This window comes from Pinus tabuliformis, chromosome 1_2 (assembly GCF_031772625.1).
Source record: "Pinus tabuliformis cultivar Carrire ecotype Pingquan chromosome 1_2, CPIR1, whole genome shotgun sequence".
NCBI lineage: Eukaryota > Viridiplantae > Streptophyta > Pinopsida > Pinales > Pinaceae > Pinus > Pinus tabuliformis.
The window spans coordinates 555919441-556207798 of NC_142298.1; the positions used below are offsets into that span (position 1 = coordinate 555919441).

General features: G+C 38.6%; 1 protein-coding gene and 1 pseudogene across 1 annotated transcript; both read left to right on the top strand.

The window, feature by feature from the left end:
- Positions 1–84980: 84980 nt before the first annotated feature.
- LOC149206811 (uncharacterized) lies at positions 84981–216507 on the top strand. Its single transcript, XM_089395583.1, has 3 exons — positions 84981–85379; positions 215169–215235; positions 215428–216507. The coding sequence occupies exons 1-3, from the start codon at positions 85266–85268 to the stop codon at positions 216306–216308; spliced, it is 1062 nt and encodes a 353-aa protein (XP_089251709.1). The 5' UTR covers positions 84981–85265; the 3' UTR covers positions 216309–216507.
- On the top strand, positions 125178–127629 carry LOC149206812 (villin-4-like; annotated as a pseudogene).
- Positions 216508–288358: the final 71851 nt, after the last annotated feature.

The following is a 288358-nucleotide window of genomic DNA, read 5'->3' on the forward strand; positions in this document are numbered from 1 at the left end:
GGATCAGGCAAGGTTGCCCTCTATCCCCATTACTTTTTCTCATTGTTATGGAAGGACTGAGCAGGCTTATAGCGGAAGCTAGAAGGACGGGAGACATAAGTGGTCTCAAAATAACGGAGCAGTTTGTCCTAACCCACCTATTGTTTGTGGATGATATATTAATCTTCCTGAATGGCAGTATCAGGGACACCGTCGCCCTTAATGACATCCTACTCCTCTTTTGTAAAGCCACGGGTATGGAAATAAACGAGCAGAAGTCCACCAGGTCCATGATGCATTGCTCACAGCAGGAAGCTCTACTAGCTGGACAGTTTTTCCCATTCTTAGAATGCCAGTTGATGGATGGCATCAAATATCTGGGATTTAGATTGAAGCCGGATGGGTATAAAATTACTCACTGGTATTGGCTTATTAACAAAATTGAAAGAAGGATAACAGGTTGGCAGCATCGACTATTGTCAAAAGCTGGCAGACTCCTACTGATCAAGACAGTCCTGGAGGCCACCCCTGTTTATTGGATGTCTCTGACTTGGATCCCTAAAGGCATTTTGAACAGGATTCAACAAATATGTTCCCGCTTTCTTTGGAATGGAAACAAAAAAGGAAGGATTTTTGCTTGGACCAGATGGTCTACCATTGCATTGCCAAAGCAATGGGGTGGTTGGGGTATAAAGTCCCTACAGGAATTTGCACTTGCCCTCACGGCCAAACAGGGCTGGTCCCTCACCAAGATGGACAGTCTATGGGCTAAGGTTATTCATCACAAATACATATGGCCATCCTGCTTCACGGAATGGCTTCGCAGACCTTCTTGGAATCAACAGGGTATTTCAGCGATCTGGCGTGCCACTCTCAAGGCGATGCCCCTTATTAGAGATAATCTACTCTGGAGGGTGGGCAATGGGGCTCAGGTTCGTATTGGACTTGACCCTTGGCCTGGATCGGGGAATGCTCACATACTGCCCAGAGATCTGATCCAACACCTCAATCACAGGGGCATCAAATATTTAGCACAGATCGGAGATCGGGAGCGCTCCAATATATTTACTCAAGCTTGGATTAATGTCGGGCACGGACAGATCCCGGAGGCATGGACAGAACAGTGGAATGGATATATACGAGCTCTAATTGAATCTCATATCAAACTTCGGGAGGATGAAGATCAGCTTATTTGGGCCCCTGCTAAATCCGGGACATACTCACCCAAACTGGGTTATATCAGGCTTATGGAAGCCAGAAAACCTGCAAACCTGCTAGGCTGGTGGAAAATTGTGTGGAAGCTCCAAGTGCAGCCCCGAAACAGGCTTCTCCTGTGGAATATAATCGCAAATAAATTACCTACAGGGGATGCCCTCAAGAAGCGGGCCATAGCAGGACCATCTTGGTGCGTACTTTGCCAAAGTAATGAAGAATCTTCGAACCACCTTTTCCTCCACTGTGAGACAACAAAAGGAATCTGGCAACAGGTCGCACAGGTACTGAATATCAGAACGAATTGGCAGGGCGAGGACATACCGACTGCCTGGACAAATTGGTGGGGTGCGGTTGCCACAGAAAAGGCCTTAAATCTCCCAGCAGTGATTTCGAGTTTCATATGGCAGAGCAGGAACGCTTTTATTTTTGAGAACTGTAGAGTCAACAATCAGCTACTCTCGGCATCCATTTGTGCTGCCTACAATGAAATTCCTTTTGAGAGCATACCTACCCGTCCTAGAATTATTCAGCCTGAACACATTAATAAGGATATGCCTTGGGCATATTTCGACGGGGCAGCTCCGCCACAAGGATGTGGTGGGGGGATTGCTTTCTTCCTATCTGATACTCATTATTTCCACCTGAGACTGGGTCTGGGGTCAGGCTCAAATAACTTTGCGGAACTTATCACTTTGAGACACCTTCTTTATTTTGCCCTTACTAAACATTGCAGACAAATTCAAATTTTTGGGGACTCAAAGATTGTGATCGATTGGACAAACAATAAATCTATCTGTCATGCATATTCTTTGAAACATATCTTGGAAGAAATTGTTTTTCTAAAAACACATTTTGACCAGATCACTGTTTCTCATATCTACAGGGAAAGAAATGCGCTTGCTGACCAGCTTTCGAAAGAGGCGGCGGATCGGCCTCTAGGAGACTGGCTGATCGAAGAACACACACCAGCTGGGATACACAGGTTCTATCATCGTCCCTACATCGACGGCCTACTGATGGGGGGCCCTCCCCCTCACTAGTTTTTGCAGCTGCTACTTGGGAGCTTCTATTTGTATAGCAGGAATCTTCTTTAATCGGGTATATAATTGTATGGACATATGGATGTACATATTCCTGTATGGCCTTGGGCTTTATTTTTGAGATTTTTGGGGACTCTGTATCTACTGGTGATATACAGCTCATGTATTCACCTAGACTCACTCTGGATATTTATATCTAGTTTCTACTTTGTAACGTGGCTCTGGCCACTCTACAGCATATGCCTCGGCATCTACAACATGTAATATCTATTAACAACTTTTTAATAGAAATTACGAACTCTATTTTCCACGGAAAAAAAAAAAGTAAGAGTGCATTTCATTTAGAAAAAAACCAAACATATCATTTAAATACCAAGCACATTGAGCTTAAGTACCATTGGATTTGGCAGGTATTGGAGGAAGGGAATTTAACTTGGAAAAGAACCATACAATTGAGAACCATGCTAGTATGCTTAGTAAAATTATTCTAAGAGACAAGCAAGTATTGTTTCAAAGCTTGACAAGCCTAGGGTTGAATTGATGAGTAGGCTTGGGCAAGGATTAATAAAAAAAAATTCATCTACACATGTAGATTATTATCTAAAAGCCTTCATTTAACTTCAAGTGGGAGAACGCTAATTTTGAAGCAAAGTTCAAACAGTGTCTCGAAACTACTAGAAGCAATTCTAATTCTCCATAGGAAAAGACTAAACATTTACGACCCGACATAGTCAAGGTGGTAGCTAAGATACTTCATAATTTGTTAAATGCCTTGAAGCTTTCTAGCGAAAGTCCCCTCTAGAATGGTATGTATTTTGGGGCTTTTATATATGTAAATTATGTTGTTTATGTGCAGCTAAGATAGAAGAATTGAAATCTATTTTGGCTTCCTCCTTTATTTTGTATTTTTATACTCCATTATTCCCCTGCATACTGTAGCATTCTAAGACTAAGCTTTCACACTCTATATGTTGTTTTTGCTTTCATTCATGAAGATTGGGGTATTGTGGGATTTTGTTTTTGAACATCTCAACTCGGCTTATGAGCTTACAGTGTAGATGACCATTGGTATAGTTTTAGCTTCACCTTTGGTAAGGAACAAAGCCACATCTAACGATTGCTTGGATTTTTGAACCCTGTATCACATGCTTTATTGCAGCTATAATGTGAGAATACTCTGAGCCTATTAAAAAACGACCACTGCAAATCTTGACAGTGATTCTTAAGTTTTAATTTTTCAACAAGTTTGTAGAAGGATGGATCTTAATCCTAAGTTTGGATGCTTAGGAACAGTGCTAATGTTGTTAGAGTCAACTAGCTGACCTTTTCAAGATGCTCTTGCATTGGCTCAAGTTCATAAGCCTAGGAGATTAGGTGACCAGCTACAAAGACAGTAGAAAGGTTTAGGTTACAAAAGGAGTGGATGATCTCTATATTTTTGCCTAACAAGCCGCAACATTGCAAACCCACAATAACAAATTGACAAACAAAATAATAATATGAAACAACAATAACACAAAATTATACCTCTTTATATTGAATGAAAAATTGAATCAAAGTTATACTATTCTATAGTGAATCCTTTCTCTACTCTTAGTTATGTTTCACATGAGTTGTTCATCATACTCGAGCAAAGGAGCTTGCAACGTAGGATACCCTGATGGAAACATTAAAAGCATTTTAATGAAAATGAATATGAAATATTGAGTGAGGTGAAAAGAAGAGTGGAGGAGGAGAACATGGAGAAGAAAGCATAACTTGGAAAAATATATCCTTGTGAATAGCCTACAAATGGTTATGGAGAGTTATAATCAAGATGCTTCGAGTTGACCTAGACATGAAACTTATTGATAAGAAGAATGAAGAGCAATGATGGATTGATCGATCATATGGTGTGGTTTGGTATATAATTGATATCACATATATATGTATCATGATAACTAGTATTGTGGTTCTAAATGATTAATCCATCAAGCATACTCTATAGGGATCAATCAAATTTCTTATAGTAAAATTTTCTTGTTCATTCCATAATGATATATAATTAAATAATAAAAATTTGTGCATCCCCTTAAGTTTGATCTTAGCTTAAGAAATATTGGTAAACATTGTTTTTTTTAATGTTATTATAGACATATTTTCTTGTATGAAATTTAGGAGGAAAGCCTAAGTTTCTAATAGAACTTTTTTAATCTTTAAATAATATGTTAGTTATATCTTAAGTTTAGAAAATTATATTTTTTAATATTATTTTCTCTCATAAATATGTTAGTGGAATATTTAGGATTTAGAGAATGGAAATTGTAAAGTTTCATATTAGAGGCTTTTGTGAGTAATTATGTTTAAAAATTTTCGGATTACTCACATTAGACATTTTTATTACCGATGTTTTGAGCCAACAAGTGTGGATCATCCTCAAGACAAAGATCTGAAATCCTATCACGCATTGAGGGATAAATAGATGAGAGAAGCAGGGTCAAAAAAGAGAAGATACATTAGGCTAAAAGAATGTTAGGAGGTCAAATGTGAAAAAATAAACCATCAAGAAATAAACGGTCACAATACTTAATCAAAGGAAAAATATTAAAAATATATATTAAAAAAAGTATTAAATGTTAAGAAAAATTATTTTTAAATAATATAAGAATAAAATAAAATGAACTAAAGGACGAAACAAGATCACTTAACCAATGGAAAAAAATGAAGAGATAGGTTTCACGAAGCAGGAAGGTAGCTCAGTGCAGCACTGCTCCACTAGTCATGCCCCTATTTCTTTCGATTCTCTCGACTGCAGCGGGTATGGTCCCTTTATTTTACATAGGGTGTATGAGGACGACATTGTTACACAGGATCTTGCCCCTGTTACTTTCATTTTTCTCGTCTGTGAAGGGAATGAATCATATATTTTGCATAGGGATGAAGATGGAGGTGATTGGTTATTTTCCCTAGATTCATCGAATTTCCTTCAAGGTGATGAATCTTTCAAAACTTTTGATGGCAAAAGCCTCCTTTCTTCTACAGGCTCCTTGGTTCCAATTCACTGGAAACACTACCATGGTTCCATTTCCATGCTCTAGAGTCATGGATGTGCGACGAATGGGGACCTCTTCAATGTGGTGTGGTTGGAAACTAATACTTTCAAAGATATTTTATCTTTATTGATCCTTGTCAGCTATTTTTTTACCATTGTGTTGGGTCCCTATAATACTAATAATTCCCCCATTACTATTGTAGTTGTATCCCTTATTAATATTGTTGTGCCCCTATTGTCCCCATATTGTTATTATTGTGCCCCACATAATCCCTCTATTGTTATTGTTGTGCCCTTATATTATTATTGTTAGGTCGGCTTGGTTATATTGTGATCCCTTAGACTCCTATATATAGAAAGGAGGTTTTGTCATTTGAATCATCCAAGAATTGTTCATTTATGTAATTTAAAGGAGGTTGCCCCTCGAAGAGGCTAAATTCTAAGGCGTTTATCTCTCTTTTCTATCTTTTTGTGAGCTGGTTTCATAACATTTGGTATCAGAGCTTTGGATTCTAGGATTTTGCTGCCCCAAATAGGTCATCGTGGAATTTTCGCTATAACTTTTTTTCTGCGACGTTTTAGAAGCCAAAAAAAACCCATTTGAGAAGAAATTGCGTTAAACTGCGGGTCCGAATTTCAGATCTTTTCGTGCTATATTTGCAGAGATATGAGCTGAGGAAGTTGGTCTTTTTGCAAACTCCTGAATTACATTCCAAATAGGTGACCTTGGGAAAATCATCATAACTTTTGTTTTGAGCATCAGATTGAAATTTCGTAAGAAGTCACAGAAAGAGGACAGACTGTAGTTTCTTGTGTATATTTTTTAGACCCGAAGGTCAAATATGTGACACGTGGCACTTCATACAAGTTCGCTCTTCTGAAAAGGTATATAATCAGGTCATCTTGGGAGATTGTGCATAACTCTTTCTTGGAGAATCTAAATTCGATCAGACTGGTGGCATTGGAAAGGAGACAAAGGGCTACTGTAGGTCACAATTTCAGAACTAGAAGATCCGAAATTACAGAGATACATCAGCTTCAATATCGAGTGCCTACAAAGTGAAAAAAGGTGTGTCTTTTTTAAATATTTGCATAAGCTTGGTTTGAAAAAATAGTTGAAGGAATTCAAAGGGAATAGTGAAGCATTATTATCGGTAATTGATGCCCCGAAGAAAGAAAATGGAAACACTTAGTAAACAACCTGAAAGCTCTAGCATGACTCATGAAGAAGAGGAAGAAATGCTACATGATATATCAAAATTACGAGACCAATTGCAACAAATGTCACTCTCACAAAAGCTAACAGAAGCTAAGATAAATGGCGTGGAATCTAAGATAAAGGGCGTGGAAGCTAAGATAAATGGCATGGAGGCTAAGATGAATGGCGTGGAAGAAAAGATGAATGGTGTGGAAACTAATATGGATAGCATGGAAGCTAAGATGGACGGCATGGAAGCTAAGATGGAAGCTAAGATTGACAGCATGGAAGCTAAGATGGATGGTATGAAAACATTGTTACTAGAAAGGCTTCCTAATGGAAAAAAGGTAGGAGATGAAACTCATAATGACAACAAAAGGAATGTTAATCATGATTTGAAGAATGACAACATGGAAGATTTGAAGAAAGACATTGAAGGATTGAAGGAAGGTTTGACAAAGTTGCTACAAGAAAGGCTTCTTAATGGCAAAAATGTTGTAGAGGAAACTCATGATGAGAAAAAAAAAAATAATAATCATGATTTCATAGACTCTAATAATGGAACAAAGACCCACCATGTTCCAAAGATCGATATGAGGAAGTTTGATGCCAAAGATCCCGTAACATGGATACTATAGATGGAGCAATTTTTCGATCTCCATAATGTGCAAAACACACAAAAGGTACGCATTGCAACTTTATATTTGGAACCAAACCAGTTTGTATGGTATCAATGGCTTTGCTCTCGTAAACAAATTGTGACTTGGGCAATTTTTACAGAAGAAATGATAGCACATTATGAGGATACGAAAAACAACATTTTTTTTAGCCAATTGATAAACCTCAAACAAAAGGGTTCAATGAGGGAGCACATTGAGGACTTCCAAAAATTGAATATAAGGGTAAAAAATATTCCAGAGGAGCATAGGATTGATATGTTCATAGGGACTTTAAAGGATAACATCCAACATGAGGTTCGCCTTTGGGAACCTGACTCATTGGAGAAGGCATTCAGGTTGGCAAGAAAAATGGAAAGCAAAATTATGGCAACAAGGAAGCCTACCACTCACAACTATAAGGATGGAAGTGTTGTTTCCCCCAACCATCCACAACCTACAAGGTTGACACCCCAACAATTGGAAGAAAAAAAAGAAAAATGGCTTTGTTATAGTTGTGATAGCAAATACACTAAAGGTCATAAGTGTGCTAAGAAGAAATTATTTTACATAGATTGTGAAGAGGAGGAAGAAAAGGAACAAAAAACACCAAAAGAAGAGCATATACACCAGGTACAAACACTAGAGAAAGAAGAAATGAATCCACCCATATCTTGTAATGCATTGGCTGGAATTACCACTCCTCAAACTATCAAGATAGATGGACATATCAAGAAGAAAAAGGTAATAGTGTTGATTGATTTGGGAAGTACCCATAATTTTATTCATTGTAAGATAGCCAAGGAATTGAATTGCTTCTTATATCCAGCACCAGAGTGTCAAGTGATGGTTGCAAGTGGAGGAACCATAAATTGCTCTGGAAAGTGCCATAATATCAAGCTATCCATGGGAGAATATGTGTTGAATAGCCCAATGCTTTCCATTCCAATGGGAGGTGTTGATGTTGTACTAGGAGTCCAATGGCTACAATCCTTAGGTACAATAGCTTTTAATTTTCAATAACTTTTCATGAAATTTTATACGGATGGAAAGGAAGTTGAATTAAGGGGTATTGCAGGGAAACCGGGAAAGATAATCAGCTCTAACGGTATGACAAAGCTTCTAAAAAAGGAACAAAGAGGTGTAATTGCACAATTATGTTCGCTAGATGTTTCCACATCGAATCACCTATTTCTCTACATCTCCAAAACGTCTTGGACAATCATTCCAAGGCAAAGGTGTCCCACCTATTCGTGATCAAGATCATGCTATTCATTTGATTCCAGGAAGTGATCCTCCAAACATAAGGCCGTACAAATATCCTTATGCCCAAAAGAGTGAAATTGAACATATGGTTACAGAAATGCTAGAGGCTGTTATAATTCAACCTAGTCAAAGTTTTTTCTCTGCTCCGGTAGTATTGGTGCACAAGAAGGATGGATCATGGCGCATGTGTCTGAATTATAGGGAGCTCAACAAGCTCACTATTAAAGATAAATTTCCCATTCTTGTCATTGATGAATTATTGGATGAATTGCATGGATCAATTTACTTCACCAAGTTGGATCTTCGTTCAAGATATCATCAAATCATAATGAAGATTGAAGACATTCTGAAAATAGCATTTAGAACTCACGAGGGTCATTATGAATTTTTGGTCATGCCTTTTGGCCTTACCAATGCACCTTCTACATTTCAAGGTTTGATGAATTCCATTTTCAAACCCTTCCTTAGAAAATTTGTGTTAGTATTTTTTGATGATAGACTAGTCTACAACAAGTCTTGGAAGGATCATGTTGAACATGTTGACAAGGTGCTACAACTATTGGAGGAGAAACAATTATATGCAAAAAGCTCCAAAAGTTTCTTTGGAGTACAAGAGGTGGAATATCTGGGTCATATTGTATCTCATGAAGGTGTTAAGTTGACCCTAGCAAAATTAAAGCCATTAAGGAATGGAAGATCCCCACATCCATAAAGCATCTGCGAGGATTTCTCGGGGTGACAGGGTATTATCGCAAGTTTGTTAAGAATTATGGGAGAATAGCAGCACCTCTAACAACATTATTGAAGAAAGATGCATTTTCATGGACTCCAGAAGCAACAAAGGCCTTCGAACATATTAAAGAGGCAACGTGCCAAGCACCAGTCTTAGTTACACCGAACTTCACAAAAACCTTTATTGTGGAATGTGATGCTTCAGGAAATGGAATTGGTGTTGTTTTAATGCAAGATGAAAGACCCATTGCTTTCGAAAGTCGTCCAATCAAGGGAAAGTATTTACACAAAGCTATTTATGAGAAGGAAATGTTGGCAATACTACATGCACTTAAGAAATGGCGACCCTACCTAATGGGAAGACACTTCAAGGTAAAAACGGATCATCATAGCCTTAAATACTTTCTAGAACAAAGATTATCCTCTTAAGAGCAACAAAAATGGGTATATGTTGGGTTATGAATTTGAAATCATCTACAAAAAAGGGAAGCAAAATGTTGTGGCAAATGCACTCTCAAGAAAGGATGAGGATGTGGAAGCATTGTTGTGTGCCATTTCTATTATCCAACCAGATTAAATAAATGAAGCAAGGGAGGAATGGAAGAATGATGAAGAAGTGTGGGCACTTATTTGAAAGTTACAACAAGATTCCAGTACATCTGATACATTTAGCTAGAAAAATGATTCGTTATGGTACAAAGATCGCTTATACCTCTGTAAGAATTCCCAACTCAATCAAAAGATTCTTATGGAATTGCACACTTCTCCCTTCAGAGGGCACTCAGGATTTTTAAAAACTTACCACAGGGTTAAGAAGGAATTTTTTTGGGTTGGCCTTAAATTGGATATTCAAAAGTTTGTGGCGGAATGTTTGGTTTGCCAACAAAATAAAGTTGAAACAATTAAGACCCCAGGTCTATTACAACCTTTATCCATTCCAAGCCAACGTTGGGAGGAGGTTTCAATGGATTTTATCACGGGTTTACCCAAGTTTGAAGGAAAGAGTGTCATCATGATGGTAGTTGACAGACTTACCAAGTATGCACATTTTTGTGCATTATCACATCCATTTAAAGCCAGTACAGTTGCTACTGCATTTATGGAAACAATTCAAAAGCTACATGGAAGCCCAAAGATTATTGTAAGTGACAGAGATCCCATTTTCACTGGAAATTTTTGGACATAATTATTTTCTTATCTTGGTACTCAGTTAGCTCATAGTTCATCTTATCATCCTCAATCTGATGGGCAAAATAAGATAGTAAACAAATGTTTGGAAGGATATCTTCATTGCTTTGTATCTGATAAACAGACACAATGGGTCAAATGGTTTCCTCTGGCTGAATGGTGATATAACACTTCTTTCCATACTGTAGTAAAAATGACCCCATTTATGGCACTTTATGGATATCAACCACCATCCATCACATCATATTTAAAATAAAATTTTAAGGTTCAAGCAGTGGAACATCACATCGAGCATCAACAACAAGTTCTCCAACTCTTAAAGGATAACCTCGTGTTGGCGCAGAATAGAATGAAACAACAGGCAGATCAACATCGCAGCAAAAGAAGTTTTGATGTAGGTGACTGGGTATTCCTACGGCTACAACCATGTAAAAAAATGTCCCTCAAGCAAGCTAAGAAGGATAATAAATTATCACCAAAGTATTATGGTCCGTACAAGGTGTTGCAAAAGATTGGTACTATGGCATACAAATTGGATTTTCCTTCAACTTCTCAAGTACACCCAGTTTTCCATGTTTCATGTTTAAAGAAGGTTAGAGGCGACAAGCTCCCAGTTCAAACAATATTTCCAGAACTTGACGAGGAAGGAAAAATTATATTGGAACCAGAAGCAATTATAGAAACAAGAACTCGACAGCTACGAAATCGATCAATTTTGGAGTATCTCATCAAGTGGAAGAACTTATCCACTGAAGAATCCACATGAGAGGATGAGAATTTTATATAGAAGCATCCAGAACTACTCAAGCGTTGAGGACAACACTTTTTTAAAGGAGAGGGGCATGTTAGGTCCCTATAATACTAGTGATTCCCCATTACTATTGTAGTTGTATCCCTTATTAATATTGGTGTGCCCCTATAGTCCCCATATTGTTATTATTGTGCCCCACATAATCCCTCTATTGTTATTTTTGTGCCTTTATATTATTATTGTTAGGTCGGCTTAGTTATATTGTGATCCCTTAGACTCCTATATATAGAAAGGAGGTTTTGTCATTTGAATCATCCAAGAATTGTTCATTTATGTAATGTAAAGGAGGTTGCCCCTCGAAGAGGTTGAATTCTAAGGCATTTATCTCTCTTTTCTATCTTTTTGTGAGCTGGTTTCATAACACATTGTGTCATTTCTCTTTTGGAATATGCCTTGTTCAATTGGACCCTATGGTGGAACAAAGGCCATCTTTTTAAATCTTTATTAAAAATATTTTTGGGGTTTCAAAACTTTTCTAAGTCAATAACTCTTCCACAATAAGCTCTCTTAATCTAGCCATCGAAGCTAAGTGGGGTATACATCATAGCTTCCAATGCCTACAATTTGTTGGGAGGGTTTTAGTAAACTTCTTTCAACTTTAGGACTATAACATTGTAAAAAATTAAACCATTATATTGAATACAAGGCTTTTAAAGGGTTCTTTAGGTTCAAAATCTTAAATAATGAATCCTAAATCTTTTAAGGATGCAGCCCCACATGTCTCCTTCAAGGATGCAACAACCTCATTTAAAGATAAGTAGATCTAAATCAGAACATCCTAGGCCCATATATTGTGGACCAAATGGAGAAAGCTCCATTAATGGAGGTCAATATCCCACATGTTTCCTCCTGATTCATAGCACTAGAAACTAAAGCCATTATATGCAGATTTAATGGATTCTGGAAAAAACCTGAAGCATTACATTAGTGAGTGTTCTCTTCATGGACACCTAATTGTGATATTTACCTTTGCTCCAAAGGATTTTTTATAGTCTAATTTGACACTCAAAAAGAACTTGATTTTGTACTAAATGAAGGGCCTTGGTTCTGGGGTAGAGTTGGACTATCAATCACTTAGTGGTTCTTTGGTTTTGATGCTACACCCATGGTGGTCAAAACTATGTCAGTCTGGGTTAGACTCCCAAATCTCCCCCTTCTATTCCGGCACCATCAAGTACTTTCACCTTTGCTAGGATAGAAAAAAGGAATTTTCGCCTTTGTTAGGATTTGTGTGGAGATAGATCTTAGCAAAGGATTACCTAATCACGTCATTTTGAAGAATAAGAATTTTCAATGGTCACAAAAATTAGATTATGAGAACACAACCTTCAGATGTCGTGTATGTTTCCAAATAGGAAATCTTCAGAACACATGTCCTATGGAAAAGAAGATCCCAAAAAGGAAAAAGAAGCAGCTAAATAGACCAAAAGGATGGAAATTTAGTGATCCTCCGCTTTCAGAAGATGAGGAAGAGGATAATAAAGAAATACAACTAGAGAAAACCGAAGACAAAATAGACGAGGTGGTTGTGGTTCAAGATGGATCTACCACCCCGCCACTGACGGGTCCAAAATTAGAAGAAAATCAGCCTTCGACAGGTCCAGGTGGAAACAAATGAGCACATTCCTTAGAGGGTTTAGATTCAGATAAAGAACCCCCACATCTGGAAGAGGGTTGAGAACTAGCTTTGGTTTTGGTTGGTCCAAATCCAAATGGGTGGAAATAGGTTCAAAGAAGGAAGGGAAAAATAGAAAAAATTAGCCCTTCTTGTCATCCATAATTTCCTCTTTCTATGTTTTTCACTTTTCTTTTTTTCGTGGCATATGCTCAACTGCTTCTGGACTTTTTAGTTCTAGATTTTCTCATTTTTTCTCAATAGTGTAATGCCATGCTCATTTGTGCTCTTCAGCATACACACTTCATGTGTTTACAAGTGTAATTTGTATTTCTAATAATAAAAGTTGCGAATTTTTTCTGGTGGAAAAAAATGAACTAAAGGACAAAAATAATTAAATTATTTTAATTATATATATATATAGAGAGAGGATTTAAAGGGGGGAAATGTTAATGTAATAAATAGAAATTAACCCATATGGAATACTACATTTTTTTTAAAAGAGTCAGTTACAGTACATTCATTCCAAAAAAAGTGGGAGAGAAACTCTCGAGTACATACGGATTGAACAAATCAGGGAGGATAGAGAGGCAAAAATCCCAGATCCTTCATTTCCAACTTTTACATATAGATCATAGGTTCCTAATTTTCCAACTACATTTAACTTTAAAAAATTGCAAATTGTTGCATGATCAAGATACATTTGTTGAGCATATCTAATTTAAAGAGAAAGTAAAATGTCGAGACATAGGTTGCTTTCTGTTGACGAGAGAAACAAATCTTGTTGGTTCTTGAAGGTTACTGCTCCTTTTATTCTTTATTAATGGACATCTCCTCATTCTGCTGATTATTGCTGCCACAATCCATCGAATTTGAGTTTTCTCCTGGTTTCTTGGCCACCATGTCTTGCAAGGTATGGAGTGCATTCTCAAGATGTGCACATCGGTTGTTGAGCTACTCAATGGATTTCCGATGTTCATTGCATTGGTAGTTAAGATATCCCATCTTTGTTCTACATTTATCTTTCCACTAGTTTTGTAGAGCTCGAATATGCTCCAAGACCACTTTGAGGGATTTGCAGTGCAGGTAGGACTGGGACGAATCCATGCAGGAGGATGCGAGGAAGCAGAAGGAATAGGGGAGCAAAGAGAGGATAGGAAGGATGAGGGGCAACTGAAGGGCAGGGGGGAATCAACTCGAAGCGCGCAAAGAATCATGGGGACTACTCTGTTGGAAAGAAGGAGATGAACATGAGCTAGGAGGAGAGAAGATGAGAGCTGCACGAAGAGGGGAAGAATACAAGGAGAATTTAAGGAGAGGAGGAGCCAATTGAGGATCTCGTGAAACAAAAAAAATCATCATGCCAATGGCATTGAAATGCACAGAAGTCAGAGGAGTGAAATCGAGGAAGAACACAAATCTGCATTGAGGATGGTGCTTTGACTGTTGAGGGATACAATGAGATAATGAGATTGACAAGAAGTGAAAAGGAGGAGAGCAAGGAGCGATACTTTCTAAAAACAGGATGTACAAATGACAAGGAAGAGTTAAAGGATGAGTTAAGGGATGGATTTGGGAAAAATATCTTGATTAATTCTTGCTTCTCCTTGAGGTCTAGCACAGGATTTGTTTGCATACTCGTCAACAATCTTATTGTTCTCTCTGAGAACATGGAAATAAGATACCTTCCCTAAATTTTTAGGTGGTGTTGGATTCTGGAGATAATTTGAGCAAGGTCAACATTTTTGGGCTTCGATTTCATGACCATTTGTTGAATGAGGATTGTTGAGTCCCTGATAATGATTTGGTTCATGAAGTTTTTGCTGCTGAGGATTTGAGAACCCATTAGAAAACCATAAGCCACCGCTTTGTTATTCATTAGGGGAATTTTGAGGTCTAAAATGGGTCTCCTAAGGAAATTATAAAATAATAGTGGAAATAATAAAATAAGAATAGATTACATCATCAAATTTTAGAGGGAAAAAAAGAAAAAAACTAATTTTTCAACTCGTATTTTCAACTTATCTCCCTATGCATTTACTCAAATTTCGAGCGACAACATTGTTGGACGCAAAATTTGGTTCCTCGTCCAAGGAGTACCCATGTTGCATACTTTCGATGGAGCCTACTACACGGAAAATGAGAAATACATGAAAAACGTGAATGCAATCACATATCTCCATGTATTTCTCATTTTTCGTGTAGCAGGGTCCATCAAAAGTATGCAACATGGGTACTCATTGGAGGATGAATTAAATTTTGCATCCAACGAGTACTCCCACTCAAAATTTGAGTAAAACCTTAAGGAGATAAGTTGAAAATACGAGTTGAAAAAGTAGTTTTTATTATTTTATTATTTTTTGATATTTTTACTTTTTTACTCCAAGAATGGTGAATCATCCCCCATGATTGACATCATCATCTTGAATCCTATTTGTTCTTATAAAGTTTATTTTGGTTGTACATTTTTCCTAGAAGGCCCATTTTATAACTCAAAATTCCCCTAATGTGAGTCAATGCCGAGGCCCCACTCAAAGGAGACTGTGTTTGCACTCAAATGGTCAATGATATAACCTCCTGCTCCTGCCTGACCTAGATTAGACTTAGAGGCTCCATCGAAAAAGAGGCATGGTCTATTGAGGGATTTTAACCAAGATGAAAATTCCCTTTCATTCAAGTGTATCTTCCAGTCATTGGGCTTAGAAGGAGTAATTCTGGGAGGGAAAGTCGTAATTGAAGGTCGATCCAACACAAATTTAAACCAAATTTTCTCTTCATGTTGGAGAAGGTTGTCATCCATATTCTTTGTCCCTTTTGCTGATATGAATTCAGTTTCCAGACTCCAAGTTTTGGCCAAGATTTTTCTTGTTTCTGGATTTATGCTTGAAATATGAGCTTATTTCTAGCTAGCCATATCTTCCAACATAAGAATGATGGAAGACATATCCAAAATATTTTTATCATATTCTTGTTTTTGAGAGATTAAGGGTAACTTGTATTCCAATTTGCAAAGAAATCTGATAAAATGAGATTTGAGTTGATGTGGACCTCGAGTGGATTGACTAAAATTTGCCAGCATTCTGCAAAGAATTTACAGCTGATGAAGAAGTGTTGTATGGTTTCTTCTGCTCTATGGCACAGAGGGCATCTGGAGGGACCATGAATGCCTTTTTTCCTAATATTTTATGCAATTAGGATTTTTCCTTTAAGCATAGTCCAAATAAAAAAATTTATTTTAGGAAGGCTCTCAATCTTCCAAACTGATTTCCAGAGAGGCCATCAGGGTGACAATAGTCTTCTTGTAGCTTTCCATAACCTGATTTGACTGAGAAATCCCCACCTGTTGGGTTCCATTTGAATTTATCTTGCTGACCAAAACTAATTGACGTTGCTCCCTTAAGATGAGAGAGAAGCAAATTCCATTGATTGCTGAGATCAAGAGGTAAGGCTGGGGGATTCCAGCCATCCCAAGAGTTATCTTGTTGATTCTAGCATGAGATATGGTCAAGAGAATAAATGCCTCTACTTATCATCCATGTCTTGAGAGGAAGAATACCTTGAAGGTTAGAGAGAGGGGCATTTCCCAGGATGTTGTCGCTCCATATATTTATATCCTGCCCTCCACCTGGGATTCTGGAAGTATTTTCTTTAACTAAGGGCAAATATTTTTTGCAAAGCTTCCAGATTTGAGTACAGGGTCTGATGGGAAGATTTGTTGTAAGGAGATACTGTCGGGAGGAATTCAAATATTTTGTCTCTAAAACTTGTTTCCACCAAGTGGATTCACTTGAGATAAATCTCCAAATAAGCTTAGCTCCAAAGGCAATGTTCATTAGACCAGGAAGTCGAATAGAAGTGCCTCCCTTCTCATAAGGAGATGTAACTTGTTTCAAATTGACTAGGTTGAACTTCTTGGTCTTTGTTCCCCCCCTTGCCATAAGAAGTTTCTTATAATTAATTCTAACTGCTTTTGAATTCTAGCTAGAGCTTGTGTAGGAATTTACAGGGTAAGTTCCTCAAACAGAACACCAAAGGACACCACTCACAAACAGATCACAGATCAATACACCAGTATTGTTGACGTGGTTAAAACCCTCAAAGAGGGAAACAGTCCACGGCCTGAGCCAACGCGGCCACTTCAAGCAATTTATTAATAAAAGAATGAAAATTTACATAAGCTTCTCTTATTAACGGTTCCCCTACAAATGACCCTCCATGCTCTTTAAATAGAGATCATGGACCAATCGGGTGTTAAGCCACAGATCAAGAGTCAATAATACTGAGGAGAGAATGAACCATCAGATCACTACATATCATGACCGTCGGATTGTACATTACAAAAGTACATAGTAAAGAAACACACTTTACATAGCTCTACACTAGACCAAGTTATACTTAACTATTTCCTATGTGTCAGAATATCCTAACATCCCCCCTTAAGAACAACTTGGGATAGGATTGAAGGATGTACAAATATAACACAATAGGAAAAGGAAGGAGGCAATAGAGCCTATCCCCCCTTAGTGACAACTTCCTGAACTCCAACCGTAAATCAAAGTTTAGTAAACTTCGCCTCTGTGAGAACCTTTGTAAATATGTCTGCAACTTGATCATCTATTGAACAATATTGCACTTCAAGAACATAGTCGTGAATGAGCTTTCTGATGAAGTGCATGTGCAGTTCAATGTGTTTTCTGCGCTGATGTTGGACTGGATCTTTTCATAGTTGAATGGCACTTTGATTATCACACCAAAGTGTAGTTGGATGCTGCTGCTGAAAGCCAAACTCTGACAGGATCTGATGAAGCCACAGGGCTTCCTTACTAGCTTGTACGACACCACGATACTCTGCTTCTGCTGAAGAAAGAGAAATGGCACTTTGTTTCTTGCAATTCCATGTAATAGGTCCTGAACCAAGAGTGAACACATAACCTGCAGTAGACTTCTGATCATCAGGGTCACCAGCCTAATCAGAATCAGTGAAACCAACCAATAGAGGAGATGCTTCTGCACTGTAATGAATCCCAAACTGAACTGTACCTCGAACATAACGAAGTATTCTTTTAGCTGCTTTCCAATGACTTTCATGTGGGTTTTGCATAAACCGAGCAATAATGCCAATAGCAAAGGAAAGGTCAGGACGAGTATGGGTCAGATACAAAAGTTTTCCTACAATTTGACGGTATAAGGTAGCATCAACTTCAGGGGAAGTACAAGTGACTGAAAGTTTGGCTCCAGACTGAAAGGGAGAAGGGGCTGGCTTACAGTCTTCCATGTGAAAATGGTGTAGAAGATCACATGCATACTTGGACTGGGAAAGGGAAATACCTTCCTTGGATTGCAAGACTTGAAGACTAAGAAAATAATGCAAGTGTCCTAAGTCTGTCATTTCAAACTTCTTTTTAAGGCTGGAATTCACATGGTTTATAAGGTTGGGATCACTACCAGTAAGGATAAGATCATCAACATAAAGAACAAGAATGATAAGAGACTTGTCCACTTTCTATCCAGATTCTAAAAGAAAGCTATCCATTTTGGCATACCAAGCCCGAGGGGCTTGCTTGAGACCATAAAGGGATTTCTTAAGCCGACATACAAGGCTAGAGTTTGTTTGTATAAAGCCAGTAGGTTGTTCCATATAGATTTCTTCATGCAAGTCCCCATGCAAGAAGGCAGATTTAACATCCACCTGACGGACTTCCCGTTTGAAAGAGGCAGCAAGGGAAAGAACAAGGTAGATAGAGTTCATTTTGGAAACACGGGAGAAGGTTTCAGTATAGTCAATGCCTTCAACTTGTGAAAAACCCTTAGCAACAAGACGAGCTTTATGTTTATCAACTTTTCCATCTGGTCCATACTTGGTTATGTAAACCCATTTGCATCTAACAAGTTTTCGTCCCTTTGGAAGGGGAAAAAGATCCCATGTATCATTTGCCAATAATGAACGATATTCTTCATTCATAGTTGCGTCCCAATATGGATGGCCTAAAGCTTCTGCAAAGGTGTCATGAGCATAATTAGCTGAAGCTTGAGCTAGTAAAGAAGAGGCTCTATCAAACTGAGAACGTGTACGTCGCTAATCTGTAGGATCACCGGCAAGATAACCTATTGCATCCTGAGTAGCACGACCCGTTTTAGAAGTTGAGGAGCTGAAGGAGGATCCTGAGAAGGTGGGGGAGGATTGTCATCCTCACTGTCATCATCTGAAGAGGAAATATTTTCAGAAGTAGAAGGGATAGAGAGAGGTGGCACATCCGCCGAACTAGGCTCGTAGGCCGATATATTTTCAGCAAACTTTACATCTCTTCTAATGATGACATTTTTGGAATTAAGTGGAATAAGTCTATATCCTTTTACATCTTCAGAATATCCAACAAAAATACATTTTTCACTCTTAGGTTCTAAAGCTTTATGTTTCTCATTTGGAATATGGGCCCATGCTTCACTTCCAAAAACACGAAAGTGACTTACATCTAGTTTAATTGAGCTCCATGCTTCTTCTGGAGTGATATTCTTTAAAACCTTTGTAGGGGTGCGATTTATTATGTAATTTGCACAGTTAATTGCTTCTACCCAAAAATTAAGACTAATCCCTTTAGATTGAAGCATACAATTAGCCATTTCCTTTAAGGTGCGATTCTTCCTTTCAACTACACCATTTTGTTGTGGAGTATATGGAACAGTATGTTGCATTTGAATTCCATTCTCAGTGCAAAAGTTGATGAATTTATTGTTAACATATTCTCCACCATTATCAGATCTTAGCTTAAGAATTTGATGTCCAGATTGTTTTTCATCAAAGGCCTTAAAGGCCAAGAACATGTTAAATACTTCACTCTTGAGTTTTAAGAAGTATATCGAAGTACGTCTGGAGAAATCATCAATGAAAGTTAAGAAATACTTGTAGCCAGAGAATGAAACAACTGGAAGTGGACCACATAAATCACTATGCACAAGCTATAAAGGGGCTAAGGCGTGCCAAGAGGCACGTTTTTCAAAACTATCCCGATGATCTTTTCTGAGTACACATCCGAAACAAACACCATCTCTGCAAGATACCATGGGAAGACATGTCACCATATTTTCTTTACATAGACTCTGAAGGTGTAGAAATTTTCAATAATAAACACTTATTCACAGAGATTATCCTGATTATACACTATTGCGGAACACATGCACAATACATAACCTCCTCTACATTGATCATCAATTTAGCAGCATTAAAAACAATGAAACATCAATCGCATGCGCACATTAACACAGTATGTAACCCGGGGAAAGCATACAGCTGAAAACCCCACACTATCTGTATATTATAATGATTGAGAACATTTAACAATACATAGTACAATACTCCTCACAAGTACTCAGTACTATCTCCACCTGTTACACACAAAACTAGCTCAGATCCGAACAAGTCACAGGTTCAAATCTCCTCCGTTGCTTTGCCTACCTCCACTGCACAATCCTGCAAGAGAATCACGTGAGCAAAAGCTACAATTGCCTTGATATTGGCCCACACTGCGCAGTCCTCATTGGCATAACTCAATCCCATGCATGGGCAAATCTCATGCACAACTGATAGTCACAACTCACCCTTTCACTTACCTCTAACACCTGTCTCTGTTGAACTATCCATGCACTGAGTTAACTGATGTATTCTTCAGTTTCTTTATGAGTTAATAATTAGTGAATTAATTAACAATCAATTCACACAACTCATCACTAGTGTATTCTTTAGTTAGACTAAATACAACTAGTTCAACTAATTCAAACTGAACACAACTCCATCAACTCCACATCCAACTCCACAGAACTCACATGCATGAGTTCTAACTGAAGTCCTCCATGCAATAGCTCAACTAACACATAAGAAACCACGTGATTCCTTCTGTCAACTGCATGTGCCACATCCGTAGTTCGAACTGAAGTGCTCCAAGAGAATAAGATAATGTTTAGAGTCCAAATATTACTAAGGGCTAATAATATTTGATTGTTTCTATTTTTAGCCTAGCAGTCTAAAAATAGACTCTGATCACTCCGCTGTGAACCAAAAATAGAAGTCCATCTATTTTTCCCAACATGACCAATCATCCATAAACAGCATCTTGCAACTCATAGACCATGATCCATAAAATAGACATAGTCTAAAAATAGACTTTGCGTCAAAAATAGCCTGCGGGCCCACTTAGTGAAGGCGACTCCTTTCCACTAAGCTCCATCATCTTGTTGCATTCTCAACACTCCCTCTCAATAAGATATGGATTATCTACAACCCCTATCCTGCAACTCTGGAATGTTCTGCATGCAACACATTTGCCCGGTCCACTTGCTCCAACAACACTTGGAACAAAAACACTCCCAACTGACCACTCTTTTGGGCTAGGAACATACTCTGATGTTGAAGCTCTACCTGCTGCTGACAAGTGCTCCCTCTCTGAAATCTACACTATTGCAACATCTCCATGCATCTCACACCATTGCACACCTCTTTGTGCCACCTAGCATTGTGCAAAACACTTGTGCCTCTCGCATTGCTGCAGTCTGCTAGCTATGCGCTGTCTTGGGATTCCCTACACTGTCGCTCTCTTTGCCGCTCCATCCGCATCTGTCTCTACCCAATCAGCCAGTTCTTGCTACTCCACATCGGGGCTCCCGTAGCAAGGTCTCATCCAAGAGGTTGGGTACTTCAAGGATCCTGCCCCTCCTCCTTGGGACGATCAATCCACATCACCCCACCTCCTACCTAGAGGTATGGCTGCATGCGATCCCTTAGCCCACCTGGATCGAAGTTTCCCCCTACTGGAGGTCTCTGCATGAGTAGATGTCTCTACTCGATCTCCTCTCAGCTTCCCTTGTTGTGGCTGCTCCACAACCTCCTGAAGTTGCTGCACCAATCGTGGCTCCTCCACAATCGTCTGAGACTTCTTCTGGCTCTGCATGTTGAGAGGTAATATACGCTCCCTCTCAACCACCAAGTCTCCATCAGTTGCCTCGCTGCTCAAGGCTTTGCATGCATCTACATGCAACTGATAAAGGTTCCTCACTCGAACCCCTATCTTCCGAGTTTCTCCAGTTGTCTTGCTGCGCAGGAAAGCCTTTCCCTCACTGAAGACAACATCATATCCCTTGTCTTCTAACATCGCCACAGAGATAAGATTCTTCTTCAATCCTAGAACATGCATCACTTCCTTCAATACGAAGGGTTTACCAGACTCCCTCTCAAAGGAAATGGTACCGATACCGGTCGCACTGTATCTACCATCATCGCCCATCTCGATGTGCACTCCAAGATCTTTCTCATCCAGATCAGAAAACAAATCTCGATCTCCTGTCATGTGAGAAGACGCACCACTGTCCAAGAACCATACCAATCCCATCACACTTGATACCAAGCATGCGATTAGCGAAAAATCCAGCTCAAACTGCGAGGCTAAGGCCTCTCCCGCTACAGATCCAACAGCTTGCTTATTTTTCTTCTTCTGCAGACAATCTGTGGCATTTCCATTCTCAGCTTTGATGTTTTTGAGTTTATCCTAGAGCGCCATTCCACCAGCTCAAAACTCAACCGCTTCTGATCTAAAATTCGTGAGAACAAATTATTTCTCGTATAGAGATTGACTATATGGGCTTTTACCAGATATCTCACATTCCAAAGGAATGATGAATCCAGAGGCTACCTGGCCCGATTACAAACTCTGCCTGAAGAAATAAAATGTAAACACTTTCTGAATAATAGATCTGATGATCAACCTACTCTGATACCATGTAGAAATTTTGAATAATAAACACTTATTCACAGAGATTATCCCGATTATACACTATTGCGGAATACATGCACAATACATAACCTCCTCTACGTTGATCATCAATTTAGCAGCATTAAAAACAATGAAACATCAATCGCATGCGCATATTAACACAGTATGTAACCCGGGGAAAGCATACAGCTGAAAACCCCACACTATCTGTATATTATAATGATTGAGAACATATAACAATACATAGTACAATACTCCTCACAAGTACTTAGTACTATCTCCACCGGTTACACACAAAACTAGCTCAGATCCGAACAAGTCACAGGTTCAAATCTCCTCCGCTGCTTTGCCTGCCTCCACTGCAAAATCCTGCAAGAGAATCACGTGAGCACAAGCTACAATTGCCTTGATATTGGCCCACACTGCGTAGTCCTCATAACTCAATCCCATGCATGTGCAAATCTCATGCACAACTGATAGTCACAACTCACCCTTTCACTTACCTCTAACACCTGTCTCTGTTGAACTGTCCATGCACTGAGTTAACTAATGTATTCTTCAGTTGCTTTATGAGTTAATAATTAGTGAATTAATTAACAATCAATTCACACAACTCATCACTAGTGTATTCTTTAGTTAGACTAAATACAACTAGTTCAACTAAGTCAAACTGAACACAACTCCATCAACTCCACATCCAACTCCACAGAACTCACATGCATGAGTTCTAACTGAAGTCCTCCATGCAATAGCTCAACTAACACATAAGAAACCACGTGATTCCTTCTGTCAGTTGCATGTGCCACACCCGTAGCTCGAACTGAAGTGCTCCAAGAGAATAAGATAATGTTTAGAGTCCAAATATTACTAAGGGCTAATAATATTTGACTGTTTCTATTTTTAGCCTGGCATTCTAAAAATAGACTCTGAACACTCTGCTATGAACCAAAAATAGAAGTCCATCTATTTTTCCCAACATGACCAATCATCCATAAACAGCATCCTGCAACTCATAGACCATGATCCATATGTCTAAAAATATACTTTGAGCCAAAAATAGCCTGCGGGCCCACTTAGTGAAGGTGACTCCTTTCCACTAAGCTCCATCATCTTGTTGCATTCTCAACAGAAAGGAGTGATAGTTTAAGTGACCAAATCGCTCATGCCAAAGTTTGCTCACTTCATCATTATGAGCAACAAATACCGAGGGAATATTTGATGACCCAAAGTTGTTAAACTTATACAACCTTGTAGAATCATCGGCAACGCTAGTAGCTAAAATCTATCTAGGATCTCCTAGGTCCTTAATTACAACATCGTGAGGTGAAAATTCAACGATTTTACCTTCACCTGAATGATATATCTTATATACAGATAGAAGGTTGCAGGATAAGGTTGGAACACATAATACATCATTGAATTGACCATTGTCTATATGAACAGTTCCAGTCCCTACAACACTAAGAGATCTATCATCACCAACATATATATTTTTGGTATTACAATCATTTAAAGAAGAAAACATGGCTTTGTTTTTGGCCATGTGATAAGAAGCTCCTGAATCAATGAGCCACTCATGAGAATGAGAAGAAGAAGATACATTTAGTGCATATCCAGACCGAGATGCTTGACAACCACATGCAGAAAGTGTTATTCCTGAAGATGAAGTTGAAGTTGTTGAGTGCTCCAAATGGATGTTATGCTTCTTCATTTTTGCTTCCAAGGCATCCATCTTCTTAAATCATTTGGATTCTAAGTGGCCATCTCGATTACAAAAGTGGCAATGTCTATCATTCTTCTTCCCTTTGTTTTTATTTGCCTTATCATTTTGTTGAAATGATTTTTCATTTTGAGGCTGAAATTGCTTAGGACCCTTGTTTGGTTTAGGACCATTCTTTTTAGGATACGACTTCTTAGGATTCTTTGAATTTGGTTGCTGCTGGGCAGCTAAGGCTTTCTTAGAAGAGTTTCCAAGATTAAGAAGACCAAGGTGTAAGAGTTTTTCTTGTTCTCTTATTAAAGAATCACAAAAGGAATCAAAGGAAGGGGACTTGTAGTCTTGTCCTTGAGAAATGAAGGCTTCTCTTGTAGAATGGAAGGTGGAAACAAACACAGAATAGGTTGGTCCCAACTTAGTAAGAATGGAATAGATAAGGTTACCATCTTCTTTCTTAACCTTAACACCTTCCAAGAGAAGTCTAAGGGTCTTGAACTTGGACAAAAAATCTTCAATGGAAGAAAAATTATTGGGGTCCAATGTAAGCAACTCATTTTGAGTTGATGGGCTCTAAGTTCATTTTTAATTCCAAAAACTTTAGTGATTTGTTTCATTGCTTCATTAGGAGTATCAAGTTCTGCGATATGGAATCTAAGGTCTAAAGAAATAGACATCCCTATCAACCCACGTGCTTGATCTTGCCTATTTTCCCATTTGGTTGTCTTATCTTCATATTTCGGTTTGGTTTCTTGGCCTGAGGCTATTCTGTAAAGACCTTTACTTCTAAGTAAATCCACAATGTAGGACCACCATTGGAAGTAGAAGGTGCTGTCAAGAATAACTTGGCATGGACTTTCCATTTTAACAGAAACTGAAGCTATAGATGTTGAAGCTAAGTGTTCCAATGGAAAGATCTCGAAAAATTAGGCTGATTAAAAAAAACAGCTCAGAAAACGACTTCCGGATGAAGAAGTTATGGCTTTTTGAAGAAAAGTTGTTGAAGATGCCGACGAAATGCGGGAATGTGCGAGAATGAATAATAATGTTATATAAAAAGAAATCCGCCCCCTTTCCAAACTTAATCTAATTAGCTCAACAAAGAGAAAGAATTGAACTCAAGACCTCTATTCTCATAGAGTAACTTTGGACCAAGTGAGCTAGTTTAAAAGGTTAGTAATTTTTGGAAAAGAGAAAGGGGTTTTTTTTTTTTTTAGTCACCGAAGCTTTGGGGTGTGTGCTTACTTGAGAAAGCTCTTTTTTTGCCTGCAAAACAAAAACCCAAAACAGACATACAAAATAAAAACAAACCTTATGGTTTGAAGTTAGATTTACCCGAAAACTAACAATTTTCCTCAATGTTTCTGACTTTCCGAGATCACACTAATGCGCGGCAAAAAAGAGCATACGCATGAGAAAAAAAAACTTCCTTTCTGTTTCTAATTTGCCCAAATCGCACAGAGTCGTGGGGCAAAGAGAATACGCAGAAATGAAAGGTGTAGATTCGGTAATAAAAAACAAAGAGATAAATAAACCGAAATAAATAGAGAGAAAAAAACTAGAAACTGCAAGTAAACATTGTATACCTTCGAATCTTTAAAATGATGTAGCTAGGGCTACCAGAAACCTTTTCGCGTGAAACGAAAGGGGTTCCTCACTGGAACAGATGCTCCTAACACAATAGAGCAGTCCTCTTGGCCCAAAAGTAGTCAGAAACAATAGATCTAGGAAACAGTAGTCGGATGCAGTTCTATCAGCTTCAGATTTGGATCACTAATGGATGCGGCCCTCAAATTGCTCTGATACCATGTAGGAATTTACAAGGTAAGTTCCTCAGACAGAACACCAAAGGACACCGCTCACAAACAGATCACAGATCAACACACCAGTATTGTTGACGTGGTTAAAACCCTCAAAGAGGGAAACAGTCCACGACCTGAGCCAACACAGCCACTTCAGACAAGCTATTAATAAAAGAATGAAAATTTACATAAGCTTTTCTCATTAACAGTTCCCCTACAAATGACCCTCCATTCTCTTTAAATAGAGATCATGGACAAATCGGGTGTTAAGCCACGAATCAAGTGTCGGTAATACCGAGGAAAGAATGAACCGTCAGATCACTACATATCATCACCGTCGGAATGTAAGTTACAAAAGTACATAGTAAAGAAACACACTTTACCTAACTCTACACTAGACCAAGTTATACTTAACTATTTCCTATGTGTCGGAATATCCTAACAGCTTGAGTCATAGCAAATTGGTATTGGAAGGGATGATAGAATAGATTTAATCAAAATTATTATCCCCACTAAATTGAGCCAGAGCATACCCCAATTTTGAATTTTCTTTTTCATTTTGTCTACAGAAGAATGTCAAATATTAAACTTCAACACCTCTTTTGAAATAGGCAAACCTAAGTGTTTGAAGTGGGACTAATTTGTTTTGAAGGGTACTCTGAAAATTTGAGAAACGCATTGTAGTATTCTTGAAGGGTTGTTCCATCCATATATGTTGCTCTTTTTATTATTTAGGAGACCTCCAAAAATCTACCCAAAATGATTTTGAATCTTTTTTCCACAATACACTAAGATCCCCCCCATAAATAGAGTATCATTGGCAAATTGGGAGTGGTTTATGCTCTTGACTCCTCTGCTGAAATGGATGCCAGTGATGGAGCCACTCTTCTTGTTGTGCTCAAGATTCATGCTCAAATATTCTTCCATGATGATGTAGAGGAAAGGAGATAGAGGGAAACCTTGCCTAAGACCTCTTGAACTTTGAAAGAAACTCCTTGGTCTTCCATTAATTAGGGGGGAAATCCAGGGACCTTGAATGCAAGCTTTTATAAGATCTATGAAATCAAAGGCAAACCCAAAATTTTGTTGTACAATGAAAACGATGGGGTGGCTGACTCTATCAAATGCGTTGGCCATATCGAGTTTCAAAATGAAGCCTTGCTCTTTTCTAGATAGGCTGGAATGTTGTCGACAATTTGTCTATTTGGAACAAAACCTCCTTGATTTTCAGAAATCAAAATGGGGAGGAGGTTTTTTAGCCTATTTGCTAAAATCTTGGAGATGATTTTGTAGGATGAATTGCACAGAGAAATAGGTCTAAAGCAATGAAAAGAGGAGGGCCTGGATTCTTTAGGGATAAGAGCCAAAAAGGTGGAATTGGTGATGCCTCCTATTTTCCTTTTTCTGAAGACCCATCTAATCATTTTTAGAAGATATTTTTTTATGAGCAACCAGAACGAGCGGAAGAAGGCAATGGAGAAACCATCAGGCCCTGGAGCTTTATCAGGATGAAGATTCCATATTGCAGATTGTAGTTCCTCTTCTTCTACTTGTTTGGAAAGAGAAGAATTTGCCTCTTCTAAGACTAATTTAGGAATGTGTCTAATGAAGTCTTCATAGTTGGAGTTTCCTATATCAGCAAAAAGCAAGCTTTTGAAATGTTGGTATGCTTCCTTTTTTATTTCTTCTTGCCCCTTTATTTTGACTTCCCCTTCTCCTATGATTGACTCAATATGGTTTTTGACCCTTCTCATTTTGGTGGTGTTGTGGAAGAAGGTTGTATTCTTATCTCCAACCTGTATCCATAAGTTCCTGGATTTTAACCTCCAGGATTCTTCCTCACTTCTATTATTTTTATATATTTCCCAGTATATTTCTTTTTCTTTCATTTGCTTTTCTTTTGTGACTTCTCCTTCTTCCATACTCCTCTGGACATGATTTAACTCCATTTTTAGCTCTATTTTCTTTTGATGTGGCTCTTTATAGTGAATTATGGCCCATTCCTTAAGTTTGTTTCTGACATTCTTTAACTTTGATTCCCAGATGAAGCTTGGGGAGCCATTAATACTGTGATTCCAAGCTGAAGAGACCAACGTTCTAACTTCTTTGAAATTGGACCAAAGGGGATTGTATCGAAAAGGAAGAGGTCCCAGATTTTCGCCTTCTCCAAATTTAATAGCTATGGGCTTATGATCTGATGTTGCAAAGGGGATGATTTTTTAAATCACCAAGTTAAAATATGATATGAAACTATCTTGGATTAAAAACCTGTCCAGTATTTCTTTGATATTACCCGGACCTTATCTTATGTTGCTCCATGTAAACTTGTCATTCTTAGGAGCAATATCCACTAGACTGTGAGCTTCTATGATGTTCTCTAGCTTGTTTCTGGAGGGATCTGACTGAAGACAACCTCCTTGTTTTTCATCTGTATTCAAAATCAGATTTAAATCTCCTCCGACTATAATTTTCTTGTTGGTTTTTGAGTTTAGGCAATCATCCAAGGACTGCCAACATTGATCCTTGTCTCTGAAATGAGAGGGAGCATAAATATTGAATATGCTGATTTGGTATCCAAAGATTTTATTTCTGAGTTCGGTCTTTATCCAACGTTGCTCTTTGATCATACAAATAAGATCCCAAGAGGATTGTTTCCACATTGTGAAAATGCCTCTAGAGGCACCTATTGCATTTATTGTTATTCCTTCATAGTGCTTTATTTTTTGGGTTATCTGATTCATTTCTTGTTCAGATGACTTGGTCTCCTGAAATAGGAAGATATCAAGACTTTCAGTTCTAACAAGGTCTTTTCATAATTGACTTTCGAGGGATGGCCGAGACCTCTACAATTCCAGGAGACCAGATTCATTATTTATTATGGGTTGGTGCAGAGGGACCTTTCCCTCGAACTGCCTGAGTTAGTTTTTCCTTGCTTCCAACACCTTTTTCTATATATGTCTCCATTGGTTGTTGAGTTCCCATGGCCATTTCTTTTAATGTTGCTTCATCTCTTATTTCCTTATTTGATTTCCTTCCTAGCTTCTTGTGGCTATCTGATGGAAAGAGGGATTCCTTGGATTGGTTTCTTGTGAGAATCCTTTCAAAAGAGGGGGGAGAGGGCTCGAGGGAGAACTAGGGGAGATAGGGTGAGGGAGAAGGGGAGAAAAGGGGATGAAGCGAGAGGGGTGGGAGGCGAGGAAACACAAGTTTTAGGGAGAAGAGGCAAGACATCCTCTCTAGCAGAGGGAGGGTCAAGAGGGGGAGCTAGAGAAGCAAAGGGATTGAAATCAGGAAGATGAGAGGGAGAAGAGGAGGAAGGGGGTTCAACTCGAGGAGGGGGAACATAATGGAGGGGTTTGGAGGCTTTGAAGACTTGTTTCCAGATTTTTTTCGTTTGACAGTTTCCTAATGAGGTTCTTGAGTTTCAGCTGCTTCTTCTACTTCTTTATTTGGACATCTATTTGCAAAATGACTGTATTCATGACATACCTTGCATTTAAAAGGAAGATACTCATATTCCAATTGTTGTATGTGAGCACAATTGTCTACCTTGATCTTCACTGATTCTGGTAGTCCCTTTCCCAGATCAACTTCCACATAGATTCGATCGCAGGCATGAATATTATCTTTTGGCTCAGTTCAGTCTATGTATTTTCTGAATGCATTGCCTATAGCTTTGACAGATTCATCTCCCCAACAATCAAGAGGATAGTGAGGGAGACGAACCCATACAAGAACAATGTTAGGGACATCAAGTTCGGGATCGAAGTCCTGTGTCCATCTATTCAGGTATAGGCCTCTGGTGTCCATGAAATATGGCCCATTTCTGAAGATAAGATCTCTATCTTCTCTGGATTCAAAATAGAAAGTGAAGTAGCCTCTACCACATAAGCAAATGGATATTTGGCCTTGAGTTGAGGGAGCCTAGTTGCTTTCTACCCATTTTTCAATTGTTTTTGGAGAGGGCCAAAGGCCCATGAATTGTTCAACCAATCCCCTCTCAAATAGAGATAGAGCTGCTCTTCAAGGCATCACAGGAAGAAAATCAATTTCAGGTATGTCCTCTAGTTTCCTTATAAACTTGGAGATAGCAGGTTGATCTCGAGGAGCACCAACGGAGTTAACGATACTGGAAAAGGCCAGAGCAGTAGCGTCAGGGGGGGGGATGCAGCAGTTGAGCGAGCCCCCTCCGGATCAGACTCTAGATGGGCCATGGGAGCAGGGAACAAAGGAAAGGTTTAGACGCAGTCTCAGTAGGAGAGCGCAGGGCAAGAAAACGAATCACTACTACAATCGAAATACTACATATTAATGCATACTAATCTATGCAATAATAGATATATCTTTGATAATACATATTAATAAATAATTATAACTAATCAAGAAAAATAATAAAAATTAAAACTAAAAATATTAATAATCATAATTAATAAATGGATGAAATAATAAAATATTTGAAAAATATTGAGTAAACAAAAGAAGTCAAAAAATATATTCAAAAAAGAATTAAATATTAAGAGTAATAAAATAAAATGAAGTCAAATATAATTAAACATTTTTAGAATAATAAAATAATTATATTAATAAAAAGATAAGATGCATGCGCTTGTTTTATGTGGGAAGGTGGTGTTGTTCGTGTTTGGTTCGTGGTAGGCGCGGTTCTGGTTGGTTCGTGGTTGGCTTGTGGCTACACTCTATATATTTTAGGAACCTCAGTGATAGCCTAGAGTTGGTTGTTTGCTGATAAATACCCTCTTTAGCGTCTTGGCTCATGGTAATATGACTATAACATGGCATACTGAATGTTTTGTATTGGTGTAGTCCCTATTTCTTGTTTATAAGGGGAAATAGTTGTTTCCACTATAGTTTTTACGCTGATGTCTCCACTGGTTGAAACTGATTTACTATTACATGTAGTAGAGGAAGAGAATTACACTTCGATGTTTTTGTCTTATTAATTGTATAGTTTGGCTTTGATCATGATGTACTCTTTTTTTTTTTTAATGAAAAGCAAATTGCAACAATTTACAAAAGATTTAAAAAGGGGGTGAATGTTAAACATAATATAATAAATATATAACAATACATATTAATGCACTAATAAAAAATATTCATATAAATAATACATATAATTATAATTAATCAAGATTTTTTTTAATAATAATCAAAATTTAATATAAAGGTAGATACATATTAATAAATACAATAAAATTATTAATATAGAGATTAATAAATATCAAAAGTCATAACCACAATTAAAACCAAAAGAAAACAAAGGAAAATAAAAAGAAAAACATAAAGGGATGGAAAAGAAGGGATTTAGGAAGAAGCTAAACTAGAAGAAAAAAAAAGGAATCCAATTCCTGCTAATCTTCCAACCATCGTCTATGTTCATATTACCTAAGTGTTTTTCAATCTCTATGGTCTCTCTGAACTTTCTGTGATGATAGATATCTATCTTAGCTAGTATCCTAAAGTCTTTAGTGCAGCTATGGTGCTTTGTTTTGTCAACATACTTAGAAAGAGCAGAGGAATGAGACCATCAATGTTTAATGTCATTCATATGTTCTTGAATCATTTTCATTTTCTTAACAAATCGACCTATTTCTCCAACATAGGGTGCATCACAGGAGCACATAATTAAATAGACACCTTTCATATTGGAGTGTCAATAGGATCCATGAACAACCTCAACATACTTCGAATGGTATTCAACAACTTGAAGGAGGCGGGATCCTGATTACTTTTTAAAATGCGAGAAATCCTATCAATGGTTCCATAAATATAGGGAAGTTGAACTTTGGGGATAAGATCCACATGGTTCCTCTTTAGCCTAACACCTTATCTAGCTTTATAGAAAACCTTGATTCCATGGAATCTCTTATAACCATTTTTATGAAAGCATCTAACAAGTTGGTTTTCTCCTCATTAAGGTGACTCTCATTGGAGACCCTTAATGCTTTGGTAGCCAAGGTGTTTCACACGCCGAAATTTTGTGCTAGATGATGATGGGATTCAGCATGGAGGTATTGTTTCGTGCGAGTATTCAAGGAACATCTAAATAGCCAATCTGAATTTATCAAGTTTACTATGGAGGTTAAAAGTAATGTATCCTTCCATTCCTTGATGTTTTATGATGTCCCCTGGCCTGATTATTTTATGTAATTAATTGTGCATATTTTTGTTATTTTTTTTAATGTTTTAAGTTTGAAAGACATTTGAAGAATTTAATTATCAGTAGTTTATTGTTAATAATGACTGGTTATAAATAAGTAATTATGATGTTTTGTTTTATAAGTAAAGAAATCTAGAAAAAAAAGTTTTTGAGTACATGTGGCTGCAAAATTATTGGTGAAATTAATTATCCATCAATAAGTCCTAGGCATATAATCTTGATGATTAGATTGATTGACTAATTATGGAAATTGGCCATTAGTTGTTTCCTAAAAGACAAGATGTTGTCTTTGGGAGTGGGAAACAAAAGCTCATTAATGAGCTAGTAACTACTTGCCACATGTGGGCGAGGAGGAGGCAGTTACCAAACACCAAAGAGTGGTAGATGGGCAATGGATAAAAATCTTTTGTCTACTTACTTTTGTCTCATTCTAAGAAAAATAGGAGAGACTGAAGAGAAGCAAGTGTGAAGAAACAAGAAGAAAAATTTTGCAGTCCTATTATGCTCGGAGATATACTAACTAATTGCAATATTAAAGTTGGGAGGAGCCAAGTACTCGACTTCTAATTTTCCGGATATACTATCTAAGTCAGTACTATGGACTTTTATCTGTGTGTGTGTGTAAACTTAATTTGGTTGGAAGGACTATTTTGATTTATGTTCTTTTTATTGTAAGTACTAAAAGGAAAGCTAAACTATGAGTATCTGAAAGTTCTTTAAATATGATAGAGGAAAAGGTTAATTCTGTTATTTTTATATTACAATAAATAGAGGAAAAGAACATATTTGTTGTTTTCACAACCACATTAGGTAGTATAAACTCCAGTTATATGTAGATAAGAAAGTGAACAAGTGTAACTATGGCCATATGCAAAAAAGATTTATAAACTCGAAGATATTAAGTATGTTCTCATAAATAGACACAATATCTGAGTCTGTTTGTATTTGAAATGGTATGTATGAAAAATTATATATATATATATATATATATATATATATATATATATATATATATATATATATATTCATTTCATACATATTGTTTCAAATACAAATAGACTCAGATATTACGTCTATTTATGAGAACACACATATATAAGGTTTTATATATTAATTACACAGAGGATATAATAAACAAAGAGACACTATCTTTCTTTAAAGATAAAGTTTTAGAATTAAACATAAATATAACTCAGTTAAATTAAGAATATACGAAAATATATCAATTAGAAACATTTAAGTTACTTCATAAAAGTACAGAGTCAGAGACTCATAGTTTGTATAAAACAATATATGGAAGATTGAAGACAACCCAAGGGAGACGATGCACGAATACTAAAAAAAATGATTAACATTATACAATATATATTGGAACAATGTTGTCCATATAAACCATTATTACAATAGAGGCTTGAAGCCTTTGGAAATTACTTCCAATTTTAGGAAGTAAATTATGAATCTAAAAGAACCATAATAAAATAACACACAACAAATATTTTTAGAGTCAAACAGTTTGGAAACTCGTTTTAATAAAATAACACACAACAAATATTTTTAGAGTCAAACAGTTTGGAAACTCGTTTTAGAGCATAACAATCACACCTAGGAAGAATGGGAAACCAAGAGTTGTAATCTCCGACCTGGTAAAAAAGTTGAATAAGTCGAATTAGAGTCACGCCAAACTTGGAAACATCGAACAAAAATTCCTCTGCCCATATATGGAATCATTAATTGGAATAAACATATATAGCATTAATGAATAGTAACCAAATACTGGAACAGAAAGTAAGAAGGGAAATCTAGTACATAAAAGATAAATGGGAAGAGGATTTATGGCAATTACCTGAGAATAGTTACAATTTCTATCTTATTCCTTCTACCTGCACAAGAGTTAAAAAAAATTAGCCATTGTATAAAGAAGGAAGACTATTTATTTAACAGAAAAGAGTAGAGTTACATGTAAAAACAAAAAAGAAGGAACCCAAATATAATGAAGTGAGTAATATTGTAATCCAAAAATTACAAAGTTATATCAACTGATATTTAAATTCAGAGAAAGAAGGGTTTAATCTCTATTCATTGTGTAGAATGAAATTACAAGCAAATAAATGAATTCTATGTGGAAAATAAAACAAAATCAATATGCTTCTCACTATCTAATTTCACTATACATTCACTAAAGTTAAGAGGGTATAAACCATGATTAATAATGTCTAAACAATAATAAGTGTGTAACTTCGAAAACACTACAGAGAATTTATTTTGTGCAATCATACTCATCTATAAATAATATAGCTAAATCTTAAATCGTTAACCGATAACTAGGGTTTGAGAAACCCCAAACCCCGATATAATACCAGAGATACAATAGAACAATTTCACAGTTGAAAATAATTCTAAACCCTAGACAGTTCATGGAGAAAATAAAAAAGAAATAACATTGACAATTTATAATAAGGGGTTATTAAACCCTCTCAAAATGCCAACGCCAAATTATATAGTTCATGGTAATTAAAATATAGAACCAACAAAGAGAATGAGATGCAGAAGTTCCAGTACCTTGTTGTTCTCTTTCTCCCGAGAAAAGGAATAATCTTAATTCAACCAAAAAAAACTGTGAACTAGTTCTGGGCCACCAGCCTTTGGAAAACAAAAACTTGGAACAAAAAGTCATACACTAAATTAACAAACACCATAAATTCAATATGGGGGTTTACCTAAAGGTTGTCAACGTACAAACAAAAGGAGCCGCCCTATATAACAATTTTTAAACATTAGTGTAATCCCTATGGCCGACAACCAAATGCGCTGAAACAAATTGTATTATAAGAATACTGGAAACCCATAGTAAGAACACTTGAGGATAAAACAACAATATTACAATTAGTCCAAAAAATTATTAATATGAAACAATATCCACTAAAGAACAAATTTGAATGTGAATAGAATCTCACAAAACAAACATATAAATTTACCTCTGATACAGATTCGAGTAAATTCAAACATAGTGAGCCACCAACAACCCAAGAAACTCAGTAATTCGGCAAAGGGTGGAAATAATTCATTAAAACCCTTTTATACTGGGAGAATTACAGTGAAAACATAATTTGCAGAATAACCAATTCTCATAATGCCCCAAGGAAAACAAATGAACCGAAAACATTGTCGGAATAGACTTTGTATTACCAATAATCCTAAGATTCATCACAGTAGTTGATTTGGAAAGATTGAATGGTAACTGTTGAAGTGGTAGGCCAAATGGACCTTTCCCAGAACCACCGTGGGTTAACACGTGTTCGCTTGGAACACTCTAGAAGGTATTACATATGCAGTGTTATAAAAATCACAATTAAAATCGATGTCAATGAAACATGATTTCAATCTATATTAATAATACCACATTCAAATAACAAACTTAAGTTGCATGAATTTATAAGGTTTAATGATATGTTTTTACAACAAAAAGTGTTGTATACAATTATATATCTACACTAAATGTTGTGAAATCAATACATATGTGTGTATATGGAAGTGCAATGTAAGGATATAACTTGAACATGTTGATGGATAATTGTTAATGTATTTAATTCTCTTTTAAAAAGAAATATATTATACACTGATGAGAGGAATAAACAAGGATACTTGAGTATACAGGTAGGAAATTAAATATTAGGGATATATTTTTGTTAATGTATTTAATTCATTTTTAAAGAGAAATATATTATACACTAATGAGAGGAATAAACAAGGATACTTGAGTATACAGGTAGGAAATTGAACATTAGGGAAAATATATAGGAAGAAGAAAAAGTCTAAAAAAAAAGCATGAGTATTTCTTTGTAGTTCTAAAACGCTCAACGGAGAAGAGAGATGGGATAAAACTATTTTAAAAAGAAAAAATTGTATTTTTAGGGAAAGGAATTTGGAGAAATTAATAATATTTTAATGGAAAGGTTTCTCATATTGATTAAGAAATATGCATATTAATAGAAGACCTTTCATTTACAAAGAGAAGGATATATGTGGATATATAGACTTTACAATAATTATATTAAAAAAAAATATGTTGAAATGAAGTACATTACAATTGGTATTAGAGTTATAGGTTACAAAATTGAGCTTTGTATGAGTTCTCAAAAGCTAAAAACAATTGTTTATGTTAGGATCAAATTATTCAAAACACTGTTAGAAAGTTTGAAGTATGAATGAAGAATTTAATGGGCATACTTCCATAGGATCACCTAAAGGTGGTGAAGAAACTGACACTGAGTTAGGAATGATGGGTGGAGGAACTAGTAATGCATAAAATCAAGAATCTAAGTTATTGCATCTAGTGCGAAGCTTGAAGGGAAATCTAGATAATATAAAAGAAATCAAGAAAGGTTGTCCAAATCTAAAGAAAAACAGAAAACAAAGTTACTGATCAAACAAGAACTATTACCTCAAAACAAGAACTTTAACCAAAAAAATCCCAAAAAAACATGAAAAAAAAAGCCTAGAAACAAAAAGCGTTGATGCTAGAAAAACAAACAAACAAAAAATCGACATAAATTATCAACATTCTTTTTAAATGGAAGTAAAAGCTAATTTTTTTGTGCAAAAAACACCCTGAAAATGAAAAGTGTTGATGTTGGAATAACGTCTTTTTTTTCCAAGGTAAATTGTCAACATCTTTTAATAATGTCGTTAAAGATAAAATATCATGACTCTGAAAAACCTTAAAATTCCAACGACAGACATGACATTAAAGATAAAATATCATGTCTCTAAAATTTCTTATTCTAACGATTTTTAGGCATGATATTAAAGATAAAATATTATGTCTCTGGAAAGCCTTAAAATTTCAAGGATGACATTAAAGATAAAATATCACCTCTATGAAAAGCCTTAAAATTCCAACAATTTTCAGCCATGGTGTTAATATTATTTTAAAAAATTATTACCATTTAATTTATATTAATTTATTTTTATTTTAAGTTTATCATATTAATAACAATTTATTAAATATAATGTCTTTTTTATATAATGTATTGAAGTCACTAGATAGGAAACACTTCAGTTATGATGAATGAACAATTTTACTAAACAAAATAATTTATATTTGATTTTAGAGTTTTTAATACTCTCTCCATTAAACGTTTTTTCTGTGTAAATATTTTATTTTTAAATAATTTTGAAATTTACAAATAGTTGTTTAAAAACTATATTTCATTATTCAGAAATATATATATATTAATTTTAATTACATATATAATAACAATAATAATAATTTTATATTAAAATTATATATATATATATATATATATATATATATATATATTTTAATTTAATAAATCGAAACTAATAAACATATTAATGAGTGCAAAAAAAAATTGTCATTTCCATAATCTTATCCACAGTAAAGGAAGTACACCATGAACAAATAAATTGTTCTCCTAGACTTATTACTTCTACATATTTTTTATTCTGACATCTATATCCAATTAAATATATTGAGAATATAAAAACATTAAAAAACTAAAAACAAAAAAAAACATATTTTTTTAATTAATAAAAAGTAAATAAAAATATATATTAAAACATATAAAAAATTTAAAAACATGACCCAAAAAAATACAATATAAAAAAATAGGCATAGTCTAACTTATAGATGAAATAGCCTTTTTCATCAAAATCCAATACAATTTCAAAAAAATTTGTTGTTTAAAATACATTTTTGAATACATAAATGGATTAAACACCCTGCACTCAAATTATGCAAATTAAACAATTTAAACTCAAGTTTTTAAAAATCTTAGTCGGATTTTGATTAAAATTAACATCATGAAAATTTTGTCTATATGTTAGACTAGGCCTTAAAAAAAAAAAAAAAAATGAAAAACAAATCAAACAAACAAAAAAAAACATTTAAAAAAAAATTTGAGAATGAAAAATATTTCAAAAAACACATAAGGTAAAATTTCGAAAAATAAATAAACATAAAATAAATAAATAAATAATATTGATGAGATAAAAAAACAAACAAAAAAATTTAAAAAACAAATTTAAAAACTTTAAAAGAAATAATTAATAAAAAATAAAAACTTTTTAAAAAATTAAACTTATAAAAAACATTAAAAAAATAAATTGATAAAAAATAAAGAAATAAAAAACAAATTAAAAATTATTAAAAATAATAAAAATAAAAACTAAAAAAAACATATATACATAGTAAAAGAAAATGGAAACCCATCCAGCCAGGAGCTAAAAGCAACATGTTAGTTGAGAGATTTTTACGAAAAAAATTGAAAAATAATAGAATTTATAATTTTTTTAATGCATTTTATATTAAAAATGATATTTTAAGATTTTTTTTTCCAAAAAAATGATTTAGATAAAATTAAAAGCAAAAATAACACACACAAAAAATTATTAAAAAAATAGAATATGCAATTTAAAAATCTTGAAAATAAAAATTAAAAACATTAAAAGTTAAAAATAAAAAATAAAAAATACAATTAAATTTAAAAAAAAAAAATAACAAAAACTAAAAAAACATTAATTTTTTTAAATAATAAAAAAGAACATTTAAAAAAATGAATATATATATATATATATAAACAAGTTAAAAATAATAATTAAAAAACATTTAAAAAAATACCATTAAAAAAAAATCGAAATCGAGTGGGCAGGGAGCTGCTCACTTACGGAAGCCCCAGGTGTAAGGTCCTTGGGCGTAAACACGACGGGCGCCAGGCGAGTCACCGTGCACGACGAGCGCACGGGTGAACGGCGGGCGCGCGGGCGCACGGGCGGGCGCGGGCGCATGAGGTGGGCGTGGGCTGCACGATGGGCGGGCGAGGGCTGCACGACGGGCGAGCGTTGCGACACGGGAATGTGACGAAACGCTGAACGCAAATGCGACGAAAGGACAACAAACTTACGACACTTGGGAAAACGATGGAACAATGAAACCTTTATACGACGATTTGGAGGAGGATTGCGCTAAGGCAAGGCCGACTCATAAAGGAGCGTTTTAAGGGTGTGTTGGAGCTATTTTGGGGGTCGGCTGGAGTGCCACCGCCCACATGTAAACTAAGTTAAAATGCATATAAGTATAACATGCGTTGATGTCATTTGCAACGAATCATTCACTCACACATCTTCGCAAGGACAAGAGACAAGTGCGCAGTTAAGGAGAGAGATGCGCATATCTCATGCGCTCTGTTCTTAAAAGGATTGTACGCTTGGTTGTAGTCTTGGAATTAAGTCGGAGGTTGGGCAAGGTGTGCCCGGGTGGATTCTAAGGTGCAGATTTTGTGTAGGACTTGGCAAGGGTATCTAGGTGGCTCGGGTGAGCACCACCCTTTGTGCAAGAGGTGCACAAGATTGTAAAAGGCAAGGTTGCCTCTCTTTGTAAATTTGGTTAAGTGTGAGACTTGGTTTGGCCAAGACACACTTGTATATTGTAAACTGATATTCTTAATATATTGTCGGGCAGACTCACATTACGGGGAGTTGCCCCTCCCCTTTATACTGTTGCAATTGTTGATGTTCTTGTTATAATTGCTATGGATAATGAATGAGTATGGGCTTCATTAAGTATAAAGGATAATTGCATGTTTACTTGGTTGCGAAACACAAGCTAAGTAATGTTAAAGTGAAAGTAGGCGTAGTCCATGAATGTTAGTATTGGTGAAAAGAAAACATTCGGTGGTGCCGCACCTTGCTACAAGCGGTTGGAAGACTACCGCAGGTGTAGGGGCGTGACAGGTGGTATCAGAGCAGCTGATTCAGGGTATTGAAGGTGTAAGCTGCTACACACCTTCACCGAAGTGAAGGTGGTATCAGAGCTCGGTGAAGAGCTTATCAGAGCTCAGTGAAGAGCTTATCAAAGCTTCGGTTGGGAGCTGTTGAGCAGGGTTGCTCGTGACAGTGGAAGGGGTACTTGCAGGTGAAGGAAGTCGTTTCACACAAGTGGAACAAGGGTTGGTTCAGATTGCAGGTGACTTGGTGAAGCTGGTAAAGAATCGTGAAGGATGTCTATCTTGCAAGAGATGGGTTTTGCAACCTTCGAGGAATTTGAAGAGAGTCTACTTGAAGAATCAAGGAAGGTTGAACAAGAATTTGCAGAATGGGGCAAAGGATTGTCCAAAGCAAAGGATGCTCTTCGTACCTTGGTCAAGGAAGGAATTTCTGACGGAAATAAGGACGAAGCCTACCGAATTACGAAGGAAGTGGACTTGTTTGAAGTAGAGCTCAAGGAATTGGAGATAAGGCAAAAATTGATTCAAAAGAAGTGGGAATGGCTAACTCTTGAGGTGAAGTATTCCATAGCTTTGGCTCATAAGGAGAAAGCTGCGAAAGATAAGAAGAATGAAGATGCTTCTGTGGGGATGATGCAGATACTTGGTGCTTCTGCTACTACGGAGGTGGCCTCTAGGAGGGATCCTGAAAGGAACAAGTTGGAGTATGTTCGAATGAAGGTTGGAGGTGCTGATGTGCTCACTATGGTGGATAGTGGGGCTTCTCACAACTTCATGGGCAAAGATACTGCGAGAAGAATTGGGCTGAAATTTGTACCGGCAAAGGCACAAATGAAGACAGTGAATTCTCCTCCTATTGAGATTCTTGGTATAGCTGAAAGGGTGGACACTACACTTGGTGAATGGACCGGGAAGGTGGACTTCACTATAGTGCGGATTGATGACTATGAAGCTGTATTGGGGATGGAATTTATGAAACAATTTGATGCTATGATTGTTCCACATTTGAAGAAGCTCTACATTTATGATGGAAGGGAAGATGTACCCATTGGTGTGACAAGGCCTGATTGTAAATTGGGAGTGATGCAAATGGAGGATAAGGAGAAGGTGAACAAGCGGTTGTCTACTGTTGAGACAAAGCTTGTGGAGCAGTCATTAGTCATCAAGACACTTTCGGATAGCATCTTGGATTTGACAAGAAGGCTAGAGTTAGTGGAGGATGATGATGATGATGATGATGAGGGATATTTGAGGCCGGATGTCCAGAGGGAACACCCGGTTGCTTATCTACAAAGGATGGAGATTGAGGATCCTGATAGGTGGATCGAGTTGATTAGTGAGGGAGAGCCTTCAGGCTCTACTCCCTCTACATCTCCTTAGATGGATGAGAAGATGGGGCTCATTGTTAGCTGCTCATGGTAGTGAGTCCTTAAACATGCTTGAGCAGGTATGACTGATGGTGCAGGGATGGCTTGGCATCAAGCATCATGACATGTTGCAGATGAGGTGGATGGATTTTCCATGGACCTGAGCATGGATTATGGAGATAGATTCATGATGAGTCAAGAATGTGGCAGGATGTTTTGAGGAACAACCGATGATGGCATGAGGATGTTCACTCTCATGATTTGGGCGTGACAGTTGGATTAGCTACCCAACTAGTTTAGACATGGGGTCGCGAAGTGTGTAGAGATATATTGGCATTGTGTTGGAGTATCATGGTAGAGGTTCACATGGGGACACATGATGAGGTCGACACGAGATGTTACAGTGGAGATTGTGACAGAGGGGTCGATGATCATGGATCGAGATGACATCTAATGGAGAGCATACCGTTGAGGTGCATACCTTGGTATGGTGAGCTTGGTGGCAGTTGGTCACTAAGTCGAGACATGATGGAGATGAGGCTCTACATATGTTGCAGGGATGTTTGCCTTATGTGGAGAAGTCGACATCATGGATGGTGATGATCTTGGTGGATGGCTACCGGGATGGTATGTTGTCGAGGACGACAATGATTTCAGGTGGAGGAGGATGTAAGGTCCTTGGGCGTGAACGTGACAGGCGCCGGGCGAGTCACCGTGCACGACGGGCGCGCGGGTGAACGGCAGGCGCGCGGGCGCACGGGCGAGCGCGGGCGCACGAGGTGGGCGTGGGCTGCACGACGAGCAGGCGAGGGCTGCAAGACGGGCGGGCGCTGCGACACGGGAATGCGACGAAACGCTGAACACAAATGCAACTAAAGGATAGCAAACTTACGACACTTGGGAAAACGATGGAACAATGAAACCTTTATACGACGATTTGGAGGAGGATTGCGCTAAGGCAAGGCCGACTCATAAAGGAGCGTTTTAAGGGTGTGTTGGAGCTATTTTGGGGGTCGGCTGGAGTGCCACCGCCCACATGTAAACTAAGTTAAAACGCATATAAGTATAACATGCGTTGATGTCATTTGCAACGAATCATTCACTCACACATCTTCGCAAGGGACAAGAGACAAGTGCGTAGTTAAAGAGAGAGATGCGCATATCTCATGCACTCTGTTCTTAAGAGGATTGTACGCTTGGTTGTAGTCTTGGAATTAAGTCGGAGGTTGGGCAAGGTGTGCCCGGGTGGATTCTAAGGTGCAGATTTTGTGTAGGACTTGGCAAGGGTATCTAGGTGGCTCGGGAGAGCACCGCCCTTTGTGCAAGAGGTGCACAAGATTGTAAAAGGCAAGGTTGCCTCTCTTTGTAAATTTGGTTAAGTGTGAAACTTGGTTTGGCCAAGAAACACTTGTATATTGTAAACTGATATTCTTAATATATTGTCGGGCAGACTCACGTTACGGGGAGTTGCCCCTCCCCTTTATACTGTTGCAATGTTGATGTTCCTGTTATAATTGCTATGGATAATGAATGAGTATGGGCTTCATTAAGTATAAAGGATAATTGCATGTTTACTTGGTTGCGAAACACAAGCTAAGTAATGTTAAAGTGAAAGTAGGCGTATTCCATGAATTTTAGTATTGGTGAAAAGAAAACATTCGGTGGTGACGCACCTTGCTACAAGCGGTTGGAAGACTACCGCAGGTGTAGGGGCGTGACACCAAGTCTCGAGACCACCTGGGCGACGAGATCGATTCCTGGAATCGACCTCCCCACCCAGGTTGTAAGGACCTACAGTCCTTGAACGCGCTCCCGGCTTGAAGTGCGATGACGAACGAAGGAAGTGCGAGCTCAGTCCTACAACACGAAGGTGTTATAATACAAGTGCATAGGAGGAGAGCGAGGAGTTTATATATGCATGGGAGTGTGAAGGATCACCCACGGAGCCAACTTACAAACATAGCAGGTTGACCGATGGTTGTGGGCGTTTGCAAGGAGGCCGACTCATTTTTAAGTATATCTGCAATGGAGATGAGGGCGCGGGCAAGTCGGCTGGGCAGCCAAGACTTCGCCCTGCCACTCATATATATTGGTGGTGCGTGGAACTCATTTGCACCATCGCTCAAGCATCAAACTCGCTCATGAAGAAGGCACAGATCTAGTGCGTGGACGCAGCAAGAAGGAAGGTGCAGAACTTGGGTGATGCGCCCGCTCTTGGGCAAGGACGCACGGAGGTAGCGTGTATCTTGGTGTTGGGTGAGGGCGCGGGTAGAGGTCGCCCGCCAGTTGGAGAAGGGCGTGCACGGGTGTGGCACCCGGTTGTGCGAAGGAGCGCCCGACGGTGAAACAAAGGCGTGGGCGCCCGGTTTGTGCAACGACTTGGCACAGGTTCTTGGGTGACTTGGGTGAGCGCCCGCCCGTCGTGCAAGTGTGCACGGTGTGACATTTGGTGAAGTGTTGAGATTGTGAACGGAGGTGTGACTCGTGTAGAGGCGCCCGTGTGTGACGACTTGGTTACGACAAGGCGCGCCCAAGTTGGGCAAACAACACGATCGTGCGACGAGGTGAACGAGGGGTTGGTAAGTCGTGCGACGACCGTGCGGAGGCACCGACGAGCTAGGCAACCGAGTTTGCCGAAGATTGTAAATTTGGCTAAGTATGAAACTTGGGGTTTCCAAGTATACTTGTAAAAGCTTGTAATATCGAAAGACTGTATAATATATTATTCAAGCAGACTCATTGTTCAGGGAGTTGCCCCTCCCTTTATACTGTGCAATTGTGTTCTTCATGTATAATTGTTGATGTTAATGAATGTGTATGGGTGTTCATTGGTATAAAGGAAACATTAATAATACTTGGTTGCGAAACACAAACTAAGTAGGAATAAGTGGTTAGGCGTAGTCCATGAACATAAGTATTGGTGAAAAGAAAGTGTTCGGTGGTGCCGCACCTCGCCAAGCGCGGTTGAAAGACTACCGTTGGCCTGGGGGCGTGACAGTTGGTATCAGAGCTCGGTTGGAGCTGGTGTTAGAGCAGGGTTGCTCGTGACGAAGTGCAGGTGTGGATACAGTTGGAAGCTTGGAAATTGAAGACAGTGAAGCAGGTACTTGCAGGTGATAGAAGTTGTTTCACATATAAGTGAGACAAGGGCTGGTTCAGGTTGCAGGCATCTTGGTGAAGCTGTTGGATGGTCGAAACTAGATTACAAACAAGAAGGAAGTTGTTAGCAATGGCAACTGAATCTCAGGCTGGGTCTAGTCACGATGCGAAGGATACTACTATGGGATTCCTTGAAAAGGTGTTGGAGAAGATGGAGGACATGGAAGCCTTCTGGACTAAGAAGATGGACTTGATCGAGAGGGATCAAGAGGCCAATTTGAAGATGAGAGAAGAGCTCGAGGAACTCCGGACTCAACACGAGTACACTGATCTTATGTGTACACAACTTGAAGTGAGGGTCAAGGAGGTTGAAGAGACAAGAGACCAAGGTCTTGCAGAGATCATAGACTTGCAGAAATATCTTGACGAAGCCAGAGATGAGATCGCGGTGTTGAAGAAGGCCGTAAGGCATAACTCAGGTGGAGGAGTGCCTCATTTAAAAGTCAAGGAACCAGAATCTTACGATGGTACAAGGATTGCAAAGACTCTTGGCAACTTTCTATGGGACATGGAGCAATACTTGGAACGCTTGGGTCTATCCGATGATGAGATGAAGGTGAAGGTAGCTGCTCAGTTCTTGACAAGGGATGCTAAGATGTGGTGGCGAAGACAAATGGATCAGATTGCCAATGGCAGTGCTGGTGACATTACTTCGTGGGATGAGATGAAGAAAGCTTTGCAGACCCATTTCAGTCCTCAGGATGAAACGTGGGAAGCAAGGATGAAGATAAAGTTCATAAAGCAGACAGGGAACCTTCAGACATATCAGCGGGAGTTTGCAAGTGTGGTTCTGGAACTTCCTGACATGGCGGAGAGGGACAAGGTGTTCAATTTCATTATTGGGTTGAAGCCTTGGGCACGCAATGAAGTGAAGAGGCAGAGGATTAGAACACTTGAGGAAGCTTTTGCTGCAGTGGACAGGTTGGTGGAGCATTACGATGAGACTTCTGCTGATAGGAAGAAGAAGTCCGATAAGCCGAAAGAGAAGAAGAAGGATGATGCTTCGAAATTGGACGATAAGTCGAAGACGAAGAAAGCCTTGAAGTGTTGGATATGTGCTAAACCACATACGGTGAAGAATTTTCCTTCTAGACCGAAAGTGGTTGCGATTGCACAATCTAATGCGAAGAATGAAGAAGCTTCTGTGGGGATGATGCAAATACTTGGTGCTGCTACTGCTACAGAGGTGATCTCTCAGAGGGATCCTGAGAGGAACAAGTTGGAGTATGTTCGGATGAAGGTTGGAGGTGTTGATATACTCACTATGGTGGATAGTGGGGCCTCTCACAACTTCATGGGAGAAGATACTGCGAGAAGGATTGGGCTGAAATTTGTACCAGTGAAGGCACCGATGAAGACAGTCAATTCTCCTCCTGATAATGTTCTTGGTGTAGCTGAAAACGTGGACACAACACTTGGTGAGTGGGCAGGGGAGGTCGACTTCACTATAGTGCGGATAGATGACTATGAAGCTGTGCTGGGAATGGAATTCATGAAACAATTCGATGCTATGATTATTACACATTTGAAGAGGCTGTACATTTACGATGGAAGGGAGGATGTACCCATTGGTGTACCAACCATTGGAGTGACAAAGATTGATTGTAAGTTGGCAGTGATGCAAATGGAGGATGAGAAGCGAATGGAAGATATGAGTAAGCAATTGTCTATGGTTGAGACAAATCTTACTGAGCAGTCATTGGTCATCAGGACTCTTTCAGATAGTATCTTGGATGTGTCAAGAAGGCTAGAAGTGGTTGAGGATGATGATGATGATGATGAGGCATATGTGAGGCCGAATGTTCGAGAGGAGGATCGGGTCACTTATCTACAGAGGATGGAGATAGAAAATCCTGACAAATGGATTGAGTTGATTAGTGAGGGTGAGCCTCCAGGCTCTACTCCCTCCACATCTTCTTAGATGGGAAAGAAGATGGGGCTCATTGTTAGCTGCTCATAGCAGTGAGTCCTTAAAAACAGGTTGAGCAAGTATGACAGATGGTGCAGGGATGGCTTGGCATCAAGCATCATGACATGTTGCAGATGGGATGGAGTTTCCATGGACCTGAGCATGGGAGAGATTCTTGGTGAGTCTGGGATGTGGCAGAATCCGAGATAGACTGGTGAAGGCATAAGGATGGACATTCTTATGATTTAAGCGTGACAGTTGGACTGATCACTTGACTAGTTCAAGTCATGAGGGCTAGCAGTGTACCAGAGAGATGTTGACATCAGGCAGGTAGGAAGGATGACAGTTCACAGGATGGGACGACACATGATGGAGATGGAAGTTCTACATATGTTGCAGGGATGTTTGCAATATGTGGAGGAGTTGACATCATGGACCGAGGATGAGATAGATATTGATGTTGATCTTGTTGGATAGCTACCAGGATGGTATGTTGTCGAGGATGAAAACGACTTCAGGTGGAGGAGGATGTAAGGACCTGTAGTCCTTGAACGCGCCCCTGGCTTGAAGTGCGATGACGAACGAAGGAAGTGCAAGCTCAGTCCTACAACATGAAGGTGTTATAATACAAGTGCATAGGAGGAGAGCGAGGAGTTTATATATGTGTGGGAGTGTGAAGGATCACCCACAGAGCCGACTTACAAACGTAGCAGGCCGACCGATGGTTGTGGGCATTTGCAAGAAGGCCGACTCATGTTTAAGTATATTTGCGATGGAGATGAGGGCGTGGGCAAGTCGGCTGGGCAGCCAAGACTTCGCCCTGCCACTCATATATATTGGTGGTGCGTGGAGCTCATTTGCACGATCGCTCAAGCATCAAACTCGCTCGTGAAGAAGGCGCAGATCTAGTGCGTGGATGCAGCAAGAAGGAAGGCGTAGAACTTGGGTGATGCGCCCGCTCTTGGGCAAGGCCGCACGGAGGTAGCGTGTATCTTGGTTTTGGGTGAGGGCACGGGTAGAGGTCGCCCGCCGGTTGGAGAAGGGCGTGCACGAGTGTGGCGCCTGGTTGTGCGAAGGAGCGCCTGACAGTGAAACAAACGCGTGGGCGCCCGGTTTGTGCGACGACTAGGCACGGGTTTTTGGGTGACTTGGGTGAGCGCCCGCCCATCGTGCAAGTGTGCACTGTGTGACATTTGGTGAAGTGTTGAGATTGTGAATGGAGGTGTGACTTGTGTAGAGGCGCTCGTGTGTGGTGACTTGGTTACGACGAGGCACGCCTAAGTTGGGCAAACAACACAATCATGCAATGAGGTGAACGAGGAGTTGGTAAGTCATGCGGCGACCGTGCAGAGGCGCCGACGAGCTAGGCAACCGAGTTTGCCGAAGATTGTAAATTGGCTAAGTATGAAACTTGGGGTTTCCAAGTATACTTGTAAAAGCTTGTAATATTGAAAGACTGTATAATATATTATTCGGGTAGACTCATTGTTCAGGGAGTTGCCCCTCCCTTTATACTGTGCAATTGTGTTCTTCATGTATAATTGTTCATGTTAATGAATGTGTATGGGTGTTCATTGGTATAAAGGAAACATTAATAATACTTGGTTGCAAAACACAAACGAAGTAGGAATAAGTGGTTAGGCGTAGTCCACGAACATAAGTATTGGTGAAAAGAAAGTGTTCGGTGGTGCCGCACCTCGCCAAGCGCGGTTGAAAGACTACCACCGGCCTGGGGGCGTGACACAGGTGGTCGAGGGCTTAGGCAGGGCAAGCAACTCCCCACCCACCTCGCCCGCCCAGGCCCTAGGCCCTAGGCCCTGCCCAGGGGGTCGCAGGGCCTGGGGCCTAGACGGACAAGCAACGCCACCCACGCCCTAGCTTGCCCCAGATTCAATTTTTTTTAAATGTTTTCATTTTTTAAAGATGTTTATTTTATTTTATTTTATTTTTTAAATGGATTTTATTGCTTTTATTTTCTTTTTGGTAGGTAGCACCAATGGGGGATTTGAACCAATGACCTATCGCAAGGAGTGCCTTAACAGACATCCATTCACCGTCAATCCAAAGCCCCGTGGGCTGGATTTTATTGTTTTTTATTATTATTTTTATTTTTTGGTTATTTTTTATGTTTTTTTTAATAGTTTTAATTTTTTTTTTATTTATTTCATTTTTTTAATCGTTTTTTTTAATTATTATTTTTAAATTTTTCCTTAATGTTTTTTATTTCTTTCATTTTTTTATTTTTTATTTTTATGTTTGTTTTCTTAATTATTATTTTAATTTTTTTAATAGTTTTTAATTTGTTTTTTTGTTTATATGTTTTTTTTTCAATTTATTTATTTTTAATGGTGTTTTTGAGTTTACTTTTTTTTACTTTAAATCTTATTTGAATCATTTTTTTAATACTTAAAATGTCATTATCTTTGAATATAAAATTTGTTATTTTTTGAATTTTTTTGTTCATTTTTTTTCACAAAAATATTTTATTTAATCTGTCGTTTTTTAGTGTCCATGGGGTCACGGATAGACGGTGATCGGGTGCTCTATTAAAACACTCTTTGATGTGAAGTCATTGGTTCAATTCCCTGCCTCGATCGAGGTGATACATTGAACATGATGAAGATGTAGTCTTGCCAAGCTTACAAAAAATATTGTCGCTTTTTAGCAAAAATGCCATAAAATACATATTTTTTAATTATATTTATATGCAAAATGTGTATTTTTGTGGAGTGTTTAAAATTGTTATTTTTTATTGACAATTATTTTATGTATTTTGAACTATTAATTAACGATATATAAATATATAAAAAATCATAACCTCAAAATATTAATGTTATTATTTAAACTTTGCAAAACAAATTAAAAAATCATTGCAAAGAAAAAAAAAAACACATGTTTGGAAAATCCTTAAAAAATAATCTTAAGGCGAAAAACAAGAAGATGAATAAGACAAAAATGGTAAAATAATCAACATTTAAAAATAATTATTCACACTTAATACATTAGAAAATTTAAAGTGTAAAAAATGAGCCCTCTAAAAAAAGGGGGTTGACGTTGCATCAACACTTTTCTAAGTCAACATGAAAATCACTAACATTTAAAAAAAAATCATACTTGATACATAAGAAAAATTAAAGTGCCAAAAATATGTTAAAAAAATGTATACTCTGAATAACCACTTTTCAAAATTGGTGATTTTTTTGCTACCTTAAAAAAAGGGGCAATCGGTAATTTTCTCGTTTGATCTGTAAGTATGTTAGAAAGAGATAAATGGTTATCTGTTGAGGAAAATAAAAAGAAAGAGTCAATAAGAAAGCAATAGAAACTCATAAAAAGAGTTAGGAGTGAGACAACAAACACCACAGATTCCATAACTTCTAGTGGAAGTGAATCTCAAGAGTTTGATAAGGAATAAAAATAGAAGTTTGAGAGTAGTACTTCCACATCTAGGAAGAAGAGGACTACATCTCAACTGCAAGGGGAGTTTAAAAGGATTAGGCCTCCTAATTTTGATGGTGAATCTAAAGAAGGAGCAGAAGCATGGCTTCTCAATATGTCCAAATATTTTGAGGTCTACAATTATCCAAGTAATTTGAAGGTAAGACTGACAACTTACCAATTGAATGGTAAAACAACCTTATGGTGGGAAGATAACAAAGTTGTTAAAAGGATCATAAGTAAAAATATGACTTGGAAACTCCTTAGAAAATAATTTAAAAAGAAATATCTAACTAGAAGTCATTTCGATGAAAAAAACTAGAGAATTTCATGAGTTAAGATTGAGACAGTCTACTATGGATGAGTTTGTTAATAAATTTATGTGCTTGAATCAAGTTGGATGGGACCACATGATTGGTTATGTGCTAATTCCATATGGAAAAGCATGATGACATGGATCTCCCCTGAAAGGTGAAGGGCTTCTGCATGGGCATCACATGGAGTCCACTTGGGTGCCACATGGCAACACAACGTTGACATGGCAAGAGTTTAATGGGTTGACATCAAACAACCATATCTTCTGATCTAGATGCTAGTTTTCGAAAGATTTTGATGACATGGCTGCAATGATGATGTATATTTTAAGTTTAGAAGAGTCTGAAAAATGAAAAAAAAATTAGATGGCGGAGGACCACACTTTTATGCATGATGAAGATTAAATAACAAACCCCCTTTTTCATGTCGACAAGGAGAAGGAAGGGGTCCACGATTTAATTATGATCATCAAAATGAATAAATGCTCCACAACCATTAGATGAGGCCTTGGAACCACAAATGTTAACCTTGATAGCGAACCCCCCATGTCAGTAGGGGGGGTCCATGTTTTAATCTGGGTTGTTGGTGCCTTGAGCCATATGAGCCATCTAATGGAGCCTCAAATCTTGGGAAACACTGAGTAAAATTATAAGGAAAACTAGAATTTGCACCTAGGGTCGAGGCCAAGGGGACCTAGTCCATAGTGGCAGATGACATAGGATTAGAGTTGATGTGGCACCCAGGAGGGATGCCACATGGCACGTGCTAGTGACTAGTTGGTAGGGCCAAGTGGCACAAAAATAAGTGACATGTGGCACTCCTGAAGGAGGCCATGTGGATAGGATGCTATGAGCATTACATCAGAGTGATGTCACCTCGATGGTTTGAGAAGGAGGGTAGTGAGAAAAGTCCCAGGGAAAATGTTATGAGACACATCATCATGACAGGGGAATGATGTCACCTTGGCATTGACATCACCCCAACGATTTCGTAATGGGGACAACAAGAAATGTCCAGGTTAAATTGTCCCAGGAGAGATAAAAACTCCCAACAAATTCCATAAACAAGATCCCATCCTAGGGGATTTAAATGTTGCCATTATAACACCCTCCTCCCACATCTACCCAAGTAATCGGCCAACTGGGGTAAACATGCGATGAGAAGTTACTATGATATGATTCAACTCCCTATGTGTCAATTAAGGAAGTGGAACTGGTGAAACACATCACACAAACCTTCCACATAAGCAACGGAACTCCCAGGAGCCATCCCAACCACCCACGTAACCAACCCTTGAGCCCAACTGAATTTTTAGTCCATCAAACCCATGTATGCTCCCTTAATATGGACAAGCATGTGTACAAGAGGCTCTAGATTCTCCCACAACATGGGTATGCCTGCGTTTGGGGACTTTTGCCTCAGACCTGTGCCTGTGACTCTGAGATTTGTGCCACTTTTTAAGAGGCCCAGAGCCCAAGTCACTGCCCATAACTCAATGAAACTTTCATAACTGAAAGATAACAACATAATAATGATATAAATGTGACTACTTGAACAAGGACTTGACTGGACCCCTACTAGCCATGGCATGCATTTCGTCAAACATATCACGATTATGTAATCTACATGTTTAAACAACATATCTGAGCATAGGGGTCTCATACTCATATGAGAATTGCTAAGAAACATTGGTACCTCAACACATTAGTTGCAGTTCATCCATTAGGTCATAGATACATTGTTCATTCATTTACAAGTAAAAACATGATGAGAGCCATATATAGCCACTGTCATAATACATGTTCATAACTAGCATAATAGCAACAGAAATACCAAGGACACAATAGCCATATAATCCACATATAAACCATTAAAATACTCATGAATTAACAATGAGAAATAACCTCATATTAATGATGCAACTGCCAACTAGGTTCAGGAATTCCACGAACCACCCGACCATAGACATGGTAGAGCCAAATATCTCTTCAAGCAGTCATCCCCGTGCCATATTCCAAGCATGAATGTGGGATCTCATGAAACACATCAATCAAAACCATCCAGGACTTCCAGAGGCCAAACCACCTCAACCCATCAAATAGTGATTCCACCTCACGGTCGAACATCACAAACCATCACTATATTGGTCTCTACCCAAGCCTTCCAGGATACCAAAGCGTTTGTTCCAACCAAGGCTTCCAGGACTAGTAACTCAACCCACAACTTTCTTCGGGCTTCCAGAGCATTTGTCCAACCAAGGCTTCCAAGACTAGTAACTCAAACCATCAAGGGATTTCAGAGTATTTGTTCAACCAAGGCTTCCAAGACTAGTAACTCGGCAAAGTTGTTACAGGGTTTCTAGAGCATTTGTCCAACAAAGGCTTCCAAGAAATAGTAACTCAACCCAAGCTAAAGGAAACATGAGAACCAACCAGAAAAAAAGAAGAAGAAATGAACCCACAACACCATGGCTATCTATGAAATGGCAAGGCTAGGCAAATCAACTATCAATCTAGGCAATCCTCCATGCCAATGATAGATCATGACCAATAAACCACATGCATATGTCATGCATGCCAAAACTAGTGAGGAAAACATACATGCAACTCGGTAGCTGCAAGAAAAACCCATTGTAGATGTCGATTCTGGTGTCCTCTTGCACTCTCCTGCTCTTCCTTTACCTTCTTGCTCCAAAACTCCAAGTATGCCACACTCTCCAAGAGTGATCCAAGAAAACTCTAAGTGTCCAATAGTATGAGAGAGATAAAATAGAGAGAGAGCTCCAAAATTGAACTAACAAAAGTGTTACAATGACCAAGCCTGAGCGAAAGCTAGCCAACTAATCCTCGGAAGCTTTTTTATTAATAAGGCCTCTATTTTCTTCCTTTTCCATTATTTTCCTTCGTTTTCTTCCTCACATGCAACCTGTGACCTTTCACCTTTATTTTCTCCTATTTCCCATTATTTTCATAAATAAATGTACCAAAAATACCATTTTGTCTTTCCAAAGCGTTTGCCATTGCCTTTGCCAATTTCCTTAGCCATAATAAACCGAAGTGACACCCACTAGGATGTTTTTCCCAACATTCAACTTGGAATATGTGTCCCATGACCATGGTCTTTATATATTTTTACATGAATTTTTAACCAGGGTTGTTACAGAACCCTCCCCCTTAGGGGAACACCGTCCTCGATGTTCATTGACACATATAACCAGCAATACCACTGAAAACAAAACATACTACCCATGGAGCTTTATAACATAACTCATTGTAGTATTTACAATGATCAACCTGCTGAAAACATGACAACCATACCGTTTATTGGAGATTTATAACAAAACTCATTACGGTATTTACAATAATAACCACATATACACACATACACATTTGCTTCACCCAACAAATAATGATACTATCTATGGAACATTATAAATCCAACTCAATACATTATTTACAATAATACACACATATACACATATGCACATTTGCTTAACTAACAAATAAAAGGATACGATGCCTGCATCTGCAACAAGGGAATCTAGAGGCTCACACCTCCACCCTCAAAGTAATACCAGGATTCACCTCTTTCCAGGAAGTCTAGAATCCACTGCAAGGTCAAATTTGCATCTAATGTCCAACGCTATAATCTTGTGCCACTTGTCCTCTCAGTGAACAGTTACCGACTCATTGTTCTAGGGCACACTCCCAATGTGCATTTGATTCCATCTGGCAATGCTAATGACAAAAACAAATATATCCATGACCTTCCCTTCTCTGCTACACAGTCCCTCAGGCAATCCGGTCACCCCCTTCTGTGCAGTCACACACCTTCCAATTTCGACTGACACCCCCATCCCGAACAGTCCATCCCTCGGAAAGGTTTCCTCGCATTAGAAGGTTTAGAAACCAAGGCATATCCTTACCTCGACCCATCATACCGGTCATAGCATGCTCATGGAAATCAATGGACAATATTGGGTACCAGTGTCCCACAATGGCCCTGCTCCTGAATGCTTTACTAGCATATTGTTGCCTATTCCAATTCCTTTTTTTGTTGCTACTAATGCTTGCCATCAGTTTCGACCACCCAATCAGGCATTTCATGCTTTCCTGTATCAAGCACATAATTTCCATTAGATTCAAAATAAATTGAATAACTTCAAATCTTACCTCATTGGTGGTCCGTCAATAAGGTACACTTGCAGTTTTGTTCGCTTCCTGTCACAACAAGTCAAACTAGCATCTTTGACCAAATCATCATATATAAACATATCACATCATGTTATCTCAAAACACAACCATCATAGATCAAAATCATAAATCACATGTAACCATCATAAACCATGATCGTAGATCACATGTAATCATCATAGATCAGAATCATAAATCACGTGCATAATAAAACTAAAATAAAATACTGATACTTATCCTTTAATCAATCCTTAGCTTCTACCTTTGTCCTTATTCCGTACGCACACCGGATCAGTTTCCACACCCGAAAAACACCCAGTGCCTTCTCTTCAACCATGTGCACATACACATAGTGTGCATCACACACATACAACCACACACGACATACAACACCATGAAATACATGCACCTACACCTGACATACAACACATACACCTACACCTAGTGTACAACACAACACAATACATACACCTACATCTGGTGTACACCACAACACAATACATACACCTACACCCGATGTACAACACAATACATATACGTACACAAAGTACAACACAACGAATACACATGTCACAATACCATGACTATACAATGCACATACATAGTACCACATGGCCACAACATAGCATGTATGACATGCACACAATACCACATGTACACCAGTACCATATGTACAACATGTACACAGTACCACCTATACACCGCACCACCTGCACAACATGTGCACAATATCACATGTACATGACACCACCTGCACAATGTGTACACAACACCATATGTACCCTGCACAATCTATACAATGTGTACACAATACCACATGTATACAACACCACATGCATGTCATGTACACACCACATGTACACAACGCCACATGCACAACATGCACGCAACACCACATGTACAACATGTACACAACACCACGTTTACACAACACCACATGTACAATCATGCACACAACACCATATGTACATAGTACCATATGCACAACATGCACACAACGCCATATGTACATAACGCTGCATATACAACATGTACATAGCATCATATGCACACAACATCGCATATCCAAAATGCTCACGATACCATATGCACACAACACAACATATCCATCATGCGTGCAGTACAATATGTACACAACACCGCATATCCAACATGCACATAACACCATCTATACCCAGCACTGCATATGCAATATTCACACAACACTATTTGTACCACCCTGTACATATCATTGTATAAACAACATGTACACACACTATATATACACAACATTGCATGCGCACAACATCATAGATGCAACATGTACAACATATACAACACATGCACAACAGTAGTACCACACATCCAAAACCACACTATCTCTACCAAGCAACCTTGTTTCCAATGTCTCTCTGTCATCCATGCTTATCCTAACATGCCTCAGATCATACTGCTTTCATTCCGCTAATGTATCTCTCAGCACAACCCATCATAGCATAAATATAGACATAGTATAATCACATAATATCAATTCATATCCTCATGATACTGACCTCAAAGATCTGTCAGGCTACTCTTCCCACTTGATTCCTCATGAACCATGAATCTCTTCATGCCATTCACTTGCATAAGCAATCATTCCTCCACAAGAATGATCCTTGGTGACCCTGTAAAACAATGACATACATACATATATGTATACATACACACATCAACATAAAACAATCATGATCCCTGGTGACCCTGTTAGATAACAACGTACATACATATGTGCATATAAACATTAGCATAAAGCAATCACGATCAGAACATAATTACTAAATATCAAGGTTAAGGTTAAGTGAACTTCCTTTATTCATGCACAACATTGAGAACAACAGTGCCTGAGATATCTAAGGCATATGTTACCTTAAGCCCGTTTACTTTACCTTTCTTGTTACATTTCTCATGATTGTCCTCCCACCGTCCATTATCCCATTGGACCAAATCAATCCAATTGGATGTCGTATTCTTTCCTTCAACTGCCCTTAACTCATGCACTGAGCTTCATCCAGTCCTTACATCATTTGTTGGGTTTCATTTAGCTCTTCTAGAGCTCCATTAACTTTCCTCTTTCCCAACCAATTCCCAAGATTCTCAAAACATAAAAGGAAATACCAAGAAGAAAGCAAGAGAAAACCATGAAAACCAATAACAATACGACACCACAAATAGAGTGGTATGGCCATACACTAGATGTAAACAAAGTTGCAATCAAGCATAACGAATCACAAGAAACCAAAATCACAATACTAGCAAAAAACCATGACTCCATCCCCATGGTTCCCAATGCCTCCAAGTGAAAGCTCAACCCGAGCCTTCTTTAAGATTTCATGGAAATCTCTTTTGCCATGCAATCCCCTGCATCATACTTCCATAAACACATAACTGCCAATGCATAAGTAAACATAACAACATACTAGTTACCTTACCTTGTCATACTAATGGCAAGCATGTTCCCTACAACTGCTCACACATGTAAACACATATTCCAAATATCAAGACACTCTTATCTATCAATTTGAAATCAACCTTTACCAAGACTAACAATCATGTCACAATCCATAGTCAACTCATAGTCATTAGACATAATGTTACAATTGTCACCTATTACACTCATGTACATATTAGCTATCTCAACACATATGTGTGAGTAAAACCATCTTAAAACAAGATCATTTCTTGATGCAATCTTATAGACACATATTCATATTATGAAATTCATCAAACATTCAACCAAATTGCAAACATACCATGTTAAATAAATCAATTAGATGACATAATAAACACCAAACACTCAAACACCAAATATATGACATAATCAAATAGTCAAGCACCAAATATACGACATAAGCAAACTCATACCTTAATGTATCTCAGGGGAGGACATCTTGTCTGCACAATCAAGTTATATTAGCACGATATAACTTCACAACATATCAACTCAAACATAAGTAAGATCATGATATCCATAACGGTAACTAACTAACATGTTCACATCATAAGTTCATAAACGATTGTCGTTCATGCATACAAATCACATATGTACAATTAGTCTAGATTAGTACAACACAATGTCACAAATAAGTCGACTCATACCTAAATGTCATAACCCTAACCATTTGCATAGGCCAATCCAATTTAGCATGATACATATAACATCAAGATATTAATGTTATAACCCTAATCATCAAGTTAACTAACATATAACAACAATAAGTTAACATATAACATGCTCATCAACAACATATAACATAATCATCGAGCTAACTACAAGTTAACATATAACATATTCATCAACGACATATAACATAATCATCAAGTTAACTAACATAAAACAACAACAACAATGCATACAACCACATGTTACTATCATTCATGACTATCTGACACGTGTATATGACTACACTAATCAACTAGAATTTATCATATATGTAACCATAATAATAATAGAATGACAAACATATAAGTAACCCTAATGCTTACAACAACCATGAATCACATACCTGCATGCCAAACATACAAACTTGTATGACGATCTTCTCTTACCCCAAAGTCTAGTGCTACAACCTCGCTCTAATAGTCTACATTTCCTGCTTTACCTCATTCAACACATTAGCATCATAACATACCAATAGAATCATGATGACCTAATTGCATACAATGACTTCACAATGCATGTATTACCTAACATACATGCATAACCATAACCATGACAATGCATGCATAACAACATATAGACACTGACATGCATAACAAATGCATATACAACCGACATGCATTCATGACAAACACATCCCAACAACAACATCATCAACTCCTACATGGAAACATAACTGTAACAATGACCACTACCATGCATACATAACAAGCACATATACAACCTACATGCATGCATGACAAACACATTTTGCCCATCCAGTCCAAGTGTTGAACCATGCTCTAATACCACTTTGTTGTATCAGATATCACACAAAGAGAACAGAAACTAGACATCACCCAAGGAGAACAGAACCATGCTCTTACCACTCTGTGGTATCAGACGTGACCCAAAGAGAGTGCAACCTACTATAATACCACTTTGTAGTATCAGATATGACCCAAAGAGGGCACAACCCGCTCTGATACCACTCTATAAAACCCTCCTCCCACATCTACCCAAGTAACTGGCCAACCAGGGTAACCATGTGATGAGAAGTTACTACGATATGATTTTACTCCTTATCTGTCAGTTAAGGAAGTGGAACTGATAGAACACATCACACATACCTTCCACATCAACAACATAACTCCCAAGAGCCATCCTAACCACTTAGGTAACCAACCCCTGAGACCAACTAAAGTTTTAGTACATCAAACCCTTGGACGCTCCCTTGATAGGGACAAGTATGCATCCATGAGGCTCCAGATGCTCCCACAACATGGGCATGCTTGCATTTGGGGGATTTTCTCCTTAGACTTGTGCTTGCAACTCCGAGATTTGTGCCCTTTTTAGGCCTAGAGCCCAGGTCACTACCCATAACTCAATGAAACTTTTAGAACTGAAAGATAACAACAGAATAATGATACAAATGCAATTACTTGAACAATGACTTGACTGGACCCCTACTAGCCATGACAAACATTTCATCAAACATATCACGATTACGTAATCTGCATGCTGAAACAACAAATCTGAGCATAGGGGTCTCATACTCATATGGGAATTGCTAAGAAGCATTGGTGCCTCAACCCATTAGCTGTAGTTTCATCCATTAGGCCATAGAAACATTGTTCATTCATTTACAAGTAAAAACATGATGACAGCCATACATAGCCACTGCCATAATACATGTTCATAACCAACACAATAACAACATAAATACCAAGGAAACAACAACCATACAATCCTCATATAAACCAGTAAAATAATCATGAATTAACAAGGAGAAATAACCTCATATTAATGATGTAAAGGCCAATTAGGTTTGGGACTTCCACAAACCACCCAACCATAGACATGGCTGAGCCAAATATCTCTTCAAGCAGTCACCCCCGTGGCATATTCCAAGCATGAACGTGGGATCTCATGAAACACATCAATCAAAACCATCTAAGGCTTCCAGAGGCCAAACCACCTCAACCCATATAGTGATTCCACCTCACAGTCAGACATCTCAAATCATCACCAGATTGGTCTCTACCCAAGCCTTCCAGGGCTCCAGAGCGTTTGTTCCAACCAAGGCTTCCAAGACTAGTAACTCAACCCACAACTTTCTCCGGGCTTCCAGAGCATTTGTCCAACTAGGGCTTCTAGGACTAGTAACTCAACCCACCAAGGGCTTCCAGAGTGTTTGTCCAACCAAGGTTTCCAGGACTAGTAACTCAACCCAAGCTATTATAGGGCTTCTAGAGCATTTGTCCAACCAGGGCTTTTAGGAACTAGTAACTCAACCCAAGGTAAAGGAAACATGAGAACCAACCAGAAAAACAAAGAAATGAACCCACAACACCATGACTATCCAGGAAATGGCAAGGCTAGGCAAATCCACTGTCAATCTAGGCAATCCTCCATGCCAATGACAGATCATGACCAATAAACCACATGCATATGTCATGCATGCCAAAACTAGTGAGGAAAACATACATGTAACTTGATACTTGCAAGCAAAACCCATTGTAGCTGCTGATCCTGATGTCCTCTTGCACTTTCCTGCTCTTCCTTTGCCTTCTTGCTCCAAAACTCCAAGTATGCCACACTCTCCAAGAGTGCTCCAAGAAAACTCTAAGTGTCCAAGAGTATGAGAGAGAGAGAATAGAGAGAGAGCTCCAAAAATGAACTGACAAAATTGTTACACTGACCAAGCCTGAGTAAAATCTTGCCAACTGATTCTCAGAAGCCTTTTTATTAATGAGGCCTCTATTTTCTTCATTTTCCATTATTTTCCTTCATTTTCCTCCTCACATGCAACTTGTGACCTTTCACCTTCCTTTTCTCCTAATTTCCATTATTTTCATAAATAAATGTGCCAAAAATGCCATTTTACCTTTCCAAAGCCTTTGCCATTGCCTTTGCCAATTTCCTTAGCCATGGTTAACCGGAGTGACACCCACTAGGATGTTTTGCCCAACATTTAGCTTGGAATACATGTCCCATGACCATGGTCTTATATATATATATATATATATATATTTAACCAGGGTTGTTATAGATGTTGATAAGGGGGGAGTCCTTAGTTTAATTTGCGTTGTCGATTCCTTTGCCAGAAAGATCTTGACGACCTGAACACAAATATGATGTCTATTTTAAGTTTTGAAAAGTTTGAAAAATAATGAAAATTTTAGACCCCATTTCCATGACAAGATTATGGAGATCGGGTCAATGATAGTAGTGCCTCTTTCTACCCTTAGTATGGGCTTTGGAGTGGAAGGGGGTATGTTACACACTGTAAGAGGGGGGTGGAATAATATCATCAAATATTGAGTAGTTTCTAGAAAGCCAAATGCCCCAGGCTATTATCGGGGGACAACTATATAGTCTTCGAATGAGGATTGTATAACTAATTTTGTAAAGTTATATCGATATATTTCCCCTCCCAGATGCAATATATACGAAAGGATTATTGAAATTCCCTCCTAGCGGCCTTTGTAATTATGCAATCTAGAGAGTGGTGTTGATTTGTTTCATCACTTAATTTGCACATGCTACATCTTCCTAGACCATTGAAGTTTCTCCTTTAAAGATAGTCCCAGATAGGGGCTTTGTTGTTTAAGAGCAAACACATAAAAAGCTTGGCCTTTGCTGGATAACTTATCTTCCAAATCATTTCCCCCATTAGGGGAAAGGATCTTCCATTGAATTTTGGGATAAATTGGCGTAGCCAATTTTTAGGCTCTAGTGCCAATGGGATTTGGGGACCATATGAGTTGATCATCTTAGTCTGTGGAAATTGTGGAGGATTGAAAAGTATAGATGTAATTGTTCCAATATTGAGCCAGATATTTCCTAATACTAACTTCTTACCAATTTAGCCATATGTCATGCCAAATTTAATTTAGATAAAATAAGCCATATTTATTGAAGGATTAAATTGTGTGGGTTAAGAGGAGATGGTGATTGTAGCAACCAATCCAAGGGTCTTTCCCTATTACAAATTTTTGACTATTCCCCACTTTCATTTACTTTCATCCTTATATCATTTATTATTATTACTCCTCCTCCTTTTTATATTATTCTTTATTTTTTTAAGATATTTTTCTTAAGCTTATACTCTATCCCTTTTGTAGTTTTTTCTAATTTCCCTCATTATTTTTATTCTTCATAATCTACTATTTATTATTTCATGATTTTCTATGCACACTTCTTTTATTCTTATACTTTTTACATCATTATTATTTTTTATAACTTCTACCCTTCTTCTATTTGTTGTTATTAGTTTACATTTTCTCTCCTCTTTTACTTGATTTCAATTTCGATTCCGTAAACAATATTTTTTTTGCTTCCATCTTAAAATTCATTAATATTTATTAGTGTGTTTCTTCATTTTAAGGTTAGTACCCATGATAAATTAGATTTTATACAAACTTGATACCTTGTCAACAAATTCATGTTATCCAATAACATTGGTTCACGAAGAATTAAAGGTCACAAAGGAAGATTTGAACCTAGGAGGAGAGTAAATAATTTTCTTCTCAACCACTTCGGTTAAACTTCTTTGAGGCTCTAATGCTAATGTGAGGGCATAGTTGTGGAGATATGATAAGTTTATTTGTGTTTGCAAACCCAAATGTTTAGATTGGTACCCTAAAACTACTTATTATTTTTAAATAAAAGCGACATTGTTGAAGTTATATGGACACTGATATACAATAGATAGCTTGATAACCTTATATACTATTATTAGTCCCTGCCATCTGGCAATGGCCAGGGACTATAGTAATCGAAATGGGTGACTTTAGCATTAGTTTGTGTGATCTTTTATGACTTATATGACTTATAGCTTAATGTTTTTTTTGAGTCGAGTTTTTACGGCCAATTAAATTTCAGTGTCAATTTGCATCGTCTTATTTGGCCTCATACCGAGGCATATGAGCCCAAAGCTTATGGTAAAATAGATAGTAAACCACCATTTGAAACGATATGAATTAATATTAGCATTAAATCTTAAACATTTTATGCTAAAGCACATGTACCCCTGCTACAATACAATAGCATATGTAGTAGCCTGCCACTGCATGTACCACCGTTACATGTGCGCCTGCCACCACATCTATGCCTTTTGTGGGCATGTAACAGGTGCCAACTTTCCTCTCTACTGTGCATTAATAATATTAATATTTCTTTGCTTAAAGTGCTGCAATAAAATTCAAATTCATTCACTTGCATAGGTAGAGAAGTCACCGGATGAACCAGGCACCATGCGCATGGCGAGAGCAGCCATCCATTCCGTAACAATCCTTCATTATCAGGGCGAGAGCTGCCACTTTCTTGGAACTTTCACTGGGAAGATACTGGGCAAAGCAAAATTCCCCGCTTAGATTATTTAAGCGGTTCTTCCAAACCGACTTGCAAGGACCGTCTCAGGCTCTTGGCTTCCTAGAGGCTTTTGTGGGCATGTAACAGGTGCCAACTTTCTTCTCTTTTGTGCATTAACAATATTAATTCTTTTGTGCATTAAAAATATTAATATTTCTTTGCTTAAAGTGCTGCAATAAAATTCAAATTCATTCACTTGAATAGGTAGAGAACTCACCAGCACCAAGCGCAGGGCGAGAGCAGCCATCGATTCCGTAATCGTATGGTTGTAATTTTTTTAACCTCCTGTACGCATTATTTGGTAAGACGTTTTGCTAATTAATTTTCTATTTTTGTCCAATTTCATATCTTGCTACAGGTGCCAACTTTCTTCTCTTCTGTGCATTAACAATATTAATTCTTCTGTGCATTAAAAATATTAATATTTCTTTGCTTAAAGCGCTGCAATAAAATTCAAAGGCTTTAAAATTCAAATTCATTCACTTGAATAGGTAGAGAACTCACCGGATGAACCAGGCACCAGGCGCAGGGCGAGAGCAGCCATCGATTCCGTAATCCCATGGTTGTAATTTTTTTAACCTCCTGTACGCATTATTTGGTAAGACGTTTTGCTAATTAATTTTCTATTTTTGTCCAGTTTCATATCTTGCTATTAGGTCTAACTTACGGCAGTTTACTGTTAACCTAGGGTTTTCATGGCTGAGACTGCTAAGCATTCCCATGGACAGTTGGGCTTAAGCAAAACACTGGACGACAGTGCACTCTATATCTATACCCTATAGATATTTACTTTTAGATCAAAATTTACAATAAAAATAACAATGAAGTACGCATTAGACATCGAAGGTTCAAACATGGAATTAATCAAAACAGCGCCAGGATGAAAAAAAAAAAGCTAAATCTCGAGCTATGTTGTTCGCATAAAATGAAAGCAAAAATGATGGGGACTAAAAGAACCAAAAGGTTTCGAACCTCCGCCATTTGAGTGATTGCCAGCGATATTTGACGCGGGCTTAATCTCCTCTTGCTGAAACTGCGCGCAGAAACCCGTGTAAAACCCTAGAGAGCTCGACGACTTGAGGAAATGTGAAGCTCAGCCGAAGAGGACCAATGGATACTCAACATTCATTCCAAATCATGTTCCCAAAACGCACAAAGCACCCCAAAAAAATACCAAATACACCATATTACTGCTATGTATCCTCCTTCCGGAGGCCTCACCTCCAGGGTCTGCTTTGATTGAAAGCCATTCAGGGAAGGGAGGTTGTTGAGCCATTAAACATAAGCCATTCGCCTTTCACCTTACGCCATGAGCCATGAGCCTTTTAACAGTCACCATTCAACAGAAGCCTAGAACTATATCACCAGGCACACCAAGTACAATAGGGAATACACCAAATTGCTCAACAAGTGATTGGGATGATGGGAAGAAAAACGTCCAAGCGAATACCAATGAGACCTAAAGGCTTTTTACACAAAAGCCTTGAATTCAAAACAGAACAAGCAGCAGACATGGTCGCGGATGAGATAGGACCGACCTGTCTGCAACCTCTCTAGGCTACTGCACTACGAGTCGTAGGTGCGAATGCTTTGATTCGATTGGGCTCTCGCCTCCCTGCTCGGTGATGGTCAAATTGCTGGTGCCAAAGAAAATGTTAACTGCAGGTGCCAAAGCATTGTTTTCCTCCTGCATGGGCATTTGAATGCATATTGACTACGTGTCTAAGCCATATATGACATTTGTTGAAGGCATATAAACACATATCTAAAGGCATGGTTTATATGGTAGAGTTGCACGAGACATATTACATACACGTGTATTAATTGGCTTGACTGCGATGCGTCTCGTATATTTTTAATAAGATCAAGATCAAATTTTTATCTGTTAATTTCATTGCAACCCTAGCCGGTTTCCACGTATACTTTTAATACGATCAGATCGAATTTTTATCTTATTTAATTGTGAGAATCTCATTGCAACCCTAGTCATTAGATAAGATCAATTTTTTATTTTATTTAGGTGTGTCGCTTTGCCCGTCTCCACATACAGATAAAATCAAATTGAAATTATATATATCCAGGTGTTCCATAAACTACACGTCAGATTTATCAGTAAGGCATGCTAATAGGTAATTAACTACGACATTATTTCTCACATGGCGTTACAATATCTAACGATAATAGTGCTAGCTTCTTATATTCTACTAGAAAGAAAACATGAAACTCACAACAGAAAGGTAATTTCCGAGATTTTAACAAAATTTGTTGTTCCCTGGAGCTAGCTTCTTATATTCTAGGAGAAAATAAACATGAAACTGTGTTGGAAGAAAGCCATGGCATTCAACGAATTTTCGAACCCCGCGCCTGATTTTCCTTCTTTTTTTTTCGTTCAATGCCACGTGGAAATAAAGTCTGATGATTCCTATATCTGTCGCTTCCTCCACTCACCAAACTCTCTCCTCATTCATCGCATAATATTAAAAAACATCAAAAATCGAGCGCGTCATTTAATCTGGACACCCTGCCCCGCTCTTTGAAAAATTACAACTGAAAAGTAATATGAGACTATATATAACTCGAGTCAGTATTTCTCACATGGCGTTACAGTAACTAACGATAATAGTGCTAGCTTCTTATATTCTACTAGAAAAAAAACATGAAACTCACAACAGAAAGGTAATTTCCGAGATTTTAACAGAATTTGTTGTTCCCTGGAGCTAGCTTCTTATATTCTAGGAGAAAATAAACATGAAACTGTGCTGGAAGAAAGCCATGGCATTCAACGAATTTTCGAACCCCACGCCTGATTTTCCTTTTTTTCGTTCAATGCCACGTGGAAATAAAGTCTGATGATTCCTATATCTGTCGCTTCCTCCACTCACCAAACTCTCTCCTCATTCATCGCATAATATTAAAAAACATCAAAAATCGAGCGCGTCATTTAATCTGGACACCCTGCCCCGCTCTTTGAAAAATTACAACTGAAAAGTAATATGAGACTATATATAACTCGTAACTCGAAGCATTTAATATTGTGATTTTTTATTATAAAGAAATTGATTGTAAATTACTGTAGTGAGTCACGAGTTCTTGATTGTAATTCATTTATAGTCGGTTACTGTCAGTAACAGAGATAACTTATGATCACCGGCGAATCTTAGGACACACAAAAACTTATTCAGTATATGCTATTAACTTGCCCTCACAAAAAATCTGATGTGATTCATATGTGGGCCAATGTCAAATATTTCTGAAAAAATATAGGATACAAGGTTCAAACTATTTCATGTCACATAGAGCAATGTGAATGGTGCACCGGCATTCAGATACAACATTCATCTGTGTTCCATAATACTTCTTAGTATGCACTAATATGGGCATTTGGAGACCTAACAGGCTTTCTGTAAGGTTGGTTTGTCTCTGCCTGTAGCGTTCTTACTGGTTGGCTAGGATACCCCGCAGAGAGAGTCGTAGTCGTAGTCGTTTGTTGAATGCTCGGAGCTTATCTCTATCTCTGCACATGGACAAAATTTCTCTGGTTCGAATGTAGCAGGATGCCTCATAACAAACGCACCAAGCAGGCTCGTTGCTATACTATTAACCAGGGTTGAGAAAGGACTGTAAATGTGCTATGGTTGATAAGTGCTCAGTTGTACGCTCCGCTCCGCTCCCCTCCGCGCTCAAGGCAGGGACTAGCTGCGATGCAGCCTCCCTTGTTTAAATTATAATTTGAATTAATGTTGCATTGCATGACCTTATATACTATCATTTAAGTTATGATTTAGTTGTTCGATTTGGTTGGCTTTTAATATATCTAACCTTACTTTTTAAGGAGCTTTTTTCTTACACATATTTCATAAAGGACGCATATCTTTAATATGAATAAATTACAAATATTCAATATTTATTTTAGAATTACAATTTTTATTTTTTTTAAAGGTCGGAATATGTTTAAAATAAGTTGAAAATTTTATATCCGTTGTAAAAATATTTCTCAAATCATTTAGGAGGTCTATCAAATTTACAATATACAAAAATGACTACATAATTTGACAAAAAAATTACTACCATATAATTTTATTTTATTAATAACTAGCATTTGCACCAGATGTTGCAAAGGAAACACCGTAAGGCATAAATTGAAGAACGCAAATAAAACAAAAGAATACTTTGATAAAGAATAAAAATATATTGAACGCTCAAAACAATGCCCCATTAACTAGAACCACTTAGTAGACATATCTATCAATATTAGGATTATACACAATGATCAAGAAATTTCCCATATACAAACAACACCTTCCACAACAACCTTTTGTCACATCCACATTTTAAAAAATGCCTTGGAACGTGATTGGAATCTCCCATATTTCCTTTTTCATTATGCAGATAAATCTTCCATATTGCTATTTTCATCATGAATATTGTTAGTTCATTGTTGTAAAGTGTTAGTGTGTTAAATTCAATACTATAAGTTCGATAAGCAAAAAACATTCATCAATTAGCATAATATGCATTTTTCTCTCACCGTGTATTTTTTAGTCATTCATTACAAAACTTCCATCAAAGAGCACAAGTAACATATTAACATGTATTTTCCCTTCATTATTTTCATCATAGAGCCAAGAAACACGAAATCCAAGAATGGGTGTTTGTTAAATCCGAATTGTTGCAATGGATGTGACCTGCCATCAAAAAGAGCATTCCCGTCCTCATATGAAGCCCATTCTTCCCATTCTTCTTCAGTTGACCACTTGATTTTATTCAATTCCCATAATTTTTTCTCCATTCATTTGCCCCATCTTGTAGTCTGTCAAAGGACTGCCCTTGTCCTCAGAATCATTACCCCGTTCTTCTTCAGTTGACCACTTGATTTTATTCAATTCCCATAATTTTTTCTCCATCCATTTGCCCCATCTTGTATTCTGTCAAAGGACTGCCCTTGTCCTCAAAAGCATTACCACTAGTACCAAGGAGATCATTAGAAAACACACTTTACAACTTTGAATAGGACTGAGACATATCACATACAAGAGTCTTCTAGCTGCAATATTTTGTTCAAATGATGCATGCTAAGATCATTTAGGCATCCCATTTATGTATAGAGAGATGATTTTGTACTACCAAAAATTTTATCTACAACATTGATACTGGCAAAATCAGAGTAGCATGACAAGCATCATGGTTATGTTCATTGAAACAAAATTGCAATTAGGACCCTGATTTGATCAGCTAGCTGCAATAGTCGCAGTTCCATGATAGGTTAGGGGCGCCATTTTCTGCTGCTGAGAAGCATCCTGATCCGCTTCATCAATGTCTGCATTCCATATGAAATGGGCATATGATCCAAGAACATTGCTGCATAAGAGAGCCAATTAGTTAGGTAACATAAGTATAAATGGTTTCATATATTAAAATCCACAGGTCTAACAGATCTTGTTTATCCATTTAAGATATAGAAGCTTTGCAACCTTTGTATATGAGCTATGGTCAAAGGACTGCCCTTGGATATTATCACACATTTCAAAATGTCACACATTGAGTAACCACGCAATCATATAAATGAATCTCAAACAACAATCATTACACAGAATTATGCATTTAAATTCATGAACAAAAAGTAGTGAAAAAACACAACAATTAATGCAAACAATAAAAACATACAACTTGATCACACAAAAATTTAACCAATCAATATGCATACAAAAATTTAGCAATTACCACACCCCAATAAATGTATACAATAAAGACATACACCTTGATCATACAAAAATTGAACTAATAAACATACATACAAAAAATGTGAAATTATCACAAAAACCATGGTTGGAAAAATATTATATTGGTTAAATCAAATGCATATACATAACTTCAAGTTGATTTAAGATTTTAAATTTTCAATTAACATGTTATAATTATCTATATTGATGCATTATTTGATACTTTTAATTCTACAATCTATTAAACTAAAACTATCTAGTTCTAAAATAAACAAATAAAAGTAAATGAAAAAGTAAGGTGGAGAGAGGGACACAAACCTTTGAGGATAGCCATGGTCCATCCTCAAGAGCAAAGAGAAAGGGCTTTTAGCCCCTTCAAACAAAAGAATAATTTTTATTATTATGATGCTTTTAGAGTAATTACATAATAATGATAAAAAATAAATGAATGTTAGTTTATTTTAGGTCATAATAACAAAATAAATTCATATCTTCTATGATGACATGTAGATATTTCATCTATCATGGCATGCTTGTATATTCTTCACGTCCTTCATATCCTCACAAAAATAACAAATTATTAAAATTTAGTGGTCATCTACGCCTTATCTATAAAGTAACAAAAACTTTTTGAAATAAGTTTAATATTTCAAGGAAGTGTCTAACCTATAAAGTAACAAAAACTTTTTGAAATAAATTTAATATTTTAAGCAATTGACTAACCTAATTTAATAATTGAAAAATTCTCAAAGATGAATTATACTCCATAATAAGAGAGCCAACATTGGAGCCCATACTTTCACTAAAACCAAAAGAAACACAACCACTTGTTAAGAAGAAATTCAAGTAATAATAATAAAACAAAAATAATAAACATTAAAGTATAAAATGGTATTTCCAACACACAGGTATAAATATACATGCTCTATGTCCATTGTTAGATTAAATGGGTGTGGAGAAAATTAGTAGAGAACCCAAAATTGTATTTCTAATTAGGAGAGGGGTGGAGAAATGCTTTAAATGCGGGTTGTTGTCATTCTAATGAAACCCTTTGCAAAGGGGATGTTAAGATTCTGAGAGAGAAGCTAGGCTTGGTAGAGAACACCTTCCTTGTGAAGACAGAATGTCAGTGTTTGGTTGCTCAGAGTTGTTCTCCTAAAAAAAGGGGCAGATGAGTTTTGAAGAGGAGGGGCAGATGAGTTTTGAAGATTTGCAGGACGACTTATAGATCTATGAAAATTCCTTCCATATAGATGCTTGGCATCTTCTATTTCTGACCAATGTAAGTTTATGACATATTATATGAAAGTTGTGACCGATACCTCTCACATTATGAGCCATTTATGATGGGAGATTCACATGCTAAGTAGGGAACATCTCTTGAGGAACGATTATTTGTTATATTGGCTAATGATTCCTTTGACAGAGAGATATTTTTGTAATTTTTGTTTCCTTTCTTGTCAAGTCAAGTTGGGAGAGCATGTTATGAAACCAGCTCAAGAAAAGATAGAAAAGATAAATCCACGCCTTAGAATTCAGCCTCTTCGAGGGGGCAACCTCCTTTACATTACATAAATGAACAATTCTTGGATGATACAAATGAAAATACCTCCTTTCTATATATAGGAGTCTAAGTGGTCCCAATACAATCAAAGCCTACATAACAACAATATTGTAGGGCACAACAATAACAATAGTGGGCTTCTATGTGGCACAATAGTAACAATATGGGCACTACATGGGTACATCAGTATAATAAGTGGGTTGTACTAATAACAATAAGGGGTTACACTAGTAGTATAGGGGCCTAACATGCCCCTCTCCTTCAAAAAGCGTTGTCCTCAACGCTTGAGTAGTTCTTGATGCTTCTGTATAAAATTCTTGTCCTCCCATGTGGAAGCTTCAGTGGGTAAGTTCTTCCACTTGATGAGATACTCTGAAATTGATCGATTTCGTAGCTGTTGGGTTCTTGTTTCTATGACTGCTCCAAGTTCCAATATGATTTTTCCTTCTTCTTCAATTTCTGGCAATATTGTTTGAATTGGGATATTTTGCAACTTTTGAATAAATGGCCATACTTCTTCATCCTTCTTCCATTCATCCCTTGCTTTGTTTATCCAATCTGGTTGGATAATATAAATAGCACAAAACAATGCTTCCACATCCTCATCCTTGAAGCGTCTTCCCATTCGGTAAGGTCGCCATTTTTTAAGTGCATGTAGTATTGCCAACATTTCCTTCTCATAAATAGCTTGCTTGAGATGTAGCAGTAAAAATACCCAATCACTTACATCAAAACATTTTTCACTACGATGTTGATCTACCTGTTGTTTCATTTGATTTTTCACCGAAGTGGCGTTATCCTTTAAAAGTTGGAGAACTTGTTGTTGATGCTCGATATGATCTTTCTCTGCTTGAACCTTTTTCTTCTTGATATGTCCTTCTATCTTTTGAGGAGTGGTAATTTCTTCCAGTCCTTTACAAGATATGGTCGGATTCATTTCTTGATGCTCGATGTGATCTTTCACTTCTTGAATATTTTTCTTCTTGATGTGTCCTTCTATCTTGATAGTTTGAGGAGTGGTAATTTCATCCATTGAATTACAAGATATGGTTGGATTCATTTCTTCTTTCTCGATGTGATCTTTCACTTCTTGCACCTTTTTCTTCTTGATATGTCCTTCTATCTTGAGAGTTTGAGGAGTGGTAATTCTTGCCAATGCTTTACAAGATATGGTCTGATTCATTTCTTCTTTCTCTGGGGTGGTGTCCTGACGTATATCCTCTTCTTTTGATGTTTCTTGATCCTTTTCTTCCTCCTCTTCATATTCTATGTAAAATAATTTCTTCTCAGCACACCTATGACCTTTAGTGCATTTGCTATCACAATTGTAACAAAGCCCTTTTTCTCTTTTTTCTTCCAATTGTTGTGGTGTAACCCTTGTAGGTTGTGGACGGCTGGGAGAAACAACACTTCCATCTTTATAGTTGTGAGGGGTATGCTTCCTGGTTTCCATAATTTTACTTTCCATTATGTCACAAAGCCCTTTTACTCCTTCCAATTGTTGTGGTGTTGCTCTAAAGAAGGTGTTGCTCTTTATATCCTCATAATGTGCTATCATTTCCTCCGTGAAAATTGACCATGTAACAAGTTTTTTACGAGAACAAAGCCCTTTGTACCATAAAAATTGATTTGGTTCTAAATATGAAGATGCAATACATACCTTTTGTAACAGTTGTACACCATGTATATCAAAATATTGCTCCATCTGAAGTATCCAATTTACCGGATCCTTGCCATCAAACTTCCTCATCTTGCTTTTTCTTGATTTTAGGAGCTCTACCTTGAAACGACTGTAACTATGTACTTTTGGATCTTTAAGTTCTGAACTTGTGATCTATAGTATCCCTCTGTGTCCTCTTTCCAATGCCACAAGTCTGATCCAAATTGGATTCTCCAAGAAAAAGTTATGCACAATCTCCCGCAGTGACCTGATTATAGACTAGTTCAGTAGAGCAAACTTGTATGAAGTGCCACGTGTCACTGTTTCAACCTTTGACTCTAAAAAATATATAAAAATAAACTACAGTCCGTCCCCTTTCTGTAACTTCTTACGAAATTTCAATCCAATGCTCAGAAAGAAAGTTATGACGATTTTCCCCAGGTCACCTGTTTTGAGTGTAATTCAGGAGTCTGCAAAAAGACCAACTTCCGCAGATCATATCTCCGAAAATGTAGTGCGAAAAGCTCTGAAATTTGGACCCAAGGTTCAGCGCCAATTCTTCTCAAATGGGTTTTTTTTGCGACTTCTAAAACGTCACAGAAAAAAAGTTATAGCGAAAATTCCACGATGACTTGTTTAAAGCAGCGAAACCCTAGAATCCAAAGCTCTAATACCAAATGTTATGAAACCAGCTCAAGAAAAGATAGAAAAGATAAATCCACGCCTTAGAATTCAGCCTCTTCGAGGGGGCAACCTCCTTTACATTACATAAATGAACAATTCTTGGATGATACAAATGAAAATACCTCCTTTCTATATATAGGAGTCTAAGTGGTCCCAATACAATCAAAGCCTACATAACAACAATATTGTAGGGCACAACAATAACAATAGTGGGCTTCTATGTGGCACAATAGTAACAATATGGGCACTACATGGGTACATCAGTATAATAAGTGGGTTGTACTAATAACAATAAGGGGTTACACTAGTAGTATAGGGGCCTAACAGAGCATTGTAGTTAGGCTTATATATAGCTAGAATGAGTAGAGTGAATCTACTGAGAGGGTGCCTCAGGCTTTTGAGAAGCCATTGTAATCCCTTCACGACAGCGGTGTAACTTTTATATTGTGTGGATAAGAAAATATTAATTGTTGTTTCAAACTACGCGGTGTAACTTTTATATTGTGTGGATCAGAAAATATTAATTGTTGTTTCAACCTACTATGTGTTGTCCACTATATTCATGTTACTGAATTATTAGATCTAGTTAACTTCTGATATGCCATGTTTGTGGTCTTTGAGTAGTTTTCAAATCTTAATTTTTTGGCCTTGAAAATGTACCATACTTTGCTTATAAATCTAAAACAGAAGGCATGTAGTTTTACATCAGCAAAAGGAACATCTATAGACTATATCTTGTTTCAAGTTAAACAACAGAAAACAAGACAAAACAGAAAGAAAGGAACTTTCATTCATAACTCATAGATATAAAATATATCGACTAATTAAAGATTACCTATTTAACAACTGCAACTGCAATGCTTCCACTGCAAAAGCAGTCTATAGTCGGATGAGACCTCAATTCTTTATCAATTACTTTATTTTGTATGCTCTTAGGTAGGTGTCTTTCTAGGCAGAAAAAAGACTGGATTCCTTTGTTGAACTGACTTGGCCATCAACACCTAAGTCATTTTTGGCATTTTTGGCCTTCTTTTTATTATTGTATGTATCGGTAGCATTGATGTTGTTTGCTTTATCCTTGAAAGATTGCCACAAAGAATGCAGTTACACTGGTAATGAATCTCTGACCCGGCGAACAACAAGATGACCATAAGGACCATGGCCATCAAAAAACCCCACAGAATATTGAATCATCTGAAACAAAATCCTGTGAATGATAACAAAAGAATAATCAGAATATGAACTTTTTATTTCCAAATTAGGATAGAGCAAAATTTTGCTAAAAAATTGGATATCATTTGAACTGAAAAAGGAAAGGATAACTCTGAACATGAAAATTGAAGAACATTTCATTTATGAACTCTTGAGAAAAGAAAATTCACAGCATAAATGGCAATGTCCAAGAGTCACATAGTAGTCCTTGCTCCATTCATTACTAAGGGTTAGGATCCATGTCGTACTGAATAGTGCATGCACATTGTTGTTAGGGCATATATGTAGATTGCATATGTTACATTCGACATTCTAAATAAGTACCCTTTTACATGAGGAATAGAGTGTTGCTTATTTTATGTTCAAAACCACCACCAAATAAGAGGAACTAATTCAAATATAAGCTACCAAACCAGTTTCAAATTTCTTGCAGCAGCTAACTACATAGAGTTATACATATAAAAAGATTACCATACAAGTACTTATCCAGAATATGAACCACGCGATGACTGGTTATTTAGAATAAATGCATGAAGCAGACCCTGTGCTGAATGGGTTTGCTCTAGAGTACCAAATATTCAATCACTTCATATGATCGTGGTCTCACTTCAAGTAAGTTAACTTTTGCACCTGATATTTGTAGAAGGTAAATAAGATCTTGTTGATGAATATACTCATGAGAAGAGCTCTGAGACGATGCAGATACAATAAAGGATTGACCAAATTAAATCAGAAACCAAGAAGATGGTTTGAACAAATGGACAGCCAAGTGGCCTATGCACATATTTAGAACTCACAATGTCTGCCACCATTGAACATTCTCTCTTGTCAATAATCCTAACAGGGAAATTTGAGCAACACCCTTCCCTGAATTTGTAATAAGAGGTGCAATGGCATGCTCAGTTATGACAACTTCAACTGTTATTTTAGTAACAAGCCCACTAATTGATTTGATACACACAATGAGTGAAAATGAGTCAATCTTACCAAACACTAATAAGGATAACTTGAAACTACAACCCGAAAACTAATTAAACAGATATTGATCTTATCCATACATTCCAGATCCTTTTGGTCCCCCTTGTTTTCTTGCTTTTTCTTCATACTCGGGTAGATTCCTACCACTGACCTTTTGTCATCAGAAGGCATGTCAGAGAGACAAATGAACATTATACTTGGAGAAAAGGAGAGATTGGTTGAAGAATCGGGACTTATTGGATTGGGTAGGCTCTTCAAAAGCAATCTTTCCCTCTTAATTTTTGACCCAGGTGACTGGAGGGGAGCAGATTTTGCATGGAGCACAGGAAAAGAAACAAAGAAACATGCCAAAGCAGTGATGGTGTTGAAAGGACTACAAATAGTGAAAAAACTTACATGAGATCATGTTGCTTGCGTTGGATATGTGTTACCCTGAAGAACATTGGAGATGAAGCTTTGGCAATGTCAATGAGCTGATAGTAGGATCAGCTTGAGACACACGCGTGTAGACAGAATGTTGAATTCAAAATCAATCCGCATATTGTGCTCCAAACATCATTCAATTACCCTCAAAATAGTGCAGGTTAACCACACAGAAATAACCCTGAATTTGTGTGAATAAGAAACTTCCTCAAGGCCGAAATGTAGGTGAAAAGTATATGCAAAATATCGCCAATAATATTCCTTAGAGGGAGGCAAGAACTCGCTTGAAGATAAGCCCATTCTACCTCAACCTAGAAATTCGAATTGACTTCAAAAAGGACCGAAATAGAATGTTAAATGTATGCCTGAACTTTCCATAGAAATCTTTGTGAAGAAGGATGAATTCAGACCTTAGATTGTATTCTTTGAAGGCCAAACCCTTGCAAGGAAGCAGGCCAAATATGACCTCTAGGACCTGTGCATGTAGCCTCAGAAAGGGTCCAAAGAAGTCTATTAAAAGAGAGCGAAATAAGGGACAAAAAGTCCACTCAGTTGATTCCAAAATTCCAACAAAAAAACATAACCAAAAACATAAAAGATAAACCCAATCAACTCCAAAAATGTGACCTATTACTACATGTGTGCATGATTACTAAAGGCTGCAGAAATTAGAGATGTATGTATCAATGCTGTTGACAGTAAAAAACAGAGTTTCCTTAATGATGTCAAATTTGATTGAACTGTGCAACAATAAGATAATTGTTGGGAATACTTTCTGTAAGCTAATTGTTGGCCATACTTTCTGTAAAATAATCTAATAAAAATAATAAATAATTTTCACAAAACCGCTATTCTTGATCGTTTTTGTTGCAAATTCATTTGCTTGCCAGTATTAAATACTTACAAATTGAAAAAAATATAGGTATAATGAAAATGATGAGCACATTTTTATCACATAATTTGCGACCTAAAACCACAGAACCAATAAACTATCATACAAGAAAATAAAGAAATTCAATGGAAATACAAGGCAATCTAAACATTCTTATCATGAAAAAAATAGGCATATGCATTTCTGATAAAAATCCCTTATTCTCCACAGTGCAATCAACAATAATTGTATAACACCCTGCAAGCTTAGCACAGTCATTCAAGAAAATGCTTACCTCTGATAGATGAATCCACAGAGGCGATATTTGCACCATAACGAGGTTTTATTTTCCATGTTTCTCTCGATTTTGTGATCCCTCTGTCGTGTCACCATGGATGCAGAGGAACTAGGAACATCTATAGACTATATCTTGTTTCAAGTTAAACAACAGAAAGAAAGGAACTTTCATTCATAACTCATAGATATAAAATATATCGACTAATTAAAGATTACCTGTTTAACAACTGCAACTGCAGTGCTTCCATTGCAAAAGCAGTCTATAGTCAGATGAGACCTCAATTCTTTATCAATTACTTTACTTTGTACGCTTTCAGCTAGGCGTCTTTCCAGGAAGAAAAAAGATTGGATTCCTTTGTTGAACTGACTTGGCCATCAACACCTAAGTCATTTTGGGCATTTTTGGCCTTCTTTTTATTATTGTATGTATCGGTAGCATTGATGTTGTTTGTGTTATCCTTGAAAGATTGCCAAAAAGAATGCAGTTACACTGGTAATGAACCTCTGACCCTGCGAACAACAAGATGACCATAAGGACCATGGCCATCAAAAAACCCCACAGAATATTGAATCATCTGAAACAAAATCCTGTGAATGATAACAAAAGAATAATTAGAATATGAACTTTTTATTTCCAAATTAGGACAGAGCAAAATTTTGCTAAAAAATTGGATATCATTTGAACTGAAAAAGGAAAGGATAACTTTGAACATGAAAATTTCAGAACATTTCATTTATGAACTCTTGAGAAAAGCAAATTCACAACATAAATGGCAATGTCCAAGAGTCGCATAGTAGTCCTTGCTCCATTCATTACTAAGGGCTAGGATCCATGTCGTACTGAATAGTGCATGCACATTGTTGTTAGGGCATACATGTAGATTGCATATGTTACATTCGACATTCTAAATAAGTACCCTCTTACATGAGGAACAAAGTGCTGTTTATTTTATGTTCAAAACCACCACCAAATAAGAGTAACTAATTCAAATATAAGCTACCAAACCAGTTTCAAATTTCTTGCAGCAGCTAACTACATAAAGTTATACATATAAAAAGATTACCATACAAGTACTTATCCAGAATATGAACCACGCGATGACTGGTTATTTAGAATAAATGCATGAAGCAGACCCTGCGCTGAATGGGTTTGCTCTGGAGTACCAGACATTCAATCACTTCATATGATCGTGGTCTCACTTCAAGTAGGTTAACTTTTGCACCTGATATTTGTAGAAGGTAAATAAGATCTTGTTGCTGAATATACTCATGAGAAGAGCTCTGAGACGATGCAGATACAATAAAGGATTGACCAAATCAAATCATAAACCAAGAAGATGGTTTGAACAAATGGACAACCAAGTGGCCTATGCACATATTTAGAACTCACAATGTCTGCCACCATTGAACATTCTCTCATGTCAATAATCCTAACAGGGAAATTTGAGCAACACCCTTCCCTGAATTTGCAATAAGAGGTGCAATGGCATGCTCAGTTATGACAACTTCAACTGTTGTTTTAGTAACAAGCCCACCAATTGATCTGATACACACAATGAGTGAAAATGAGTCAATCTTACCAAACACTAATAAGGATAACTTGAAACTACAACCTGAAAACTAATTAAAGAGATATTGATCTTATCCAAACACTCCAGATCCTTTTGGTCCCCCTTGTTTTCTTGCTTTCTCTTCATACTCGGGTAGATTCCTACCACTGATCTTCTATCATTAGAAGGCATGTCAGAGAGACAAATGAACATTATACTTGGAGAAAAGGAGAGATTGGTTGAAGAACCAGGACTTATTGGATTGGGCAGGCTTTTCAAAAGCAATCTTTCCCTTTTAATTTTTGACCCAGGTGACTGGAGGGGATCAGATTTTGCATGGAGCACAGGAAGAGAAACAAAGAAACATGCCAAAGCCGTGATGGTGTTGAAAGGACTACACAGTGAAAAAAATTACATGAGATCATGTTGTTTGCGTTGGATATGTGTTACCCTAAAGAACATTGGAGACGAAGCTCTGGCAATGTCAATGAGCTGATAGTAGGATCAGCTTGAGACACACGCGTGTAGACAGAATGTTGAATTCAAAATCAATCCACATATTGTGCTCCAAACATCATTCAATTACCTTCAAAATAGTGCAGGTTAACCACACAGAAATAACCCTGAATTTGTGTGAATAAGAAACTTCCTCAAGGCCGAAATGTAGGTGATAAGTATCTGCAAAAGATCGCTAATAATATTCCTTAGAGGGAGGCAAGAACTCGCTTGAAGATAAGCCCATTCTACCTCAACCCAGAAATTCAAATTGACTTCAAAAAGGACCGAAATAGAAAGTTAAATGGATGCCTGAACTTTCGCGAAATCTTTGTGAAGAAGGATGAATTCAGACCTTAGATTGTATTCTTTGAAGGCGAAACGCTTGCAAGGAAGTAGGCCAAATATGACCTCTAGGACCTGTGCATGTAGCCTCAGAAAGGGTCCAGAGAAGTCTATTAAAAGAGAGCGAAATAAGGGACAAAAAGTCCACTCAGTTGATTCCAAAATTCCAACAAAAAAACATAACCAAAAACATAAAAGATAAACCCAATCAACTCCAAAAATGTGACCTATTACTACACGTGTGCGTGATTACTAAAGGCTGTAGAAATTAGAGATGTATGTGTCAATGTTGTTGACAGTAAAAAACAGAGTTTCCTTAATGATGTCAAATTTGATTGAACTGTGCAACAATGAGATAATTGTTGGGAATACTTTCTGTAAGCTAATTGTTGGCCATACTTTCTGTAAAATAATCTAATAAAAATAACAAATAATTTTCACAAAACCGTTATTCTTGATCGTTTTTGTTGCAAATTCAATTGCTTTCCAGTATTAAATACTTACAAATAGAAAAAAATATAGGTATAATGAAAATGATGAGCACATTTTTATCACATAATCTGCGACCTAAAACCAGAGAACCATGTTTAAAATTTAAAAGTGATTGAGAGCTAAAACCAGAGAACCAATAAACTATCATACAAGAAAATAAAGAAATTCAATGGAAATACAAGGCAATCTAAACATTCTTATCATGAAGAAAAATAGGCATATGCATTTCTGATAAAAATCCCTTATTCTCCACGGTGCAATCAACAGTAATTGTATAACACCCTGCAAGCTTAGCATAGTCATTCAAGAAAATGCTTACCTCTGATAGATGAATCCATAGAGGCGATATTTGCACCGTAACAAGGTTTTATTTTCCTTGTTTCTCTCGATTTTGTGATCCCTCTGTCGCGTCACCATGGATGCAGAGGATCTAGGAACATCTATAGACTATATCTTGTTTCAAGTTAAACAACAGAAAACAGGACAAAACAGAAAGAAATGAACTTTCATTCATAACTCATAGATATAACATATATTGACTATTTAAAGATTACCTGTTTAACAATTACAACTGCAGTGCTTCCACTGCAAAAGCAGTCTATAGTCGGATGAGACCTCAATTCCTTATCAATTACTTTACTTTGTACGCTTTCAAGTAGGTGTCTTTCCAGGAAGAAAAAAGACTGGATTCCTTTGTTGAACTGACTTGGACATCAACACCTAAGTCATTTTGGGCATTTTTGGCCTTCTTTTTATTATTGTATGTATCGGTAGCATTGATGTTGTTTGCTTTATCCTTGAAAGATTGCCAAAAAGAATGCAGTTACAGTGGTAATGAACCTCTGACCCTGCGAACAACAAGATGACCATAAGGACCATGGCCATCAAAAAACCCCACAGAATATTGAATCAGCTGAAACAAAATCCTGTGAATGATAACAAAAGAATAATTAGAATATGAACTTTTTATTTCCAAATTAGGACAGAGCAAAATTTTGCTAAAAAATTGGATATCATTTGAACTGAAAAAGGAAAGGATAACTCTGAACATGAAAATTTAAGAACATTTCATTTATGAACTCTTGAGAAAAGAAAATTCACAGCATAAATGGCAATGTCCAAGAGTCGCATAGTAGTCCTTGCTCCATTCATTACTAAGGGCTAGGATCCATGTCATACTGAATAGTGCATGCACATTGTTGTTAGGGCATACATGTAGATTGCATATGTTACATTTGACATTCTAATAAGTACCCTCTTACATGAGGAACAAAGTGCTGTTTATTTTATGTTCAAAACCACCACCAAATAGCCGTAACTAATTCAAATATAAGCTACCAAACCAGTTTCAAATTTCTTGCAACAGCTAACTACATAAAATTATACATATAAAAAGCTTACCATACAAGTACTTATCCAGAATATGAACAATGCGATGACTGGTTATTTAGAATAAATGCATGAAGCAGACCCTAAGCTGAATGGGTTTGCTTTGGAGTACCAAATATTCAATCACTTCATATGATCGTGGTCTCACTTCAAGTAAGTTAACTTTTGCACCTGATATTTGTAGAAGGTAAATAAGATCTTGTTGATGAATATACTCATGAGAAGAGCTCTGAGACGATGCAGATACAATAAAGGATTGACCAAATCAAATCAGAAACCAAGAAGATGGTTTGAACAAATGGACAGCCAAGTGGCATGTGCACATATTTAGAACTCACAATGTCTGCCACCATTAAACATTCTCTCTTGTCAATAATCCTAACAGGGAAATTTGAGCAACACCCTTCCCTGAATTTGCAATAAGAGGTGCAATGGCATGCTCAGTTATGACAACTTCAACTGTTGTTTTAGTAACAAGCCCACCAATTGATCTGATACACACAATGAGTGAAAATGAGTCAATCTTACCAAACACTAATAAGGATAACTTGAAACTACAACCCGAAAACTAATTAAAGAGATATTGATCTTATCCATACATTCCAGATCCTTTTGGCCCCCCTTGTTTTCTTGCTTTCTCTTCATACTCGGGTAGATTCCTACCACTGATCTTCTGTCATCAAAAGGCATGTCAGAGAGACAAATCAACATTATACTTGGAGAAAAGGAGAGATTGGTTGAAGAACCGAGACTTATTGGATTGGGTAGGCTCTTCAAAAGCAATCTTTCCCTCTTAATTTTTGACCCAGGTGACTGGAGGGGAGCAGATTTTGCATGGAGCACAGGAAGAGAAACAAAGAAACATGCCAAAGCAGTGATGGTGTTGAAAGGACTACACATAGTGAAAAAACTTACATGAGATCATGTTGTTTGCGTTGGATATGTGTTACCTTGAAGAACATTGGAGACGAAGCTCTGGCAATGTCAATGAGTTGACAGTAGGATGAGCTTGAGACACACACGTGCAGACAGAATGTTGAATTCAAAATCAATCCACATATTGTGCTCCAAACATCATTCAATTACCCTCAAAATAGTGCAGGTTAACCACACAGAAATAACCCTGAATTTGTGTGAATAAGAAACTTCCTCAAGGTCGAAATGTAGGTGATAAGTATCTGCAAAAGATCGCCAATAATATTCCTTAGAGGGAGGCAAGAACTCGCTTGAAGATAAGCCCATTCTACCTCAACCCAGAAATTCGAATTGACTTCAAAAAGGACCAAAATAGAATGTTAAATGGATGCCTGAACTTTCCATAGAAATCTTTGTGAAGAAGGATGAATTCAGACCTTAGATTGTATTCTTTGAAGGCCAAACCCTTGCAAGGAAGCAGGCCAAATATGACCTCTAGGACCTGTGCATGTAGCCTTAGAAAGGGTCCAGAGAAGTCTATTAAAAGAGAGCGAAATAAGGGACAAAAAGTCCACTCAGTTGATTCCAAAATTCCAACAAAAAAACATAACCAAAAACATAAAAGATAAACCCAATCAACTCCAAAAATGTGACCTATTACTACATGTGTGCGTGATTACTAAAGGCTGCAGAAATTAGAGATGTATGTGTCAATGTTGTTGACAGTAAAAAACAGAGTTTCCTAAATGATGTCAAATTTTGAACTGTGCAACAATAAGATAATTGTTGGGAATACTTTCTGTAAGCTAATTGTTGGCCATACTTTCTGTAAAATAATCTAATAAAAATAACAAATAATTTTCACAAAACCGCTATTCTTGATCATTTTTGTTGCAAATTCAATTTCTTGCCAGTATTAATTACTTACAAATAGAAAAAAATATAGGTATAATGAAAATGATGAGCACATTTTAATCACATAATTTGCGACCTAAAACCAGAGAACCATGTTTAAAATTTAAAAGTGATTGAGAGCTAAAACTAGAGAACCAATAAACTATCATACAAGAAAATAAAGAAATTCAATGGAAATACAAGGCAATCTAAACATTCTTATCATGAAGAAAAATAGGCATATGCATTTCTAATAAAAATCCCTTATTCTCCACGGTGCAATCAACAATAATTGTATAACACCCTGCAAGCTTAGCATAGTCATTCAAGAAAATGCTTACCTTTGATAGATGAATCCACAGAGGCGATATTTGCACCGTAACGAGGTTTTATTTTCCCTGTTTCTCTCGATTTTGTGATCCCTCTGTCGCGTCACCATGGATGCAGAGGATCTAGGATTTAGTTTAAAAAACGAAGAAAATAAGACACAAAAATGTTGCAATTCAATTTTAAACGAAGAAAATAAGACAAAAAAAAGACACTGCAATTCAATTTACAGGAATGGAGCTATGTCAATGAAATTAAATCCATTAACCTATAGTCAGAGTGATCGAATGCAAAGAGTTGGAAAATAATTTTACTAGAGCCAAATGGTGTGCCCCTGGGCTTTCAAATGCAACAGATTCAGAAAAGTCAGATTGATTCGAGGGAGCCCTCCAAATCCAATCCGAAACCCCACTCCCATCTTCAATGTGACCAACTTTACTGCCAAGTTCTGAGGAATTTCGTCCCCAGAAAAACGCTCCCAGTGGCCACCGTCCAGAACCTCTGACAGATGAATCCACAACAACATATCGACCCACTTTACCGCAGGTTCTGAGGAATTCCTTGTCCAGAAAAACACTCCCAGTGGCCACTATTCGACCATTGTTGGCATTTTCTATCACGGAGATGAGATGGTCATCGCCCAGATCCAACAGTGAGATTGGCAGCAGAGGATCTATGCGAATGGAATTTATGCCTCTGTGAATTAAATCTAGGCAGATTGCGACTCGGAGAGGCCTGGTGAGAGCCACTGGTTGAAGAATATTTCTGTAAAATTGATTCGCAATTCAGTGGTTTTATTGATTACTTGTTGCATAGCCATCGACGTCGCTGCACATAGTATTGTTGTCCATTAAGTCAATCCCAGGAGGTGCAATATTTTTTTATATCCATCTCTCGAACATTGTGGAGATTTTTGCATTTTTGAAAGCCATTTATGGAATTAGTACAACACTTTGCTGCCCATGAAGTCAACACCACCCGACACCTTGTGGACATTTCTGCATCTTTTGAAAAGCATTCAGGGAATTAGTATGGTGTAACATCCCATACCCAATTCGAATTACCTGTCAAGAAAGAAATCAGAGTCAGAAATGGAAATTAACGCTGAGATTCATAAGCAGCAGAAGCTAATCATTAAACAGTCCAGGAGTGGGAAGGCGGGACAGAACTGCGGTCCAAGTACTGTGATAGAGAGCTCATAGTGTTTCCCAACCTTCAATTGATGATGCAAAGCCAAAACCAGAAGCGAAGCCAAAACTGCCACTGGTTGAAGAATATTTCTGTAAAATTGATTCGCAATTCAGCGATTTTATTGATTACTTGTTGCATAGCCATCGGCGTCGCTACACATAGTATTGTTGTCCATTAAGTCAATCCCAGGAGGCGCAGTATTTTTTATATCCATCTCTCGAACATTGTGGAGATTTCTGCATTTTTGAAAGCCATTTATGGAATTAGTACAACGCTTTGCTGCCCATGAAGTCAACACCACCCGACACCTTGTGGACATTTCTGCATCTTTTGAAAAGCATTCAGGGAATTAGTATGGTGTAACATCCCATACCCAATTCGAATTACCTGTCAAGAAAGAAATCAGAGTCAGAAATGGAAATCAGCGCCGAGATTCATAAGCAGCAGAAGCTAATCATTAAACAGTCCAAGAGTGGGAAGGCAGGACAGAACTGTGGTCCAAGTACTGTGATAGAGAGCTCATAGTGTTTCCCAACCTCGCAAAGCCGAAACAAAAAATGAAGCCAGAACTGTTATGGAGGATCAAATTTGCGTTGGTCAGGCGGTTAGGGAGTTGCAACTACCTCAACATAATTGAACGAGTCTACATGGCTCAATCGTCTAACATATCATCTAATGGTGCAAAGCAACGACACGTAGGCAGAGAGCAAAGTTTATTTCAGAGGGATCGCCTTACAGCGTAATTATTACATATGTAACCATACAATTCGACAAGTATTTGCTACACATAACTTTGTTATATTAAGGTTTTTATTACATGTAACTCCACAATTCCACGAGTATTTGCTTCCATATAACCTACCTTGTTCTATTAAGGTTTATTAGATATATTTTTACATTTAAATATGCTTTCCCTATCATATATACTTATATGTATATTTTAATCAACATGGGAGAATAATGGAAGTGGAAAGTGGCAAAGAAAAAGACGACTTTTGTCGTATCTTAAACTTAGATATTTTTATTTCTTTTCCAAGGTGGGCAGGAGATTTTTGTGTATAGAAATACCAGCCACACGAACCCCACCCTACTTCTCCTCCATCCGACGGTATGGGAGCTCACTCCATACAGGGCGCCACCACAATCGTCAGATGCTCCCGTCACGGCAGGAAACTAGGCTCGGCGGCACCGGATCTGGATCTCCCGAGGCACTCTGACGTCGACAGGAGGTTCTGGAAGCCCGGAACAGGGCTTTAAAGTAAGGTTTTAATGCTGTGGCCATAGCCACATGCGAAATCGCAATTGCAGGCATCGATTTTACGGAATTCCCGTTTAATTCACCTTTGCACGGTCGAATGCTGTGAGCCAGCCAGTATTTTGCTGATTTGTCCTTAGTTAATCGTTTGAACTCTGAAAATGGCGCCGGACAGCGTGCAAATGCCAGCTTCGGTTAATAACGGACCAAACTCTGAACAAGCACATGAAAAGCAAACGCCTCAGAATAGTGGAGGTGCTTCCAGAAAGAAAAAGGTATCATCTTTGTTATTTTTTCTTTTTTCATGTTAATCCGGGTTGCTCTTGCAGACGTATTAGTTCATTCATGCATGGACGGGAGATACTGCATTATCCTGATTGCTAGTTAGAAGTTGACCTCGGAAGCTATATCTTTGTGATGTCTTTCTTTAAATGCAACTTACTACATAACAATTGTTTAATTGTAGAACAACTTACACGTAAATTAACACGGATGTTGCCAAATTATAAAATAGCTTGCAGATAATGTTAACAAAAAGATTTCCAATCATAAATAGCTTGCAGGTAAGTTTAATACAAAATTGTTCAATCGCAAAATAGTTTGAAAATTAGTTTAACACAATATTGTTCAACTGTAAAATAGATTGCTGTTTCTTTAATTACTTGAATATACTCTGGTATATGCTTTCGGATGCCCTATGGTGAAATAGCTTGCAGATTGCATTAATAGCTTAAATTTTATTATATGTTGAAATCAAATTGGCAGATAAGACACAAAATTTCCCAATTGTAAAACAGGTTGCTATTTATCAGTTTAGACATACTTTAGAATGCGATGACAGATTCCTAACTGTAAAATGGCTTGCCGTTTGCTTTACAAGAATTTTTTTTAGTATGTATTGACAGAAATGTCGCATTAATATTATGCTATAATATGGAGGCATGGATCTTTTGCAGCGTATGATTGCTCACTTGTTACAGGAGTGAAAAATACCTTCTAATGACACATCATATAAATTTGTGCATTGTTCTCATCAGCAGTGTAGATTCATCCTAACCCCGAGTCTATTAAGCATCGAGAAGTTTGTGGCTCCATTTCTCTTGGATCACTCTGGGTGAAATTTATGCCTATTGATGAACTGATTTAGGGCACTTTTCTCATTTAGAAATAGGATGTCAACCCTAATGTTCACATTCTCACCTTTGTGAAAAAAGGTGGTAAATATTGTACATACGTAGATGAAAGTGAATAAAGATAACTGAGAAATCAGGAAAAAAGTTAGTCACTAAGGAATGTGATACGTTATAGATAGGCTGTAGTTATTGAAATGTTGTCGGTAGGTTATAGGTACTGAAATGTGACAACAAACCTTTTTCCTCTCCAGTTATTGATGACATGGTAGCAGGCCAGTTAGCCTAGGGAGTGGTTGATATGTGGGTGTGTTCCAAGCACTTGGTAAAATGTATTTTTATTTGCTCAGTTCGCTTCAAGCATTCAAGTTGTTTTCAGTTTTGCAAGATTTGTGTACCAAAATTGTTTATGGACATTGGAGGCCATACTGTATCTTTGTGAGTATGAATACAAAGAAAAAGACATGAAAATAAAGCTAAGACAAGTGAAGACTGAAAACAAAAGACTCTGTGGAAGTTTGGAAAAGACAACAATTGCAGGTGGATAATAGTGCTGTTGTAAGGTGTTTGTGGTGTGTATTCCAACTGTTTTGACTTTGGAAGGGTAGTCAAGACAACTTAGGTTTATGGCTGTTTGGATCATTCACATGACTATTCTGATTTTTCGTAGGTGATAAGCTTGTTTGTGTTAGTGAAGCCTCTGAGAATACGATAGTCTCTTTGATGTGGGTCTTGGTCACTTTGCTAACGGTTGCATGTTCGTTCTTTATTTGTTCAACGACTTCTTCACAGTCTTAGTCAAACAAAGATTGAGCAATGAGAAAAACATTGGAGAACTTGTGGGAAACTATGTTGTGGAATGTTGGTTAACAAACATGGAGTGTAGATAACAATGGAGAAAATACTAAACACTTTGAAACCTTGCTATGATGTGTCAATGATGAAGAGAATAATGGTTTTTGAGCAAGCCCAAAATAATGTTGTTGGTTTTGTGAGGGAATTGTAGATTTAGAGATGGAGTTCCTTGAATGCAAGTTAGGAAGAAACATAACATTATAGAAAGACTGGGATGGTGGGTAGCAAGGAGAACATCTAGGGCACTTTTATGGTTGTATTGTGTTGGGTGTAGGAAAAAGAAGGAACATTAACTACTCGATTCACTTCATTTTAAGAAGTTGATGGGAGGCTCTCCAAAGGAAGGTTGAGTAGATTCAAAATGCCGATAAAAATATCTAGTGATTATGCTGTGAATAAAGGAACAACTTATATGAGGAGCAAGTTGTGAGTGGATAAATCCAATAAACTATGGCAATAGAATGAGTAATAGCAAGATTCATGCATTAGTCTTCTTGTGGCATTGTGTAGGGTTTTGGGTGAAATAATAAAGTGTGTACTAGTGGAAGCATACAACCAAATTAGGAAAAATTTAGCAAGATGCTTCCTCACTACCATGGATGAGCAGTTACCCCCCGTCATGTGGTGGGACACTTTGCATTGTATGGAAAATTCCATGTTCAACTTGATTTAATGACCATGATGGCCCCACTATTTCATAATATGAAATAGACCCAATTTTTTTGGGCAATTGAACCTTGGTGGAGGGTTATCAACACCTCTTTACCGCCTAGTCAAAACCTTGATGGTAATATATAGTAATATATATATTAAATTTTGTAAAGTTGAAATAAATTCAGAACTTTTGCTTTTTGTTATATATATTTAAGGAGCTATGGTCTTAGTAAGACAATTAGAGAGCAAATTTTAAATGTGTAAATTCATTTTAAGACATATTTTTGCCATCTTGGAGAGATGATTAATCTTCATAAATTGGAAATTGTAAAATTTATATATCTATGCAATAGGTGAGGAGCTCTTGGTTGTCATATGGGAAAATGGGTGTGTGGAAATGTTGATGTAAGTTGATTAGCCCCTATGAAGGCAACTTTAGTGTAGAATATTAAGTTGCATATTTGTTTTTGCACTATGTTTTTGATGAATACTCAATGGTTTGGAAGTCAATTTTATAGGGAGGACTATAGACCTAAGTGTTTTTTTTAGTGTGTTGGCTTGACCCATTTGGGATTTGAACATTGAATCTCATGGCTTACATAATACTCCATAATGGGATCATTGCCAATTAGCTGCCCTTGTGGGCATATTGCAATTTGCATGATGTTGAAGTCTCCTTTTGGAGGAGGAGAGTTCTATAAAGTGAGGTTGAATGGACATTATTTGGCAAAGTTTTCTTGAGAGTAATCCACAAAGCTTCATTTCCATCATTTATCTTCTTCCTTTCTCTCTATCTATACTTTGTGCAGGTCCTATTGTTGTGATCTATCTTGTATCTTGTCTCTATGATGCAACCAATCTATTGGCGAATACAAAGAAAGAGTTTGACCATGTTTCCTTTCTGGCTTTTTGGCTCGTGGATATGATATTTTATGTTCTATGTGGTCATATAGATAATGTTCTTCTATTTTGATTTAATCAATAACTTAGGGTGCACTCTCTTTTCTCTTTCTTTCATATTTTGTTGATTATTGATTAAAATTTTTACATTTCTTTCAAATTAATCACTCATTTTATCCTTGGATTATGATTGCATGCCAATGATCCATGTTATGTGTTGATTTCTTATGCTGATTTGCAGATTCATAGATGATTTCAGCACATGATAGACTAGGGATGCCCCCTTGAGAATGGAAAAGCACCAATCCAAATGGAAAGTGAATTAGCTAGTGGCCTTTGGGCTGTTTTTCTTTTTAAAACGAAGCAACTATTTATATTATGCCAAAAGGCTGATTTGCATTTCCAATTCCATTTAAATTCAAGAGTTACATCAGCAGATTCAAAGTTCCAATATAGCTAGAGCTTAGTTTTTAGAGCCAAGGGCTTTCCTTTCTACACTATTACATTGATACTGCCCATAGATTTTGCAAAATTTCCCCAATAACTTCTTATATCTACATAACATGCTAAATAACTTACTAATTAGCCCCAGAGGGGCCAGGGTCCAAGAATTGCATGTTCATGGGAGTCTTGTGCATGCCACGCACTGGTTCATCCCTTGCTACTATTGCTGCGACGTCTGCTTCCTGCAGTGTCAGGTTTGCTTCCAGGGGGCTTGATTTTTCTTCTTCCTCAGAGCTCCAGGCTGCCTCTCGCTGCTTTGTTTTCATTAGCAACATATTTGACTCCATGCACAGGGTCCTCCATTCCATTCAGGTGTAAATCCATTCCAACTCATGATCCATTGCCTTCACCTTGTCTTCCCATTCCTTCTCCATAAGCTCTGATTCTCCTGCATGCCACGCATTGGTTCATCCCCTGTTGTTATTGCTGCGGCATCCGCTTCCTGCAGTGTCAAATTTGTTTCTAGGGGGATCGATTTTTCTTCTTCCTCAGAGCTCTAGGCTACCTCTCGCTGCTTTGTTTTCATTAGCAGCATATCTGACTCCATGCATAGGGTCCTTCATTCCATTCGGGTGTGAATCCATTCCAACTTGTGATCCATTGCCTTCACCCTGTCTTCCCATTCCTTCTCCATAAGCTCCTATCTCCTCTCCAACAACTTATACATCCTTAGTAAGTTTTTGAAAATTTTATGAGTTGCTTTCTTCCATTACTCAAATTCTCCAGATTCTAGCTCCTTCTCCATCTTCGATAGTAATCAATTTACTCTCAACAATTTCCGACTGTTGAGCATCCAATCATGAACCAAAGTCCTCTAACCACCAATATATATTCCCTCTCGATCCTCTTGGGAGAGTTCCTTGCCATCAAAGATCATTAATGCCTCCTTCAAGTGCATCATCAATTCAAAATCTTTGAACAGAGAGCCTGGCCTTTCGCTAAGCAGAAACATCTCGTTTTCAATAAGTCTCTCCGCCATTAGCTTACCTTCCCACATCGGCTATGCTTGCAAGGACCACTGATAATTTAATTCATGCCGTTGTTTTATGTTGAGAGACCAGTTGTGGGGAACTCCATGCATATGATATGACGTTCACCTGGTAGTCTCGATCCCCAACTGTCCTCGTTTGTCATTCTCCTTGTGCCGACTTGATTCCATCTGTCATCTTATATTTATTCTCCCGAGCATTGATGACAGAAATTCCAATTTGTTTTGATTTCCAAAGATATTCATTAATGATTCGTTTTATGGGATTGGTGCCCTCTAGCTTGATTCGTCGTGCAAAATCAACTCCCCTTGTTCCATCCACCAGCCTTGGTTAGACAAGGTGTCGGCCTCCATGTTGAGAGTTCTGAGGACGTGGAGGAAGGAGATATTTTCGAATTTTGCGGCCAACATAGTTGTTCTTCAAACAATTGGTGAATCTTTTTCTTAGTGCTTTGCTAACTCTTGCGAAACTTGCCTGATTACTAACATTGAGTCTCCTAAAATCAACAATTTTTTGAGTACATAATTGCTTGCAAGGTCCATGCCTTTCCATGGAGCCAAAAATCTGCTTGGTTGTTCGTTTCCAATCCTAATCCCTAAGCGAAACTGTATTCTTTTTGTTCGTCGGGGCAATAGATCACCCCTCCCGCTCTAGCTGCCCCTGCCTTTTTGTTGTTTTTCCTATTAGTTATCATTTCATTTTTGTGTTGCAGGTCTTGGAGTTGGAGCTTTCATGTGGTGTAGATTTGTGTGCTAATAGCGATGTTTCTTGATGTACACCTTTTTTGGTAAACATTTCCTTTTTGTGGGGGATTCCTTAGTGTGGTATAGATTTGTGTGCTAATAGGGATGTTTCTCGATGTACCCCTTTTTGGAAAAACATTTCCCTTTTGTGGGGGATTCCTTCTTGTGGTATAGATTTGTGTGTTAATAGGGATGTTTCTTGATTTACCCCTTTTTGGGAAAACATTTCTTTTTTGTAGTGAATTCCTTAGTGTGGTATAGTTTTGTGCGCTAATAGGGATGCTTCTTGATGTCTAGGGATTTGGGTGAAAGAACAAAATGTGTATTGGTCGAAGCATACAATTCAATTAGGAAGAAATTGGCAAGATGCTTCCTCTCTGCATGATGGATGAACATCCATGCCCTATCATGAGGTCGGACACTTTGTTGCATTGTATGGAAAATGCCATGTTTGACTTGACATAATGATCATGATTGCGCCACTATTTTAGGGGATGAAATAGATCATATTTTTGGCGGAATTGAACCCTGGTGAGAGGCTATCAACATCTCTTGATCACCTAGTCAAGACCTTTATGGTAAGATGTAGTAAAATTAAAATTGTTTTGAGTTTCTTTTCTAAAATTTTTGTAAAGTTGAAATCAATTCAGAATTTTGCATAAAATTTTAGAGCATGCTCTTATAAAAAAGGAGCTTGGTTATATATATTTGGTTTATGGAGCTATTGTCTTAGGAAAACAATTAAAGAGCAAATTTTAAGTGTATAAATCTAAGTACTGGATTTACCTCCCCCCCCACATGTCACGAATCCATTGTGTCAGACACGATTCTCAATGGACATGTGTTCAATTTGAACCTAGAGCGTGTCACAAAGTTGGGATTCATGCCCTACTAGAATCCGATTTGCGCCCACAAAGAATTAGAGACACGATTCTCAATGGACATGTGTTCAATTTAACATAGAGTGTGTCACAAAGTTGGGATTCATGCCCTACTAGAATCCGATTTGCGCCCACAAAGAATCACGGACACGATTCTCAATGGACACGTGTTTAATTTTAATGTAGAGCGTGTCACAAAGTTGGGATTCATGCCCTATTGGAATCCGATTTGCGTCCACAAAGAATCACGATTTTCAGACACGTGTCCACTAAAAAGCGACCCGCGGGTTTGATAAAAGTCATAACTGCGCTGCTTTTGCTCATTTTAAATCATGGTTTGGGAGCTGTGGGACTGTGGGAGTGACCATTTCTAGGGTTTTGGGTGAAAGAACAAAATGTGTATTGGTGGAAGCATACAATTCAATTAGGAAGAAAATGGCAAGATGCTTCCTCTCTGCGTGAGGGATGAGCATCCATGGCCTATCATGAGGTGGGACACTTTGTTGCATTGTATGGAAAATGCCATGTTTGACTTGACTTAATGATCATGATTGCGCCACTATTTTAGGGGATGAAATAGATCATATTTTTTGCGGAATTGAACCTTGGTGAGGGGCTATCAACACCTCTTGATCACCTAGTCAAGACCTTTATGGTAAGATGCAGTAAAATTAAAATTGCTTTGAGTCTCTTTTCTAAATTTTTTGTAAAGTTGAAATCAATTCAAAATTTTGCATAAAAGTTTAGAGCATTCCCTTATAAAAAAGGAGCTTGGTTAAATATATTTGTTTTATGGAGCTATTATCTTAGTATTACAATTAAAGAGCAAATTCCAAGTGAATAAATCTAAGTCATTGAATTCGCTACCCCCTCACGTGTCACGAGTCCATTGTGTCGGACACAATTCTCAAGGGACACTTGTTTGATTTGAACCTAGAGCGTGTCACAAACTTGGGATTCATGCCCTACAAGAATCCAATTTGCGCCCACAAAGAATCGTGATTTTCGGACCCATGTCCACCAAAAAGTGACCTGTGGTCTTTATAAAAGCCGAAATTGTGCTGCTTTTGCTCATTTGCAACATTGCAATCATGGTTTGGGAGCTATGGGATTGTCGGAGTGACCAACAAAGGAGATAGGTGTGTTTTGGAGGTGATTCTAGGGTAGAGACAATGGTGTATGTGCACACCAACCTTTGTCTTATTTACAAGCAGAGGGAGGAGTGGTTGAAGAAAAAGGAAAAGATGTGGGATGTGGTTCTTGATGATATGGGTTTGGATAAAAGTGTTGAGTTGGCATTGGCCAACTTGGATCTTAATGCCCCAGTGCTAGTGCCTGTCACTTTTGATGATGGTGATACTCTTGAGGGGTCATCCTCCACACCAATAGATGGAGAGATTACATTGGATACAAAGGAGGAGGATGCAGAAGAGAGCGGTGGTGGTATTGATGTTGATGAGCTATACGCATATCCTATAGCTTGTTGGCAACAACCTATGAGATTCTTCCTTTCTATTCTATGGTTTCGAGTTTTAGTGTCTACCTTGTTTTGTATTTGCTATTTTCCATTGGCATTCCTAGTCAGGAGTCCTCAGGACTCAATACTTATGTAATGCATTTTGATTTTGATGACTTAATGAGAAAACTACAATTTATGGTTAATTTCTTGTGTTTATGGTTAATTTCTAGTTGTAAACTTGTATTATTGATGAATCATGATTGTATGCATAATGGTACAAACTTACAATGTACATGTATGAATCTATGATTGAATTTGTTGTATCATCATGAGAATTTGTGTAATATAATATCATAATATGATGTATCTATTAATTGTTTTGGTGGGGTTTCCATGTCTTGTGTTGGACTCTCGTATTTTAGTGTCTTGCATGTTTGTGTCCCCGTGTCAGGTGACTTAGGTATAATTCATTTGAAGACCTATTTTTTCCCATCTTGAGAGGATGATTAATTTTCATATTTAGAACTTGTAAGATTCATGTATCCATGCAATAGGTGAGGAACTTTTGGTAGTCATATGGGAAAATGGGCATGTGGAAATTTTGATATAAGATGATTAGCCTTTGTGAAAGCAAATGTAATGTAGAATATTAGGTTGCAATATGTTGTTGGTGAATACTTGATGATTTGGAACTCAATTTTGTAGGGAGGGCTATAGACCTAGGTGTCAAATTAAGGGGGTTTGGATTTTCATTGTTGCATTGAAAATATTGCCATTGGCTTGAGTGGTCTTTTCAGAGATCCATATTGGCAACATAAGATAAGCAATGTCTTAAAGTACACAAACCTAGTAATTTGTAAAGAAACTAGGCTTGAAGGTGGTGTTGAAGCATCAAGAATAACCCAAGAGTGTTAGAAGGGTTATAACTTAATACAACTTCGGGAAGGAGGATGATGATGAAGATGATGGAGAGGCATTTGTGTTTTATGTCTAATGGGGAGAAAGTGTTAGAGATGTTTCTTGACAAGAATGACATTAAGGAATAAGGATGCTTGACATGAAGGAAAGTTTGACCAATGTTAGAAGATATGTTGAGCATAAGTAGGATTAGGTTCAATTGGAGCCGCTAGGAGAAGGGTAATAACAATGTTATATTGGGATGTAATCCCTAGGGTGGGGCATGCATTCCCCATGCTTCCCACTCAACTAGGATGGGGAAACTCAACAAGGGATGTTTCTTGACGTATCCCTTTTGGAGATTTTATTTTTCTTTTTTATGGGGGATTCCTTAGTGTCCTCCGTTTTGGTAAGGAGGACCCTTAGGTGTTCCCCATGATTTTTTCCCAGTGACCTTAAAGTCATTTTTAAAATAACACAAAAACTAAAACCTTTAAGCAAGTTTTGTTATTTATTTCATGCTTTCATTGTTCATGTTTGTGACTTGTCATTGTTTCTCATATTTAAATTTTACTTTTTTTTCGGGCAAAGTCTCCTATGTTGGGGATTGTGACGTTGCCCCTTGACATTGCTTAAAATTTGGTGGTGGGGGGGGGGGTTGTCCACTTGTTACATGGATTTGTTTCCCTATTCCCACAACCCTCCATCTTCAAAAATTGGTGGAACATTGGGTAATCATGATGATTTTCTATTGTTTTTGGTATAGTGCAAGCATTGATGATAGGTACATCTTATGAGCATTAGGTAAAAGGCATAGGTGTTGGTTACATTTGGATGGTATAGATGATTTTTCTTATCTTTTTGGGAGAAGCTCAACTTGGTGGAAAGATTAGTGACACCTTGTTCTAGTATTTCAATGTCTAGGAGGAATGGTTCTTGTATATCTTACAATATGATGATGAAGGGGAAGTTTTAGAGCTGGGATGTTAGTCCTAATGGTCATATTACGACCTTTGTAAATGTTGTCCATGTGTAGAGAAAGACAATAAGATCAACTTAGAAATGAGGCCAAAAGTTAGTTATGTGTAAATGTGATAGGTTATCTATGTTGAAAATTCTTAGGAATTGAAATATCAAGAGTCAATAAACATGGAAAATTGAATGCCTTGGATGTAATATGCAACTTCTTTGATCCTCATTTCACAAAAGAAATTTTTACAACTTTTCTCTATAATTGTGATCTTACATAATGTTTTGCTCTAATTAATGAAAATGTGCTTTTGCTAATGGTCCAAGAAAAATATCATCATATTTAATTTTTGTGCATCGATTTTGTCAAGACTCAAGTTTCTTGTTGAAATATGCTTCATCATTCCAATGAATAAAAGAACATTTAGGTATAAAGAGCATATTACAAAAATAGGAAGGTTGTTGCCATAAACATAGTTCAAGGGCAAACACAAAGCCCATAATTGAAAACTATAAACATAAAAACTAATAAATTCGTATCCTAAACAAAGTATAGGAGATATACACAAACACAACCAAAGTTCTTAAGTTTGCAATTGCACAAACCTCCATGCAAGGGAGTCAAAAGCAAAATCATCCTTTCACAACTTCTCATGTAAAATACAAGGGAACAACTTGTTCTTGGGCAAGAATAACCAAAAACCCATCCCCTAGGTTTAGTTAAAAGGTTTGTGGGAAAAATGCTTTCAAAGCACAAAGAAAGTTAGAACGAAATCCTTAACCAAGCAAAACCTACCTTACTATAGAATCCATGATGGGCCACTATACAACAATATTGGGGCAAATGATAGAATAGATAAGTTGAAAACCTAGCACCATGCCAACATTGCAGACTACATCAAATAAAACATAATCAAGAGCACAAAGATCCTTAGCATGAACCATAATTAACAAAACTAGCTGAGTTAGATTGTTTAGAGTGAAAAACAACCTAGACCAATGCTTTGAACTAGTTTTGGATGTTGAGTTGTCTAGTTTTGGTTATGTACAAATTTGGATCTGTGTGCTAATTACCCCCTAAAAAAACCACACCAAAATAGGAAAAAGAAAAGAAGGGTTTAGATCCTTTCTAAATCCTATTTAACTCTATTTAAAGATGTCCTATTTTCCTTATTCTTTTCTCATTGAATATTTGTAAGTGAAGATTGTGGAATTGTAGGGAAGAGAGTTGATTTAGAGAGTGGTTGTTGATTTTGGTGGAGAATTTGTCTACATCAACAATGTGCAACTTTTCTACAAGTTTGGAGGAGATTTGATAGCTTATTAGTGGAGGAAGTTCATTTCTTAATGCCCTTAATTGCATGTTAATTTTTCCTTGAACCTAGTACCCGAAAATTCATTAACCTGACACCCAACAATTCATTAACCTGACACCCAACAATTCATTAACCTAGCAAATTGTTGATCTACTAAATGAAATCAGAACTAATTTCTTAACATAATTAGTGAAAGCAAAATTACACATAACCAATCTCAATCACAATGACGCAAGTCGATTCTTCCCAATCAATAGTTCTTCATCAAATCTGAACTTACTTCTGCTCTCATGTTGTGATAATGGCCTTGTTGCACACTTTTTGTCAAAGTTCCAAGGAAGTAGATTTGCCAAAGTTTTTTCAAATGATCGGATCATCAGTCAACAATTTATTGAGTCTTTGTAAACCCATTTTGCAAATTCATCATGTAAATGATGCTACTAAGACCGTGTGTGTATGTAACAACCTAGGTAAGCCTATTATTTAGCGAAAATTTCATCCTAGGAGGTTTTTCGTCTCACTGATTCATCTGTGTTTTTAAACACAGATGGTCGACAAGGTTTTTCCCTCCAACCTCACCCCAAAGCTAGGGTGGAATTCTTCGTCAAAGTCTTAGGTGAGTCCTAGTGTTCTAGTCGAGTCTTATGTAAAAGTGATTTGAGAATAATTTAAGTTATTTGGCTAAATTATTTTATTACAAATCACTTCGTCTACTAGATCATATTGTGTTGCAGAATTGGGTATGTAATTTGAGGGTCTAAGCCGAACGGGTATTCCCTCTTTGAGGGTTGAATTGTAAAAGTCTTATGTAAAAAATATTTTAGTGCATGATCCTTCATATTTAGACACCATGCTTAAAATATTAGAGGGTGGAAAAAATTATTAATCCCCTCAAGTGTTAATTAATTAATTTCTCTGGCAAAAATAAATTAAAATCATAAGCTAGAAATTTAATTAATTAGAGTCAAAATTAAATGTCTAGAGAAATTAAATTATCCAAGTGGGAAAATTCGTGGGTCTCAAATGAATTAATTTTTGGAGGTCCCCGACCAAGGGAATATTGGAAATTTCAAGAAAAATTGGACCCTTGGACGTTGGTGGTTCAGTCAAAGTCAATTTTTTGAGGAAATTAACTCAAAATAATTAATTTTGAACTAATAAAAAAGAGATTTAATGAGAAATTCGAAAATTCCTCAAACTAAATATTTTCAACGACTAAGATTAAAAGATCATTAAGGATTTCTCAATGGCCAAGATTATTTTGATGAAGATTAAGCCAACTAGCCATTATTTTTTCACTTGGAGGATTTATCTATAAATTAGAGAGTCATTTGAGTCTCAAGCCTTCTGATTTTTGGCTAAGAAAATTCTGCGGAAAAGTTGATGTAATGCTACTTTCTCATTAGGAACATATTTTGGATCATAATAAAGACTTTGGGGCGTACTTCATGGTGTTTAGTGTTCATTGATTTATGGTATGTGCTGGGTACAGAAATTCCTATATTGCGCTTAATTAATTTTAAAAGTTTGTTTTTCATTAGATGGGGATAAGAACATTCTATTAATATATTTTGGGTCTATTTTAAGTGATCTAATTTGCCATATGTCTAACAAGCTTTTCTTGAAAAAAATATATAGTGTTTGCAGGTTCCCCAGTCTTTGGTCTCCAAGTTCACAAATTGTGGGCATGAACTGACCTTGTTTGGACCTTAGATATTTGTTGTGGTTTACCTAACTTTGCTAAGGCTATAGCTTGCATCTAATTTCAAAAGTTTTATTAGCCATTTATCAAAGAAAATTTTATAAAATTTTACTTCTCAAAATTTGTTTCAAAACCCTTGTCTATTTGTAAATTTTGTAAATAGATTTGTATAATAAATTTGTAAATTATATTTTCTAATTGGGGTTTTGGGGTTTTAAGATTTTTGTATATATTGGAGTTTTGGGCATTTTTGCAGGTGAGATCAAGTGAAGAAGCTAGAATAGAGCTAGATCTAGGCCCTTGAGGGTATGATCTAGTCTCCAATTTTTTAGCAGGGTCAACCATTGAAGAAATTGAGCAAAAATGCAGATTTGAAGAAAATAAATTTCTTCTGAAGCGAGGGTTTCATTTTTCAACCCTCCCGGGCCTGGATTCGGCCTATCCAAGGTCAGCGTTAGCCTCCTTCCCCCTTGCTTCAGCCTAAAAGCCTCTTGCCTCATCTTTTTAGGGCCCTTCTGGGCTGGCCGTACTCTCTAGGGGCCTTGGTCTACCCTTTCAACTCCTGTGTCAAGGGTTTTAGCCCTTTTCAGGGCTTGTCGTGGGCCTAAGAGGCCTCAACCCCCCTTATTTGCCCTAGAAGGCAGCCCTAGAGGGCTTGCCGTGGGCTTCTAAGCCCCTTAGGGCATAGCCGCAACCATTTTTAGGGCTTTTCCTTGCCCTTCCTCCTCCTCTCGCGTTTCGGCCTCCCTTTTGAGCCCTTCTCTCCTCTCTTCAGCCTCAGCGTTGACCTCTTTGATCTCTTTTCCCTAGCATTGTCCTCTTTTAGTGCTAATTTGACCTTTGGATTTTTGGGACTTAATATTTGGTGGGTTTTGCAGGAGATAGTTGCTCAAAATTGGTGTTTTTAGGTGAAAAATCATTGGAGAAAGTTTTGACAATTTGAGCAAGTTTATCTACAAGGCCTTGGGCCTAGGGTTTGGTCTCTAAACCCTATTCTCACTGTTTTTCTACAGCTGTAAATTTCGATTTATAACAGTGACTTAAAAGCCCTAAAAACACATCTAATTGGTCAAAATACTTTAAAATTGCATAATAAAATTTTCCTAGAATTTTGGCCACTTGGACATTGAAGATCTAACTTAGATCTAGTAATTTGCTTGCTGGAACTCTCTGCATAATCACTGAATCAGATCTAATATTTTATGAATAACACAGCTAAAAGGGCTCAAAAAATCATTTTTTTTTCTTACAGTTTGACAATCTTATTCCAAGTTTTGGCCATGTTTTGGCACTTGTTGTAGAATTGATAGCTCACTGTTTACATTTTTTCTTACTACTGTAATTAACATTTCAGATCTGATATAATTGTGGTAGTCTCATCATAAGAAGACTAAATACATCTAAATTATTGAGTTGGAGAAGTTGATTTGATATTTGGGTTTCTCTTTGTTACATTGGGCAAGCATATGCACTTTGAATTTGGAATCTAAGGCAAATTTACTCACTGCTGTCATATCATACTCTTATTGCTCATTAAGAGGTTATTGGAACATAAATTGCATAAGTACTCTCATAGTTTTACACTCTATTGTTCCTTGTTGTTAGCATTGACATTGTGGAAGTAGCTAACATTGTGTTTTCCTTGTGATTTTATATGCTATAAATATCTCATTCACATCTAATAGGTCACTTTCTAAGCGCATTTTAAATCTTTGGTTTAAGTTACATCAGTTGTCCCTAACTCTCTCTTTTGGCATTGAAGTAACTTGTTTCAATTGTGCATCTTTTCGGTGGTGATCTAAATTGCATATAGGTGTTCTTAACTTGAAGATTGGTAAATCTAATTGTACATCTCCTAATAGTCATTTTATGTTGACAAATTGTTGAAGAACATTGGCTGAGAACACTTGCTATCTTATTATCTTTCCTGGATAGTGGTCATTGGCTTATCACTGGTTAATTGTTGCTCTATTGTTTATCTATTGTGGATATCTTTATCTCTTGTTAGCATTGTAAAACTTGAGCACTTGTCTTTTGGTTGAGATTATCTTTCGTAAGCATTGTGAAGTACTTAACATCGTAACTTGGAGTAAATCATAACTAAGTACTTAGAGGAACATTTAAGTAATCTCACCTAAAAATATCACTCATAATATTTTGCATAAGTCCTAGGCTTACCTTGCATTAATAATCAAACCTCCAAGTATAAGCTTAGTTGATAGACTCCTAGGACAACCCTTTCTCATCTAACTTGAGGGATTCAGGCCTTCTTAGTGGTTAACACAGTGACCTTGCAGTTGTCAGAGCCACAGTCTCTAAAATGTTGGAGGCACTGGGTGGTTGGAACACAGGGGTAGGTATCGTTAATCAAGCCTTTGCTTGCTTTCCATTGGCTTCCTTCCCACAACCTACTCTGAAGACTATTCTCAAAACAGTTAAGGGAAAGATTCCATTTAGACTAAGCATATAATCTAAAATTAACCAAGATCCTTGCAGTACACTTAGATCTTAGGAGTTGCATCTCATATAGGTTAGTTAATCATATAAGTAGCGGTTGTCCATCCAGTTACTTTGTCATAAATTATAATAAGCAAGAATTTTTGACTCCATAAGGCACTGGTCTCAATTATAAATCTAATCGAATCCTTAATCTTGCTAAATTTTCACCAAGTAGTTAGGCCACTCAATTGTGTCTCTTGGACAAGTTGGTTCCCAACTTGCTTTCCATCATCTCACTTCCATAGGGACTACCCCCCATAGCCTGTTGTTAGGAGACAATTAGAATGGAGTGGGTGGGGATCAGAGTGACAACCCCCGCCCTGAGCCGTTACAATCTGAGCGACAATAGGCCCAATTGAAAAAATTACAGATACAATATTGTTTGGATCTGATCCAATAGATCAGGCCCTAAATTGGTTCTTGATCTCCTTAGATGATCTAGATCTCTAAAGATGCCCTTTTGCACTTTCTTAGACCTAACACACTAGAGTAACACACTCCTCACTTGAGAAATCCCTCTCTCAAAGGCTAGTGTCGTTGTATGGTGTGTCTTCTCCTCTCCTTAGCCTTGCCTTTATAACTTTAGATTGAGTTAAATCCACAACCCTAATTTTCAAAGTGATTGATGGTCGATATTAGATCTTGCTTCACTTGAGATCAACAACTGAGCATATCACTAAAGTAAATACTTTAGTTTTCTGAAGTTTATTTAGCTCAATTAGCTAACATAATAATTATGTGCTTTTCCTAAGCTGAACTTAGGCTAAGTTACATTAGCAACTTGCTCACTCTTAAGCAAGTGTTTTAAGGAGATCTTCAGTGACTTCTACATGCCTATACACTTAGGCATGTGCCAAAGTACCTACCCGAGTTACAAACATCAACAAAAGGTTTGCAATTTATATCATGAGCCTATAGCACTTGTGGGTGTGAATGCGATTGGAGTGAGTTTGAATGCATATACATGAAGAAGAGACAATTTAGAACAACTGTGGAATGATGTAACCTTATACAATACAACTCTTAGTTGAGGTGCAACTAGTTGTTGAACACCACACTTGATTTTGATCTTGCAATCTTAAAGGATATTGATCTCTCTTTTTGATTGTATTGTGGAGAGATTTGCAACAATGTTCATAGAAGATGACTTTGGTCGAATGCTCTTGGAGTTGGAGCCACTTCCACCCCTAGAGGTTTGGACATTGGTGCTATTCTTGGACCATTGAGTCAAGAGGTCAATGCTTCCATGCAAACAATGTTTCATAGGATTCCCATCTAAGGGATGATTATGAGGATATGTAGTGATTTGTTTGTAATATGATATTTCTTGGACTCTAGAGGCCATTTAGAGGATTTTTATGTATTTTCTTTCAAACCTTTAATAATATGTATCTTAGAAACTTTTCTCCAACTTTTCTCCCCAGAGACATAACTCCTTTAAGAATGTGCCCCATCTTCCTTGTAATTTTTGAACAAATGGTAAATCAACAACTTGTTGCCTAAGTCTCTGAATTCGCCTATGTAGGAACTTAAAGTTCGAAGTATGTCAAATTTGAAAGATGTCCTAAAAATATGTTGGACATTTAGCGCAGTTCAACATTGTCTCCAATGCAGTTTCAAAGCATAGAAAATTGAGGCCTGAAGGTTTTGGGAGGTAGAGGGGGAGATGATGGCACATTGCATGAATTTTCTATTGCTATTGGTGGCCTACAATTAAGTGTACAAGTCGAGGGCCATTGTGAGTTGCAAAGAGAGCTAACAAAACTTAAACATTGAATATGACAACAGGTTAATACGAGTTTTACATGGGCTATTAATTTTCATGGTTTGAACCTATAATGGATTTATATGTTTGTAATAGTAGATATTTTGTAATTTAAATTATATTATGTTTCAAAAATTTAGTATTGTTAAGAAAACATTTAACATTAACATATATAAATTTTGTTGAAATTCATTTGATAGTTATAATTTTTTTCATGATAATTACTTGTGACTTATTTATATATGTTTTTCCTTTAGTATTTTTCTTTTATTCATTAGGTCATCAAGCAATTATACAAATACAATGCACAAAAGACAATAGACACCGAAAGTTAGGCCTGGGCAAAACCCACAAGGGGAAAACCCATCAATCCTTTCCTTATAGGTTCTTTGTCAACAAGAGAAATCCAATTCAAGCTAGCTAGTGATCCAAGTGCTTAGTCAACCCTCCAAACTTTGCCAAGTATTGTCCATAAGATAATCAACCAATCTGCCATATGTAGTTTCTGTACTTCTGAACTTCGCATCAATATAGGAGATTGTCCCTCAGAAACTTATATCATCATGTATCTCTGAAACTCGCATTATAATAGAAGAATGTCCCTCTGAAATTCACTTCATCATATATCTCAGACTGGCTTGCATTCTATAGAAAGTGTAGCTTCAACTAGTTCGCATAGGTGCCATAGGAAGGTTGTATTATTACAGAAAAGCTGCCACAGGAACTTGCATCTTCTGTCACAGAAGCTCGCATTATCTACCACAAAAACTTGTATTATTACAGAGAAAGGTGTTACAAAAATAGAGGCTTGCATCATCTGCTACAGGAAGTTCGTATATATTTCTCAGATCCCCCTTCACTTATTAGCCTCAAAGACCTTCGTATCTGAGCCTTCGTATATCTCCCTTTGACCAGTCATCAGAATTGTCTTCAAATGGTGGAGGATAGGTGCTAATATATACTTGTTCCTTCATCCGAAAGGACACGTCTTTTGAGCTAGATGAATTATCTTCTTGGAGGGTTGACTTGGCAACATGGAGGGACAAATGACACTTACAAAACTCAAATTTTCTTCTTTTTATAGGGTCACGAAGAACATGCCCTTTGACTTATTCTTTTGACAAAAAATAAAGCATGAAGAACATGCTTGATAATAAAAATAAAAATAATAATTTTTCTTCTTTTTGTTTTTACATAAAATACACATTGACACAAGTACAATGACAATTATGAAGACCGAACCTAGTTACAATTCCAAAACTCATTAACTAGGGAGGTATTCATAACGACTTATCAGGATATTCTCAAGTTGAGAACTTCCATAAGAAAGGATCCAGATTGATAAGCATCAATGATGATTACATCATCATAACTAACAATGTCAAACTACCAAGGCCTTGACAAGTATGCTCTATCTCTCCAGTAGATTAGAGCACAATGCTGGAAGGCATAAATTTAGACTTCATTGCCTCGCAAGGCACAAACCATACCTAGGTGTTCCCAAGGTATGACCTCACAAGACCATTTCCTAATCCAAGGAAAAGTACGTCCTCCAGACCATTCTTTACCAAGTCTATGTATCCAACTTAGGATGTTAATCCTAGTCAACCACAATACATGACTCAAGAATGTATGTCCCTGATGCTTATCCAATCCACCATTCTCCCTACTAGTGTTCATGCACTAGGCTTACGGTTGTAAGTCTTGGCCATAGTACGCGACACATGGAGAACACAATGTCCATCCTCACTCTTTCTCAACTAGGGAGGAGATCCTCACTCCCTCTCAATCAGGGAGGGGATATCCACTAGCCTAAGCTTGACTCAAAATTACTCAAGAAAGGAAATTAATCAATGGATCAATTACTTGTTCATTAGTGGAGATGCACTATAGCTTCATGGCTCCATTATGCATCATGTCACGAATCGTAATGTGCTTAGACCTTTGTGCTTCTCTGATAATCTTTCTATAGCATTGATCAATACATGGTATCATATTTGAATCCAACATGTCATCAGATAGTTCATCAAACACTTTAGGGAGCCAAATTGCTTCATAGCTGATTGTACAAAATTCCATATCTTCTTCCTTCACAGTGCAACAAAATCTTGCTTCATGCTTTTCCAAGAAACCACACCAGATCCCAACCATTAGTAGTATCTATATTCATCACCAACACTGTCAATCCAATCGATGTAACTTTAAGTCCCAAGTTGTAAGATCCTTTGAGTCAACTTCTTCTTCCAGCTTCCTTTGAAGTCAAAATTTCTTCCTTTGACTCATGAGTCCTTCCTTCCCAAAGTACAAGATCTTCTTTAATCATGATGTTCCTTCAAGAATCTGGAGTAACTCTTCTATCTGATGTAATTGTCTTAACATGTTCCTCTCCCTATTATTGGGAGAACCTTCTTTGCTTTGATGCTATCATTTGTTGTTATAAAAATCAAGGCTTACTCTAATGCTACTAGCTCCTTGGTTCTTCTTCTAGACTGCATCTGGAATGTACTCTTGGCTATTTTGCATTCTTTCTTTTGTTGCCAAATCCTAGGTCATCTTAGTTATTTTCTTGCAATCCTCACTGGGAGGATATGGGAGAATAATTATAACCAAGAAGAGAATATATAGACAAGAGACTAACCAAAACTTAAAAACAATAACAACAGTCTTATCAAAAAGAAAAGATATAGAATACTTATTTTTTGAGAAGAGTCAGCGCACTCATTAACTTCTTGTATGATGTCATTTCTGTCTTTTCCAAGGACTAGGGCTTCTTTTGTCAGTGGAAACGATCAGTTTTAGGGTTTGTCCCTAGGGTTTTCTAATTCAAAACTTTGCTAGGGTTTTCAAACCCTAGATGCTTCAATATCCTACAATACTTCAAAATTGCAATTTCTACAAATATACAACTGTGTTAGCTGCAGAGCCCAGAAGTGCTATTGACAAACTTTCTATACAAGAGGCAGAGTTTCTTCTGATTATTGATTCACATAAATTTAGTCTTATGTGCAAGGAAAGAGTCCAAGCACCTATTGTATTGAGTCTTTGTCTTCAAGAGAGAAGACATGACTCCTTATACAAAGACCCTTTCATAGCACAACATGGGTCAACAATTTCTTTCATAAGATTGGTAGTTCGTACTTCATGTTCATCTAAAGTGATTCCTTCATAACATATTACATCTTGCAATGTGATAGATGAGATCTTCTAGGAGCATACAACTTAGAAGCAAGAGAGATTTAACATACATTTATGCTTAGTAAATTTAAAAAACATGATTTATACGTACCTCTTGAGAGACTTTACTTGTCTTCCTTGAGTATGGTGCCAAATAAGAAATTCTTGAGACTGCCTAATATACCATATACTTCTTTTGTCAAAAATACAAATGAGTAGTGCTTCAGGTTTCTCTATCTTCCACATAGATGTTGCTTTTGATAAAGTTAGTGTTTGTATGTAGAATAGTCAACTTGGATGCTATAGAATTTGGTTTCCAGGAGATCAAGCCATTCCATAATCTCAGGAAACTCAACAAATCAGAGAAAACTCAAATCACCATTAGGAACTCGGATCTGGATCTGGATCATATTGTGTTAATTTTTCAATGTTCTATGTTGTAACAGTCACTTTATCCAATTATTTTCAATCACCCAATAACGGTAAGCAATTGTAGATAGAACAATAAACCATATGCACAATAAAAGACAACCAAGAACAATATAGACAGATTTTTGCTCAAAGACCAGGGAAAAACCCCACATGGGGGAAAACCTTCTATTAGATGTTCATAAAATGTTCCGCAGAGAGATACATAGTCCAAGTACATCAACAACTAGTCAAAGGTCAAAGCCTTGACCAACCAAGTCAGCAAACCAATACCCAATCAAATATGAGCATAAAAGTCAAATCTGGTCAAACAACAGTTCTAGAAATTTTCAGTCAAAGTCAACAGTAGTGAATGTAGCACTAACCAGTCCTTGGTCAACAGTCAAATCAACTTTAAAAGGTTCGGTCAACCAGTCAAAGAATGCGACCTCTTTTTCTCAGTCAAACCCAGTCAAAATAATCTTCAAAACAACTTTCAAATTTGGTCAAAATCAATCGTTGACTTGCAGTCAACCCTAGCCTTAGATCTGCGGTCAATTCTGGTCGAGGTGCACAAAAAATTTCAGTCAAAGTCCCAGTCAAATCGGCCTCCCAAAACAGATTAAAAAACTAGTCAAACGAAGTCAAATCTCCTAAAGTCAACACAGGTCAAACAATCCCAAAACATAAGTCAAACTCGGTCAAATCAAATTTCCTCTCTCTCCTTCACACGTGTGAGCTCAAACCCTGCAATTTTAGACCAAATTGAACCAATAGAAGATGAATGGATTAGTGATGTGATGCCTCCAAATGATGCCAAGTGATGTGTATTTATATGTGGTTTAGGCGGCTGGATTTCTCCTTTAGGTCGACTTGTACTTTTTGTGCTGACTTTGAAAATAACATTTTTCCATGTGCAAATTAAATTTTTCCAAGGGCAAGTAGTGTCTCCTTAGGGTATGTAGGGCTTCTCCAAGGAGGGAATTGGTCCCTCAGTTGCCAATTTTCAACATATTGCTGATCTTCTCACCATACCACAGAGATCAAGGCTCGAATGTTTGCACTTCTGAGGCTCAGATTTCATAATTGAGTCAAGATTACAGACCTGAGGAAGCTTCAAATTTCAACCTAGTTTCCTGTAATAGCTCAGAATTTGGACCAATTATCAACCTCTGATCACAGAAATAGAACTCGTTATTTTCTTCTCAAGACTCAGCCTAATGACTGGATCTTGAATGGCTTCCAAACTCAGACTTCTGTGCTTCTTGTATTGAAGCAATAGACTTCGGATCTTTTCCTTAAGTGGTCACAAAAATCAGACCTTAAGCTCATCCCTTTATATATATAAGACTCAGACCCTTTTCTCAGACATCGGAATGACCCCATAATCTCAGATAATGTAGTCATAGAGATGATGAAGTTTTTCATTGTTTGCAACTGGAATATGGCTCAGGTCTTCTTTTCCACAGGAACACTCAGAATCATCAGTGAACAAAGCAAGCTTATACTTTGCTTCTTGTACCATGGGTGAATTTGGATCATATTTGGATGCCATCTTTTGGGACTGCTTTTTCAACTCCTTCAAACTAGCTCGGTTGTTGTATGGATATCATATCATAAAAATGATGTTTTGTGTTACATACTTTAGATTTTCTTATAGCTTGGATCACAACTCTACCTTTATGGAAATGTAACATAGTTTCTTCATTTGCACAAGTCCTTATAATCCATATTTGGCTTCAGATTAACAATTGTTCTCAGGAAATTAGGTTCCTTTCTTCAGTAGCTAGATGCCATAGGTCTGCAAGATAATAGGTGACTTTGTTTTGCTTATAGGCTATTCAGGTCTTCTTGAAAGAGGGCATTAACAAGAGTGTGACTAATGATCCAACACTGCTTCAATCCTAGCTCTGCTTCCATGTTGAAATTTGTTTGATAGCTAGAATTTCTTGTCATGATAATTACTTGTGACTTATTTATATATGTTTTTCCTTTAATATTTTCTTTTATTCATTAGGTCATCAAGCAATTATACAAATACAATGCACAAAAAATGTAGACACCAGAAATTAGGCTTGAGGCCAGGGCAAAACCCACAAGGGGAAAACCCATCAATCCTTTCCTTATAGATTCTTCGTCAACAAGAGAAATCCAAGTCAAGCTAGCTAGTGATCCAAGTGCCAAGCCAACCTTCCAAACTCTGCCAAGTATTGTCCATAAGATAATCAACCAATCTGCCATATGTACATATCTGTACTTCTAAACTTTGCAGCAATATAGGAGATTTTCCCTTAGAAACTTATATCATCATGTGTCTTTGAAACTCACATTATAATAGAAGAATGCCCCTCTGAAATTCGCTTTATCATATATCTCAGACTAGCTCGCATTCTATAGAAAGTGTAGCCTCAAACTAGTTTGCATAGGTGCCATAGGAATGTTGTATTATTACAGAAAAGTTGCCACAGGAACTCAGATCTTCTATCATGGAAGTTCGCATTATCTACCACAGAAACTTGCATTATTATAGAGAAAACTGTTACAGAAATAGAGGCTCACATCATCTGCTACAGGAAGTTCGTATATATTCGTCAGACCCCCCTTCATTTATTAGCCTTGGAGACCTTTGTATCTTTGCCTCAGAGTCTTCGTATATATCCCTCTGATCAGTCATCAGAATTGTCTTCAAATGGTGGAGGATAAGTGCTAATATATACTTGTTCCTTCATCCGAAAGGTCATGTCTTTTGAGCAGGCTGAATTATCTTCTTGGAGGGCCGACTTGGCAACATGGAGGGACAAATGACACTTACAAAATTCAAATTTTCTTCTTTTTATAGGGTCACGAAGAACATGTCCTTTGATTTTTTCTTTTGACCAAAATTAAAGCATGAAGAACATGTTGTTAATAATAATAATAATAATTTTTTTTTTTTTTTTGTATTTTACATAAAATACACATTGACACAAGTACAATGACAATTATGAAGGCCGAACCTAGTTACAATTCCAACAGATAAATTTATATATAGTTGTATAAAATTTAATACAAATACACACATTAATATATAGATTTATATATGTATTAAAAATTAATAAAATATAAAATATATTTTTAATAATATATAGAGTATATTTTGTTGAATGTAATGTCAAACTTCATCAAACTTGATTTTGTCTCAGGTAAATATTTGTCAAAATTTCATTGTAGATGAATTCAAATATGAACATGAATGTAATGTTCATGAAGGATTGATTGCTCAAGGGACAAAGTAGCCTATCAATCCCCGTAGGCTATAGTCCTCCAAAAAGGGGAAAAAACCAATGTTCCACCAAGGTTTCGGGACGAGGGGGCGAGGGAGCGAGGGGGCGCGGGAGCGGCCTATGCAAAAGCTCCCTACCATTTTTTAGGAAACGTGGGGGAGCGTTAGGGTCTTAAAAATTTATAAATATAAAATATAATTTATTAATTGAGTCCACTATGACAATTTGGTTTGAATTGAAAAGCTGCAAAGCATGATCATTGATATGAATATCATTTGACATTATCCAAATTTATAATATCATATAAAATAATAAATTTAAAATTCTAATTCAGCTTGGTCAAATTCTAATTTAGATTTTGGTCAGACAGAGGGAGAGCTTCAGCTTGATAAGGTAGCCACTGAATTATGTGAAAAGGTAAATGAACAGATCAGGAACACTGCATTGGCAGTAGAAGGGGCAACTACAATGGGTTGTCCAGCTGTATTGGATCCAACAGCTAGAAAGTTTGTTATATTATATATAATATAGACAGTACACCATATGCTGAAAGAAGAGTTTTAGTTCCAGGAGAGATGAGAAGATCACATGAAAGAGTTTCTGACAGTTTACTATCAAATGACATTGACTGCAGGATGACCATCTGCGAACCAACTTGGGTGACCAACGATGGCATGGATAATTTGTCTACCTTATTAGAGCAATGCCATGCAGTTAAAAGTTAAAACTTCAAACTAGCAGTGTATTTCAGGGGTGAAAATAATTTTCAGACCTGAGAATTCAAGCTGAGCAACTGTGCTCTGTGTAAATTTTGTAACTGTATAAATTCATATATAACAACAGTTCCTGAGATTTTTTGCTGCCCATTGTATTTTGTCATGCTTGCAGTAAACGCATGTTAGTCTATAGTCCACCCAATTATTTCCCACATGACATAGGTGCTGCTTCCATAGTTTGTATGTCAAATGTCATGCAAATTAAAAACACAAACTGAATGTCTCATATTCTTTGCCTGTCACTCCAGTTATCTCCCCATTGTAATCCAGCCATCACTTGAGAAAAAAAGGAGAAGTTTTAAAAGGGAAAATTCATGTACGTGCTATATGGTCCAGCAAATTTCCGTGATACTGACCCTCTAAAATAACACTTGTTGAAACCAAAAGACAGCACAAGGCGTTATCCCCATACAGAACATGAGTAGCTTTGTACCACTTTAGGTCTATTAAATCATAAACTATAAGCAAGGCCATTTTTTTGGGAGCATGGAGAAACGTCCCCTCAGGGAGGGGAAACGTTTCCTTGGCACGTCCCCCTGAGTTTCCTCCATTTTGGGAGTGTGGGGAAACGTCCCCTACTCGTCCCCAAGTCCCCGGAGCGCGGGGGAGCGAGGAAACTAGACCCCTACGGGGGGGGGGGGGGGCGAGTCCCCGTGGAACACTGGAAAAAACCCCAAAATTTTCCATTGCATGACAAGTTTTGGGGCAGCGGAGCAAAGGAACCCAAAATTGGGGCTTGGAGTAAAGATTAACCAATCATTTTAAAAAAGAAGAGTCCCTTTAGAAAATCTATAAATATGGAAGGACTGAATTCATTTGGAATCATCATGGAATTGAATCATTTATCTCTGTTCTTTTGAGCTTGAGGCTCTGAGGGTTTTAAGACCCCATTTCTCTTGTCAATTTCGGTGGTGAAAGATTCCACCCTAGTTGACACCAATCTATTTTCTCTTCAATCTATTTTGGCAGAGGCAAAATTTATTGGAGACAACAAATTCTGTTGAGGAGAACCATATGAGAATAACAGTGAAAATCTAGTTGATCTGGGTTCTTGGTTTGGCGTAGGGATACTACCAGAAAAAGGCAGCGAAATCCTCTATCTTGTGTTGATTTTGGCCCAGGTTTTTCCTTTGTAAAAAAAACAGCGGAATTTTATGTGTTGGCCCTATTACCGCTCAAACTAGCAGGGGGGGTCCTAGAGGGGCACTTGCTAAGTCAAGAGCAACAATGAATCTAAAGCCCATTGCCACCACAGCTAAAGCTTCCTACTCTTTATGGACTTAAACCGATGGGAGGAGACCCGATATATAGAGAATCTCTTATGAAGGATAGATCAACTAAGATGGATGTGAAGTGATTTCCGGGACCCTTTCCTAGGGAAGGCTTAAGAATGGGACTTGCTTGCTTCTGAAGCAAGGCACAAGGATTTCTAGGAGAAGGGGATGAGGATTTGAGGGCTAGGTTTAAGGAGTGTGAATTGTAAAGGAGCTTCCAAAACACTAAAATCCTTGTTGAACCTGGTTTTCAAGTGGTTTTTGAAGAGTTGACTTTGACAAGGTATGGGACCACACGAGACCAAGTGGACCTAGGTCAGGTCAAGAGGAAGGAGTTTAGCAACCAATGATAGATTTGACCTAAACAAGGAGGAGAAGGGGATCAAAGAAGTGGTTTTTATTCAGAGGTGCAAAACGATCCCTATGAGGAACTAGCCTAGGGAACTTAGGGCAAAAAACCCAATCTCGAGGCTAGGGCTTGGGATATTTCACAACCCCACTGTCGGAATTCCCTCAAATTTGGAGGAGGCCTAAGAGAGACACCAATGCAGTAGAGGCCAAGAGATTGAAGTTTTTCTATGGGTGGTTTGTTGGGAAAGTGATGCACTAAGAACCCTAATGTGGCTAGACCTAGAATAAAGGAGAGGTGAAGAAAAATGTTTCTTTAAGTGATCACCTATGTTGCTAGGAAACGTGGGTTCGGGGACGGGTACGAGGACGGGGACGGGGATGGGTACGAGGACGGGGACGGGGACGGGGACGGGGACGGGTACGTCATTTTTTGAAACAGGGTGCGAGGGTTCGTCGGGGGTATATTATAATTTATATATATAATATATAAATATTATATTTTATAAATTATAATATATATGAATTTGTATATTTTTCAACTTTAAACAAGAAAACTAAAATATTTATGATTTAACCGTATTGATTTCAGAGGTTAAAGGCTGATCAAATATCCTCTTTCAAGAGATAATAGAGCCCGATTTATGTATCCTTATTTACTCTCCAGATTTCAAGATTTTTGCCAAATCCTGTAGCAGCTTGCCTACTCAAGAAATCAAGTTAATTGCAGAAGCTCTGACAATCAGCGAGTTTAAGTTCTTATCAGATGGAGCATGTTCCAGGTGTGTCCTTCGCAATGGCATTGTAAAATTTGGGAAATTTTCTCTTAAACAATATCAGACTTTGCCTTGTTAAACAACGATTTTTCAGAGAATAAGCTATGTTTATTGCTGATCCATCTCTGCTGTAGAAGACTGATTTTAATGGCTGAAGATCTATTATTTAAAGGCTGATATTCCATTTATACACTGCTGTAATGCTACCAGGTTCCACCGTTTTGACCTTCACTACATCTATTGGTGTCTAGTTAATTGCATGGCTGTTTATGCTCAGAAATTTTCATCATTTTAAGTTGTAACAGCAGTGAAAGTCTAATTCTGAGTTTATAAATAAGTTGTCTAGTTATTTGAAGCATTTTCCCATTGCTGCAATGACCACTGTCCATGTCATTTGAGAGAAAATATAAAACCAACATCTACAGCAGTTGTCCTTCAACTATTTGATAAAATACCTCAATTAAGACTCATTGGAACTCAATTGGAACTCAATTGAAAACTCAGAAATTTTAAGAGAAAATTGAGCATATTTGAGTTGGGAATATTACATCTACATCGACACTTTGCAATCCTTTCTGATGTATCAAAAGAACGTGGTTTATGATTTCGAAGTCTCGGGTTCTTTCAAGAAGAACTGGGTTCTTCAGGGTTCTTCCCAGAGGTACCTGTTCCAGCACCCAGAACGTGGGGACGGGAACCCGGGACGGGTTTGAGAACCCCACCCCTGGGTTCGGGAATCTGTGCAACATAGGTGATCACCTTATTGTAGACCAGTGCCTAATCCTTTGGGGAGATTGGATTCAAGAAGAATATGAAGATGGACTTTGTTTCTAGGTTAAGGAGGCTTTAAGGACAACTTCGCTTGTCATTAGGGCAAAGGAGAGTGACCTTAAAGCTTTTACACTTCATTTTGCAAGGTAAGATGGCTTATCAAGATAAATTCAACCATAGAATTATCCCTAGGAGAATTCGTTCAACATACACGGCCCATACATAGAGATATGTTATATAGAAACATAATTCCACAATTTCGCAGTAAATGCATGCAACAACTAGCCCTAGTATAGCGAAAATCTCATCATCAATGTATGTGACAAAGTAAAATAATAAATAATATTAAATCTGTACTTACATGTAAGAGAATATATCCAACCACCAATAAAATTGCCAATCAAGAAGCTCCAAGATAAGAAAAGACAATCCATACATCAAAATTCATTCATACTCCCAAATTTCGTCCACCAAGAAGGAATAGAGAAAATATCAAGAGAGATACATGTCCAAACCAAGTGATTATGATAAATGAACTCTTACCATTTGTATTTATACACTCCTAATGAATTCGATTTAGCTATTTGAGCCTACATTAGCCCCTAAAATAAAAATAATGTGCAAATAACTAACTTTTGGTGACAAGCCCACCAAACTAGCTCATAAACAAAATAACAAGCCTCTCAAGAGGTTGAATGATCAATAATACATATCGTTGGGCTCTCTAAGAAGCCTGATGAAGTCCATAAGTGCCAAAATGATGAATAGGACTTCCAAAAGTAATGGACAAGGGGTTGGCCCCTTGTTCTCCACATAATAAACTTGTGGTGCTCCCAATGGGTGTGAGGGCACACAAGTGACCTCATGGGTATCCAAGTAAGTGGAAGATGCTTGTAGACTATCTGTAAGGGCTCAAAAGACGGTGTAGGTGATGCCACATCAACATACAAGTCTTGGGTCATCTGCCAAGTGCATGGTACAACTGTGGGGCCGACTAGGCAAAGGTGAACCAGGTGCATCTTCCTTGTCCAATAGGTGAATCTCGAGCAATCCCCGAACATATTTGGGGATCCATGGGGTGATTTCTACTGTTGTGGAGGCCCATGGCTCTCAAAACACACCTTATATGTGCCAATGTAGCCCTCTGGAGGGTTAGGACCCCATATAGGGAGACCAAACCCAAGATGGAGGCCACTTGTAATCCTGCATAAGATCCAATGCGTCCCCTAGCCTTCCAGTACAACAAGTCATCAAGGAAATCGAGTAGAAGAGCTTACAAACCATGGACAACAGGTGGGGACTTCATAATGGCATGCCCTTCCATAGTGGGCTTTGGCAAGTGCTAATGTCTCCAAGATTCAAATGGGGTTAACCAAGTATCCTATTAGGTGGTTTCTACTTCTGAAGGGGATAGTATGTCCAAGGTACATCCTTTAAATGGTGGTGGCATGTGATAAAGAGATGAATGGAGTAGGGAATGAAAGGGGCAACCTTGGGTCACATGTTGCGATACAAGGGTAGCTAATACAAGGGAAGCCCACACTTGGGTATATAATGTATATGAGGGAGAAATCATGGTACATGAGGTGCCACATCTTTGATTTTTCCACCCTTCTTTATATGCCTTTTTTATTTTATGATTTTTTTTTAACTGATTGCTCGGGGCTCAAGGGTTAAGAGCATGATGTGTGAGATATAGAAGCAGTTCATTGCCCACTAGGGGTTGGGACAATTATGGGTTTTCGAATGGTAAAGGAGGCTCATCTAGGGCCTGTAGGTACTAGGAACTAGGGTGATGGCCATGATGATGGGCTAGAGTTCATGTATTGGCTTTTGCCTATGTGCTAAATGTATTTGTCCTGACCATCTTTTGCATTTTGTGGTACATTTTCCTATTGAATGTGGTCAATTATGCTTTTACTTTTCTTTTCAGCTGCATCCAGGGCATCATTCTAGGCTTGACCCAAGGTGTGGGCAAGGGGAAGGTTAAGGCTAACTGTATGTGGACCCAGTGGAGGAATGTGGACCTAGGTGGGAGAAATGATGAATGGGGTTATGATGAGTGGAATGGGAGTAATATATATAGATGAGGGAGTGGGACCACGCAACCAAAATCGGGGTTTCCCATGTAGTACCATCCCTAAAGCCCAAGGGTCAGTAAAATAGATTCCATGGGACTAGGGTTCAAGGTTAACATCTAAAAGAGATATAAGGGACAAGAGCACAAACCTAGCCCACTCTTTCTGTCGAATCCCCCCATTAATCTATGCCCAGAAGTATCCATGACAAGCAAACTACAATACTCAATTACCAAATGACAAAGGGATACCTTTAGGTTCGAGAGGCCCACCTTCAAACATATGATCATGGAAGGTGGGTGAGGGACCACATGGTTGGCTCAGGTGGCGGAGAAATCGCACAACGAGCTAGTTGGTGGCTGCAAGGGGTTGCTGGCTGCCGGTTGACGACCATCTCGGAGAAAAAAATTTCCCCTAGGGATATCACCCACAAAATGGTGGGTAACAAGGCCCTAAGATCACGTTGCGGCAAGGTGATTCTGGACGAAACTATGAAACTATGGTATTGGTAACAAAACGCAGCCTTTTAAGGCAATCAAAGTTCGAGGCATAAATTTAAGGCATATTCTTATAAAATTCTTGTGGATTGGCTAAAACTCCGTTACAGTGAAAATCCTGGAATCTTTTACAAGGGTTTTGACAGATTAACCTAAGGCCCCGAATCGTATAACTGAGGAAGGATCCGAGCCTTTCTAAAGGAGTGCGAGGGCTAACCAGTCTGGAAATTGAAATGCCAGACTTGTACGAGAATAGTGAAATCTGTCATGAAATAAGAAGATAGCTGGACAGTGAATGTTAAATAGGAGGTTCCAGATTGAATGACCTCTCTCGCTTGTCCGTCCAAGAACACATGTAGCATAATAAGTCACAAACGACCGAAATCACAGCCAACATCTGTAGAGGAGTAGAGCATGTGCTGAAGCTAGATCCTCCGGTAGGCCCTCTGGTTAAGTTGATATAATTTAGTCAGTTGACTAATTAATTAACTGCGTTGGATTTTGAATCAATGTTTGGAATTAAGTTGGACGTATTAAATTTTAGCTTTTGGACCTTGGGTTATAACTTATATTGTTACGATTGATTGTTAGCCGATGTTATATGAATTGCCGTGTGGTTTGAATAGGCATAATTTTATTATTTATGGTTACATAGGTATTGGAATAAATATCTTATCTTTTGGAACTCAAAAAAAAAATCTGTTCATTTTATTGCTTTATTAAGAGGTCTTGTTTAGTCTGTCGCATCAATAAAAAGGTTGATTGAAGATTCTATTAATTGCATTGAATTACTATTTATTGGGAAAAATTTGGTGAAAGCCCTAGTACACTTTGTGCAAAAAAAAATGCCCTAGGATACTACAGTGGTATCAGAGTAGAGATCTTGCTAGCCTGGACGATATTTTAAAATGGAACCACTAGAAGCAAATTTTTGGCACAGGTATGCATAATCTTGGAGAAAGTTGGACGGACAACAAGCAAATATTTTTAGGAAAATGGAAGAGCAACATGTTGAAAATAGCAACAAGAAATGTTAAAAATAACATCAAGAAAAATCCTAAATTAATTTGTCATTTTTTTTGTCTGTCAAGTTGTTTGTGATCCTCCAGGCTTGACCTGTGGCTTGAGGAGCCACGACCCAGGGGCATCTAAGCCGTCAAAGTCACCCGGGGATCGCACTCGACCTGGGCCACACCAACCCTTAGCTGACTGGATTTTTTAGCATGTCTCCTCCCCCTAGCACAGGGCACAACCACCCCCCGTGAGGTTTGATCTTGGGTCGCCTTGCTGATGAGGCCCATCCTCAACTGGTTATGCTAGTGAGACTTGACCTAATTTAATTTGGCCTTGAATTAAATTAGGAATTAAATTGTAATTCTAATTCTCATAACAACTTGTAATTGTTAACTAAGTTAATTTGACTTATTTGACTAAGTTAATTCGATTTGGGAGTTTATCTAGAGTCATGTAGAGTGGTTCCTAAATTTTAGGGGCCCAGGTTGAGTTCTTTTGAGTTGTAATTATTTAATTCAGTTTAACTGAGTTAAATTAAGTTAAGCTAGTCCCAACTAATGGAGGAATTAGTGGGATATCCAGTAGTGGGGTGTAACCAACACTGCTCAACCATTAAACTAAAGATTCACTCATAATTAATTCATGCATGTCAGATTAGAGAAAGACTCAGTTGAGATTGGAGTTCAGGGACAATGTATTATCAGTTGTAAAATCATCTAAATTAAACAGATGGTGTTGGCAATCAGAAGAAGGCCTAAAATAAATCATTCTTTAATTAGAAAACTAACTAATTTTAGCCATTCAAATTGCCTTTAAAAGGAGGAAGGAAGGCACAAGTTTAATCACTGTTTTGGTGAGCACGAGTTGGTGAGACCAAGCAATAGGAAGCACAAGTTTGCGTGTAGAGCTTGTGTGAGAAAGGTGTGCCAAGAGAATCTTGTGCATAGGTTGGTAGTGAGATAGATAAAGATAGTGTAGAGGTTGCTCGGGCTTGAGCAAAACATTGTAATCTTATCATATTTTCTGATTAATGCAATATACATATAACATGGTTTTTAGTTGTGGCATTCCCTAGAAAATTATTGTGTTATGTGTGATTGAATTCTTTTTCTTTTATGCTTTGTGATTTCATCGATTGTTTATTGTTTCTGCTGATGAGTAGAGTAGATTCAAGTCAATTGATTTAGCATATTACAATCTGCAGTATGAATCTACAAGGAATTTCTACATGGTATCAGAGCTGAAATCACTTTAGAAGAGTAGAATACGAGCTCTTTAGAAGAGTAGAATACGAGTTTGTCTTTTGTAGGAGAAATCGAATTTGTAGTATCATACTTCAGAGCCAGTAGAATGTCGTTATATGGATTGAGATTCGAGCCCTTGAGGGTAGTTCGAACTATATTACTTGGAAGGACATGATGGAGGCAGTGTTGGAAGACAATAGGCTTAAGGAATTCATAGACAATGATATTCCTAAGCTAGCTGATGCTCTGGATTTGGTAGAGTGGAGAAAGTATGTGGCAAAGGCGAGAAGGATTATCCTAGAAGGAGTTCGAGATCATATTGTCTCGAACCTCCACGGTAAGGAAACTCCATTTGCAATGTGGAAGGCCTTGACAAACCTATTTCAAAACAACAGTGACCACAGGAAGCTGGCACTGAAGGACAAGCTCAGAAAGATCAAGATGGAGAAGGGCGAAACAATACCGAAGTACTTGACCAAGTTCACCCAATGTCGGGATGAGCTTGGAAGTGTTGGTGTTACAGTTGCTGAAGACGATATGGTGAGCCTAGCACTTTTAGGCCTTCCCAAGAGCTGACACAACTACTAGGACTCAGTTAATGGAAGGGATAAACTACCAGAGTGGGAGCGGTTGTGGTTCGACTTGGTACAGGAAGAGATTTCGTGGAACGCTAGAGATGGGACCTCATCGAAAGAAGTGGAAGAGGACTTTGCATTAGTCAGCAAAGAAAAGAAATCCAAGGGAAAGAAGTCCCAAGGCGAGGAGGGCAACAAGAAGGACTTGTCAAACATCAAGTGTTTTCACTGTCACGAGTTCAGGCACTATGCCACAAAATGCCCACAGAAGAAAGCAAGCAAGAAGGAGCTTGCAGTAGCAGTAATAGGTGAAGCTCTAGCTTCACAATTTGAACTTGATTTCACTCTCATTGCATGCATGACAAGCATTGTAATGGGAAGCATGTGGTATCTCGGCAGTGGTGCCTTGTTCCATATGACGAAGAATAGAAATCTCTTCAGTGACTTGGAGGAGAAAGACCTCAAGCATAACATAGAGTTTGGAGATGATGAGAGGTATAGCGCGACTGACATCGGTATTGTTACTTTTCAGAGGGAGTCTAGCTCACCTCAGACTCACATATGTGATGTATGTTCCAGGACTAAAGAAGAATCTTGTTTCTGTTGCAGTATTGGAAGACTGCAACTACGATGTGATTTTTAGCAAAGGAAAGGTTTTCCTTAGACACAACCACGGGACAGGTGAAACAAATCGGTGTGCGAGTCAAGAACATGTATGCACTTGAGGTACAAGATGCATGCAAAGCCTTGAGGAGCAAGGCAAAGGTTAGAGACTTGGTGGTTGAGAGGGAGCATGAATTACCTCTCAACATGCAGCCTCAGAAGCAACCTCAACAAGTTGTGGAGCAGCCACAATTGGAGAAGCAGAGAGGAGACCGAGTGGAGACATCCACTCAAGCAGAGACCTCTAGTAGGGGGAAATTTCGAGCCAAGTGGGCAGAAGGAGCACATGCAGCCATACCTCCAGGTGTGAGGTGGGGCGATATGAAACCTTAGTCCAAGAGTTTCAGAAATTGGGCAGGGTCCATTGAGGTGTGTTTGTCTCATGGATCATTACCTTGCTACGGGGGCCCACAGTATTCAGTAGCAGGAGGATCAGTGTCAGTCAGATACTGAGGAGTGTAAAGTAGTGTTGACAGCAGAGCAGGAGGCTTAGTAGCAGAGTCAACAACAACACAGTTTTTCCCAATAGAAAATTACAGACATAGTTGATTCTGTTTATTTTATTTGGATGCTTTTTGATTGCATATGTTGTAGTAGCAACAACAACAGTGACAAGAGTTGCATGCAGAACATTCCAAAAGTACCAGATCGGGATATAGTTGAATTCCTTTCTTTTTGAGAGGGAATGTTGAAATTAGCAACACGAAATGTTAAAAATAGCATCAAGAAAATCCTAATTTAATTTGCCATTGAATTAAATTAGGAATTAAATTTTAATTCTAATTTTCCTAGCAACTTGTAATAGTTAACTAAATTAATTTGACTTAGTTGACTCAGTTAATTCGAGTTGAGAGTCTATTTAGAGTCATGTAGAGTGGTTCCTAAATTTTAGGGGCCCAGGTTGAGTTCTTTTGAGTTGTAATCATTTAATTCAGTTTAACTGAGTTAAATTCAGTTAAACTAGTTCCAATTGATGGAGTAATTAGTGGGAGATCTAGTAGTGGTGTGTAATGGTTAACCAACACTGCTCAACCAATAAACTGAAGATTAACTCATAATTAACTCATGCATGTTAGATCAGAGACAGACCCAGTTGAGATTGGAGTTCAAGGACAATGTACTATCTGTGAGGTCTTTATTTACATGATATATATATCAGTATCCATGATTTGCCTTGAGATTATCCTGAAACAAATATAGAATTTGAAAATAAATTGCAGAGGAACACCTGGAAATTAGTTTGAAGACAATCCCAATTTGCTCTCGATCCCGTTACCAAAAAGCCAAAACCACCTTGCCAAGTTGAGCACAACCTTGGTACTCAACTCCAAAATATTAGGAAAATATTTAAATAAATGAAAAGGGACTAAATACCTAAATTATTGAGAAAAGAGATTCGACACTCAAATATACATATTAAATACTTTGTACTTACTAGGTTGTTAAATAAAATTTACAATTCCAATCCTTCTAATGTAAATGTTGATCATTATAGATTTGAGTTATAAGCTATATTATTGTTAAGATATATATATATATATATATATATATATCTATATATATATATATTGATTTTATTATTATAAATTAAACTTTATAAAAGTCAAAAAAATCATTTAAATTTAATTACATCAATCATATCAAGCTAAAAACATACCCTCATCTCCCATTACATATAAAAGCCTTACCTTTCAAATAAAATCGAACAAAATCTAAATAAAGGCAGTGTAAGAAGGCCGTGACCGCCTAAGAAGAGTATTTATCCCAAGCATGCTGAGGCAGAAGGGAGGATTTTTTGGGAAGGAAAAGAAGAATCAGAGTGGGAGATTGAATTCTGAGTTGGGTATCCGAATCGAAATTTCAGGATTGAGCAATTATTCTTGAGGCTTTTGGGCATGGGGGACCAAAATACTCTAATTAAGAAGTATTTTGGAGTTGAGTACCAAGGCTGTGCTCAACTTGGCTGGGAGGATTTAGTCATTTGGTATCGGAAGTAATTGGAGCTACATCAGCAAGGAATTGATATCAAACTTGGGAACCAGGTATGAAAATGTGAATTAAATTGATGAATTATGCATAGATTGTAATTGTGTAAATTCTGTAGAAATTAATGGCTGTTGTAATTGTAGAATTTAATGATTTAAATTGTGTTGGTCTTTACACTATTAGCTGTAAAATCATCTAATTTAAATAGATGGTGCATGCAATCAAAAGAAGGCCTAAAATAAATCATTCTTTAATTAGAAAACTCACTAATTTTAGCCATTTGAATTGCCTTTAAAAGGGGGAATGAAGGCACAAGTTTAATCATTGTATTGGTGAACACGAGTTGGTGAGACCAAGCAATAGGAAGCACAAGTTTTTGCGTGGAGCTTGTGAGAGAGACGTGTGCCAAGAGAAGCTTGTGCACAGGTTGGTAGTGAGATAGATAGAGATAGTGCAGAGGTTGCTCGGGCTCAGTGTTTTTAAATTCGGAACCGGTGACCGGACCGGTCCACCTAATGAACCGGTTTATCGATCGGAACTGGTCTAACCGGGACTGGTTTGGTCTAAACGAACCGGTTTTAAAAAAATACATTAAATAATTAATTTTTAATGAAACAAAACTATTTTTAAGATGTAAAACCATGATTTCAAGCCAATAGAGACAAAATATGCAAAGTTTGCTCATTTATATACCATGTAAAGGTGAATATATCAAAATGGCACCGAGTGCAATACATATCATCGACAAAATAGCAAAATACATAAGCAATGAGGCTCTAAATGGCCTATAAAGTCCAGAAAGAACGCTGCAAGCTATGAGGCCATTGGCCTACTACAAGTCTACAATGTACACATGATCAATCATCAAGTTCATCGCCATTACTAGCCACAGGATCATCATCAGGAGATGCATAGACATCATCTGGTTCAGAGTCTAAGGATGCCTCAGCTTGATCTGCAACCTCAGTATCAATGCCACCAATGACAATAGAAGTGGACCTAATGGAAGCACGAGTTTGTCGACCTACACGATTAGTGCCTTCCATTGGTTCTTTGCCTTTCCTTGATGCCGCTACTAATCCTGGTTTTGATGCCGCCACATAATCTGCTTCATCCCTCGCTAAAGCCATGTCGATATCAAAATCAGCCTCAAACATAGGATCTTTAGTCTCTTCCACCCATTTTGATGTTGGATCAATATCGTCCAACACAATGGGATCTAGATCAAGTGTTTTGCTCATCATTTGGTTCCTCCTCTGTCGAAGGTTGTATTGCACGAAAGCAAGATCATTTAACCGTTTTTGTTCCAAACGGTTTCTCTTCTTCATGTGTATGCGCTCAAAAACAGACCAATTGCACTCACAACCTGAAGCACTGCAAGTTTGACTGAGGACTCTAATTGCAAACCTTTGTAGTTGAGGACACTGGCCACCAAATGACTCCCACCAATGTGCTGCAAAGAAAAAGACATTAATTAGTAACTTAGTTTATAATTTGAATTGTAAAGAACGTAAACAATTTTAACTTGAAAAGAAAAACAAATTGGAAATTGGAATTGCTTACCTAGTTGGTCCACATCTCTTGCCATCTTTGCCAAGTTTTTGCCAAAAGTACCACCTGCCATATTGAAAACAGTAAGCTGTCTATGTATTTGCAACTGGTCTGCATGGCTAGGGACCATGCGCTCCAAGCAATCAATCAATCCAGCGTCGACCTCCCCATCATGCAGATCCCCCAGCCGATTTTTATAATGATACTTTGGGTTCAAAAAATACCCAGCTGCATGTATAGGATGATGGAGTTGATTGTTCCATTTGTTATCAATGATCTCCCATATACAGCCATATTTAGCTAACCTGCCCTTGTAAGCTGCACGTATCTGCTCCTTTGCCTGATACATAGCCTCATAAATGTAGCCCATGGCCAATCTTTTCCCATCCACCATCCTTAGCACCTTAACAAGGGACTTGGTAATTTTCACAAGCTCTAGAGACCTTTTCCAAAAATAAGTGTAACACTTTCTTTTTGGTGTCTTTTCCATCTGGTCTACGAGCCCACCGAGATTCAGACCATTCTTTAGAGGAAAACATTTTCTGCAAGTTTTTATGTTGACCATTGAGACATTGCAACGTGAGGAAGTGAGTTGCAAATCTCGTAATTGCAGGCCTAACAAGCTCTTGCCCCCCAGTGTGTTTCCTCATTAGGTTCAATACCCATGAGTGGTTGTAAATGTATTTTGTAATGCACTTGGCATGCTCTACAATGTTTTTTACCCACTCCACTTTGCCTATATCCTCAAGCATGAGGTCTATGCAATGTGCAGCACATGGAGTCCAAAATATGGTCTTATATTTGGTCTCAAGCATCTTTCTAGCAAGAACATAGTTTGAGGCATTATCGGTGATGACCTGCACAACATGCTGCTCCCCAACTTCCTGAATAATGTTATCCAAAAGCTCAAATAGAAGGGCTGCATCCTTTACCTTATCAAATCCATCAACTGATTTCAAAAACATGGTTCCTTGAGGGCAAGAAACAAGGAAATTAATGACAGTGCGATTCTTTCCATCGATCCATCCATCTGACATGATGGAACAACCTGTTTTGAGCCATGATTCCTTAAACTCAACCAAATACTCATCAATGGAAGATATCTCTTTTTTCAAAAGAGCTCCCCTCAAGTCATGCAGACTAGGGCCTTTGAAACCTTTTCCTGCAGCTATAACCGAGTCCCACATAGCTTGGTAATAAGGTGAGCGAGCAGCATTAAATGGGATATCTGAATCATACCATCATCTAGCAATGTATTGATGAGAAGTTTCTTTGCATTGTCTTTTCCAATGTTGATCCAAAGTGGGTTGAGAACTTGGCTGGGAGGAAGTGGGATTAGAAGAGGCAATGTTGGCAGAAGATGAGAAATAACTTTGGATGTTTGTTCTCTTTGTTCCTTTTGATGGTTGGCCAAAAGAAGGATGAACATAGTGAAAGGGGTCATTGGTGGAAGGGATAGAAGAGGAGTCTTGAATCTCATAATCATCATACCCACACTCTTTCATGGCTTCTAATAATTCCCGCTTCCTTGCAATGTCATCTTGGATGGCCTTCTCCCTAGCCTTATCCTCATAAAACTTTTCAAGCTTGGAAATGTATTATGCCCTAGTAGGACCTAACAGTGCATTTGGTGCATCACATGGCTTTACTTGGCCTCTTATCCCAGCCAAGTGTTGTTTCAAGCTAAGAATACCCCCACCTCCAATAGATTTATGGCATAATTTGCATATCATTTTTCCATAAATTACATCACAATGAGCCCATGCACTGTCCTTTCCTTTTGGAGCCATGTTTGCTTGAAATAATAACAATTTGCAAAGAAATCTGCCATTTAAAAAAAAATTGCAGCTAAGCAACATGGAAAACCAAAGATAAATGTAGGAAAACAAATGCACATGCAAGCTAAAAAATTTGATAGCATAGAGCTAGAGAGTTCATAGCATAGATGATAGAAGTGAGAAGTTTATAAATTTATAACACATAAAAAAATTTAATTCATGGACAACAGTCAAATGAGGAATTTTCAAGTGAAAATCCTTACCTGGAAATGCAAACTAGCTTCCTTAGCCTCCTCTTGAAGTAGTCTCCTCCACTGACAGCTACACACTATCTCCAAAATAGCTCCAACTCCAACTCCAAGATGACTACTTCAGCAAAAACTCAACACTCTCCAAGCTCACAAACACTCATAAACACTCCAAATCAAATGTGTGAGACAAATGAGAGTGAGAGGGGCCTCTTAAAGGCTTAGAGAGGGTGTTTTTGGAGGGAAAGCACCCTTAGTTTCCCCCCAAAACCCCTAAAACACACTCAGCAAGTCGCTTTTCCAGCTCACGGTGGGCATGCCTCCTAACCGGCCGGTTCCGTCCTAAACTGGCCAGTTAGGACCGGTTTTTGTCAAAAAAAGGAGAAATGGGCCTGCTAACTGGGTTTTTTGGCCGGTTTCGACTGGTGGGTCTGCTAACCGGCCGGTTAAACCGGTAACCGGTTAGCAAGAATGGTTTTGAATACTATGGTTCCACTGCAGAACAGGTGTATGGAGCCGTGAAAGACAACAACTTCAAAAACTGGTGTTTTTCGCTATGATATCCATTATTGGCTTGACAAAGATACAAGTCAAGATGAAGCTCGTGCAGTAACCATCGAGACTGGTGAACTGGATGTAGCTCTTGAAGGACGTGCAGTGCAGCATAAAGAGAGTCAAGGACATGAAACAAATAAGTTTCTATCATATTTTAAGCCTTGCGTAATACCAAAAAAAGGTGGTGTTGCTTCAGGAGTCAAACATGTCGAGAAGAAAACATATTCAGTTTGCTTGTTTGCATGCAAGGGAAAGCATGTTGCGCATGTGACAGAGGTGCCTTATTCTCGGTCATCTTTAAATCATGATAACATTTTTATTCTTGATACAAAATCCAAGAGCTTTCAGTTTAATGGCTCCAACTCATCCACTCAAGAGAAGGCTAAAATTTTAGAGGTTGCTCAATATACCAAAGATAATTATCATGATGGGAAGTTTGAAGTGGCTACATGTGAGGATGAAAAATTTGTAGTTGATCCTGAGACAGGGGAGTTTGGGAGTTTTTTTGGTGGTTTTGTATTGTATTATTTTATGTCTGAAAGAGACCAAGACAATGAACCTTATCAATAATTTCTAGAGTACCTGAGTTCAAAAACCTGCGCTTGTGTTGCACAGTTTAGCGATGGCACAATGATGTTTTTGGTGCCTCCCTCCGACTTTTCTGAACATGTTCTCAAGTCACCTGACAGAAGTCATATTTTTGGGGTTGTGCTAAAGTTTCTGCAGCAACAAGGCAATGCTATGCAACATAGTACAATTCTGGCACAGAGTCCTCTACAGCTTCATGACAAAAGACAACAGTTTCCTGTCTCCACCCAAATGCCAATGAAAGAGGAACCAACTCAATGTGCAACAGTCAATATGTCAAGATCACTCTCAATTTTAAAGGGTATGCATACTGAGCAAACTGCTTCTCCAGAAAAGCTATTTTGCATACAACAGGACTGTGCAAAGCCCATTGAAGGCAATTCATTAATAAGAGAAATGCTGAACACAAACAAGTGCTTCCTGTTAGACTGTGGAATTAAGATATTTGTTTGGATGGGTAGAACACGTCGCTTGAGGGTAGCAAAGCAACAAGTTTAGTTGCAGAAGAGCTGATTACCAGTAAAGGAAATTTGAAGCAACTTCATGTAACTCATGTTATGGAAGGATTTGAAATTGTCATGGTTAAATCAAATTTTGATGCCCAACCTCAAAGTACAGATACAACTATATCTGAAGATCGAAGAGGCAAAGTAGCAGCCTTATTGAAACGACGAGGATTTAATGTCAAGGGTCTTCTCAAAGCAGCTCCAGTAAAAGAGGAAATTCAGCCATTTATTGATTGTATTGGCAATCTTCAGGTTTGGTGAGTAAATGGTAAAAATAAATCACCTATGCCATCGAGTGAACAGTGCAAATTTTATAGTAAGCCTATCTCATTTTTTGCTGTTTTGCAAAACTTCATTGTTTTTAAGGGTGGTCTTAGCTCTGGATATATAAGAGGTACATTGCAAAAAATGGCATTAGTGATGACACCTACAAAGAAGATGAACTCAAAACTGGGGGAACAATAGATGATGAGGGTGATTTTGCTGGTAAAAATTGATATATGGGTTCTAAGGAAGGCCTTGTTTGTAACAACATTCGACCGTATAAAATTGATATGGTAGATTAGGTCATAAATGCAAGTCATTTTGATCAAGGACAACACATGAAGAAGAGGGCTTGGAGTAAAGATTACTCAATCATTTTAAAAAAGAAGAGTCCCTTTAGAAAATCCATAAATATGGAAGGATTGAATTCATTTGGAATCATCATGGAATTGAATCATTTATCTCTGTTCTTTCGAGAGGCTTTGAGGGTTTTAAGACCCCATTTCTCTTGTAAATTTCGGTGGTGAAAGATTCCTCCCTAGTTGATACCAATCTATCTTCTCTTCAATCTATTCTAGTAGAGGCAAAATTTATTGGAGACAACAAATTCTGTTGAGGAGAACCATCTGAGAATAACAATGAAAATCTCATTGATCTGGGTTCTTGGTGGTGCAGGGATACTATTTGAAAAAGACAGCGAAATCCTGTGTCTTGTGTCAATTTTGGCCCAGGGTTTTCCTTTGAAAAAAAAGCAGCGGAATTTTCTGTGTTAGGCCCTAAGATCACTTTGTGGCAAGGTTATTCTGGACGAAACTATGACACTGTGGTATACCGTATTGGTAACAAGGCGCAGCCCCTTAAGGCAATCAAAGTTCGAGCCAAAAATTTAAGGCGGACTTGTATAAAATTCTTTTGGATTGGCTAGAACTATGTAACAACGAAATTCCTGGAATATTTTATAGGAGTTTCAGCAGATTACCCTAAGGCCCTGAAGTGTATAACTGAGGAAGGATCCGAGCCTTTCTAAAGGAGTGCGAGGGCTAACTAGTTTGGAAATTGAAATGCCAGACTTGTAATGGGAATAGCGAGATTTGTCATACAATAAGAAGATAGCTAGAGAGTCGATGTTAAACAGGAGGTTCTAGATCGAATGACCTCTCTCGCTCGTAGGTCTGGGAACACGTGCACCATTTTAAGTCAGATGGCCGAAATCACAGGCAACATCTGTAGAGGAATAGAGCACGCTCTGAAGCTAGACCATCCGGTTAAGTTGATATAGTTCGGTCAGTTGACTAATTAATTGACTGCGTTGGATTTTGAATTAGTGTTTGGAATTAAGTTGGACATATTAAATTGGACCTTTTGGAGCTTGGTTATAAATTATATCGTTACGATTGATTGGTAGACGGTGTGATATGAATTGCCGTATGGTTTGAATAAGCATAATTTTATTATTTATGGTTACATTGGTACTGGAATAAATATCTTATATTTTGGGACCCCCCAAAAAAAGGTTTGTTCATTTTGTTGCTTTATTAAGAGGGCTTGTTTAGTTTGTCGCATCAATAAAAGGGTTGATTGAAGCTTATATTAATTGCATTGAATTTCTGTTTATTGGGAAAATTTTGGTGAAAGCCCTAGTACCCTTTGTGCAAAAAAAATACAAATTGCCCTAGGATACTACAATGAACTGGCTGACTATGCTTGCTGCAATTGTAACTTGTAGAAGTGATTGGTAACCCCAAAGGACAAAACAAAAATGACTTCCAAGACCTCTCTGTACTTTGCACAAGAATATCTTACCAATTGAGCTAACCGTTGGGGCATGTATATGAGAACTTACATCTCGATGTTGCTATTTTGAAGCTGACATGCTAAATATATAAACAAACTTTGCATATTGATGTATAATGGTTTATATTTACATCAATGCACTTGAATAGATATATTTTTTATTTAAAATTTGAATATTTTATGAGGGGGCCTGATATGACAATGAGATGTATTTGTTGATGGATGGCTTGGTCCTAACTCGGAAATGGTGAGTACTTTGTAGGGATGCATAGACGGATAATTTACAGCTAGTGATTGGAGGAAGGGATGACAAGAAGTAGGTTGACCTGCAGCATTTGGGCTTATTATTAACATTGTTATCAGATTTGGAATTGGGTCTAGGTTGACCAAGGATCATCTTGGGATTGGATCATAACTGGTTTGAACTTTGAAGAACTGGTTGACTAAAAATACATAAAATATGCAAATTTTAGTGTATATATATATATGTTGATGTACTGTAAATTGAAGCCATTAGACACCAAATATGTAAAGTTTGGTATTTTTATAGCATATAAAAGTGAATATAGCAAAATGGTAGAAAGTGCGATACATATATAAAACATAGTACTTAAACATAAAGGCTTGGGATCCATCGAAAGCAACCCACAAAGAATGCCAAATTAGCTTTATGCTTGCTTTGAATCAACTCTCTTGACCTGGAAACATATAATGCAATTATAAGCTATCACATGTAAGGAAGGTAGTAAGAGTTCTAAGTTGTATGACATTGATGTAAAGTACATGAAATAATTCTTTAGAGCTTTTTATTGAGGTTGAAAAAGTTGAGTGGGAATTATTACTTTTAAGTGTGGGAGTCTGACACAAATCTACATTCTTATGTACTTGGTTTGTGAGAGAAAGAGGGTGAAAACGTTCATGACTTCATGTTCAAGCTGTGCTCAAATTCTTAATCTTAGTCATATTCTTATGGACAATATTATAATTGATGATATAGATCATTATTAGTTTTAGTGGTATAGGTCATTATATGATTACATGATATATAGATCATTATGGTTGTGATTCCCTGTTATAGATTCCGATAGGATGAATGTCTCCCCAAATAACTGTAATACAGTCACTAGTATTGTAGCCTCCAGCAACCAAGGAAAGACCGACGGCTCTGGGATGAATTTAATATGCATACTGCATAAACTTGTCCATATATGCTACTCTTGAACAAGAACAAAAATCTAAGATCATGATTAACATCAACAATATACTTTGTAAATTGGAACTTACACATTTTCCAATACTGTGACAAATCTATTTCCAACTCTACATGGGTGCAAAGTCTATGGATACAGTAAATTGAAGTTTAGGGCTCCTTTTGCTGAAAGCTAAGTTGCAGGATTTGTTTAGTTTGGTCATGTCTTAGTACTCAAAACACCTGGAAATGTTTGAATGGGAATGAAATGCTGCTGGCTACTTATGATGTTTCCAAATTGACTGTGACAAACCTGGTTCATTTGTGGAACTCTACATGGGTGCAGATAAACCCTATGGAAACAGTAAATTGAAGTTTGGAGCTCTTTTTGCTGAAAGCCAAGGTGCAGAAAATCATGGAAATGCCTAGTTTGTCTGGAAATGTTGAAATGGGTATGAAATGCCACTGACTGTACCATACAGTGTTTCCAAATCTTGAAACATTGTGTGGTATGGCCAGTGGCATTTCCAAGGTGTTTTGGCCATTTCAATGACGTTTTGACCTCCTTTTTGGAAGGTTTCGGGCCCGAAAAAGTGCCTGAGAGGGGCTGGGACCCATAGAAAAATATCACCTTGTCTATGCCAATGACCTTTTAAGACAAAACAAATATAGGGGATTGAGCTTTGAGGAGTTTGTCACATTGGTAAACATTCTCCTTTATGTTACCTTTTCTATCAACTCTCACTTAAATTTTTAACATTAGCATTAATGTTTTTAGGATGTTTCAGAGTGGTTCCTACCTCCCTGGACTTCATATGGGTAAAGTAGAATTTCATGTCCCATTCAGGATTCAGCAGACTTAACAGTTACAACTTTTAAGGTTGGCAGGATTGTAGTGTTTCCACTGGATTCTGTCATGTAGGAGGGTATTGGATTGGCATTAATCAAGGCTGCCAAGCTCTGGGTTTTTGCATCATGTAATTATGAGTTAATATAGACATGGGTCTCCTTTTAAATTGTCATTTATGTGTGTGTATATATATATATATATATATATACCACAGTTTCCTCATATACCCATATTTCGGGGGGTTACATTTCCAGGCATTCCTGTTTCGGAATCATGTACATATTTCGATGTTTAATGCAACTTTTAGATTTAAAGGCGTGGCTTGAGTTGCATTTGAATAAAATATTACCTTTATTTTGGGCTGCAAAAGGCATGTCTTATAAGCTATACAAATAGTTTTCCTTCCTGTTTTTTTTTTTTTTTTTTTGGCAAGGGGGGAGGAATGAGGTGTTATAAAGGGGTTGATTTAGTACATTGAAAAATTAAATATATACTGAGAAAAATGGTGAGGCAGAATATATCGTACTATGCCTATGACTTTAGACAAAGTGCTACAGATATCAAGAAGACACTAATGTTCAAGCACATGGTAACAGTCCTAGCAAATCTGACCTAAACTACCTACCTAGGATCAATAGAAAGTTGAATGTACTATCAAAACTGCAATCTGATTTGTATTAGGAACTGAAACACATCAAACTAAAAATTACAACAGCAAGTACAACAGATCAGAAACTCAAATGACATCACCGTTTTATTACTCTGAAAACAGGAAATACTGGAAGCTTCAACCCTAACTCCAATCACTCACTCTTTTTAACTGAACTGAATGAATTACAATAGAGATGCCGTCTCTTTATAAAAAAGGAGGCTAGGGTTGTACACTAAAAATAATTTAACCCTAAGTGCCTAGGTTGTACCCTCCTAGAGAACCATGCCTAGGAGTAGGCTACACATTCACCCAGTCCAACTTTTTTTTTGGGATCAGTGCCTTATCTATTAAAATCCTTTCTCTTTTCTTAAAACTGGAAAAGCAAATCAAATTGAAAAGTGACTCAAAAATACAAGTGAACAGAAACAGGAAACTGAACTAAACTGGAGTTTTCTAAATTCGGAACAATAGCAAACTGAAGGTGGCAAAACTGGAAACAAATTAAGATTAGTGCATGCATGTGCCCTCTACTCTTCTTAATTGTTGCACATGAGACACAGATAGACTGCTGTACGGACTTGTAGTTGTGTCCACCTAGGTCTTGGACACCTTTAGAGGTACTTGCTGAATTGACAAGTGCACACAGGACAAGGACACTCACACAGGTACAAACTTTAACACTCCCTTTTATTGAGGAAGGTGTTATCTGCCAAACGCAAGATGTTCTCTTTACATCTTGAACCTCCCCTCAGCTAGGGCATTGCAAGCTTGCACTGAGCTATTTGTATTTTCATATTTATTTATGATTTCTGAAGAAACACACTGGAATCTGATGCAAGATGGTTGTGCTTCACATTTTGTGGTGAGCATAGTTAGAGAAGGCCAGTGGTACCTCTTCTGCATGAATCTGATGCAAGATGGTTGTGCATCACATTTTGTGGTCACCAAAGTTAGAGAAACCAATGGTACCTCTTCTGCATGATTCATTGGTCCATGCAGCTGTGTTCACACCCATGTTTTCCACATGTTATTCAGTCCACACTACTGACCTGCACACTGCACGTGTTCACACCTGTCACCATAGTTAGAGAAGACCAGTGGTACCTCTTCCGCATGATTCATTGGTCCATGCAGGCGTGTTCTCAGCCATGTTTTCCACATGTTAATTAGTCCACACCACTGACCCTCACAAAACACATTTAGTAGTGGAAAATCTATCAGCAGTAGCATGATGAATTGAGGCCAAGAAGAAGTAAAGAAATGCAGTCTCCTAGGTGAGATAAACATGCTGAAATCTGTCAAAATTGTAAAACCTTGAAATAAGAGGCTGAATAAATGAGTCTTGAAATAAGAGGTCGGAGTCCAAATAATATGGGATCTTCATGGTATTTTAGGTTGAAAAGAAATTGTAATCCATGTCAATTAACAAGAGTTTTTAAAACTGTAATGATTAAAATTGGCAAAGTTAAAACCAAAGTGTAAGTTGAGTTAAATGTCAAATAAAATGAGTCAAAGTCAAATGTCAACTGAAGTTTAAGTGATGTAAATTCATGATAATGGTGTGTCAATTAAGTTTGTCAATCCATTGTCATAGGTTGCCTTGGACCTTGATATCACTCCAACAAGCAACAGTTATGTAGGTGTAAACAAAGATGATAAAAGACTAAAGAAGCTGATGGAAGAAAGCAAAGAAGAAAGCCTCAAGAACAAGACGAAAGAATACCCTTGGACATAAACAATAGAAGCAAGAGACAATTGCATATTGAAGAGACAAAGGGAGGTGATGCAACAAAGAGAGGCTGTAATGAACTAGGGTAATTTCTCCCTAGGGTTTTCCTGTAGCAATGGATTTTTTTTAAATAATCTGTCTATTCCTCCTTTCCAGTGGTACAACAAGTAACAGTTCAATTTTCCAATAAACAGTAGTATAATAGAATTACAATACAATAATCCAGCAATGTAGTACTATCAGTGCATAAATACAAATTCGACTGTTACCGTCCACAACAAAAATACTTATAGTTCACGTGAATCCTGAGTTCCAAAACCAAATGCAGAATTCCACAAATATCTTCTACAATCTAAGCTCCTTACTGCCTATCTTATTTTGATGCTAAAATTTGGAAGCCGACCTATACAATCTGTAAACAGAGAACCTTCGTTATCTTGTACAAGAACCCTTGCACAGACTTGGACTTGTTCCCTCCTACACAGTAGTCTGGAGCATCAACGCTAGGCTCCATACCCCTGCTGTTCTGCATTTTTCTTGCTGTGATAAATCAAACTTCACTGTATTAGACCCTTGCTCTATCACAGTAAACTAGCCCAGCCCTCGCTGTCACAAGGAATGAGCCCGCTGCCTCAGAAACTTCAGTTATAACCTCGCTGCCATAGTGGGGGGAGGCTAGTTGAGCCCTCAACTTCAGGGGATGTTGTCACGCTACTCCAGAAAAGGGATTAGAGTAGTAGTAGTACAAAGCTCAACAGAACTTGGTTACTCCACCGAATGATCCTTTCAGGACCCGCACTCCAAAAACAGAACCTTCTACAAGTCTTGGGGCATCACAGGGGTGTCCATCACAAGACTCATTCCCAGACAAGGGCTTAACTATTCTTTTCTGTCACAGGAAGAGGCTTAGAAGACCTCACATGCCTCAGGATGGTGGACTGTGTAATTACACTGCCATAAACAGAGTTCCAATGAACTCGCTGTCACAATAACCCTTGTACAGTTGCTTTGTTGCCTCAGGGAGGATGTTCTAGAGAATTTTGCTGTCACAGAGTTACGCAACACCAACTCGCTGCCTCCTTCAAGATGTTCCTGCGCTAGAACAGATCTTCACTGCTTCCAGAATTGTAATTCAAGCCTTAGAGAAATTCACTGCCACAGGAAGATAACCAATAGCCAGAATTTATTCCCCAGACCAATAACCTTATGCCCAAGACAGAAAGAGAAAGAAAGAGCTGTCAACTAGGGTGGAATCTTTTACCACCAAAATTGACAAAGAAAAAGGGGTCTTAAAACCCTTAGAGCAATGCTCAAAACAGAATGATTTTTTCCACACTTGATCCAAAATGAATCCAAGCCTCCTTTATTTATAGACTTCTTTGATGGGTTTCATTTTCTTAATTATTTGAGTGTGTCTTACTCAAAGCCCCAGATTAGAGTTTTTTCGCCCAACTTACCCAATAGTTGCTCAACAATGGGTGTTTTGGGTTTCATCCCCTTTTTTGAAGGACTATAGCCTATGGGGACGAATAGGCTACAAAGTCCATTGGTCCTCAATTCGTTGAGGACATCACAGTCCCCTCTGCCCGAAATTGCTTGCCCTCAAGCAATTGCAGATTCGGGTGCTGCAGAATTTGTTCTCCTTCCCACGTCGCATCCTCCTCTGGTAAATTCTTCCATCTGATGAGATACTTTGGAATTACACTTTCCCTTAACTTTCTCGAATGGACATGATTGTTTCTGGAATCAATTACAATTGTCCATCTTCATTTAACAGTGGTAGCTCAACAAAAGTGGTGACCTGCAGGCCTACAACCTTTTCGAGGCATGATACATGAAATATATTCTGGATTCTGCTATCACTCGGTAGCCCCAACTCATATGCCACCTCACCCACTCTTTGGAGAATTTTGAAAGGTTCGTAAAATCTTGGCTTCAGCTTATCTGCCCTGCTCTTCTTGAGCGTAGACTATCGATAGCATTGTAATCGCAGGAAAACAAGATCCCCTACCTCAAAACTGCGCTCCGTCTGATGTTGGCCTGCTTACATCTTCTACCTATTTTGAGCAACTTGAATATTCTCCTTGAGTACCCTAAGAATGTCCTGACTCTCTTGTATCCAATCCTTGGCAAGAGGTGCCTTGCTGTCTCCGAAGATTCTATCGATGAAGGAGGGTGCATCATACCCATATAGAGCCTTGAAGGGTGTCATTCCAATGGATAGGTGGTAGGTGGAGTTGTAACAATGCTCCCCAAGGTACAACCACTTGATCCATGCCTTCTGCTGACCTATCACATAGTTGCGCAAATACCCTTCAATCCATTTATTCACAATTTCCTTTTGGCCGTCAGTTTGTGGGTGATAGCTGGTGCTAGGGGTCAATTCAATTCGAACTAGTCGAAAAAACTCCTACCAAAATGCGCCCATAAATCTATTATCACGATCGTTAACGATGTTCTTCGACAACCCATGTAGTCTAAAGACTTCTTTGAAGAAGAGTTCTACCACTTGTTTGGTTGAGTAATCCGCTGAGATAGCAAAGAAATGTGTGAATTTAGTCAATTTGTCCACCACTGTGTATATTCAATCCTTCCCCTGTGCCTTGGGTAATCCTGTGATAAAATCCATTGATATGCTTTCCCATTTCTGTTCTAGAATGGGCAGATGTTGGAGAAGACTTGTGGGGGGTGTTTGCTCAACCTTATTTTGTTGACATGCCATGCATTCCCTAACATACTTCATCACATCTTCTTTGAGCCCTTCCACGAGAATCACTCTAGGATCTGTTGGCATGTCTTGAAGAGCCCTTGGTGTCTGGTTGAGGGAATATCATGTGTAACATTCATAATTTTCTCCTTAAGTGTAGATTCAGGAACCAAATATATCCTGTCTTTAAATTTTATAGTAAATGACGTCGTCGATTATTTTGTACTTGTCATCTTGGATAATCCCATCGAAAAGTGTGCAAGAAAATTGGTTCTTAGCATATTCGACAGAGAGGTGTGCCTTCCAATCTTCCATGAGCTCCATGAGGGTGCACATTGCGGGTTATTTGGGGAGTGCATCGACCACCAAGTTTTTCTTTCCTTTCATGTATTCAATGTCAAGATCGTAAGCTTGAATTTTGCTTACCCATTTCTGCTATCGTTCATTCAGGATCCTTTGTCCCAAGAAATGTCGCACGCTGTTGTGGTTAGTCCGCACTACGAATTGATTACCCACCAGATACTCTTTGAACTTCGCCAATGCATGCATGATGGCCAACATCTCTGTCATATATAGAGTAAAGTCTTTCTGTATCTTCTAGCTTCCGACTTTCGAACGCGATTGGATGACCATTTTGCATTAAGTCTGTGACCGCTCAAACTAGCAGGGGGTCCTAGAGGGGCACTTGCTAGGTCAAGAGCAACAATGAAGCTAAAGCCCACTGTCACCACAACTAAAGCTTCCTACTCTTTACGGACTTTTACCGATGGAAGGAGACCCGATATATAAAGAATCACTTATGAAGGATAAATCAACTAAGATGGATGTGAAGTGATCTCAATGACCCTTTCTTAGGAGAGACTCGAGAGTGGGACTTGCTTGCTTCTTAAGCAAGGTGAAAGGTTCTCTAGGATAGGGGAATAGGGATTTTAGGGCTTGGCTTAGGGAATGTGACTTGTAAAGGAGCTTCCTAAACCCTAAAATCCTTGTGGAACTTGGTTTCCCAAGTGGTTTTTAAAGAGTTGACTTTGATAAGATATGGGACCACACAAGACCAAGTGTACCCAGATTAGTTCAAGAAGAGGGAGTTTAGCAACCAATGATGAGCTTGACCTAAACAAGGAAAAGAAGGGGATCAAAGAAAATATCTTCACTTAGAGGTGCTAAAATGATCCCTATGAGGTACTAGCCTAGGGAAACCTAGAGCAAAAATTGGTCTCAAGGCTAGGGCTTGGGATATCTCACAATCCCACTGTCGGAATCTCCTCAAATTTGGAGGGGACCTAGGAGACACACCAACGCAGAAGAGGCCAAGAGATCGAAGTTTTTCTATGGGTGGTTTGTCAGGAAAGTGATGCCCTAGGAGGCCTAATGTGGCTAGACCTAGAATAAAGAAGAAAAGGTGAAGAAAAATGGTTCTTAAAATGATCACCTTATGGTAGACTCGTGCCTAATCCTTTGGGGAGATTGGAGTCAAGAAGAATAATGAGAATGGATTTCGTTTCCAGGTCAAGGAGGCTTCAAGGACTAGTTCGCTCAATGTTAGGACAAAAGAGAGTGACCTTAAAGCTTTATACTTCGTTTTGCAAGATGAGATGGCTTATCAAGATGAATTCAACCATAGAATTATCCCTAGGAAAATTTGTTCAACATACATGGCCCATACATAGAGAGATGCTATCTAGAAACAATAATTCCACAATTTCGCAATAATGCATGCAACAATTAGCCCTAGTATAGCGAAAATCCCATTATCAATGCATGTGACAAAGCAAAAGTAAAAATAGCATTAAATTTTATACATACATGAAATAGAATATATTCAACCATCAACAAATTGCCAATCAAGAAGCTCCAAGACAACAAGAGATAATCCAAACATCAAAATTCATTCCATGTTTCAAAATTTTGTCCACCAAGAAGGAATAGCGAAAATCTCTAGAGAGATACTAGTCCAAACGAAGTGATGATGCTAAAATGAATCCTCATCACTTCTATTTATACACTTCTAATGAGTTCGATTTATCTACTTGGGCCTACATTAGCCCCTAAAATAATGTGCAAAATAACTAACTTTTGGTGACAAACCCACCAAATTAGCTCATAAACAAAAGAATAAACCTCTCAAGAGGTTGAATGATTAATAATACATGTCGTTGGGCCTTTTAAGAAGCCCGATGAAGTCCATAAGTGCCACAACAATGAATATGACTCCTAAAAGTAGTGGACAATGGATTGGCCCCTTCTCCAAATAATAAACCTTTGGTGCTCCCAATGGGTGTGAGGGCACACAAGTGACCTCATGGGTCTCCAAATAGGTTGAAGATCACTGTAGGTTGTATATTATCTATAAGGGCTCAAATGATAATGTAAATGATGCCACATTAGCATACAAGTCTTGGGTCATCTGCCAAGAGCATGGTACAACTGTGGGGCCGGCTGGGCATGGTGAACCAGGTGCATCTTCCTTGTCCAATAGGTGAATCTCGTGCAATCTTTAAACGTCTCTGGGGATCCATGGAGTGTTGCCTACTACTGTGGAGGTCCATGGCTCTCAACACACACCTACATGTGCCAATGTAGCCTTCTGGAGGGTTAGGACCCCGTATAGGGAGACCAAACCCAAAATGGAGATCATCTGCAATCTTGCATAAGATCCAATATGTCCCCTCGCCTTCCAGTACAACAAGTCATCAAAGGAAATCGAGTAAAAGAGCTTACAAACCATGGACAACAGGTGGGCACTTCATAATGCATGCCCTTCCATACTGGGCTTTAGCATGTGCTGATGTCTCTAAGCTCCAAATGGGGTTAACCAAGTATCCTATTAGGTGGTTTCTACTTTTAAAGGGGATAGTATGTTCAAGGTACATCCTTTAAAGGGTGGTGGCATGTGATAAAGAGATGAATGGAGTAGGGAATGAAAGGGGCAACCTTGGGCCACATGCTGCATGCTAATAAAAGGGAAGCCCACACTTGGGTGTATAATGTATAGGAGGGAGCAATCGTGGTTCATGAGGTGCCTCGTCCTTGATTTTTCCATCCTTCTTTATATGCCTTTTGCCTTTTATGATTTTTCTTTAATTAACTGCTTAGGGCTCAAGGGATAAGAGTATGATGTGTAAGATATAACAATGGATACCCCTTTAAGGTAGGGCAGTTCATTGCCTATCAGGGTTTGGGACAACCATGGGTTCCTAAATGATAAAGGAGGCTCATCTAGGGCTTGTAGGAACCAAGGTGATGGCCATGATGATGGGGTAGAGCTCATGTATTGGTTTTTTCCCATGTGCTAAATGTGTTTGTCGCCGCCATATTGTGCATTTTGTGGTACATATTCTTGTTGAATGTGGCCAATTATGCTTTTACTTTTATTTTTAGTTGCATCAACCTCCGGGGTATCATTCCAGGCCTGACCCAAGGTGTGGGCAAGGGGAAGGCTAACTTTTTGTGGACTCAATGGAGGAATGTGGACCCAGGTGGGAGAAATGATGAATGGGGTTATAATGAGTGGAAGGGGAGTGATATATGTGGATGAGGGAGTAGTACCACACAACCAAAATCAGGGTTTCCCATGCAGTACCATCCCTAAAGCCCAAAGGTCAATAAAAGAGATCCCACGAGACTAGGGTCCAAGGTTAACATCCAAAAGAGGTCTAGGGGACAAGAGCGCAGACCTAGCCCACCCTTTCTGCTGAATGCCCCCATTAATCCATGCCCAAAAGTATCCTAATAAGCAAACTACAATACTCAATTACCAAATGACAAGGCATACCTTTAGGTTCGGGAGGCCCACCTTCAAACATACGATCATAATAGATGGGTGAGGGACCACATGGCTGGCTCAGGTGGCGGAGCAATGGCACAACATGCTAGTTGGTGGCTGCAAGGGGCTGTCGGTTGAGGACCATGTTGGAGAAAAAATTTCTCCTAGGGATAACACCCACAAAATGGTGGGTAACAAATACGACTCCTATTCCTTCTCCGAACGCATCGCACTCTAATACAAATGGTTGGCCAAAGTCAGGAAGGGCTAGTATTGGGCATGAGCTCATTATTTCTTTGAGCTTGTTGAATGCCTAGTCAACTGCTTTTGTCCACCTAAATGCCCCCTTTTTTGTCAAATCTGTTAGGGGTGCACTTAATTGTGAGAGCGCCTTAACGAACCCTCGATAATAATTGCAGAGCCCAAGAAATCCTCGTAACTCTGTGAGTGTCTTTGGTGTAGGCTAATCCACTATTGCCTGGATCTTCTCTTGGAGGGGGTGTGCTGATCATATGCCCTAAATAAATAATCTCTGTCATCCCAAACTCGTATTTTGATGCCTTTGCGTAAAGGGACTATTCCTGCATGATACTCAAAATCTAATCCAAGTGTCCCAAGTGATCGTCCCACGTCTTATTGTAGATGAGGAGGTCATCAAAGAACACCAACAAAAACTTCCTTAGCTCTCTGTTGAAAATTCTATTCATGCATGATTTGAACTTGGCGGGGGCATTGGTTAGCCCAAATGGCATGACCAAATATTCAAAGTGTCCATAGTGGTAGCGAAATGCTGTCTTGGGCACGTCTTCCTCCCAAACTCGAATTTGGTGATATCTGGACTGTAGGTCGATCTTCGAGAAATATGCTGCTCCATGTAGTTCATCTAGTAATTCATCAATTCGAGGGATGGGGTACCTGTTTTTGATGGTCTTCTTATTAAGTGCCTGGTAGTCAATGCACATTCTCCATGTGCCATCCTTCTTCTTTACCAAAACCATAGATGATGCGAATGGGCTTGAGCTGGGTTGGATATGTCCGATGGCCAACAATTCCTGGATTGTCTTTTCTATCTCGTCCTTGAACTTCTTTGGATGTCGATATGGCATGGTTATCATAGGTTTAGCTCCTTCCTCCAACTCAATAGTGTGCTCAAACCCTCTTTTGGGTGGCAATCCTAGGGGAATGTCGTTGAACACGTGGCTGTGTTTGTCCAATACTTGTTGAATGTCTGCTTTATACCGTGGTTTTCTCTCACTAGGGGCCTTTTGACTTATGATTCTGTAGTTCGCTGCATAAGCTATATCACCATGCCTGAATATTGCTTCCATTCTTTTGGCTAAGACAACCTGGGGACCGCCATTTGCCATGCCCCTCAAGACTACCTTGCTGCCATTTGGAGCTTTAAACTCCATTTCTAGAGCTTGGTAATCCATAGTGTGTCTTCCCAACGAATATAGCCATTGAACCCCCAAAACCATATTGAGATCGGCCAGGTCAATCACATAAAAATCACTAGTAAAAGTATAATTTCCGAGAGTCACACTCAAACCTGGAATCATTCGGGTGCAGTCCAAGTTGTATCCATCTGCAACTATCACATCCAGGCCCTCAAATTCTTATGTAGGGAGCCCTCTCCTAGCCACTAGTGTTGCGTCGATAAAATTATGTGTGGCTCCTCCATCAATCAATGCTGTGATACGCTGCCCTTTGACAACTCCCCTGACTCTAAAAGTGTAATATTTGGGCGTGCCAGAAAGGGTCACAATCTTAACCTGTGGTTAGGGCTTCTTCCCTCCTCTAGTCTGCTCTTCTACTTTTGCTTCTTCTTGGGGTGGCTCTTCCTTTGGATTGATGGATTCTTCTTCTTTAGCTTCCTTCTGCGGTGGTCCTTCTTCAACTTGTGTAGGGGTTTCTTCTCCTTCTTCCTCATCATCGGATGCTACTTCTATGTAGTGAATTTTTCCTTTTCCCATGCAACGATGCCCTAGTTCCCATGGGTTACGACAGGTGAAACAAAGCTTCTTCCGCCTGAGCTCGCTTCGGGTCTCATCATCTAACCTGTCTCTTCGGTTCCAATCTCGTTGGGAAGGATTCCTTTCTTTATCCTTGGGAGGAATGGAAGGTGTTGTCGCGCAGATTGACACGACAACGTTCAGACCGGGGGCTGTCACTCTGATCCCCGATCCCTCCGTTTAAGCCTGTCTCCCGCGGCTAAGGGGGGTAGTCCCTGTGAGATAATGAGACCAACTGGCGACCAGTTGGTTGGGAGACACGAGACACGATATAAAAAAAGGACTCGATGGATTTGATTAATTAAACAGACCAGTGCCTTAAGAGATTGATGTAGAAACGATTACTTTTTAAATGATATAGAAACATGGACCATGAACAACAACCATCTATCATCAGCTAAATCACATGACCAAAACGATATCCAGCAATTGAAAACTTCGAAAAGATGAATGTTTAAAACCACCACGAGAATCGTAAATTATTAACCAGATATCATATTTCGCATCTCGGCTTGAAAACTTAGATCCCAGCATGAAAGATAATACATGAAAAACCACTGATACTGGCAAAACCAATTTTCCACAAAATTTCAATTTTTTTTTTTTTTTTTATAAATCCCTTTTTAAAACAAAAAATTAAAAATATCTATGCTAAAACAAAAACTAAATCTAAACTCTATTAAAAATAAAAAAACTAGAAAAATTTTAAATCTAAACCTAGTCTAACCTAGGCTTAAAGCCCCTTAAGCTAACCCTTTTCTCTTTTTATATTTTATATTTTTTATTTTTGATAAAATAAAAATCCGAAAAAAAGAACAAAACGATTTATTTTAAAATTTAAAATCTAAAGATTTGAAATAAACTAAGGACTATAGCTTAATCTAAACAAAACTATATGAATTGAAAAATCTAAATAAAAAAAATCTACGCAAATTTAATATAAGGAATACAAAAAAAAAAGGAAAAGGCGTAACTACCCTAGCCCGAAACGCAAGACATGAGACATTACCTGCGCGGTTTGGATCGATTTTACCTGCGGCGAGTCTATACATATCACAATAAACCCCAAACGCAGCTATTCGAAAATGATGAAACGTTACCTGAATCGAAATGCAACTGAGCTCACGCCAGAACCCGTGAGAAATCCGCGTGGATATTTGCTTGAAACGCAGACGGAGGTTGGGGGTTATTATTTCTCTGCGTATGCATCTGAGGTGAGGCCGAAACCATTCGAATGTCAACCACAACCGCGGCTGAATAGCAACGACATACGATTCCTCGCAGGCCGAAAAGATCCTCAAATGACGACGTGTTAATGGCTTAGCAGATCGATTTTGATACCACGTCTTTGCTTTGGTTCAGTTTGATAAATTGTTTGGCCCGCAATTGAAAACGCAGTCATTAGAACACAATCGAAACCCTGAGCAATCCTGCGTTTGCTAGTTTGACGTTTTCATGCGTTGAGCCACCGTTTTGAAACCTCCAGTTACCGAATCATATATCAAAACCCAAGATCGAATTTTATTTGGTGTTTGCAGGTCATAACTTGACGCAGGTTGGAAACGGCAGCAGTTAGAAAATCGATTTAAGCCTGATAGGATCACGTGAGAGGCTGCTCCAAAACACGCCCCTTTTCTAACGATTTGCAAATGCTGTGATCTGAGTAGAGCTCCTATCTCGTGCCTTTCACTGTCGTTGGATTCAATGGCGGTAAATACTCTGCTGCGTGGCCCTCAGATCATTATTTGATGTGTGTTTGCTTCTGCCACCTGAAATCACCCAAAAAATCATAAAATCAAAACCCTAAATAAACCTGACCTAAGCAAAAAAAAATGAAACCCTAGATCAGAAAATTTAATGTACAGATTTAGCCCCTTCACAGCCAGATTTGACAATAAGAGCAGGAAAATTTTAAGAAAAGAAATTTCAGATTGTCACTGTAAAAAAAAAAAAAAAAATTTTCAGAAATTCTCTCATGCAGATCAGAAAAATAAAACCGAATGATAGACCCAGGATCAAATCCACTGGGCTCAGCAAGAAATGCTTGTGGGAGTTGGCTGATTCAGCCGAGAACTTCCCCTAACGCCCACCAAATCTTCTTCAGCAAGGGTTTTTCTGCACAGCTCAGAAACAACCATCAGTAAAGAGGGCAAGAATGCTGCTAGATCTCAGGAAGTAATGGAGATACCTGCCATTACTTCAGAAACCCTAACAGCACCCAAACCCTAGCAAGTGAGCAAGATACCTGTACCCACAATACTCTACAAAAGCTATTATTAACAGCTGAAAATAACATATGCAGAAAATTAAAACAATCTCACAGCATTTCAAGAGAGTAACACCAGCAAGATATGGACCCCAAAGTCTTCTTTATTAACCAGAAACAAATTTACAAGAGAGCTTCTTCAGTCTTTGACTCACAGATCGAATGATTTGAAATGACCCCCTAAGACCCTATATAAAGGAAATGATCCTAACGGCTAGTTCGAGTGATCCATGTAGAAATGATCTCGACCGTTGATGAGGATCAAGACATCTCTTGATCTCATCCGTCGATTTATTAACTTAAAATATTATTATTTTATTAGTTAGGGTTTTTGCTTCATTTTTTAATTTTTTATTATTTTTATTCATTTTTTAATTTTTTAATTCATTTTAAAATGGATCACTGAACTAAGCCTTTCGGACACATCACCTAGGACCTAGGACTTAGGACTCATGAGGGGATTTAAAACATTTCTCGACCCTCAGGACACATTACATCATGACTTTTACAAAATTACATCTTAAGGGACAAACCCATTTAATACAGACCCTCACAAAACACCCAGTTCTGCGACACAACTATAATCTAGCAGATTAACTCACTAGGATTCTCCTAAAGTTCTAATGACAAAATCCATCCCAGCTTTGGGGTCAGGTTTGAAGGAAAACTCTGCCGATCCATGGATCGGTGAGACGAAAAACCTTCCGGGACATAGATTATCATAGAAAGTTAGGTCCACCTAGGCAATTTTACATACATGACTCTGATCTGCTTAGATTATTTACAATTCATACATGCAGACTGAGTTTACGAAAAAAAAGATCAAGTTGCTGATGATGGCAGGATGGCACGGACATGCTGATCAGGTGCTGCTTCTTTCTGTCAAGAAAAACGGGGTGCACTGCATGGGTAGTTGACCAGTAGGGGTCAACATCTGGCTCTACTTGGGGACACGTTGCTGCTTGCAGGAATGTGAGAATCCAGAATCTGCATCCATACAACACCAAAAATAAGTAGCGTCCATCCAAAAATCAGCATATACGTTAAGCACAATAAAGATAAAAGCTCTTCATTTATTAACTATCTAAAGCAGAAATGAAAATGCGGAAAAAACAAGGAGTAGGGTTAGAAATACGCTACAAAGGATGCCCTACGGCATCAGATGTGTTCAATATAGTGCATACTGAGCATTTGCCTGCTTTCAGGCAAATCTGTCGGCTGCTTGTCGGATGTACCATGTCCAATTTTGCATATGGTAGGACTCTTTCCTATCCGAAAATCAAGCTGCTCACGGCCGTCTGATGCATCAAATCTTCGTCTAATCTTCTTCCTCTTGCGCTTCTTCTTTCTGGCAGGATGAATTACTGATGATCTGGAACTTTCTGTTTCGAAACTATCAGATGAAGTGTGTAAGTTATGCATGCTAAGTCTTTTTGTGTCTTGCATCTGATTTTTATCGTTTTTAAGCTTATCTGGATCACCTTCAAATTTCAATTATCCACTTAATGACCTCCTCATAGTAAGATGGAACTTGTTGCGGCAAATGAGAAGGCTCCTGGTTTCTCTTATCATCTGACCATTGTTGAATCTTTTGAACTTGTATTCTAATGGCATCCATCTGACTAGAGCATTCATCCCTTATAGCGCTGATTTGCATGGCATGGTTTTCTTGCATGTGTTTTATTACCTTATCATTCTTTTCCTCTATGTCCATCAAGCAATGTTGCATGAAATTTATCTCTTCTTTATGATTCGCTTGCATGTCAGCCAACTGATTGTTATGATTGAATGTCATAGAGTCAATTTCCCTATCATGATCAGCTTTCATGGTCACCATATTTTCCTCTAAGACTGACATCTTGCTTTGCATGCTTCTAATTTCTGTTTCATATTTAATTTTCATGGCCTCAATTTCCTTAGCATGCTGATTTTGCGTGTCCTCAATCTCCTTATTACGTTTTTCCAGATGGGTGCGTAAAGTTTTAACATCATTGATAAGATTAGTTTGGTTGCTTTCCATATTTTTCACCATCATCTTTAAATCTTGTATTATTTGCTTTTGCTCCTCCTTTTCATTGTCATTTATCCCCGATTTTTCACTATCATGAACTTGATCTGCAATAGTTCCGGCTGATGACATATTCTGATCTTGAACTCTTTCTTCAACAGCTTGACCTTTAATATGATTACTTTCTTCTTTTTGCACAATTTTAGAGGTAGAAGGCAAGTTGTTTGGACTATTATATCTATCTTTAAAAGCATCGAGAATGTCTTGTAAAGAAGTGAAAAAATCATTAGGAAAATTATTAAACCAATTCAAGGCATCACCCTCTAAAGAATGGACAAATAGACGCATCTTGAAATCTTCATGATTATATTGAGGAAATCTACAATATAAGATCTTTACACAAGTAAACATGTTTAAATGATGTTTAACAGCGACCGGATCATCACCCGAGAACTTAAATAATTTAGAAATGGCCTCTTTCGGAAGATCATGGAGATTATTAGTAAAATGACGTGGTTTACATGAATAATCCATGATGAACAACAGGGGATGAAATGGATGATAGAAAGAGATTTCTGCTCAAGAAAATTAAGAGATGAGAGAAGTGGAGTCGCCACTTGAACAACGAATCTGATTCTAGGATCCAAAAAGTAAACACAAGCAGATATGAGGAAAGCTTCTTGTCTGGGAAAAATGAGAAAAATGGAGTCGCCACCCAAACAAGAAACAAAACCGAAGAGATGCTGCTGATATGTGATGAAAAGATGCCAAAATATTTGAATCTGCCAGCTCAAATGAGAGATGAGAAGATGAGAAGCTGAATGTCGATGAAACCCCAAGAACAGAAAAACTCTGTCCCCGGCAACGGCGCCAAAAAATGTTGTCGCGCAGATTGACACGACAACGCTCAGACCGGGGGCTGTCACTCTGATCCCCGATCCCTCCGTTTAAGCCTGTCTCCCGCGGCTAAGGGGGGTAGTCCCTGTGAGATGATGAGACCAACTGGCGACCAGTTGGTTGGGAGACACGAGACACGATATAAAAAAAGGACTCGATGGATTTGATTAATTAAACAGACCAGTGCCTTAAGAGATTGATGTAGAAACGATTACTTTTTAAATGATATAGAAACATGGACCATGAACAGCGACCATCTATCATCAGCTAAATCACATGACCAAAACGATATCCAGCAATTGAAAACTTCGAAAAGATGAATGTTTAAAACCACCACGAGAATCGTAAATTATTAACCAGATATCATATTTCGCATCTCGGCTTGAAAACTTAGATCCCAGCTTGAAAGATAATACATGAAAAACCACTGATACTGGCAAAACCAATTTTCCACAAAATTTTATTTTTTTTTTTTTTTTTTTTTATAAATCCCTTTTTAAAACAAAAAATTAAAAATATCTATGCTAAAACAAAAACTAAATCTAAACTCTATTAACAATAAAAAAAAACTAGAAAAATTTTAAATCTAAACCTAGTCTAACCTAGGCTTAAAGCCCCTTAAGCTAACCCTTTTCTCTTTTTATATTTTATATTTTATATTTTTGATAAAATAAAAATCCGAAAAAAAGAACAAAACGATTTATTTTAAAATTTAAAATCTAAAGTTTTGAAATAAACTAAGGACTATAGCTTAATCTAAACAAAACTATATGAATTGAAAAATCTAAATAAAAAAAATCTACGCAAATTTAATATAAGGAATACAAAAAAAAAAGGAAAAGGCGTAACTACCCTAGCCCGAAACGCAAGACATGAGACATTACCTGCGCGGTTTGGATCGATTTTACCTGCGGCGAGTCTATACATATCACAATAAACCCCAAACGCAGCTATTCGAAAATGCTGAATGATGAAACATCACCTGAAATCGAAATGCAACTGAGCTCACGCCAGAAACCGTGAGAAATCCGCGTGGATATTTGCTCGAAATGCAGATGGAGGTTGGGGGTTATTATTTCTCTGCGTATGCATCTGAGGTGAGGCCGAAACCATTCGAATGTCAACCACAACCGCAGCTGAATAGCAACGACATATGATTCCTCGCAGGCCGAAAAGATCCTCAAATGACGACGTGTTAATGCCTTAGCAGATCGATTTTGATACCACGTCTTTGCTTTGGTTCAGTTTGATAAATTGTTTGGCCCGCAATTGAAAACGCAGTCATTAGAACGCAATCGAAACCCTGAGCAATCCTGCGTTTGCTAGTTTGATGTTTTCATGCGTTGAGCCACCGTTTTGAAACCTCCAGTTACCGAATCATATATCAAAACCCAAGATCGAATTTTATTTGGTGTTTGCAGGTCATAACTTGACGCAGGTTGGAAACGGCAGCAGTTAGAAAATCGATTTAAGCCTGATAGGATCACGTGAGAGGCTGCTCCAAAACACGCCCCTTTTCTAACGATTTGCAAATGCTGTGATCTGAGTAGAGCTCCTATCTCGTGCCTTTCACTGTCGCTGGATTCAATGGCGGTAAATACTCTGCTGCGTGGCCCTCAGATCATTATTTGATATGTGTTTGCTTCTGCCACCTGAAATCACCCAAAAAATCATAAAATCAAAACCCTAAATAAACCTGACCTAAGCAAAAAAAAATGAAACCCTAGATCAGAAAATTTAATGTACAGATTTAGCCCCTTCACAGCCAGATTTGACAATAAGAGCAGGAAAATTTTAAAGAAAAGAAATTTCAGATTGTCACTGTAAAAAAAAAAAAAAAAATTTCAGAAATTCTCTCATGCAGATCAGAAAAATAAAACCGAATGATAGACCCAGGATCAAATCCACTGGGCTCAGCAAGAAATGCTTGTGGGAGTTGGCTGATTCAGCCGAGAACTTCCCCTAACGCCCACCAAATCTTCTTCAGCAAGGGTTTTTCTGCACAACTCAGAAACAACCATCAGTAAAGAGGGCAAGAATGCTGCTAGATCTCAGGAAGTAATGGAGATACCTGCCATTACTTCAGAAACCCTAACAGCACCCAAACCCTAGCAAGTGAGCAAGATACCTGTACCCACAATACTCTACAAAAGCTATTATTAACAGCTGAAAATAACATATGCAGAAAATTAAAACAATCTCACAGCATTTCAAGAGAGTAACACCAGCAAGATATGGACCCCAAAGTCTTCTTTATTAACCAGAAACAAATTTACAAGAGAGCTTCTTCAGTCTTTGACTCACAGATCGAATGATTTGAAATGACCCCCTAAGACCCTATATAAAGGAAATGATCCTAACGGCTAGTTCGAGTGATCCATGTAGAAATGATCTCGACCGTTGATGAGGATCAAGACATCTCTTGATCTCATCCGTCGATTTATTAACTTAAAATATTATTATTTTATTAGTTAGGGTTTTTGCTTCATTTTTTAATTTTTTATTATTTTTTATTATTTTATTATTTTTATTCATTTTTTAATTTTTTAATTCATTTTAAAATGGATCACTGAACTAAGCCTTTCGGACACATCACCTAGGACCTAGGACTTAGGACTCATGAGGGGATTTAAAACATTTCTCGACCCTCAGGACACATTACATCATGACTTTTACAAAATTACATCTTAAGGGACAAACCCATTTAATACAGACCCTCACAAAACACCCAGTTCTGCGACACAACTATAATCTAGCAGATTAACTCACTAGGATTCTCCTAAAGTTCTAATGACAAAATCCATCCCGGCTTTGGGGTCAGGTTTGAAGGAAAACTCTGCCGATCCATGGATCGGTGAGACGAAAAACCTTCCGGGACATAGATTATCATAGAAAGTTAGGTCCACCTAGGCAATTTTACATACATGACTCTGATCTGCTTAGATTATTTACAATTCATACATGCAGACTGGGTTTACGAAAAAAAAGATCAAGTTGCTGATGATGGCAGGATGGCACGGACATGCTGATCAGGTGCTGCTTCTTTCTGTCAAGAAAAACGGGGTGCACTGCATGGGTAGTTGACCAGTAGGGGTCAACAGAAGGATTGGTTGGAACCTTAGATGTGGTTGATGCTTTGCTCATATCTCGAGCTTCCTTCACTGCTTCTTGGAAAGTGCTGGGGTTATATGCTCTAACCCAACCCTGTAGAGGTTCAGCCAATGCTTCTATGAAGAGCATGATTAACCTCTCTTTCAATTTGTTTGTTACCATTATTGCAATTTGCTCAAATTTTGCAATGAATTCTTCTGGTGACCCTGTTCGCTTGATCATGGCTAATTCCTTGAAGTGGATATTTGGGTGCTTTCGGTCAAACCGGTCTATGAGGCATTGTATAAATTCTTTATAGGAGACAATATTAGCATGCCCCAAGGTGACTAAGCCATGATACCACCACTCATGGGCATCTCTCTTCATATGTAGTGTGGCAAATTGAATAACACTAGTTTTTGCCATGGGGTTGAGCCTGAAATAGGTATCCAATTTCTGCACCCATGCCCTTGCGGAACACTTAGATGATCCATCAAATGAAGGTAAAGGGAGTTTACTTACCTTGCGTGCTAGTTCTCCATTGGGCTGTCCTCGAGGTCTATTCCTATATCTGAAGTTATTGTACTCGTTGAATGACATAGCTGCTCGAGTATTCTCCTCCAATCTTGCATAGTCCTGAACATAGTTGTTGAGGAGTTGATTTGGTTCAACTGCTTCTTGGGCTGCTGGCACACGATTATCTGTGAATTGGGGTAGAAGTGCTCGACTGTTCTTCTTGATGTTGGCTTGGTTGTTGGGTGGACCAGGGTTATGGTTTCCACTCCCCTCTGTGATAGTCTTGTTGGGGGTAGCAACATTCGGTTGTCCAGTGAGGTGAGCGATCAACATTGCGATTTGTTGCTGCCCTTGGGTCAAAACCTGAGCTATCTATTGCTGTCCTTGAATCATTTGTTTCCCTTGTTGTTGCAGCTATTGATTTATTTGTTGCTGTCCTTGTATCAATTCCTGGAGTAGAATACCAGGGTCATGTTCTACTTTGTCTCCCATTGTGGAATGATGGGTGTTTTCCTTCTTACGGTGACGCTATTGGTGTCTTCAGGAAACATAAAACTTCATTTACCTACAAGTTGGCAGGACACTTGGGCTCCGATACCAATGTAATGAACTAGGGTAATTTTTCCCTAGGGTTTTCTTGTAGCAATGGATTTTTTTTTCAAACAATCTGTCTATTCCTCCTTTCCAGTGGTACAACAAGTAAAACAATTCAATTTTCCAATAAACAGTAGTATAATAGAATCATAACACAATAATCCAGCAATGTAGTACTATCAGTGCATAAATACAAATTTGACCGTTATAGTCCACAACAGAAATACTTATAGTTCACATAAATCCTGAGTTCCAAAACCAAATGCAGAATTCCACAAATATCTTCTACAATGTAAGCTCCTTATTGCCTATCTTATTTGATGCTTCTATTTGGGATCCGACCTATACAATTTGTAAACAGAGAACCTTCGTTATCTTGTACAAGAACCCTTGCACAGACTTGTATTCGTTCCCTCCTACAGAGTAGTCCAGAGCATCAACGCTAGGTTTCACACCCCTGCTGTTCTGCATTTTTCTCGTTGTGATAATTCAAACTTCACTGTATTAGACCCTCGCTCTATCACAGTCAACTCGCACATTCCTCGTTGTCATAAGGAATGAGCCCGCTGCCTCAGAAACTTCAGTTATAACCTCGCTGCAATAGAGGGGGGGCTAGTTGAGCACTCAACTTTAGGGGATGTGATCACGCTACTCTAGAAAAGGGATTAGAGTAGTACAAAGCTCAACAAAACTTGGTTACTCCACCGAATGATCCTTTCAAGACTTGCACTCCAAAAACAAAACCTTTTACAAGTCTTGCGGCATCATTAGGGTGTCCCTCACAAGACTCGCTCCCATAAAGGGGCTTAACTATTCTTTGTTGTCACAGGAAGAGGCTTAGAAAACCTCACGTGCCTCAGGATGGTGGACTGTGTAAATTCGCTACCATAAACAGAGTTCCAATGAACTCGTTGTCACAATAACCCTTGTACAGCTGCCTCGCTGCCTTAGGGAGGATGTTCTAGAGAATTTCAATATCACAGAGTTGTGCAACACCTCACTGCCTCCTTCAAGATGTTCTTGCACTAGAATATATCTTCACCGCTTCCAGAATTGTAATTAAAGCCTTAGAGAAATTCGTTGCCACAAGAAGATAACCAATAGGCATAATTTATTGTCCAGACTAATAACCTTAGCCCAAGACAGAAAGAGAAAGAAAGAGTTGTCAACTAGGGTGGAATCTTTCACCACCGAAATTGACAAATAAAAAGGGGTCTTAAAACCCTTGTAGAGCAATGCTCAAAACATAATGATTTTTTCCACACTTGATCCAAAATGAATCCAATCCTCCTTTATTTATAGACTTCCTTGAGGGGTTTCATTTTCTTAATTGGTTGAATGTGTCTTACTCAAAGCCCCAAATTTGGGTTTTTTCGCACAACTTACCTAAAACTTGCCCAACAATGGGTGTTTTGGGTTTCATCCCCTTTTTGGAAGGACTATCGCCTACGGGGACGAATAGGCTACTAAGTCCATTGGTCCTCAATTCGTTGAGGATATCACAAAGGCACATAAAAATGGAAATAAGAACGAAGCAATGAAGATAAGAATGAGCAATAAAAAATAATATCACATGGTCTAAATTGAGTTGAAAAAGTAATTGATGTGACATTTGAAGCCATAGAAAATGAAACCCCTAAGAAGTTTGAAGATCCTCAAGCATTTTTTGATGATGGAAAAGATGGTTATGGTCCTATGTTTGTAAAAGGGATAAATTAGCCTCAACTAACATGTATTTGAACTTTTTTATTCATAAAAGTAGAATGATGATGTAAGACATGATAAAGCATGTATACCCCCATAACTTGATTGTTCGTGGTTTGTGGTAAACCAAAAACCACTTGTCATGAAAGAGGAGGGTTTGTGGTCATCCAGAAATCCACTTGGTGTAATGAATGGTTTGTGGTAAGAGAAATCCATTTGAGAATTGTAATGGCTAGGAGTAAACCAATGTAAAACCTAAAGGATGTAATGATTGAGGGTAATCCTCAAAAACCCAAGATGTGATTATGGGTAAGCCAAATAAATGCCAAAATGATGATTGATGATGATGGAAAAGGGGTGAAAAGGTTCGTGATTGAAGAATTGTTAGTGGACCATGCATGAGAAAAAGTTTGCTAGAGAATTGACTGATACAATAGTTGGCAACCCATGTATTCTAGTGTATGGTAATTTTTTTTTATCGAATTCAACAAATTTGATGATTATATTCTATGAGACGAACACCATAGAAGACTGAAGATGAATATTAAGGAATACCAAAGATGAAGATTGCAGAAGATAGAAGATGAAGACAAAGATTCATAGTTGAAGAAGATTGAAGGCAAAGGCTATAGAAGAAGTTGAAGATTGGACCAGTTCAACAGAGTAGTTGAAGATGTAGAGGATGATGATTGAATGTTGAAATCACAAGTATTCCTTGAGAGGGAGTATGAAACATTAACTCCTACTTGTGATAATAAATGGATACATTGTTCTATGTTAATTAGGAATACTATGCATAAAACTCTATATATGAATCAAAGAATGAGGACAAGGAGAGAAATTAGGTAGGAGGATCAAGTTGAGTGTTTCATGGAGATATTGTTGGAGATAATTTTGGAGATGGTTGAACTAAATGTCTAATTATGAAATATTGCTATGGTCACCAAAAGATATATAAGCGGACCAATTGTAGAATATAAACACACACGAAAATGGATTGATCTAATGGAATTTCCCCTTTGAGTATTTCTTGAGTGTAAACTCCTAGTGTCCCTTAGTGCATAGTTGAATGTGGTTGTTATTGAGCTATAAACCAGATATTGTTGACCTCTTGCAAACTTTAAGAAACATGACATTGGATTAAAAATTCCTTCTGTACTTTGAAGTCCCTTAAGAGTCTTCAAGGTGAAAACCTTTTGCATCAGCAACTTCCCAACTTCCTATGTCCTTTATATCAATTTCAATTGTTACATGCTTCCTGTTACCCACCATTTTGTGGGTGATATCCCTAGGAGAAAATTTTCTCCAAGATGGTTCTCAACTGGTAGCTAGCAACCCCTTGCAACCACCAACTAGCTCGTTGTGCCATTTCTCCGCCACTTGAACCGACCATGTGGTCCCTCACCCATATGTTATGATCCTATGTTTGAAGGTGGGCCTCCCGAACCTAAAGGTATGCCTTGTCATTTGGTAATTGAGTACTGTAGTTTTCTTATCAGGATACTATTGGGCATGGATTAATGGGGGGATTCGGCAAAAAGGGTGCGCTAGGGCTATGCTCTTGTCCCCTAGACTTCTTTTCGATGTTAACCTTGGACCCTAGTCCAGTGGGATCTCTTTTACTGGTCTTTGGGCTTTAGGGATGGTACTACATGGGAAACCTTGATTTTGGTTGCGTGGTCTCGCTCCTTCATCCACATATATCTCTCCCCTTCCATTCATTATAACCCCATTCATCATTTCTCCCACCTGGGTCCACATTCCTCCATTGGGTCCACATAGGGTTAACCTTCCCCTTGCCCTTGCCCACACCTTGGGTTAGGCCTAAAATGATGCCTCCGAGGTTGATGTAGCTGAAAATAAAAGTAAAAGCATAATTGGCCACATTCAATAGGAAGATGTACCACAAAATGCAAAAGATGGCTGGCACAAACGCATTTAGCACGTGGGCAAAAGCCAATACATGAGCTCTACCCCATCATCATGGCGATCACCCTAGTTCCTACAGGGCCTAGATGAGCCTCCTTTATCATTCATGAACCCATGATTGTCCCAACCCTTGGTAGACAATGAACCACCCTACCTTAAAGGGGGTATCCATTGTTATATCTTATACATCATGCTCTTATCCCTTGAGCACCGAGCAGTTAATTAAAGAAAAATCATAAAAGGAAAAATACATATAAATAAGGATGGAAAAATCAAGGCCGGGGCACTTCATGCACCACGATTGCTCCCTCTTATACATTATATACCCAAGTGTGGGCTTCTCTTTTATTAGCTACCCTTGTACCCCAACATGTGGCTTGGGGCTGCCCCTTTCATTCCCTACTCCATTCATCTCTTTATCACATGCCACCACCCTTGAAAGGATGTACCTTGGACATACAATCCCCTTTAAAAGTAGAAACCACCTAATAGGATACTTGGTTAACTCCATTTGAAGCTTAGAGACATTAGCACATGCCAAAGGCCACTATGGAAGGGCATGCATTATGAAGTGCCCACCTGTTGTGCATGGTTTGTAATATCTTTTGCTCGATTTCCTTTGATGACTTGTTGTACTGGAAGGCTAGGGGACGCATTGGATCTTATGCGGGATTGCAGATGGTCTCCATTTTGGGCTTGGTCCCCCTATATGGGATCCTAACCCTCCAGAGGGCTACAATGGCACATGTAGGGTGTGTGTTGAGAACCATGGTTCTCCACAGCAGAAAAAAACACTCCATGGATCCCCAGAGATGTTCAGAGATTGATTGAGATTCACCTATTGGACGAGGAAGATGCCCCTGGTTCACCATGCCCAACTGGCCCCATAGTTGTACCATGCACTCGACAGATGACCTAAGACTTGTATGCTGATGTTACATCACTTACAACATCATCTGAGGCCTTACAGATGGTCTACAGGCATCTTTGACCTACTTGGAGACCCATGAGGTCACTTGTGTGCCCTCACACCCATTGGGAGCACCATAGGTTTATTATTTGGAGAACAAGGGGTCAACCCGTTGTCCACTACTTTTGGAAGTCCTATTCATCATTGTGACACTTATGGACTTCATCAGGCTTCTTAGAAGGCCCAACGACATTTATTATTAATCAGTCGACCTCTTGAGAGGCTTTTTATTTTGTTTATGAGCTAGTTTGGTGGTCTTGTCACCAAAAGTTAGTTATTTTGCACATTATTTTAGGGGTTAATGTAGGCCCTGTTACCCACCACTTTGTGGGTGATATCCCCAGGAGAATTTTTTCTCCATGATGAGCCTCAGCTAGTAGCCAACAACCCCTTTATGCCTCCTACTAGCTTGTTGTGCCATTTCTCTGCCACCTGAGCCAACCATGTGGTCCCTCACCCACCTGAGCCAACCATGTGGTCCCTCACCCACCTGTATTGATCATATGTTTGAAGGTGGGCCTCTCGAATCTAAAGGTATGTCTTGTCATTTGGTAATTGAGTATTGGGTTTACATGTCATGGATACTTCTGGGTATGGATTGATGGAGGGATTTGGCAGAAAGAGTGGGCTTAGTTTGTGCCTTTGTCCCCTTGATCTTTTTTGGTTGTTACCCTTGGATCTTAGTCCCTTGGGATCTCCTTTATTGACCATTTGGTTCTAGGGTGGTACGACTTGGGAAACCTCAACTTTGGGTGCGTGTTCCCGCTCCTTTACTTGCACATATTACTTCCTTTCCACTCACTATACCCTCATTCATCTTTCTCCCACTTGGGTCCACATTCCCGTTCTGGGTCCACATAAGGCTAGCCTCCTTATCCCCTTGCCCCCACCTTGGGTCAAGCCTAGAACGCTGCATCGGAGGTTGAAGCAATTAAAAGAAAAAAAAGCATAATTGGCCACATTTAACAAGAAATTGTACCACAAAATGCAAAAGATGGCCGAGACAAAATAATCAACACGTGGGCAAAAGCCAATGCATGAGCTCTACCCCAATCCATGGCCACCACCTTGGTTCCATAGGCCCTAGATGAGCCTCCTTTATCATTCAGGAACCCATGATTGTCCCAACCCCTGGAGGGCAATGAGTCGCCCTACCTAAAAGGGGGTAATCACTGTTATATCTTCCATATCACGCTCTTGTCCTTTGAGCCTCGGGCAGTTAATTAAAGAAATTTATAAAAGGCAAAAGACATATAAAGAAGGGTGGAAAAATCAAGGCTGGGGCACCTCATGTACCACGATTGCTCCCTCCTACACATTACATACCCAGGTTTGGGCTTCCCGTTATCTAGCTACTACCCTTATGCCCCACTATGTGGCCTAGGATTGCCCCTCTCATTCCCTATTCCATTCTACTTATTTGTCACTTGCCACCCCCATTAGAGGGATGTACCTTGGACACACTATCCCCTTTAAGGGTTGAAACCACCTAATAAGGTACTTGGCTAACCCCTTGTGGAGCTTGGAGACGCTAGACATGTCAAAGACCACTACGGAAGGGCATGCCATTATGAAGTGCCCATGTTGTTATCCATGATTCGTAAGTTCTTTTACCCGATTATTTTAATGACTGGTTGTGCTGGAAGCCTAGGGGACGCATTGGATCTTATGCAGGATTACAAGTGGTTTTCATTTGGGTTTGGTCTCCCTATATGGGATCCTAACCCCCAGAGGTCTACATTGGCAAATGTAGGGTGTACATAGAGAGCCATTGGCCTCCACAGCAGTAGACAACACTCCACGGATCTTCGTGGATGCTCAGAGATTACTAGCGATCCACTTTTGGGATGATGGTGATATGCTTGGTACATTATGCCTAGCAGGTCCCCACAGGAGCCCCATACTCTTGGCAGGTGTCCCAAGACCTGTACGATGTCATGGCAACATTCATTCCTCCACTTGGACCATTGTAGAGGATCTCCGATTCATATGGAGACCCATGGGGTCATCTATGTGCCCTAAGGCCCATTGGGAGCACCATAGGTCTACTACTTGGAGAACAAGGGGCTACCCCCTTGTCCATCATATTCAGAGGAATTTATTCCTTAATATGGCACTTCAGGATATTATTGAGCCTTTGGAGGGCCCTATGACATGCACATATTATTATTTGGCCCTTGTGAGGCTTATTTTTACATTTGTGAGCTAGTTTGGTGGGCTTGTCACCAATAGGGGTTCTATTTGCACATTATTTTATCATTAGGGGCTAATGTAGGCCCATAGGCTAATTCAAACTCCTTAGGAGGCTATATATTGATGTTAGATACACTCATTTGTATCATCACTTGACTTGGGATCTCTCTAATCATAGGGAACTTCGCATTTTTTCCTTGGAGGATATTTTTTGGAGATGGATGAATTTTGACGTATGGATTTGGGCTATTTATCTTGTCTTGGACCTTTCTCTTTAAATGAAATGCTGGTTGGATATACTCTATAATGTTGTAAGTAAATTTTGATGTTATTATTCTTGTCGCTGCATACAACTAAAATTAAGGCTAGTTGTTGCATGATTGAAATGTGGAATTGAGCATGTTTTAGCTAATTTAATGTATGGGTCAATGTTATATGAATGAAATGTCTTAGAGATTATTTGTCTTGATAAGCTTGCAGCGTTTTCTTTGAAGTATAAAATGCTTGAAGGTCACTTTTCTTTTCTTTCTTTCAACATTGGATGAAGCTGACTTTTTGGGCCTCCTTGATCAAGAAACCAAGTTCTTACTCATCATCATCCTTGACTCCATATCCCCAAGTGAATTTAGGCATTGATCCCTAAAAAGGGTGGTCATCCCTTCACCTTTTTCACCTTTTATCACTTTTTCCCAGGTCTAGCCCTCAAAGGTCCCCTAAGGCATCAATTTCCCAGGAATTGACCCAAGGAAAAACTTCGATCTCCTATAGGCTACTGCGCTGGTGGGTCCTTCCCTCTCCTCCAAATTTGAGGCAATTCTAATGGTGGAATCCCTAGGAATCCCAAGCCCTAGCTCTAGGATTGAACTTTGCCTAGGCATCCCCAAGGCTGGACCTCAATAGGATCAATTCAACCTTTTGAAGTAAATATTATTGTTTGGTCCTTTCCCTCACCTTCTCCAGGATAGGAACATCATTGGTTGCTGCATTCAATCCTCGAACTTGCGCTGGGTCCACTTGGCCCTGTGTGGTCCCACTTCTCAGTAAAGATTATTTGTCAAGGACCATTTGGGAATCCAAGTTTCCCAAGGATTATAGGGATTGAGAACCTTGTTTATAAGCCTATCCTTTCTCCCTCAACCCTCCAATCCTCACCCAATATCCCTGGTGGACGAAGTCCCTTGCTTAAAGAGCAAGCAAGTTCCATTCTTCACTCCATCCTTTGGAAAGGGTTTTTAGGGTCACTTCTCAGCTATCCATTGACATATTACTTTACTAGTGATCCCTACACTACCCAGACTTCTCCCATCGGTGAAAGTTCGTAAAGAGCAGGGAGACTTAGCTGTGGTGACAATGGGTTAAGCCTCCACCGTTGCCCTTAACCTAACAGTTGCCCTCTTAGGAACCCCTTTATGTCCCTTGCTAGTTTGAGTGGTAAGATGCCCAAGTAGCTAAATCGAACTCATTAGAATTATATAAATAGAAAGGATGGGGATTCATTTTAGCATCATCACTTCGTTTGCACTGGTATCTCTCTAGAGATTTTCGCTATTCCTTCTTGGTGGACGAAATTTTGGAGTATGGAATGAATTTTGATGTTTGGATTATCTCTTCTTGTCTTAGAGCTTCTTGTTTGGTAATTTGTTGATGGTTGGATATATTCTCTTACATGTAAGTACAAAATTTAATGTTATTCTTTCTTTTACTTTGTAACATGCATTGATAATCGAATTTTCGCTATATTAGGGCTAATTGTTGCATACATTATTGCGAAATTGTGGAATTATTGTTTCTAGATAGCATCTCTCTATCTATGGGCCATGTATGTTGAATGAATTTTCCTAGGGATAATTCAATTTTCCTAGGGATAATTCTATGGTTGAATTCATCTTGATAAGCCATCTCATCTTGCAAAACGAAGTATAAAGCTTTAAGGTCACTCTCTTTTGCCTTAATGCTAAGCGAACTAGTCCTTGAAGCCTCCTTGACCTAGAAACGAAGTCCATTCTCATTATTCTTCTTGAATCCAATCTCCCCAAAAGATTAGGAACTGGTCTACCATAAGGTGATCATTTTAAGAACCATTTTTCTTCACCTTTTCTTCTTTATTCTTGGTCTAGCCACATTAGGCCTCCTAGGGCATCACTTTCCCTACAAACCACCCATAGAAAAACTTCGATCTCTTGGCCTCTTCTGTGTTGGTGTGTCTCCTAGGTCACCTCCAAATTTGAGGAGATTCTGACTATGGGATTATGAGATATCTCAAGCCCTAGCCTTGAGACTGATTTTTTTTCTAGGTTTCCCTAGGTTAGTACCTCATAGGGATCATTTTAGCACCTCTAAGTGAAGATCTTTTTTTTGATTCGCTTCTTTTCCTTGTTTAGGTCAAGCTCATCATTAGTTTCTAAACTCCATCTTCTTGACCTAACCTAGGTACACTTGGTCCTGTGTGGTCCCATATCTTATCAAAGTCAACTCTTCAAAAACCACTTGGGAAACCAAGTTCCACAAGGATTTTAGGGTTTAGGAAGTTCCTTTACAAGTCACATTCCCTAAGCCAAGCCCTAAAATCCCTATTCCCCTATCCTAGAGAACCTTGCACCTTGCTTAAGAAGCAAGCAAGTCCCACTCTTGAGTCTCTCTTAGGAAAGGGTCATCGAGATCACTTCACATCCATCTTAGTTGATCTATCCTTCATTAGTGATTCTCTAGAAATTGGGTCTCCTTCCATCAATGAAAGTCCGTAAAGAGTAGGAAGCTTTAACTGTGGTGACAGTGGGCTTTAGCTTCATTGTTGCTCTTGACCTAGCAAGTGCCCCTCTAGGACCCCCTGCTAGTTTTAACGGTAACACTTCCCATACAACATGAACTATTCTAGATTTCCTACAATAGCGAACTCATTTGTATACAAGGCTAGGACAAGTGGATCATATCTATCAAATAACTAATTGACATATGCGGTGAACTCATAAAAGCTCAACACGAGTACAAATTCATTGATATTGAAATCCAAAACTAGTGGTGCATGCATTAGTCCATCTAGGGCATCTCCCATTTGTGAGAGCATCCTTTGGCAACTAGAATAAGAGTATCATCAAGGTCAACTCCCTCTTGTCAAGAGAATCTTTTTGTAGCAACCTTATCTTGGCACTCTTCCTTACTTCCATTAGTTACAATTAAGGAATAAGTCACCCATTGTATACTTGGTTCTATAATTGTCTGCTCAAGGTTGAAGGAATGCTCCTCCATGCCAAAAACTTAGCACTCCCTTAGCCAAAACTTGTTGAGATGCATGGCTACCATCTAAGATGGTGACTTAGTGACCATCAATTTCAACCAAACATTGTAAATTTGTGGTGCAAGAAATTGAAAGAAGAATCTTCATTATATCAAAAAAAGTTAGGAGAAAATCTAACAGTAACTCAAGAACATCACCTAAAGGCATTTGGAAAGATATAGAGCCCAACCCCTTCATAGGATGCGTGATATCATCACCCAATCACACATGCATTACTCCCTCTTGCTCATGAAACTTGCTGAATTTTGGGCCTCCTTTCTTACCCCCTTTTCTCATCTTCTCAATGAGCATTTGGTCTTGTATTTCATCTCAAAACTGTTTGAAACTTGTTATAGTCTCAACTACTCTCCAATGAAGGCATCACACAATTGCTTGAAGTCAAGTGACTTCTCCTAATCACATATGACTTGAACAAAACGATGCTAAAATGAACCCAACTCATGCAAAGCAACATGAATGAGTTCGTCCTCTTTGACTTAGTCACCAATTGAACCAAGCTAGTCTCTTAGCTCTATTAGTTTCATTAGATGGCTTGCTGTTATATTAGTCTTGCTCACGCTGGTAGTGGGGAGCTTGTTTCTCAAAAGCACCTTTCTATATATCCACACTCTAGTATAAGGTGCCCAATGTTAGGTTAAACTTGACTTGGTGAAAGAGTTAATGTTGTTAGGTCAACCATGGTGGTTTTGGGTACATGGTATTGGTGATCCTTTTTTTGTTTGTCCAACTCTCTCTTCAATGACTTTTTTTGTCATGTGCATGTGCATTCTCCTTTTCCTTTCTCTAAATTCCATGCCTTTTTTGTTTTTTCCCTCGAGTTCGGTGCCCTAAAACAAGTGATAAAAACCTGTAAGCAAGGAGATTTGAAACATGACTATGAATGCTTTACATCCCTGGCTCTTCAATTTGGGAATTTTCTTATACCTTTTGTTCTAAAATTTGCATAATAACAATAAGCCAACTCTTTAAATGTTCATGTGGATGTCTTGCAAAGATGACAATTTTCTTCATGTAATTAGTGGTGATTTTTCAAGGGCAATAGATATAAGCACTAATTTCTAAAAACTAATAATTACTTCTAATGATGTAGAGATTCTTTAGCACTTCCAGTGTATCATTAAAGCAATTGCACTTGAGAAATTCAACCATAAATGCACAAGGATTGTAGAGATCACAATTCACAAAGATAACACAAGATTTACCTTGGGAAAACCCACTTGGGGGAAAACCCAACAACCTTTTCCTTGGAGAAATTCTAAAGTTCAACAAGAGATACACTTAATTCTTCTAGTCAAATATGATGTTCAAATTGTCCAACAATACAATGGTCAAACGTGGTGAAATTGCCCTTTTTGTCAAGTGAATTCTTTGCCCAATAAAATTCACCTTGTTTGATCTGCATATGACGAAATTCAGCCTCCTAGAATCTACTTAGAAACTCGGCCCTGTTGCCCAAAATTTCAGACTTGCTGCGTAGAAATTGCCCAAAAACCACACGTGTGAAGCTGTAGAAAGAGGGTTTCACACGTGCAAGATAATGAGAGAGAAATCTAGAGATGTCTTCGTCCTTCTTGTTCTTTTTCTCCTTTGCTTGGATGTGTTGAGAAACCAAGTGTAGTGTAGATTAGGATTGATTTCTCTTCTTGATAATTACTTGTGAATGTTAGCTACTTTCTTATTACTTGTTATGTTCTCTTCATCAAGAAATTATACAAATGTTCAAAACATAAAGATAACAAAGAGACAAGAGAACAAAAATTAGGCTCCAAGCCAGGGAAAAACCCTACAAGGGGGAAAACCCAACAACCATTCTCTTATAGAATTAGATTAAAATGAGATTTCCAAGACCAAGATCAAGACACAAAATTGCGACCAAAATGTCAAACCCAACCCTCCAAGTCACCTCCAAATCTGGTCAGCGTTATTCAAAGTCAACGATGGTCAAACTATCCCAAATCCGGTCAACTCTCTAAAATTTCAGACCTGCAATAAGGGGGGGCCAAAATTCAGCCTGTGGCAACCTCAAAAATTCAACCTTTGTCACAGAAATTATATTCACATGTGCGAGTTGCTTCAAGGTCAAAAATTTGGTCGACTTAGAATATTTGCCTGTCTTTTGACTTTGTCATTTACTCTCCTTCGACTCGATTTTCTCTTCTTCTTTGCTTGCTTCAGATGTTCTCTTGTTGGTCGAATGGATGATCTCCAAGAGGGTTGAACTTGCTTCTTATATATAGTTGTCCAGGAGGTCGAACAAGTGTCTCTTTGGAGGGCCAAGCTGACTTGTTCCAAGGAGGTCTGTCGCATAATAATTTCGTCCTCTTTTTGACACTATAGGCATGAAGAATATGCTTAGAACAAAATAAGAATATAATAATGAATATAATAAATACATCAATGATAGATTTACATTACATTATGAAGACCGACACTAGTTACAACTTCAACAGGGTGCTCAAAAGGTACCTTGTGTGTGAGATTGAATTGTGTTAGTTTTTGTAGCATTGGATGTGTTCTAGCCACGAAATTTGGTGGAGAGGCTAGAATACATGTATTCTCAAAAACCTAGAAATCGTTTATGGAAATTCTACCTAGAGACGACTTAATTAAAATAATTAATCTTTTTTTAATGGTTCCTAAGTATAAACTTAGGAAAACTGATTAATTAAAGGGTATTAATTAAGTCATGGTGAGAATCTTCTAGAAGAAGATATGGTTCGAGTTCTAGTTAATCTTAGCGATCGATTATGTTTTAATCTTGGTCGTTGATGTCTCAACAAGAGATTATAAGAAGAAATTTGAAGGGGGTTGGAGAACACACTTTGAGCCACCAGCAGTTCGAATTTACTTGGAGATCGAACTCCAGAGTAGTGGTACTGAGTTGCCGGAGAGAGAGCTAGTGAGATTGAAGCAATGAGAGAGGGGTAGGGATAGTAAGGTCGAAGGGAGATTCCCCATTCCGATGCGTGCATTCCAGAGAGGCAGTGCAGTGCTTCAGAGGGGAATCCGTATTTTGCAGGGGAGAAGCAGTGATTCAGTGCCGAAAGCTGGAGTGGGAGCCTGGAGGCCTGGAGAATCGATCTTCCAGACAACAACGGATAAGTTAGCGAGAGAGATGTTGGTCTGAGTTGTGGGATGCAGCACTGCGTAGATTGACGCAGGGACTGCGCAGAGGTAGTAGCTCATCTTGAGCCAAGGTTAGTGTTAGATCGCCAATGGGAGTGAGATTTTTCTCATTAGACTTTCTGTCAGTCATTTCTCTGTATCGATTGCTAGATTTGAGCATCCATAGTTTTGTACTTAGATTTACTACTACATAATAATAAAACCCTTAGTTGCTGCACCGATTTTCCCGCATTGGGTTTTGTTATCACCCCAAGAAACTCACCTAGGTTGCATATCGGTGATGCTCGGGAACATTACAAATTCAACAAAATAGTTGGATAAATGGTGGATGAATGAAACAAATGCTGCATATTCAAGCCAGATAACCACTTCTAGTATGATTGACCCCAGACATGGGTGAACACCCCCAGACTACAAGGCTTTTAACCACCAATTACTCACAGTTTGAGGATAAGGTGATAATGGAGAAGATTGACCACACCAGCAGATGCACAGGACCCTGTGATGGCCGACTGCAACCAGTTAAAAGGTCTATCAATTTAGTTTCTAATACACAGACAGGATGACAGCTCTCTATGCATTAAACAACAGAAACCTGCATACATGTTCAATGATACATGCTAAATCCTAACACAGAGGTGGGATGACAGCCCCTCTAATGCTAAACATTAACAGAACATGAATCAATGCAAACAGGCACAGCCTGGAACAAGAAAGAGAAGTGGAAAGTGAGCAATTAACAGCAAAAGAAGCTTGTATTAGCTGGAAATGAAGACCAGACGCTGCAGGTTACAAAGTAGTTACAGTCTCCAGAAGTTGAACCTTACAACAGAGTCCACTTCATCTAACACTCATCCACCTCTCTACATCTGTTCTTTCAGTATATATGGTGTCTCATTACACAATCTCTCTGTTAGCTATGCGTGGAGGAGCCCATAAATGGTCACCAACCACATTTACATTCAAGAATGGGCCGCTGATACAAATCTGGCTGTGCTGTAAATGGATTTGACCCCTCTGTTGCTCTGTAGTCCTCCTTTGAGCAGGTGGCGTGAAATACCAAAGGAGCCATAACCATTGAATGCACTGATCTGATAAACTGTGTCCTGCTTCCTCCTTGGCCATACTTTTGATTAATGGCAGCTGCTGAATCATTAAAACGGCTCAATCATGACTGCTTGGCTTTAAAACAGTGAAATGCTGCCACTCTGTTCATTCCCGCCCATCACTCTGAAACGCTGGTCAACCAAACTTTTACTCCACATGACATTTATTTGCTACAGGCCGGTTGTTGTCCGTCAACCGTTGATCTGCCCTCAAGAAATCGAACGGTTGAGGTGCATATCGGGAGCCCTTTCCTGACTGTCCTTTACGTCCCGATAGAGAGGTTGTTTTGGAACCGTACAGAGGACGCGTGGCATAGTTCTATTGCATCGGGCTCGCTTGTACGAAAACCACTTGCTGAGCAAAAGTGGTCCGATATGGTTGGCAGTTTTCTTTATATTTGAAAACACATACAACTGCTGCAAAACACGGGAAATTCGTGTTTGGTGGATTTAAAAACATATATATTTTACTTCCCGGACCCCATCGGGTCCGGGCTTCATCGCTATTATCATCCTCCAAGGCTTCCCTTTATATTTCCTTATATTTCGTTATATAACGAAAATGCGCGCAAAATCATTGAAAAGGCCTTAGCGCGGATTTGAAATTTTATGAAAAATGACCCATAAACCATCGGGTCCGACCCATCAGGTCCGAACACCATCACAATCGGCACCTGCCCAAGTCCTCCTTTGTATTTTCTTTATACAAAGAAAATACCCCAAAAACAAAGAAAATGCGACTGGTGCGGATTTGAAATTTTATGCAATGGATTGTTGAATTGTCGTCGGGTCCGGCCCATCGGGTTGCAACATAACATATGTTAAAGCCTGCCCCTTTGTAATCGCCGACAACGATACGCTGATAGCGATATCGGTGATCGCTCATCGCAAAACATAAAAGCCCCAACTTCTTTGATATTGCCGATAACGATACTGTCGCGGACCCGAAACATCCATCAAAAGGAATTCATAGCGCCGTCGGGTCCGGCCCATCGGCAATCGCTCATATATATGCGAAAGGCCATGCTCCATTGGAAACGCCCATTGCGATACGCCGATAGCGATATCGGCGATCGCTCATCGGCGATGACTCATGTCGCTGTTGCTGCTCCCCCGACTTGCGATATGCCGACAAGATTTGGACCTTTGATTGGCCAGATCTAACGGCTGAGATTAATTCGGTCCTTTATGCCTGCAACTTTGATTTTTACATGGTTTTTGGGGTATTTCCGCCTCCTGATAGTGTATTTCTGCCCTCCAAAGGGCTTCCCCTTGCAATTTTTTCGATCGGTGGAAGACTTTTAGCCTTAATTTGAGAATTTGAACAGCAACCATGGATCCTTTGGCACCATTATAAGTATAATTGCAGCCTTTGAGAGTGTTTGAATCCATTTTTGATTCTTTTGCATAGCAGAGCTAACAGGTTTTTCTGGGGACATTGGTCCAAAAATAACTGTATATTTGTGTGTGTGTGTGCAACTATTCTTCTAGGATTATTTTTCTTCCACAGTATTATAATTGTGAAGGTTGCAGTGTATTAGTTTCGATATTTACCGTAGGATGCAGCAAATAATTTGTTTAGTTCATTTAACAAATAGAAGAATCTTAATCAGTTGTTGCAGTAGGATTCCAAATTTTAGAATTCTCACATGGCATCAAAGCGCAGATCATAAGCCAGAGAGCTTAGTAGCGGAAGGGAAGAGGATTTTCGAATCTCTGCAGAGGGAGTAGTGCGAAACCCTCAAAGGAAGCGCAGTTCTTGGCCAGGAGGTTTGATTTTTTAGGAAAAATTATTTCTCTGAGAGAGTCGATAGAGAATAAATTTTCCAGATCAAAGATTACCAGAGGCAGAGGGAGCAACAATATTTTCCTTGTAGAGCAGATCTTCAGCTGGGACGTGTAGTGGACAAATTTCTAAATACAGCAGCATGGAATTACTCATAATTTGGAGAACAGCAATGCATAAAAAAAAATGGAAACTGTACCTACCTGAACTGTTGGCGGACTCCCGGTTCTGCTACTGGACTGGCGATCCTGAACTGCTGACTGATTTGATCCAATATCGAGATGGCCAATACCACCCGACCAGACAGAGCAACCTGGTTGCTCAATCCAGAGAAGCTCTCCACAGAGGCTCTCTGTCCCTCCGTGCCCAAAACTCAGATCACTCAAAGCTCTTCCACTGAAAAATCTCCTCTGGTTTCCTGCTAATGAGTCTTTTCTCCTCTCGTTTTTCCGCCCCCTGCTCCCGGGTCAGGCTTCTGCTATATACCCCCTCGCCTGGCGGTGGCCGCCCTCCCACTTGCAGCCACCGCCTCTCAGCATTGAAGTCTCTCGCGATATTTCTTGTAATAAATTTTCAGTAGGTAGGGGGGTCTTTATGAGTTCAGATATTTCTTATACGATCCATCATATGTGATATCTATATTGGCACGTTATTTCCATAAGTTCATAACTTTTAACTTATACATATATTCATAACATTTCTTTAATACATGGTAAAACTTTAATGATATTTCTTATAATATTTTATTTAATATATATTATAAACATTAAATGTTCTTTTTTTTACTTATAACATTTTTATCAAGTATTTTAATGATATATATATACTTATAACATTTCAAAATATGTTATAATCATTTTAATGATATATATATATATTTTAAATTATATTTGTAAAGTCTGACTATATATCATAAAATTTAGTGTATATATATAGATATATTCATATATTATAAAGTTTAACATTTTTATTAATGGGTCAATTAGATGGGTTGTTACATACATTCCCCCTTCTGAAAACTTCGTCCCGAAGTTAGAGCTTTAGGTTCAAGGTTTTAACGGACATGCCCTTTCCTATCCAGCTTCTCAAGCTACTCAAACTCATCCTATCCTTCCTAATCTCTTCTGCTCCCATCCTATCCGTCCTCTACTAGAGTATGCCATGGCGTCAATTTACTGACCTAACCATTCATAACACAAAAGTAACAGCGTCGACTATACCGACCTGATTCTCAGTAGGCATCCGGCAGTCATCATCACACGTCTAGGGGAGCGTGACTCGCACAGTCCTCCCATGACTCCAGGTTTCGGAGGATAAACGGTGGGTAACACCTCCACCCCTCCAGTAGAATCAGGGCTACTACCCTATCAAAGAATCACTTTGAGCTTTAACTGATCTGAGTTCTGTCATCACGTGGTCATCTCGAAAATTGGATCAATTATCTGCAATCGTAGTTTATCTGCAAGTTTACCTGCAATCTTATACTTACCCAGCATTTGTAAGATGTGTATCAGCATATTCGAAATAACTTATGTATTATCTACATATAACAGAATTTTGTTTATTTTCTCATGCATGTATTCTGACTTTTCTATAGGGTGTATTCACTTCCTGTCTTTTATTTCAGTTGCTCGTTTTGACATGCATAAAATAAAATAGATTTATATTGTTCAATTTCTACCAGAAGTAAATTCATTTGACGGTCTTAATCTTTACTTCAACATTTATAATTGAGTAATATAATCACATATATTGTTTTGGTATCCATGTACCAGTAGGAATTAAACACATATTATTTTGGTATCCACGTACCAGCAGGAATTTAAACGTGTATTATTTTGGTATCCATGTACCAGCAAGAATTTAAACATATATTATGCCGCAAAGTTTCATTTTTATCACTAATCATTCAAATGGTTTTTGTTCTCTGACAGAGGTGAAGTAAATATTATACTAAACATAGTGTAAAGTTCTTCAAAATGGACATAAACTAGGGTATCTCTGACATATGTCCTCTGTATTCTCCCAAGTCGCTGATCCAGGACTATACTTGTCCCACTGGACCTTAACTTGGTCCACCAGGCGGTTCCTCAGCTGTCGAACTCTACGTTCCAATATACGTAACGGTTCGACCGTTATGACTCCCTCGTCCGATACCTGCAATTCTTTCCACTGGATGTTATGAGATAGATCAGCTACATAATGCCTTAATACAGAAACATGAAATACATTATGAATTCTATGCAGGTGAGGTGGCAGGGCAAGACGATAGGCAACAGGTCCAACTCTTTCCACGACTTTAAACGGTCCTATAAATCGGGGTGACAGCTTTGTCCCTTTTCCGAATCGAATAGTACTTTTATTTGGCTTGATGCGGACGAAGACCTGGTCCCCTACTTCATACTTCCTATCAGATCGGTGAGCATCAGCATAACTCTTTTGTCTATCCTGTGCTTCCTTTAACCGCTGTCTAATCTGTCTGACCTGCGCTTCCATTTCATGGATTAATTCCGGTCCTATTATCACTCGATCTTCTATCCTGTCCCAACTTAACGGTGTTCTGCACGGTCTGCCATATAAAGCTTCAAATGGAGGCATCCCAATTGAACTGTGGTAACTGTTGTTGTATGCGAATTCAACCAAGGGTAAATACTTTTCCCAGAGTGATTGCTGATCCATTACATACATTCGCAACATGTCTTCAAGTACTTGATTTACTCTTTCAGTTTGCCCATCGGTCTCAGGATGGTAGGCAGTGCTTAAATTTAGCTGAGTACCTAAGGCTGTCTGCATGCACGTCCAGAATCTGGAAGTGAATCGCGAATCTCTATCGGATATAATCTTCTTAGGTACTCCATGATATCTGATAATTTCGTTTATGAATACTCGAGCCACGTCAGCAACATCATAAGTATCTCTTACCGGAATAAAATGGGCGCTTTTTGTTAATTTATCCACCACTACCAGAATGGCATTGTGTCTCTGAGAAGTAAGAGGTAGTCCAGTGATAAAATCCATAGAGATGGTCTCCCATTTGGACATAGGTATGTCGTGGGGTTGTAAGAGACCCGCTGGGTGACAATGATCTGCCTTTACTTGCTGACATTCCATACATTTTGCTACAAATTGAGCGATATCACGCTTCATGCCTGCCCAAAAGAAGAGTTTCTTGGTATCTGCATACATTTTCCCTACTCCAGGATGAGCACAATATACGGCTTTGTGAGCTTCCCTGAGGATGGTCTCTCGAAGATCTTTATCATCAGGAATGTACATCCTTCCATGGAATCGCAAGATCCCATCACTTTCTAATTCATAACCCTCGAACTTAGATTCCTTTGCCTTAATTCCATCAAGACTTGCCCTCACCTTTAAATACCAGTTGTCTTTTATAAGACGATCCAGCACTCGTTGTCTTAAGTCCACCTTAATGGGTATGAGAGAAAATATCCGGGGTCTCCTGCTTAAGGCATCGGCTACCACATTTTCCTTTCCCTTAATATATGATATTCCGAAGTCATACTCACTTAGGAATTCACTCCATCGCCTTTGCCTGGCATTTAAGTCTCTTTGGGTGAACAAATATTGTAGACTTTGATGGTCGCTTTTAAGTGTAAACTTTCGTCCCACCAGATAGTGTCTCCAGATCTTTAAAGCTAGCATTACAGCGGCCAACTCTAAGTCGTGAGTGGCATAGAGTTCTTCATGAGGCTTTAGCTTTCTGGAAGCATAAGCTATCACTCCCATATCCTGCATCAACACTGCACCCAGCCCTTGCTTGGATGCATCCGTACATACCGTAAAGTCTTTGCCCATATCCGGGACTCTTAGGATTGGTGCACTGGTGAGTAGTCTTTTGAGTTCAGAGAATGCATTATTACATTCCTCGGTCCACTCATACTTAACACCTTTACGCTGGAGGGTTGTGATTGGCTTCGCGATTTTGGAGAACCCTTCCACAAATCTCCGGTAATAACCTGCTAAGCCCATAAAGCTTCGTATCTCATGTGCATTTCTCGGTATTGGCCAATCCATGATCGCTTTTACCTTCTCAGGATCTACTGAGATTCCTTCACCTGATATGATGTGACCCAAATAATGAATCTTTTCCTGAAAGAAGGAACACTTGGACAGTTTTCCATATAACTGACGTTCTCTAAGGCAGGCCAATACTTGCCGCAAATGCTCTTTATGCTCTTCTTCATTCTTGGAATAGATGAGAATATCATCTAAAAAGACTTGTACAAATTTATCAAGATACTGACGGAAAACACTGTTCATAAGATTCATGAATACGGCTGGCGCATTTGTTAACCCAAATGGTACCACAGTAAATTCATAGTGCCCAAAACGTGTCCGGAATGCTGTCTTAGAGATATCATTTTCAGAAATCCTTAGCTGATGATACCCTGATCGAAGATCAATTTTTGAAAAGACCGAAGCTCCTTTCATTTGATCGAAAAGGTCATCGATTCGCGGCATAGGGTATTGATTCTTTACTGTAGCTCGATTCAAGTCCCTATAGTCTATGCATAATCTTAAGGATCCATCTTTCTTCTTCACAAAAATTACAGGAGCGCCCCAAGGTGAGGTACTGGGCCGAATAAGCCCTATATCGAGTAGTTCCTTCAACTGGATTTGCAATTCCTGAAGTTCTGGAGCTGTCATTCTATAGGGTGTTTTAGAGATCGGTTGGGTACCTGGCTTTAATTCAATAGTGAGATCCAATTCTCTTACCGGGGGTAGTCCAGGTAGTTCTTTTGGAAATACATCCGGGAACTCGGCTAACACCGGATATTGTTCTAAGGATGGTCCCTTTTCCTGGCTTACTTCGTGAATTGCATAAGCCTGACAACCCTTCCTTAAACAACGCTTCACCTGCATTGCCGAAATGTAGCGCAAAGAAATTTCTCTCTTAATTCCTTGAATTTGGATTACTTCTCCCTCATCATTTAAGCCCAAAATCCTTTTTCCATAACAATCTACCCACGCTTGGTGAGCTTCCAGCCAATCCATACCTATGATAAGATCATACGTCCCTAGGGCGGTGACGTAGACTTTTAGTTTAGTCGAACAGACCCCTAGGTCAACTTTGCATTGGTCCACACTCAAGCCCACGGTTTGGAGTTCTCCTGAGGCCATTTCCACTTGGTGGAAATCATTTTGTCTACGAGCTGCCAGCCCACATTTGTTTAATGCATATGACGAAATGAAACTATCTGTGGCACCAGTATCAAATAAGATTTTGAGTTTTACACCATTGATAATACCTGAAGATTCCACTACAGTGGATTGATGGGCTGCTTGGTTGTGGTTGACTACTGCATGAATCCTATGATTACTTCGCTTGGCTGATATCGGCTCCCTCCCAGTGCTTTGCAATATGTCCGATGACGCTTCTGGGCAGTTACGCTGGAAATGCGGCCCCCCACATCCCCAACAATTGAGCTGCGCTGATCCTCTTGAATTAAGGTGTGAGTTTCTAGAGAACGAGCCGCGTCCTCCCATGTTGGTTCCTCTCGCACCCCTTCCTCTACCGGTAGTCCCTCGCGACGCCCAAGGTCTGGTGCTGGATGATTCCGCAGCTATAGTGTTTACAGCCATGGGAACTCTTGTCCCCATACTTGGGGTAAACCTGTTACCGTAAGGTGGCCTCGAGCTACCCCCTCGGAAAAAGTTCCGGGGAGCCTTCCCTGGAAGTCCAGATTGTAAAGGCCCTGCTGGCCCTATATCCTTTTTGATTCCAAGGTGTTCTTCTGCATAACGGCTACATTCGACTGCCTCGGCTACCGATGATGGTTTCCACATGCTTACCAAGGCTCTGATGCGAGGGTTTAACCCAAATATGAAGCGTTCAGCTTGACGTTCATCAGAGTCTAAGTAGGGAATGTATTTTACCAGCTCCATAAACCTTATTTCGTACTCTTCCACCGTTTTACTTCCCTGAATTAGTGTATGAAAGGCTCTGGCTTGCTGCTGTTGAAAATATGGAGGTAAATACTTCGCGCAGAACCTTTCCTCAAACAGATCCCAAGGAACGTTGTCTGATGTAAGGTGTAGCTGCTTTTCCAGGTTTCCCCACCAAATCAGGGCACTTTCCTTTAGTTGAAACACGGCAATTTTTGTTTTTGCTGAAGGCGAATATTCTCTTAACCTAAAGCACCGGTTCATCCCTTCCAACCATGCCTCAGCGCGTTCACCAGCTCGACCTCCCGAAAATTCGGGGAGTCTAATTTTCTGAAGCTCCCTAGAGATGTCTTCTCTCGATCCTCTGGGCTCCAAATTATGTGGTTCCGCTGAACTGGTGGCTACATGCTGAAATTCCTCTTTGTTTTTAGCCTTAGTTGATTCCTTTAAAGTTTCCAACAAGGCCTCCAAAGAGTTCATTATCACGGTCAACTCTGGCGTTGGAGCGTTTGATGTTGACGGCTGCCTTGGTGGTGACGAGGGTGAGGGGGATGGTGATGGCGACGGTGGCGGCATTAATGGTGATGATGCTGCCTGGTCACGTCGTCGTCGCTCATACGTCTTTACCATAGTAATGGTCCCTGAACACAAATAAAATGTATATATATAAAAATATATTTGAGGCGAACAACCAAATTTTAACACACCAATTTCTTTGCATCTTCACATTTAAAACGGGTATAGTTTTGCTATATTTTTACCCGCTAGGCGGATCTTACTGGTACCGAGGTCAAGGAGGGTGGCCACGCGACCTCCTTGTCCTAATGCAGGGTTTTTCTAAAAATGAAAAAGGAATAATGCAGAAGTGTATGGTTATTAGCCCCTGAGGTAAGGCATCTAAAGTTTATTTACCTAATAACATCACCAAAACGAAAATGTTAGCTTTTCGTTTATAATGTACATCGGTAACAACACTGTCATACCTCATATATATATTAATTATAGCCTATCAGTTATTTTCACTTCATATTTATATTGCCAAATGGTGGATTGAGACAAAGCCGCCAAGTTCTCTTAAGATTTAATAAGTTCAGCTGCTAGTAAATAGCATCGTCAGATATTCAAGCTATAACATCAAAATGATAAGCAAGATGGAGAATAGTGAAAAAAATAAAAATCGAGTCCTCTAAAAATGTAGTACCCATGTACCCATGTTTCATTATGACACACGTAGAATTTTCGCCTTTTATTCTGATCTAGAATTCGCTGATATCTCTGCATAGTCTATTGTGCAGAAATACTTAATAAAATTTTGTTATATAATTATGAATAATGTACATTTTCCACAGACAGATTTTTGGAAAATCTCCTACTGTGTAATGCCCAATACAAGTTCCCCGCGCAACCTGTGTTACGATGAGACTGAGTATTGGTTGGAATTTTATGGTCCCTTAACCTCCCTCCTGCTTGAGGACGACCCTTTACCACTGATCAATACTATCATATTATCAACCATTTTTAAGAATGGGTTATTATCCATAATTTTTGGTCATATACTTTTAACATTTTGGTTTATAGCATTGTTTAATTAGTACGTTTTCTACGTAAGAGGTATATTTTAAAATATATAGATAGTAGCGAATTTTAAACAGCTACTGGAGCTTTATTGCTTTTTAAGATATAGAGATATTTTGAAGTCTGCAAAATATAAAAAGTAATTACCCTGATATTTCAGCGTTTTTAGCATTAAAAAAAAACATTTAAGCCCGGAATAAAGAATCCAGAAAACAGCTTGAGGCAAGTTGACCATGAATAACCGATCTGGAGTTACAAGCTCTTTTATGCGGTCTTTGATGGCATCTGTTGACATGCCTCTTGATAATGAAGTTTTTGCAATGCCTAAGGGCTACAATTCTCCAGAACAGGTTCATATTACTCAGGGTGATTATGAAGGGAAGGCAGTTATTGACTTATAACATTGATAATGGATTGATAATAGATTTGCATATAAGAAAAAAAATGATTATATTCAGGAAGACGAACCATGACATTAGAAAGAATATGGATTGGTCCATATAACAATTTTACCATAGCTACTTCCAAATTTATTTACCATATTCCTTTCCCAAACCTCCAATCAATCACTATCTGCGCACGTCAAAGTAAGTCCATTGTTCAGAAGTTTTTTAACTTGACCAGTTCTGGGTACACGAATTAGGTTGTGTGCTCCCAAGTTTTACCATTTCACAATCTCCTTCATTTGTGTGGAACTCTAACCTATTTATTCTTATTCTAACCATTATTACAAGCCTACATAGATATAAATCAAATTTTCCAGAATTTCTAATTTACCTCATGAGATCGTATATGTAAAACCAACCTGTAAGAATTTCGTTACGATTTTACGCACATGCATAATCTTCTACAATACCCCTAACCATTATTACTGGCCTATGTACAATTATAAAATCTTTTCAGAATGATTAATTTACCTCATGAAATTGTGCATGTAAAATCCAACTTGTAATAATTTCACTACAATTTCACGCACATGTATATAATCACCCCCTAAGTATAAAATTAATTTCATTTCTTCCTATCATCCAGAGTCTTCTAATGACTATTCAAATCTAATCTTCATAATATGAATGGATGTGTTGAACCGCATAAAAAAAAAACGTATGGCTATTCGTTAATCTTCATAATATGAATGGATGTGTTGAACCGCATAAAAAAAAACGTATGGCTATTCGTTGCCACCTCCCTGCTATTATACTGCCACGAACCTAAGCGTCAGGTGGTTTTGTCGTAACCACAGGAGGGCAGGTCACCGTAAATCGAGACCGCCGAAGATTATATCGGTATTTATACAGTATTGGTATAAACCGCGGAATATATATAGTTGTTTGGCTGATGGCGTAATTCCTTCTGGCGTGTATTGCGGTATAAACCAAAGTTTATATATCACCATTCTGGTATTTGTTTCGACACAGTGAGGGAGGGTTTTGAGATCGCAAGCTTTGCGACGATGTCCTTGCGACTCCAGTCAATCAGAGAACCAGAGGCGGTTTCCGATATTTGATTTGCTGCCCTATCTTTAAACGCACCAATTTTTATTTATTTGGCCGTCGTTCGCTTCGAAACCTGGCCACGAATTCGTTGTCGAATCCCCTCGAGGGGTTTTGTGCTTTCGTTGCTTGAAAGAAAGCGAGAGAGAGGGCTCTTCACGCTCTTGGTTAAACAGTTTGGCTTTCGAGTTAGTGCTTTTACTTGTGATAAGCGAATAGAAGGTTCTATCTTTTTTTGCGTCCAATAGAGACATTCAGCTTGCTGTTCTGATTTATTCCGAACTCTGTTTTATGTAGATCCAGACACCTTTAATTGCTGTTTTTATCTACCTTACCAGATGCTGTGTCCACACTACGAAATTTCTGAACAGAAGTTTTAGTTTATTAAAATCTGGAGTTTTCATAGGGCTTCAGTGATTTTTGAGATTTAGCTGTAGGTTCTGTTTCTATAATTGCAGAGATTGGATTATTGTAATTGTTATTATTGTCTGAGCGCCTGCCCTTATAAGGGCTGCGATTGTTTATTCAGTAACAGATGCTGTAAGCGGACAGAAGGAAGGATGCTGTATGGACAGATCTTTGAGATTGCTATTGCAAAATCACTAGAATTCGCTTACTATTTTGTCCAGCCAAAGCTCACTGTTAAAGAAAACTTTAAGAGAATTTACCGCTACAGAGTATTAGTTACTTCTAGGGCCTGTAAGATCCCAGGGTTTGAAAATAGCTCTGATACCATGTGTAGTGGACAAATTTCTAAATACAGCAGCATGGAATTACTCATAATTTGGAGAACAGCAATGCATAAAAAAAATGGAAACTGTACCTACCTGAACTGTTGGCGGACTCCGGTTCTGCTACTGGACTGGCGATCCTGAACTGCTGACTGATTTGATCCAATATCGAGATGGCCAATACCACCCGACCAGACAGAGCAACCTGGTTGCTCAATCCAGAGAAGCTCTCCACAGAGGCTCTCTGTCCCTCCGTGCCCAAAACTCAGATCACTCAAAGCTCTTCCACTGAAAAATCTCCTCTGGTTTCCTGCTAATGAGTCTTTTCTCCTCTCGTTTTTCCGCCCCCTGCTCCCGGGTCAGGCTTTTGCTATATACCCCCTCGCCTGGCGGTGGCCGCCCTCCCACTTGCAGCCACCGCCTCTCAGCATTGAAGTCTCTCGCGATATTTCTTGTAATAAATTTTCAGTAGGTAGGGGGGTCTTTATGAGTTCAGATATTTCTTATACGATCCATCATATGTGATATCTATATTGGCACGCTATTTCCATAAGTTCATAACTTTTAACTTATACATATATTCATAACATTTCTTTAATACATGGTAAAACTTTAATGATATTTCTTATAATATTTTATTTAATATATATTATAAACATTAAATGTTCTTTTTTTTACTTATAACATTTTTATCAAGTATTTTAATGATATATATATACTTATAACATTTCAAAATATGTTATAATCATTTTAATGATATATATATATATATTTTAAATTATATTTGTAAAGTCTGACTATATATCATAAAATTTAGTGTATATATATAGATATATTCATATATTATAAAGTTTAACATTTTTATTAATGGGTCAATTAGATGGGTTGTTACAGGACGCAATTATTTTGCAGTAGTTTCTTAGTGCAAAATAGCGTCAAGAGGAAGGAAGAGTACACATTGAGGGAATTATTTTCTCAGGGAACTTCTAACCCAGAAGTTCTATTTTCCCCAGCAGAGCAGCAATAGTTGTGAGCAGATTTGCCCACTCCTGCAGGGAGTGCATAGAGCTAGTCAGCAGCTGCGCAGAGGAGAAGAAGAGGAATTCGACTTTCTTCAGAAATGGCATCAACTGGGTTGAGATATTAGGATCGGTTGGAGGGAGCCTCCAACTATGTGATCGGGAAGGCTAGAATTTCTTGTCTTCTAAATGAATATGATCTAAAAACTTACATCAATAGTGTGGTAGTTGTACTCGTAGATGTAGATTCACTAAAGGCCTACAAGAAGGAGATGGCAAAAGCAAAGAGGTTGATTCTTGATGAGGTTCGAGATCACGTGGTGCTTCACATAGCTGACAAAGGTATTTCCCGACAGATGTGGGAGGTACTTGCTACGCTATACGAGGGATCTTCTGAGCAGCGGAAGATGTATCTTGAGGAGAAGCTGAGATGCACAAGGATGGAGAAAGGGGAGCGCATAGACCCCTTCCTCACTAGGCTTCAGGATATTCAAGACCAGCTGTCTGCAGTAGGGTCAATGCCCTAGCCTACAGAATTGGTGCGGTTAGCTCTCAACAACGTTTCCGAAGAATGGCAAGTCTTTGTCCAGATTATTTTGGGCAATGAAAAGTTGCCAAATTGGGATCGAATGTTGGATGATCTGTAGCAGGAGGAGATGAGGCGAGATTTGGTGAAGAACACCATTAGTGGTAGCAGTAGCAGTGGGACGAAGCAAGTGAAGGAAGAAGAGAATGTGGCCCTTGCATCAAAGGGGCAGCGGGAGCAACACAGGAGGAAGGACATTTCCAAGGTGAAATGCTTTAGATGTGGTGATATTGGCCACTATAGCACTCAATGTCCTCTCAAAAAGAAGGACAAAGAAGAGAAGCGGGATCAGCAGGCTGCATCAGTAGAGATCGACAGGTTGTCCTCCAGATTGGAGGAAGAGTTTGCCATGATCATTGATATACATCCAAGAGTGAGGTGGGGTGATTTGGTTTTGTAGCCCTAGAGAGCTACAGGATGGGCAGATTCTTGAGGAGTTCCACCTCATGAATCAATACCTTGAGACGGGAGCCCATAGCATGTAGTAGGAGGATGCATCAGTGGCAGATGGTGCAGTTAGATGCCAAAGTGACAAATGCGTAGCTAGCAGCGGTCAGATACTGGGCAACGCAATGCAGAGTTGGCAACAGTGCAATTGGCACAAAGCAGAGTCAACAACAATGCAGAGGCTTCAGTGACAGCATAGAGAATAGAAGCAGTTAGAGACTCGGGAGACATAAGCATCATACTGATCACAGTTGATTTAGTATTTTGGATGCTTTTTAGTTGCAGTTGGTGCAACTGTAGCAGTAGCAGATGGAGAGGGAGTTGCAGTGCAAATGCAGTGTTGGCAACAATTCAGCAAGGCCAACAACAGCACAGATGCAACATATATCAGAGTTGCGCAGTAGTTGATGTTAGCAGTAGCCAAACATCAACAACGTGACAGGAGATGGTGTAGAGACATGGTGTTGCTTCTGTGGGCTGCAGTGCTAGAACACATTCCTCGCCAAGAGGGAGTGTTAGTTTTTGTAGCATTAGATGTGTTTTAGCCACGAAATTTGGTGGAGAGGCTAGAATACATGTATTCTCCAAAACCGAGAAATCATTTTTGGAAATTCCACCTAGAGATGACTTAGTTAAAATAATTAATCTTTTTTAATGGTTCCTAAGCATAAACTTAGGAAAACTGATTAATTAAAGGGTATTAATTAATTCATGGTGAGAATCTTCTAGAAGAAGACATGGATCGAGTTCTAGTTAATCTTAGCCATCGATTATGTTTTAATCTTAGTCGTTGATGTCTCAACGAGAGATTACAAGAAGAAATTCGATGGGGGTTGGAGAATACACTTTGAGCCACCAACAGTTCAAATTTATTGGCAGATCGAACTCCAGAGTAACATCGCTGAGTTGCCGGAGAGAGAGCTAGTGAGCTCAAAGCAACAAGAGAGGGGCGGGGATAGTAAGGCCGAAGGGAGATTTTCCAGTCCGGTGAGTGCATTGTAGAGAGGCAGTGAGTGCCATAGAGAGGCAGCACAGTGCTTTAGAGGGTAATCCGTATTTTGCTGGGGAGAAGCAGTGATTTAGTGCCAGAAGCTGGATTGGGAGCCTGGAGGCCAGGGGAATCGATCTTCCAAACAACAACTGATTAGTTAGCGAGAGAGACGTTGGTCCGAGTTGTGGGACGCAACACTGTGTAGACTGAAGCAGGGACTACGCAGAGGCAACAACTCATCTTGAGCCAAGGTCAGTGTTGGATTGCCAATGGGAGTGAGATTTTTCTCACTAGACTTTCTGTCAATCATTTCTCTGTATGGATTGCTAGATTTGAGCATCCATAGTTTTGTACTTAGATTTACTACTGCATAATAATAAAAGCCTCAGCTGCTGCACCGATTTTCCCGCATTGGGTTTTTCCAGGGACAGTGGTCCAAAAATAACTATATATTTGTGTATGTGTGCATCTATTCTTCCAACATTATTTTTCTTCCGCAGTATTATAATTGTGAAAGCTGCAGTGTATTAGTTTCGATATTAACCATAGGATGCAGTAACTAATTTGTTTAGTTCATTTAACAAATAAAAGAAACTTAATTAGTTGCTGCAGTAGGATTCCGGATTTCGGAATTCTCACAAATTGTGCTTGAAGGAGGAGGTCGAGTGCCTTATATCGAGTTTTTTGGCTAACATGAATGGGTGTCACTTCAACTAGCGCTGACTTGACAATTTTAGAGCCAAAAATTCAAAATTCAAAATTTTCTCTTGTGAAACTGACATGAAGAGCATGTCCTATATTAATCATTATATATATTTCAAGGGCTAAAATAAAATGACATGAAGAACATGTCTTACATAATTCAAGATCTAAAATATTAATTATGAAGACCAACCATAATTACAAAATTCAACAATTAGTAGCTTGTATCTTTGCAAAATGTGCATAATGGAAGTGAGGAATGAGCTTTGTTTTGAATGGTTAAACTATGTAAATGTTTGGAGAACATGTTATAAAATTATAAGCCATTGAATCCGTAGTAGACCCTTTTAAACCAATGTAAGCAAACAATGGCCCTTTCTCATAAGGTAGTTTCCTGTGCTTTTGATTGCAATTTGTACATGAAATTGACATATTATACAAGTGTGTTAGTAATCGTTGGAGAAATTATCACATAGTGTGGCTATAATATGGTTTTAGTGGAATGCACATCTTGGGGACCCTCTAGGTACTTATCATTTCGAGTATGGCATTTGGGGTAAACTGGCTAGTTGTAGTTTTGGCAACCTAACCCAGCAAGGACATTAAGTGAGGTCCAATAATGTCCTAGAAGCAGTTATCCAAAGGACTTGACTCTAGGTCCTCCTAGTTGTAATTTCATAGTACTCAACCCACTCGATCTAAAGTCTTGGCATGGATGAGCTACATGGAATACTTACTGCCTATGTGAACAGGAAAACCCGTCCAAAAGAGAAGCAACTTTTACAACATCCAAGAAGGCAGGGGAAAAACAAGCAACAGTCTAAGCCAAACCCCAGTTGCAGCTATATGGAAATTTCAGATGAAGAGATAGCCAACTTTGTGAGGAAGCTGAAAACATGAACAGACAAGTACAAATGTAAGCTCCCTTAAAATGTTTCTATTGTGGTGAAATTGGTCATTTTTCTTTGAAGTGTCCTTATGCGAAGAACTCAGATAACAACAATGAAAAGTTTCCACCCAAAGGAAGATAGTTCTTCATCTGAAGAAGAAAGGGATAGTGATAGTGAAAATGACACAGGAATAATATTATTCATGGCAAGGGATAACTGGAAGGAATCTCCTGAAAAACAAGAAGAATATGAAGAAGAAGAAGGCGAGGTTGATCTTGAAGGAGAACTTAACAACGCCCTAAAAGACCTTAAGGTGGAAAGAAGAAATGTCAAACCATTGGAAGCTGATCTAAGAGAACTAAAGGAACATCCCAAAAATATCAACAAGAAGATCGAAGAGTCAGAGAAGATTATCATCAATCTTAAAGTACAGTTAGAAAAGCCTAGAAAAATGGAAGAATCACTCAAAAGGGAATTGGAAGAAAGCACCAAGACAAAGGAAGATCTAGAAGCATAAATGGTCTCTATACGAAATGTATGCACTAAGCTAAAAGGGATAAAAGCCTAGTAACACCTCTGCTTGGTACTATTTTCAACACTCCCTCTTACCAAGGAAGGTGTTGCTCACCACTTCCATCCTATCTGTGAAAAATACATGCTTGCCCCTTGGCAATGATTTGGTGAGAATGTCTGCTACATGTTCATCAGTGGATATATGCTCAAAATTCATAGCTCCCCTCTGAATCCAGTCTCTGATGAAGTGGTATCTGATCTCTATATGCTTTGACCGGTCATGAACTACTGGATTCTTAGAAAGTTTGATACAACTCTGATTCTTATAGTAAATCGTAGTTGGTCTCAACATCTGACCAAATAAACCAAAAAGCATCTTGCGAAGCCACAATGCCTCGCACTCTGCCTGACTAGCTGCCATATACTCTGCCTCTGCGTTGCTCAATGCCACTGACTTTTGTTTCTTGCTGAACCATGACACAACTACCGAGCCCAACGAGAAACAACATCCGAAAGTACTCTTTCGGTCACTAACAGTGCCAACCTAATCTGAGTTTGTGCAACCAATCAATCTAACTCCATCAAACCTGACATAGTCTAGGACATAATCCATGGTTCCCTGTAAGTACCTCAACACATGTTTTGTAGCCACCCAATGTACTCTCCTAGGCTCCATCATAAACTGACTCAATGTGTTGATTGCAAAACAAATATCCGGTCTATGTGTAAGTACCTCAACACATGTTTTGCAGCCATCCAATGTACTCTCTTGGGATCCATCATAAACTGACTCAATGTGTTGATTGCAAAACAAATATCTGATCTAGTGTTGACCAGATACATCAATGAACCAATCAACTGTCGATACAAAGTAGGGTTCACCAACTTTGAATTTGAAGCATGTAATTTCTTCTAGTTGGTGATCATAGGAGTAGCCATAGGTCTGCAACCCTCCATACGGAATCTCCTCAAGATATCACTCGCATACCTGCCCTAGCCCACGAAGATATGCCCATCCTTCTGCTAAACCTCCAACCCCATAAAGTAATGCATCAACTCCATATCAGTCATATCAAACTTTGAAGCAAGATCTCTCTTGCAATGTTGGATGAGTTTGTCCTCCCTTGTAATAAACAAGTCATCCACATACAGAACCAGAATGAGTGGATTGTCACCTACCATGATAAAGTATAGGTTCAGATCTACATCACTCTTCTGGAAACCCATCTACTGCAAGTAGGCATCTATCCTCTTGTACCATGCCCTCAGTGCTTGCTTCAGTCCATACAAGGCTTTCTTCAGCCTACACACATGAGACTCCCTCCCATGCAACTCAAAGCCCTCAGGCTGCTCAATGTACACCTCCTCCTGTATAACACCATTGAGAAAGGCGGTCTTCACATCCATCTGGTGAATCCTCCATCCCATCTCAGCTGCTATAGATATCACTGCTCTAATGGAAGTATAACGAGCAACTAGTGCAAAGGTCTCCTCATAGTCAACTCCCTCTACCTGTGAGAACCCCCACGCCACAAATCGAGCTTTGAACTTCTCCATGCTGCCATCCGCAACATGTTTGATCTTATAGAGCCACCTAAAAGTCACCACTGACTTCCCCTCATGACGTGGCACTACCTCCTAGACATCATTCTTCATGATAGAGGCATACTCCACCATGGCATCCCTCCAGATCTGCTGATTGGCGGCCTCGTCAAAACTAGCTGGCTATGTCTCCACAACATCTGCCACAAAGCGACCCAACCTCTCTGGTGGTCTCCTTTCCCTCTCTGACCACTTGGGTCTCCCCACTGCTCCCTGAGCCTCCTTCAGGGTCTCCCGAACCCAGCTTGGCTTCCTCTTCCTTGCATTATACTCTTGTGGTGGTATGGGAAAATCCTCAACTAGTGCCTCTCCTCCTGACGAGGAAGGCTCGGCTATAACTAATGGAGATCTTGGACTTTGAGATACTGTGCCTGATGAGCCTGCATTAGGTGATCCTGAACCAGGCGAAACTGTACTCAGTGAACTTGTCAGCCCTGATGAAGGTGAACCTCCTGATCCTGATGTACCACCTGATGCACCTGAAAATTGTCGTGTGGCCCCCTGTTGAGGAGCCTGCTGCTCTACCTGATCAACCTCTCGAGACCTCCTCAAAGCCCTCTCCTCCTCAAATCTCACATCCCGCCTCAGGACAATCTTCCTTTGTGCAGGAAGATATATACAGTAGGCTTTGCTGGTCTCACTGTAACCCACTAGGATACCCTTCTCTACAGTGGGTTCCAACTTCGTCCTCTTCTCCTCAGGGACGTGTGAATATGTAAGGCACCCAAATATCCTGATGTGCCCAACTTCCGGCTTCTTGCTGGTAAACACCTCCTCAGGAGTCTTGCTCCCCAAGACTCTATGTGGGCTCCTGTTCATAAACAATAGTGTTACATGCCTCGGCCCACAAGAAGAAATGTAAACTCTGATCATGCAACATCGCTCTAGCTGTGACCAAAATGGTCCTATTCTTCCTCTCTGCCACCCCATTCTGTTGGGGGTTATAAGGCACAATGAGCTCCCTCTTGATGCCAACACTCCCAGAAAACTCCCTCATCTCAGTGGTGTTGAAGGAAAAGTAATTAGGTTCGGTTTTCATTATGACTTGTATCTATAATACTATGAAGAAAATTGTTATTGCTTACATCATGGGTTTCATGAGCAAGATGTGTTTACCATAGGTCAAAGACTTCTTCTTGATGTCTTTAGGATTTTTATGTTTCATCATAAGTGTTATGAAAGTCATAAGATCAAAGGTTAAGCTCCAAGAGAAGTGTCACTATTATCATGCAAAACCGCTCTACAATATGCAGTAAATCTCCTTGATATGTCGGCCCAGAACTAAGGCACTCCTGTCGGCTTGATACATGATCGTTGACTCATATATATAGGAGTTAACGTAAGGTCAAAAGGATCATCTTCGGAACAATCTACACATCACAATCATCAATAAAAGGAACACATACATTGTGGTTATCTCGGAAGCATCTCGGTCTCGGAAGTCTGGTCTCGATATATAAACAAGTGTTCCATACCTCACAAATCTGGAAGTGAAGATAGGTGATATAGTCCTTGCAAGACCGTAAAGAGAAGCTCGGTGATACAGTCCTCACAAGACAGTAAGAAGGTCGATCATATGCATCTCTCGGAAATCTGTAAGGAGCTCATAATAATCCGGTAATATATATTTGGGAAGTCTGTACACAGTGATATCACTCGAAGGATTACTCACTGTAATATATATTTCAGAACCAATTAAGGGACTATGTATATATATATATATATATATATATATATATATATACACATAGTGACAGTATGAAGTGCAACGGTAAGGTGTGTTCTCTCTCATATCTATTGCAACCAATGAAGAACCAAAGGACTGTGGCAAATCGATAGAAGACGGTGTTGAAGACGGTGACAGAGAAGACATAAGGAGGAGTACAGTGATATCAAGGCAGTAAGTTGTAGACCAAGCAATGCTGGGAATAGTGACAAACATCTTTGAGGTAACCTTGTGTCTATTTTGTCAAGGGTCTTGGTATTCATCTAAATATCTATAAGAAGAGATTCAAGGGTTTTACTCTTAAGAGGAGAGGTTTTGCCCTGGCTTGGAGCCAACATCATGTATACTTGTTTTTATTGTTGATCATCCATTTTGATAACTCTTTGAAGATTGAAGAACACACTAATATAACAAAGCTAATTGAAGAAGACAACACAAACTGTTATCAATAAGTTTGAGAAGAATCACTAAGTCATGAAGTGCCCTAGATTCTTCAACAGGTGGAGGTATACTTGCCCCCATTGTCTGATCTCAGCACCTTGATTTTCTTCCCTGTCTAGTTCTCCACAAGAGCCTTAAACTCTTGGAATCTCTGGAAGACCCCATCCTTGGTCTTCAAGAAGTAAATCCAAGTCCTCTTGGAGTACTCATCAATGAAAGTCGCATAATACTCATATCCACTCAATGAAACTTGAGACATGGGACCCAATACGACAGAATGAACCAAATCAAGGATACTTGCAGCTTTGCTGTCACTGATTGTGAAAGGTGTCTTGGTGTACTTTCCTGAAGCACACCCCTTGCACACATCATGATGCTCTGTGTTGAAGTCAGACAGAGTTGTAACCATCTCCCTCAACATCCTGAAAGCTCCATGGTGCAAGTGGTCCATCCTCCCGTGCCATAGCTCACATAGCTCACTGTTACTGGTTTGCGCTATCGTAGCTCTAAGAGGTTGAAATGTAAGTTTGTATTGTCTTCCACTATGAGCTCCAATCACACGAGCAGACTCGATATTGGATCCTCTGGGATATATGAACAGTTGTCCCTTTCGGTATAATACCTCGAACCCCCTGTCGTCCAAGCTAGAGACTAATATCAAACTCTTCTTCAACCCCAAAACATAAAGAACATTTGTCACCTTTAGAGGAGGTAATGACTCCCTCTGAAATGAAACCGTCCCCATTCCTGTCGCTTTGACTTTGGAGTTGTCTCCAAGCACAACCTCCAAGTCCATATCTTCCTCTAAAAGACTCATGTAGTGCTCTCTCACTCTGGTCATATGGCAGAATGCTCCACTATCGATGAACCATGCACGGGAAGATGTAACATGAGTGGCTAAGCTCACCACCAAAGCACACTGTATCAAATGTAGCTGCAAAATAATCCACCTCAGCTGAAGATGCAACTCTCTGTTTCTTTTTACCCTTTTTGTTGGGACACTGTACAACATAGTGACCCATCTTCCCACAAGCAAAGGCTAAAGCATTTCACTTTGCTCATGTCCTTCTCTTGAGCCTTCTTCTTCCTTTTCTCCTACTTTTCTCCACTAGAAGACCCCTTATTGGCCTTCTTCTTCTTGTCCCTCTTCACCTCCCCCACCACTCTTGCTGCCCCCCTTTGTACTACTCTTGATCTCCTCCTCTATGAAATCATCCCACATCCTCCTCCAACCAGAAAGTGCCCTTTGGCCACCAAGCCATGGATAAAACTATCCCACTTCTCGGTGAAGCCATCTAAGGCAATCCTAACCAACTGTTCCTCTGGAACAATCTCTCCAATGGTAGCTAACTCATCCTTCACCTGTGAGACCCTGGTGAGGAAAGATGTCACACTGTCGGTCTTGGTCATCTTGGTGTTATGTAGCTTTTGTCTAACACCTTCCTGTTCTCATTAGAACTCTGGTGTAAAGAGACCAAGGACTCCCACATTTGATAAGCATATCTCATCCCTGAAACATGAGGGAATAAAGAGTCCTTGATGACATCTAGAAGGATCCTCTTTGCCTTCACATTCTTCTTGTTGAACTCCACCAACTGAGCTGGATCAGTGGGTGCTTGTACAACTGCTTCAACAACATCCCACACTTCAACTTCCTCCAGTAAAAGCATGATTCTGTCCTTCCATGGGCCAAAATTTTCAGCCCCAACCAATCTGTCCTCTACTCTCAACCCTGTTGCCATGACCCCACAACCAACAATTTGGAGCAAATCTGTGAGCTAGAACCTTCTTCCCTCTGAATTGCTGAAGTCTTTGGGTTTCTGACAAAGTTTCAAAGGTTTTGGTTCACTGTTTGCAGAATTTAATTCTTGCTGCCCTCTTTATCAGCTGTATGAAATTTGAGATCTGAGCCTTCAACTTAGCTCTGATACCATGTAGAAATTTAATGATCTGCACCCTTAACCCAGTTTACAATTTTGCATGTGTTTGTTTAGGCCCAACCCACATGTTTTGTCTTGCTGATATAAAATTTAGAATGGATTTATTGCAAACAGAAAGAGTGCTTCTACTCTTTCACACTTTCCTAACAACTGATAATTAAAAGCAAAATTATTGCAAACATTCAACACATAAGAGATGCTTGTTTTTGGTCAAGTTGACACCGGAAAAACCCCACAGCCTCTTGGGGAAAATCGGTCTTCAAAGGAGGATTTTATTGCTTGAGAAAATTAGTAATAAGTACATAAAAGCACACAGTACTTATCTCCCTTTCTGCTGTAGCATTAAATGTACAAATTTTGGAAATTTGTGCCCACTGAACAAATCAGATTTTCATGGATTTTTGTGCCCAAAATTTCTGCATGTTTCCTCTGCTCAGCTCCTCGATTTCAGTGCCCAGAATCTGCCTCGATTTCTGTGCTGAAATGCTGGCTGTGCTGCCTCAAAATTCATGCCAGAATGCAACAGAACAACTCCTCAAAAATTGTGCCTCCTGTAGCTGCTGTCCTGAATTTTGTGCCTCGATTTTGGGCCTGAACAATGCTGTTTCCTCCCTCGAATTTTGTGCCTCCTGCCTCAAAATTTGTGCTGAGTATTTGCTGTTGTTCCCTCAATTTTTGTGCTGCTGTTCTGCATTTTTCGTGCTGCTTCTTCCTCCTAGAAATCAAGCTGCTGCTTGTACAGTATCCTTGGGATTCGAGCTCCTTTCTCTTGGCTGCAAATTCTCCTCCACCTTGAAGTTTTCTCCTTAGCTCTCTTCTCCTCGTGCTCTTTCAGGTGTGAAGTGAAGAATGAGTTTCCCTTTTCCTCTTTTGTCTCCTTGGAAAAGATTGAATCCCTAAACCTAGGATCCAATTGTTGAGATTTCATCCTCAAATCTCAAGATGTGTGGTTGAGATCAATTCTCCCAAATGACCCCCCTCACACATTGGCCCCATCACTTAAAAGTCTCTTAGTACTTTTTTCGAGTTGTGTACATTTTCTAATTTTTCTCATAAAGTGAATTTTCACCTCTCTTTAATATTAAAAAAGTACACTTAGTACTTTTCACATAAAATCACTTTATAAAGTACAAGTGACTTTAATATTAGAAAAAGTACATGGTACAACACTTCTAAGTACCTTTTTCCACCATGACATTAATATAACTCATAAATTTCAATAAGACAAAAGCCATTAATGTGCTTACTAGGCTAAAAGGGATAAAAGCCTAGTAACACCTCTCCTTGGTACTATTTTCAATAAGGACTGGTCAAATAACTTATGTTCTCCTTAGGTTTTATAAACTAAGAACTTCCATGTTTAACCAATTAGGGTTCTCATCTTGGCCAGTAAGAAAGACCTTTCATAAGTGACTGCTCTAACATCTCCGTCCAACACAAACAGAAATATAGAGACTGATTATAAATGATGAAGCTTTATGGCATGCAAGACTTACTTCTGATTAAAATCGTCGCTTCCCAAACAACAAGATCTGAAAACAAATATCCAATCCTCAGGCGACCATGCGCGAGTCTCCACACGACCTCTCTCCACGGGTCTTCACTCAAGCGCCTTACAGCTCAAACCTCTTTCGGATTACAGGAACTGTCCTCAGACAGGCGGCCTAGTAGGCTTCGATATTAATAAAAGCAGAAATACACAAAGCTTATTACAACAGAGTGTCTCAGACTGAACGATCACAATAGAGCAAATGACTCGAATGACCAGAATGATCGTAATGGTCTGCAAACTCTTTCTTATATAGACTCTATCTAGGCTAAAGCTATCTAAACACTGACGTCAAAAGGAAATTATTGAGGGTCCTGTCGGTATCTTTTTCCACCGACGGTGTCTACTCAATCCTTTCCTGTACAAGGGAATCTTGTCACAACATGTGAACAACATTATCACATTGCTGACAAAGATTCTACCAGGGTCCCATTGGACTTCTTGTCTCCCACAAATCTTCTTCTGACGATCCTGGAGAGGGTTCGTACTCATCTATAATTTGGCGGTGGTATCTGTTCATCAGTCGGTCATACTGTTCCTCGATTCCTTCATTTGGATCTTGTGCATCTGTCATTTCACCTTTTTCTTTCGGCTGCATTATTGCTATCCGGCGAGATGCTGCTGACGATGATTCTCCTTTGCTGATATTCGTTTTGATCTTATGGAGGCCCGGTTGTTGTGAGGTATGCATCAATTCTTGCTTTTCCCATTTATTCAAAAAAGGAAGAGCACTAACTTCAATATCAAGAAACGAATCTTTAAAGGCGTTTCGGGTTTCAGGCGTTCTCTGTACTGCCTACTCGATGCCATCTAATAATTCTCACTTAAAAATCTGGAACATGTTGGTGGAGCTTTCAATAGCGTGCTGAATCCATAATCGTTTTCCTTCAAAATATCTCTATGCTGCCATCCGAGTTCAAAAATTATTGATGTGCATATCTTTTTTGAAATCATTAAACTGACAAGGTGGATGACATTATTATTCCAGTTTGGAGATAAGACTGAAATGGTTACTAGTGCCTTTTGATTAATTATGAACTTCAGAGCTTTAGGCTGTCCTTGTAATCCATCTAGTTTATTTAGAATTTGCAATTTTTCTATCAGTCTTAGATTCCCAAATTCATGGAACCATTCAGCATGCTGTTTGATTAATTCTTGGTTATTACTAGTTTCAAAACTGCCAATCCTTTCATGACTAAAAACTTGAGCAAATGGATTTGGCTCTATATTGTCTCTGATTCTTAAACTGTGAAAATCCCAGGGATAAGAAAATGTCTTTAAATACTGTACCGTTCTTTGTATACACTGGGATACTCTGGTAACCTGAATCTTTCTGCATTCTCCTCCTCTGATCTCCCAATCTGCAAAACTTTCAAAAATTTCATACTGAGGGAATGTATCAGTGTTGGCGTAATTTTCATCAATTCTTTGGAGGAATGAAGCTTCGAGCTCCTCAAAAATATCTGGGATTTTTAATGACACCAAATATTTTATCATTTCTTCTGTCATGGGAATTTCCTCTAAATCTAAAATCTTGGCACCTGTAAACAAACTGAGTGCAAAATCAACACCTCCTATGATCTGGTAATAATTCAAAATCCTGAGTGTCCAGATCATTTCTTTTGTGTAGACACTAGACCATAAATCACATAAGCTTCTGAAGAAAAGCTTAACCTTCATATTTGGCAAAGAAAAGATTTTTACCAAATTTTCGTCTAGGCCTAAGGAAATGCCTAAGTTCTTTGATTGCCATGCCTGACATTTTCTGATCCACATATTTCTTCTGAGTCTGAAACCGACCACTTTCTTGATTTCATCTGTTACAAAACTTGCATGACTTTCCAAAATTCTAAATCTATCTACAAATGTAGCAAAACTATCATCTTCAGGTCCTTTGCCTGGAATTTCAAAAACTGAATATTTACAAGTTATATACATCTTATTCATATCTCTTGTCAAGGAGTCTGTCAAGAAATTTGAATTTCCTGGAATCCACTCTACCTCAAAATCAAACTGCTGAAACCAGATTTGCCAGGCTAGAATTCTGCCTTTTGCAATTTGTCTTGAAATTTTAGCAGACAGAAAATATTTAAAGTTTCTGGAGTCTGTTCTGATTAAAAACTTTACTGGGGTGAGATATACCTCAAAACGCTGAATTCCATTGAAAATAGCTAACGTCTCTTTTTCAGCTATGAAGTAGTTTTTCTGACTTGGTGTAAATTCCCCAGAAGCATATCCACACAAATTTTCTTCAACTTCTCCCTTGCTATTCTTTCTTTGCTCTAAAAGTACAGCTGCCCAAAAATCAAGTGAAGCATCAGTTTGTAAAATAAGTAAACCTTCACCTGGTGGTTGAAGCCGTGGCAAGTGCTGACATTCTTCTTTGAGCTTCTTCACTGCTTCAGTAGCTTCCTGAGACCATCCTTGGTTGATGTGTCTTCTGATTGGAGCTGTTTTCTCTGATAGATTCGGGATGTATTTGTGGAGATAATTCAGTACTCCAAGAAATCTCTCAATTGTCTTTTTGTCCTTCAATTCATCAGGAAATTGTGTTAACTTTGTTAGCACATGGGGCTGCATTTGAATAGCACCATTAGCAACATTAATCCCCAAAAAATCAATGCTATCCTGAAACAAAGACATTTTTCTTTCTGACAGAATAATTCCATGCTTTTTAAGTTCTTCAAGAAAAATCTCTAAATGTTTTAAGTGAGTCTGTACATCAGGGCTATGAATCAATATATCATCTATATATGTGACTATAAACTCATATTTAGAAAAAATATAATCCATCCTTCTTTGAAAAAAGGCTGGAGCGTTCTTCAGGCCGAACGGAACAACTTTCCACTGATAGAAACCTGCTGGGCATATGAAAGCTGTTTTGTGTCTGTCTTCTAGCTGGATCTAGATTTGGTAGTACCCAGACTTCATGTCAAATTTGCTAAACACCTTACTGTGCTGAATCTTTTGCATAATCACTTCGGGTCTTGGCAATGGATAATTAAAATTCTGAGTGATGGCATTAAGAGGTTTATAATTAATAACCATTCTTGGCTTACCTCTTACGATCTCAGAATGATTTCTTACTAGAAATGCAGAACATGCATAGTGAGATTCACTTGGCTCGATCAGCTGCATTTTTAGTAATTCTTGAATCTGATTCTTTATTTCTTGTTCATCAGCTGGTGTGCATGGAATCAGCTTTCCCTTTACTCCATTGTCATGTAAGGTGACTATTTCCTGCATCGGACTTTCAGTTTCCCAAAATTGTTGTGGATTGTCCGAGCAACTCTTTAGAAGTCTCTGGTAGATATCCTTCTGCTCTGTAGACCAATTAGTATCAATGCATGCTAATTGTCTTGTTTTGTTTTCTACTCTGGCCTCATAAATTTGTAGGACTTCTTGCCAGTCATCTGAATCTTTTACCGGCTTTCTAGTTCCTACTCTTTTTTGACGATTCTCATACCTAGCTTCAGAATTTGCAATACTTAATCTAGGTACTGATATAGCTTTTTTCTTCAAATTTATTATCAGCTTGTCCTGGCTGATAGTAACAGGTAGCACAGAGTTTATGAATGGCATGCCTAACATCAAGCTTGCTGAAGGGTCGTAATGCTGAATTGCTGAAATCTTTATAATACTCCCCCCAACTTTTAAAGGAATATTGTCTACATAATGTGTGAGCTGAACAGATCCTCCAATTGTCTCTGAAACCAGTATATTTTTTAACGGTTTCCACAGAGGTTTGAACAGAGATGGCCTAGCTAGATTGTTAGAACCTCCAGTATCTACAAATGCATCTACTGAAATCCATTCACCTCTTACTTGCACTTGCACTGGAATATAAATCAGACTATCTGTTTTAACAATCTTTTTTAACAAAGTATTCTGTTCTTCTTTATTACCCTCTGTCTGTGGCATACTGGTTGATGGCGTTATTTTCTTTTCATACGGACAGAAAGAATTAAATTGAGATGAAGGCACTGCAGGTTGCTTACCTTTGTCTCTTCTGACTGATTCTATGCTCTTTGATTCATCATCTGAATCATCTTCTGTCTCGCTTGTCGTCTCAACATCTGAAGAACTCTCTATGTCACTGTAATGCTGTTCACTAGAGAAATCTGAACAAGATGGACATATATTCATTTTCTGTACAATATCACTTTCATCTTCAACATCTGAAACTTCTGTAAGAATATATACATCAGAAATTTCATCATCTGACTCTACAACAGACCAGTCATCCTGAAACTCTTCAATATCTACACAAGCTTTGAGTTTACTAGATGATTTCTGGGGGCACTTTCTGGCAAAGTGTCCTTCCTTTTTACAAATGAAACAACAACTGTTGTTTCTTGGTTTGGTTCTCTTCTTCAAAAATCTGAATTTTCTAAAAGGCCTCTTTGGGTTTGATATCCTTTTGGGTTTGTATTTGCCATACCTTTTGGATTTCTTCTTGGACTTAAAAGGTGTCCATGGCAATACTGATCTGCAGACATCTGAACTTGGAGTGATGTCGTGCGCTTTCTTCTGCCAACATAAATATTTTACCTTTTCTGATACTCGAAACAGAAGATCAACCCAATAGATTTGATCTAGACTCTTTATCTGAATTTCTAGATCTTTCATTATTAGATCTCCCAAATTACCTGGTAACTTTGATAAGAATGCAAGTTTTTGAGCAAGGTCATTAAACAGATTAGCTTTAAAGACTCTAGCCATAAATTCTTTACCAAATTGATCTAAATGTTTTAGATCTTTCAATTCCATATGGCTAAGGTCAGTTAAAAGTTGTTTCTTTTCATCTACTGGTTCTGGCACAAATTGTGTTTTCAACAATATTTCTAATGTGGACAAACCAGCTTCCATGACTGCTCTTCTTTCTGTTTTTGATCCTCCCATCCACCAATCAAAAACAATTCCTGCCATCCTTTTTTCAGCTAGAATCATAATAGACAAATTGTCTAATTTTGTGGTGACCTGCATTTGATATAATGCTCCTATCCAAATTCTAATAGACTCTCCTGGATTTGATGAGTTATCAAGGTCTAAAATATAGCCACTAGAATTTGCTGCAAACAGGTCTTCTTCGATTCTAGGATATTTTGTAGCTTCTTTCAGAATATGAGCTTTATTCTGATTATTTATGGACGGCAAAATAAAAGATGGGAATTTTATTGCAGCTTGCTCTAATGTCATGACTTCCTTTTTAGACTCAAATGGTTTATCTATCTTATATGTCTTTGATGATTTTGTCTCACTGGTTAGTTTACCAATGTCTATGGAAGTTCCTTCGCCTGCACTAGATTGAGCTGCTTCTTTTCTATCTTCTTCATCTTCTTCTAAATCCCAATAGTTTGGAGCTGACATATCTACATGAAACTTTGGGATTTGCTTGGCCTTCTTTTTCTGTTTCCTTCTTCTCCTTTCTTCTCTTTCTCTTTTCTCTGCTTGTTGCTCTTCATATAACAGCTTGAGATTGTCATTTATCAAATCAGCTTGTTTTCCCAAATCGTCTAGAACATCTTCGGCATGAGAGCACCAAGTAGTCAAGTAGTTTCCTACCTGATAGACTTGATCCATATCATCAGGGTCTTGAGAATTATGTTCTAACAAGGGAGCACAATCTGCTCTTGTGGATGGCTGTCTAGTTCGAGATGAAGAAACACAGAACTTGGTTTTGGGTGGCCATTTCCCCCCTCTAACAAATCTTTTGTTAGCAAACTGATATTCTTCTATAGGTGGAAAAGTATTTACATGAGTCCTAAACATTTTATTTACTGCAAAAAATGGTTTTTCTTCAAGAATATACAACTGATTTTCAGACCGGGGTGTACTAGTGGAAGTAGAAGGCTGTTCTTCTGGTATAGTGAGTTGTCTATAAAAAGATCTTCTTCCACTTTGGATTGGTTCTTCAACTGGTAGTACATGCTTCTCTGGCAAGACTATGGGCTTAGGAAATCTAAGATGGTTTGGATTAGGTATAATCTTTACACCACCATCTATAAGCGCCATTCTCTTAATCTTACTATTTGCACTGTCTGAAGCCAAAGACTTATACTGAATATACCAGTCATTGGGTAAGGATTCTTTTTCATAATGCACACCTTCAATTTGAGCATTTCCTATCCCAACTGTTACACAATCTTTCAACACCGGCTGTTTTAATTTTGGATGGACTGTATTAGTAAGCTGGAAGGATGTTTGGACTATTACAGACAGGAATTCACTGTCATCTACCATGGATAACCCTTGTACTCCTATCAAGGCTTTCCAACAGTCTTTAATATGGACATCTGTTAGACTGATAGCATAATCAGGAAATATTGTCCCATGCTGACAACCAGATGATAGGTTCCCCAGAATGGTTCCTATTCTAGCATGATCATATTCATTATGCCTTGTGTCAAATAACTCTGCTATGCAAGGAGTATTTAATCCATGTCTGAATAGAGGAGCTAAACCAATTCTAATTGCTCCAAAATGTAAATAATAAAACCTTCCTTCCTTAGCATACTTTCTGAATTTTCTTATCTCATCTTCAGAAAATAAATTCAAACCAACTATCTGTACAGATGGACCTTTGATTCTGACTTTAATCTCAACTTCTTTAAAATAATACTTTTTTGATAACTTGAACATGATTGGAACTGGATAGACTTCTTTAGTATCTAAAGCAGGAGGGTTCCAGCTTTCAGGGTCTTCTACTTGTTCATGTTCATTCATATCTGACTCAACAGATCTACTTTCTACTTCTGATATTGATCTTTTGTCAATGGTAGAGAAAGATCTCAAAAATCTAGCCATAGTGGACTGATACAAACTATTCCAGAAGTCGACTGAAGGAGCTTTTATCTACTCAGCACAATGTAAAACAAAGATGCTTTTCGAAGGCTTCCTGGCTTTCTTCAGATTCTGTCTATAGAATGTATTTCGTCAAGGATATGTTTCTAAGGAACGGGATATGGCTCTGATACCATAAAGTGACTCTGACCATTCAAGGGCTCAACACAAACAGAAATATAGAGACTGACTATAAATGATGAAGCTTTAGGGCATGCAGGACTTTTGCTAATTCACTTCAGGCGTCAAAGTTGAATCATCCACATTGTGGACATTAAGTAGTTGGTTTTTTCCAGGTAAAGAAATTTCATGAATTAGCCCTTTCACTTGCGCTGTTCCCAATTAGTGTTATATTCTCTAAACCGTGGTGAATGGATTTCTGCACTAAAAGAATTCATACAGAAAACTAAACAGCGGAAAACTGAAAGCCACTCAAAACTACATTGTAATTAATTCTAGAATCTATAAATGCAGTCTACAAAAAATAGATAATAAAAACTCAATAGATGACTATCAAAATCTGTTACTGCTTTTCTTTACTTTTGAAAATGAAAATTTGCTAGAAGAAAACAACAAACTGCCTTCTTGCTGAACTGAAAACTTAATGACAAATCCATACCTGTGTTTCTCTTATAGTTCTGAGAAAGACACAATTAGGGTTTAGAGAAATACATCTAACACCTGGATCTTGGGATCTGCATGAGAGAAGATAGTGTGCTTCAAAGGAGGAATTCGGAGTCCCTTGGGATCTGCACCCCGCGTATAGGCTAAACTCAGAAATTGCTTTAATTTGAATTTAGAACTCAATGACTTTATCTAAACTAAGAAAAACACCCTGTCTGCAAAACTGAAGAGTCAGAATAAACTTATCCTAATCTATCCTGTATATATCTCGCTGCATGCACCCTCAATGGTGGAAACCTAAATATAGTGATCCACCATCTAGATTATTTTACTGCTGTGCTCTCAAGTGCAGAGCACCATATTGCATGGAAATCAAAGCTGTTCAGATCTGCTGAGTGTGTGATGCTGCTTTAAGAGAAAGTACCCAAATCTGCTTCATGTGCTCCAGTCCTATAGAAGGCTATTCAAGGTACACCCACTGACAGTATAGCATTAGCTGCAATCACATAGAGATAAGAAGCAAGAGGGAAACCTTGCCAAATAGATCATTGTTGAAGAATAGGGTTTGAAAGTACACCATTCACAATAACTCTTATTGAAGCTTGCAAAGAGTGGCTCTAGTACCCTAGGATAGAAGGAGTCAAACCCCAACCAATCCAACATGTTAAGGATGAAGTTCCATTCAATCATGTCATAACTTATAAGCTTTGTCAAAATCAATTATAAGAAAAACAAGCTTTTGTCTAGTCCCTTGGGCCCATTCAAGACCTTCCCAGTCAGTCATAAGATTATCAGGGGAAAATTTGCATTTAAAGGCTGTTTGCTCCTTTCAAACTATTTTGACCGCTGACAACCTAATCCTATGGGCTAATACCTTGGCTAGGATTTTGTAGGTGACATTGAGGAGAATAATAGGATGCCAGCATCCTACCAAAACTCTTTTAACACCTTTTGGGATAAGCTTGATAAGGCCTACATTGACAAGCTCCCCCATACTGTGACTTCTGATAGATTCTTGACACATTTTTAAATGGGTGGGGCTGACGGTTGACCACATGTTTTGTAGAATTCCACTGGGAGACCATTGGGGCTTGGAGTTCATTTTTAAGCTCTTTCACATCTGCCTCCAATTCATCTAGCTTCCTACAGAGAGAAACCCTCTCATAAGTTTCTACCTTCCGGGGGAAAACTTGTTTAACAAGTTCCCTAGAAGAAACATAATGCAGAGGATCAGAGCCTTCTGAAGTGAAGATGCTTTGAAAGTGTTGTTGAAAAATCTGCTTGACTGGAATCTTCTGCAATATCTTTTCTCTGTTTAGGTGCTGGAATCAGAATCGAATAGGCTTATCCCCTTGAGCAATGTAGTGCCATGTACCCCTAATCCTAACCCCTCTTTCTTTGTTGTTTTCAAACATACAGAGCTGTGATTCCAACTCATATGTTACATTTTGGTTTGGTTTGTTGCAAGGGTCCACCTCCATTATTTGCCAAGCTTGCTGAAATTGATTCTGAATATGCTGCTCATGACCTCTCCTTTTTCTGGAAATAGTATTTTCCCCATACGCTGTGAAACTTGGTTGTAGGATGTATAAATTTAAATGCATCCCACCATAGAGTCCAGCCACTGCTCGACCTTGAAATATGTTGCTGCTGTTCTTTTGACTCAAGAAGAGAAACATTTAACTTGAAGGAAGAGTGCATTCTGTTGAAATAATCCAGATTTCCAGTAATAGGTAATTACTTCCAATAATTTTATTATTAGATTATCTTGCATCACAATCATGAGCCATTATTAAGCATTTACCCATGGAAAGTATTCAACAGAACTGAGTAAACAATAATGCTAATGAGAGCAAGAAGAGACAGCCAAACAAGAGGACACAAAATTACCCTTGGAAAACGCTAAACCAGGGGAAAAAACCAGCAACCTTAACAAAAGTTGTCCATTTCAACAAGAGATACAATCTGAAATACCAGTCAAATCAAAGCCAAACGGACCAGTAACCATCCTCAGGTCAACCCTGGTCAAACAGCCCTCAATAGCCTCAGAAAATCGACCTTCTTGAGTTTCGGAAATTTCAGCCTTCTCAGAATTCATCCTTTCATTTTCTTTCTCTGATTTCGTCTTTCATTGAGCCTCAGATTCGTCCTAATAGCCTCAAAACATTTCTTCTTTTGTGATGTCTGAATTGTGTCCTTGGAGGAAGCCAAATGGCCTTTAAATAGTGATAAGAAGGGGCTCGAATGGACATGTCCTGGGGCAGGGCCAACTTGGAACCGACTTGATGTCTTGGAGGCAAAAATTTACATTTTGAAAATTCAAATTTTCTCATTTTGAAGATAACTTGGAATCCTCATATGCATTTGTTATGTCTTAAAAATTTGGAGGGCTTAAACTTGAATATGAAGACCGATCAAAGCTACAAAACTCCAACACACTCCATAGTGGCAATTGAAGCCAATTATCATAAAAGTGGAGACAGGGAAATGATCTAAGCCAGTGATTGTCAAATCTACATGGACAGATCATGCACCATTGGAGGAGAATGAGGCAACTTGCTATTTTGCATAGAACCTGTTTACACTAAATTTTTTCCCTAAGAAATATGTCACAAATTTCTTTAGGGTTTCAAATGGGCAATCTAGGAACAATGCCCATCACTGGAAATGTTACCAGTACTTTTAAATCAATGCCTTTTTTATTCAAGGGGAGTGTCTCTATGTGATCTGTCTCTATATGATCTTGTGCATCTGTGATGAATACTTTGAACTTGCAACCTTGCTCTTCAAATCAGCAGAATGAATTTTCAGACCTGCAAATAATGGTTGCAGAACTGAAATCAGATTCTCCAATTCTGCAAATATTTTTTTTTTTTAAATCAACTCCAAAAATCACAATTCAATTATGACTAAGTCTGATTTCCATGTTACTCGTGCCTTAGTATGCTCTGGGAGTGAACGAAGAAGTCAGCAGGGCAATTACAATGCTGAATCCTATTGATAAGATACTATCAAATTTGAATTGACAAACATGTGAGTGAGTAAAAGAATTCTACAGAGTCAAGTATTCATCACTGAACAGAAAGAAAGGATGATTTCTTTTCTTCAAAAATTAAAGCTGAAAATACTTCGTTTGAATTATTTCAGATCTAACCATGCCTAGCCAAAGGACTTAATTCAATGATGACTTAGAAACCTTATCGCAGTACAATTCTCAGAAATACAATCTAGAGTAGGATTATGTGAAAACATTCAAGTCCATCTAGAAAAGAAGGAAGGAGAGTGATTAGCTAAAGGAATAAAGACTGAAGATGTACTAATGTTGATTGCCTTGCCTGATTCCCTCTTTATAGCAGTAGATTCTGCTCTAAAACAAGTGCTGATCTGACTTTGGTGTGCTTTTCCCAAGAATATTCTCGTCTATTCTTGACATGCTTTTCGTTTGCTCCATGCACACGATAATATCCCTCACCGTTGGGACCAAATTTTAGTTTTCTTTTCTATGCTGAAGTAAGCCTTGCTAACTTTGACTTCATGACCGAGAATAGACTTCTGTTTTATTGTCCAACATGTGCTGATAATAAAGACCTTATCCCCATCTTTAGGTAGCTAATAGAAATGCCTAATCTGTCTCTCAAAATCAGCATGGATCTTGGAGATGAATTGAAATCTTTAGCGTGCTTTTTAAAAATTAGAAATGCCCCTCTTCAATTTCATAGTAGCACTGAACTTAGATCTGTTATTTTTAAATTTTTACCAAATTTTGGGACTTGTTGCCGCCTCGCTTGCACCCCTAAGTTAATGTGGGAAAAATCCTCAACCCCACTAGGTGTGGCCTTGGTGGCAAAGCTCAGAGAAGGGGCTGTCACCTAATCCCAACTCTCTCCGTCTAGGCTCTCTCCTAGCTAAAGCCAAGGGGGGTGGACCCGAAGGATGGTTTCTAAAGGAAGACTTGTTAAACCAACAAGTTCTAGGAGATAGTTAGTACATTAATTAGAGCATTCACCATTCAACAAATTGAAAGAATAACTTGAAGCAAATAAATGATTAGCAAGTACAAATAACTATGAGCATATAAATATTGACAATGTAGATAGAACAGATAGATTCAACAAGATGGATCCTGCAAGGAAAGTATATGTGAGTAGACCAGTGCCAATATAATATACTTGCAAGAAATATATGCTCAAAATGAAATCACAATACTTGCATGTAAAATATATCTTTCAAGTTACAGTAAGTTGCAAGAATGGAAAGCTGCAAAACAAATGTTAGTGAATCAATACAAATCCACACTATCTAAAAATTTGCCTAAAACCTTGAAAGATGAGCAACTAGATAGAAAATGAAACTTTCAAGTGAACACAATTTGTACTTGAAAATGAAAATTGCTCAAATATAATATAATGTCATCAATGGAAAATTAACATGAGCATGTAAATGAAATGGACAAATACATAAAGTAAAATGCTTGCAAGTAGAATAAATGTATATGCTCACAATCTAACTTGTATGTATTTGAGAAAGAGCTCAAATGATAACCAATTACATGCAAGGTGAAACAAAGTTGTAGGTGAGTGTGTGAAACAAAGTGTTCTTGGTTAATTTTAATTAAATGTCTATTCTTGGGTGATCTCTTCCCCTCGACTCCTTTAACTTGGTAAGTACTACAGGGGAGTTGCAAGAAGTCTAGGACAAGGAGGCACTAGTTCATCGTTAACAATATTCGCCTAGTTTCCCTTACAATCTGCATGCCTCCCTTGCTACAAGGGGACTAAGCCACACAAGAGAACTACGAGGTCATATGTTTTAAACCTTCATCCAAACTCAAATCAAGGAAATTGAATGGAAATTAGAGAAGAATTGTCCTAAATGTCTATCAACCAAGCTTATGCTTGGAGGTAGATTTTAGATGTGCAAGTCTAGATCTAAGATGCGAATGGGATGTCAAAATGTTAATGCAATGTCTCAAATGATATATAGTGATAACAAGATGCTTCAAAGAAAGAGATAGCAATCCACTTATGATTAAGGTCACTTTGAGCACAATATGATATTGATTTATAACAATAATCAATGAAGCATGTAATAATTACTCAATGTAATAAGGCCAATTAAAGAAAGTTAGATCAAAAGCTAGAACAATAACTCAAATGCCTTTAATTGAAAGTGCTCTATAAAATGTTTCTTCACTTATAATATGTTATGACAATTAAACCAAGTGAGAATTATATCACAAAGCACAAGTAAATGATGGCAGATGAGATTGCTAATCAGAAAATAGAAGGACTACTTTAATCTAAGATATTAATGAGATGAAGACATGAGTTACTCAAATGCGACTAAATCATATAGCAAATTAGACAAAAGATGCAATGCAAGAGATTAGATCCAAATACAATGAAGATGAAACTAAGCAAAGAACAAGTTAGCAATTAGATCTAAACTAAACTAAGCTAAAAAGTAAAAAAATCCTCCTTTTTAAATAAGGAGGTGGGATACCATGGGAAATTTCCCAAGCTCCCTCAAGAAACAAGATTGCTTTATTATTAGATATTACAAAGAAGGAGACTCTTTGACAGTGAGAAGGGCTCAAATCTTCAAGGAAGGTTTTACAATGATATTGAACTTTGAAAAGAAAGAACCCTTCCTTAAGAAACCAGTGAGGAGATTTTACAAAACTTATGGCAATTAGACACAAAGGAAACTCCTCAATACAACTCTGAAATTTTCAAAGGGATTTTACTCAAAAATTCCATAGCCACTTGGAATGAAGAAATCTGTGAAAAGGAGAAAGGATAAGCCTCTTTTTACTCATAGCCTTGACAGAGATAAACAACAACCTCTTTATGTGCACAACTAGGGAGAAAAGAAGGCCCTTAAGGGCTCACGACCAGGAAAGTTTTCTTGCTCCAATAGATAGTTGGCAGCTTGCAAAAATTTGGAGATAATTTCCAGCCTTAGGCTCTAAAGTCCCTGCCAAAGTTGTATGAGAGAAACCCCTTAGATAAGCTCTTATTTCTCTGCAAAATGAACTCCAAGGATTAGTGGATGACACTAAGAAAATAATGCAAAAATATTTACAAATGATTTATAAGAGCTAAATCAAGGAGTGTGAGTATAACTCCTTTCTTTTATTTGCCAATAACATGTTCTATATTAATGGATTTGTTCAATAGAAACACAATATTTGAGGAAAATAAGTTGGAATAGATTTTATCACAAACCAAGGCCAAGGAAACCCCTACACAACAAATCTCAAATGATAAGGCCTTGGAAATTATAATGTAGGTTCTTCCACTTCTATGCTCAAGAGTGGGCTAGTTCAACCGAAAACGTCCCCTCACGCTTGAGATTTGATTCAAAAGATTTCTACACAACTTCAAAGTAAATTGTTAGATCCATAAGGGTTAGTTGATACAATGAAGATGAAGTTTTAGAAATTCAACTGAAAATTTACTAAAACATCCCAATCTAGGATAGTTCTCTAACCTAAAAACCAGTGCAAGATAAATGTACACTAGTAAATCTATGAAAGCAAATGGAAATAACAATAGAGTTATCAACAATAGAATAATATGCACAAAATCGGAAAGATCATACCATATCCATGGAAGGAAAACACCACAATATTGAACCCCAAAGTCTATTATAGAATGACAATGTGAGTGCACAAAGCAACAGAGTCTCCCCAAGCACAATAACTCATTCCAAGATGAGTATAATGGAGCCAATGGCTCATTTAAATAGAATAATGAGAGCAAATCCCAATGGAGAAATCAAATGACAATTGGAGAGGTGAAGACCCAAGGAAGGCAAGTCGAAATCCTCATCAAGGCATATGTGAGACAACTACTGAGATGTGGCATGAAAACTGGTGTGAAATCCTCCCTCTTGGCCAACATAATCTTCCTTTACATGTGCACATTGCTTGGAGCTGCCAAGTGAAGTTTGGTAGATGATGAGGGGGCATATTCCCCAACGAATTCCCAACAAGTAACCATGCTTTGAAACCTCTGAAATCCGTCCACCAAATTGCCAGGAGTAGACTGTGTGTAAGCTTCCAGCATAGAGGAGATCTGATTTGTGTGCGAGTTAGAGGGTAGTCTTGGTGCCAAGTGTGAGGAGTAATGGAGACAATCCCACAAAAATAGAAATCAAGTGTACCATCAAAAATTTGAGCCATAAATTGATTCTCAATGCAATATTCTAATTGCCAAGTCATCAAATCGAATCCCTCAATCTAGACCACAAACTCGATTTGTTGGAGTGCAATAAGTCCCTGCTGATGTCATGTGCCAACACTGCCAAGTCATCTCACACACTTGTCCTTGACTTGACTTTTGACTTGAGTGATTTTCCAAGTCATTTCCACATCATTCTAGCATGTGGGAAATTTATTTTTCTCCACTTTATTTATTTATGGATATTTTATTGCCACATTTTCCCCTAGACTTAGGAAAAGTGGGTTTTGAGGTCTATAAGTGATTTTTTACCTCTCAAAATGTGTCTTAGTAGAATGTTGAGGTGTATAGATCTAATTTTGATTACTCATACACCCTATAACTTCTCTAGAGTCTAGACATCACTTATTACAATTTATATAGAAAATTTATTAAAAGTCTCGCCTTGCGGGAAATTTTAATAATTTAAAAAATGATACCTAGACTTAATCAAATTCCGCAAAAAATTTTGAAGTTGGTTGAGCAAAGAAACGCTAGAGAGAGTTCGGATCGGCGCGATGGAGACAAACATAATAAGTGAGAGGGATCAAACATCGGCGGTGGTCACTCTGCTCCTTCGATCCCTCACAGCACAGGAGATCTATGAGGTAATCTGCGCTAGATGCAAGGAGGGGGACTCAACGATGAGTGTCTGGGCCATGAGCCTCACTGCAATAGAGTAGAGCAGCGATGAAGGGGAGGCGGATCTCGAACACAGAATTGATGGGTCGATCCAGAGCTATTGCTCTGTCGAGTTTGGGCCCAATACGATCCTCTTCTGAATACATCTGACCATTAGATTTGCACATCTTTTGGTCTGCGAACGAGATGGGGATAACTTCCCTCTTATAGTTCCATTGTCTAGGGTCAGATCTGAATCTGAAGCATTTTTCAGATCATTTTATGGGCTTTTTGCAGCATCTGAAGCCATCTATGTTGGTATCTCTCATCATATGCTTGGGGTTCCTCAGATCTTCGACGCTGGGGATAAATTCGCCTTGATCTCGCGGGAAGGACGGATAGCCGATTCAAAAACTCACCATCACACATCAAATCGATGCCTATAAAGGTCGTCTGAAGTAGATATGCAGATTATTACACCACTGTCCACATCAACGCCCATCAGCGAGGTATGGTATGCCAAAAATCTTAAATCCTCCATCTCAGATTTGGGTTATCCAATCGTTTTGGGCACTGCTAACTCTGTTCAAGACGGATCCAGACCTTTACCAGGGAATTTTGAACACCTTACAGTCAAGCAAAAGGCATACACAGATAGATTGAATCGGGGACATTTGCATCAGAGTTATCGCTAGCGAGTTCCAATGACACAACCGCATCATAGTACTGGATTGGCAGATCTGGCGTAGTCGTATCAGAACACACCAGATGAGGAATTTTTCCAAAAGACGGATCGGGAAGCACGAGGAGTCTTGATCCAAATTTTTATCCGAACATTCCACGGGAAGACCATCTGCATGAGGATCTGGAATTGGATGCAGATTCATGAGCTAAAGTACGAGATTCAAAAATAGTTGGGTATAGCAGCAAGTATGCAAAATTTGATTTATGCAGGGAAATTACTGCGGAGAACCTCACGTTATAGGATCATGGTATTGCTACTGATACAACTATCATCCTCAACACGAGATTGCTAGGAGGTTGTTCTGGAACTAGCTCAAAGGGTACATGCTCCTTCAAGGATGCAGTGAAAGGGAAGGAGGAGACCCAAACCAAAACAATTTCGCTTCCAAATCTACTTGGGCCCTACATCGTGGAGTAGAAATCCCTGATACTAGCACTAACAGTCACTCTGCCTGAGGTAAACGAACTCTATATAGACCTCCACACCAAAGCAGTTATATGTAGATTTAACGGTTTTTGGCCCAAATATGATGCTCTTCACCAATGGATCTTCTCTACTTGGACAACAAACTGTGAAATTCATCTCTGTTCTAAGGGGTTTTTTATTGTTAGATTTCATACAGTTAAAGATAAGGACTATGTTTTAAATGAGGGCCCATGGTTTTGGGGCAATGTGGGGCTCTTCATGACACCTTGGTTCCCAGGATTTGATGCTACCACCATGGTGGTATCCAAAATGCCCGTATGGGTCAGGATACACAATCTACCACTCCATTTTTGTCACCACAAAGTTCTAGAAGGAATTGGGAATTCCTTGGGGAAATTACCAGGATTTGATGCTACCACCATGGTGGTATCCAAAATGCCCGTATGGGTCAGGATACACAATCTACCACTGCATTTTTGGCACCACAAAGTTCTAGAAGGAATTGGGAATTCCTTGGGGAAATTTCTCAAGATTGATGAAGATCGAGCTGTAAAAGGCATCTTCACTTTCGCCAAAATCTGTGTTGAAGTAGATCTTAGCTAAGGCCTACCTGATCGAATTATGCTGGTCCACAACAATCTTCAGTGGACACAACCTCTTGATTATGAGAATACGACATTTCGTTGTCGTGGATGTCTACAAACATGACACCTTCAAAGTGCATGTCCACAAGCTAAAAAAGATCCCAAAAGACACAAGAAACAACCACAAAAACCAAAAGGTTGGCAAGGCACTGAATATCTGGAAGACCCCGAAGAAGACGTAGACATTCCAGAAAATACAACAAATAACAATGAGCAGAACACTCAAAACAACATACAGAAAGAGGAGGTTGAACATAGCTCTGCATTAGTTCTGATGTCAACCGTCCCACAGCAGCAGAGTGAACAACATACACCTGGAAAAGAGGCAAGTGGCAACAAACGAACTCATACATCAAAAGGCTCAGATTTTGACAAAGAATTCCCAACAACTACAAAAGAAAACCAATTGACTATTGTATCATCCACACCCAACACTGGTGGTTAGAGAAAAGTGGAAAAAAAGAAAGGTAGAAAAGAATAGACTAGATTTTTCAAGGGATCCTGAGAAGACAGGATTCTGTCTTATGCATATGCTTTTCAGCATCTACAACATGTAATTTTGCTCAATTATGAATAAAATTATGATTTTTCCTAGGGGAAAAAAATTCTGCAAAATTTTACAAGTGATCTAACATGGTAATATATATTGACTCTAGACACTAGGACTCACTTAAGGCCTCACCATCAAGCTACACTCCAACTTTGGGGTAATAATTGAGAGAAAAAACTCAATTAATTATTAAGCGCTAAAAGTTTAAAAGCACAAATAATTAATTAAGTGAAAAAAACTCCCTAGAGTGAACTCACTTGATAGTAAAGTCCTAAGCTACCTAGGGCTGTTACATGACTTTATTTCATCATGCTAGCATCACATTTACAATATCCCCATAGGGTTGCGGAATCTAAGTACAATAAAGAAGAAGAGAGAGAAGAAGCGGCTTAGAAGCCCTGATGATATTTGGAACTTTGTAAGTGCTAGAACACTTATGAAATATCCTTGGGCATGGAGTCTTCAAGTGTACTTCAGTGGTCAACAGGACTGATTTTGTCTTCTAACTTGCTACATAGGACCTAAAGGAAGTGTTTCTTTTATATGTTGATTTCGTCATCCTAAGATGCCATTCTTGTGATAGCACTGCCTTTTTTATGAGTTTTCCTTCATGAAAGCTCTATCATTTTCTGTGAATATGGTGTGAAGGAGCTACATATAGGCCAGGCATGCAATTTGATGGCCAAATTGCCCATTGTAGGGCATTTTGGTGGTCAAATACAACAATAAAATCTACCGACCCACCAACAAACGTAAGGCATGTGTGAAATAAGTTCTAGAAATCCATCCAAACTGTCAAATTGACTGTTTTATACAGTTTTCAAATTCCATTCTTGGTTGCCACCACAACCAAGCTAAATCTGCCCCTAGCTTGATGGGCAAGGAATCTCCACTTGTGTCTTTTTAATCACATGGGTGCACAAGGGAAATATCCACATAATTTCTATTTACAAGAAAAACATCTTTTAAAAGTGCTGTTCACCAAGAAAATTCAAGTATTATCTCTTTGCAATGTACAGGTGGTAATCTTGGCTTAAAGATCAAGCAATGTTTGCATGTCTTCTCCAACACATGCATGCATTTGAAACTTAGCCTAATGAATAAGCTAGGCTTGATTTAGATCCATAATTTGTTTACTTGCAGAAAACTCACCGGGACTTGTCTACTTATACTCAAATCAATGAAGTTAAGGCAACTGTACTTGTACTCAACTTGAACCCATGCTTGCACGCACTACCCTAGCTTACTAATTAAGTTTAACTTAGTGCACATACAATCCACTAACATTCCTCCATGCATGTGGATACATGTTTGGTTCTCTTGGAAAGCTCGCATTGTTCTCTTAGCATGTAAATTGATCTCTGTTTTCATGAAGGTGCTCGATTTGACAACTATCTGTGCTCCTGGTTTCCGTCTTCTGTGATTGTACCACCTTTAAGCTTCATCTAAAGATTTCTCACTCCAGGTACGGGGAAGGTTATAACAGTGGCTCCAAAATGGGGACAGTTTCTCCCAATGGGATGTTAAGTACTTCAGAATCTGATGAACTACCTTGCAAAACCTGTCCTTGGAGCGAAGTATGACTGAATTTGGATTATTTATGACTTTAGACTCAAATTTCATCTTGTGATAATAAAAAGTCATATTTTATTTTTGAATTATTTTTTATACATCACAATAAGAATTTTTACTCAATAATTCTAACGACTCTAATTATGAAAAGTGTGTCAAGGTTTGACTTATTATAAATCATAATTTCACTCAAAAATCCCAAATCAAACATAAGTTTGACTCAAAATTTTATCAAACTTATTTAAACTACTTTTCAAAGAGATAAAAGACTCAAAACCATAGGGAGTTGACCTTAAACACTTCACAGGGAATGATTAAAATTCGAATTATGGGCAGAAATCAACACAGGATGGAAAACCATGACCAAATTTAACGATTTTATCTTTCTGCCTGGAATTGAAGGTGAATGCTTCTACTTTCTCTTGCTATGTGTATCCAATGCATGCACCTTCTCTGGGATACCCAGTGAAGGATGATTACCTGCGTATTGCACTTCATGTTGGCCTTCTTGCTGATTCATATTATCCCCAAGATTGATGTTGATGCTTGAGCTATGATCGATCTGCATATTTATTATTAAATAACATGATATATCCTTTTACTTGCACAAGAGGTATCATCTGCACTGCTGGATCTTCACTATCAAACTCAGACTTGGAGAGACTATTGAGGAAAATTAGCAGTTTGATCGCTAAGTTTTGCTCCTCTTCCTCCTGAGCCCTCCCTCAAGATAAGGAAGGGAATCAAAGGCAGTAAGAGTATCTCTTCTGAAATTGTGACACTGATGGATTCCTCCGCAATCTTCTTGCTCAAAACCAAAATGGTGATCAAAGAAAGGAATGGCACGCTCATTAAAATTCCCACCATTTATTACTTCATTAGATTGATGTTCGATTTTTACTTGTAGGCAAATGAGAAAACCAAACTTGCTGGAATAAAAATCATCATGACATATCAAATTTGTTGTAACATTAGAAAATATAGCAGCCTCCCTATTTTACTCTGGAGATTGCTCATTCTGAGTATATCCTCTTGTAAATTTCATTCTTCTTTTCTGTCTTGCAAGAAGTCGACAACTACTAAACTCTCACTATTACATTCAGAATTGGAAATACTTTGTAGAGATACCAATGACATGAGTTACAAACTTTGATTGCCACTTTCATGAACCTCTTCCAATATATATGCGACAGTCTCACTCCATTCATCTTTGAAAGTTTGTTCAAATGCATGCCACGTTGCAAGCCCACTTGTAGTTTACCATCTCCCAACGTTGCCTTAAAGTGTTTGCAACATCAAAGCCACCAACAAACTATTCTCACCACTTAGATGCTCCTTAGTTGAAATATTATGAAAACATAAGAAATTTTGGAAGAAACTTATGTTATCAATTTCCACCACAAGGAATGAATTAGTTTGTTCAGATTTTGCAGTAAAATCAAGTGGGGCATCACTTTATGATACTCAACTTGGTTGTTCCATAAGCCCAATTTATCTAATCTCCAAGGGAGAAGTGCAATTGTTGCTTACTGAAAACACTTACAACACAAATTTTTGATCTCAAGGAACTAGTCTTCACTCCTCCGCAATAGTGCTAAAAACTGTTGTCAACCCAAAATTACCCTGTTACTGGCAATGTTCCTAACTTATAAATCAATGCTTTCCTAATTCCAGGGGGTGTGCATATGAGATCATGCTGATCTGTTGTGGAATATCTTTGAAACTGCAGCATCACTCCTCAAACTGGCAAGATAAATTTTCACATTTGCAATTAATGTTGTAGATTTGAAATCAGATTCTCCAAATCCAGGAATAAATTGTTTGAAATCCATTAAAATGAATATCAGCAGGGCTATTATATCACTGAATCTTGTTGATAAAAGATTTTCAAATCTGAATCTATAAACACATGAGAATGATCAAGCAAAGGAATTCTCACACAATCAAGTATTCATCATTGATCAACAAGGAATGATATTTTCTTGTTTTCGATAACTAAAGCTGCAGAATACATGGTCTGAATTATTTCACTTCATATGCATGTTTAACCAAAAGGATCTATGGGGTTTCAATTATGACTTAAAAACTCTTATCTTGGCACAATTCTCAGAAATGCATCCTGTAGTAGAATTATGCAAGAGATTTGATCTATGAAAAATTAAAATACACGAATTACACAGACATTCAGGCATGAAAAGAAGAAGAGTAGGGAAAAGAACTATTGAATACGTACCATTGTGATTGCCTTCCCTCTTTATAGGTAAAGATCTTACACTAAATCAAAAGGCCGCTCTGATTTTGGTGTGCTTTTCCCAGTAACATTCTAGAATCTACTCTAACCTTGACATCTCTCTCTCTCTCTCCATGTACAAGCTAATCTGAATTTTGACATGTGACTTCTCACCCTTAGGATTGAGTTAGTGAGCTTTTATTGCTAAAATAAATCTTGTTAACTTTAGCTTCATGACTGAGACTAGAGTTTTATTTTATTCTCCAAGACGTGTTGAAAATAAAAATCTTACTCATATCTTTAGGTAGCTTCTAGCATGTTTAATCTGTCTCCCAAAACCACTGCTGATACTGGACATGAATGGGAAGCTTCAACCTGCTTTTCCTAAATTAGGATTACCCATCTTCAAATAGCACTGAAGTTAGATCTGCTATTTTCTCCCAAGTTCTGGGACTAATTTTACTTTTTAACCTGTCACATCTAACCTTAATATAGCACTGCTTTTGTGTGCTGATTTTCTCTTCCTAAGGTGGCATTTTTATGATAGCACTGCAATTTTTCTGAGTTTATTTTCATGAAATCCTTATCTCTGTATGCTGATGTAGTGTAGAGGAGATATCACATATGGTCCATGCATGCAATTGCTTGCCTTCTAAACTAAGTTAAATATGATCTCACTTGATGAGTAGCAACCTCCCACTTGTGTCTTTTAAATCACATGTTTGCATACAAATCTTATCCACGTGGTTTGGTTTAGCAAACATGTCCACCATTATTGTCCACAAGGTCAAACCAAAAAGTAGCTCTTGTCCACCAAGAAAAGTTAAAAGCTTGGCTTAATGATCAACAAACCTTTGCACCATCCTCCACCACATGCATGTACTACTACTAGAGGCTTAGCTTATTGAATAAGCTAGCCTCAATCCATGTGTTTTTAGTGTGTATGTGCTAAATTACCCTTCAACTTGCAGATAACTCACTGAGACTCATCCTACTGGTACTCCATGCATGTGTAGGGTTGGCTCTCTTTTAAAGCTTATAGCCTCATACTAATTATCTCCATGAAGGTGTTGGATCTGGCAACCATCCAAGTATCTGGTTTTTATTTTCTGTGATTGTAACATCTTCAAATGTCATCTTAATGTTTATCGTACTAGGCATGGGGAAGGTCATAATAGAACCTATCAACCTTACTTGGTCTGATGACTATCTAGTACCCACTTGTCCGCTGGATGAAATGTATCACGTATCTATAGCATGATTCCTCTGCCCCCATAAAATGTTAGACACAGAAGCATCCTTTTGCAATCATTCCAAGCCCGCCTTTGATCAAATTGAAGAATTGTTTCATGCCCTCGAGGCTCCAACATGGTCTTCATCTCACTCAACCTTATTGTAGTCCTCTCCAAGGACGCACTTAGTGTTAGGCAGTGATGGGGTCATCCATCTCCAACACTTTGGTTGCCTATTAGTATGCTTGGTGTATTTTCATTCATTCTAAATGCTTAACCTTTCGCTCATATATACACAACCTAACATTCAACAATTCAATGGAGTGGCATTCATGAGTTACCAAATTTGATTTTGTATCAGCTATCGATGATTGGGGGAGACTTTGTTGCATCCCTAAAGCTTTGTTTCTAGTTGATTCATCTTCTCTTGCTTCCCTTTGTGCCTTGCACATAAGCTTTCACAGTACCTTCACATACTCTTTTTGAGATGGAGGGCTAGTCAACCATGCTCTTGAGTGGAGATTTGATGACGTTGTGAGATCTAAACATTTCTTGTCTGTTTGTTATGAATGGTAGGTCTATATCTTCCTGATATGAGTGCTTGATGAACTTTTACGTGGGGAATGTATAGTTCATTGGATTTTTGCAAGTACTAAAGAAACCGAGCAAAACCTTACACAGGGACAAGTGCTCATCTCAAGCACTCTAGACTCTAGAGTATCACACCCAACAACCTCAACAAGGTGAAGTACCTTTCCCACATAATATTTTGCTGAAATACAAACTCCCTCTTACACCTAGAGTGATCTCAGCCACAAAAGCTTTCATACCATTTACAAATTTTTGTGGGCTTTGATTTTTCATGCAAAACATAAATTTCACCTCCTTGACTAGAGGTTTCCTGGAATTTACCCTGTGACTCTTCAGCCTTATGGCTGTTACGAAATATATGATAAAATAGCAGTGGAAAGTGAACAATATTCCAATCCTTGGAAACCCAATCTTTTTGGCAACCTGAGGAGAAAAGATACCAAAGTGACTTGATAAGTTTCAACCCTCTAAGGCTATCTTATCATGCATAAACATGATCTGAAAACTCACTTTTACAGAAATGATAACAAAAGTAAAAAACCTCTTAACTTCTTCCATGATGATGTTAAATTACTGAACATAATACCCTTTTATTTATGTCAAATCATGAAAACATGTATAGCCGTAATTAACAATTCATGAAGAGCACAGATGGCCAAAAATCAAACCTGCAATTTACACAAAAACTGTACAGCTGAAAACGTCATTAATATGCATAAAATGAAGTTGTCGTACACACCATAGCCTTATCAAAAGGTTAGTACAATCTACAAGCTCTTGAAAACCCTAGCTCAACCAAGGAGTGTCAACATTGATGAATCACTCAAAGTCCTCCAAAGCAAGATGTCTTCTTCTCTTTCTTCGCCAAATACTCCCTAGGGTTTCATCACATGACTCTAATCTCAAACCTCCAAGGGATGAAACCCTAATCCTAGACTAAAATATGCTCCAAGAAGATCATGAAACTCTATCGATTTCATGAGAAGAGAGAAACCAAGTACAAGTGAAGATCAAAGAGAGAGAAGATGGCGAGTGCAGTCTTCCTAGTCACATCTATAGAACAAATGAATAAGAATGAACACAATGATATGAATGAGAACTCTTCTTCTTCTATATGTATGGGAGGTAAGAGAGGCCAACAATACATTGTGGGCCCAAAGCCCTTACAAGCAACCTACTATAAACACTTGCACATAAGTGAAGTTCTCCCCTTCAAGGTACACGTCATTGTCCAAGGTGATGTTGGACACAATAAGGTCTCCATGGTGATGTCGTTACACAAAGGTGTGCCCACATCCCTCTGTAACAAGTCCACAGAGACTCCATTGCTTCTCTTAAGCCATGTGCTCCAGTGGGTCGAACCCCTACATGAACATCATGGGAACCCAGGTGTGAAAAGCAGATCTGTGATCCCTCATCTCCCATAGGTGGATTTGGTAAATTTTATTTGGTGCTTTTATAATCTCCTATTCTTTGCTTTGTTTTTGGAGGTTTGGCATGTGTCTTTGGACAATTCTTCAAAAAGTCGTCATATACTTGTGGTACCAGTTTCATTTTAAAGGAATTTGTTCATAGCAAGCTTTTGGAGATGTATTTGATCCCCCACCTGTAGTTCAAATTTCAATGGCTCCCAGAAGTCCTTTTGCAGGTCCACTTCCACTCAATACTAGCACAAACTCCTTTTGGATCTTTTTCCCAATGAACTTTCCAAGCAGGTTTCAAATCTCCTCCATTGTCTGTCTATTCCAGAAGTTTAAAGGAACAGTAGTCTTATGTGAACTGGGACCGCAATAGGCATTTCTCTTTCTGCATTAAATTCAGGGAAGAGCAATTCAGATATAGTCTACTTGCTCACAGGAAACAGGAGCACCTCAGAAAATTCTTTGTCCTTTCTCGACTCAAATAGGAAATAGTGGATTTTTTTCTGCAGTAGAATTTTAGTGCTTCTTTCATCAATGGGATTGACTATTAGTTCAGCCATCCTTCCAATGTCTTATGTCCTAGACACAATTGTCAACATGTAAAAGGGCTTTGCTGAGAGAAGCACCTGATTTCACCAATAACCTTTGGGATCCCCTGACTCTCTTCACAATATGATGTTGGCCTCCATTCCTGTTATGTCTCACGTTTTATGCTGCAGTCTGCTGAGGCCATGAAAACTGGAGCAGCTTGCATAAAACGTTGGGAGCTTACTAGAGGAAGAGAGCCAATGCTCCCCCTGTTGGCAGACACATAAGAGAAAATCGGAGCAGTAAACCATGGCAGAAATCCATAGCTAGAATTTCCAATTCCTTGTTGTTACCCTTGCCTCAGACCTATTTCTTTTGTTCAAAGAAAGATACATTAAAATAGCTTACGATTCACACAATTTGATGATATTACAATATAACAACAAAAATTTTAAAACTGGGACTTGAACAAGGTTGGAGGAGCACATCACAAGAATCCAAGGAGGAAACTAGAGGCATACAACTTACGTTAGTGCTGCCTCATACTTTTTTCATATGTTCAAAGAACGACACTAAAATTAATATTTGACTTTGTAATGAACGAAACTGGTCACTCTCATAAAATATTCTGTTCTGGCCATCTAAAAATTTATTGGAAATAAAGGAAATGTAAAAATTCTTATAAAGGAGTTTTCAAGATATAATGCGAAGATAAAAATCTGATTGTATTTACAAAATATTCTATCTTGTGATTTGCCAATTGCTGGTTTTCTTTATTATTTGCTTTGAAGTGGTACATTCTTCATGTTATAGAGTTGGAAGGTTCTCTTAACAACCATGCTTCAGTTGAATAAAATGTTTCCTTCCTGTTGAGAAGTGGATGGAAGTAAATATTTGAAGTATTTTGTGCATTGCCATTTTAGGTCAACAGGAGTGCAAAACTGAAGCAGTATAAGCTGGATGCTAGACGAGAGCAGTGGTTATCCCAAGGTATGATTTCCTACTTTGTTTTATGGTTACTTCTGATCCATATAGTTACAAAGTTTCATTGATTTTCTCTTTAGTTTGTAGAGGACCGTCTGTTTTGCCTAGGTGAGCATATAAGAGAATGCAACTCGAAGGTGATAGTAATGAAGATACAAAGGACGGATGGTAATTTGGTATATTTTTTTATTGATGCAGGTAAAAATAAAAGTCATGCACAACATGATGGAGATACAGGTCTCTTGAATGATGTGAATAAGGTTGGCTTCATTCAAGTGGAATCAACCATGTACTCCGAGATGGATTCCAGAAGCCCCAAGTCATCTATCGGAGAAGATAATGAAGGATCTAGTTTACAAGAAAGTGATAATGAATTTTCTGTCAACGGTCCACAGAATGCACCAAGGAAGGAAGCCAATATTCAAAGGCAACAGAGACCTGGTAGCAGTAGCAGTAGCTGTTCAGGCTTTGTAAGTGAGGATGAGGATGGAAGCTTGGATGACTGGGAGGCTGTAGCTGATGCCCTAAATCTGAATGAGGACTCTTTGAAATTGTCACGAGAAAAAGTGAGGGAGGAAATACCCACTGTTGCTCAGTTTCAAACCAAAATTTGTTATTCAATGGAAGCAAAAAACAAGGAAATTCTAAAACCAGAGTGCAAAATCAAGCCTGGAATGATTCCAAACAGAGTTGTGCGATCTGGAAATGGTAGAGCTTGGAGACCTGATGATGTATCTCGTCCTGTCTCATTGCCCAGTCTCTCTAAACAGCACAGCTTTCCAGCACAATCCGGGAGGCTATCTGCATGGGTATCAACTAATAGGAATGAACCTTCTATTCCTTCCACGATGCCCCCCCCTTCATGCCCAATCTGCTATGAGGATCTGGATGCAACTGATTCAAACTTTGTGCCTTGTGCATGTGGATTTCACCTGTGCCTATTCTGCCACAAAAAGATTCTTGAACAAGATGGTCGTTGCCCAAGCTGCAGAAAACAATATGCTCCAATTGGTGTGGGTATTAATGTATCAGTGTTTTCGAAGCTATCCCGTTCTCGTAGTGTGATATCCAGTGCCTAGGAAAACAGGTGCAGATTATGTTTTGGATGAAAATGATGTTAATTGGCATTGTGTAATTAAGAAGATGATCCATATATATTAGGTCAGAAGAATTGGATGTTTTCTTGCTTGGAAATTGTGAATACAGGATTTGGTTCTGCCGTATGTGAGCATAATATTAATGCTCTTCTATTAGATTAAAGTTTTAGTTTCAATTTTGGATCCTTTTTTTATTGCACGCTTTTAACCTGAATAAGTGGGATTAACTAACACTCATCAAACTCTTACATTATACTTCATGGAGGTGATGGTGAACATTTAATTATTTGAAGATTAGTGCGTTGCACACTACTTGTATGCTGTGGAATTTTAATTTTGGTAGTCAGTTGTACTAGGAGGAATAAATGAAGATAAACTTGCAAGAATAAAAGCCACTGAAGAAACAGTTATAACAGCTGCTGGTTCCCAGTGCAACAGGCAGCTAAAATATAGAACCTTCCTATCTTTAATATTGGTATCCAGATTCAATGTGTTTGGGAGTTGCAGATATTATGAAGAACAGACAGACATTCATGGAACAGTGCATTACTTATATGCAGGGAACTAACAACTATAAATATGTGAAAAAAATATTATGTGTATATTATAAAATGTGTCAACGATACAAATACATTAAGACTTGCATGTGGAAACCGCACGAGGAGCTGCTTATGCGGTTAAAATAAAAGATGAACAATAATGGGCAATAGAACATCAATATCAGGACTAACAACTGCAGATGTGCATGAATATGAATGGAAATTTGAAGCATCTGTAACGTGTTACTAGGAATACAGAGAGCATTTATTGGAGGATGAAGTGATTTTTTTCATCTTCCCCATTTTTCTATGGAATCCACAGAGAATGAGTATATAAAATTAAGAACATAAAAATAGCAACAACTTCAAAAGATGTAAAAACCTATGTTTCAAAAGATGTAGGAACCCATGTTCACGAAGGGGCAGATTCTTGTACTTCGTTATGTTGCCATCACCTTCGTGTATTTGTATGTTAGAATTATATCTGCTTCCCTTAAACAGACGTTCATATTCAGTAATCCCTTCTCAAAATCTGTTTCGATTAGAGGTCTCTGGTCATACCCTTTTTATGTTGGTTGCCATCCAAATAAAATATCCACGATTTATCTGTAACTCTATAAAAAATTGCATATATGTTTAGCCCCACCCACTGTGTCCTCTCGGTAACTGATCGTAATACTCTTATCGATATTTTAAGAGGGCAACCCAGCTACATGAATCGTGTAAGTTTCTCTAGCTTTTCATTCCTCTAAAGCTGCCATTTTGGCCTTCACAAATGATATCTTTTGCTTGGAAGGGAAACCACACTGAGTTTCAGCTTTCATCATAACAAATTTTGCGTTGCAGGATATTGCAACAGCCAGTTCAGCCAATTTATACAATTTATCGAAGCTATGGCCAGTCATACAAATTCTTTCCATATCACTATAACTTCCTGTGGCTTCAACATTACTGTTCAATGAATATACAAACTTAAACTGCCTGAACTTGTATTCTTTGTTTTGTTGAAATTGCAGAACTTAAACTAAAAGGAAAGTTCCAGTGAGCCTCACCAAGGGCTTTTTCAATCCCTAAAAGGAGTTGTCTTTAAAGAGACTTTTTGGAAGCTTTTCCATTGGGTTTTTCCGGTCAAAATCTGGCAGCAATTTATTGAAATCGCAAGTTTGATAACTAATTTCTGCACAATCAAAGCGTCCCAGGTGTTTTTCAGGGTGCTGAATCCAATTATGTAGTTAAAAAACCATTTTAAATAATACAAATCAAGATTTAACCTCAATTTTTTCCACTGGATTCAGTCACCGGAATCTCCAAAAAGCGCACTAAAAACAACTCCTCCCTAAAATAGTGGCTTTAACCACTCAAAACCACGGAATAAAAAATGGTATATTCGCTCATTGGAACCTGCTTCCTGTTTTATTCTTTGGTTTTGAACCCTTGAAAATATTGTGGCATGTGTTCATGTTATTCTTTAAAAAGAATAAAAAATCACATTTGCCCATATGTAGTGTCTATGTAGGCCCCCACAGTGTTAGACAAATTTGACCACATTTGCCGATATGCAGTGCCTATGTAGGCCCACAATGTTCAACAAATTTGACCACTATTGATGATAGTCCTAGTTCGCCCATCTCCACTTAAACTTATTAGGTAACATGTAATCGACATGCACTTTCTGTTTCTTTATTGAGCTCAACCAATGTTACTTGGCTCATATTTCTAGTTTCTTTATTGAGCTCAACCAATGTTACTTGGCTCTTTACATGCATGAGGCCTTCAGGTTTCAGTCCATTTTGTATAGCCATCCCTTAAACCAATGTCCTACTAGAGGACCACCTCCTTCTTGGTGCTCTCATCTACCATGGGTAGCAAGAAACATTTCACCTTCTTGGTGCTCTCATCTACCATGGGTAGCAAGAAACATTTCATGGGTAGTATGTCCTTAGCTTTAGATCAGTGCAAGCTAGAGAGACTATATATTGTTGAAATCATTGAAACCATTATAAAATTTTAAACAATGGGATAAATGGCCATCATCTTACCCTCATTCCAGGGGTTTCTCTCCCGTCTTTCACAAGAATACAATCTAAATCTAATTGGAAATTTTTGATTGATGCAAAACTGCAATCTCGACATTTGTGAAGTGCAATCCTAGAGTAACATTGCATATCCAGATCTATCTAAATTGTTGAATTTGTGATTTGAACAATGCAAAATATGATTTCAAAGATTCTTTGTTGGATTATGAAGGATACAAGGTGATTTGAGTTCCCCATGTGGCGTATTGTATGTGTCATTGTATCTCTGTAAATAGATAACTTACATTTTTTTTTTTGTATAATTAATTTCGTAATAGGTTGAGTCTAGGCTCTAGGGACAACCCCAATTTTGGATGGAAGAATGATCTTCCCACCAATGGGATGTTATCACCAGTATTGTGCAAAGCTCGGTCGAGCTTGGACACCCCTTGGGATTGTTTAATTCCCCAAAGGTGGCTCCCATCCTCAACCCCTTCCCATGAGATTTGAACCTGTGACCTGGTGGAGGCTAAACCCCACACAAACCAACTAGTCTACACCTCATAGGTTCTCTGTATATAGAGATCTATCAACACATACTCTGCAACAACACCAAGTTGTAGTAAAACTTTACAAGTTGGTGCTTATTCACTGTGGAACATCGCAAGTTATGTCACACAAAGCAACAATAAATGCTCTCTAGCTAATTACCCAAGCTTCACAGGGTATTATTGGAAATTGAATTATATCCTAATTATGTGATGCTAAAGGGCAATATTAATCTAGTTGACAACACAAAGCTCACGATTTTTCTACATTGCCCTCAAATCACCTCTTGTGCGTCATTTATATTGTCTATTTTTCTTCTACCAAAGATTGCACACAATCTTGTGCATATTAAATTGTTTTAACATTAATTTTCGCCTTTATATAAGGTGTTTTAACTACAAACAATGTTTGTGATTATTATCAATGTGGGTTGTCTTCAAGCTTTGATGTGCTTTAAGGTTATGTTGGCTTTCCATTGTCAATGTTTTGTATATTTTTGATTAACACCACGAGAAATATGCAATATGTGACTATTAGAAACATAATTTTTTTTATTGTTAGTGTTTGTGTTTCTTATAAAAATTTTAGTTGCTTAACTTTGTTATAACACTCTTTATTTTGCATTAGTTTTTTTGTTTGGTCTACAATTTATGTTCTTTAACAATTTTCTCTTTTATGGTGCATTGACAATGCACAAAAAGCCAAAAAAACCATCTAGAAAATTATTGCGGGACAAGGTGTGAAAGCATCAAATCGTGTTGTTGATCCAATGGAATGTTTCCATTAGACTTTGACTCCTATTCATTGGCTGGGCCTTGAGACAACAACCAACATTTTCAAAGCAAGCTTACAACTCCACCCACCCTCTTGACTACACCATGTGTCTATATCCCTACAGAGATAGCAACCAATATAATATGGCACATTGTTATAGCTTTTGTGGGTTCTTGTAGCTTTTAAAAATCTAGCTTTGCTTGACATATTTAATGGTTTATGGAAAACCATGACCACTTTATATTGTTCTATCATATGGAATGACTTAGTGCTAGTATTGAGCGTGTGGATAATATTGTTATGTACTCGAACAAACAATGTGGTTAGGGCACTCTAGTGACCTTTCATCTCTTCCTTAGTTAGCATGACCAAAAGCACATTCAAGCCTCTTGGTGCATTATCCATGTTAGAGCCTAATTGTCCTAATATGACACTTGTATTTTCTTCCACATCATGTTATGATATTATGTGGCTTGCAAACATTATTTTAAACTTACCTTTTGTGGCATTAAGTCAATATAAGAATAATAAGGAATAACTAAATCTTTTGCATGTTTATAAAAAACAAAAAGATACTTATTTTTCATTGCGAATCATTCAAGGCACTGATTGCACTCGAGCAACTTTCCACCCCACTATAGGTATTCAATGAGAATACCACCCTTGCATTGAAGTAAAAGTGCACTAGGGTGAAGGAATCCAAATCACATGGCCAACTTTCTTTCTTTATCTAACCAAAGTGCACATAATGTTCAACTCATCGCACCGACAAGAAAAACTAAGAACAAATATAAAGGTTCATGGCAGTGTTTTTCAATGCCTCACACACCAATATGAAATTGTTAATCACTACAATTACTTAAATCCTATACATCAAATCATTGTCCCATGGGCATAGACTTGTGAGATATTAACACCGTTTGTGCAAAGTTTCCTAACCTATGGTAGAAAATCTGAACTTCTAGTTGAATGTCATAGAATAGAAACAATACTTCTAAAACGAAACAACTCAAAAAACAACGCTATAGAGGTCTCATTCACTAGATGGCAAACTTAGAGAAAGGTTTTGTTGGGCACAAAGGATGGTCTTTCACTCAAGCAATATTCTTAAGTGTTTTTCTCTCTTTTATAAAACAAGTTTCCTTTCCAATTTAGTGGGACTTATCCTTCTATAGTTGTTGTCAAGGGAAGGGCATACATGTAAACACGACGAAGTAGATCATTGCATACAATTTATTGGAGATGTATAATTACTAGTTTGTCAACACAAAGTCTCTTAACACACATAGGATGCAATTCTTTCACTGTGGTTAAATTAGGGTGTTCATGTAACAAACGAGAGGTTATACAATGTTTCTCAACCCTTCAATGAGAGATATCATATTTGAAAACAAACAACAAAATATAAGCAACAAAAGAATATAAAAAACCGAGAAATGAAATAGATCAAGCACACAATTAAGGAAAACAAATTACAGTCTAGTTATCACTGCTATGCTATGCTACAAAATAAAGAAAAGCAAATCAACATGGACTGAGTTGTTAGGCCCTCCCAACTAATGTCATGCCACTTGGAAACTATAGTTCTACACTCTAATCACCCACAAATGCTCTCAAAACACTATCATTAGTACTTTGTATTAATGATAAATGAGTCTTAGTGATACATAATTGCAACTGTGCATTATCTTGGTGACCTAATGCTCTGATAACAAACTACAAAGTTTATTTACAATTGAAAACCTCCCTAACATTGTTTCTCACATGAGTTATATAGTTTTTAATTGCACAACACGATGAATAGGTGGACTTTGTTGAATCCCCTGTTTCACGCGCTGGAAATACCAAATATATATCACGATGGACAAAGGTGGGTATTCTGGTTAATTTTGTAACAAGTTCAAGTCATGATCAAGCAAGAAGGTATGAAAATAGCAGAGGTCATTGCCACAACTCGATCTACTCTCCTAGACATGCCATCTTTGGAACACTTGACCATAGGTTTGGTTGACGAACGACACACACCCTATCTAACCTAGAATCACTCTGATGGACATAGAAGCATCTCAAGGAATCTAGGAGGAAAACCCATGTCTTGGTTTTCCTTCTGGAGTTGCACAAACATGTCAATCATCAAGGTGGGTTACTAGATCCTTACTGGACCTGGATTGATTAAATCATATTAGTAGCAAATTAACTTGTAATCCCTCTAATTCATTAAAAACAATTGAAGAAAATCATTAACTAAACAACAAAATTACTATGTATCCTTTTAAGTGATTTCCATTGAAAGTATGAAAAAGGGGGTTAGTAATGAGGTAGGAAGGAAAGGATTATATGATTAAAAGGGGGTCACGGGTAGCGAAAATGGCATCAAATCAAAGCCTTGACATCTTCCCAATGCTTGAGACATCGTGTATCCTCATGTAAACGAGATATGTGATTGGTGTTTTCATATAAAGTCTATTCAAAACTAAGCAAAAATATACTTTTTCTTCATTATATCAAAGGGTTTCGATTGAGATATTCATGTTGGCCCCTTTCCTCTTCCTCTTTGGTCGAAGTTTCTTATCCAAAGTCCTATTGTGCAGTTCCAAAAATAGATTTTGCTTGAGCCACTAGTTATCAAGCTTAAATAACTTCTTATTATTCATTATGAATTTCTCAATCTCTATTAGTACCTAGGCACTTTTGGCCTTCAAAATTGAATTCTCATTCTTTACATACCCATCGAGGAGTTTGAAATCTTTGATTCTACCTTTAACTTTTCAATATTCTTGTTTTTCTTCCTTATCTTGGAAGAGGGAGGCCTACTCGAGGTAGTAGAAGACATAGTTGGCTTAAATTACAAGCTCATAATAGTTTGTGGTGTTTTCAAAGTCATTGGGTATTGGCGATGATGGGCCAATGTAGTCAAAGTAATGGTAGATAGGAGTCTTAAGCTAAGAAAATTTGGTCCTAAACATTTTGGAAAAAGGGTTATAGAGTCCTTTTGCTGGATGTGATTGTGCCCATTTGCATAGGCTCAGAAGTAAAGTAGTCAATGATTAAGGCATCTTAGTTTCTTTTGGAGTATTCTTCTTAGCCATCCTTCTAGTAATCCTCTTAGGGATGATTGTAGCAGGTTGTCCTTACCTCATTTTCATCCTTTTGGAGTTTTTTCCACAGGTAGGAAAACCTTCAATCTTATGAAGGCCGAGGTCCCCATTATCATTCCCATTACTATGCTTAGAAACATCATTGGTTTCTCTGGGCATTTCTTCACGTGTAATAACCTCATAATGTTTTTTTTTTTTCGAATTAGGAAGGTGTTCCAGTTATCACCTCTCTTTTGTAATTATTCCATAATTAATGTTTTAATCAATCTGTAATGATATAGGCTACAATTAATGTTTCAAATATTTTTTTATATGTGTTTTTTAATTTGGCCCAAGCTTTTGCTGAAGCAACAAAACTTATAGCTTGTTGACTTGAATGTAAAATACACCAAGGGTATTTGTAATACTATATATATATATATATATACATACAAGGATGAGAAATGTTACAATGAGACCCTGCTTATATACCTAGGAAGGTGTCCTTTCATGACTGAGCATGTCTTTTAGACATGCCTTTTCACTTCACTTAATAACTAACTAACATAATCATTATTTTGATCATTTAATATTTTGATTATTTATTTTGATTTTATTTTATATCATTTATATCTGTAACATTGCCTTTCTCTCCGAAAAGCTTTGTCCTCAAAGCTTATTCGCTAATAATTCCTTCCTTGCCTACGTCTTTCCGGTATGTGTAAGTCATCGGTACTATTGTCTTGGAATCATGATTTTTCGATTTCTCCTTCAGATTTTTTTTTTTAATTATATATATATGTTAACTTATATTAATTATAAATTAATTAAATTGACTTATATTATTATATAACTTTAAGGTTATGAATATATTTCACCAATGATTCACAACGATTCGAATTAAAAGGGACAACACTTCAATAACTCGGCCCACCACGATTTACGTCGCAGACAAGGGTCAACAGGGTGTTGAGTGTCGGGTAGCAGGGTGGACGCAGCGTGGTTGAGAGGACTTGCCACATAGACGAGTGTCGTCTAAGTTGGATGTGAAGTGTCGTCTAAGTTGGATGTGAAATCCAAGGGAGGGTCATCGTTTGTGCCCTGGAAATTCAAGATTCTCTGTAAATGCAATGGGTTTCGTTTCCTTAATCATCTCACCCTCGCCATCCCCATCTCCATCCGCGGTGTCGTGGAATTTGTGGATATGTATTGAAATTACGTTGGGAGGTGTGACAATATGGAGTTTGGTGGTGTGAGATGCAGAGAGATGTTTGCGATTTTTGCAACTGAATCTTCCCAACACGAACAACAATTGTTGATTCAAAGACGACCATGACTTATCATTGTCTGGGATGGGAATTGTAATGTCAATGTATGGCTCCCCACTTCTGTACTTGTAGCCACAGGAAGAGCACTATCTAAGGGTTTCCAATACCAGTCCTCTGAATATTTGCTTCATTATGTCATCATCGAAGTTGTTGACCAAGCGCTGGAAAAAATATGTGGCATCTGATTCATGGATCTCTTCATTCGCAGGGTCCATAAAATTCTTTCCCACAAGATTTAAATTGTCTATAATATCCCGAGGCACGGTTGTGTCCGAGCAGTTGGGGTGAAGCCACCTTTCAATGTGATATTCCAAGAGACACATAAGGCACATCTGGTTTCCATAAGGGTGTGATCGTCTAGTCCTACACTTGTAGGAATGCTTTCTCTCAATGTAATAATTTTCCAAGGGAGGATCGAGGTCGTAGCGGGAGAGCCAGTCATCTAACGTAGCTCTCATTCGGAAATCTGGCCTCAAATATTCTGGCTTATGCTAGTCTTTTACAGAATCTCGATTGTAGGTGAGGGTGGACATAGGGATTCGAATAGGATTTAGATTCGTTGATAAAAATATGTATGACTTCGCTGACAAACACCAGATGTTGCATTCAAATATTGCGTAGAACTTGACGGTAACATTTCCTGCAAGTTTCTGTGCTTCGAAGCTCCCAGAATCCTTCTCCCCCTTACCACTGGTAGCATTGTTTTCCTTTTTGGAAGGATCCTCTGCAACATCATTGCTTTCCTTACCCCAAGGTTTTGTCCAATCCGTTCTATTCCAAGCAAAACCCATGTTCTGTGTAGACTTAGTTGAACCAATAACAACATTGGCCCGTGAGGATGTTATGCTGCTTGATTTCCACACAATTTTTTTTGAAGGTGATTGAAAAGGCCCTTTCAAGGGAACCAAATGCCGAGAGCCACCAACCTTTAATATACTATTAACTCCTCCTTTCAATGCCTACTCGTTATTCTTTAACCCAGAGTCAATGCCAAACACTTTAAGGTTTTTGGCACCCTTTTTGTCTGCAAAATTGTATATTTTTGGTGACTCCTTTTCTTTGTGAATCTGATCTTCATGGCTGTTGTTGGTGAAGGTGACCTGATATTCTTTCTTTTTCTCCAATTCTTTCCCGTTGCTCTTAATTTTTTGTATGATCTGAGAGATTTATTCTTTCAACTTGAGGAGTTCTGGTTGCTTCTCATCAAGTTCAACTTTTTTCCTTACTGTCTTCTTTTCATAAAGCAAGACCTCCTTGAGATATGTAGCCTGCTCTTTTTTCTTATCCTTGATTTGAAGTTCAAAGTTCTTTAGTGATTTTGACACATTGTCAAGGTTTTCTTTCTCCACTTCAAGCCCTCTTTCATTTCTCTCGATATCCTTCTCAATGTTAAAAGTTTGCCACAAAAGATACTCGGTTTTCAAAGATTTTAGTTGTTCCTTCAAATAGAGATGTTTCTCTACTTCTTCTTTTTGTTCTTCCACCTTTTTCTTTTCACCATCACCATCGTCTTCTTTATCATCTTCCTCATTGTTATGATATTGTTCCTTTTCTTGTTTCTCAAGATAGTCCTCATCCACATCATCTTCATTTGGATCATCATCTTGATCTACATCATTCTCATCCACATCAAGACCAACTTCATCTGGATCCTCATCTTGATCTATATCAGCTTTATTGGAATCATCATCTTGATCTAGATCATCCTCATCTACATCAAGATCAACTTCATCTGGATCATCATCTTGATCATTTTCTGCAACATCTCCATCTTCAACATTATAATCATCTACTGCTTCATCTTCTTCACCATCTTGATTGATATCATTTTCATATTCATCATTATCTATTACATCTTCATTTTCATTATCATCATTCTGATCAAAATCTTCTTCTCCTGCTTCACCTTGTTTTGTTTCACCATCGCTATCATCTTCCTTATTATGGATTTCTGCATAACTTTTCTTTAGACATGTTGTAACTTCTGCACATGATTTTTCTAATCATTGAAATACTTCTTGAATTTTACTAAATTTCTCAATGAATTCAAGGTGAAAACTTAACGACATATTGTGCGACGGATAACGTTCAAAGACTCGCATGGCTCTGATACCACTGAAGCAACAAAACTTATAGCTTGTTGACTTGAATGTAAAATACACCAAGGGTATTTGTAATATAATTTATTTTATATATATAAATGTACAAGGATGAGAAATTTTACAATGAAACCCTGCTTATATACCTAGGCAGGTGTCCTTTCATCACTGTGCATGTATTTTAGACATTCCTTTTCACTTAACTTAATGAATATTTAACATAATCATTATTTTGATTATTTAATATTTACATTACTTATTTTTATTTTATTTTATATAATTTATATTCGTAGCATTTTCATAGTTAAAATGGAAAATTCAAGAGGCTAGTTTTTTCAATGTGGAGAAGGAGAAGGAGATGAATATGATAAATGAAAGTACCATGCATAGATGTCTTCCCTGTACTTCTATCTCTTTCCCGTGCTTAGAGATCTTTTCCGTACTTTAGAATGAAATTTGTCAAACCTTAGTAGTGGATACACCCAGAAATATTTTGATATAGGGAGGGTCTGAATAACATACCTTCCCTCACATGTTATGTAGTTCTGCAAGACAAATAGCAAGGTGCTCCGCCTCTCTGTGATCCAAACTCGGGGTACACTTCCTCCCGAATTTTGATTTTGCTTTGTTGAACACAAAAAGTGAATCTATGCCCCCTTTTGACCTACTTGTTATTAAACAAATGTTCCCTTGTTTGAGGTAGTTTGATGGCTTGGGCTACAAAATCCTTTTGTCACTGCCATCACAAGGTCATCGATTCGAGCAATTTTCCCATATTACCCCTATGCAAATGCTCTGGTAGCAACGCTATTGTGCCTGCGATTTTTTTGAGGAAGGGGATCCATCTCATAACTTTAAGCATAGGTTTATTTGCATTAAATTCAGAGTATGATTACAAGGATATCAATGACCATGGATCTTTTCTGATTGCACCGAGTTTTCCCATACCATCACAATTCTATGCAGGGTATGCCAGGATGATTTGTCGTTGAACAATTTGTCAATGGCAGTAAGGGAATTCGGATCTTGAGAGTGATATCTAAGTAATTACAATCTATGGGTTTTGACTTAGATTGCAACAAGTGAGAATTTCATTTTGATTTGTGGGTGATTTGACAAGGAATCATAATGATGAGTGGTTGAGAGATCATGCATGCACACAAATAGTGAGAATGGTAATGACTCTTCATATCATTTAGTGGCAAGTCTTGTAAGGTGGCGAAGAGACGTGGATTAAAATGATAAGTATGAGTGGGCATATTATAGGAGCATAGTAAAGTTGTAAAATTGGAATGATAGTCATAAACATGGTAGAGTAGTGTGTAGGAGAGGTCATATAGGCTCCAGGTTTGTTGTTTAATGTTTTACATGTTTTCAATAAACCAAAAGAAATAAAAGTTAATCTCGTTACCTTAGGTTTAACCTTAATAAATTGATGCATGCTTGAAGTTTCTAGACATGATGATGAGGGTAAACTGAACCTGAGACTTGTGTATCATTGATTTGAACTATAGTAGATTGATGACACCAATGTTGATGTTGAGGTTGATTGTTGTGCTAAGACTAAGACCAATGATGATGTTGAGGCTAACTATTGTGCTAAGTCTGAGACCAAGAATGATTTTGAGGTTAATGATGAAGACTTGAGAAAGAAAGGGGAAAGAGACAGAGGTTCTTGTAAAACCCTAGGCCCTTATTCCGAAGCCAATTGTCATTGTATGAATCTTGATTTACAAGGCAATTCCAAATAGGCCCACTACATGTCATCCTGTAAGTGTTATAGAGATCTTTTAACTACTACAGATAGTGGTTATCAAATGCGTGATGGTTATAGGAAAGTATGTAGCTACAAAAATGTAATTGTTGAAACTATTGTTGATGTTGTCAAAGGATGATCATCTGTAAAGTCATCATCCCTTGAATACTAAAGAAATATCAAGAGAACAGAGAGTTGACAAACAAATTTTAAGGGTAATCATACTAAAGATCTTGTTCTGGAGAATGAAAGCCTTGAAATTATGTTCACGAGTTAAAACAAATATAAGTATTGATCATTGTGACGACTTGGCGAAGGAGATTTTATTTTCTGACTCCATGAAGGTGTTGAACAAATGTTATACTAAAAGGTACCAATGCAAATATATTAATTGCAGTGGAGTTGGATGCTAGTTGTGTTGGAAAGAACAACAATAAAGGTTGTCTCAAACTCTATAACAATAAGGTTTTTCACAGACCTAATTCACTTCCCACTTCACACTAATGTTAGAAAAAAAGAAGTCACAAGAAAATTTCCTCATTTTGAAACAAACTAACTTGTTTTCCTTATAGTTAACAGTCTCTCGTTTATTTTGAAAATAATTTGGGGAATGTTTGCCTCCTAGTTGCCTGGTTTTCAAGCAAATTTTTTGTGCATGTTGAAAATGTTTGATATTGATGTCAAAGGTTGTCCAAATGAAAGAGAATGTTACATAGTCAAATAGAATATTTCAAGACCTTTTAAATGTATATGACACACCTTCTAGAAATATTGTTTTTGGATATATGATGCCCCATTTAGGTACCCTATCTTTTAATGCATTTCGACTCTAGTTATTTATCTAACATGGGAGCATAATATATATGGTTGGAAATCTTATTTTGAGACCTTTCTAATAGTATATGGCACTCCCTCTAACTCCTCATAGTTGAGGGGAAATTATTTTTTGAATAATCATTATACATTATGCTAGTTGCACAAGTCAGCCCGATGAGAACACAAAGTCAGCCCAACCAGTGGACAAGTCAACCCTACTTTTGGGGGTCAAACATACTATATATAGGTGTTATGTGGAGAAACCTAAGTCTCACTCACTCAAGTCAATTTGGGTCTATCAAAGCAAGTGAAGGAACAATTCTAAGATTCATACCTCACGAACCAAGCGAAATGAAGCCAAGTTGGGGAGTTTTTTTGTGGGAAGGGTTTTTTGGCACATTTGTGGAAGGGTTTTTGGCACTCTTTGGGAAGGTTTTTGGTCCTGATTAGAAGATGAGTTACAAATTTGTTCAGGAGGCCGTGTTTCAGCCCTATAAAAGATGATTTTTATCCCTATTGAAGGCCAAAATTAAAACTTGTTGAGGCCGAGTTTTAAGTCTATTTTGGGGGCCAAATTTTGGTGTTTGAATGTGAAGTCTTGGAGTTTTGAAGGTCGAATTCAGGTTTGGTTTAAGGGACAAGTTCTGGTGCATTAGAGGTTGAATTCGGGTTTGGTTTGAAGTCTGGTTTTTGGTGTTTTAAGGGTCGATTTCATGGTTGGGTTATGGCTAAAGTTGTAATCTTGTTATAAACCAAGCTCTGGTATGATTTTTGAGGTGGCCGAGTTCTGTTGGAGAATAGTTGCAGGGATCTTTGGAGGCTGAGTCTGGATGGCTAAGGCGGTGTCAAGAGAGATATTAACTAAAGTAGTTGTGATGTTCAAGATGATAGGATTGATCCCTATCGTGGATAGAGGTGCAATAAGAGTAGGGATATCATGGACAACTTTTGTGGTAAGTATGTGGGTTGTCTAAGGTGAGTGTTTAGTGCAGATGTTGATAAGCCACAAGAAGTAGACCTTCAGGGTTGTAGAATCCTATTTGGTTCCAAGCGTTTTAAAAAGACCTATGTAGCAAAAATAAATCTATTGTGCCGATTACAAACTACCAAGAGGACATACCTTCTCTTTGAACATATAACGAGCTTAAGCAATGACAGTTGAATAGTTAACAACAAGACTTGAGGAAGTTAGAGTGCTAGGTGAGTAAACCTAACAAATAACTTGAAGATGTAGGTTGGTGCCTATAGTTTGCTGAGTTGGTGGTTAGTTGGGGGGATGGTGTCTCCTATAGGTTGGTTCCTACATTCGTTGAGTTGGTGCTCAACTAAGGGAATGAAATATCCTATAGTTTGGTGCCTACAAAAGTTGCATGTTGATGCTTATTTTGTACAAGGAAGTTTACAAAAAAAATGCGAAGAAAAATTGTACGTGTTTCTTATGAAGATCTCTGTTTCATGATTTATGTGCATCAAATGTTTTAAAAGACAGAAATAGTTGAAAACATTGAAACACTAATTCACCCTCCTAAGTAATTCCAAAAATTCAATTGTGTTAGAGGACTGATTTTCACAGTTTAACATTAATTTTATCTTTATTATTCATTATTATTATTATTTTCATTTTCATTTTATTTTATTTGATATGTATATATAATTTCAAGGAAGAGAATGAATCATAATGGGGTTGCAGCAGGTTGGGGATATTCCTACCCACTATTTCCATCTCAGATTATTGCAAAACATGTTGAATGAATTCCTACTAGTTTATAGGTTGTTGATATAGTCTTAACCTATGCCCATTAACTAAAACAAAAACTAATTTCCCATTTATAGTCTTAATTTTCACTAAACCATTATCGAAGACATCTTCAATTTCATATTGACCTAACATGTGTGTGGTGAACTTTGTTTTACAATTTTTGAAACTAGAATAAAAAGGGAGAGCCCAATCACCTAGTTTGAATTTCTTTTTCTAGATGATTTTGTCATGTCATCTTCTCCTCTACTACTAGATGAGGGTGGTTTTCTAAATGGATTGATGACATATCTCACCCAATTCATTAGTTGAACTATTCTTTGTTATTGTGCATCTAAGAGATTGTTGAAAATAGCAACAAGAAATGCTAAATATAGAAGTGCTAAAAATAGCATTGCTATAAATAGCATTTCGGGATACATTCCAATTTTAGTTAGTCCCTGAACTAAAATTGAGAATTAAAATTCGAATTTGATCTTAGCAGTTGTTTGAAAAATAATTAATTAATTCATATTGAGTTAATTAGTTGGAGAAAATCAAACATGAAGTCTATGTGAAGACATGCAACAATTTTCCCTTTGATTGAGGAAGTTATCCCTTAATTAAAGTGATCAGGATGAGTTGTACTTTGAGTTGTAATTAGTTAGCTCAGTTAACTGAGTTAAGTCCAGTTAGATTAGTTCCAACAGTTTGTGGAACTGATTGTGAGTTCAGTTAGTTAATGCATGCATGCATGTAATTACTGTACTTCAGATAACTGAATATTCTCTCATAAATAACTCATGCATGTAAGTTCAGTCAGAGACCCAGTTGAGATCAGATGATGGGACAGTGTACTATCAGTTGCAGAAATATTCCATTGAGGATATCTCTTGCATGCAGAAGGAATTCATTCCTTGGAGATTGTGAAGTTACTTATGAGTTTGGTGAGTTGTGTGAGAGGTGAATTCACACAGTTTGCAGCCAGAGGACCCAGGAGAAACTGCGCAAGGAAATAGAAGGCTTGGAGGACTAGAGGAAGGCATATGTTGTGTCTATTCAGTCTATGAGCAACATTGAGGGATTGTACTGAGAGCTGGATAGCTTGTGAGCTAAAGCTTTGTGTAATCCAAAGATATTTTCCACTTGTATGATTATACAGATAGCGGGGATTTTAGCTGAGGCTTTCCCCAGAGCATTCTTCTGTGTTCATGTGTGATTGATTTCTCATTCTCTATTATATGTGTTTTATTTGATCTTGCTCAAAATCGATTAAGCTTCCGCAAGTTTGTTTGTAGAAGTAGATCAAATATTTTCTTTAGTATATTGCATTATCAGGTGATCTACAGTGGGAAATTCTACATGGTATTAGAGCAAAGGTGATCAAAGCGAAGAACAATATACAAAGAAGGAAGAAGTTCGAAGTTTGAAGTTCCTGATTACAGAAATCGAATTCTTATCACATCTCAAATTTCACCAATGGTGTTCAACGGTTTGAGACTCGAGTATGCCCTGGATGGCAGCTCGAATGATATAGCTTGGAAGGATCACATGGAAGCGGTATTGGAGGAAAACGGTTTGAAGGACTTCATTGATCAAGAAGTCCCCAAGCTAGCAGCTGATAATGCCCAAGAATTGGCAGAATGGAAGAAATGTGTGGCTAGAGCGAGGAGGATTCTTCTGGAGGGAGTTCGAGACCACATTGTCTCGAGTCTCCATGGGAAGGAGACACCGTTTTCAATGCGGAAAACATTGAAGGATCTATATTAGAACAACATTGATCAGAGGAAGTTGGTGCTGAAAGAGAAGCTTCGAAAAATCAAGTGTGAAAAGGGTGACATGATCTCTACATATCTGAACAAGCTCACCACCTGCAGGGATGAGCTTGGAAGTGTAGGGATCACGACAACGAATGATGACATGGTGAGTATTTCTCTCCTCGGTCTTCCTAAGAGCTAGCATAGCTACCAAGAATCGGTAAATGGAAGAGAGAAGTTGCCAGATTGGGAACGACTTTGGTCAGATATGATGCAGGAGGAGATAAGAAGAAGCACTAGAGATGGATCTTCATCAAAGCAAGATGATGAAGAAAATCTAGCCTTAGCGAGTAAGGCAAGGAAAGGGAAGGGGAAGGCATCCCATTCCAAATCAAGTTCTTCCCATGGTAGGAAGAAGATTGACAAATCGAAAGTGTGATGCTTTCATTGTCATGAGGTGGGCCATTATGATATGAATTGTCCATAGAAGAAATCCAAGAAGGGATCCTCGAAGGGATTAGATGGTGAGGCACTAGCCTCACAGTTAGAATTGGATTCCACCCTCATCGCATGCATGGTTTCATCGATGGTGGGATGTGTTTGGTATCTAGACAGTGGAGCTTCATTCCACATGACCAGTGACAAGAGTCTATTCAGTACCTTGGAGGAGAAGGACCTCCAGATGCGCATCGAGATGAGCGATGATGGAAAGTACCATGTTTGAGGTGAAGGTACGATTGTGTTTCATAGGGAGAATGGAGCTCCTCTCACCCTGACTGATGTAAAGTATGTGCCTGGTCTGAAGAAGAATCTTGTGTCCATTACTATGTTGGAAGACAAAGGCTATGATGTAGTCTTTAGTAAAGGAAAGGCATTCCTGAGGCATATCGGCACTGGACAAACCAAGAGGATTGGGATTTGAGTAAAGAATCTCTACAAGCTAGAGGTAGATGACTGTGTTGCATTGATTTCCAAATCAGAGTCAGCGCAGAGCCAAGATATTTGCGAGCTATGGCATAGAAGATTGGGCCACTTGCACCATGGGGCCTTGAAGATGATGCAATATATTTCTACCGGACTTCCCAAGGGTAAACTGAAGCAAGTGGATACATGCAAAGGTTGTACCTTGGGTAAGTATGCAAAATATTGCTTTTCGGATCGAGACAGTAGAGCCGGAGCAATCCTGGAGCTAGTTCATACAGATGTGTGTGGACCATTCTCAATAGCCTCCATCGTTAAACAAAGTTACTATGTTATTTTTATTGATGATTTTTCTCGTAGATGTTGGATCTACTTCATGCAGAAGAAGGACCAAACCTTCTCAAGGTTTTGTGAGTTCAAAGCCTTGGTTGAGAAAGAATCTGGAAAGAAAATAAGGGCCTTGCGAAGCGACAATGGTGGAGAGTATGTCTCCCAGCAGTTTAACGACTTCTGTGCAGAAGAAGGAATTAAACGGGTGTTGATGGCACCCCATAATCCACAACAGAATGGGGTGGCCAAAAGGAAGAATAGATCGATTGTGGGAGCAGTCCGGGTGATGCTGCATGACCAAAGCCTACCACTTCATTTGTGGGCCGAGGCATGCAAAAAAACAGTATACTTGCAGAATAGAAGCCCCCATCATATACTGGGAATGAAGACACAAGTGGAGGCTTTCTCTGGGAAGAGACTAGATGTGAGTCACTTCAAGATCTTTGGACCATCGGTTTATTTCTATGTGACCAAAGATGTCCAGAAGAAGCTAGAGCCAAAAACTGAGTTGGGAATACTTGTTGGGTACATTGATACACCCCACAACTATCGGGTGTTCTTGCCAACCAGTTAGAGGACAGTGGTATGCAGAGATATGAAGTTCGACGATCAGAAAACCATGCAAGTATCCCTTGAGAGGGAGCTCAAGTTGCATGCAGAGGAGGAAATTTTGGTTCCTAAGGAGGAGGAGCCTCAGACTGATGCGGAGTAGCCACATGCAGAGGATCCAGGAGTGGAGACATCCACTCAAGCAGAGTCTTTCAGAGATGGGCAGAAAAGTTCAAGGGACGCTGACAGATTAGTGATGGATGCGAGAGAGAATGTGGGGAAGCCATCCTCTCAGCACAGATAGAGAAGATCACCCAAGCGGTACACTGGTTACATGGCCCTGGTTGGGGAGTGTGTAGAGACCGAACCATCTTCCTTCGAGGAAGCAGTGTAGCAACCAGTCTGGGTTGATGCTATGGTGGAGGAGTACAACTCCATAGTTCGGAACAGTGTTTGGGATGATCAATTAGTAGCATAATGACCCAACTCATGACAACGAAAGCATCTCACCTTCGCCTTGTCAACCTTCTTCCCATCATTGGAAGAATTGGATTCGGAAAGAGAAACCTTCCCCTTCCCCTTCTTCGCCTTACTCGCTAAGGCACAGTTCTCCTCATCCTGCATGGATGAAGAACCGTCTCTGGTGCTCCGCCTGATCTCCTCCTGCACAAGATCTGACCATAGTCTTTCCCATCCTGGCAATTTCTCCCGACCATTGACAGAGTCCTGATAGGAATGCAAACTCTTCGGAAGACCAAGGAGAGCCAAGCTCACCAAGTCCTCATCATCGACAGTAACCCCCACACTTCCCAGCTCATCTCGACACTGAGTGAACTTCGTGAGATACTTGGGCATACTGTCACCATTCTCGCATTTGATGTTTCTGAGTTTATCTTTGAGCGCCAACTTCCTCTGATCGCTCTTGCTTTGGAATAGATCTGTTAAAGCCTTCCACATCAGATATGGAGAAGTCTTTCCATGCAGGCTGGACACAATGTGATCCTTCATGCCCTCCAACAGAATCCTTCGACATTTTGCGGTCTTCTTTTTCCAAGCATCAGCTTGAGTAGCATCAGTAGGCTTCGGGACATCCGTATCTATGAACTCCTTTAGCCCGTTATCATCCAATACTGCCTCCATCCTGTCCATCCATGCAATATAGTTTGAGCTGCCCTCAAGAGCATACTCCAATCGCAATCTGTTGAAAGACATTGCTGCGTTGCCACCAAGAAAACACTGCTGCAAATTCGAATTCCACCAGCAACCAACTCAACTGCCTCGGATCTAAGATTCGTGAGAACACAATATTTCTTGTACAGAGATCGACTGTATGGGCATTCACCGGATATTTCATCTTCCAAAAGAAGGATGAATCCAGAGGCTACCTGGCCCGATTACAGACTCTGCCTGAAGAAATAAAATGTAAACACTTCCTGAATAGTAGATCAGATGATCAATCCTCGCTTGATATCTTGTAAAAATCTCTTCTACAAATCAAGCAGCTCTGATACCATGTAGAAATTTTGAATAATTTAACACATATTCACAGAGATTATCCTGATCATACAATTATAAGTGGAACATGTATAATACATAATCTCCTCTACGTTGATCATCAATTTACAGAAGCAGAAACATTCACAGGCACACATAGAAGCATCAATCAAACTCATAAACACAGTATGTATTCCGGGGAAAGAATCTCGCTAAAAACCCCACACTATCTGTATATTATATTGATTGAATCATGTAACATTACAAAGTACAATGCTTATCACAAGCAATCCAGTACCAGCTCCACCTATTACACACAATACAACTCAGATCTGATCTCCAAATCTCCCCCGCTGCTTGCTTGCCTCCACAGCTCAATACCTGCTCAAGAACTGATGAGAATGGCTTACCAAACTCGTATTTGACCTGCAAATAATCACTCACACTCTGTTGGACGTGAGCACAGGCTACAATTCTTGATATTGGCCAATTCATTGGCATACTCAATCCCTTTGATTGTGCAAATCATCATGCACAACTATAGTCACAACTGATAGCAATCTGATCCTCTAATACCTGTCCCTGTTGAACTGAACATGCACTGACATGCAACTGAGTTAACTGATGTATTCTATAGTTGTATTATGAGTTAATAACTTGTGAATTAATTAATAACTAATTCACCCAACTCATCTCTAGTCTATTGATCAGTTAGACTAAATACAACCAGTTTAACAAAGCTAAACTGAACACAACTCCATCAACTGCACCTCCAGTCCACTAAACTCAACTCACTTGAGTTCTAACTGAAGTCCTGCATGCAAATATTAGTCATCCCATAGGTAACCACGTATTTCCCTCTGGGATCTACATGTACCACATCCGTAGCTCATCCTGAAGTGCTCCAAGAGAATAAGATCAAGTTTATAGTCCAAATATTATTATGAGACAATAATATTTGACTTTTCTATTTTTGACAGCTAGTCTAAAAATAGACTTTAATCACTCACACTGTGATCACTCACACTTTGATAAAAAATAGAAGTCCATCTATTTTTCCCAACTTGACCAATCATCCATAAACAACAACCTGCAATCCATAGACATGATCCATATGTCTAAAAATAGACATAGTCTAAAAATAGACTTGCACCAAAAATAGCCTGCGGGCCCACTTAGTGAAGGCGACTCTTTTCACTAAGCTCCATCATCTTGTTGCACTCTCAACAAGCATTTCTTGTTGCACACTTTTCAACACTCCCTCTCAACAAGAAAGGCTTCCTCTCAAACCCGATCTTGTAACTCTGGAATGTTCTCCATGCAACACATCTGGCCGGTCCACTTGCTCTGTCATCAAAGTCTCTGACTGCTATTGCCTCTGTCGACTGAAACTCTGCATCTCTGTGCTCTTCAGTATCTGACTGCTCTAGCCTCTGTCACTTTGATCTCTGACTGCATCCGTGCTGCTACTGGTTCTATCTCCCAGCATTGCATCCGCACTGCACCTCCCAACTGACCTCCCTGTTGGGCTAGAAACACCCTCTGATGCTGAAGCTCTACCTGCTGCTGACAAGTGCTCCCTCTCTGACATCTGCGCTACTGCAACATCTCCATGCATCTCGCACCATTGCACACCTCTCTGTGCCACCTAGCACTGTGCAAAACACTTGTGCCTCTCGCATTGCTACAGCCTGCTAGCTATGCGCTGTCCTGGGATTCCCTGCACTGTTGCTCTCTCTGCCGCTCCATCCGCATCTCTCTACCCAATTAGTCAGTTCCTGCTACTACACATCTGGGGCTCCCGTAGCAAGGTCTCATCCAAGAGGTTGGGTACCTCAAGGATCCTGCCCCTCCTCCTTGGGACAATCAATCCACATCACCCCACCTCCTACCTGGAGGTATGGCTGCATGCGATCCCTCAGCCCACCTGGCTCGAAGTTTCCCGCTACTGGAGGTCTCTGGATGAGTAGATGTCTCTACTCGATCTCCTCTCAGCTTCCCCTGTTGTGGCTCCTCCACAATCTCCTGAAGTTGCTGCACTAATCGTGGCTCCTCCACAATCGTCTGAGACTTCTTCTGGCTCTGCATGTTGAGAGGTAATATACGCTCCCTCTCAACCACCAAGTCTCCATCAGTTGCCTTGCTGCTCAAGGCTTTGCATGCATCTTGAACCTCAAGAGCATACAGGTTCTTGACCCGTGAACGAATCTGCTTCACCTGTCTAGTGATGATATGTCTAAGGAAAACCTTTCCCTTACTAAAGACCACATCATAGCCTCTGTCTTCCAACATCGCGATCGACACCAAGTTTCTCTTCAGTCCTGGTACATACTTGACATCGGTCAAGGTAAGGCAAGCTCCATGCTCCCTTTGAAAAATAACCGTGCCTACACCTGAGACACTATACTTCTCATCATTACCCATCCCTATGAGTATCTAGAGATCTTTCTCTTCCAAAGTACTGAACAAACTTTTGTCACCGGTCATGTGCAAAGAAGCTCCACTGTCAAGAAACCAACCACTTCCCATCATGGATGAAACCATGCATGCAAAGAGTGTGAAATCCAACTCAAACTGTGAAGCAAGTGCCTCACCTTTAGATCCTTCCCCGGATCCCTTCTTGGACTTCTTCTTTGGGCAATTAGTAGCATAATGACCCAACTCATGACAATGAAAGCATCTCACCTTCGCCTTGTCAACCTTCTTCCCATCATTGGAAGAATTGGATTCGGAAAGAGAAACCTTCCCCTTCCCCTTCTTCGCCTTACTCGCTAAGGCACAGTTCTCCTCATCCTGCATGGATGAAGAACCGTCTCTGGTGCTCCGCCTGATCTCCTCCTGCACAAGATCTGACCATAGTCTTTCCCATCCTGGCAATTTCTCCCGACCATTGACAGAGTCCTGATAGGAATGCCAACTCTTCGGAAGACCAAGGAGAGCCAAGCTCACCAAGTCCTCATCATCGACAGTAACCCCCACACTTCCCAGCTCATCTCGACACTGAGTGAACTTCGTGAGATACTTGGGCATACTGTCACCATTCTCGCATTTGATGTTTCTGAGTTTATCTTTGAGCGCCAACTTCCTCTGATCGCTCTTGCTTTGGAATAGATCTGTTAAAGCCTTCCACATCAGATATGGAGAAGTCTTTCCATGCAGGCTGGACACAATGTGATCCTTCACGCCCTCCAACAGAATCCTTCGACATTTTGCGGTCTTCTTTTTCCAAGCATCAGCTTGAGTAGCATCAGTAGGCTTCGGGACATCCGTATCTATGAACTCCTTTAGCCCGTTATCATCCAATACTGCCTCCATCCTGTCCTTCCATGCAATATAGTTTGAACTGCCCTCAAGAGCATACTCTAATCGCAATCTGTTGAAAGACATTGTTGCATTGCCACCAAGAAAACACTGCTGCAAATTCGAATTCCACCAGCAACCAACTCAACTGCCTCGGATCTAAGATTCGTGAGAACACAATATTTCTTGTACAGAGATCGACTGTATGGGCATTCACCGGATATTTCAACTTCCAAAAGAAGGATGAATCCAGAGGCTACCTGGCACGATTACAGACTCTGCCTGAAGAAATAAAATGTAAACACTTCCTGAATAGTAGATCAGATGATCAATCCTCGCTTGATATCCTGTAAAAATCTCTTCTACAAATCAAGCAGCTCTGATACCATGTAGAAATTTTGAATAATTTAACACATATTCACAGAGATTATCCTGATCATACAATTATAAGCGGAACATGTATAATACATAATCTCGTCTACGTTGATCATCAATTTACAGAAGCAGAAACATTCACAGGTACACATAGAAGCATCAATCAAACTCATTAACACAGTATGTATCCCGGGGAAAGCATCTCGCTAAAAACCCCACACTATCTGTATATTATATTGATTGAATCATGTAACATTACAAAGTACAATGCTTATCACAAGCAATCCAGTACCAGCTCCACCTGTTACACACAATACAACTCAGATCTGATCTCCAAATCTCCCCCGCTGCTTGCTTGCCTCCACAGCTCAATACCTGCTCAAGAACTGATGAGAATGGCTTACCAAACTCGTATTTGACCTGCAAATAACCACTCACACTCTGTTGGACGTGAGCACAGGCTACAATTCTTGATATTGGCCAATTCATTGGCATACTCAATCCCTTTGATTGTGCAAATCATCATGCACAGCTATAGTCACAACTGATAGCAATCTGATCCTCTAACACCTGTCCCTGTTGAACTGAACATGCACTGACATGCAACTGAGTTACCTGATGTATTCTATAGTTGTATTATGAGTTAATAACTTGTGAATTAATTAATAACTAATTCACCCAACTCATCTCTAGTCTATTGATCAGTTAGACTAAATACAACCAGTTTAACAAAGCTAAACTGAACACAACTCCATCAACTGCACCTCCAGTCCACTAAACTCAACTCACTTGAGTTCTAACTGAAGTCCTGCATGCAAATATTAGTCATCCCATAGGTAACCACGTATTTCCCTCTGGGATCTGCATGTACCACATCCGTAGCTCATCCTGAAGTGCTCCAAGAGAATAAGATCAAGTTTATAGTCCAAATATTATTATGAGACAATAATATTTGACTTTTCTATTTTTGACAGCCAGTCTAAAAATAGACTTTGATCACTCACACTGTGATCACTTACACTTTGATAAAAAATAGAAGTCCATCTATTTTTCCCAACTTGACCAATCATCCATAAACAACAACCTGCAATCCATAGACATGATCCATATGTCTAAAAATAGACATAGTCTAAAAATAGACTTGCGCCAAAAATAGCCTGCGGGCCCAATTAGTGAAGGCGACTCTTTTCACTAAGCTCCATCATCTTGTTGCACTCTCAACAAGCATTTCTTGTTGCACACTTTTCAACACTCCCTTTCAACAAGAAAGGCTTCCTCTCAAACCTGATCCTGTAACTCTGGAATGTTCTCCATGCAACACATCTGGCCGGTCCACTTGCTCTATCATCAAAGTCTCTGACTGCTATTGCCTCTGTTGACTGAAACTCTGCATCTCTGTGCTCTTCAGTATCTGACTGCTCTAGCCTCTGTCACTTTGATCTCTGACTACATCCGTGCTGCTGCTGGTTCTATCTCCCAGCATTGCATCCGCACTGCACCTCCCAACTGACCTCCCTGTTGGGCTAGAAACACCCTCTCATGCTGAAGCTCTACCTGCTGCTGACAAGTGCTCCCTCTCTGACATCTGCGCTACTACAACATCTCCATGCATCTCGCACCATTGCACACCTCTCTGTGCCACCTAGCACAATGCAAAACACTTGTGCCTCTCGCATTGCTACAGCCTGCTAGCTATGTGCTGTCCTGGGATTCCCTACACTGTCGCTCTCTCTGCCGCTCCATCTGCATCTGTCTCTACCCAATCAGTCAGTTCCTGCTACTACACATCTGGGGCTGCCGTAGCAAGGTCTCATCCAAGAGGTTGGGTACCTCAATGATCCTGCCCCTCCTCCTTGGGACAATCAATCCACATCACCCCACCTCCTACCTGGAGCTATGGCTGCATGCGATCCCTCAGCCCACCTGGCTCGAAGTTTCCCGCTACTGGAGGTCTCTGGATGAGTAGATGTCTCTACTCGATCTCCTCTCAGCTTCCCCAGTTGTGGCTCCTCCACAATCTCCTGAAGCTGCTGCACCAATCGTGGCTCCTCCACAATCGTCTGAGACTTCTTCTGGCTCTGCATGTTGAGAGGTAATATACGCTCCCTCTCAACCACCAAGTCTCCATCAGTTGCCTCGCTGCTCAAGGCTTTGCATGCATCTTGAATCTCAAAAGCATACAGGTTCTTAACCCGTGAACCAATCTGCTTCACCTGTCTAGTGATGATGTGTCTAAGGAAAACCTTTCCCTTACTGAAGACTACATCATAGCCTCTGTCTTTCAGCATCGCGATCGACACCAAGTTTCTCTTCAGTCCTGGTACATACTTGACATCGGTCAAGGTAAGGCAAGCTCCATGCTCCCTCTGAAAAATAACCGTGCCTACACCTGAGACACTATACTTCTCATCATTACCCATCCCTATGAGTATCTGGAGATCTTTCTCCTCCAAAGTACTAAACAAACTTTTGTCACCGGTCATGTGGACAGAAGCTCCACTGTCAAGAAACCAACCACTTCCCATCATGGATGAAACCATGCATGCGAAGAGTGTGAAATCCAACTCAAACTGTGAAGCAAGTGCCTCACCTTCAGATCCTTCCCCAGATCCCTTCTTGGACTTCTTCTTTGGGCAATTAGTAGCATAATGACCCAACTCATGACAACGAAAGCATCTCACCTTCGCCTTGTCAACCTTCTTCCCATCATTGGAATAATTGGATTCGGAAAGAAAAACCTTCCCCTTCCCCTTCTTCGCCTTACTCGCTAAGGCACAGTTCTCCTCATCCTGCATGGATGAAGAACCGTCTGTGGTGCTCCGCCTGATCTCCTCCTGCACAAGATCTGACCATAGTCTTTCCCATCCTGGCAATTTCTCCCGACCATTGACAGAGTCCTGATAGGAATGCCAACTCTTCGGAAGACCAAGGAGAGCCAAGCTCACCAAGTCCTCATCATCGATAGTAACCCCCACACTTCCCAGCTCATCTCGACACTGAGTGAACTTCGTGAGATACTTGGGCATACTGTCACCATTCTCGCATTTGATGTTTCTGAGTTTATCTTTGAGCGCCAACTTCCTCTGATCGCTCTTGCTTTGGAATAGATCTGTTAAAGCCTTCCACATCAGATATGGAGAAGTCTTTCCATGCAGGCTGGACACAATGTGATCCTTCATGCCCTCCAACAGAATCCTTCGACATTTTGCGGTCTTCTTTTTCCAAGCATCAGCTTGAGTAGCATCAGTAGGCTTCGGGACATCCGTATCTATGAACTCCTTCAGCCCGTTATCATCCAATACTGCCTCCATCCTGTCCTTCCATGCAATATAGTTTGAGCTGCCCTCAAGAGCATACTCCAATCGCAATCCGTTGAAAGACATTGCTGCGTTGCCACCAAGAAAACACTGCTGCAAATTCGAATTCCACCAGCAACCAACTCAACTGCCTCGGATCTAAGATTCGTGAGAACACAATATTTCTTGTACAGAGATCGACTGTATGGGCATTCACCAGATATTTCACCTTCCAAAAGAAGGATGAATCCAGAGGCTACCTGGCCCGATTACAGACTCTGCCTGAAGAAATAAAATGTAAACACTTCCTGAATAGTAGATCAGATGATCAATCCTCGCTTGATATCCTGTAGAAATTTTCCTACAAATCAAAGGGCTCCAATACCATGTAGAAATTTTGAATAATATGACACATATTCATAGAGATTATCTTGATCATACAATTATAAGCGGAACATGTATAATACATAATCTCCTCTACGTTGATCATCAATTTACAGAAGCAGAAACATTCACAGGCACACATAGAAGCATCAATCAAACTCATAAACACAGTATGTATCCTGGGGAAAGCATCTGGCTAAAAACCCCACACTATCTGTATATTATATTGATTGAATCATGTAACATTACAAAGTAAAATGCTTATCACAAGCAATCCAGTACCAGCTCCACCTGTTACACACAATACAGCTCAGATCTGATCTCCAAATCTCCCCCGCTGCTTGCCTACCTCCACAGCTCAATACCTGCTCAAGAACTGATGAGAATGGATTCCCAAACTCGTATTTGACCTGCAAATAATCACTCACACTCTGTTGGACGTGAGCACAGGCTACAATTCTTGATATTGGCCAATTCATTGGCATACTCAATCCCTTTGATTGTGCAAATCATCATGCACAACTATAGTCACAACTGATAGCAATCTGATCCTCTAACACCTGTCCCTGCTGAACTGAACATGCACTGACATGCAAATGAGTTAACTGATGTATTCTATAGTTGCATTATGAGTTAATAACTTGTGAATTAATTAATAACTAATTCACCCAACTCATCTCTAGTCTATTGATCAGTTAGACTAAATACAACTAGTTTAACAAGGCTAAACTGAACACAACTCCATCAACTGCACCTCCAGTCCACTAAACTCAACTCACTTGAGTTCTAACTGAAGTCCTGCATGCAAATATTAGTCATCCCATAGGTAACCACGTATTTCCCTCTGGGATCTTCATGTACCACATTCGTAGCTCATCCTGAAGTGCTCCAAGAGAATAAGATCAAGTTTATAGTCCAAATATTATTATGAGACAATAATATTTGACTTTTCTATTTTTGACAGCCAGTCAAAAAACAGACTTTGATCACTCACACTGTGATCACTCACACTTTGATCAAAAATAGAAGTCCATCTATTTTTCCCAACTTGACCAATCATCCATAAACATCAACCTGCAATCCATAGACATGATCCATATGTCTAAAAATAGACTTGCGCCAAAAATAGCCTGCGGGCCCACTTAGTGAAGGCGACTCTTTTCACTAAGCTCCATCATCTTGTTTCACTCTCAACAAGCATTTCTTGTTGCACACTTTTCAACACTCCCTCTCAACAAGAAAGGCTTCCTCTCAAACCCGATCCTGTAACTCTGGAATGCTCTCCATGCAACACGTCTAGCCGGTCCACTTGCTCTGTCATCAAAGTCTCTGACTGCTATTGCCTCTGTCGACTGAAACTCTGCATCTCTGTGCTCTTTAGTATCTGACTGCTCTAGCCTCTGTCACTTTGATCTCTGACTGCATCCGTGCTGCTGCTGGTTCTATCTCCCAGCATTGCATCCGCACTGCACCTCCCAACTGACCTCCCTGTTGGGCTAGAAACACCCTCTGATGCTGAAGCTCTACCTGATGCTGACAAGTGCTCCCTCTCTGACATCTGCGCTACTGCAACATCTCCATGCATCTCGCACCATTGCACACCTCTCTGTGCCACCTAGGACTGTGCAAAACACTTGTACCTCTCGCATTGCTACAGCCTGCTAGCTATGCGCTGTCCTGGGATTCCCTGCATTGTCGCTCTCTCTGCCGCTCCATCCGCATCTGTCTCTTCCCAATCAGTCAGTTCCTGCTACTACACATCTGAAGCTCCTGTAGCAAGGTCTCATCCAAGAGGTTGGGTACCTCAAGGATCCTGCCCCTCCTCCTTGGGACAATCAATCCACATCACCCCACCTCCTACCTGGAGGTATGGCTGCATGCAATCCCTCAGCCCACCTGGCTCGAAGGTTCCCCCTACTGGAGGTCTTTGGATGAGTAGATGTCTCTATTCGATCTCCTCTCAGCTTCCCTTGTTGTGGCTGCTCCACAACCTCCTAAAGCTGCTGCACCAATCGTGGCTCCTCCACAATCGTCTGAGACTTCTTCTGGCTTTGCATGTTGAGAGGTAATATAAGCTCCCTCTCAACCACCAAGTCTCCATCAGTTGCCTCGCTGCTCAAGGCTTTGCATGCATCTTGAATCTCAAGAGCATACAGGTTCTTGACCCGTGAACCAATCTGCTTCACCTGTCTGGTGATGATGTGTCTAAGGAAAACCTTTCCCTTACTAAAGACTACATCATAGCCTCTGTCTTCCAGCATCGCGATCGACACCAAGTTTCTCTTCAGTCTTGGTACATACTTGACATCGGTCAAGGTAAGGCAAGCTCCATGCTCCCTCTGAAAACACTATACTTCTCATCATTACCCATCCCTATGAGTATCTGGAGATCTTTCTCCTCCAAAGTACTGAACAAACTTTTGTCACCGGTCATGTGGAAAGAAGCTCCACTGTCAAGAAACCAACCACTTCCCATCATGGATGAAACCATGCATGCGAAGAGTGTGAAATCCAACTCAAACTGTGAAGCAAGTGCCTCACCTTCAGATCCTTCCCCGGATCCCTTCTTGGACTTCTTCTTTGGGCAATTAGTAGCATAATGACCCAACTCATGACAACGAAAGCATCTCACCTTCGCCTTGTCAACCTTCTTCCCATCATTGGAATAATTGGATTCGGAAAGAGAAACCTTCCCCTTCCCCTTCTTCTCCTTACTCGCTAAGGCACAGTTCTCCTCATCCTGCATGGATGAAGAATCGTCTCTGGTGCTCCGCCTGATCTCCTCCTGCACAAGATCTGACCATAGTCTTTCCCATCCTGGCAATTTCTCCCGACCATTGACAGAGTCCTGATAGGAATGCCAACTCTTCGGAAGACCAAGGGGAGCCAAGCTCACCAAGTCCTCATCATCGACAGTAACCCCCACACTTCCCAGCTCATCTCGACACTGAGTGAACTTCGTGAGATACTTGGGCATACTGTCACCATTCTCACATTTGATGTTTCTGAGTTTATCTTTGAGCGCCAACTTCCTCTGATCGCTCTTGATTTGGAATAGATCTGTTAAAGCCTTCTACATCAGATATGGAGAAGTATTTCCATGCAGGCTGGACACAATGTGATCCTTCACGCCCTCCAACAGAATCCTTCGACATTTTGCGGTCTTCTTTTTCCAAGCATCAGTAGGCTTCGGGACATCCGTATCTATGAACTCCTTCAGCCCGTTATCATCCAATACTGCCTCCATCCTGTCCTTCCATGCAATATAGTTTGAGCTGCCCTCAAGAGCATACTCCAATCACAATCCGTTGAAAGACATTGCTGCATTGCCACCAAGAAAACACTGCTGCAAATTCGAATTCCACCAGCAACCAACTCAACTGCCTCGGATCTAAGATTCGTGAGAACACAATATTTCTTGTACAGAGATCGACTGTATGGGCATTCACCGGATATTTCACCTTCCAAAAGAAGGATGAATCCAGAGGCTATCTGGACCGATTACAGACTTTGCCTGAAGAAATAAAATGTAAGCACTTCCTGAATAGTAGATCAGATGATCAATCCTCGCTTGATATCCTGTAGAAATTTTCCTACAAATCAAAGGGCTCCGATACCATGTAGAAATTTTGAATAATATGACACATATTCACAGAGATTATCCTGATCATACAATTATAAGCGGAACATGTATAATACATAATCTCCTCTACGTTGATCATCAATTTACAGAAGCAGAAACATTCACAGGCACACATAGAAGCATCAATCAAACTCATAAACACAGTATGTATCCTGGGGAAAGCATCTCGCTAAAAACCCCACACTATCTGTATATTATATTGATTGAATCATGTAACATTACAAAGTACAATGCTTATCACAAGCAATCCAGTACCAGCTCCACCTGTTACACACAATACAGCTAAGATCTGATCTCCAAATCTCCCCCGCTGCTTGCCTGCCTCCACAGCTCAATACCTACTCAAGAACTGATGAGAATGGCTTCCCAAACTCGTATTTGACCTGCAAATAATCACTCACACTCTGTTGGACGTGAGCACAGGCTACAATTCTTGATATTGGCCAATTCATTGGCATACTCAATCCCTTTGATTGTGCAAATCATCATGCACAACTATAGTCACAACTGATAGCAATATGATCCTCTAACACCTGTCCCTGCTGAACTGAACATGCACTGACATGCAACTGAGTTAACTGATGTATTCTATAGTTGCATTATGAGTTAATAACTTGTGAATTAATTAATAACTAATTCACCCAACTCATCTCTAGTCTATTGATCAGTTAGACTAAATACAACTAGTTTAACAAGGCTAAACTGAACACAACTCCATCAACTGCACCTCCAGTCCACTAAACTCAACTCACTTGAGTTCTAACTGAAGTCCTGCATGCAAATATTAGTCATCCCATAGGTAACCACGTATTTCCCTCTGGGATCTGCATGTACCACATCCGTAGCTCATCCTGAAGTGCTCCAAGAGAATAAGATCAAGTTTATAGTCCAAATATTATTATGAGACAATAATATTTGACTTTTCTATTTTTGACAGCCAGTCTAAAAATAGACTTTGATCACTCACACTGTGATCACTCACACTTTGATCAAAAATAGAAGTCCATCTATTTTTCCCAACTTGACTAATCATCCATAAACAGCAACCTGCAATCCATAGACATGATCCATATGTTTAAAAATAGTCATAGTCTAAAAATAGACTTGCAAAAATAGCCTGCGGGCCCACTTAGTGAAGGCGACTCTTTTCACTAAGCTCCATCATCTTGTTGCACTCTCAACAAGCATTTCTTGTTGCACACTTTTCAACACCAGGATCAACAAATATTTCACCGGATTGGGCTTCACAAAGAGTGAAGCAGATGCGAACCTTTACCACATCATGGTAGAAGGTAAGCCATTGATCATTGTTCTTTATGTTGATGATATGATATTGACAGGTGATGATCAATTGATCAAGTCTTGCAAGAGAGTTCGAGATGAAAGACATGGGTCTTATGAACTACTTTGTAGGCATGGAAGTGTGGCAAAAGGATGGGAAGTGTTTGTGTCTCAAGGCAAGTATGCTAATGAGATACTCAGGCGATTCCACATGGAGAAGTGCAAGCCCATGCAGACTCCTCTAGCAGGTAATTAGAGGAAGGAGGATGCTACTTCAGGTGAGGTAGTAGCTGCTACTGTTTATCGACAGCTTGTGGGTTCATTGATGTATTTAGTGAACACACAACCAGATTTGTGCTTTGCAGTGAACCAACTGAGTCAAGCTATGGTTCAGCCTACCAAGCTGTTTTGGAAGGCAGCGAAGCATGTGCTGAGATACCTCAGAGGCACATCTTAGTATGGATTATGGTACATACGGATAGAGGGAGTGAAGCTTCAGGGCTTCACAGATGCAGATTGGGCAGGGAGTCCATCAGATCGAAAGAGCACTTCAGGAGGAATTTTCAACCTTGGTTCAGTTGCAGTTTCTTGGTACAGTAGGAAATAGAGGTCAGTTGCACTTAGCTCAGTAGAGGCTGAATACATGGCTGCCAGTTAGGCAGCATGTGAGGCCATTTGGATGCGGAAAATTCTAGTTGGATTGTTTGGTTAGCAGATGGATCCAACTGCGATCTATTGCAATAATCAGAGTTGTATCAAATTCTCTGAGAATCCAGTATTTCATGACAGGTCCAAGCATGTCGATATCCGATATCATCATCTTCGAGACTGTGTGGTGAAGAGGATCATGTTGTTGTTGTATGTTTCGACCGGGGAGCAGGATGCAAATATTTTGACTAAGGCATTGTCAAAATGCAAGTTCGAGTTCCACAGAGACAGGATTGGGGTGACAGATAATCCCTTTCTTGTTGAGAGAGAGTGTTGAAAATAGCAACAAGAAATGGTAAATATAGAAGTGCTAAAAATAACATTGCTATAAATAGCATTTCGGGATACATTCCAATTTTAGTTATTCCCTGAACTAAAATCGAGAATTAAAATTTGAATTTGATATTAGCAACTGTTTGAAAAATAATTAATTAATTCATCTTGAGTTAATTAGTTGGAGAAAATCAAACATGAAGTCTATGTGAAGACATGCAACAGTTTTCCCTTTGATTGAGGAAGTTATCCCTTAATTAAAGTGACCAGGATGAGTTATAATTAGTTAGCTTAGTTAACTAAGTTAAGTTAAGTTAGATTAGTTCCAATAGTTTGTGGAACTGATTGTGAGTTTAGTTAGTTAATGCATGCATGCATGTAACTACTGTACTTTAGATAACTGAATATTATCTCATAAATAACTCATGCATGTCAGTTCAGTCAAAGACCCAGTTGAGAACAAATGATGGGACAATGTACTATCAGTTGCAGGAATATTCCACTGAGGATATCTCTTGCATGCATAAGGAATTAATTCCTTGGAGATTGTGCAGTTACTTCTGAGTTTGGTGAGTTGTGTGAGAGGTGAATTCACACAGGTGGCAGCTAAAGGACCCAGGGGAAAATGCACAAGGAAATAGGAGGCTTGGAGGACTAGAGGAAGGCATATGTTGTGTCTATTCAGTCTATGAGTAGCATTGAGGGATTGTGCTGAGAGCTGGATAGCTTGTGAGCTAAAGCTTTGTGTAATCCAGAGATATTTTCCACTTGTATGATAATATAGATAGTGGGGTTTTTAGCTGAGGCTTTCCCCAGAGTATTCTTCTATGTTCATGTGTAATTGATTTCTCATTCTATGTTATATGTGTTCTATTTTATCTTGCTCAAAATCGATTAAGCTTCCACAAGTTTGTTTGTAGAAGTAGATCAAGTATTTTGCTTTAGTATATTGCATTATCAAGTGATCTACAGTGGGAAACTCTACAGAGATCCATACCCAAATAAATTGCAATCCTAAATGTCTTCACTTGGAATTCTATCAAAATAAGAACTTTTTTTCCATACGCTATCTCATAGGTTGTAAACCTGATCGTGTTCCTCCACGTGGTCCTATAGGCCCAAAGTGATTCGGGAAGTCGATTTAAACAATCCTTATGATATAGCTACACTATCTTAGTTAGAATTGGTTCAAGGACCTAGTTAGTGGACTTTGCATGCCCATTGGCTCGTTGATGATACACATAATATTTTCGGTATTTGATATAATATTGTTGAGTGATGGCTTGTACTGATTTTGATGTGAACTTGTTGATGTCAAAAAATGACCATAATCAACATTGGGGAAATCACTTGGTCAAAGCCCTAATTAGTGTTGAAATTTTGGGCATCTATGGGACAAATTTCTCAACTACCCCAAATGAAGCCCATCACGTCCAAAAAAGAATTTATATTGGTTAAAGAGAAATATTGTTATTGATGCGTTTGGGACACTCCTCTTATTATTTATTGTGACACAAAATTAGGGCAAGAAATCATTAAAGAGAAATATATTTAAATATTATTTTGAGCTAAATTTGAATTAATGAGTCCCTCCAATTTTACAAGTCATATTGACATCTATTGGCACCCATTCGATTTTAAGGAAAGCTATAAAAATAATATCAATCATTCTCTTTAAATCAAACAATTCAGATCTCACATATCTGAGGTTCACATTCTCTATTGTGGTTCACATTCTTTGTGGATGCTCGTATTTACTAACAATAGCTCGCACTTGAATCTCTGATCTCTATGGATCAACAATGACTCACACTATTTCTCTAAGGTTGAATATATATATATATATATATATATATATATATATATATATATATATATATATATATAATGTGATTTGTAAGTTTACATTCTGTGGCTTGTACATTAGAGAAATTTTGAGGTCTAAAATGAACCTCAAAACAAAAATGTACAACCAAAATACACTTTATAAGAACCAATAAGATTCAAGATGATGATGTCGACCATGGAGGATGATTTACCATTTTTGGAGTAAAAAAGTAAAAATATTAAAAAATAAAAAAAATAAAAATAAAAAAAACTATTTTTTTCAACTCGTATTTTCATTTTATCTTCCTACGGTTTTACTTAAATTTTGAGCAGGAGCACTTGTTGGATGCATAATTTAATTCTTTATCCAAGGAGTACCCATGTTGCATATTTTCGATGGACCCTGCTACATGAAAAATGAGAAATACATGAAAAACATGATTGCAATCACATTTTTCATGTATTTCTCACTTTTCATGTAGCAGGCTTCACCGAAAGTATGCAACATAGGTACTCCTTGGATGAATGATTAAATTCTGCATCCAACTAGTGATCCCACTTGAAATTTGACTAAAATCATAAGGAGATAAATTGAAAAAGTAATTTTTTCTTTTTTCCTTCTAAAATTTGATGATGCAATCTAATCTTATTTTATTATTTCCACTATTATTTTATAATATTCCTTAGGAGGCCCATTTTAGACATCAAAATTTCTCTAATGTCATTTTTTTGTGGCACACAATCAAAGTGGCTCACTATTTTGTCGATATGACTTATATTAATTCTCTGTGCATCGCTATGGCTCATTTTTGAATTTCTGCAATGTGTCTTGCATTTTTTATGGATCGTAAGAAGTCTTTATGGCTTGCATATAGCTTGCATTGATACACAGTGAGTCACATCACATTACAATGGCTCTATATTACAATGGTCTTGCATTCCTCATGCTTCTGTGGCATCGAATTTTATATAATGGTATTGTTACAACTTCTGCGACATCAAATTTTATACAATGGTATCGTTACACCTTTTGTGGCGTAAAATTTTATACAATGGTATCATTACAACTTCTGTGGCATCAAATTTTATACAGTGGTATCATTACAACTTTTGTGGCATCAAATTTTATACAGTGGTATCATTACAACTTCTGCGGCATCAAATTTTATACAGTGGCATCACTACACCTCGGAGGCTTGGATTATATCATAGTGGAATCACTACACTTCTGTGGCTCGGATTATATCATAATGGCATCGCTACACTTCTGTGTCATCGAATTGTATCATAGTGGCATCACTCGACTTCATGGCTCACATTAACCTATAGCTCACATTACGCTATGACTCGTATATTTTCTATGGTTCGTATTACAGTCCTATGGAATGCATACCTTATGTTGTGTCTCACCCTCTGAAGTGCATTCTTTATTGGGTCGCATTACAAATATTTATGGTTCGATTATATCTTTGAGTTATATATGATGGAAATATTACCTGTGTGATAATGATATATGGTAGAAGTCATGAAAGGACTTTTGATGATAGTGATAACAGTATGATAAAAAGACACTTGATAACAGTGATAACAATATGACTATAAGACCCTTAATATGGCAATAAACTATAATGTAATTGTACCTTTGATATGGAAATATTCTTTGATATAATAGTGACATTTGATATGTGTTAAAATTGGCAACTAGGGTCAAACTCCATGTGGATCTACTTATTCATGGCAACTGATATTTTTCTTGGATTCCTCTTGTCGAGAGGTGTAGGATTGATCTAAAGATCATTCAATTCTGACATGTATTCATGGAGATATGAATTTATTTGTGTTATGGGACAATTCGTCAAGGTTGGCCAACAATCAAATTGCCCCCACTTGTCCTCAACGTTTTAGTATAAAAATAGGTGGCTTGTAAATCATTTGGAACACACCTCTTGCGATCTCTTCTTCTCCACTTGTCTTTGGGTTTTGGTGGGAGGAGAGATCTTAAGATGATACACTACCCTAAGAGGAGATGCCCTAGATGCTATCATGGGAAAGAAGGATCTACGCAGCCTTAAAGAAGATGCCCTAGCTCTTAACGCTGGCATGGAGATGAAGGCCTTACACAGTTATGAATATATGCTTCTCACTCTACCCTAATATAGCCCTAACGCTCCTTAATGAAGAAGCCTCCTAACGTTGTCATGAATGAGGGCTCTTCGATGTCAAGGAAGGAGCTATATAAACGATGTCCTAATAGAGGATGATCATCACATTGATAAGAAGGCTTATCACAGAGACCTAATATTCATGATGATAATATCGACCTTAAGTTAGCCTGATCTCGCATGACAAGGAGAAAGTCTTGGTATATGAATCTCAGTAGTGTTCCTGTAGTAGTCTGGACAAACATCAAAGTCTCAACAATGATCACAGTGATATAGAGGGTAGTGCTCTCCTCCTCGGTGGTGCATATCTCAACAAAAGGAAGCACGATGATTATCTTTTGATGGAATAAAGGGATCTTAGAATCCTACACTAGCCCTAACAACCTCAACATAACTATGACAAAATCTTGAATATATCACAGTGAGATTTAGACCTGTATGTATGCATCTCGGAGATCTCATAATAAGACACAATCACAATCTCACTGTCTCGGCATAAGGAGAAGAAGCAATATTACATTCTATTTATAATAAAGTGCAACATAGTGATAATGAAGTGCAACATGGTGCAACATAATAAAGTGCAACATAGTGACAATGAAGTGCAGCATGGTGCAACATAATAAAGTGCAACATAGTGTTAATGAAGTGCAACATTAAAGTGTAGCATGGTGCAGCATAATAAAGTGCAACATAGTGATGATGAAGTGCATCATGAAAGTAATGGCTTGAATGGTGCAACGAAGTGTAGCATGTTGCAACATAGTGACAATGAAGTGCAACATGGTGCAGCATAACAAAGTCCAGCATGGTGCAACATAGTGATGATGAAGTGCAACATGAAAGTAATGGATTGAATTGTGCAACGAAGTGCAGCATGGTGCAACATAGTGACAATGAAGTGCAACATGGTGCAGCATAACAAAGTGCAACAAAGTGATGATGAACTGCAACATGAAATTAATGGCTTGAATGGTGCAGCAAAGTGCAAATGAGTGCAACATAGTGTAATGAAGTGCAACACTGTGATGGGTGCATGACAGTGACGGGTACAACATGTTGATGGAATCACCTGTGTTCAGATCTTCTACCTCATGTGTCATCTTCCTAGTGAATATCTCTGCTCTTATTTTGACAAGTCAAAATGTTGACTTCTAATCTATATGTACTATCTCTCTCTCTTTGCTGAACTATTGAAGAATGTAAGAATAATTGATCAAGGGTTTCCCCACATTGGGGTTTGTCCCTGGCTGGCACCACATCTTGTGTCCTCTTGTCTTGGATTGTTTTCTGCGATTTATTTTTATGTTCTATTTGCATTTTACTATCATGCTGAATGTGATTTCTAATTTGGAATTGATATTGAGATAATATGGAAAAGTGAAGTAAATTTTCTCTCAACATTGAACATACCTAAAATTAACATGGTATCGGAGTTGAGGTGAAGACAAATCCCAAGCAAGAGTGAAAGAGCAATCACCGAAGACAGTTGGAAAGGAAAAAAGGCTCAATGGGTTCCTCTTCCCTCTTCAAATTCACCTAAGGTGAAGTTGAAGCAAAGAATATTATCAAAGTGGCGCAGCAGAAAAATCTGGTGGCCTACCTAAAGGTAACAATGTAAACTTTGAAACGAGAACTATAAACTCAAAACGGGAACTCTGGCCAAAAAACCTTGAAAAACATCAAAAACAATGTTAAAAACAAAAAGTGTGTATATTGGAACGATGACTTTTTTTTAGGGTCAATTTTGAACATGTTTTAAAAATGGTAGCAGAAAAGAATTTTTTGTGCAAAAATTGTGCAAAAAACACCCTGAAAACAAAAAGTGTTGATATTGGAACGATGGTTTTTTTTTAGGGTCAATTTTCAACATTTTTGAAAAATGCCAGTAAAACCGAATTTTTATGTGCAAAAAAACAACTGTTTTTGAGGAAAAAACACACTAATGTTTTTGGTAGAATAACATTTTTCTTTCCTAAGTATAATTTCAACATGTTTTAGTAATGACGATAGAGATAAAATAATGGGATCTAAAACACATTAAAATTCTATTAGTTTTCATCCATGTTGTTAAACATATAATAACACGAGTCTAAAGATCGCTAATATTCTAATTGTTTTCAACCATAACATTAAAGATACAAAAAAATTTGGAAAATTTTCAACCATAAAATTTAAAACGATGACATTATGAACAAATTACATGACTAAATTAATAAAAATGTCATTATTTGTAGATTGAATGAAACATACATTATATCTCTAAGTTATTGTTGCATTGTAGATATTTTAAACAATAAAAATCATCATAATTAAAACATATAATCCAACAACATAAAAATGACTCATAACTTCTGATTTAACACCATATGGAAATCAAACTTTTTATTTCATGATACGATGCAAACATCAATTATATAAACAGTCTTAGACAATTATTCAAATTCACTCATATTTTCTTGCACACCATCAAAATTCACATCTTCAGATAAATGACTGGATGCAGATGAATATGTTCCATATTTTTCTCTTTCATCAACTAGTGCCCCATCTGAGTCCACATGCATGCCCACCATTTTAGGTTTCAAAATTATTTTGGATCTACGTTTGGTTTCAACAGCCTCCCATCTCAACACTGTTCCTTCTAGTAACAACCTTTTCAGAATCTCTATCGTCTTGAAGCGAAGAGTTCCTCTCTTTGTTAAATTGAAGTCATAAATAAGTATGTCAACATCCTCCAATTTTAAGAGGTCTGTGCGGCGATGATTTATATTTGTACCCTTTCTTTTTCTCTTTCCGCCAATTTTTTTTATCAACTACCATCTCTGGCTTATACACACCATTGAATGGGTGTGTATTTGTGGCATACCAATGTACTTCAACACCTGTAACATCTTCATTTTTTGTAATGACCTTTATAACCTTAGCAACCCAAAATGGATAGCCATTGGGATCTCCATCTGCTAGCACTGCGATCATGCAACCCTCCTTAATATCTTGTACTGAACCCCTGTAAAGGTCTTCCATGGCTTCACATTGTGCATGAGATCGTCTGGAACCAATATACATCTCTTTCCTCTTTTTGTGAAGAATTAATGATACCTCGAGATTGTTTTTGTTCAATAATGTTTCTTTCCTCATGTTCATTTGACACATTTTTTGGCCGAATAAATGGATTTTTCAAAGGTATATCTTCATTTGTTGTTCTTGACATGATATCACTTTGATTATTGAAAAAGAACTCCCACCAAACTGAATCAGCAATATCAAAGTACTCATATGTATATCTAATACATTTTTAAATTTATTCTAGGCAATAAAAATAATTTATATCTCTATTATGCTTGTGTGCATTATGAACTTCAACAACTGATTGTAATAACAATATATTTGATGCAAATATTGGATGATCTGGAATGAACTTTAAAAATTCCAAACCTGATAATGGTGCCCATTCTACAGTAGTTGAATACTTCTTGCCCCATATTATTGTTTTCCCATCAATTTTTTTGATACGAAATTGTTGTTGGAAGCTAATGTCATTAAGTTGTTCAATGCATTTCTCCTCACCATGTGATCCAAGAATAAACCTTCGCATGTCAATAGTTTCTTCCAACACATCAAAAGTAGGCTCTAGCATGTATGATTTCTTAATACATTCAATTAATGATGGCAAGCTCCCAACTTCCTTCCTCCTCAATGTCACTGAAAAACGACTGAACATCTGATCAATATGGTCATGAGTGTGCCCAACAAGAAGGAAAACAACCTTTACCTTCTGAAAAAATCTCAATTCAACAAGCATGTTTAGATATCCAAAAGCAATCTGATTTTTGTTTTCACGACAAGTGTTGTCCAATTGTAAATACAAAACTTCAGGAAGATTACCAGACCAATGAGAAATCACATCATGAATTATGGTTATTTTTAGATTTGCATCATTATGAATATTTGCAGATGTGAAGTACACCCTTGGCAACATTTTCCCATTGAAGACCATACAACCGACCAAGTGATACTGAATAAAATTTTCCTCCTGTAAATTTTTGGGTGTGCGAACAAAATGTGGTAAAAGCTTTTTCTTCTGGTCCATGCCATCAATTATCAAACCCAAATATTTATTCAGATTATCATAACAATTCTTTTGATGCTTGTACAACTTTTTCCTTTCACTTGTTTGTTGTTCGTGATGCTCCTGAAGTTCTTTGACAATGAAATCTACACAACCTAAAATAAATTCATTAAGAAATACGTTTTCATAGTTGTTGACTATACAATTTTAAAAGTTAAAGTTATGAATGCTTACCTCTTTCTGACCCTTCACATTTATCCCTTTTTGATTTAAGAGAAGCACATGTACTGCAAATCCCCATCCTTGTCTTATTAGGAATACATACATTTTTGAATTCTTTCTTCCATACCTTCACAAAATATTGATATGTAATAAAACGACCATGTCCCTCAGCACCTTCTACATATTCTTTATATAAGTTGTAGATTTCTCCTCTTGAGAAATTATCTGGAATATGTATTGTCTCTCTATTTGGCATACACTCTCCATGATTTGAAAAGAACTTTTCATCCATGACATTGCATTATTTGATAATGGCCCAAACTGTCGTTTATGATGTACTTCTGAATAAAATGTGGGATCTTTTTCCAATTTTTATTGGATTCTTGAGAGACAAAAATTACCCATTGATGAAACATTTTGAAAGCCTTTCTATAGATAAATAAAGACCCAATATGATAATCATAACTTGACAATGTAGATTGCATGCACCCCACTAAATATGAATTTTGCAAGCTTTAATTCATTGACAAATATCTCTTTCTTTTCTCTAATGCAAACTTGAAATCCATATGTTTCAAGCAATCTTTTTGACAACATTCACTTGAAATGAGCACCGATAGAACTTCTTCTCGTCAGATATTTTGCTCTACCCCTTGTATAACTAGAACATCTTGGAGTGATACGAAAAGGTATGCTCCTACTCCTCGATACAATATTTCCTAGCAACATCTCCATCATTGGATCATCATTTGTATAAGCTTTTTGATCATCAATTTAAGGAATGTTATCCTCATTATGATCATCTGTGCTTTTGAAATAATGACTTGGAGGATATTCTTCATCTTCCCCTTCTTCAGTGCTACTGTCATAGTCCTTAGAATTAGGACTAAATGGAAAATTTGACTCGATGTTTATTGGATATTCTTAATCATGTGCATTGTCAGTGCTGCTCTCATAGTACATAGGATTAGGACTAAGTCGAAAATGTGATTGTTTGCTTACTGAAAATTCTACATACCTACCCTTTGTGACTACTACTCTTGTTGAAAATGCAACAAGATGATGGAGCTTAGTGAAAAGAAGTCGCCTTCACTAAGTGGGCCCGCAGGCTATTTTTAGCGCAAAGTCTATTTTTAGACTATGTCTATTTTTAGACATATGGATCATAGTCTATGAGTTGCAGGATGTTATTTATGGATGGTTGCTCATGTTGGTAAAAATAGATGGACCTCTATTTTTAGACATGTGGGCGGAGTCTATTTTTAGATTGCGAGTCTAAAAATAGAACAGTCGAATATTATTAGCTCTTAATAATATTTGGACTATAAACATTATCTTATCCTCTTGCAGCACTTCAGTTCGAGCTACGGATGTGGCACATGCAACTGCCAGAAGGAAATACGCTTTTCCTATGGGTTAGTTGAGCTATTGCATGATGGACTTCAATTAGAACTCAAGTGATTGAGTTTGGTGGAGTTGATTGAGGAGTTGATGGAGTTGTGTTCAGTTTGACTTAGTTGAACTAGTTGTATGTAGTCTAACTGCCAAATACACTAGTGATGAGTGATGTGAATTAGTTATTAATTAATTCACTAATTATTAAATCATAAATCAACTAAAGAATACATCAGTTAACTCAATGCATGGACAGTTCAATGGAGACAAGTGTTAGAGGTGGGTGAAAGGGTGAGACTACTATCAGTTGTGACTATAACTATGCATGAGATTTTGCACAATCACTGATTGAGATTACCAATGAGGATTGTGCAGTACATGCCAAGGAAATTTGAACTTGGATCTGATCCATTCTCAACTTGGATTGCGCAGTAGAGGCAGGCAAACAGTGGAGGAGATTTGAACCCGTGACTTGTTCAGATCTGAGCTAGTTTGTGTGTAGCAGGTGGAGATAGTACTGAGTACTTGTGAGGAGTATTGTACTATGTATTGTTACATGTTCTCTATCATTATAATATACAGATAGTTGGGGGTTTTCAGCTGTATGCTTTCCCCAGTACATACTGTGTTGATATGTGTGATTGATGTTTCAATGTGCGCATGCGATTGTTTCTTTAATTCCGCAAATTGATGATCAACGTAGAGGAGGTTATGTATTATGCATGCATTCCGCAAATAGTGTATAATCAGGATAATCTCTGTGAATAAATGTTATATTATTCAAATTTCTACATGGTATCAGAGCGAAGTTGATCATCAGATCTATTATTCAGAAAGTGATTACATTTTATTTCTTCAAGCAGAGTTTGTAATCGGGCCAGGTAGCCTCTGGATTCATCCTTCTTTTGGAAGGTGAGATATCCGGTAAATGCCCATGCAGTCAATCTCTGTACGAGAAATACTTTGTTCTCACGAATTTTAGATCAGAAGCGGTTGAGTTTTGAGCTGGTGAAATTCGAATTTGTAGCAGTGTTTTCTTGGTGTCGAAGTTGAAATGTCTTTCAACGGATTGCGATTGTAGTATGCTCTTGAGGGCAGCTCGAATTATATTGCATGGAAAGACAGGATGGAGGCGGTGTTAGATGACAATGGGTTGAAGGAGTTCATAGATGCTGAGGTCCCAAATCCTACTGATGCTGCTCAAGTTGAGGCTTGGAAAAAGAAGACAGCAAAGTGTCGAAGGATTCTACTGGAGGGCGTGAAGGATCACATTGTATCCAGCCTGCATGGAAAGGCTTCTCCATACTTGATGTGGAAAGCGTTGACAGATTTATTCCAAAGCAAGAGCGACCAGAGGAAGTTGGCACTCAAGGATAAACTCAGAAACATTAAGTGTGAGAAAGGAGACAGTATGCCCAAGTATCTCACAAAGTTCACCCAATGTCGGGATGAGCTGGGAAGTGTGGGGGTGACTGTCGATGATGAGGAATTGGTGAGCTTGGCTCTCCTTGGTCTTCCGAAGAGTTGGCATTCCTATCAGGACTCTGTCAATGGTCAGGAGAAATTGCCAGGATGGGAGAGACTTTGGTCTGATCTTGTGCAAGAGGAGATCAGGCAGAATACCAGGGATGGATCTTCATCAAAGGCATCTGATGAAGAAAATTGTGCTTTGGCTGCCAAAGCAAAGAAGGGGAAGACCAAGAAAGCTTCTCATTCCAGTGTGAAAGGAAAGAAGCAGGACATGTCTAAGGTGAAGTGCTTTCACTGTCACCAGCACAGACATTATGCCACAAATTGTCCGCAGAAGAAGAAAAATAAGCAAGCTGCTGGATCTGTAGCGGGAGAGGCCTTAGCCTCGCAGTTTGAGTTGGATTTTTCGTTGATCGCATGCTTGGTATCAAGTGTGATGGGATCAGTATGGTTCTTGGACAGTGGTGCATCTTTTCACATGACAGGAGATCGAGATTTGTTTTCTGATCTGGATGAGAAAGATCTTGGAGTGCACATCGAGATGGGCGATGATGGTAGATACAGTGCGACCGGTATCGGTACCATTTCCTTTGAGAGGGAGTCTGGTAAACCCTTCGTATTGAAGGAAGTGATGCATGTTCCAGGATTGAAGAAGAATCTTATCTCTATGGCGATGTTAGAAGACAAGGGATATGATGTTGTCTTCAACGAGGGAAAGGCTTTCCTGCGTAGTAAGACAACTGGAGAAACCCAGAAGATAGGGGTTCGAGTCAAGAACCTTTATCAATTGCATGTAGATGGTTGCGCAGCAATCGCATGCAAGGTAGAAGGATTGGCAAGCCGGGATGATGGCGAGCTGTGGCACTGGAGATTGGGCCACCTTCACCATGGAGCCTTGAAGATACTGCAGCAGATTTCTACTGGGCTTCCTAAAGGCACTCTTGCGCAGTCAGATCAGTGCAAGGGGTGTACTTTGGGAAAATTTGTGAAAGCCACCTTTCACAAGAAGGATAGTCGCGCCATGACGATCCTTGAGAGAATTCACACAGACGTGTGTGGACCTTTCTCAGTAGCTTCGACAGCAAAGCACAAGTGCTATGTGATCTTTGTTGATGATTTCTCTCGAAAGTGCTGGATCTTCTTCATGCAGGAGAAGAGCGAGACATACTCAAAGTTCTGTGAGTTCAAAGCACTGGTCGAGAAGGAATCGGGGAAGAAGGTGAAGGCTCTTAGGAGCGACAATGGTGGTGAATTCATCTCTGGCGAGTTGAAGGACTTCTGCAGCACAGAAGGGATTCGAAGGGAGCTCTCCCCATAACCCACCGCAGAACGGGGTTGCTGAGCGGAAGAACAGAACGATTGTGGGTGCTGCACGGGCAATGTTGCATGATTAGGGCCTACCCCTTCATTTGTGGGAGGAGGCATGCAATAATGCAGTATATGTGCAGAATCGTTGTCCTCACAAGATACTTGGCATGAGTACACCCGAGGAGGCTTATTCTGGTAAGAGGCCTGATATTTCCCATTTGAGGATTTTTGGTTCTCCTGTTTACATGCATGTGATGAAGGATGCCAGGAAGAAGCTGGAGCCAACTGTAGAGGTTGGGATATTTGTGGTGTACACTGATACGCCCCACAACTATCGTGTGTATTTGCAAGATAGTCGCAAGACTGTTGTGCGATGGGATATCAAATTTTAGGAGGAGAAAGCCATGAAGTGTTCTCTTGAGAGGGAGCCGCACTTGCATGCAGATGAGGAGCTATTAGTTCCTAAGGATGAGCTTCATGATGTGGATCAGCCACAAGATGAAGTTCATGGAGTGGAAGAGACCACTCATGCAGCGCCAACCATCAGAGGGCGAAAGCGCACTACAGAAGTTGAGCGATTGGCTCAAGATGCAGAGAAGGTTGTAGGACCACCTACAACACAGTGCAGATAGAGACAATCACCTGATCGGTACACTGGATACATGGGTCTTGTGAGCAAATGTGTCGTGACTGAGCCATCCTCTTTCGAGGAAGCTGTGGAGGATCCCGCATGGGTAGATGCCATGGTGGAAGAGTATGATTCGATTGTTAGAAACAGTGCATGGGAGATTGTCCCAAGACCGGAGGGTAAGTTGCTGATCATTGTACTTTATGTAGATGATTTGATTTTGACAGGAGATGAGCTGTTGATACTTTCATGCAAGGAGGATCTTGCTAGAGAGTTTGAGATGAAGGACTTGGGCCTCCTTCATTATTTCCTGGGATTGGAAATTTGGCAGCGCAGTGATGGACTATTTGTTTCTCGGGGTAAGTATGCCTGGGAGATACTGGAGAAGTTCAACATGCATGCCTGCAAGCTTGTTGATACTCCTCTTCCTGGAGGTTGGAGGAAGGAGGATGCTACTTCAGCGGAGGTAGTGGATGCCACTGTTTATCGACAGTTGGTGGGGTCGCTTATGTATTTGGTCAATACACGACCCGATATATGCTATGCTGTTAACCAGCTTTCAAAAGCTATGGTTAAGCCAACCAAGCTCTTCTGGAAGGCAGGCAAGCATGTATTGCGTTATCTCAGAGGCACATCGGGATATGGATTGTTGTACAGACAGGAGGATGAGGTGAAGCTATGTGGCTTCACAGATGTAGATTGGGCAGGGAGCCCAACGGACAGAAAGAGCACATCTGGAGGGATCTTCAGTATCGGGTCGACAGCAGTTTCTTGGTACAACAGGAAGCAGAGATCCGTGGCACTCATTTCAGCAGAGGCCGAGTATATGGCAGCAAGTTGGGCTGCATGCAAGGCTATATGGATGAGGAAGATCCTAGTCGGGTTGTTCGGGTCACACTTGGAGCCTACTGTGATTTATTGTGATAACCAGAGTTGCATTAAACTCTTGGCTAATCCAGTATTTCATGATAGATCCATGAACATCGACATCAGGTACCATCATATCAAAGATTGTGTGCAGCGAAGAATCATGTTACTTTCATACATTCCCATGGAGGATCAGGATGCTGATATCTTGACGAAGGCGCTCACTAGGAGAAAATTCGAATACCACAGAGGTAGGATAGGGGTTCCAGATAATCCATATCTTGTTGAGAGGGAGTGTTGAAAATGAAACAAGATGATGGAGTTTAGTGAAAAGAAGTCGCCTTCACTAAGTGGGCCCGCAGGCTATTTTTGGCACAAAGTCTATTTTTAGACTATGTCTATTTTTAGACATATGGATCATGGTCTATGAGTTGCAGGATGCTATTTATGGATGGTTGGTCATGTTGGTAAAAATAGATGGACCTCTATTTTTAGACATATGGGCGGAGTCTATTTTTAGATTGCCAGTCTAAAAATAGAACAGTCGAATATTATTAGCTCTTAATAATATTTGGACTATAAACATTATCTTATCCTCTTGCAACACTTCAGTTCGAGCTACGGATGTGGCACATGCAAATACCAGAAGGAAATACGCTTTTCCTATGGGTTAGTTGAGCTATTGCATGATGGACTTTAGTTAGAACTCAAGTGATTGAGTTTGGTGGAGTTGATTGAGGAGTTGATGGAGTTGTGTTCAGTTTGAATTAGTTGTATTTAGTCTAACTGCCAAATACACTAGTGATGAGTGATGTGAATTAGTTATTAATTAATTCACTAATTATTAACTCATAAATCAACTAAATAATACATCAATTAACTCAGTGCATGGATAGTTCAGTGGAGACAAGTGTTAGAGGTGGGTGAAAGGGTGAGACTACTATCAGTTGTGACTATAGTTGTGCATGAGATTTTGCACAATCATTGATTGAGATTGCCAATGAGGATTGTGCAGTACATGCCAAGGAAATTCGAACTTGGATCTGATCCATTCTCAACTTGGATTGCGCAGTAGAGGCAGGCAAATAGTGGAGGAGATTTGAACCCGTGACTTGTTCAGATTTGAGCTAGTTTGTGTGTAGCAAGTGGAGATAGTACTGAGTACTTGTGAGGAGTATTGTACTATGTATTGTTACATGTTCTCTATCATTATAATATACAGATAGTTGGGGGTTTTCAGCTGTATGCTTTCCCCAGTACATACTGTGTTGATATGTGTGATTGATGTTTCAATGTGCGCATGCGATTGTTTCTTTAATTCCGCAAATTGATGATCAACGTAGAGGAGGTTATGTATTATGCATGCATTCTGCAAATAGTGTATAATCATGATAATCACTGTGAATAAGTGTTATATTATTCAAATTTCTACAACTCTCATAGTCCTTAGGATTAGGATTAAGTGCTTCATCTTGTCCTTCGTCACCGTTGCTCTCATAGTCCATAGAATTAGGACTAAGTGGACACCGTGACACTTCATTCTTTTGAAATTATTCATCATGCTCTTTATCACTATTGCTTTCATAGGCCATAGGATTAGGACTAAGTGGACACTATGACACTCTATTCATTTGAAATTATTCATCATGCTCTTCATCACTTCTCCTCTCATAGTCCATAGGATTATGACTAAGTGGGCATCGTGACACTCCATTCTTTTGAAATTCTTCATCATGCTCTTCATAACTGTTGCTCTCATAGTCCATAGGATTAGGACTAAGTGTACACCGTGACACTCCATTCTTTTGAAATTTTTCAGCATTCTCTTCATCACTGTTGCTCTCATAGTCCATAGGATTAGGACTAAGTGGACACCGTGACACTCCATTCTTTTGAAATTCTTCATCATTCTCTTCATCACTGCTGCTCTCATAGTCCATAGGATTAGGACTAAGTGGACACCGTGACACTCCATTCTTTTGAAATTCTTCATCATGCTCTTCATCACTGCTGCTCTCATAATCCATAGGATTAGGACTAAGTGGAAACCATGACTCTTTATTTATTTGAAATTCTTCATCCCGTATTTCATCAGTGCTGCTCTCATAGTCCTTAGGATTAGGACTAAGTGGAAGATTTGCCTTTCTATTCATAGTACAATAATTTCTGTTATATTCATCAATATGAATAGAGTTGTTATGCGACGAAGATGTTGATGCTTCACAAAGAGAAACTTCACTATCAGAAGAATCCATGCCTTTCAAACAAAAGAGGTTGAATGATACAAATGCAGACTCTCCTAATGATAATATATAGCTTAAAGAATGAAAATTTCCCTCCAAAGTTTCCCTCCAAAAATTTTTGCCAAAATTTTTCCCTCCAAAAATTTTGTTTCATGTATTTCCCTCCATAATTTTCTTCTACAATTTATTGAAAAAAATCAACTATATATATATATATATATATATATATATATATATATATATATATTTTAATGAAATAAATTTTTTAAATTAAAATTGTAAACTAAATCTTTTACCTAAATTAATTTATTACTTAAACTATATAATATTTACTAAACAATTGAATGTTTTTTTTAATTTTTATTATACCTTCTAAAACAAATTAATCCCACATTCACCGTGTTGTAAAACAATTCTGTAATGTTCGCTTTATCATAGTTCCCTATATCGCCATAACAAAATTTACATGTTAATTTTTTATAAAAACAAATTAGTCCGACATTAACCATACAGTAAAACAATTCCGTAATTTCCGCTATATAATAAATTTCATTATCACTATTCCTCACATCACATCAAGGTTTTTCGAGGTTCATTAAAAGACTTGGAGCAAATTTGTGGAGCAACTACATTGCTATCAATAACATATTCAACGGAGGATTATCACATTTGAAAGGTTAGTTAATTTTTTTTATGTGTGCAAATTTTAAAATTAAATAAGTTTAATGAATTTTTTTTTTTAGAAATTAAAAATTTCAATGATACAAATTTACCCACTGTGTTCGCAGTGGGCGTGGTGTGCCCCATCATTTTCCCGGCGATCCAACTGGCCTGTGGGGGATGGGTAGGGGGGCTGGCTGCCTAGCCACCCGCCCCACCCCGGCGGCCCAACGACCGATCGGGGTGGCGCGTCGTTGGGTTGCCGGGGTGGGGCATCGGTTAGGCGCCCGACCCCCTGCCCCACCCTGGCGGCCTAACGACTGGCCGTTGGGTCGACGGGGTGGGGCGAGGGGGGGCGGGCTGGCGCCCAACCCATCTCCCCACCCTCGGCTAACTGTTGGGCCGCCGGGGTGGCGGGTTGATTGCCGCCAACCCATGCCCCACCCCGACGGCCCAATGACCCGACGGGTGGCGGGCTATTGGGCTGTCGAGGGGTTGGCTGCCAGCCCCATCGCCCCACCTCGATGGCCCAATGGCTGGTCGGGGTGGTGAGATGATTCTCGGAAGAGTGTTGTGTACAAGAGCGACTCCATTATGAAACCAACTCACAAAATAGAAGAAAAGAAAGACCAACACCTTTGAAATCAACCTCTTTGAGGGGGCAACCTCCTTTAGATTACACAAATGAACAATTCTTGGATGATACAAATGACAAGAACTCCTTTCTATATATAGGAGTCTAAGAGGTCATAATATAATTAGATCTGACATAACAATAATAATGTAAGGGCACAATAATAACAATAGTGGGCTTCTATGGGGCACAATAATAACAATATGGGGACTACATGGGCACAACAATATAATAAGGGGGTTGCACTAATAAAAATAAGGGGTTACACTAGTAGTATAGGGATCTAATATGCCCCTCTCCTTCAAAAAGTGTTGTCCTCAACGCTTGAGTAGTTCTGGATGTTTCTGTATAAAATTCTTGTCCTCCCATGTGGAATCTTCAGCGGGTAATTTCTTCCACTTGATGAGATATTTTGAAATTGATCAATTTCGTAGCTGTCGGGTTCTTGTTTCTGTGACTGCTCCAGGTTCCAATATGATTTTTCCTTCCTCGTCAAATTCTGGAAATATTGTTTGAACTGGGATCTTCTCATTATGTAAGGTCGCCATTTCTTAAGTGCATGTAGTCTTGCCAACATTTCTTTCTCATAAATAGCTTTGTGTAAATACTTTCCTTTGATTGGACGACTTTCGAAAGAAATGGGTCTTTCTTCTTGTGTTAAAACATCACCAATTCCATTTCCTGATGCATCATATTCCACAATAAAGGTTTTTGTGAAGTCTGGCGTAGCTAAGACCGATGCTTGGCACATTGCCTCTTTAATATGTTCAAAGGCCTTTGTTGCTTCTGGAGTCCATGAAAATGCATCTTTCTTCAATAATGTTATTTTCGGAATGTCTTCAGTCTTCATTCTTATTTGATGACATCCTGAACGAAGATCCAACTTGGTGAAGTAAATTACTCAATACAATTCATCCAATAATTCATTAATGATAGGAATGGGAATTTTATCTTTAATAGTGAGCTTGTTGAGCTCTCTATAATCCAAACACGTGCGCCATGACCCATCCTTCTTGTGCATCAATACTACTGGAGCAGAGAAAGAACTTTGACTAGGTTGAATTATACCAACGTCTAGCATTTCTGCAACCATACGTTCAATTTCACTCTTTTGGGCATATCGATATCTGTAAGGCCTGATGTTTGGAGGAACACTTCCTGGAATCAAATGAATAGAACGATCATGATCATGAATAGGTGGGAGGCCTTTGGGAGTCTCAAATACCTTGGAATGATTGTCCAAGACTTTTTGGAGATCTGGAGAAATAGATGATTTCGATGTGGGAACCTCTAGCGAACATAATTGTGCAATTACGCCTTGTTTTTATTTCTTTAGAAGCTTTGTCATTCTGTTAGAGTTGATTATCTTTCCTGGTTTCCCTATGATACCCCTTAATTCAACTTCCTTTCCTTTTGAAAAAAAATTCATGAAAAGTTCTTGAAAATTAAAAGCTATTGTACCCAAGGATTGTAGCCATTGGACTCCTAGTACAACATCAGCACCACCCATTGGTATGGAAAGAATTGGGCTATTCAATTCATATTCTCCCATGGATAGCTTAATATTATGGCACTTTCTAGAGCAATTTATGGTTCCTCCACTTGCAACCATCATTTGACACTCTGGTGCTGGATATAGGAAGCAATTCAATTCCTTGGCTATCTTACAACGAATAAAATTATGGGTACTTCCCAAATCAATCAACACTATTACCTTTTTCTTCTTGATATGTCCTTCTATCTTGATAGTTTGAGGAGTGGTAATTTAGGCCAATGCATTACAAGATATGGTCTGATTCATTTCTTCTTTCATGATGTGATCTTTCACTTCTTGAACCTTTTTCTTCTTGATATGTCCTTCTATCTTGAGAGTTTGAGGAGTGGTAATTCTTGCCAATGCTTTACAAGATATGGTCGGATTCATTTCTTCTTTCTTTGGGTTGGTTCCTGGTGTATATCCTCTTCTTTTGATGTTTCTTGATCCTTTTCTTCCTCCTCTTCACAAGCTATGCAAAATAATTTTTTCTCAGCACACTTATGACCTTTAGTGTATTTGCTATCACAAATGTAACAAAGCCCTTTTTCTATTTTTTCTTCCATTTGTTGTGGTGTAAACCTTATAGGTTGTGGAAGGTTAGGAGAAAAACACTTCCATATTTATAGTTGTGAGTGGTGGGATTCCTTGTTTCCATAATTCCTCTTTCAATTTTTCTTTCCAACCTGAATGCCTTCTCCAATGAATTAGGTTCCCAGAGACGAACCTCATGTTGAATGTTATCCTTTAAAGTCTCTATGAAGACACCAATTCTTTTCTTCTCTGGAATATCATTTACCCTTATATTCAATTTTTGAAAGTCCTCAATGTGCTCTGCCATTGAACCCTTTTGTTTGAGATTTATCAATTAGCTAAAGAAGGTGTTTCTCTTTGTATCCTCATAGTGTGCTATCATTTCCTCTGTGATAATTGACCACGTGACAAATTGTTTACGAGAACAAAGTCCTTCATACCATAAAAATTGATTTCATTCTAAATATAAATATGCAATACATACCTTTTGTAATAGTTGCACCTCATGTAGATCAAAATATTGCTCCATATGTAGTATCCAATTTACCGAATCCTTGCCATCAAACTTCCTCATATCACCTTTTCTTGATTTTAGGAGCTCGATCTTGAAACGACTATACCTCTATAATTACGAATCTCCAAATTCTGAGAGTATGACCTACGGTAGCCCTCCATGTCCTCTTTCCAATGCCACTAGTCTAATCGAAATTGGATTCTCCAAGAAAGATTTATGCAGAATATCCCAAGGTGACCTGATTATATACGTTTTCAAAAGAGCTAACTTGTATGAAGCTCCACGTGTCACTGTTTCAACCTTCGGACCTGAAACTGATATACAAAAATCTACAGGCCGTCCTCTTTCTGTAACTTCTTACGAAACTTCAATCTGATGCTCAGAAGGAAAGTTATGACGATTTTCCCAAGGTCACCTGTTTGGGATGTAATTCGGGATATTGCAAAAACCCTAAATTTCTTGGATTGTATCTCCGAAAATATAGCGAAACAGGATCTGAAATTTGGGCCCGAGCTTCACCAAGATTTTGGCTCAAATGGGTTTTAATTTCAGAATCTAAACCTTCGTAGAAAACAAATTATAGCGAAAATTCCACGATGACCTGTTTGAGATGGAATTCTGGAGCTTGCAAAAACCCTAACTTCCTCAGATCATATCTCTGAAAATATAGCGTAACAAGATCTGAAATTTGGACTCGAGGTTTAGTGAGATTTCGACTCAAATGGTTTTTTTAGCTTATGAAATATCGTAGAAAAAAAGTTACATCGAAAATGCCACGATGTCCTATTTGGAGCAGTGAAACTCTAGAATCCAAAGTTTTGATACCAAATGTTATGAAACCAGCTCACAAAATAGAATAAAAGAAAGATCAACGCCTTTGAAATCAGCCTCTTCGAGGGGGAAATCTATTTTAAATTACACAAATAAACAATTCTTGGATGATACAAATGACAAGACTTACTTTCTATATATAGGAGTCTAAGGGGTCATAATATAATCAGAGCTGAAATAACAATAATAATGTAAGGGCACAATAATAACAATAGTTGGCTTCTATGTGGGAAAATAATAACAATATGGGGACTACATGGGCACAACAATATAATAAGGGTGTTGCACTAATAACAATAAGGGGTTACACTAGTAGTATAGGGACCTAACAGACTCACTGCCATTAATAGGTAGAATATTCCATTTTCCAAATTTCCCCAACCATTGCTAGCTAGTACCTCTTTATTTTTTAACAAGCTTGAGGAGGACAACATATGTTTGACCTGTAAGTTCATCCCTCAGAGGAATACCTTCGAGTATGTTTAATGAATCCTGAGAAGGAGTGGTTCAGTCTCGTCATGTTTGATGAATCCATCGCTATTTGATGTTTTCACAAGTCCAAGGAAGGTCTAAATCGACATCCTTTTTATGTTTATAGAGTTTGAAAAAGAGGAAAAAAAGAAAATTCCAAAGGTTCCTTTTTGTAGATAGTCTTTTGAGTCCAAAAGGTAGAAAAAAATACTTAGGAGAACCTCTTAGCCATGTTCGACTAAGGTATTCCTTTTTCATAGTTAGTATATCTCAGTCCAGAAAAGGGTTAAACTTATACCGAGTAGACGTCTTTTCATTTACTTTAACGAGTTTGAAAATACACGTGCTCAAAAATATTTTCATTTTTAGGGAGTCTAAAAAGAGATGAAAGAGAACTCCTCCTTGGGGGAACGAGTGGTATAAAGGGTAGAAACAGGTTTCAATCATGATGAAACTTCTCAAAACACATAGAGGTCAAGAGGCTAGCTAATAATATCACTCATCGCAATGGTTCCTCAGGAAAGGGTAAAACAATCAAGTGAAACCATATGATCGGCCAAGTAGATGGTGACTATGGAATGAGAAAACCAAGGGTTGTATGGCAGAAGCAGGCTGATAAAAATGGATATCAAAAGAGGTAGGATAAAAATGGTTTCACTTTTACACAAGCTTGAAACATGGGAAACTACGTTTGAGAATACTTGAAAATGGTTTCATTTTTTTACAAGCTTGAAACATGAGAAAAAATATGCTTGAGAAAATGGTTTCATTTTTTTACAAGCTTGAAACAGGAGAAAAAATATGCTTGAGAAAATGGTTTCATTTTTTTACAAGCTTGGAACACGATATAAACTATGCTTGAGAGTGGTTTCATTTTTACACAAGCTTGAAACAGAGAAAAAATATGCTTGAAATCGCCCTAATGGAGTCACCAATTCGTTATACGGAATCTATGACTTCAGACATAAGTATCTTCCCTAGACTTGATGGCGTAGTCTAGAACAACAGAAAGCAAAGAAACCAATGTTTTCCTTAAATTAAATGGACAAGGGATGGAGCCTACATGGAATCTGTCGTAAGATTCGTTCCCCTCTTGGATCATATGCTTCAACCCTAGCTTTGATCGCTGTAATTAGAACTTGCACAATTAGACAACATGAGCCAAAGATGTTCAAGATCTATGTAGAATAATCCAATCACTTTATTCAATAGATCAACATGGTATTGAAATATATGAAATCCTGACATCACATATAGGAAAACGATATACTTTTTCTATTAAAATAGAAGGGAGATAGTTTACAACCAAAAGTGGAAGCTGATATTGTAGAGAACCTCCCAAGTTGACTTGTCCTTCCTTGCCACAATATACACCTCAAATCCACCCTAATGCATGGGAATGATGTCTCTCTTATGATCAAAGCAACAAAATAAGGGTATGATTAGTCTCCAAAATCCAACCCCTAGCTTGTGGATGACAATAAATATATAGGAGAGGATGGTAGTTTAGGAATTCTTATCCATTTACCAATCTAGGATTGAGATCCACTCTTGATGGGAGGATGAGCTCAAGGGATAAGGGGTGAAATATACAAGGTAGGATAGGATATGATTCGAGACTTTCATCCAAGGTAAATGGTTAGAACAACCTTTGGAAGCTTCTGGAAGAGGAAGCTTTGGGATTCCTTTTATTTTTCTTGAATTTCTAGAACCAGCGCATCCCAACAGGGGGAAACTTGCTGGTGATCAACATAGGTCTAGAGAAGGTCAACCTATTGGTGAACACAGTATCCTAAGGAAACAAGGTGTGTTGGGCCTTAAAATCACTGAAATGAAGCAGTTAAAGGTAGAAATTCAGGGATTAGGGAGAGTCATGCTTAGGACTCTGTGAAAGGGTGATGACAAGGGGTAAAAGGGTGTTGATTGATCCAGTTAACAAGCCTATTGATCGAATGTGAAAAAATGGCCAATAACAGATTGCCCCCTAAAGCGCAAAGTCAAAAATGGCATCTAATGACTGAAGTGCTTTACCTTGTTACAAGTTGGTATCAAGAACAACTGATGATATCATTATCTGTTACAGTACATTTACATCATGACATCTTTGCTAAGGCAGGCATACCCATACCTAACATATAAGCTAACATTACATGTACAATGATCAAAAGACTCGTCCACTAATGAAAAAAGGTGGACCCATGATTGGATCACTGTTTTCATGATCATAGCCATCGTACATTGTGACCTTGTATTAATCTTGAAATCGTAGCTCGGATGGATGGAACTAGATCTAGAGTCTTCTATCTCGTTCACATGATCAGCTGACGTACGAGTCTAACCATGTGAATCAATGAGTTGGAGTTGAACATGGTAGACACCATCTAATTACTATCAAGTGATGTAATCTATTAACAAATGTGAAATAAACCACCGATGATGCTGACGGACCTCAAGTTACTGCAATACAATCCGTATGGTGTGAATGAATGAGTTGAAGTTGAACACCACACATAATCTATCGGTCAAAGGCCAATGATGTAAACCTGTTGCCGAGAGCGAGGAAACTTTCCATTGATGTATGTGAGCCCCAAGGTACTTAAGGAGAGTCTCTAAGTCAAATTCCTGGATAATGAGCTGATGTCGATAGGAAGCGACCCATCGCAGGAGTGCCTTGATGTGTCCCCCATAAACGACATGAAACATGTATCGTGATTCAAGAAAGAAATACTTTGATATGGAGTTGGTTTAGGAATGAAAAACATGGAATGAAGGCTTAAGAGTATCGTAGCAAATATCAACTAAAGGACTTCTCTTGAACACATTAGCAACACTGAATGGAGTTGGCAACATTGACCAGTCGACTCCAATCAAAGGAAGTGACCATAATACTTAGAGGGGGTGTCATGGGAATAGGATAATTTCCCCCTTGTGCTATAGGAACTGATAAATGATTCTTTGTGTTGTGGGAACGAGAGGATTTCCCACCCGTGCCATTGGAACGGGAAGATTTCCCCCTAATTCATTGGAATCTAAAGAAACAAGAAGAACTTGAGTGGTATGAGACTCACTCTCTACGGGAAATGTACGATCAAATAAAAGGGGAATCGAGTCAACCAATCTCTCAAGCAATGGTTGGTCGGTAACAGACTCATGGGATCCACGTTCAAAGAGAGTGGGATTGATTGGATTTGGGTTTTGATCAATCACTTCATCAACTGTCATAACCAACTGAGAGTCATGGGTGAGAAGCTCTAAGATTTTCCAACACTTTTGAGGCTTCATCCATATAAGGACAAAGGTGAATAATATGATTTCCTTCACATAACCTATAGGGAAACTTAACTTTCCCCTTCTTCCCATGGACCTTATTATCACTAGTTGAAGGTTTGTCACCAGCATGATCTCCAGAGGCTAATGAGAAAGGTTGATGTGATATTGTGGACCACACCTATAATACCTATGTAATACTAGGACAATCTCTTTGAAGGTGATCACCCTTACAAATAATGCAAGGGAATTTCACTTTACGGGGCTTTGAAGGTTTCTCAACATTAGTTGCATCGGTAGTAATGACTGCTTGGTTGCCTCTTTGCTTATTTTGTTTCTTCTTAATATTCCTTTTCTTCTTCTTCTTATCCACCTGGTTAGTTACTTTGATGCTTTCACTAGATGAAGAGGAAGAAGATTGAACAATTGAAGAAGGAAAAGGGTTAAAATTAGGATTAACTTGTTCAAGTGGAGGAGAACTTGGTTGAGAAGAAATTTCGACATTCAGAACCATAGGGGTCGAAACCAACCAAACTGGTAAACTAATGGTAAATCTGGGAAGGGACAATGTTTCCATAAAAGGAGCACCAATATTTCTAAAAGAAGGAAAAAGACCAAGATTCCCACCAGAGGGGTTTCCTTGATTGATAGACTCGGGAAATATTGCCATTAATCTCAACTTAAGATATACTAAGGAGTTGTTCCACAAGGAGGATGTTGTTTTGCGGTCAATTAATTGATTTTAGAAATTAAAGACAAAAAATAAAGATAAAAAGGGGTAAACTAGGAAAAAATGATTACCAGGTCACCGTGAACTACAATATACCACCTTAGTAAACCAAGGATTTATGTATGTGTAGGAAATCTCCCCAAATGCTATGTTTGGTGTATTACAGTACTCGATTACCTATGGCAAGGATAGAAACCTATGGTGGACTTCCAAAATATACTCGACAGTATGTGGAGGTGCAATCCATAGTAGTGTTGTCTAATATGTAACTGTTAGATGAGAGCATTTCCATATACTTATCATGCGTGGAGCGCCATCCAATATACCCAAAGGAATGTGAAGGAAAATCCAATACACTTATGTACATGGAACGAGATATCACCCCCGAAATGTAGAAATTTAGAATAATAAACACTTATTCAACAGAGATTATCCTGATTATACACTATTGCGGAATACATGCATAATACATAACCTCCTCTACGTTGATCATCAATTTAGCAGCATAAAAAACAATGAAACATCAATCACATGCACACATTAACACAGTATGTAACACGAGGAAAGCTTACAGCTGAAAACCCCACACTATCTGTATATTAATGATTGAGAACATGTAACATTACATAGTACAATAATCCTCACAAGTATCCAGCACTATTTCCACCCGTTACACACAATACAGCTCAGATTTGATCTCCAAATCTCCTCCACTGCTTTGCCTGCCTCCACTGCACAGTCCTGCAAGAGAATGAATGAATCCAAACTCGTTCCAAGTTCTATTTACCTTGGAGAATCACTCACACTGGAAATCACGTGAGCACAGGCTATATCACTGGGCATATGCAATTCTCATGGGCATACTTAATCCTTTGATTGTGTACGATCTCATGCACAACTATAGTCACAACTGATAGCAATCTCAACCTCTAACACCTGTCTCCACTGAACTGTACATGCACTGAGTTAACTGATGTATTCTTTAGTTGCTTTATGAGTTAATAATTAGTGAATTAATTAATAACTAATTCACACAACTCATCACTTAGTATATTGGCCAGTTAGACTAAATACAACTAGTCCAACTAAGTCAAACTGAACACAACTCCATTAACTGCTCATCCAACTCCACAAAACTCAACCACATGAGTTCTAATTGATGTCCTGCATGCAATAGCTCAACTGACCCATAAAGAAAGCGTATTTCCTTCTGACAGCTGCATGTGCCACATCTGTAGCTCAAACTGAAGTGCTCCAAGAGGATAAGATAAAGTTCATAGTCTAAATATTATTATGAGACAATAATATTTGACTTTTCTATTTTTGACTAGCAATCTAAAAATAGAATCTGATCACTCCTGCTGTGATCCAAAAATAGAAGTCCATCTATTTTTCCCAACATGACCAATCATCCATAAACATCAAACTGCAACTCATAGACCATGATCCATATGTCTAAAAATAGACATAGTCTAAAAATAGACTTTGCGCCAAAACTTGCCTGCGGGCCCACTTAGTGAAGGCGACTCCTTTCCACTAAGATCCATCATCTCGTTGCATTCTCAACAAACATTTCTTGTTGCACACTTTTCAACATGAAATACAATATTGGAAAACAACGACAACTCCTACGTTTAATGATGCTGAAACACGTCTCTAGCCTAGAACTTTAAGTGCTTGCATTATTGTTACAAATTCTCCTTAGGTTGAATCAGTAAATTTTAATGTTCATCTTCAATTAAGTTTCAGTTTTGGGGCTCATCGTGAGTTTCACTTGAATTCCAAAATATGCAAGCTAGCATGAAGAAATGAAATCTTTCACTTTCAATGAAAATCTATCTAAAGGAGGGAAGAGACAAAGAGTATGCAACATAAAAAATGCAGCAAATAATATGCTAATTGAAATTCCCTTTTAATGTAACTATTCCAATACTAATTCACATACAAAACCCTATATGCCAATGAAAAGAGTTTTTTCTTTCCAATTCCACTTAATTTTCAAATATGACGAAAATTAAGATGCACATCTAAGTAAACTTTTCAGAACGATGACTAGAACATCAATTCATTCAAGCTCTCAATGATAAAACAAATCAGTTCACGAATGACCTATGATAAATCAAAGGAAAATCTAAACAAATCCTTATCAAAGGCATTCAAAACCAAAATCAAACCAAATGGATGCTTCTAAGAGACCATAAGACACTCAGGGACTCAAGGAAGAGCAATTGGAACAAAGATGTACAGAGAGAAAATCAGATAAACGAAATTTTAGGCATGAGCAGGGACCAACGTAGGTGCTAAAAGGGCACCATTTCTTTGCAAGACAGCCATAAAGAAGGATTAGGAGCATTGCAACACTCTATCTCTAGACCAGAGGGAGCGCTGATAAGGGGATGTAAGGTTCTGACACAAAAATTGCAATTGAAACTCAATGAAAGGTCTTCCTAGGTCTATCCTTGACTGAGTAAGACAGTGAAGATCCGAAAAAGAGGTAAAAAAGGAAATAAGGACAAGGAAACCACCAAGGTAATACATTGATCCCCATTATGGTCACCAATTTATTATACAGAATCTACGATTGCGAACATAAGTATCTTCCCTAGACCTAGTGGACTAGTCTAGAACAACTGAAATGAAAGGCTATAAAGTTTTCCTTAGAATAATTGGAGAATGGAAAGATGCTTACTTGTGATCCTTCAAAATCTCTTCTCTTCTCTTGGCTTGTCAACTCCAATTGTAGCTCCAATCGCTATAATTAGAACATGCACAAACAAACAACACAAGCCAAAGATCTGTGGCATCTATGTAGGATTATCCAATCATTCTATTCAATGGATCAACTTAACATTGAAACACATTGGCTGGGCCGCCAAATTAGCATACACTTTCACTCCATTTTCACCTTTATCCTCATTTTGTCATCTCATTTCATTACATTATCATTATATTTCCATTACCATATGGGTTCATATTTTCATTTTCCAAAGTTATTTATTTTATGTATTTAAAGTGAATTTATGATTAAAAATTAGAAAAATAGCATGTATTTGCTTATACCTGATGAGCCCCAGAAATGAGTAAGTATATGGGCTCATTCAGCCTCCTAATTTGACTTAATCCACCATTCCCATTAGTTTATTGCATGTTTTTGATCATATTTATGCTAATAGAGTGAATTGGGTTAGTCATTATGCCAACAAGTCTAATGTGTGCTTTATGCAGATTTTTGGTCAATTTTGAGACAAAATCAAAGGTTTAAATGAGCACTTGGTAGCCAAATTCGTGGAAGAACAAGGGAGAGGATTTGTAGGAAGGTGTCCCCTTCATTTATGAGGCCTTACCTCAAATTCTCCATCAAAAAAACTCGAAGCACAAGGGGCAGCCAAGCAAGTCAAGTAGGACTGCTGTTAACTGCAAGTTTTGGCAGCCGAGTCCCTAAAGTTTAGGAGGATTGTTGGGGTCCTCAATTTGTATAAATAAGAAGGCTTAGGGCCTCATTTCAGTTAGCCAGTTTGTAGTTCGATGTTAGTCATTTTTTAGTTGGTTTTTAGTCATTTGTTAGTTAGATTTTAGTCAGTAGGTTAGCTCTGCATTTCAGCACATTTTCGAGCTTTTTCTTGTAGACAGTTTTTGGGATGTAACTATTCTTTTGATCAATAAAGATGAATCCAGCTTTGCACCAGCTCTAATCTTCCTTAGGAGGCTGTAGCTCTTAGGGTTGGGCCCAACCCAAGTGCCCAGTACCTCCTTTGTGTACTTTTATGTGTCTTTGCTGCATTCCTAGAATAATTTATGTTACTTAGATTAACATATTGCTTTGTTATTTAGGTTGCTTTTGATGATTGAAATAGCTTTTCATGTTCAGGTTGATTTGATAGGTTGGTAACAGAAAAGATCTTCGAAAAAGGCCATCAAGCAACCCTTGATCTCACCTCTCCCTCCTCGAGACCATGAGCTGAGACCAAGGTGTCCTTGCTGCCACAAAAACACTGTTCTTTCTTCTTCATGCAATTGCTAGTGTTAGATTCTCAGTTGTAAAAGTTGATACCAATTGTGATTACATGCGTAGATCTATTCTTGCTTAGTTTTCATAGTTATCTTACATGATTTCCTACCAATAAAGTTCTGTTCATCATGATTGCTGGGTTTCTAAGTCAAATTAGGTCAAGATAGCTAGATCTTTGGTTTGCATAGTCTTTGTTTGATTAGTTTTGAGAAATAGTGTGCAGAGCATTTATGATACTTCCCTGTCTATCCTTCCTCCATCATCCGACCTGCTCCAACCTCTAATTCCAGATTCCTTACCTTCATTCGCCACCCTTTTCCAACTTGACCTAATTTCCACATCTTTGTGCAACCTTACTCCTTCCATCCTTGAACCAAATCCAACCACTTTCATCACTTCTTAGCTTCATTTACTAGGTTCTAGACCCCTTCACATCTTCATCCATCCTCCATTCCCACTTTCCCACCATTTTTCCACCATTAACCTTCCAAAATCCTCTCTCGGCCCTTCCTGTAGAACCCCTGCAGACTTCCTGTAGAAGATCACGTGAGCGGTTTCTTGAGATCTGATCACTGTGAAACTCTCTAGAAGGGTGCTAGGGACCCCTTAGGCCCTCTTCTCACCTTCCCAACCTCCTGCGAGCGCCCATTCCATTTCATTTCGCCAGTCAACCTCTGCACAGTAAAACAAACAGTTAAAGCACATGCATAATAATTCTGCAAAATTACTCAAAAATAAAAAAAAGATGATTTTTCCACATTTTCATTTAGAAGTAGCTTAGTCACATGCATTTTACCTTTCCAAGAGTCAATGGCATCTGTTTCAACAACTTTCATCTCTTTTCTTGCACCAGTAGGGTTAATGGGTAAAACTAGGGTTTGCTAGGGTTTGCATTTCCTTTCATCTTTCCACTTCTTTTTGCAAGTAGACTAGCCTCTTTTGAGTTAGCTTTCATCCATCAAAGTTAAAAGCTTCTTCTAAGAGCTCATATAAGTTGGCTTAAGCTCCTAGCAGACTTGTGCCAGCTGATCAAGTGACAACCGCGGCAAGAGCTAGTACTTGTGCATATAGCACCGTCGCTTCCAAGTTTGTTACGAACTACCGGGTTGATAAAATTAAAGAAGGGAGTCCCAGGAGTTGCAACATCATTGCTACAATACTGGAGCCCACCATCTTTTTGGCGCCGTTGCCGGGGAAGCGTCAGAGTATTGGTGATTGCTGCTTTTCTTCTATTTTCTACTACAACCTTCTGCTAAGTAGTTTATTTCAGCAAGAGTAGAGTAGTTGTTTCATTTCCATTCTGCAATTTCATTTCCACAAAAGTAGATTAGACATTTCCTGCTTTCATTTCATTTCAGCAAGCGTAGATTAGATATTTCTCGCTTTCATAGATTAGCATTTCAATTCTGCAATTTCAATTCTGCAAGCGTAGATTAGCATTTCAATTCTGCAATTTCCATTCTACAAGCGTAGCTTAGCATTTCATTCCTACAATTTCATTTCAGCAACATAGATTAGTCATTTCTTGCTTTCATTTCAATTCCGCATTTTCATTTCAGCAAGATAGATTTTAGTTAGTTGCAGTTCAATATATTTCAGTTTTGCAGGTACAAGCAGAAAAAAAGTAAAAATCAACCAAAAAGATTTCCTTTCATGCCTTGTAGGAGTAGAGATAATTCAGAAAAATGTTTGCACAACACCCCCACTGCTTCACACAGCCAACCTTCTCTCTTCTTCGATGGCTGTGATTAAGAAGAACCCCTAGTTGGACAACAAGACATATTTGAAGAACTTCTAGGGGAGAAGAGGAAGAAAACATTCCTCTGGAAAAAATGGTTGAAAACAGAAATGTTGGGAGCAGTACCTTTTCTTCCAACTCATCCATTGAAGTTGAAATTGGAAACATGTGGGAAGATTGCAAGAGCGAGATAAGGTAGATGCTTGCCATGCAGATCAAAAGATATCGAGAGGAAGCCGAGAGGGCTTTGGCCATCTTTTGTCCTAGGTGCACTAGAAAGCGTCCTAGGAACGAATTTCCATTGCACTCCATAGAAGTTTGTTTTGTCTATGAAAGAGATCATCCTATGAATCAGTGCCCCTCCTTTCCTGAACTTAAAGTTGCATATCAGAGGGCCAAAGGCGCCACTGAACCAATCTATTATATGAACCAAAGGAGGCCACATGGACCCATACCTTACTAGCAGGGAATGCAAGGGACATCCCAGACCTATTACAACCCCTATCAAGCCACTTCCATGCCTTCTTGGGGTTCCCCTACTCATCCTTCCTGGTCCACACCTCCTCCTTTGTCCTTCACATCTCCATATTATGCCCAACCAGCTGCTCATCCATTTCACCCTTATGCTCAACCACAACCTCAGTGGAATGCACCTCATCAAGGGTGGAGGCCCCAATACAACTCTCCTCCTGCTCCTTTTCCTCCACCACCTGCCCAACCACAACCCCATCCACATCCATCTCAAATATACACCCCCACTCAACTACTCGTACCACCATTTCAAAACCCGCACATCGGAGTAGCTCAACCCAATTACAATGCTGAGGCACAACATGTCCAAACAACTCATTTTGAGCTCAAAGATATTCATCATAGCTTAGAAAGAGTATTGAAAGAAAGAGATTATCTTGATAGCATTGAAGGAACACATCCAGCAAAAGAAGATTCAAAAGAGGAGATCAAAGAACCATGGGCTACACTTGATGAAGAGAAGACATCAGAATCAGAGATTGAGAGAGCTCCCTCATGGTTACCATAAAATCCTCCATGTATTCAAGAGAAAAATCAGCAAAAGGAGGAAGATGAGAAGGTCGTGATAGAAGGTGACATGAAGAATGATCCAGATCAGTAAAATGACCAAGGATATCAAAGTTATATTGAGATATGGCTCCAGACGGTCACTAAGTTGCAGCAGTACTCTCTTCTTCAGCTATGCTTGATCCCTTCAAAGTCAAATCATTTGGTCTCTGAAATCCGGATACCTGTCAAAGCATGCATTTCAAGCCTCCACATCATTTTGTCTCTAATCTCGATGTGCACATGGCTCCATTGGAAGTATTCTTATACTTGAAAATGATTTTGTTTTTCAAGTAGGGTAGGGTAGAAAAAAAAAGAAAAAAGAAAAAATGAAAAATAAGAGGAAAAAAATAAAAATCTAAGGTGAAAACCTCCTTGGAGGCGCCTCAGATTGGCTCATTGATTGAAAACCTCCATGAGGCAGTCAATGGGTTGAAAAAAAAGAGAAAAGAAAAGGAGAATAAGATCCCTGGGTGAAAACCTCCCTTGGAGGCGCCCAGGGCAGGCAATTAGGGTGAAAACCTCCATGAGGCGCCCTAGTTGTTTTCAAAAAAAAAGAGAAAAAGAAAGAAGAAAAGAGAAAAAAAAAATAAAGCTAATTTCTGTTGAATAATTGCAGGTTGCAGGAAAGACATTGCAGGTTAGGAGGATCACACAAGAAAAAGACAGAGGAAGTTTTGTGTCTTCTATAGGAAGATCCTGTAGAACCTACAAACAAGCCAAAATCAATCTCCGAAGAGGACCCTAAGGTTGAGAATCTGTCCATGAGGCTTGCAAACGTCCATGTTTCCATCCCTCACCCTTCTCCATCATTTTTTCCACCTCATTGTGCTTCTTTTCTGAAAACTGTGTTTTCTACAACAAGTTCCTGTAGAAATTACAGGAAGCTAGGAATGGATTTTAAAAGGCAGTTTGACGAACATGATAGCTTCCTAAAGGGTTCATAAGTCCTCCTACAATCCTCAAACCTCTCTCCCATAAATTCCAAGTCTGCATTATAGCCCAAGCTCATTTTTTCTTACTATGCAAAAAACTGCAGAATGCTTTGAAACAAAAATATATAGTGCTGGAATTTGTTTTTTTCCCTCACGTGAAAACCGTGCATCCATTTACAAAACCGTTTTACAGGGAGTTGTATAGGGATGATGGCAACATGCCCGAGCAATTTTAGCCAATTCCAGTGCACGGTTTCCAAGAAATTAGCCTCCATCACCTTCAGCCATTTTTGCATTTTCTCCATATCCGTGCATCCATTTCAAAACCTGTTTCATGGGGAGATGCATATAGGTGATAGTAATCTACCCAAGCAGTTTCAGCCAATTCCGATGCATGGTTTCCGAGAAATTGACCTCTGTAATCTTCAGCCATTTTCAGTTTTTCTCGAAATCTATACATCCATTGACCACAATTTTTCTATGGGAGGTGCATAATGATGATAGAAGCATGCTCAGAAAGTTTCAGGTCAATCCGATCTATCGTTTGGGAGCTATGGAGAAAACAAGTTGCTGTCTTGTAAAAATTCAGCATCAACAGCATGAGGGTGCAAATCTGAATGTTGAAGCAAGCTCCTACGGCGTAGATCCAGCCAGAGGATACCTGCACCAGAAAATAAGCCATGTATCAGCAAACAGACCAGCATGCATCCACAGAATATGAGCATGTAGCAGCAAAAAGGACTAAGCAAGCACGTCGACTTACAGGTAAGTGTCTAACCCCATTCCTCTATTTTTCATCTATATGATTCGAAAGTGCATAAACAAATGAAATAGTGGGATTAAGCCAGGAAGCTAGCAAGTTAACTCAACACCCTCAGCCAGTCCGATTGCACTCATCCGAAGGTCACCCAGCACGTGTATAGTCATTCACGGGAAATTTAAAAAAAAACAGGTGGTGGCAGATGTTGAACTCCAGCGCAGCTGATGGTAAGGGATCACAGGCAGAAAACATCCAGTCCCATGATGACACTGCAGTAGGGACCAACGGTCCGAATAATGGCAACACACATTTCTGCCACCTCATCTTCTCACACAAATCATGCTGCAGTTAAACGATGCTCGGCTGAAACTCTCACCACTCTTTGTTCACTGCATCTTCACGACATTCACAACTGAAGCACGCGTCCACCACTTCCAGATCAGCTAACCAGTGGTCCTCTGCAAGATTCCTGCCTGATTTTTCAAGATTTCTACCGTTTTTTAAAAAATCTCCCACCTATCGGGCTCTATAGGAAGCGCAGTTTCGTTCTACAGGAAACGAGAGCCTTCTACAGGAAGGCTTCTACAGGAAAGGCAGAGAACAACTTTGCGGAAGGAAAACCCAAAATTTTCGTCGAACTTCAAGCTCCAAACGAGGTAGGCTCGAGAACACTCCTCTATGCATGATTTGTTTGAGTAAGAGGGTAAATTGAACACGACAGTAGATTGGAAAAAAGAAAGTGGAAGTCTGCCTGTGTATTGAAAAAGTGAAAGTCTGCCTGCAAATTTCCCTGAGTCTACACAGTTTCCTTCTCTCTCTGCATTTGAAATCTCCCCATCCTTCTTCAAAATTCTCCTATAAGAAAGATACATGTAGCAATATGGGCCAGCCTGTGTGAGTGTGTGAAAAAAATGATTGTGTCTATCTATCTATGTGCTGAGAAAAGAACCTGTGCCCCTATACTCTGTTCTGAAAAAACTTCTTTTCGTAATCAGATAGTCAAATTTTGAGTGACAGTAGTCTTAAAATAGAAGAATTATTGCTACTTGATGTTGTAAGGAGCACATGAAAAATTCCTTCTTGGGTTCAGAAAAAAACCGAATTCAGTCATCCTCTGCTTCCGTGATTGACTGTGTTTTTTTCCCACTTGAGTATTTTCTTTTCTGGTTACAACATAAACTAAACACCATGCCAATTGAATAAATTGAGAAGAACATTGATGAGGGAGCATAGGACATTCAAGCAGAGGGCAAAACAGAGGAAGAACAGAAGGAAAAAGAGGAATTTGACATGACCGCTGAGCATGAGATAGAAAAGGAGACAACAACAAAAACAGAGAAGGCGAAAAAGGAAAAAGGTTGGGAAGAAAAAGGCTAAGAAAGCCCAAATGAAAGCTGTCACAGCCAAAGCAGACACACAGAAACAAAAGGGAAAGAAACAACCTAAAATAGCAGCACCACAGACAGAAACAGTTGACACAGGGATTTCTACAGGAAGCAAGGAAAAAGAATAGCAAGAGGACAAATCACCTGAGATATGGGTAAGGGAGGTAGTAGCTGTGCTTGCTGCCTTAAGCACACCTCCAAAATAAAAAGGGAAGAGAAAAAGGCAAACCTCCATGTACTTTAAAGCAAGGATGAGCACACGGATCAAAGTGGGCAAATCCCGGCCATAGTCAAAGGAGCCAATTATCATTGAGGACACCACAACTAAACAAAAGGAGGAGTCTCCTTCAAAGATATCCATCACCTATGAACGAGGAAGCCCAAAAACCTCCACCCGGAGAGAGAATTAGGATGATGGACTCAAAGACAACTCTACAGGAAGCTGAGACGGTTCTACAGGAAACTATGGCTAAGTTAAAAGAGACCGAGAAATTGGAAGGAAAAGGTAGCCAAACCATCACAAGAAGAAGAAACGGCTGAGGAAATATTGGAACCCAGGCTCCAGCCCTCAGCCTAGCTTGGGCTCATACTACAACTTGTTAGAAGCTAGGAAGATAATTCCTCAGAAATTTGTGGTACCACTCTTCTTTGCACTAGAACAAGAAAGAGCGAGGACTCACACTTGGATGAGGATTGCCAAGTCCAAGGGTGTGGTAGACATAGGCCACCTGGAAGAACAACTCAAGGAATCAAGAAAGAATTGGCCATGGTGAGGCATGTGGAAAGTAGTCAAAGGACCAAACTATAGGAGGAGAATGAGCTGCTGAAACAACAGTTACAACTACAGGGAAGTCATAAGGAAGATAGGCCCTCCATTTTGGAGAGAACAATAGCAGCAAGAAGGGCCTCCAGCAGACAAGGAAACATCTGATGAACAACAGAGAGAGGACAAGCTGCAGGCTGAGGTTGAGGCACTAACAAAACTGCTACAGGAAAAGGAGCACAGGTAGTGGGAGGAAGTAGAGAGAAAAGCATGGTTTCATGACTGAGAAGAGGACATCACCTCAGAAGCCTAGGATGTGAGAGAGGCAGTCAAAGAAATCAAAGATGAAGAGATAGATTAGTTGCTCAGAGGATGAGAAACACGTTCAGTAGGGGGGTGATGATGAGGCCGAGAAATGAGTAATTATATGGGCTCATTCAGCCTCCTAATTCGACTTAATCCACCATTCCCATTAGTTTATTTCATGTTTTTGATCATATTTATGCTAATAGAGTGAATTGGGTTAGTCATTATGCCAACAAGTCTAATGTGTGCTTTATGCAGATTTTTGGTCAATTTTGAGACAAAATCAAAGGTTTAAATGAGCACTTGGCAGCCAAATTCATGGAAGAACAAGGGAGAGGATTTGTAGGAAGGTGTCCCCTTCATTTATGAGGCCTTACCTCAAATTCTCCATCAAAAAAACTCGGAGCACAAGGGGCAGCCAAGCAAGTCAAGTAGGACTGCTGTTAACTGCAAGTTTTGGCAGCTGAGTCCCTAAAGTTTAGGAGGACTGTTGGGGTCCTCAATTTGTATAAATAAGAAGGCTTAGGGCCTCATTTCAGTTAGCCAGTTTGTAGTTCGATGTTAGTCATTTTTTAGTCGGTTTTTAGTCATTTGTTAGTTAGATTTTAGTCAGTAGGTTAGCTCTGCATTTCAGCACATTTTCGAGCTTTTTCTTGTAGACAGTTTTTGGGATGTAACTATTCTTTTGATCAATAAAGATGAATCCAACTTTGCACCAGCTCTAATCTCCCTTAGGACGCTGTAGCTCTTAGGGTTGGGCCCAACCCAAGTGCCCAGTACCTCCTTTGTGTACTTTTATGTGTCTTTGTTGCATTCTTAGAATAATTTCTGTTACTTAGATTAACATATTGCTTCGTTATTTAGGTTGCTTTTGATGATTGAAATAGATTTTCATGTTAAAATTGATTTGATAGGTTGGTAACAGAAAAGATCTTCGAAAAAGGCCATCAAGCAACCCTTGATCTCACCTCTCCCTCCTCGAGACCATGAGCTGAGACCAAGGTGTCCTTGCTGCCACAAAGACGCTGTTTTTGCTTCTTCATGCAATTGCTAGTGTTAGATTCTCAGTTGTAAAATTTGATACCAGTTGTGATTACATGCGTAGATCTGTTCTTGCTTAGTTTTCATAGTTATATTACATGATTTCCTACCAATAAAGTTCTGTTCATCATGATTGTTGGGTTTCTAGGTCAAATTAGGTCAAGATAGCTAGATCTTTGGTTTGCATAGTCTTTGTTTGATTAGTTTTGAGAAATAGTGTGCAGAGCATCTGTGATACTTCCCTATCTATCCTTCCTCCATCATCCCACCTGCTCCAACCTCTAATTCCAGATTCCTTACCTTCATTCGCCACCCTTTTCCAACTTGACCTAATTTCCACATCTTTGTGCAACCTTGCTCCTTCCATCCTTGAACCAAATCCAACCACTTTCATCACTTCTTAGCTTCATTTACTAGGTCCTAGACCCCTTCACATCCTCATCCATCCTCCATTCCCACTTTCCCACCATTTTTCCACCATTAACCCTCCAAAATCCTCTCTCGGCCCTTCCTGTAGAACCCCTGCAGACTTCCTGTAGAAGATCACGTGAGAAGTTTCTTGAGATCTGATCGCTGTGAAACTCTCTGGAAGGGTGTTAGGGACCCATTAGGCCCTCTTCTCACCTTCCCAACCTCCTGCGAGCACCCATTCCATTTCCTTTCGCCAGTCAACCTCTGCATAGTAAAACAAACAGTTAAAGCACATGCATAATAATTCTGCAAAATTACTCAAAAATACAAAAATATGCTTTTTCCATATTTTCCTTTAGAAGTAGCTTAGTCACATGCATTTTACCTTTCCAAGAGTCAATGGCATCCGTTTCAACAGCTTTCATCTCTTTTCTTGCACCAGTAGGGTTAATGGGTAAAACTAGGGTTTGCATTTCCTTTCAGCTTTCCACTTCTTTCTGCAAGTAGACTAGCCTCTTTTGAGTTAGCTTTCGTCCATCACAGTTAAAAGCTTCTTCTAAGAGCTCATAGAAGTTGGTTTAATCTCCTAGTAGACTTGTGCCAGCTGATCAAGTGATAGCCATGGCAAGAGCTAGTACTTGTGCATATAGCACCATCGCTTCCAAGTTTGTTACGAACTACCGGTTTGATAAAATTAAAGAAGGGAGTCCCAGGAGTTGCAACATCATTTCTCCAATACTGGAGCCCACCAATACCTAAAGGTGGAATGAGTTTGATGACATGTCTAGGTGATTTGGAAGGTTCCAAGACATTCTTATGTGGCCTCCAAGATTCAAATTCGAATTCTCTTGAATATTTGAAGGAGATTTGGGATAGGGGTCAAGCATATCTCATGGAGAAGAATCATGGATAAAGGAATATGTGTCTCATATTGGTTGTAACCATATGAAGGCTTAGTGGATCTCCATTAATGAGTTAGTTGCTTATGCTTTTGTATAAATAGGAGTATCTCCTCTATTCCAAAGAGAGGACTCTTGGAGCATGTATCCTAACTTATGATGGAATAGAATAAAGTTTTCTTTCTACAATTTTAGATATAAATTGTCTTAATGTAGTATATGAATTTATGGAATAGTTTGTCACTTTGTTCTTAAGAGAATTGAGCTCACTCTAAAAGGATCAAAGAAACATTTTATTTCATTATAGATTTTATTTTCATTTAATTACTTAGATGTTTGA

Excerpts from the sequence above, each read along its gene's own strand:
- LOC149206811 (XM_089395583.1), top strand. The coding sequence starts at position 85,266 with ATGGCGCCGGACAGCGTGCAAATGCCAGCTTCGGTTAATAACGGACCA. Across the intron at positions 85,380-215,168 it reads GTGCTTCCAGAAAGAAAAAG|GTCAACAGGAGTGCAAAACT; the intron begins GTATCATCTTTG and ends TTGCCATTTTAG. Across the intron at positions 215,236-215,427 it reads AGAGCAGTGGTTATCCCAAG|GTAAAAATAAAAGTCATGCA; the intron begins GTATGATTTCCT and ends TTATTGATGCAG.